This window comes from Cryptomeria japonica, chromosome 2 (assembly GCF_030272615.1).
Source record: "Cryptomeria japonica chromosome 2, Sugi_1.0, whole genome shotgun sequence".
Taxonomy (NCBI): domain Eukaryota; kingdom Viridiplantae; phylum Streptophyta; class Pinopsida; order Cupressales; family Cupressaceae; genus Cryptomeria; species Cryptomeria japonica.
Window position 1 is genome coordinate 275,455,454 of NC_081406.1, and position 262,566 is coordinate 275,718,019.

The following is a 262,566-nucleotide window of genomic DNA, read 5'->3' on the forward strand; positions in this document are numbered from 1 at the left end:
TTGTTATGGGTAGTATGGTGTCGCAAGGGGTCATATGGTGTCATATGATCCCTTTGGAAACCATATGACCCTTAGGACACAATATGGTGTCTTTATGGGTCGTATGGACACCTAAGGGGTCATATGGTGTCCTATGGGGCCATAGGACACCATATGACCCCTTAGGTGTCGTTATGGGTCGTATGGTATTGTAAGGGGTCATATGGTGTCCTATGACCCCTTAGGAAACCATATGACCCCCTAGGACACAATACGGTGTCGTTACGGGTCATATGGTGTTGTAAGGGTCATATGGTGTCCTATGACCCCTTAGGACACCATATGACCCCTTAGGACACAATACAATGTTGTTATTGGTTGTATGGTGTCCTAAGGGGTCACATGGTGTCCAATGACCCCTTAGGACACTATATGACCCCTTAGGATACAATATGCTATCGTTATGGGTCGTATGGTGTCCTAAGGGGTCACATGGTGTCCTATGACCCCTTAGGACACCATATGACCCCCTAGGACACAATACGGTGTCCTAGCGGGTCATATGGTGTCCTAGGGGGTCATATGGTGTCCTATGACCCCTTAGGACACCATATGACCCCCTAGGACACAAACCAGTGTTCTAGGGGGTCATATGGTGTCCTAAGGGGTCATATGGTGTCCTACGACCCCTTAGGACACCATATGACCCCGTAGGACAAAATACGGTGTCGTTATGGGTCGTATGGTGTCATAAGGGTCATATGGTGTCCTATGACCCCTTACGACACCATATGACCCCTTAGGACATAATATGGTGTGTTTATGGGTCGTATGGACACCTAAGGGGTCACATGGTGTCCTATGGGGTCATAGGACACCATATGACACCTTAGGTGTCGTTATGGGTCGTAGAGTGTCGTAAGGGGTCATATGTTGTCTTATGACCCCTTAGGACACCATACAACCCATAATGACATCGTATGGACACCTAAGGGGTCATATGGTGTCCTATGGGGCCATAGGACACCATATGACCCCTTATGTGTCGTTATGGGTAGTATGGTGTCGTAAGGAGTCATATGGTGTCCTATGACCCCTTAGGACACCATATGACCCCCTAGGACACAATACAGTGTCATTATGGATGGTATGGTGTCGTAAGGGGTGAAATGGTGTCCTATGACCCATAAGAATGACCCCCTGGGGCATAATACGGTGTCGTTATGGTTCATATGGTGTCCTAAGGGGTCATATGGTGTCTTATGACCCCTTAGGACACAACAAGGTGTCATTATGGGTTGTATAGTGTCCTAAGGGGTCATGTGGTATCATAAGACCTCTTAGGACACCATATGACCCCTTAGGACACAATATGGTGTCTTTATGGGTCGTATGGACACCTAAGAAGTCATATGGTGTCCTATGGGGCCATAGGAAACCATATGACCCCTTAGGTGTCGTTATGGGTCGTATGGTGTCGTAAGGGGTCATATGGTGTCCTATGACCCCTTAGGATACCATATGACCCCCTAGGACACAATACGGTGTCGTTATGGGTCGTATGGTGTCGTAAGGGGTCATATGGTGTCCTATGACCCCTTAGGACACCATATGACCCCTTAGGACACAATATGGTGTCGTTATGGGTCTATGGTGTCCTAAGGGTCATATGGTGTCCTATGACCCCTTAGGACACCATATGACCCCTTAGGACACAATATGGTATTGTTATCGGTCGTATGGTTTCCTAAGGGGTCATATGGTGTCCTATGACCCCTTTTTACACCATATGACCCCTTAGGACATAATGTGGTGTCTTTATGGGTTGTATGGACACCTAAGGGGTCATATGGTGTCCTATCGGGCCATAGGACACCATATGACCCCTTAAGTATCGTTATGGGTACTATGGTATCGTAAGGGGTCATATGGTGTCATATGAACCCTTAGGACACCATATGGTGTCTCTATGGGTCGTATGGACACCTAAGCGGTCATATGGTGTCCTATGGGGCCATGGGACACCATATGACCCCTTAGGTGTCATTATGGGTCGTATGGTGTCGTAAGGGGTCATACGGTGTCTTATGACCCCTTAGGACACCATATGACCCCTTAGGACACCATACGACCTATAACGACACCGTATGGACACCTAAGGGGTCATATGGTTTCCTATGGGGCCACAAGACACCATATGACCCCTTATGTGTTGTTATGGGTCATATGGTGTTGTAAGGGGTCATATGGTGTCCTATGACCCCTTAGGACACCATATGATCCCCTAGGACACCATACTATGTTGTTATGGGTCGTATGGTGTCGTAAGGGGTCATATGGTGTCCTATGACCCCTTAGGACACCTTGTGACCCCTTAGGACACAATACAATGTCGTTATGGGTCGTACGGTGTCCTAAGGGGTCATATTGTGTCCTATGACCCCTTAGGACACCCTATGACCCCTTAGGACACAATATGGTGTCGTTATGGGTCGTATGGTGTCCTAAGGGGTCATATGGTGTCCTATGACTCCTTAGGACACCATATGACCATGTAGGACACAATACGGTGTCGTTATGGATCGTATGGTGTCCTAAGGGGTCATATGGTGTCCTATAAAGACAATATGGTGTCTTTATGGGTCGTATGGACACCTAAGGGGTCATATAGTCTCCTGTGGGGCCATAGGACACCATATAACCCCTTAGGTGTCGTTATGGGTTGTATGGAGTCGTAAGGGGTCATATGGTGTCTTATGACCCGTTAGGATACCATACGACCCATAACGATACCGTATGGACACCTAAGGTGTCTTATGGTATCTTATGGGTCCATAGGACACCATATGATCCCTTATGTACTGTTATGGGTCGTATTGTTTCGTAAGGGGTCATATGGTGTCCTATGACCCCTTAGGACACCATATGACCCCCTATGACACAATTCAGTGTCGTTATGGGTCGTATGGTGTCATAAGGGGTCATATGGTATCCTATGACCCCTAGGACACCATATGACCCCCTAGGACACAATACCATGTCGTTATGGTTTGTATGGTGTCCTAAGGGGTCATATGATGTCTTATGACCCCTTAGGACACCATATGACACCTTAGGACACCATACGACCCATAAAGACACCGTATGGACACCTAAGAGGTCATATGGTGTCCTATGGGGCCATAGGACACCATATGACCCCTTACATGTTGTTATGGGTAGTATGGTGTCGTAAGGGGTCATATGGTGTCATATGACCCCTTTGGGCACCATATGACCCCTTAGGACACAATGTGGTGTCTTTATGGTTTGTATGGACACCTAAGGGGTCATATGGTGTCCTATGGGGCCATGGGACACCATATGACCCCTTAGTGTCGTTATGGGTCGTATGGTGTCGTAAGGGGTCATATGGTGTCCTATGGCTTCTTAGGACACCATATGACCCCCTAGGACACAATATGGTATCGTTATGGGTCGTATGGTGTCGTAAGGGGTCATATGGTGTCATATGACCCCTTAGGACACAATACGATGTCGTTATGGGTCGTATGGTGTCCTAAGGGGTCATATGGTGTCCTATGACCCCTTAGAACACCATATGACCCCTTAGGACACAATATGGTGTCGTTATGGGTCGTATGGTGTCCTAAGGGGTCATATGGTGTCCTATGACCCCTTAGTACACCATATGACCCCCTAGGACACAATACGATGTCCTAGGGGGTCATATGGTGTCCTATGACCCCTTAGGACACCATATGACCCCCTACGACACAATACGGTGTTCTAGGTTGTCATATGGTGTTCTAAGGGGTCATATGGTGTCCTATGACCCCTTAGGACACCATATGACCTTGTAGGACACAATACGGTGTCGTTATCGGTCGTATGGTGTTGTAAGGGGTCATATGGTGTCGTATGACCCCTTTGGACACCATATGACCTCTTAGGACACAATATGGTGTATTTATGGGTCGTATGGACACCTAAGGGGTCATATGGTGTCCTATGACCCCTAGGACACCATATCACCCCCTAGGATACAATATGGTGTCGTTATGGGTCGTATGGTGTCCTAAGGGGTCATAAGATACCATATAACCCATTAGGAAACCATATGACCCCTTGCGACACAATATTTTGTCGTTATGGATTGTATGGTGTCCTAAGGGGTCATATGGTGTACTATGACCTCTTAGGACACTACATGACCCCTTAGGACACAATATGGTGTCTTTATGGGTTGTATGCACACCTAAGGGGTCATGTGGTGTCCTATGGGGCCATAGGACACCATATGACCCCTTACATGTCGTTATGGGTCATATGGTGTTGTAAGGGGTCATATGGTGTTCTATGACCCCTTAGGGCACCATATGACCCTCTAGGACACAATACAGTGTTGTTATGGGTCGTATGGTGTCGTAAGGGGTCATATGGTGTCATATGACCCCTTAAGACACCATATGACCCCTTAGGATACAATACGGTGTTGTTATGGGTCGTATGGTGTCCTAAGGGGTCATATAGTGTCCTATAACCCCTTAGGACACCATATGACCCCTTAGGACACAATATGGTGTCGTTATGGGTCGTATGGTGTCCTAAGGGGTCATATGGTGTCCTATGACCCCTTAGGACACCATATGACCCCCTAGGACACAATACAATGTCTTAGGGGGTCATATGGTCTCCTAAGGGATCATATGGTGTCCTATGACCCGTTAGGAAATCATATGACCCTGTAGGACACAATACGGTGTCGCTATTGGTCGTATGGTGTCCTAAGGGGTCATATGGTGTCCTATAAAGACAATATGGTGTCTTTATGGGTCGTATGGACACCTAAGGGGTCATCTATTTTCCCATGGGGCCATAGGACACCATATGACCCTTTAGGTGTCGTTATGGGTCGTTTGGTGTCATAAGGGGTCATATGGTGTCTTATGACCCCTCAGGACACCATATGAACCCTTAGGACACCATACGACCCATAACAACACCGTATGGACACCTAAGGAGTCTTATGGTGTCATATGGGGCCATAGGATACCATATGACCCCTTTATGTGGCATTATGGGTTGTATGGTGTCGTAAGGGGTCATATGGTGTCCTATGAAACCCTTAGGACACCATATGGCCCCCTAGGACACAATATAGTGTCATTATGGGTTGTATGGTGTCGTAAGGAGTCATATGGTGTCCTATAACCCCTAGGACACAATATGGTGTCATTATGCATCGTATGGTGTCCTAAGGGGTCATATGGTGTCTTATGACCCCTTACGACACCATATGATCCCTTAGGACACAATATGACCCATAAGGACACCGTATGGACACCTAAGGGGTCATATGGTGTCCTATGGGGCCATAGGACACCATACGACCCCTTATGTGTTGTTATGGGTAGTATGGTGTCGTAAGGGGTCATATGGTGTCATATGACCCCTTAGGACACCATATGATCCCTTAGGACACAATATGGTGTCTTTATGGGTCGTATGCATTCCTAAGGGGTCATATGGTGTCCTATGGGGCCATAGGAAACCATATGACCCCTGAGGTGTCGTTATGGGTTGTATGGTGTCGTAAGGGGTCATATGGTGTCCTCTGACTGCTTAGGACACAATACGGTGTTGTTATGGGTCGTATGGTGTCCTAAGGGGTCATATGGTGTCCTATGACCCCTTAGAACACCATATGACCCCTTAGAACACAATATGGTGTCGTTATGGGTTGCATGGTGTCTTAAGGGGTCACATGGTGTCTTATGACCCCTTAGGAAACCATATGACCCCCTAGGACACAATACGGTGTCCTAGGGGGTCATATGGTGTCCTAAGGGGTCATATGGTGTCTTATGACCCCTTATAACACCATATGAGGCCCTGGGACACAATACGGTGTTCTAGGGGTCATATGAGGTCCTAAGGGGTCATATGGTGTCCTATGACCCCTTAGGACACCATATGACCCTGTAGGACACAATACGATGTTGTTATGGGTCGTATGGTGTCGTAAGGGGTCATATGGTGTCCTATGGTGTCCTATAAAGACAATATGACCCCTTACGACACCATATGACCCCTTACGACACAATATGGTGTTGTTATGGGTTGTATGGTGTCCTAAGGGGTCATATGGTGTCCTATGACCTCTTAGGACACCATATGACCCCATAGGACACAATATAGTGTCTTTATGGGTCGTATGGACACCTAAGGGGTCATATGTTATCCTATGGGGCCATAGGACACCATATGACCCCTTAGGTGTCGTTATGGGTCATATGGTGTCGTAAGGGGTCATATGGTGTCCTATGACCCCTTAGGACACCATATGACCCACTAGGACAAAATACAGTGTCGTTATTGGTCGTATGGTGTCGTAAAGGGTCATATGGTGTCCTATGACCCCTTAGGACACCATATGACCCCTTAGCACGCATTACGGTGTCATTATGGGTTGTATGGTGTCCTAAGGGGTCATATGGTGTCCTATGACCCCTTAGGACACCGTATGACCCCTTAGGACACAATATGGTGCCGTTATGGGTCGTATGGTGTCCTAAGGGGTCATATGGTGTCTTAAGACCCCTTAGGACACCATATGACCCCTTAGGACACAATACGGTGTCCTAAGGGGTCATATGGTATCCTATGACCCCTTAGGACACCATATGACCCTGTAGGACACAATACGGTGTCGTTATGGGTCATATGGTATCCTAAGGGGTCATATGGTGTCCTATGGTGTCCTATAAAGACAATATGGTGTATTTATGGGTCGTATGGACACCTAAAGGGTCATATGGTGTCCTATGGGGCCATAGGGCACCATATGACCCCTTAGGTGTCATTATGGGTCGTATGGTGTCATAAGGGGTCATATGGTGTCTTATGACTCCTTAGGACACCATACGACCCATAACGACACCGTATGGATACCTAAGGATTCTTATGGTGTCTTATGGGGCCATAGGACAACATATGACCCCTTATGTGTCGTTATGGGTCGTTTGGTGTCGTAAGGGGTCATATGGTGTCCTATGACCCCTTAAGACACCATATGACCCCCTAGGACACAATACGGTGTCATTATGGATCGTATGGTGTCGTAAGGGGTCATATAGTTTCCTATCACCCCTAGGACACCGTATGACCCCCTAGGACACAATACGGTGTCGTTATGTGTTGTACGGTGTCCTAAGGGGTCATATGATCCCTTAGGACACCATATGACCCCTTAGGACACCATACGACCCATAACGACACCGTATGGACACTTGAGGGGTCATATGGTGTCCTATGGGGCCATAGGACACCATATGACCCCTTATGTGTTGTTATGGGTAGTATGGTGTTGTAAGGGGTCATATGGTGTCATATGACCCCTTAGGACACCATATGACCCCTTAGGACACAATATGGTGTCTTTGTGAGTCGTATGGACACCTAAGGGGTCATATCGTGTCCTATGGGGCCATAGGACACCATATGACCCCTTGGGTGTCATTATGGGTCGTATGGTGTCGTAAGGGGATGTCCTATGACCCCTTAGGACACCATATGACCCCCAAGGACACAATACGGTGTCGTTATGGGTTGTATGGTGTCGTAAGGGTCCATATGGTGTCCTATGACCCCTTAGGACATAATACGATGTTGTTATGCATCATATGGTGTCCTAAGGGGTCATATGGTGTCCTATGACCCCTTAGGACACCATATGACCCCTTAGGACACCATATGATGCATAACGACACTGTATTATGTCCTAAGGGGTCATATGGTGTCCTAAGGGGTCATAGGACACCATATGACCCCTTAGGACACCATATGACCCCTTAGGACACAATATGGTATCGTTATGGGTCGTATGGTGTCCTATGACCCCTTAGGACACCATATGACCCCCTTCGACAAATACGATGTCCTAGAGTGTCATATGGTGTCCTAAGGGGTCATATGGTGTTCTATGACCCCTTAGGACACCATATGACCCCCTAGGACACAATACGGTGTTCTAGGGGTCATATAGTGTCCTAAGGGGTCATATGGTGTCCTTTGACCCCTTAGGACACCATATGACCCCTTAGGACACAATACAGTGTCGGTATGGGTCGTATGGTTTCGTAAGGGGTCATATGGTGTCCTATGACCCCTTAGGACACCATATGACCCATTAGGACACAATATGGTGTCTTTATAGTTTGTATGGACACCTAAGGGGTCATATGGTATCCTATGGGGCCATAGGACACCATATGACCCTTTAGGTGTCGTTATGGGTCGTATGGTGTCATAAGGGGTCATATGGTGTATTATGACCCCTTAGGACACCATATGACCCCTTAGGACACCATACAACCCATAACGACATCATATGGACACCTAAGGGGTCATATGGTGTCCTATGGGGCCATAGGACACCATATGACCCCTTATGTGTCATTATGGGTAGTATGGAGTCGTAAGGGGTCATATGGTGTCCTATAACCCCTTAGGACACCATATGACCCCCTAGGACACAATACGGTGTCATTATGGGTCGTATGGTGTTGTAAGGGGTCATATGGTGTCCTATGACCCCTAGGACACCATATGACCCCCTAAGACACAATACGGTGTCGTTATGGGTCTATGGTGTCCTAAGGGATCATATGGTGTCTTATGACCCCTTAGGACACTATATGACCCCTTAGGACACCATACGACCAATAACGAAACCGTATGGACACCTAAGGGTTCATATGGTGTCCTATGGGGCCATAGGACACCATATGACCCCTTATGTGTCGTTATGGTTAGTATGGTGTTGTAAGGGGTCATATGGTGTCATATGACCCCTTAGGACACAATACGGTGTCGTTATGGGTCATATGGTGTTGTAAGGGATCATATGGTGTCCTATGACCCCTAGGACACCATATGACCCCCTGGGACACAATACAATGTCGTTATGGGTCGTATGGTGTCCTAAGGGGTCATATGGTGTCTTATGACCCCTTAGGACACAATATGGTGTCGTTATGGGTTGTATGGTGTCCTAAGGGGTTATATGGTGTCCTATGACCTCTTAGGACACCATATGACCCCTTAGGACACAATATGGTGTCGTTATGGGTCGTATGGACACCAAAGAAGTCATATGGTGTCTTATGGTGCCATAGGACACCATATGACCCCTTAGGTGTCGTCATGGGTTGTATGGTAACCTATGGTGTTGTTATGGGTCCTATGGTTACCTAAGAGGTCATATGGTGTCCTATGACCCCTTAGGACACCATATGACCCCTTAGGTTTCGTTAGGGGTCATTTTGTGTCCTAAGGGGTCATATGGTGTCCTATGACCCCTTAGGACCTAGAGAGAGGAGGGACTGAGGAAAAAACTGAGGGAAAGAGGTGAGAGCTAGAGAGGGGAGGGAAAAAGAAGAGTTTGTATCTATTCCACATTTGGCGCACACCAAATAGGGAGAGTGCCAAATGTGTACATAGAAACCCCCATCTCACCTCTCCCTTCTTTATCTCCCTTCCCTCATAGTTCCATCTCTCTCTATGAACTAGATCTCATATTCTCTCTCTCCCCTTACCTCTTCTCGGGCTCTTCATTCTTATAGATACATACTCTTATTTGTCCCTCTGCTTTCTAGCTCTCATAATTCCTTTATTCTGCCGTCCCTCGAGCTATCTCCCTCTTCATCCTTATTTGGCATGTGCCAAATGTGGAATATGGACCACATTTGGCATGCGCCAAATGGAATATCCATTCATCACATTTGGTGCACGCCAAATAGGGCGCTAGCCATATTTGGCGAGTGCCAAATGGCCCGCTTTGGGAAACACAAAACCTATGGTTTGGATTTGCCTTGGGCATCCAACCCAAAGGTTTGGACGACCATTTCAGGCTAGAGACGTGTTTTTGTCAAAACATTGAAAATTTTGACATATTTTTGGTCATGCTCTCTGTCAGGTTTGCACGTGTTTCAATGAAGTTAAAAAAAATACCGTGGTAATCTTGAGCTCCCTCTTAGCTATCCAAAAATGTAATTTATTTCAAATTTTGATTTCGTTAAGTCTTTCATCTATAATTTCTTTTGTTAGTGTGTCCGTTTTTTGTCAAAAACCAACATGCACTATTTTGGGTATATATGTTTACACGTTCATCAGATTTTGAAAAAAATTACATTTTTAGAAACTAGACTCCATTCTACACAATTTTTAGAAAAAAGTTTTGATTTTTTATTTGTTTTCAATGATTTTAGGGGGGAGCACGCTCAAATTTTTTTTTTTCAGGATGTGTCCACTTCAAAAATTAGTAAAAAATCATATACTCATTAAAAAATTAGCTGAAATTCAGGCATAAACTACAAGGTGTTAGCTAATTTCTCACTGAAGCGATTTTAAAAATTTTAAAAAAAAAGGTTAACATTTTAGGGGGGCCACAACAGACGCTATGTTATGTTTTTTGCATAAAAATAGGACCACTTTTTGTGGCCCCCCTTTTTGAAGCCCTTAATCTCCACCATTTTCAAAAAAAATTAGTAGTTTAGAAAGTAGACTCGAAGCACTCTAACTCTTTTTCTTGTTGCATCTTCAAATTTGGAGTGTAACTATCTTCAATTTGTTGTTGAAGTTCAGACTTTGCTGATTTCAGAAAAAAAAAAAAAAGAAAAAAAAAAGAAAGTGGCATCTTAAGACCCCCTTTTTGTACCACAACTTGGTGCACATACCCCTTTTAAATTGATAAAAATTGGATTGGTAGAAAAAGATAAGTCTAAGCATCTTTTTGTTATCTTTTCTTGATTTTTATATTGTTTTATTTTATAAGTACATTTTGTTTTAATAGATAAATAACTACAGAGGGGCAGTACCCATTTCTGTTATCTATTAAAAAATTTACAACCTGGTTCAAAAAGTAGCGGTAGGGGAAAGAACCAGGGGAAGAAAACCCCCCTACCATAGCTCCAAAAATCCAGCATGCTTGTTAACAAAATACTGGATAATATTATTAATATAGAGCTAGGCCTGTGGCCTTCAACCATCTGCTAATCAACAAACTATACTAACTGTAATACAAAAGTATCTATATATTTTTATAAAAAGAGATAGCAGGCCCATGGCCATATTCATAATTCTAACTAATTCATAATTATTCATTTTATAAACATGGTAGGTGTTGTAGGGGGAACTATGGACCCCTGTTTAACAAAAAAACCCAAAAGTTCTGAAACTTGGTCTGGAATGAATTCATGAAGCCTCGCCCTCAGCATTGCTCAAACCTCTAGTGTCAGGGGTTGCTTCCTCATCTAAGCTCGAGTCAAGGGAATTGTGCTCCTCTTCTAGGGTAGCATCCAAGATGATGGGACACTCTTTGCCATAGGTAGTGTGTGTTGTCAAATGAGCTTTTTCTTTGGGATGTTTGTCGTCATCTGGAATCCACTCGTCTCCACTACCGAAGCCCAAGAAATTACTTTCCTCAATGTCCCCATTTTCTAGGATACCAATGTCCCTTCTACCAACAAGGGCTTCATCATGCAGATACTTGCACCTCCACGCTGATGAGAATCCATTTTGCAAGCCAGCCACTTTAAGAAGGAAGGAGATGTTCCTTTTCTTCTTAGGCCAGGTCATTTTTCAAGTATCGAAATCCAGAGAGTTCACTACAGCATATTTTTAACCTTCGCTCCATTCCCTAAGGACATATAGAAATTTTGTGGCATGGGGGTTCTGATATTTCCATCCATATTGTCCAGCGTTGTGTCTATAGCTCCTAACCACCTATGTTTGAAGGTCATTTAAGTGATCTTCTTCGCCAATTGCTTGGATACACCCATATAGAGAAGCATTTCTAAAAAGAAAGCAACAATGTCGGCATTTGTTCTATATCTATGAAATGCCTTAAGAAATTCTTCGCCCAGGAATTTTTTAATGCTATACAGAATCAGTGGGTGCTTAGAATTGAGAACCTCCAACAATCTTTTATTAGTAACTTCCCCCAGGAAGGCCATCTGTCTGCAGGTTGCTTCCAACAGGATAGGTGTTTTCATGTCTTCCCATAGAGAGAAATAAGAGATGAGGTGTTTGAATGAATAAGGTTTACCTCTATTTATTGTGACAACCCATCCATTTTCTCAGAAATCAAGAGCTATCTTTACTCATGTCGCGCTTAGCTTTCCCTAGATTTTAATAGATTGCATCATTATTAATATAGCTTGTCGTCGGAGTCCTTATTCTCGAGGCATTACTTAGCAAGGTTGTTCGTATCTTTTGATAATGAGTTTGTCACGTGCCAGGGATGTCCTCACCATCGTATGATGCGGTTTTAAATAGTTTATCCTCTTCTACATTTCCTTCCCTGTATACGTGGCTAATATGGAAATCCTCCACTTTCTCCAACAGTGCCAATATCGGTCGTAGCCACTGATTGAGATGCCAACTTGGCATCGATTTTTTATGAACAACATTTATGACATTCAAAGAGTCGCTTTCCAGATGTATTTTTTGAATACCTGATTCCACCCCCAATTGCAGGCTACGTAAAGCTGCTCTGAATTTTACTTCATTGTTTGTTGCCAAGCCTATGTCTTCTACGATTTCTTTAATGCATATTCCCTGGGTATCTCTAACAATACAACCGATTCCACTCCGGCCTGGATTTCCAGTAGAAGCACCATCAAAGTTAATTTTGAGCCACCCAACCTCAAGAGGTTCCCACTTAACATACAGCCTTGGATTACTAACTGCGTGTTGATTCCCATTTCCAAATAGGGTCAGAATTACAAGGTTTGGAAGAGAAATTTTTAATTTTGAATCCCAGTCTGTATACATATTATGTTTCAGTGTTTTATACTTAGATGCTTCATTTATTAGTTCTATAAGACTCTTTTCAATTTTCCCGCATAAGGAAACTTGTGACATTTCTTTGTCTTGGAAAATTCTTCGATTTCGCTCCTTCCAAGTTTCCCATATTATTAATGAGGGAAGGATGTTATAAATATCTCAAAATAGTGCCTTTTTTGGGCTTTGGGACATATCTGGAACCATTCATCTATTCCTCTTAGAAATGGGCATTGTAGCTTTAGCTTCCCCATGAAATGCCACCAACATTTATTAGTGTATTCGTAATGCAGAAGGAGACGATCCATATTTTCCTCTTTTTTACAACATAAGACACATATGCTTGGTCCCTGGATTCCAATTTTCCTCAATCTAACCCCTGTTAGGATCTTTTTTTGAAAGACCAACCAAGCAAAGGACCCTGCTTTAGGGAGTAGGTGTATATTCCAAAAGAGATTTACCAGCCACTCTTTCCTGTCTATTGCAGCTTCTTTTAAGTTATAACTGAAACATACCTTATATTTCCCATCTGAGGAGCTACACCATCTTATAATGTCATCTTCAGGAGATGGATAGATTATTATTTCCTTGATGATTTTATTGAATAAGTCTTTCTGATCTTGATCAAGGTTTAGAGGATATACTGACTTCCAATTCCATTTGTTGAAACCATTCTCATTAGAAATAAAACCATAATCACTGACCTTTTGGCCCCAAAGGTTACATGTTTCTCTCATTACCGCCTGCAATGCTATATTCTAGCTTAAGATTTCCTTACCACCCCAGGAATCATGCCGAAGGATGCACTTTTTCCATTCTTGATCTCCCAGGAGGCCTGATCACTGGTAATATCTCTGCATTCTAGTAAGAAATTCCATATAGTCGATCCTCGTGGTGGATTAACAATTGTGAGTATCCTTTTGGGTTCCATTGAGTCTAGGTATTTCTTTTTGAGAATCCTCACCCATTTCTGGCTTCCACCCTTACATATCTCCCAGACCAATTTGGCTCCCATTGCAAGGTTCATTGTTGAGATTTGTCTAATACCAGCTCCCCTGTTGTTTTCGATTGTGAGATCTTTTTCCAAGAAATTAATGGGAATTTGCCTTTTTCCTCTAAGCCATTCCATAAGAAATTCTTCATGATCTTAGTCAGCTCATCTTCTATAGTCGAGGGTAGTCTTAGGCATGCCATTGAAAAAACAGGAAGTGTTGACAGAACAAATTTTATCATCATAAGCCTTCCAGCTGATGATAGCCATTTTCCTTTCCATATCTTAAGTTTAGACTTGCACTTTTCTATTAAATGATTCCAATAGTTTATCCTATTACTTCCTATAAATAGGGGTGTTCCAAGAAATTTCCCTGGAAAATTTGCAACTCTTAGATTCAAAATTCTCGAGAGTATACCATGTAGTATCGGATTAGTGTTGATAAAGAAGACTTCTGATTTACTCCAGTTGATTTTTTGGCTTGAGGCTTTGCAGTAATCATCCAGACATGTTTTAATTGTTCTTGCCTCCCTTCTACTTGCTTCTCCAAAAAGGATCGTGTCATCAACAAATTATAAATGTGTTGAGTTTTCAATCCCTTTCTCCACCTTGACTCCTTCCCAACGATCCTCCAGTTGAAGGGCTCTAATTGATCTTCCTAGAGCTTCAGCCATGATTATAAATAGAAATGGAGACATTGGATCACCTTGGCGAATTCCTTTTGATGCAGGGAAAAAGCCATGTGAGGATCCATTAATTAGCACCAGGAATTTAGAGGATGCTAAACAGTTCTTAACCCATACAATACATTCTTTGCAAAATCCAAATTTCCTTAAGACATTTGTTAAGAATTCCCTATCTACCATATCATATGCATTTAAAATATCCAACTTAAGTATCATGCAAGAATTATTTGTTTTTCTTGTCGTATGTAAATTTTCGTGGGCAGTAATTATTCCTTCTACAATCGACCTACCTGGAGCAAATTCACTTTGTTCATCTGAGATAACCTGATTTAGGATTGGCTTCAGTCTATTTGCGATAATCTTTATCACTATCTTGTATACTGTGTTGCACAGAGAGATTGGTCTAAAGTCACTCATTTTCTCTGGGTTTTTCTTTTTTGGGATAAGAGCTAAGAAAGTATTATTAATTTCTCCAAGCATAGTCATCTTTTTCCGAGATTCCTCTACTGCTCAAAACAGATCCTGCTCAATAATGTCCCCAAAAAATTGAAAAAAGGCTGCAGAGAAGCCATCTGGGCCCGGAGTCTTATCTAGATTTAGCTGGAAGGTTGCTTTTTTGACCTCCTCCACAGTGATTACTTTGAATAGTTCTTTATTATGGCTCTCCTTGATCAATGAAGGTATTGAGTTTAGGATTCTATCTTTTTCTTCTTGGTCAGTCTGACTAACCCTGTTCATGAAGTTTTCAAAATAGTTTATTGCTTCCTGGGAAATTTCTTCCTGATTATTAGTTGTGCTCCCATCCGATCTTTTTATCTCTGAAATTATGTTTCTATTTCGATTGGATGTAGCAAATATGTGGAAAAAGCTTGTATTTCCATCTCCTTCTTTCAACCATAGTTCCGTAGATTTTTGTCTCCAATGAATTTCCTCTCTTCGAAGGATCTCATTTAGATTAGATTTTAGGCTATTTTCCTTTTGGAATAGAGCCTCATCCATTCCTAAGTTAGTGACAGAGTTAGCCACTTCTTCTAATTTTGTCATGATTATGATTTTTTCCTTATGGATATCCTTGAATTGATTAAGATTCCATTCTTTGACTTTTGTCTTTATATACCTAAGTTTCTGATTTAGCTTGAAGAGACTAGAATGATTACCAAGTTATAGCTCATTCCATCACTTCGATATGAGATCCTATAATGTTGGATCTCTAAACCACATCTTTTCAAATCTAAATGGGGCACCTCCCAATAATTGCCCCCTAGAGATCTTCAAGCTTATAGGATAATAATCTGAGCCTACCAGAGAAAGAATTGTTGATTCTATCAACATATTTTGCCCCGACCAATTTCCAGCCATCAAGAACCGATCCAATCTCTCTGCAATATTAGTGAAACCTATTCTCTTGTTAGTCCAAGTAAAGGTTCCATTCTTGGGAATAATATCCATCAAGTGGTTCAGGTCAACAAAATTTTGAAAATCTTTTTGAGTAGTGCCAATCCTCTGTATGCCTCCCTTCTTTTCTGATTTAGCCAGAATAACATTAAAATCCTTGACCAAAATACAAAGTCCATCATTAATAGACTGAAGTTTATCAGTTAACAAACCCCATAATCTTCTCTTTTCATTGCTAGTTGTTGGTCCATAAACATTGAATAAATTGAAACTCTCATTATTACTTAAATGGGTTACTACATAGTGTTGCCAGAATTTACCTTCTCCTACGAGTGATATTTTCACAGTCATGAGATTCCAAATTATTCCCATACCACTTGAAGCTCCTTCAGAATGCCTTATCAAACCATGCCATTGCTTCCAAGACCTCAATCTTTTGTCAATTTCATCTTGGTTCCATTTAATTTCTTGCAGCAGCCATACATCTCCTTTAGTCTCATCAATTTGATGCTTGATTAAGCACCATTTGTCAGGGGAAATTATGCCCCTGACATTCCAAGATAGGAGTCTCATTGTTCTTGGGGAAGGGTAATGCCCTTCCCTAAAATAAGTTTTTTTTGCCCATTTGCTGAACCAACAATTTTCAGCATAGTTTTCCTCGATTTCCTTCCCCTTTTGCCTTTGGTTTTTATATTTGGCTCTTTCATGATGGAGGTAGTCTTTTAAAAACCTTTAACAGTTGTATCCATGATTATTGATGCATCTGGGTCAAAATCTTCTTCCCATTTCGAGGCAGAGGATTCAATTTCTCCTTCCTCCAAAACTGTTTCCTTCTTTTCCTTGTTCTGAGGTTCTACAATGGAGTTTTCTTGTGAGGGTCTAATAGTATCTTTAATTTCCAATTGGCCTTCCATACTATTCGATTTTTACTAAGCTTCAAGTTGAGATTCAATATCTGTCTGTAACACTTTTGTTTGTTCTAATAATATTTGTAATGCATGAGGACTCCCTTTCATATAATCCTTATTTTGGAGTACAACAGAAGGTGTCGAATTAACAGGGATAGCCTCAATAAGTGGGATATTGGTCTTATCTTGCTCTATAACCCTAATATCTACCTCAGCAGGAATTGGATCATTAACCTCGGGTGATTCTGTTTGTAGTTGTTCCTCAATGGGAAATTGCATACAAGCATGGCTTTTTCGTATTGTAGTCGTTCCTTCACAATCTAGCCCCACATGGTCTAGGGAGAAACATTTAGGGTAGATATGTAGCTAGTCTTCCCTATCAATTTTTTGAATTCATACCTTCCCAGTGCCCATAATTTTTATTTCTTCAAGAAGCTTAGATACATGCATAGTGCTAATACAGACTCTGATAAAACTTCCCCATAACTTATCTTCCAGAATATCATCCACAGATATGAAGGTTCCGAGGCTTTTACATGTATCTTTAATGATATCTATATGCCAATAATCCAAGGGGAAATTGTAGAACCTTATCCATACCTTACTACCAGGAAGGTGATGATTTTGGGGATTGAAATTTGGCTGCCATTCAATAATATGGACTTCAATTCCATCCAAAAAGTAAGGTCCCTTATTCTTGGCCTTCCATTTATCTTCCTTTTTTATAAATTCAATCATGTAAAATCCATTTGGGAGGATATTGATGTTTATGTCCTCCCCCTATTGTATTTTGCACCAAGTTTCGAAGCATCCTTTCCCCCATTTTCCACCTCCCCATTTGGCAAAGAACCAAAATTCATGCAAATTTGACCTAGCAGTATTAATCTTATTATCATCCAAAAATATGGTAGGTCTAAATATCTTCCTTACCGGATTGGATTGATAGCAAGAGGTTGAAAATTGTCGCTTGCCCCTGAATTCTGAATACCTTTTTTGATCAATTTTAGGGTTATATTGGTGGTTAGATCTCTAATTTCTGGCCTGGTCTGCTCTTGACTTCATGTCTTGCCTGAATCGCCCATCCCTCGATATGTATTGGTTTCCATTGTTTCGATCATGCTTATTCGGATTGCATTTCCCCAGTTCCTCTCCTGAATTATTATTTTTTGAGATTGGTTGCTAATTTTGTGCTAATTCCGATGCAGGATGCCTCGCATTGCGGAACCAACCATTGTTGTTCCATCTGAACCCGTTTTCTTTCCATTTTTGCTGGTTTATTGGCCACTGGTTGCCATTTGAGTATGGATTTCCAAATTTTATTTGGGGATTGAAATGTCCTCCAATATGCATGTTATTTGATCGTGTTTGAGTGACTTTTTGTGAATTTTCCTTTGTTCTGGCATACGATTGATTCTCGATGGTTGTATTGGCTCTTGAAGTGTTAAGAGGAAAGACAATATCGGCTTCATCGCTCTATGAACCAATATACCCCTGTGCTTTTCATCCTTGATCAAGGGTTATAGTCACATGTTCTTGTGAATTCGCATGTCGACTGCTCTGCTCCTGCTCCCGCACCCGCTGCTCCCGATCGCCATGATTTATTAATTTATTTCATTTTTATAAGTACATTTTTTAAAAAAAAATTTGGCAAAAGTGGCAAGCCACAGATATATATATATATATATATATATATATATATATATATATATATATATATATATATAAGAAAATTGATTCAAGAGATCAATAGGGAAAGAATCAGGAAGAAAACCCTATATCCTTGCTCAAATACAATGAAAAAAGGAAAGGAACTATGAGAAGAAGCCCCATGAATCTGGAGAGATAGATAGGGTCTAGCCGTAGAATGAACCTATAAGTACATTTTTTATTAAAATGGAAAAATAGAAATATTATATAACAAATATATTATTAGTCTTTTTATTATTATTTTAATGTGAGAAAAATATTGGAATAAATTTTTAGAGAGAAACATATTGACAGATTTATTCATTCACTTCAATTTTATTTTATTTTTTATTTCCTTTACATTTCCCTCAAATAATATTCCTTATTTAATAAATTTTGTAGCATTTAATATTTACCTGAGTAAATCTAAACAATCCTACCATACCTAATAAATTCCATGCATTCTAAAGAAAATGTACTTGCATTAATATTTAACTCAAACAAATGTAATGCATTCAAATAATCCTCCTAAAAAATACCCAAAAATTGCATGCATTCAAAATGAAATTTACTTGAATTCATATTCTACTCAAGATATAAACATGCATACTCTAAAACCTACATGCATTCAAATTTTATTCAAGATATAAACATGCATACTTTAACAAAACGAGAATGCCTGCTTTTCAAAAACATGCACAAGAAGATCAAACAACCTGGATTTGCTAAATACCTGGATTTGAATAAAAACCTGGATTTGCTAAAAGAATAAATCCTTCTTTGTTGAACCATGCTCCTTCTTCCAGCTTTCTTTTCTTCAAAATTTCTTCTCTCCTACAATTCTGATAACAATCTTCCCCCCAAAAGTAGTATCTGATGCTTTGCAAAAGGGATTAGAAAATCTGCTTGATGGCAACACACAGAAGAGCACAAGAAACAAATGTTAGTGTTAGCAACAAAAGATTATCCTAAACAGGCATATCAAGAGAGATATTAAGCATGAAATAAAAAGCATACAAACATAGAATAGATAAACTATACTCCTCCAAATGGTAATCAAGATGCTCATAGTTGCTCCTCCCTTGTTCCTCTCCTCTCCAAGTCCCACATGAGTGTAGCTCTCGGCTTTTAACACTAGCCATGGATGTCATATGGAGATTCAAGATGGTTGAATATGATAAGCAAATGCTATGCAAGTGTAGATAGTGATGCTATGAAAAATCTCTATGCTAATACTAGTATAACAACAATACTCTAATTCTTCCTCCTTTGCTTGAGGAGAAGGGTTCTATTTATAGAAGAAATGGGGAAATGAAGGGTTAAGATTGAGCAATCTTAACAAGGGTTAGGATTGAAAGATATTCAATCCATGTGAGACTTTCAGCCCAATCTCATGTTGACAAGTGTCACCATGAGGAGGCTTGAGAGGAGAGATAAGGAGCATTAAATGCTTGAGGGGACATGATGGTCACCCTAGTCAAAGAAATAAATGTTTTGAAGAGACCCATGAGTCAAAAAGATGGTTTTAGAGGAAAGTCTCTAACCAAAGGTAAAAGGTGAGTTAACCATAAATGGTTATGTAAGAGTCTTTAATGGTTTGGAAAACTTTAGAGGCTAACCATTTGAAGACTTAAAGCCTTAAATGTCTTTCAAAGACTTTGAGGGCTTTGAGAAGTGACTTCAACTTGCTTAGGAATGTGACAATATTTAGGGGATGGATTAGGCTAATTAGGAAGGGGTTAGAAAAATCTAGAAGGGGGTTAGGATTGCAAGTGGGTTTTGTAGGAGAATGCAAGTGGGAGGAATTTTGGGATTTTCAATTAAAATAAAATCATTTATTTCAATTAAATGGTGTAATTTGCATTTGGGTAAATATTCAAATAAATATTAATTTATTTAAATGAGAAAAAAGAAGATAAAGCATTAAATGCTTGAAGACTTTAAGGGAAACCATTAAAGGTTTGAGAAGACTCTAGAAGGAAGCCATTAAATTTGAAGACTTTAAGGGAAACCATTAAAGTCTTAAGAAGATTTTAAGGGAAGCTATTAAGTTTGAAGACTTTAAGGGAAACCATTAAAGGTTTCAAGTGGGTGAGGATAAATAGGATTTTAAATAAATTATTTATTTAAAATAGTTGTGCAACTTGCATTTGTAGGAAAATGCAAGTGGGTGGAAGATAAAGGTGATTTAAATAAATAATTTATTTAAAATAGTTGTGCAACTTGCATTTGTAGGAAAATGCAAGTGGGTGGAGGATAAAGGTGATTTAAATAAATAATTTATTTAAAATAGTTGTGCAACTTGCATTTGTAGAAAAATGCAAGTGGGTGGAGGATAAAGGTGAATTAAATAAATGTTAATTTATTTAAATGTGAGAGGTGGGATTTTGGGGAATTTAAATAAATATTAATTTATTTAAATGTGAGAGAAGATTTAATTAAATAAATATGATTTATTTATTTAATTAATGGTCTGAATTTGGTTAAGTGAATTAAATCAAATAAATTGAATAATTTATTTAATTAATAGGAGAAGAGGGTTAAGATGAATTAATTAAATATATTAATTTAATTAATTATTGATTGATGGTTAAATAATCAAATAAATACTAAATATTCATTTAATTAAGTGGACAGATTTATGTGACTACATTTTCCCCTCTTTGAGACGGTGTGGTTTTATCGCGTCGTTTAAAAAAAAGAAAAATAGGTGTGAAGAAATATGCCCCATAAATGTTAATTTAGTGGGTGGTATGCCCCCTCGAGAGATGGGTCAAAAAATTTCAAAAAATCGGGCGATCTCTCGAAAAAAAATGAGAAGTGGAGGAGAAGTAGAATAGAAGAAATTAACAATAACGGTAAAAGAATGGAAGAAAATAGAGTGAATATGGAGAAATGGCAAGCCAGTGAGTACCCGTAGGTTATGCAAGAGATACGATGCAAATGTGGTGTTGTGCTTTTGAATGATGCTATATAATTGATCAAAATGGTTGGACAATCTAGTGCAATTGGTTAAATTGCCTCGGTCGAGTCAAAGTGTGACAGTTGATGTCAGTTGTTCGCTTGGATAGGATAAAGTCTGAGTAAGTGAATCAAAGTGACCAGATGGGACTTAGACAATTGATGTAATTGCCCGATGAAGTCAAGGTATAGGAAGCAAAATACTCGTTGAGACTTAAACAATTGATATAATTGTCTGTTGGATTGTGTTTGATTGGTTGATCAATTGATAGTGTGTGCGTGTGATGGATGGTTGTGGTTAAGCATAGTAGCCCCGTTGAGACTAGGTCATTATGATAAATGCCTGATGTAGTCTAGGATTACCATGATCGATTACCTGTTGAGACCCAAAGATACTTGATCAGAGTATCTATTGATAGTCTAGGTGTGTGGGAGTCGATGTACCTGTGCAGATAGGGTAACTTGCTTGATTGGGTTGATGGGAAATGATGTAGGGTATGTGATGTTGATTACCAAGATGGGGAGGGTGAGGAGAGGGTTCGATGTTAGATAGAAGAAATGGAGGACCTATGACGCATTCCTATGGATGAAGAGGAAAATAGAGTATCCATTGTCATTACTATGTATGCATGATATGCATCTATTATGAATGTATGGATGGATGAAATGCAACAGAATGCAATATATATAGATGAGATGGAATGACGATCCATAGTGCTTTATTTTTCATCATTGAGCTTTAAAATGTTGTAAGAAAATACAAGCAACTTGACATAATGATTCAAGATGACCTGGGTATTCCTTACATGGATTTTGATATAGCAAGTTAATACAAGCAATTTGATATAATGGATCAAGTTGACCCGAGTATTGCTTGCGGAACAGACAAAGATCATCTCCTTTCATGCATGACTTGGAACATCCTCCTTGATCTTGGGTTGATCATATCCTAAGACAAGTTCATGCCATAATAAGAGATAAAACCTTTATCCAGTTTGGATGAGGTAGGAGAAACCAAAGAAAGAGCATTGTACCTATAAGCAAACATCATATATAAAGAATAAAGAATAAAGAATAAAGAATATGGATCCTCGCTAATGGTTCATGCTCATATGGTCGAGGTATACACTGTAGTCAGCAAGCCGTAATGATTTATGACTGCATTTTGCATAAGATCAAGTAACTTAGTGAACTTCCCACATAGACACCATTAGTACATGCCCTAGAATTTCATCAGAATAATTCGCAGAATACATACAAACAATGTCGTAGGGACCATTTCGGCTACTCTAATCACTTGTGGATATCTCGGAGTAGTGTAGGAACCTGATATATATAGATGAATGAATAACCTACAAAATAACCAAGTATTTGCTAGCTTAAACATAATTTTCTTGTCAAAGAAAATGTTATTTTGTCGTTGTTTTGGTAAGGAAGGAGGCATCCTTGTTGAAGACAGTTTGAGTGTTGATGTTGATTGTTTGGTTGATTGATAAGTGGGCATTTTGTGGAGTATATCACAATGTTTGCATGGTATCTGCCCAGATGAGTATTTAAAATGTGGTGCCATGTTTTTTGTTTGATTTTGATGTTTTCTATTGTTTTTGGATTTTGTGATTTTGAATGTTTTTGGTATTTTGATGATTGTTTTGAATGTTTTTTGGATTTTTGATGATTATTTTGAATGTTTTTGAATTTTGTGAGACAGTTTCAAATGAAGAACTCAATCAATCATAAGTAATGCACAATCCACTTCCATCAAATAGGTTAAGGGCATTGCCCCCAGTTTAGATATGACTATGAAAAAGTGGGATGTAAGACGCATGAAGTATTTTCTTGATTGCAAATCAATAACAAGCCATGGTTTGGACGGGTGGATGTGTGTATGAATGTGATCGCAACAAGCCTGAAAGACAATCGAGCCATAGCCTTTATGAGTGGTGCCTGTTTGCTAGGTTTTCACCATCGAACTTACCCAAGGTGCCACCAGAGTGGTTGTTCACCGTTTGGATGTATGATCTTTCTTTTTTGATGTTTTTGTGTTTTCTTCAAGATATTTTTCTGAATGTTTTTGGTGGTTTTCTGGTATGTACGAGAGCCTGATGCTCTGTACAACTTATGTATAAAACCGTTTGAGGTGCATGTTGTTGATTGGATCTGCTAGCGGTTCTCCTTCTGAAATAGCCAACTGATATGCCCCGAACCCAAATACAACAATGATAACATATGGACCCATCTAATTTGATTCGAACTTTCCTTGATGTTCTTGGTTGGGTTGGTTATGAGGATTTTCTCGGAGAACAAGATCACCTACCTCAAATTTATGAGGTCTAACTCGGTGATTGTAGCTTATGCTCATGCGTTGCTGATAGGGTTTGAGATGATTGTATGCAGCTTGTCGCTTCTCATCAAGTAGTTCTAAGTCCTGAAGACGTGATACTCTGTATGCTTCATCATCTATCAGATTATGCAAGGAAACCCGTAATAGGAATGATAGCTTCCACACCATAGACCAGTGAGTAAGGAGTTGCGCCTGTAGGGGTTCGAATGCTAGTTCGATATGCCCATAGTGCTGGATTCAGTTGAACATGCCAATCACGGCCGGCGTCATTGACTGTCTTCTTGAGGATTCTCAATATGTTCTTGTTTGATGCTTCGGCTTGACCATTGCCTTGTGGGTAATAGGGAGTGGAAAAGCGGTGTTGAATGTGAAATTTCTCATAAAGTTCATGGACATCTTGATTCTTGAAAGGAAGCCCATTATCTATGATGATGGACATGGGTACACCATACCAACAGATGATGTAATTAAGGATGAATGAGGCGATCTACTTTCCGGTGACTTGGGTAAGTGGAACAGCTTCGATCCACTTTGTGAAGTATTCTGTGGCGATAATAATGAATTTGTGACCGTTGGATGAAGATGGATGGATTTTACCCACAAGGTCAAGTCCCCATTGACAAAACAGCCATGGTGTTGTGATCGGTTGCAATTCTTGTGCTCGTGCATGTATCAGGTCTCCATGAACTTGGCATTTCTTGCATTTTTTGACAAAGTAGTAGGAGTCTTTTTCCATGGATGGCCAATAGTATCCAGCTCGTATGATCTTCTTGGCTAGTGACGGGCCACTTGAGTGAGTCCCACAAATTCTTTCATGTACCTTTTCCAAGGCCTTTGTTATCTCATCTTGTTCCAGACATCGAAGGAGAGTACCATCAAGACTACGCCGGTATAGGGTTTCAACAATAATGGTATATCGAGCGATTTGGTGAATGAAGGTTTTATGTTGGTTATTCAATTGGTTAGGAGGAAGTGTGTGATCGTGGAGATAGGTGTAGAATTCACCGTACCATGGGGATTCGAAACCGACAAGGTGACATATCATCTCAGATTCAGGGATATCATGAGTGGGAATCCAAAGTTGTTCGACTAAGAACTCATAGCATGTTGAATTTTTTGGAAGATCTAGGAGAGATGCAATAGTAGCCATAGCATCAGCGGCTCGATTCTGATCTCTAGGTATCTACTCAAAGGTGATAGTAGTAAATGATGCCTTTAGACTGTCCACCATTTGCTTGTATGGCATGAACTTGTCACCCTTGGTCTGATATTCATCGGTTGCTTGTCGAATGACCAGTTGGGAGTCGCCATATACTTGGAGTTCTTGTAACTTGCATTGTATGGCTAGCCTAAGTCCTGTGATCCTCATATTCAGCTATGTTGTTTGTGCATGGAAATGTGAGCCTGTAAGACTTTGGGATGTTGTCACCTTGAGGTGTGATAAACAGAATGCCTGCCCTCAAGTCATGCCTAGTGTACGAACCATCAAAGTATAGCTTCCATGGTTGTACCTTTGTGATCATTAATATCTCTTCATCTGGAAAATTGGAAATGAGGGTATGATCGCCTTTGAGGGGTGCATCGGCCAACTAATCTGCAATAACTTGCCCTTTGATAGCCTTACGGTCCACATACTCGATGTCAAATTCACTGATAATCATCACCCATTTGGCCAAGTGACCTATCAATGCTGCTTTGCTGAGTAAGTACTTGAGTGGATCGATCTTTGCAATGAGCTGTACTTTGTGTGTTAACAGATAGTGCCTCAATTTAGTGGCTGCCAAGATTACTGCTAGGCAAGCTCGCTCAATAGGGGTGTAATTGAGTTCATAGCCAACTAGTGTGCGAGAAATGTAGTAAACTGCACACTCTTTCCCTTCTGCATTGTGTTGTGCCAATAGTACTCCCAAAGCTGTATTAGTTGCTGAAATATAGAGTAGTAGAGGCCTACTTGGATCTGGTGGGATCAACAATGGTGTATTCATGAGATAGTATTTGAGCATCTGGAATGCTTGCTGGCACCTGGCATCCCACTGAAAGCGGATATTCTTATGTAGCAGGTGTGTAAATGGGTGACACTTATCTACCAGTTGTGTGATGAATCTGCGGTTAGATGGAGCCACCCTTGTAGTGTCCTGATCTGACTGATATTCTTTTGAGGTGGCATGTCCATGATTGCCTTGACTTTTGCTAGATTGACCTCAATACCTTTGCTTGAGACAATATATCCTAGAAGTTTCCCTGAGGTTACTCCAAAGACACATTTCTTTGGGTTGAGTCGAACATGATATTGTTCTAGCCTATCAAAGATTTTCTCTAATATGTCCAGATGACCTTCTCTTGTGAGTGATTTTGCTAGTAAGTCATCAACATAATCTTCCATTATGGTATGCATCATATCATGGAAGATAGTAGTCATTGCTCGCTGATAGGTCGCTCCTGCATTTTTTAGACCAAAAGGCATTACGTTCCAGCAGTATGTGCCCTATGGACATGTAAAGGTTGTCTTGTGCTGATCTTCTGGTGTGATTTTTATCTGATTGTACCCTGAAAAGCCATCCATGAATGAAAGCATGGCATGTCCTACTGTTAGGTCTACTATGATGTCGATATTTGGTAGGGGGAAGTCATCCTTAGGACATGCTTTGTTCAGATCTCTAAAGTCAGTACAGATACGGATGCCCCCATTTGGTTTGTCGACAGGCACAATATTGGATATCCAATCCGCATAATCAACGGGTCTAATGAAGCCGACATCCAGGAGTTTCTTAAGTTCTGCTTTGACTAGGACTGCAATCTGAGGATGCATCTTGCGAAGCTTTTGTTTGATAGGTTTAGCTTCTTCTACTATTGTGAGCTGATGCATGACTAAATCTAGATCAAGACCAGGCATGTCTGCATATGACCATGCAAAGTTAATCTGGTGCTTCTGGAAGAATTCAACAAACTTGGGTTGTTCCTCTAGAGTCAAAAGAGATGCCAGATGTATGAGGTGAGGAGTTTCAGGAGTCCCTACGTTGTATTCTTGTGTTTCCTCGATCAGAATCATTGATCTTTCCTGTTGTGTACTAAACGGAAGGATGTCAAAACTTTCATCCTCAGGCGCCTCAGAGAGGCTTTCACCGTTGGATACGCTCTTTCTTTTTACTTTTGTGGGATCAAATAGTGCCACAGTGTGGTTTTCACTAGAAGATCCATGTTTTATTGTTATATTTTTGCAGCTGAAAGGTTTGGCATCCGCCCCAAAGTATGTTGTGCTATTAAGTTCTATGGCGAATCCAGCTTTATGATCCCCGCTTGGTATGTTATCCTGCAATTCTAAGAAGTCAATGATTGCCTCATCATTTTGGAAAAGGTCAAGACATGGGGGATTAGGTTGGTTCCATTCGATGAGTTCAGGATGGATAATGGGTATTACGTCATCGATTAGGTTAAGCTCATTCGATGTGTCAATGAGGGTTAAGACATTGTGGTGAAGGTCATTGATGGTACTCTCCCTATTAGAATCAGGCACAGGATGTGACATGGGGTCTGTGGAAGAAATTTCCAGTTCAGGAACCCAAGAAGTCTTTATCTGTGCTTCTCCATAAACAAGGATGTCTTTGCGGGGTGGAGGTAGTGATGTGTCTTCCTCATATGAAGTGTTAAGCTATACTGAATCAAATTCCCACTCATGTGAGTTAGTTTCTGAGTCACTTTTCAGTAACCGATTATTGTACCATGTTGAGATATCTTTTGAGTTAAATACTACAGGTGTAATCAGTTGATGTATCTTTGTGGATGAAATGATCAGTGCTACAGGAAGAATTATAGGGATCAACGAATCTGATACAGGAAGTGTTGGTAGTGTTGAACCCCCCGCTTCTGTTGGAACTGCTGGTGTTGTAGATACTACTGGGAATTCAGATAGAGTTGCTGCTACTAAGGGGACTATTGATGTTATCACTGCTGCTGACGGTGTTGTTGGGTCAATTGATGGGACGACTGACATTGCAGATGGTTTTGCTAGGATTTTTAGCTTCAATGGGGTAGTTGTTATGTTTTGGGGTGTTTCTTTTATAATCAATGGCGACCTCTTTGTAGTAGGTTGATATAAGGGTTTGTTGGGTTTCCCTTTGAATCTGAGCTTAGGAAAGATCTCCTTTTGAAAGCCTAAGCCTATGTTATCTTTAGGCTTCATTTCTGTCTACAATGGCTCATGTCATCCTTGCTAACAATACCCTAAAGCACTTTGACCATCATATCCCATTCTTTGCATAATGAGAAGACCTTTGCCATATTGATCTGTGGGAAGTTTAACGTGCGGAATGTCGGTGGTGATAAGATCCTTATAGATCCATTCTGCTATGTCTTCATCATTGGTTTCCTCTTCTTGACTCTTTCCAAGGATGAAAGGCGTTAATGTACAAGCTGGTGTGACCAATGACATCTGAAGCACCTGTTGAGGTTTGCCATGTGTTTTAGGAGAAGTGGGCATTTGTCCAACACAAAAGAGTTGGCTTAGATTGTATTCCTTGGGACCTTCCTCTGTAATTTTCATTTTGAGCTTCTCTTGCTTGGGTATAAGAGTATTTGAACCAGAAAGAGAGACATGACTTATGTATGACGTGGAGGAGATGGCTTCTCTATTGTTGGGAACAATTATCTCTGGCTGATGATTTATGTTATGACAATATGCAGAGGGGTTTGCATCGCCCAGGATTGTGATTTCTGCACCATTATGTGGGAACTTGATACGCTGATGGTAAGTGGATGGAACAACTTGCATGGCGTGTATCCAAGGTCTTCCCAACAACAAATTGTATGGCAGAGGAAGGTCCAGAACCTGACATATGATGTGCTTCACCACAGGGCCCACTCAGATTGGTAGTACAACAGCTCCTTTGGATGAACGCTCTACATCATCATAAGCTTTGATTGTGATCTTCTTGTGGAGATCCACTGATTCAATTGCATATCCCAATATAGTGACTAATTGGAGTGTACAAATATTCAGGCCTGATCCATTATCGATCAAGACTCGCTTGATCCTATGCTGATTGATAAATCCTTCAATGTGTAGTGGGGCGTTATGTGGTTGCTGGAAGGAAGAGTTGTCACTTTCAAAGAAAGTGAGACAAGGTGATGATGTTAGACTTCCAACCATGGCTTGGAACTGATCTGTATTCAAGTTAGCAGGGACAAACGCCTCTTGGAGAGCTTGATCCAAGATTGTTTTATGAGATGGAGATAGGCGCAATAGCTCTAAGATAGATATCAGTGCAGGTATTTTGTCTAATTGGTCCACAAGGTTATAATGTTTTGGGATATATGGGGTGCCTTGTGGAGCTTCTTTTATGGTAATCTTGTTGCGACGTGTAATAACATTGCAAGTGGAGCTGAGATTTTTTATGGTAACAGTTGCAATTTGTTCGTTGGCATCATATAGGTTATTCATAGTGTAATTATATGCTGCTTGCGTATAATCAGTGGTGTCTGTGTTTCTCCTTGAAGTGGAAGGACCCCTTTGATCTTGTGATGGAAGTGGATTTTTGAACATCAGATGATCATTGTTTGTTGTCTTTGGGTCGTGTCCTTCGATTTCGATTTCCCCTCGGTCAATAAGATCTTGAATAAGATCTTTTAACCTATGACAATTGCTTGTCTTGTGTCCTTTTCCTTGATGAAAATCACAGTGTTCAGTATCTCTCCACCATGGAGGTTTGACTTGCAGTTCATAGTTTGATGTTTTGGGTAGGGTTATCAGGTTTTGAGAAACCAACTGTCGTAACACTGTTTCGATGGGTTCCCCTAAGAGAGTGTACGTTCGCTTCGGTTTTGGTTGGCATTGTCTAGGTTCATCTTGAGATGTGATTCGGCCTTGATTTTGAGGAGCAACTATGTTAGTCTTGGGTGGGGGATTCTGTCCTACAAATCGAACCACGGGTTGTGCACTTTTGATAGTTTTGGAATCCACAACCCCGTCGTTGACGACATTTTTGTTTTTGTTCCAAAAGTTTGGTTTGTCACTATTGAAGCGTGGATGAGGGCCATCCTTTGGTTCATTGTAGATTTTGATAAGTCCTTTCTTGATGAGGGCCAGCTCACATTTTAAACCTTTTGTGATCTTGTCAATTCCTTTTATCCAAGGGATAAATGAATGTGCAAGGGTTAAATAATTACCTTAGTCAAAGAAATAAATCCTTTGAAGAGACCCATGAGTCAAAATGATGGTTAAGTTAGAGGAAAGTCTCTAACCAAAGGTAAAAGGTGAGTTAACCATAAATGGTTGTGTAAGAGCCTTTAATGGTTTGGAAGACTTTAGAGGTTAACCATTTGAAGACATAAAGCCTTTAATGGTTATTGAAGACTTTGGAGGTTTTTGAGAAGTGACTTCATTTTATTTAGGAATGTGACAACGATTAGGATATGATTAGGATAATTAGGAAGGGGTTAGAAGAATCTAGAAGGGGTTTAGGATTGCAAGTGGATTTTGTAGGAGAATGCAAGTGGGAGGAATTTTGGGATTTTCAATTAAAATAAAATCATTTATTTCATTAAATGGTGTAATTTGCATTTGGGTAAATATTCAAATAAATATTAATTTAATTAAATGAGAAAAAGGAAGATAAAGCATTAAATGCTTGAAGACTTTAAGGGAAACCATTAAAGGTTTGAGAAGACTCTAGAAGGAAGCCATTAAATTTGAAGACTTTAAGGGAAACTATTAAAGTCTTAAGAAGACTTTAAGGGAAACCATTAAAAGTTTCAAGTGGGTGAGGATAAATAGGATTTTAAATAAATAATTTATTTAAAATAGTTGTGCAACTTGCATTTGTAGAAAAATGCAAGTGGGTGGAAGATAAAGGTGATTTAAATAAATAATTTATTTAAAATAGTTGTGCAACTTGCATTTGTAGGAAAATGCAAGTGGGTGGAGGATAAAGGTGATTTAAATAAATAATTTATTTAAAATAGTTGCGCAACTTGCATTTGTAGGAAAATGCAAGTGGGTGGAGGATAAAGGTGAATTAAATAAATGTTAATTTATTTAAATGTGAGAGGTGGGATTTTGGGGGAATTTAAATAAATATTAATTTATTTAAATGTGAGAGAAGATTTAATTAAATAAATATGATTTATTTAATTAATTAATGGTCTGAATTTGGTTAAGTGAATTAAATCAAATAAATTGAATAATTTATTTAATTAATAGGAGAAGAGGGTTAAGATGAATTAATTAAATATATTAATTTAATTAATTATTGATTGATGGTTAAATAATCAAATAAATACTAAATATTCATTTAATTAAGTGGACATATTTATGTGACTACAGTATCTATACTCTACTCATATTTCATCCAGGAATCCCTTCCAAAAGTAATTCATCAAATATCTCTAACAAAACTTGCTCACAAAATTTTTCTAAAAATAAAACTTCAATAATATTTGTTGAAAGAAAAAGAGTGTAAAATACATTCAATATCCTCCTAATTTATAGATCTTGAAGATGTAAAATAACTTTTACCATCTGTAAGAATAATTTTCAAATTAGGGAGATTCTTCAATTAATATTTGTAAGAGAATATGCTAGAAATGAAATTATAACTCTATTGTTGTCAATTAATAGAGATATTCACGTCATATAAATAATTTGTAACTCCCATGTCATAGTGTTTGCTAAACTAATATTTATTCCTTCCAAAATAAATATTCCTCTTGTCATAGAATATGCTTATAATAACTTTCTTCTTTTGTTGTGTAAGTGTCTTGGCATGTGCTTAATAAAACATATGCATTAAAATAAATATAAAATAAGTATTTACTTATTGTTTAAATTTTAAAATTAATTGCTTGCATCTATTTATTATTATAATGTAAAGAATATATATGTGTGTTTGTATTTTTGGTTTCTCAATAAAATTAGTTTTATTTATATTATTCTACTATTATATTTAATCAAATTTATTATTTAACTTAATTCATTTATTAATTTTGAATTTGTTTGATTTATGTTAATTTTTAATTTATTATAGATAAATAATTAATCAATTCCAACCTTGTCCAAAATTCATCAAATAATTTTTTTGAATATTCTAAGCAAGAGGGTAATGACAGGTGTGAGCAAATACATGTATGAAGACACATAAATTACAAAGAATACCATGATGTACACCATATTTCTCACATAGTTAAAACTAGTGACAAATTCTTGTTTGATATTTAGAAGGAGCACATGAAGGGTCCACATTAGAATATGAATCCTTTTCACTATGTTCCTTACATCAATATCTATGTAGTTATTGAAAAATTCATTATTGTCAATCTTCCACAATACTTGGACCTCCAATCAATATTCAATGTGAACCTTCCTAAAACTATATTCCCTCCTCCTTTACTAGAGCCCACAACAATCTAATATCCCAAGGAATCAGACTTGACATATTCAATTATAATAGAAAGAGACAATATCATAAGTACCATTACTACTCACAATTACCACAATGCCAACTCTTTTTAGCCAAAACTATGTTGCACGCATATTAGGCTAAGTGAGACACTCTTCAACAACAACACATGTAATTTCCTAAGCTCACTATTTATATAATCGGGACCTTTGTTCATTAAGGGGGACAAATGATTTTAATGTAGCATATGTACTAGTTTCATCAACACACTCAACTTTTCTTAATGCATACAACACAATTCTCATGTATCTACACATTACACTATTTATGTAATACTATGCACCACATTCATATCCAAAAATATAATACTGATTACATACATAATATGGACTTGGACATACTTGTAAATGTAAGCCCTAAATCAAGCCATATATATGTAAAAAATGGAGAATCAATATCAAAATGTTATGCTTTAATATAAGCTTACACCACTTAGTAGCCTAGATTGCCATAGAATATGACATCCACTTAGCACTAGAGTCATTTCACATATGATGATGTTTGTGTCACGTGATATAATAATACAATGGATATCCTCTAACTTTGATGCTTGGTATCATATATCCATGTGTTCTACACTCCATACATATTGGACACTTGATACCATCTATGTGAACCATATTTGATGGCCTACTAATACTATTATGTACATATACCAATTGAATTCCATCTTGTATATCTAGGAGAGGAACACAAATTTTTATACAAACTTTACACATATTTCCCTTTCTTTTTAATATGAAGAATATTGTCAAGAGCCTTTTGCATCTCAAATGAGTCTATGCCATACATATTTGTTGTCAATTGCACATTCTATGACCTTGTTGTAATGCCAAACGACCTTGTTGTAATGCTAAACAAGTTATAATATTTCAACACTTCCCTTAGGAATTAGAGCACCTACACCTAATGTTTGTACACAAACCTAAGCATCTTTCTATACTTTATTATCAAATCTACATAAGAATATTACTAAGATTAATCACTACATGTGTCATAAGTATCATTTTTTTCCATAATAAGCATTTTAAGGGTACATATAGGTGCAAATCTTGTTGTCAAGATTCATAGAGAACAACACAATGGGAATCAATAGGACAACACCATAAATATGATACCAATATGCTAGTAGGATACTAGTGTAGCTATATAGGATACTATGCACGAAGGTCCATTTTTTTCCATTTTTGGAAATTACCTTCATTCAAAGGTTTTACTTTTAAAAAATTAGTGGGCATGCAATACCTTTGAACAAATCTCCTTGAATATGCCTCCTTCCCATCCCTCTTTAATTTTCCTCAAAATTTTAATTTGCAAAGCTCAAATTGAACCTGCAAATGGAATGGTGTTGACAAACTAATTTGTAGGATCCTAGCTCTTGAAATGAGCCTTCCAACAAGTAAAAAATTAATATATTTTGGTTTTTTATAAATTGATTTCTTATATTTTATTGAACATAGGTTTTTCACAAAACATCAAGTTCTTCGTTCTACACATGGAAAAATAACAAATTAGTGAAAAAAATCTAAAAAATATCTATGCATTATGTATTGATTTCCTTCAAACAAAATTAAATTAATTAATTTTTGATATATACAAAAAAAGTTATGTGCGGTGTCATACACCTATGTCTAAATTATAATTGGTTTGACTTCAAAATTTAATTTCATAAAAAAATCAACAAAACATTATGAAACCTAATGTGATCATTAGATATTGGCATTACATATCTAAATTCAAAAAAATCAAAATTTTATCCTTTGTAGAAGAAGAATTATGCACAAAATAATAAATGTCAATTTAAGAAAATGTTATTACTATAAAAGAAGAGTGAATTATGACAATAATGGAAAAAGGTAAGCAATGAATGATTTGGTCAGAGGTGGATGAAACAAAAGATTTTCATAAACCCTAATGGGTATTCCAGAATGGACAATGGGTTGATGTGTAAAGCCTCCTCTTCAATTATGTCAGGTAATTCTATAGATGATAGGAAGTATAGTGCCCTAAAAATTCAAACAATTATGTGATCAAGAAAACTAGGCGGATCTAGGGCTTGTTGATCAGCAACAGTCCTATTGTTTCAATAGGGATGAGAAGGGGTTTTTTGGAAATCAAGCTTTTGGTCGAGGTCATGGGGATTTATGGACGAATTGAAGATTGGCAGATTTAAAGGTTTGGACAGGAAATAGATTTAATTAAGGTGGATCTAGAAAATAGTGGTATCCGTATGGGGCTAATAGAGGCAAGAAAAGGGGGAGTAGATGGAATCATGTATCCAATGACAACACACTACAATGTGGGGTACAAAACAAGTATGCAAATTATTCAAAGGTCTAAGATGGGAATGGATGGTCATGGGAAAAAAAATTGGAGCTTAAGAAATGGATTTTGATACCAATGTTAGATGTTCAATTTCATCCTTTTAACTATTTGGAGAAAGATTTGTCAATGAATGTGGCTTTTGTCTAGATTTGATGTTTAAAGATTTCTTTGTCTGAGTTGTAGAATTGGATTGTAGAAAATTGGTATGCTTCTACTTTTTTTTATTTGCTATAGGCTAAGTCTTTTGTAGTCGTTTTTGACAATTTGGATGCAAGAGAAACTATTTTGAAAACTTTTGTGTTTTGGTGTCAAGAGAGTATGCTCTTTGTTCAGTCTTGGAACCTTTGAATCTATTTCCTTTACCCTTGATCCCTACCTTTGTTTGGTTAGATTTACCTAGCCCACCACTAGAGTTTTCAGATCCTACCATTCTAAGTAAGGTTGAAAGTGTATTGGGATTTTTTAGAGGCATCATTTGGCGTTTATAGATGGTAAGCTATTAATTCATATTTGTGACATTGTCGGAGATTTGGATCTTATACCCAAGTCAATTAAACTTAAATCAAGGAATGGTATTTGGAAGCAAAACATGATTGTGGATAGAGGTTCCCTCTCAAGTGGTTCTATTTAGTTGATGGTGATATCTTTGTTAGACTAAATTTTCCTCATGGAAATAATCTGGGTGAATGAGAAAACTTTGGTACTTGAGGCAAAACATGTTGACCTGGGTGAAAATTGTCAGGCCCTGGGTACTCAAATAGGGGATTTGGGTCAATTTGTAGCCTCTAATGAAGAAATTAAAACCAGGCAAATTCCTATGTCTCATGATCTTATCAGCACACTTGATGTGGATTTGGTTGAGAAAATGTAGCTTCTCCCAAAGCCTATTAATGAAGTTCATTGTGTGGGTTTTGAATCAAAGGATGTATGTGTCTATATGCAAGATTTTGTGGAAGATAAGGAGCCGTAGGCTTCATTAGATAAGGATGGGGTGGATTTTATAAAGAGGTCTGATGGGCATTTCACTTCAAATGGGATAGAAATGGTATCTCTAAAGGAATTGGAGGTATGTGTACAATTGGATAGGGATAGCCTGGCAGATTTACATGTGAGGTTTGATGATATTTTGACCCCAAATGAAACTAATAAGGGAACATTGAAAGAGGTGGAGGTTCTATGTAGAATTGTTATGAGAAGGCTCAATATGGTTTGACAAAGGAGTTGGCTGATGAAGTAATGGACGAAGAGGATGAAACTGAATGTCCAACTTTATATTTCACAAACAAAGAGGAAAGGGGATATACTGGTAATGCCTAGGCCAAAAAGGGGAAGACCTTTTGGCAATACTAAAACAAAGCAAGAGATTGGAGTTTGTATATAATTAACTCCTACACAAAGTTTAAAATTTGATCGAAAGAAGTCTTTGAGACTAGTGGAGAAGGGTTTGAAGGGATCTCAATCATTCCCAATATCTAAAATGAGAAAATTGTTTCAAGAAAAGGTGGAAAATAAAATATATTGTTAGGGAAAGTTGTCAAGAGACGAGGTGTTGTTGGCACCTTCATATTTTGGTCAAATTTTAAGTGCCTGTGTTAAAAAATTAATCACATCATTCACAAACACATTTGGCAATATGCCCCAGAGGCCTCCTTTGGAGGACCATACTTTGAGATTCGGTGACTTTCATGTGAAACCACTTGGCCATCATATTGAACTACTAATAGTGGGTCCATTTAGCCATTTGTATCCCTCCATAGTCAAATATGAGGAGTTTTCAAATTTTCAAGTTTTAGGGTTTTGAAATAGTTTGTTATATATATTCTAAAGTCTTTTAAGTGAGTCACTTTCCAAAGTCAATAACTTGGTGCCTAATGAATTTACCACCAAACCAATTGCTCTACACAATAGTATGTATGCTAACGTACCCCTTTGCCCATTTTTAGAATCCTAGGGTCTCATTTAATATTTTTCATAAGCCCAATTTGTTTGTAATTTATTCAGTCTATTGCTTACACATTGCAAAGATTGTCAAAGTAGCCTTTTGTGAAGGTTGATATTTCGTATCTAGGTGACTTCCACACTGAACCAATTGATCCTTGCAATTGTTTATATCACAATGAACTCATATGTAATATTTTAAAGCCTCATAACTTCATTTGGTATTTTTCCAAAACCAAAACCAAATGCAATTTATTCAGTTTCATAGATTGCAGTTTGCAAGAATTTTCAGAATGTTGTCTTTGAGAATTAATGTCTCGACACCTGTTAATCATCATGAGAAACTACTTTACAAACATGCTTATGTCACCTTGATACACATTCCTATTAGTTTTCATGGACATTGGACATCATTTGATATTTTTTCAGGGCTTCAACTTTTCGTGGTTTGAATTGTTTTTAGAACAATGTTTTGTCCAAACAACTTCGATGGCCGACTTTGACAGATAATATTTTGCACCTCGGGATGAATTTCTAAGAACCATTTATTGTTGTGCATTCTTGGGTTGAATATATGACTGCTTATTAGTTTATGTGGCCTCACAATGAGATTTGATCATTTTTTGAAGGTGATTCAGGAGGCTACAGGCCTTATTTTGGTCATGATGCAAAAATAGTGGAAAGAAAGTTTTCATGGCGACTGTCCTAATCTCTTTCATCCAGAAGTTGACCGAGGTTGCTCAGAGTTGTCTCAAGATGAAATTTGTTTCAAAATGAAATATTTTTAGGTCGGTGTTTAGGTTTTGAAAAATTTGGAGCAAATACAAATTAACAATTATATGCAGATACAAACACAAAAGATGAAGAAATATACATAACACAGGTAACACAAAGATTTAACATGGTTCACCCAAGATGGGCTACATCCACAGAACACAGTCGTCCAATATTTTCTTAGTATCCAATAAATCAGTACAACACCATTACAATGCCTTTTTATATTACAACAGCCTATAACATGCAATTTTTAAGGCAACATACAAAGTCGGCTATTTTTTAGGGTTTTTTCAATGTCGGTTTTTTTCAACAAAAAATGGCAAAAAAAAATTCCTTAGGGCTACACCCCGGAACCCTAGCGAAAAATACATTACGAGTGTATAGTACTTTGCATGATCAACTGCCACATATCAACAATCGGGCCCACTTGGGAACCCACCCTTCATGGTCAAGTTGCAGACGCAAGTGAAAGAATATTAAATTGTTCATTATTTAAATTAAATTTTAATTATTTAAATAATAATATATTTAATGGCCTACATTATATTTCTGGAGATGACATGTGCAATTTGGTGATGAAAATAAATATCCGAGAATCATTTTTTACAAAGGTAAATATGTGAAATGGGCAAATAAGACTTATTGGGCCCCAATAGAAGAATAATTCTAAATAAATAATGCGTATACCCACCACACCGCAAAGAAAGAAAGGCAAAATAAAGGAAGGTGTGCGGGCATGGGGGAATCCTCTTGCCATTTCATAATGGATATGGGGAAAACCCTAGAAATGGTGCAAAATAGCAGTGTATCTTCTCATGCAATATTAGGGTTTAATAATTCCAAACAATGACAACATGAGGACTATAGTATCAAGCGTGATGGATTTGTTGAAAAATATTTAAAAACAATCGAGCAAATGCTAATAGGCGGGCATAAAATTGATACCACAACCCTACCAATGCTTTCAATGCTTTCTTTACTTATGGTGAAATGACTTCTTACAGAAGGCAATGATTTCAGAAATACCTAAAATGCATTCCAATAAATTATCTAGCAAATGTAAGAAGCAAATGTAAACCTAATTAAGCAAATGTTACATACATATTTTTAGCACGTGCCAAGAATGGAGCCTTGGAACATATTATGAACACTTATCAAAATATATTGATAGAGAGATTTTTGTCAAATATTATGGTTGAGAATGCTCTCACTGCATAAAAACAACATCAATACATAAAAACAACATCAATATTATGCTTGAATTATTTAATAGAGGTCACCTCAAGGAAAGAAATACAGTCCTAATGAATATGATAAAATGACTACAGTGTACACAAAATGAATATTGGGGATAATGAGATGAATCGATGTGTCTGAAGCATGGTGTAAGGGCAAAAATACATCGCCTATATCGAAAACTCATGTGTCTTGAGGGATCAATGCTTGTGTTGTGATGGACATAGTCTTATGTTTAAAAATTCCACTAAATATAGAATTATTTGATAAGGAGTTTTACTGTTAGATCTTATATGTGAAGTGGACGATTAATTATTTCAAGTGAATACAAGAGATTTTGGTGGGAGAAATCTTCAAGGTTCAGGTAAAGTATCTATCCTCACAATGAGGAAAGTAAAAAAGGGTAAAATAATTGATTTGTATTAAAAAAGAAGTAAAATAGAGATTTTTTTTTATGGAGGTTCAGACCTGTGAGCACAACAACCCAGCAAGGGCATGAAGCCCACGAGCTGCCAGCCCAGTGAGGGCCTTCACGAAGTATTTTTTGTCACCCGATACGATGGCACAAGCCAATAGGTTGAACCTCTTCGGCTAAGAGCCAAGGACTGAGGGGTATCCATTCCGCCAAATTCGCCCCGGGCATGATCTCAGCCTCATCCCTTATGATGTCGGAGCCTTGCACTCAGTAAGACTTGATCCCTGGTGAGCTCATTTGGAACCATTCAACTTCACCAGTGATAATAAAAATATGACAAGAAACAATCTTCTAGCTTAGTAAAGTTTACACCCTAAGGCAAGAGGGGGAAATCATTTTTTCACCTAGAAGTAAATGTTTTCATAGAAGATTTCAATAAGGGTGGAGGTGAAATAAAAAACATGTGTGAGCCTTATTTTAATGATGAGGTGGATAAGGTTCTATTTGCCATCGAATGGACTATTCTCACAGGAAAGACAGAAGAAGGAAGAATAAACCATGAAAGTAAAGTAATTATTTTCTATTGCAAGCAAGGGAAAATAAAATAATTCAATTTAGTTCAATTATAAAGAGATAAATTATTTTGTGTGTTTTAGTTTTGGGCTATAAATAAATAGTATTGTAACCAAAAATTGTAACGGTTTGAAATGCTCCTTCGCTTTCTATAAGAAGGAAATCAGGACAACAAGAGAAAGGGGGGGGACATAAGATATTTTTCTATAAAAACATTGTATTATAACTTTTTAGGGCTTTCCAGTGGAAAATGGATCTAGACTATGTAATTATGAAAACAAGCGCCAATCAGATTTAAATTATTTTTATAATATCATAGAATTGTCTCCATATTGTGTAATTAGGATCATATGAATTTCAATATCAAGGATGTTGCAGTTTGTCATTAAAACTTCATGTAATTGAATTGTTTAATTCTTTTCTCTTTTCAAGGAGAAGTTAAAATGCTTTGAAAGAAATAATTATGGTTTTGATTAAATGATCTAGATCAACAAGTTGAGTTTTATGGTTGCATGAGAGGGATTGTTGATGTAAGGCATCAACGTAGAAGAAAGCCCACTAGTTGGATGTTTATTATTGAAAGAATTTATTTACAATCCCTAGCATTTAACTTTGTTTCCCTGGATCAAGGCACTAATCATTCAACTTGTAAAGACAAACATTTAAAATTTTAGTTTCAGTTGTAAGAATAGGTGTCTAGGATTTAGGTCTTATTTCAGTTTTCTAGTTCTCACCTTATGTCAGTGAGGAATAGAACAAAAGGAGATAAAGTAAACTAAAGTGTAATCTTCTTGCATATCATCAGTATTGGAGAGATATCATTTTGCAATATTATAGGTATACCCGCCTTGGTCTAGTAGAGCTAGAAGTGCAAGGGAATTTGATCATTTTGATCAATCTCGTTCATTGGCCAAAGTCAGTTGTTGATCCTAGTTATAGAACCTGGCATATTCTTAAGGTTAAAAAATACGTGATTTTGGGAACTAATGTGTGCTTTTGGAAAAAATCTCATGGTGTAGGGAGTAGGAAACTCCCCTAAATCAAGATGAGAATAATAACTTGGAATGTTAGGGGGTTAAGTACCCCTAACAAAAGGTGTTTTATTAAACATCAGTTAGATAAATCATTATTAGATATAGTACTTTTACAAGAGACTGAGATTTTAGTAGGTATGGCAAAAAGTGTTTCTTCTTCGTGGAATAAATGGAAACATATATCTATTCTAGTTAATTATGGTTCTTCAGGGGGTCTTTCCATATTGTGGCAATTAGGTATTGTATTTGTGGATCTTATTGCTTCCTCCGATTTATGGATCTTGGTGTTTGTTGTTTGAAGATTTACAGGGTAGACTTTTTGGATATCTAATGTATATGGACCCAATTGCGCTATGAAAAAGAAATTTCTTTGGGATCAACTCTCCTCCCTCTTTCTGCATCTTAAGGGTGGACTTGTAAATTTAGGAGGAGATGTTAATGTTTTTTTGGATGACGATGAGAGTGTGGAAGGGATATTCCTACCAAGGAAGGTATTATCAGATTTTAATGAGTTTGTTTACTATAATCATCTCATTGATTGCATATGAGAGAATGAAAAATTCACTTGGACAAACAAAACACAAGGTTTTTACCAATTTTTTGAAGGATTGGATAGGTATCTCTTATCAAATAGTTGGCTTACCTCAAATATCGATTTCTCTTCTTTCATTCTTCTATACATTGGTTCCAATCATTTCTCAACAAATTTTCATATTGAGATGAAGAAGCCAAGGTATAGAGCCTCGTTTAAATTTGAATCTATCTATTTTTGGGATAAGTTTTTTATGCCTATGTTGGAGTTTTGGTGGAATAATATCCCATTTTTTCAGGGATCTAGAATGTTTCAATAGAGTATGAAAATTGAGTTCTTAAAGAATAAGATCAAAGAATGGAATGTGCATCATTTCAAAAATATTTTTGAGAAAATTGATAGGGTTCAAAGGGAGCTTATGGAGATGAATGAGTTGTTCATATTAAATGGGATCTCGATGGTGATTCTTTTGAAATAGAGAAGAAGTTGAAATTGGAGTTGAATGAGTTACTGTGTTAGGAAGAAATGTACTGGATGAAAAATTCCAAGGAGCTCTTGTTAGTTGATGGAGATAGAAATACTAGTTTTTTTCATACTCCTACTAAGGTTAGAAGACAAGAAATTAAAGTTAATATTATTCTCTCAACTATGGGCGTGCAGTTATAGAATCATGAAGAGATCTTAGAGGAAGTAATTGAGCTCTTTAAGAATCTTCTTTCTCCCACCCACATCCAGTTAAATGCTTCCTTTACTACTATTCTTAATGATTTTCCTACCCTTGTTACTAAAGAACATTATAAGGATTTTATGGCAAAAATTTCTAGAGAAGTTAAGAAAGTGGTTTTCTCAATGGCATTAGATAGAGCCCTTGGTCCAATTAGGTATACTGCCTAATTATTCCAAAGATGGTATTTTTTTGGTAGAGATGTTCACCTTGACCTGGAAGAATCTAGAAGAAACATATGTGTGTTGAAGAATTTTAAATCTACACATATTGTCATCATTCCCAAGAAGAGATCTCCTTCAAAGTTAGCAGATTCTCGCCCTATTTCACCATGTAACACCATCTACAAGATCATTACCAAGGCTATTTCACTTAGATTAGCAATCTTACTATCTCTTGTAATTTCTAAAGAACGAGGAGGTTTTATCCCATATAGAGAGACTATGGAGGGGGAAATTGTGGCTCATGAAATTTTACACTGTATCAATTAGGAAAGGATCTCTACAATGATATTAAAAATTGACATGTAGAAGCCATATAATAAAATTAATTGGGAATTTCTAATGCATGTGTTAAGAAAGTTTGTTTTTTCTCAAAGCTAGTGTAAATGGGTTCTCTCATGTATCTCTAGAGATATATTTTTTGTTTTAATTGTGGCTCACCATGTAGTTTTTTCTCTTCTACAGAAGGAGTGAGACAAGGTGATCCAATTTCACCATTTCTTTTCATATTATTGGTAGAAGGGTTGAGCAGATCCATTATTTTTGCAAGAGAAAGGAACCTTTCAAAGGGGATAAAAATAGCAGTAGTGCCTTTTTCCTTCACTCACTATCTTTTTGCGGATGATAAGCTTCTCATGGGAAAGGCTATTATGGAGGAGGCCAATATAATTAATAATGTTTTGGCATCCTATTTAAAATCATCAGGACAGCCAATTAATAAAGAAAAATCTAAGTTGTTTCTTTTCAAAGTACATGATTCAGTTCACAAAAGTTTACTAAGATATTGAAAGTTTCAATATGTCAGTTCCTTGTAAGTACCTTGGAATTTTGTTCTTTGGAGGGAAAGTGGAGAATACCTTTTGAAAGTCCATCACTAACTTGATAGCAAATAAAATATCTTCATGGAACAGTAAATAACTTAACCTTCTTGGTGAAATAACAATGATACGAGTTGTCCTTAGTGCCATCCCCACTTATTTGATGTCAGTCTTGCAGATGTCAAATACCACCTTGGATAATATTTAAAATATTCTTTATAATTTTTTGTGGGATGATAACAATTTAGGAAAGTCTAGAATATTTTTTCTTGCTTGGGATAAGGTCTGTTCTCCCATAGAGCTAGGAGGCCTGGGCATTTGTCAATTAAAAATACAAAATATTGCTCTAGAAGCTAAAAGTATTTGGATGATTTATACTCATATTAACCTTAAATGGTGTAAACTTCTAAGATATAAATGCTTGGATCAATAGAAAAGGATACAATCTTCAATTTGAAGGATTTACTTAAGGGATATGCCTTTTGGAATTTTAATTCTTCATGTAAGAAGGTTATTCTCTTGTAGTTGTTATGGGTCAAATAATGGAGGGAAAGCTAATTTTTGGGAAGATTCTTGGAATGGCCACCTTCCTTTAAATAGGATTAGAAATTGTAAGCCTTTAGAATTGATTTTGAAAGAGGTGTGGGGTGTTAAAGTGAAAGATTACTTTTTCCTAGATAGTTCTTCCCTTCTTGGTAAGATTGTAGGGAAGTCTTTTGACTTCCCTTCGTTTCCCTTAGAGATGAAAGAATCATTGAAGGTTGAGTTGCATAATAGACATATTCTTTTTTCAAATTGTGAAGATTATATTATATGGAATAAGTCAAACATAGGTGTCTACTTAGCTAAAGAGGGGTATAGGGCTCTATAATGTATTCCTTCTTCCTCTCTTGCTTGACCATTGCATCTTTGTTGGGGTATTGAATGCCTTCCTAAGGCAGGGGATTTCATTTGGTTACTAATCAAGGATAGATTTTAAATTGGAATGAGGTTAAAAAGTTTTGGTATGACTCCTTTATTTAAATGTGTGATGTGTGATAAAGTGTATGAATCTTTGAACCTTATGTTGCTAAGGTGTGAATTTTCTCAAGGGATTTGGATATGGATTCAAAATAAGTTGAGTCCTCTTTAAAAAAAAATCATATTTGGCCCTTCCTTTCACATGCATCTACCTATTCCTGCACTAGGAAAAGTTCTCCATATATTATCATTTGGAACACATATCTTGAAATAAATAACAAGATTTTCAAAGGTAAGAAATCTGAAAAGAGTTAGGTTCTTTTCAAAATAGAACAATCAATTTTAGAAGTGGCAATGAGCTTCTTATATAAGACTTCGCTTACCAACAGAGTGTTGTCATCTTGTGATGACAACATCTTGAAAAGATGGCCTTATCTCAAACCACCTCCAATTCAAGGTTTTTCAAAACCTATCTCTAAAGTTGATCGATCAAATTTTAGATTGGATTCTCCTCCTCCCGATTGGATTAAGTTAAATTTTGATGGAGCCTCTAAGGGAAATCTAAGGGTTTTGGGGGTAGGGGTTGTTATAATAAGGCATGATGAGTGTGTTATTAAATCAACATGTAAAACTCTGCTATATGCTACTAATAATATTGTAGAATTCTCAACTCTCATTATGGGTCTTTTGTTGGCAATTAAATGTGGTGCTAAAAATTTATGTATTGAGGGAGATTCAATGGTGGTAGTTACTACTCTATCTAAATATAATTCTCCATCTTGCAATTTGAATTTTTTTCTAGAACAAGCCCTTCAATTGTTAATTTTTTTTTATCAATTTGAAAGTGTTCATTGCTATAGGGAGGCTAATGTGGTTACAGATACACTAGAAAACAAATCCATCACTAAAAAGATCACTTACGGTGAATGGGATTCATTGCCCAAATAGATTTAATGTGGTGGTGGTCTGATGTGTATGGAAGTTTGGCTCTATTGAATAGTTACACACTCCTTGTTCTATAAGTGGTTGATCATGGTGTTCTTCATCGATTTTTTCACATGTTTGGAATGAGGCTTTTGTACTTGTAACATCTTTATTGTCCTTATTTTTGGGTGCCAACCATATTTTGTGGGAGAATTCTTGTCCTTAATATAGTTCCTTGCATGTGGATGATATATGCACCCTCGATGATTTCTTCCCACATTTGGCCCCTGGTTTCACAAGCCTCCTTTTCCACCACCACTAGATCGAGACAATATTTTGTTAAGACCATTTTCTGCAGTCCCCTTAGGATTTGGGTTGTGCTTAAGCATTGTTTAATTATTTTTAAATGTCCTTTGGTGGGCTCTTTTGTTATTTTTGTTCAGTGACTGGTTCATTCGGTTAAAATATTCTAAGGTTCCTTACTCAAGGGTTTTATGTCATTTGATGATCGGCCTCACACCTATTTTTAATTTATAATCAATTGATACCTTTGTTTCAAATTATAGCATGTATGCATCGATTTATTTTCTCATGTTTTAATGACTCATGCCCTTAAATTTATTGTCCCCCGTGATAACCTAATGGCTTAACTTAATATGAACGTGCTTCGATTTGTATTTAGTTGGTGTCGTATATGTATGTTGCCAAGATATCTTTTGTATTTCATTGATCTCACAAGTTAACATGTGTCATCCTAGTCACCACCTATGTTAGTCATAAGTGATGACTTGTAGCCTCGTTGAGATTCCTTGGGTGTTTCAATGATGTTATGATTTGAATTTGTGCATAGGTTACCATCAAAAGAAGGCACTCATAGCATCATGGATCTCTTCCCAAAATTTCAACAAGTGGACAACTCAATGATGTGAAGGAGTGTCGCATTATCAAAGAGATGTGTTTCAAATCTCTTTGAAAGCTAAGCAAATAACATTTCTTTTCTAAGGTAGTCCGCTGGAAATTGTGAAAGAATACAAATATCTTGGCATTGAATTTCAAAGTAAACTTAGTTGGGAAACTTGTAGAGTGAAAAGGATAAAAGGGGGATGGAAAGAATCATATTTACTTTAGAATAGGTGCAGAAAAGCTGAGCTATGGGATTGGAAAACCAAGAAAACTCTTTTCAATTTGCTGGTCACACTAGTGGTTTTATATGGATGCGAGGTTTGGAGGGCAACATGTCAAATTGTGGGTGGAGACAGTTAGAAATAATTCAAAATCACTTCATCACAAGCAATCTCAAAGTTAAAACTTTAGTGCCTTATGATATCCTTTTAGCTTAAGCGGGTACTTTTCCGTTGGAGGCATCAACTATAATCTGGTTAATAAGTTATCTAAAGAAGGTTGAAAACATGAGTAACCAAAGGTGGCCCAAGATTGTGATGGAAGGTCTTAACCATAGGAATAAAACTTGGATGAAACAAAACAAAAATGGTTGAACAAATGGAACATCCAGCTGCATGAATGTCCTAATACTAATGGGGAAATAAAGAAGTTCATCATTGAAAAGTTTCAAACTGCCATGTGGACTAATCACATTGGTCGTAAAAAGGCATATTACATCAAAGAGTTTAACCCAACCGGAGAACATGATGAGAAAGAATACTTAGGGACAATTATTAAAGGAAAGGCAAAGTTGTTACTTTCTCAGCTAAGGACTGGTTCACATCATCTCAGATGTGAAACAGGTAGGTGGCAAAGACCCAAAGAGGTATGGGAGGAGAGAACTTACTTGTTTTGCAAGGTGGGTGCTATAGAGACTGAACGCTACTTTCTCATTGAGTGCACTGCTTATGATAATATACGTGCTCAATATGAGCTTATCTTGAAAGCCGACAACATGTATCATTTATTTGATGAGGACAATATCAACCAAACTGTTAGCTATCTGGTCAAGATTCATAACAAAAGCTCTGACATGGAAAGGAATTCAAAGGGTCTAGTGTTGTGATTTTCTTGGTCCCAGAGACTAATCAGTCTCATGGACATCATTAAAATCATTCATTCAATCATTCAGAACTCACTGACCTAAACATGCGAATGTGGGAAAATGCATCATTGCCATCAGTGAGATTTTTCTTACATTTGGACGATCGAACAAGAAGAGTTACAAGTGGTGGTCGCATTGAGGACAAGTCAAATAAAGTATGATGGGTATTTTGCAGCTGAATCATATCTAAATGCATATTGTTGGTCACTCATAGATCACTAGTGGGAATCAATAATGTTTTCAACAAGGTGACGATGCAAAGATGAGACCAAGTGAGGTCGGTCAAGAAGATTCAAATTTTGCCGACAACCATCGATTTCTTTAGATCAATGATGGAGTTTTGAAATTACATATCTACCCATTTTTAATCATAAAAGCTTGCATGAAACACATTAATGGTGGATAGAGAATTAATAAAAGTATAATTCAAGCTATTTTCTTTATTTTTTAACAAGAAACAACACAATTAAAGACCTGGAAACAGTGAACCAAAGTTTGAAGTTCTAAATTCAAAGGTCTTGGGCACATTCAATTGACAATTTAAGCATTAAGTCGACTACTTCTTGTAGTTTTGTTTTAGTTTGTGTTTCCAAAGGTGTAAAAATAAAAATAAATTGAACCCTAGTTAGGGAATTCTGGTAAATTTGTTAGGATTTTTGTGGATTTAAAAATTATGTCAACCTCTTTTAAGGTCTCTACATATGAGGGTTCAAAGCCTAAATGATAGAAAAAAGGATTGGAATTTATATGATGATTTTATTGCCTACTTACTTGGATCCTCCCATAGGCCTAAAACTCAGGAAGTTAGGCGAAGTTTAGTGATTCACAAAGTTGTTGTAAAGAGAGTTATATGCCAATTAGGAGCCATATTATCTTTACTGAGGATATTAGAAAGAGGGCTTCAGAAGGATTCATATCTGATGATAATTGCATTAATTAAGAAGAATTCAGATTGTTCATTCATAAGATGAAATGGAGAAGTTCCTTGAAAAGTAAAATAATATCCTCCTAGAGCAACAAGATGAATTTATAAAGTAGTATTAGGTTGAGGAAAAGGAAGAGCTAATATATATGACCCCAGAATAGGGGAGGAAAGTTCTCAAAGAAGAAAGATGTTTACTTCCCTTGAGAATAGATATGTCATCTTGTGTAGCTTTTGGTAATCTAAGAAGATATGATAGAATTGATGTCAGATTAAGTGATGAGGGAATGGACAAATTGTGTTATGGCTCTAAATTCAAACCCAATGATAACACCTTGTCAACATGGTTTCTTTATCCCTTAGGAAAAAGACCAATTACAATTGAGGACCCATAACCGATTTAGGGAAATTTATTATTTAGAGAGTGCAAGATGTATCTGTGAGAGGCAACATATTTGAATATCATTACAACATTGTTCACCAAGGCCACAGTTAAAAAGTTGACACAGAGAAAGGAGGAGTTAGAAGAGAAATTCAAAGAATTGAGTGAAAAAATTGAGTACGTCCTCAGAAACAGTCCTTCTATTGTCTGTATAAGATGAAGTGAAAATGTTGAAGAGAATTGTTAGCATTGAGAAGGAGAAGAGGATTGAAGCAGAGAGGCAACACAACAAATCACAAGAAGGGAATCTAAGGCTCATCAAGGAGTTAAGCCATGCAGGTTTAAGATGGTTGAAGATTTGGTTAGGGCCAAATTTCAAGAATTATTTCTTCACTTACAGTTGTTGAGGAAAGGTATCGGGATATTGCAACCATCATCAAGAACCAACAAAAGGTTGAGTTTGGCTTGAAAATTATTCATAAAAATTTGAAGAAAAAATAAAAAGCAATACAATTTCTTCAACAACATAATGGCTTCATTGGAGCAGAGGTTGAAGAGCAATTAACAATCATAATTGATGAGGTAAAAATTGTATTTATGGAAGTAGAAGCACTATTGAGGGAACATTACAAAAATCATATGCATGTAGCAAAGGCAATGGGTAGATTTAACAAGTTGCAAGGTATACATCCACCTGCATTTGTTAATGATAGTGGAGAAGATAAAACAAAACAAGAATGGAAAGAAGAAGCTGGGAAAATCCTTATATTTGATGTCATAGAAAAAGTGTTGAACCACGTAGATTAATTGGAGAAGATCATCTAAATCAACTTGAAGGGTTGGCATAGCAGGAATTCAGTGTCAGACTTTTGAATAAGCAAAATGCAATTGTGACCAATCAGGCTTATGTGGCTCATATGAGAAATTGTGAAGAGTATTTTTAGAATAATAAATGGTAACCTAAAAATGGCCAGGGATAGACAATGTCTAATTGCATATCAATTATCAAAATAGGGTCCTTTCTAGATCCATTTTGATCATGGGTACCCTACATTGAATTCAAAGAAATTGGATCAAGACATTTCAGTGCCTTGGTTATTTCTACAGCCATAGGTAGTTTATTTTTAATGTTATTTAACTCTCTTCCCATAAGGCTCCACCTCAGCAGGCACACTTTCAGCATCAATTTGTTTCTTAATTAAGTTCCAATAACTTAGCTAGGGAGATTGAGTCATCAAGGATAACCAACTTGGCTATATTTACTTTTTCCCTCTCTCATGCAATGGTAATTATTGTCTTGTGTGTAGTAAAGATGCTTTGGGCATATTCTCTTGTATGCAAATTAAATTTTGGCAAGTAGAAAATAGATCTAAAGCTTGTTTTTGCTCCCTTGTTAGATAAAAGGGAATTCAGGATCATTTGCAAGGGGTTTTGAATTTTTATGTAAATGGGCTAGTAGAGTAGGTTTTGAGATTTAAAGTGATTGAAAATATAAAATATATAGAGTTACTTATTTAATGAATTATGTGATCATATTTTGGAGGAATTAATAAAAATTTGATTATCTCTTGAGTACATGAATTTATCTATTCAAGATGGATAAATTTGTCTTTGTGATGTCCTCATGAATGTGTAATGCATTAACAGGTTTCTTTTTAGGAAAGAACTAAATACTATTGATGTATTGTAGTAGATAAGGGAAGATGGTACTGATTTAGTAAGATATGATCTGAGGCGAGATTCAAACGAATGCTTATGTAATGTATAAGCATTTAGATCTTTTTGTGTAACTCATGTTAATTCATTAGATGTTCAACTATATTACCAACTCAATTAGGCATCGGTCTCTGTTCATTTTGATTTTTAGAAACCATTTCACTTGAAATCAAATTATCATTTCCTTTTTGTTTGTGGGAGTAGAATTAGATTAGGTTTACACTCTCAGATGTGCATTACTGACTTATAATATAGAATAGAGACAATTGCAAATGAAGTCACGAGTGTTCTGGTCAAATTCACTGAGAGTCATTTGCTTAAGTGTAATATTTATTTAAAGTTGTGAAGTGTTATGGATATTACAAGGTGCACCCACTTAGGTCTTGCAAAGCCTGAAGAGTGGGAGAATTTACTCATTCTTTGAGTAATTCTCATTAATTGGTCTCTAATCTTAGGTATCTATTGATAGGAGAGGGAAAGTTTTTAGGAATACCTGAGAATTCAGTTGAATGAACTAACAAATGGTGACTCTAATAGGGAATTGCATTTTAAATGTATTTTGCATTTTAATTTTGTAGTCGACAAGTTTTCTTTCAAATTGTCCATATGAATTTGTTTAAATTTTAATTTCTCATCAATGGTTTTATTTGGGTAGTAAGGGTTTCATGCTTTTTGAATCATTCATTGAGTGACCCTATGATTTATTTGTGAGATAATTGTAAGGTTTGAAAGATCATTTTGAAATGATGATATTTCATGTTAAATGGTGCTAACCCTAATAAGCTCCAAACTAGCCCAGGTTTTTAAAGAGTGAAGCAAAGGTGGTGTGAACATACACATTAGTTGGTCGCAATGAATGAGAATCATAGTGTTCTATTGAAAGATCTCAAGACAACATGTAGGAGAGGAGATCTTTGCATCAATGGCGTCCCAATATACCTTTGAATGAAGGCAATCAACGTTGGTAACCAAAGAATAACAAAGTAAGCCATATTCCTCTTATGATCCTTCTTCTAATTTAAATGTAAATGCACCTAATGTTGACCAATATACTACTTCTCCATTAATGTTTGGTCATAAAAGGTTGTCCTCTCATCAGCACTCTCCTAAGTCATATAAATATTGCACTGAAATCCTTAATAAAACTAGTTATTTTTACAATTATGATGGGCCTGATCAAGTTTATTATAATGGAGAGGAGGGTATTAAGATTACATCTCATACTGAACCATGTAAAGGTTCATGTAAGGATTAGAATAAGCAAGAAGACAAGGTAAAAGAATTTAATAATAGGTTAGAACAAATGGCTAAAGAATTTCAAGATGAGTTGGAAGAGGAATTTCATAAAGAACAAATGAAAAGTGTATCAAAGGCCAAATTGAAAAAGCGAGAAGAAGATCTCTTTGTTGGCATGTTTGTAAGGGTCTAGGGTCAATAACCCCTAAGACAAATGTCTTGTCATCTCAAGGTAACGTAAAAGCAATTGAGACTGATGCTAATGCATGTTCAACATCAAAGATTAAGACCAAAGCACTTATAGAACAAGAGTTACAAGAACAAATCCAAGCATTGGAGTCGTATTACACTAGACAAGAGTTGTTGGTAAGAAAGGTTGAATTGCTTAAAAGATTGCAAGATATGAATAGTTTGTCAAATAAATATATCATAGCTTCTCACTCACATACTACCCCTAAGGCAAGTCAAACTAGTGTCAACATGCCTATTGTTATTGATTTATTGATAGGTCATGAAAGTATGCAACCTTTTATATCAACCTGTACAAATTCATATGTACCAGTCCCTACCTTGTTCACTCCTATAAATGTACCAATTGTCTCCTTACCTCTAAGTAAGTCAATGCCTCAGATGAGTAATCAAAATATCTCTAGATCAAAACAAATTTAGCCTACATACAATGGCTTAGTTACAGTAAATGTTCCAAAAGTCTCGGTGCCTCAAATGATTGAACCAATAATGTGTCAGCCCATGAATTTACAGCAAAATTAGTTATACCAACAACTGTTACAACAATAGTAGTAATATCAGCAAATGTTGCAACAATTTCTTATACTTCAAGTACAACAACACAATATCCCTTTCAATCACCAAAACTAGAATGTTGTTGTGGCCCCACAACTATTGGTTTCGCAACCTGATGTAGTCAATGTACCATATAATATCTCTGATCCAAATGCTCAAGTGGCTTTAAATGAAAGGGTAGAAATATTTGCAAGGCCTCCCATTCATATGGATGGATATAGACAATTAGATTTCCCTAGCTTTCAAGGATATCCCAATCCAGTTAGTAATGAAATTAGAGCTGAGTTGCCAAAGTTCTCAGGGAGTAGTGGGTTGTAAGGTGAAGATCACATTAAAGCTTTCTTTAACATTATGGACTTTGAAGTAGAACATGAGGATGTTTTGATGAAATTGTTCAGGCAGTCTTTAATAGATGATGCAAGAGATTTATATAGAAGCCTTCTAAATGCTCATATTGGTGGTTGGAATGATCTTTAGAGAGCAGTATGGTGATCATAACCCAAGATTCAAACTAGGGGAGATAACCACTATTCAAAAGGGTCGAATTGACTTAGTTACTGATTCTAATACAAGGTTTGTTAAATTATTGAACAAAATAGCATAACACCTAAGACCTAACTACTCAATGTGTTCAATTTTCTATGTGAAGGCATATGATCCAAAATTTGGGTATGAATTGAGATCTAGAGAGTCCCCTATTATTAGAGATGCTTTCAAAGAAGAACTTAGCATTGAAAATGATGAGAGGGCTACTGGAAAAATAAAGAAGAGGGAAGATGTAAAAATATCACAAAACCCAAAAGGACACTAGAAAAAACAACCAAAAGAAGAGGATAAACTCTATAAGCTTATGAATGCAATAAAGAATCTTAGCTACTAAGTTGCTAAGAATGAGAAATGTATACCTTAAGATAGACAAGAATATAAAAATCATGATAGACCTATGAGATTACATGACATACATTATCATACCAATTGGAAGGATGGGAAACTAGTACAAGAGAATAAAAAAGGTTCAAACAATAAAGACACCCAAGATCCTTCAAAGGGGCCAAGTGAAAAATGTAGTTGAAGACACTCCATGATGTATGTCATGTCAATTACCTCATTCCCCTTGGAAATGTGTTTTTTATTAGTCTATTATGAAGCTCAAGGAAGTATATCAGGAGTGTGATAAGACTTAAGAAAAATATCAAAAAATAAATATTTTTTTTTTATCATTTAAAATTGATGACAATGATTATGTTGAGGATGTTGGAAATGAGTATAACGTTCAAAATCAAAGGAGAATGAGGTAGTTGTGCCCACAACAAAAAATTTTGAACTCTGAGACTGATGAGGATGTAACAATAAATGTTGTTAATTTTGTTGAGGAAGATATTATATTAAGGAAACCTAGTGAAGAGGAAGTAAGATTGCTTACAATAGTAGCGGTGACCTAAGCCAGGAGTAATTATAATTTGAGGAACATAGTGGTTAATCCAAATCAAGGTAAGCCTGGTAATTGGTTTATAAAAGAGCAGGTAGCTACCCAAAAACTCCTGAAGTGATTAATAAGAATGATGACAAAAGTAAAGCATCAAAAACGAAAAAGGTGTTGTTCAATCTATCACATTAAGATTCTAAAATTAATAGTGGAGGGAAAGAACCAATTTATAGTAGAGGTAAAGAACCAAATGTGAATAGTACCTCTTAAACTACTTCCCCCAATGAGAAAGAAAAGCATGCTAAGGTTGAAGTGAACAAAGCGGTTCCCCAAAATGTGCCAAATGTCCCTGTATTTAACATGGCTCAAACTATATTATAGATGAAAGTTTCAATTCCTTTGTTGGAAATGTTGACAACAGAGGTACATCAAAATGCATTTGTTTCTTTGTTTACTAAAATGCTGAAGGTTTTTGTAGCTGGGCAAAAGAGTACAAGTGTTGTCAAAATAGAAGAGATAAACGCTCTAGAAGTTTGTGAAGGTAATACAATTACCAAGAAGCCATCTCAGGTTGATCCATTTTATGTCACATTGTTTGTGAACAACAAGCTAATAAGAAATTGCATGATAAACTCTCGAGTTGAAGTGAATGTAATGCCATTTGGTATACTGAAGGAATTAGGCATGTGGGTGGATACATCTTATGGAAAATGTTATGTCATGGACAATAGAGAAGTACCAGTTATTGGAACAAGGAAAGATGTTGAGGTGAAAATTGTTGCTTTCCCTGAGGTTGCGTACAAGATGGACATTATGGTTGTAGACATCCCACCATAGTATGGAATGTTACTTTCAAGATAGTAGGCTATCGCAGTTGGAGGTAATGTACAACTAGATCTTTCATATATTAAAATTCCAATAAACAACAAAGAGGTCAAGTTGTTTAGAGAACAAAGAGCCCCTATAGTCATAGAAAGAACTAATCCAAATGAGATGACATGTTTCTGTGATATAAACATGCAGTATGGGACTGGATAGAATTCTTTGATGCTTTTTCTATTGAATGGGTAGATAGATCTAGAAAGATAATGGCAGATTTCCTAGCTAATGTTGCTCTGAAAAGTGGTGATGAAACTTTGGCTGGAATTTCATAGGTAGATGTAATGCCCCTACCCTAGTCGGACTTGTAAAACCCGTTTGACCTTGGTTGACTTCCTATGTGGCATTCTTGAATGGTAGGTTAACCGTGATGCAATGTGTAGTTTAGATAATATAAATAATTGTGCATACTTATTATTGTGTTCTTGCATCGATTCTTGTGTAAATGTAATTGTTTCCTAACTCTTGTGATAAATCTTGAGCTAACGCCTTCATTGAAGATGTATATGTATATGTATGCTTGCATGATTCATGGGTGCAAAAGATTGCAGGTACGACACCGCCTAAGGCGAGGTTCATCTCCTTCGGGGTTCGTAGGTTAGAATTCGGATTTGGGGGTCAATAAACTCTCGTCTTGCCTTAGCCATGGTCAGGTGAGTATCGTGTGTGGATTCATGGGGCTTTCCTTGCATTGGGTTACGTGTCATGTGATTTGGTGGACTTCCTCGATTTGTGTGCCTTGCGCGAGGTAAGTGGAGTTTGTTATCCTAAGTATTAAATTCAATTTAATGAGTAGACGTACACATTAGTGATATAGGAATTTAAATAGGTAGTTTCTTTTATATGATTAATTGTTAATTTAAAAAGAGATCGCTTTAATTACAATTGTAGCAAGCTTAAAGCATTTAAATTGAAATAATGTGTTCGTTTACGCATTAAAAGTTGAGAAATTAGAATAAATAGGATTCTTTCATTTGATTAGTCATTTATTTAAAAAGGTCACTTTACTATGTTATAGCGAGTCAATTTAATAGTTAAATTTGATAATAATGAATTTAATGAGTCATGCGTTTTAGAAAGGAAAAATTTAAAGTCATTTGAGAAATAGAAATAAATTCATCATTTTCGCATTTTGGAATAAGAAGGATAAATTTTATTATTTAAAAGAAAATTATTATTCTTTTTACTTGCAAAATTGATATAGTATAAAGGATTGATTTTTGAAGTTTAAATTAATTTAAATACCTCACCCTTGTTAACAGTTCAAAATATAAAGTGTTGGCTAAAGTAATATGAAGAAATTTAAAATTAGAGTTAAATAAGAAATGGAAGCTTTTTAATTTTAAAAGAAGAATGAATAAGAAATATTGAATAATGGAAAGGAATGATTTCCATTTTTCATTCTCTTTTATTTTAAAAATAAAAATGCCTAAATTCGAAATTGAAAATTAGGGCAAAAATAGGGTTTCTCATTTTTAACCTAGTTTTGAAATGTTTTTGGGGGGTTCTTTCTTTTGGGGTCATCTTTTTGGAAAAAAAATGGTTTTTGGAGGAGAGATTGGGGATTTTGGACAAAGATGGAGTTTTAGAGCAGCAGATTTGGGGGCTCATCATCAAAATCCTTCCAGGAAAGCTTGTTGAGGTAGGAATCTCTTTTATCGATTTGTTTAAGTTGTTTTTAACAAAAAAAAAAAAAGAAAGAAAGGAGGCTTGTATGGTTTTCTTGCAATTTCGGTTTTCAGATTCTCCATTGTTGTCCATGAGTGAGTTTTATTGTAGAAATTTGTAAAAGGGTAGCTTTGTTGGATCCTTGTGAGAGAGGTGAGTTTCCTTGTGCCAAAGATTTTCTTAATGGGTGGGTTATTCAACAATTTCCTCTATTGTTTTGAAACCCTTGACATTCTGAAAAAAAAACAAGAAAATAAATGTGTATGTGATTGTGATTTTCTTTCAAAAAATGGGAGATTGCTGGAAAATAAATGGACTGTGACTTTCTTTCAAAAATGAAGGATTTCTGGAAAATGCTTTATATCCCTGTCTCAGGCTGTGTGGTGTGCATTGGGGATTTGTTATTCTTTTTTTAACACTGTTTTTTTTTATTTGCTATAACAAAAAAAATAAAATGAAAAAAATAAAATAAAAAAAAATAAAAAATTTAAAACCCCCATGGCCGCTGGTAGCAACTGCTACCAGTTGGCAGCAGCGCTACCAGAGGTAGCGGACTGCTACCAGTTGGCAGCAGCGCTACCAGAGGTAGCGGACTGCTACCATTTGGTAGCAGCGCTACCAATGGTAGCTTGGGCTGCCAAGGGGGGGGGGCACGTGGGTGTCCACGTAGGTACCTTCCCTCTCTTTTTTTTTGAAAATTAAAAATAAGTTATTTTATTTTATTTTTAATTATTTATTTTTGTTATTATTTTATATAATTGTTTTAAAGAAAAAAAAAAGAATATATGTATGTAATATATAAAAATAAAGAAGAATCAGATTAATAAGTGGATTTAAAAATTAGTTTAAGAGATTTAAATTCAGTTCTTTTATATTATTTAATTTTAAATTCAGTTCTCTTATATTATTTAATCTCAGATTATTAAATAATATATTTGGATTCTAGAGAATCATCATTTAGTAAATCCGTACTTTACTACAAGTTATTAATTTCATAATGATTTTGTCATGCTCGGGCTAATACATAGTATTATCATGGACTAAGTATTAATGGTGGATTAATGTGAATTTTTTTAAAATAAAAGTTAATTTATCAAATCCATAAACTTGATCGACTTTAATGGTTAAAATGATATGGTAAACTTGATCGACATTAATGGTAAGACTTGATATGCTAGTGTTTGGTCATAAGTCGATCAAGCCCCTAGTTAGGATACCCTCAAACAAGAGAATCTAGGTTTGTTTGTTTTTTTTGTTATGATTCAATTTGACCCGCTTCTAAAAGCGATCACTATGTAATAATCAATCGAGGTAGATGTTGAATAGTGTATGTGTTCGCCTAAAGGGCAGAGATGTAAAAGACATGTAAATTTGTAATCTTAACTATATTAAATGCTAGAGGGGTCTTGCAGTTGAGTAGACCTGGAGATGTAGCCCTTTAGGGGTGAACTCCGAGATCATATCTGCGTTATGCGATGTTTTAGCTTCCTTTGTTGCATGCTTTAAGTTATCATGTATGGTTGTATCTTGTATAAGTGTATGGTGGAAAATTAATGAACTTAAATCTAAGTGCATAAAATTCCTCATCTTGACAAATGTAGTAAATCAGGTTCATGGAAGATTGTAATTAAGATTAAGGGAAAAGTATTTTGATAATGTGAATTAAAAGTAGTAATAGTGGAAAGAATCATGCTAGGTTACATTATTGGATTAACTTGTTATTAAGCATATAAATGGAACGAATGTGAATTGGGAAGCAAAGTTAGAATTAATGTTATAATTTCTAAGTTGAAATCTAAAGGATGAATGTCATATAGATATTTACCTTCTTACCTTATTAAATGAGTAACGCCATGTTAATTATGTTACACTATATTGGATGAATTTGTTCAATTAATTCATGTTTTAAATCTCAACAAATCATCCTTACCATATTAATTTGATAATCGGGTGAACTCATCTAGATATCCATATTATAACCTTAATAAAAGGATCTCTTATGATTACTAAAAATGAAACTAAAAAGGGGAAATATTCGTATAGTTGTTGTATCTTAATCATAGCCAAATGTACCTCTTCATATTAACTGTATGTGATTAAAAAGAGTGACATGCAATAAGATAATTATATTTTAATCCTAATGGAAGAACGTCACTATGAACTTATATTTTAATCCTGTAATGATGATTATCATCTTGCTAACTATATTTTAATTTAAAGAATGAACTCATGTGTCCTAATACATTTCCACTTTAATAAGTTGAGCTCCTTCTATTTGCATTATTAAAACTTCAATGAATGAACTCTATGGCTACTCGCATTCTATCCTCCATAAAGAAACTATGAATCTTTAGTTTGGTTATGCTCAAACCTTAATGAGGGAACCTCACTCTATTAATGGAAGTTTAATCCTTAATGAACGAATCTCATCTTATTAGCCATACTTTTAATATTTAAGAAAGATACCAAATGTGGGTGGTTATCTTAAAACCAATGAATGAACTTCGTTATATTAAACGCTTGAACCTTTTTGGGAGGACCTCCTAATGAAATTATGAATTAAAGTGCATTGAGTAAATAACCTCACAATGGCCTCCTAACCACCCAAAGTAAATGAACGCTTCCTAAAATTCTAGGATTTCATATCATTGAACATATATATAATCATGTCTTATGCATTATCTCGTAACTAAGTCATCCAGTTTATTGGATCAATTGACGCAAGTTGAGCTAGGTGTAAGGTTATGTAATCGCGTTGGGAAACTCCTTAGGATCGTTTAGCCGTTTGCTGTGCTATCTAAGTTTCAGATAACTCCAAATTATCTTAATGTTGTAACTATCAGTAATACTCTTAACTATTATCATAAAAAAAAAATATTTACACTCTATTCGAGTGTTTTTAACTTAAACCCTTTGGGGTTTCCTGGCGGGGCATTACAGTAGAGATAAAATCAAAGCCTTCCATACTAGATAATATTTATAAATGGAAAGTGTTTGATGGTGATGTCGATATCCTCAAATGTATCTAATGCTCATATCAATATGAGTCACAAGAAATTTATTTTAATGCAGTTGTGGAGGTCGTGGATGGTAAGGAAACATTTTTTTGGAATGTGGTGGTGTAGTTGAAGACAAATAAGCTTCCCAAAGGTCTAGTTGCATTGGAAAGAGTATTTGATAGGACAATAGTCATTTTCATAATACAACTTTAGTGCAAAAGGAAGACTTGGAGGAGGTGAACTTGGGGACTGAAGCATCTCCTAAAATGGTTTATGTTGGAAAGAAAATCAATACTAATCTAAACAATTCTCGTAACATTGTTAAGAAAATACAAACATAATTTTGCTTGGTCCTGTAGTCACACAAATCTGTCCAGCTTAATTAAATAAATAAACACTATTTATTTGATTAAAAATGCACTAGCCATCAGTTAATTAAATTAATATTTAATTAATTCATCCCCAAACATTCTTCTATTAATTAAATAAATTATTCAATTTATTTTAATTAATTCATTAAACCAAATACAAATCAATTAAATAAATAAAATCTATTTATTTAATTAAAATCCCCTTTTCCTCTTTCAAATAAATTAAATAAAAACATTTATTTAAATCATTATCCCCCCCCACTTGCATTTTCCTACAAATGCAACTTGCACACATTTATTGAAATAAATGAATTTTTATTTTAATAAAATCCTATTTTCCCTCACCCACCAAATCCACTTGCAAAATCTAATCCCCTTCTAGATTCTTCTAACCCCTTCCTAATTAGCCTAATCCATCCCCTAATTATTGTCACATTCCTAAGCAAAATGGAGTCACTTCTCAAAGACTCCAAAGTCTTTGAAAAGCATTTAATGCTTTGTGTGTTCAACAAATTAACCCCCAAAGTCTTCCAAGACCACTAATGGCTCTTACATGACCTTTTATGGCTCTTACATAACCATTTATGGTTATTTCAAACTTGTCCCCCCAAACATTTATTGTTTTGACCATATTCATCCATTTCACATTTGCACAAGAGTTTATCCATTGGATAAAAGCTTTATTCTTTGAATAAAGAGTTTATTCATTCAACCAACCTTGACTTTAACTCCCAAAGTCATATCAAGCATTTAATGCTTATTCCTTCCCCTCTCAACCTATCTCACATTGACACTTGTCATCCTGGGATTGGGTTGAAAGCCCTCACATGGATTTGAAATCATTCAATCCTGACCCTTGTTGAGATTGCTCAATCTCAATCATCCATTGCTCCATTTTTCCTATAAATAGAGCCCATTTCTTCATAATCGAGATCCTGAAAACTTGTATGCATTTAACCTATAGGCATTTTAGAGAGCATTTAGCATAGCAAACTCATGTATTGTCATTTTGGTTAAAATAAATCATTTTAGCATCAATAGCTTAATATTAGCTTCTTTATTTACATTTAGAGCAATATTTCAATCTCAATCCTCCATAAGCATCCATAGTGCAAAAAGCTGCTGAGAGCTACACTATTTTGGAACTTGGAGAAGAGAGGAACAAGGGAGAAGGAGCTAAGAACATGCTAAGAGGCATTTGGAGATGCCTCATTATCTTTGTTTCATTAGTTAGAGATATTAGCATGATTTTAGTGTCTCTCTTGATATGCCTGTTTAGATTAGTTTTTGATTGACTAACACTAACGATTTTCTTGTGTGTCTTCTGTTGTTTATCTTAGACTAACCTTGTCCACTTTGCAGGGCATCAGGTCCTATGATGACTTAAAGGCATACAAAGAAGATCTCTTCCAACATGAGATCCCATTGAAACCAGATGCCAAGCCGTTTAGACAAAAACAAAGATCTATCAATCCTACCTTGGCTCCAAAAATGTAGAAACAAGTAATAAAGCTCAAAGATGGGGGGATAATTAAGCCAATCAACCATTCATCTTGGGTGTCAAACCTAGTACCAATGAGGAAGAAAAATAGAAATATAAAATTATGTGTCGATTTTAGAAATTTGAATGTATCTTCATTGAAAGAGAGTTATCCACTCCCAAATATGGATGCAAGGCTTCAACGAGTTACTGGGTGTGAATTGTTGTCTATGATGGATGGGTTCTTAGGATACAACTGAGTATAGTTCAACGAGTCGGAACAATACAAGAAAGAATTTACAGCTCCTTGGGGGACATATGTATACGTAAGAATGCCATTTGAACTTGCAAATGCTGGAGCAACATTTCAGAGGGCTATGGATGTTGCATTTGCATATTTAATTAATATCGTTATGGTAATATATCAAGATTATTTAACTATATACAAGAAAGCATAGGATCATTGCTCACATTTAGAGAAAGCTTTTAGCAAGGCTTTGGAATATGGTATATCTTTAAACCCAAAGAAGTGTCACTTTGTAGTGACTGGGAAAAATCGATTGGGCCATATCATTTCTAAGGAAGGGGTAAGGATTGACCCTAATAGGGTGGTTGTTATTGACAAGGTTGTAATTCCCAAGATAGTAAAATCCATCCAGTCATTTTTCACCAAATAAATTTTGTAAGAAGGTTTATTTCAAATTTTTTTTAAATGGTTAAGCCCATTGCAAGGATGTTGAAAAAGGGAGCTAAAATTAATTAGCATAGTTAAACCATTGATGCTTTTGTAAATATCAAGTGTGCAATTAAAAGAGGCCCCAGTTTTTAAGTCCCCTAATTTCAGTAAGCCATTTCAGATGTTTTTATTTGCTTCATTTCATACTATTGCAATAGTGATGCTTCAGAAGAACGATGAGGGTTACAAGCAACCTATTTCTTTCTTCAATAAATCTCTCCAAGGTGTTGAGTTTAAGTATGATGTAATAGAGAAGCAAGCTTACGCTTTGGTTAAAGTTGTAAAAAATTTTAGAACATACTTGGTAGTTGCAAAATTTATTGCTTATGTGCCTAATGCTACAGTAGAAGACATATTGGTTCAGTCTAAACTAGCAGGACAAAGATGCAAGTGGATCAACAAAATGCAAGAATTCAATATTGAGATCCAAAACATAAAATTGGTTCGAGGTTTGGGCTTGGTGAATTTAATGGTTGAAATAAATTTGGAAGATACTTAAGTAAATGATGTTCAAATAGATGATAAAATGGTAATGAGAATTGAAAGACAACCTTGGTACACTAACATTGTTCATTTGTTGAAGCATATGAAATGCCTTGAAAACATGACTGACAACCAAAGGATAACATTAAAGTTACAAGGCCAGAGGTATGTTTTTCTTAAGCCTTATTTCTGTAGACGTCCAAAATTAATTAAATTAAATATTTAATTAATTTCATCCTTTCTACATAATTAATTTTTTTAATTATGTTAGTGTTTATTCTTCTCGATATTAAATAAATTTAATTTAATTAATCTTCTCACTGTAGTCCAGATAATTGATTTAATAAATCAATTATTCCCTATTCTTCTAAAGTTATCTAATTATTTATTTCTTCTAAAATCCCTTTAGTTAATTAATCTAAATTAATTAACTAAATCAAATGATTCCTACAAATCACTTTTTCTAAACTCTCATTAGCCTAATTAATTCTTCTAGAATTTGTCATAATCATGCTTAACATTATTCTTTAATTTTAAATTCCCCCACTCATGCTCTCTCCTCTTGTCAAATCCTTCTACAAATCTCTCTTGTCTTCTAATCCCTCATTATCTCACCCAATCCTCCTTCTTAATCATTTGCTAATGGCTAATCCCTATGATTAGCCACCAAGTCAACTCATAGCCATAAATGGCTAATCCACTTGTCCCCTCCTCACCTTCCACCTTAAATGCAGCCAATTGGGCCATTTCAAAGATTTCAAAATCTCGCATTGTCCCATGTCTTTCACTTTCCCAAGGAATTTTAAATTCCTTTTCTTGTCTCATCCCCCCATGCATCCAATATTTTAGGAATTCTTAATTCCCTCTTCATCCCCCAAGGAATTTTTAATTCCTTTTTGTCTTCCCTATGTACTTGGGGATCTCTTCCCCATGTACATTATGGAGTGTGGAGACAATAAATGCCTTTATGGCAAATCTCTTCGTCTCCACACTTGTCACATCATGACCTCTCAATCCATGTGCTCCCATTTCCTTCAATCTCCACCCTTGATTCATATTCAATCTCAATCGTCCATTCATCCTCCCTCAAATCTATAAATCGAGGTCTCCTCCCCTTCATTTTCCATCTCCAATCCAAGAAATATCATGTTGTTAGTTTGAGCTTAGAAATCATACAAAGCATCACCATTATAGTCAAATTTGCATCCACAATCACTTAGCCATTTCATCCATCACTTGAGAATCCATTCATCTCCCATATTCACTGGTGTTGTGCAACATTACAGAACAACCCACATCCCAATATTGGACCAATCTAAACAAGTCAAGGAGGGGTGCATTCTTGGCTTCAACAAGAGTCCAAATTGGAGGAACAAGAGAGAACCCTCTCTTGCAGGGTATAATGGTGTTAGTTTATGCATTTTATTTGATTTTTCATGTTGTTTGATTTTAAACTAACCTTATAACCTCGCATGCGTTTTACCTTGGTTCATTTTGGCATGCCCAGTGGGACCCACATCCCGTGTTCTAATCCTTTTTGTGAGTTTTAGTGTTTTTAGCTTGCAAGTTGTCACATCAGCACATTCGCCTCTACTTCATTGCGTTCGCCCCACTACTTCAGCGCATCCGACACGAATCAGTGCCTCCGTTCTGAAATTTCAAATTTTTAAGTGCAATTTTTTGTAGGTTTTGTAGATCAGCACGACCACCCCTGCATTAGCGCGTGTTCCATAGTGTCTTTTGACACTCATTTCTAGAGCTAGATTTTTAATTTTTTTGCTCTTTATTTAACTAAAAAAACATAGAAATATTTTAAAATACCTAAAAAGGACTCAAAAACAATAGTAGAATAGGTGTTTTTATTTTGTTTTTGTCGATTTAAGGAATTAGTTAGATTTTTCGGGCTTACAGGCAGATCAATGCCTGCACAGGTGAATCAGTGCATGTGCTCATTGCACTGAACCCGAAAGCCCACTAACTTTTAAATTTCAAATTTTCAAAATTTGGCTAATTATTAGTCTCAGGTTTCTGTCTTTCGATGCTTGTGCACACGCATTAGCACTTGCATTCTAACTTCAGTGCATCTGCTCAGGTATAAGTTATTCGAATTTTCAAAAAAAAAATTAAAAGTTCAATTTTTCCCACCATTCTCTATTCTAGGGTTGCGGCCTTACTTCAGCGCTTGCACAGGTGTTGCAGTGCATCTGCTTGTGGATCAGTGTCTATGTTGTATCTTTAGGAGTTTTAGTTGCTTATCCATTTTTTCAGTTTTGCAGGTACTTTTTTTCGTTTGTCCAACGTCAAAATCAAACTACTAATCATGTTTTATTGCAACAAACATGTGAAAGAATCATTTTCCACTAATTTAGTCTCATTTTGTGCTTTTTAGATAGAAAATATTATTCATGTGGGACTAAAATAAACAATTGTCTTTTGTGTCTTGTGCACTTGCACACTTTATGTTGAGTGGACCCACCGTTGCACTCTAGTATCCTCTCCCCTCACCTTTGTGAATATTGGGTGTAAGAAAATGAGTGATCAATGACACTCTCTTTTTATTTTAGTAGTTGAGGGGTATTTCTTGATTGGGCATTTCATCACCCCATAAGGGCATCTCGAATTGGATAGATCAGGGATATCGACTCTCCTGATGCGATCTCGAGCGGGTTTTCTGAGCCGCTATATAAATAAGCTAGTCGAGCAGCTGGAGTGCTGAGTGAATTCAACGTATGTGGGGGCCTTCTCTGCACCGATAAAATCAATTAGAGCCTTAAGTGTCTTGCTTTGAGAATCCATCGTCGGATTGGTGATCCCTCGACAATTACACTAGACACCAGTTTTAGTAGCCAAAATCCTATATTTGATAGTGCAGGGGATGTGGATCGTACCCTAAAGTTACTCCTCACGTATCCTCTCAGGCTGAGACATATATTCCCCATGTAATAGATCCTTGGATCTTTGGGGTAAGAGAATCTGGTATGCCCAAGAAGTGAGTGTCGTGGAGGGGAGCAAGTGCTACTAGAATCTATATTTGTCTACCTGAGTGAGGTATTGCTTATGTGAGGGGCCTATCAAGTGGTTTCCACTTTCCAGCCTAAGTTGTGTTGTCTTCAAGTGTCTTCATTTGTGTTATACTCATAAAATCAGTTTGGGCTAATCTAGGCCCCCACCTCACTTATGCACTTGCCAATCTTATGTCTTTCTTTTGCTTAGGATCACTAGTTAATCCTTCGTAGAAAGAGACTTTGATCATTATCCTAAGGTCTAAATTTCACCCAACTTGGTCATCATCTTATTTGTGGTTTTCATCATCAACATCCCCCACCTAAAATCCTCATTCAAGGACTAAGGTGCAATCTTAATAAAAATTTGTCCTAAGGACCCAATCAATCATTCAATCCAATTTCATCAAAATCCAAAAAAATTTCTAAGTCCTTTCACCAAGCTTTTCTTTCAATAAATTTTTCCTAAGATTATTCTTGTATGGTGACAACACGATCTCAAAAGAGGAAGATGGTCAAACAAAAATATGGCATGCCGGAAATTAGTGTCCTATATCAAGATCCTACACAAGATCCCACACAAGGGCAAAATTTACAACCCGACATTCAAGATCCATAATCACAAGTGGACCCTAACATGGTTGATCAAGACGTCCTCTTCCCAAAAGTGCGAACATTCCTAGATGATTCATACAATCAAGAAATGATGGATAAATTCATCCAACACAATCCTAATGGTTTCTTAAATACCTCATTAAAAATGGAGCTCACCTTCCCCCTGATTTTGATAGATCCATTCTTGATCAACAACCACAGAGAGAATTTGCTCCTACTCACATTGTCGCTCCTATTATTCATCCTAAATCTATAGTACCTGCGGTATCCATCCCAATGGTTTCTATCCAACCTTATTCTTCCTTATTAGCATCTTTACCATTATCTAAATCGATCACATCCATTCTTCAACATGCTTCTATGCCACCATCTTCTACCCGCCCAAATATCTTTATTCCTCAATCTTCTATTCCCCTCAACAATGTCGCTAATTTCATCAATACTTCTCTTTCTCACGCTACCACAATCTGCGGGTCACGACCAATCATCACCTCTCAAGTCCCCATCACATCAGTCATCACATCTCATATCCCCACTTCTTCTTCCTACCAATATATTAGTGGTGGTGGTATGTCATCCACGACTCACCAGATACCCAGGGCAAACATGGTCCATCATGTCCAAGACCCACAACATGATATAATCAAAAAAATTCAAGACATGAAGAACATCATCAAAAACATGAAGGAAGGGACTAACAAAAGAAAACCTTATTCATTTGAGGAATTTTATATGTGTCCTTATGATCCGTCAGTATTATTCGCACCTTACCCGCCAGGGTTTGAGATACCTAAGTTCACAAACTACGAAGGCCAGGGTGACCCCCAAGACCATGTCTGTGAGTTTCACATCTTATGTCAAGAGGTCTCTTATAGTTATTTGAACCTTTGAAGACTTTTCCCTAAAAGTATCATAGGAGACGCACTTGCATGGTTCTCATCCCTTCCTTGAGGTTCAATTACCTCCTTTTCAGACTTGGTAGAAAAGTTTGTGGCCCACTATGCTTACAACATCGCCAATGATGTTTCCATGATGGACCTTTGTAACACAAAATAGAGGCCTGGAGAAACCTTCGCTAAGTTATTGAAAAGGTGGTGACACCTTATCAATAAATTCCAATGGGATATGCCAGAGGAACACCAAATTGAATCATTTCAGAAGAATCTGGTATGTGAACTATCAAAACCCTTGATAGCTCAGTGTATAAAGTCCTTCCAAAAGTTGACTAATAAAGGCTTATCTCTTGAACGTGTCTTGTTAGAGGATGTCAATCTAAAGAATTATAAGAAATCAAATCAGAATACTTCCTCTTATCACAATGATAAACCAAAATTTTGGTCTAAAAACAAGAATGTAGTCAACGATGGTGCCACTGATGCAAAGCGGGTCCAAACTATGGCTACTCCTCCAAAATCCACCACCAAAAATCAATTAAACAATCACCAAAATAATCAAAGTCAATCTCAAAGGCCCCATAACAATGTCTCAATCCAGAGGCAACCACCCCGATCTAACAATCAAGCTCCAAGGGAGTATACTCCCCTTGCTGAGCCCATTGAGGTTGTGTTTCAAAAGCTTGTCCAGGCTGGTACATTTGACTTTCTGATAACTCGCCTGTTTGACCCTAACCAACCCAAACCTAGGTGGTATAATGAGAATGAGTATTGTGACTATCACCGCATCAATGGGCATGATACACGAAAGTGTATGAAACTGAATAACTACATCCAAGATCTCATTGATAAGGGTGATATTGAGGTAGCAATAGCAAAACCTGGTAATAATAATGATAAACTCAAAATCTACCAGGAACCCTTCTAAAAGCATGATAAAGGAAAGACCTCATCATCTAATGTTGTGAGCTACGATTATACCAATCATATAACCAGCTTTGACCGCTTGGTGGGTTGTATCAAGCCTGCAGATAACCACATCAACACCATCACTATCCAAGGAGCTAACCCTCCCCCTTCCCAAAATAGATCTAGGGTCACCATTCAAGGTGGTCCTCCTCCACAATCGGTAAGCAGGCCCAACCTTGCTAAAGATAGTCATTCAAGGCGTTACACCTTCCACGTCTCATTCTTAGAATGACTAGAATGTAACCACTCGCCATTAGAAGAGTAATCATCCAAGGAGCTCCTCCTCCATCAAATCCTCCCCCCATGTCATCCACCCACCAATATGACCTCAATCATCTTGGGAAGACTCTTGCACAGATTTCCAAGCTAGAGCTCCTCAATACCTCCCCCGTTCACAAGGAGATTTTAGAACAAGCCCTCCTTGAATCACGTGCCCATGACAATGTCAATATTGCCCAATTCTAAGCCCTCATTGGAAACCTTGTTGCCCAACACCACCTTGTTTTCACCTCCAATCACGCTCCCTCCGATAATGATCATAATAAACCATTGCACATGAAGCTCTTAACCAAAAACACAAGGTTAAATGCATCTTGATAGACAGTGGATCTAGACTCAATATCTGTACATACAAGTTAATAAAGCAATTGGTACTTTATGAGGACCTGGTTGATACATCAGGATGAATCACAATTAAAGCCTATGATGATGCATAAAGGGTTTTCAAAGGCATGATCACTTTTCCTCTTCAAGTGGGCCCTGTTACAGTTGAGACCCCTTACCAACTCTTAGATCTTGATCTCCCTTATAACATTCTCCTTGGTCGTTTGTGGATTCATTCCCTTCAATCCGTTCCCTCCACTTACCACCAATGCCTTAAATTTTCCTTCAATGATAGAGAGATCACTATCAGAGGTGATCCACAACCTTTTCAGTATTGCAATCTCTTAGAGGGGAAACATCCATACCACTGCCTGTTAAATAGACCCACTCCACATCCTCCATTTGACGCATCTAAAGTTGCCTCCACCTCATCCCAAATAGAACCTAAGTTCAATATTGTAGATGATGGTTGTGGAGAATAAAAACTTGAGGATGTCTTACTAATATGAAATCTCCCCTTATCTCCTAAGTCATTTGGCAAGCCTAAATAAATAAATAAAGACCATAACCCCACTATACAATGTAAAGACACCACCTTCAAGAAATGGGGCCCACTTGATGAAGAGAGTCTTGAGACAGATGTTTCCTCTTGGTTGTATCGTGAAGAGGATGAAGAACCAACAAAGGTCCCCAAGAAGATGTATCCAAAAGCATCAGCCATAGTGGATAAGATGGGTTATAAGGGACACGACCTAGGGCCAGAAGTAAAAGGAATAAAAGCACCAATAAATCCCATCTTAGACAAGTATAATAGGGGTTTGGGTTACACTCCAGTACCTAAGATCACTATTGTTGGTACCCTTTCATGTCCCTCCTTGGATGTTGAAGACTTTGATGAAGAGGAATTCCCTGAAATGTCTTTTGAATACGAAGATGACATCTTCTTTGACACCCATATCAACACCATCACCCCCGTAATCCTTCCACTCCACATGAGCTACAACTTGTCCACCCTTAGCTTATAAACTGGAACCAACGAGAAAAACCTACTTTGGACACATGTATCGATGATAATGCTCTCGTGACTCTCCTGACTATGCACAATTTGGAAGACTGCAATAGAGTACATGGGATCCAACTACATGAGAATGGATACTTTGGTAGTCAGGTCAATGCCCTTAGTTGCAAAAAAGAATAAAAAGAAAAATTATGGTTCCTTAGGTGAAAACCTCCCTAAGGCACCTTTGGATGAGGAAAAAGTAAAAATAAAGGGGGTATCTTCAAGTGAAAACCCGGATCAAGCACTTGAGGATAAGGGACTTGATCTCCCTACCATTGTTCCTCCACAACAAGATAGGTCAAATTTACTGGTAGAAGAAACAAACACTATCAATGTGGGAACTGAAGACACCCCAAAATACGTGCTCATTGCTAAGTCACTCTTGAATCAAGAAAATGTAACTTTATCAATTTTCTCACAGAAACAAAGATCAACTTTGCCGAGTTGTATGTTGACATGCAAGGCCTTGATCCAGATTTAACAACCCAGAATTTTGTTGTCTATCTAGATGCTAAACCTATAAAGAAGAAATTATGCAAGTTGCATCCACATATTGCACTCCTTGTCAAAGCAGAGCTTCAAAAGATGTTGGATGTTGGATTCATAAAACCAATAGATTATCCTGAAAGGATGTCCAATATTATTCATGTTGGCAAAGCTACTGGGGGCATCTGCATTTGTAAAGATTTTTGAGATTTAAATAAAGCATTCCTTAAGGATGACTTCCAACTCCCAGACATAGACATGATTGTAGATCTCATTGCGGAACATGAAATGTTGTCACTTAGGGATGGATTTTTTGGATACAATCAGATCAGGATCGCATAAGAGGACAACACAAAACAACATTCACCATGCCATGGGGCACCTTTTGTTATCAAGTCATGCCCTTTGGTCTCAAGAACGCTGGAGCAACATATCAATGAGCAATGACAACAATCTTTCATGACCTTTTGCATATAATTATGGAGGGTTACATGGATGATTTCCTAGGATAACCCAAGACAAGAGATGAGCACATCCCTATCCTAAGGCAAGTCTTTGAGAGATTGGAAAAATATAAGCTACGCCTAAATCCCAAGAAATGTGTCTTTGGTGTTACATCTAGGAAACTGTTAGGTTTCATTGTTTCCTAAAGAGGCATAGAGGTTGATCCTGCAAAGGTGAAAGCTATCATGGAAATGACTCCCCTGAAGACTCTCAAGAAATTGCGCAGCCTCCAAGGAAAGCTCTAATCCATCAAATGCTTCATTTTAGAGCTCATAGATAAATGTCACCCATTTGCACACTTATTATGTAAGGATACCAAATTCAAATGGGACTTCCTGTGTCAAAAGGATTTTGAGAAACTCAAAGAATACCTTGCATCACCTCCCGTACTCATGCCTCCTATTCCAGGACGACAACTCCTTTTGTACATGTCAACAACTACAGTGGCACTAGGGGCATTGTTGGCACAGACAGACGATCAAGGAAAAGATCATGCTATATACTATATCAGTCCAAATTAGTAGGGTATGAGCTCAATTATATCCCTATTGAAAGAGAATTCTTAGCACTTGTCTTCAATACACAAAAACTTTGGCACTACATGCTTAACAATAAAATGAAATTGATTTCTAAGATTTACCCTCTCAAGTATCTCTTATCAAAGGCTTCTCTCACAGGGAGAACTATTAAATGGGTCATGTTACTAAGTGAGTTTGACATTGAGTATGTAGATAGGAAAGCAATCAAAGGACAAGTGATAGAAGATCAATTGGCAGATGCTCCGCTTCAAGGTGATCACCCTATCCTCACATAATTCCCAGATGAATCCATAATGACTGTCACTATGTCTTCCACATGGTAGTTGTATTTTGATGGTTCTTGCACACAGAATGGATCGGGGGCAGGCATATTGTTGGTCACACCTCCAGGAGATTGCATCCCTAAATCATACAAGATAGTCTTTGCATGCACCAACAACATTGCAGAATATGAAGCACTAATCATCGGACTCCTCTTGGCTATCCAATGGAAGATATTAGAATTACATGTCTATGGTGATTCCCAACTTGTCATTAAACAAGTCAACGATGAGTACCAAACAAAAGATGACAAGATTCTTCTTTATCATAGTATGGTTGAGGACCTCAAGCAACATTTTACATCTTTCAAGTTCGATCAGATTTTATGCACAAACAATAGAGCTATTGATGCCATGGCCACTATTGGTTCTCTTCTTCAAATGTCAGCACATAGTCAGAAATGTGAGTTCTTGGTCAAGCAACTCTTCATACCAGCATATAATCTACCTGAGTCTGAAATAGTGTGTGAACTCTTTAGTCCTAAATCCCCTTGGTATCAATAAACCTTCACCTACCTAAGAGACAACACCATCCCTCCACACCTCACCAATACCCAACAAAAAACCTTCATCCACTGCTGTGCCCATTACACCATCCTTGGAGACACCCTATTCAGAAGGCATTTCGATGGTTCCCTCCTAAGGTGTCTAGACAAACAAGAGGCTTAATGGGCACTATGTGAAGTGCATGAGGGTATCTGTGGGGCATACTCAAGTGGTCTCACTTTGGCTAAAAGGATCTTGTGAATAGGATACTATTGGCCTACAATGGAAGAAGATGCATATAATTATGTGAACAAATGTATCACTTGCCAGAACCATGGTGACAAGATTCACGCTCCATCATAGGATGTGCAGTCATTTATCACACCCTAGCCCTTCTCATAGTGGTGGCTCAATGTCATTGGGAAAATCCACCTTGCATCCTCTAATGGTCATAAATTCATCATCACTGCCACTGAATACTTCACCAAGTGGGTGGAGGCCATCCCTCTTACCTTCACCACCAGAAAAAAGATTTCTAAATTCATTCTAAACTATTTAATCTGTTGATATGGAATCCCCAAAGTTATTATCACAGATAATGGAAGACCCTTCAAGAATCAGCACCGCTTCTCCACCCCCTATTACCTGCAAGGCAACAGTCAAGTTGAGGCTTCTAATAAGACCTTAATCAAAATTCTTAAAAAGACAGTCAATGAAGTTGGTCGTGATTGGCACCTCCAACACATCCTGCTATGTGGGCTTATTGCACCTCCATCCGCACACCCATAGGTGCCACTCCATATTCCTTTGTCTTTGGCTCTGAATTTGTCCTCCCTCTTGAGACTGAGATCCCCTCCCTAAGAGTATCCCTACAGAATATCCTCCCTAATGAGGAATACAGATTTGTCAAGTTGCAAGCACTAGAATTGTTGGATGAAAGATGCCTTAAGGCCTTAAATCATCTCTGGGTATATCAAAATCGCTTACGCTTGAGCTACAACAAGAAAGTCATAACCTAAGAATTTGAAGTTGGTAATCTTGTCCTTATGGAAAATCAGAAAAATCTTCAAGAAAGAGAAAATAAAGGAAAGTTTGAGCCTAATTGGCTTGGACCCTATGTGATCACAATAAAATATGGATTCGGCACATATCAATTGGCTAATCCCAGAGGAGAACCCTTGGATGAGCCTATAAACATCATGCACCTAAAGATATTCTATTCCTAAGTCCTCAAAAGGTCATCAATTGTCAAAAAATCAAAAAATACAAAAAATCGAAAAAACCAAGAAAAATACAAAAAAAAAATTTAAAAGGCAAAGCAAAAGTGAAAAATCAATTCGCCCATCAGTGAAAACCACTTTGTGGCGTTATGGGAAAGTACCTTGGTGAATAGTTGTTTATAGGCATAAAGGTAAATAATTTGGATCCATCATCTATCAGGTCAGACTCCATCTTCCCCACCCACCGGCCCGATATCCATATTCTTTAATCCACATCACTGCATAAACCTTCTCCCACGACATCCATCACCCTATCTATTGTCGGTTGTCTCCTTCATTCTATCAAGAAAATTGATCCGATGACATTCCACCCCCCAACAAAAGGAAAAGGAACAAGGTGCTCCTAACCACCTCCACGGATGTCGTGATCCATTTTAGTATCCTCCGCAATAGTCCTACCCACTTCTCCCACTAAACTATCCTCAGGAGGCCAGTTATCCATTCTCCCCCATCATATAATGAAGAGTCTTTGTCTGAATTGTGAATAAGGATCATCCCATCCAATTGAGCTTCCATCCCATCAATTTTAGCTTCCATCCCACTAAACTGAGCTTAATTCTCAGTCTTGAGCTTAGGATTCTTCTTGACTTGCGCGTTATCCAAACATTCATCCACATGTACTCCATCAAGTCTCAATAGTCAAATATCACAATTGCACTCATATGTCAATGTCATCTGCTCTATTGTCTATTCACATCCATCAGTCACTCCTACCCATCAGGATGCATCCTTCGCCTATCTGATAGTATATCCACAAATCCTAATTCTTTCTCTTGGCAAGAGATGTCAGTTGGCTTTGTGCATTTTGTTTGCATGATTTGGTCTGTTTGCTTTGATTTGCATAACTTTCACCTATGATTGTTCCTATCCACAACTACCAGGATCAATCTATATATCTTGGTATGTTACAAAAAGGGGCATATTGGAGCATGTTTTGTGGTATGGTATATTTGAAAGTCTTTCATTTATGAACCTACAACCCTGTACCTACATCTATATGGTGTTTACATGGTTGCCTACGAGAGATTCCTATTTGTTTGAGAGTCAATGCATGCCTTGGATTTTTCATAACTTCCTAGTTCCTATAATCAACAGTGTAGACTATCCCTGAAAAATTTCATAACATTTTGTACAACAAATCTCTTCCATCTACTCATCTACATTTCATCTTATCACTATGCATTTTGGAGACCTCAATTTATTCATTTTCTTAATTTCTTCTAATCCTATGTTGTTGTACTATGGTTTGCACATTCCAAAAATCATCACTTAATTAATTGCATTGTCCATAATCATTAGTTGCATTATAACTTTATTATCAAAATATATTTTTTCATTTAGTAGCATTTAGTTGCAATATTCATTACAAACATGTAAACTGGTACATATAATCTTGACTATCTATTGAAATGTATTTGTCATGCATGTTCACAATCACACATCTTGGGACCATGATAATGTAAGGTTAATTAAAGCCCATTCAAACATTAGCATCTCATATAGCATTAATGATCACATCATTCAATATAACATTTGAAAATAATCACATTCAACACTTCATCCATCAATATCCCATAGTCATTCGTTTTGGAACACTTTACAAATAACAAGAAATTTAGTAGCCTAAAAAAGTAAAGTTCACAACAACAGTGCCAGGTCATAGCCACTGTCAAATCCCTGGTATATGAGCAAAACAAATCAGATACAATGGAAAAATCAACAAGTCCAGATCAAATCATTAAGCAAATATTTGATCAATGTGTCCATTTAAATGCAGAATGTACTATTATTCTATATTAATTTACAACGAGATGAGTATATGTTTTGGGTCAAGATTTATTTTTTCATTACAGATTATGAATTTGGTCCCAAAGGGCGCAACCTTAGGGATATCTTCTTCAGATCTCACCACATAAAAATCCAAAAAACATGCACATCATATCGTCCACATGCATCCTACATCCACAAACATGTTAGACAACATATGCATACATATAAAATAATCCACATGCATCCATCCTGCATCACAAAAAGTCAGGCAATATCCATCACATGCATCAATAATCATAGCATCATCATCCCATGATAAAATAATAATCAAAGTCCATAATAAAGTCCATGCATGCATATACACTGCCAAAAATCATATTGTTGACTCTAAATTTTACTTTGAAAACAAACAACCTTATGGGAAATTTAGTGATGGGGGACATACTGCGCGGAATTCACTGAATAACCTCTGGATTTGAGAAGTCAGCTCTTCCTTGGGATTTGAGAAAAGGGAAAAGAAGGAAACTTAAAACAAAAAGATATATACTAAGGAGGCCATACGCTAGAACATTTCATAAAAAGTGAATATCATATAAAACCAGGAAACACACGATTTTAAAGCCCATTCAACAATCTACATGCCCGAATAGAACTATAATTAAGATACAATTAAGACTCCTTTGGAAAAACATAAAGAAATATATATCATGCATCCACCAGATAACAAGTGCGGAACATAGTTTAATCAGCAGAGTATTAGATAGATATCTCTAAAGTCATCCAAATACAGGAAAAAAGCATAGATAAGCCTATTTAAGCATCCAAAAGAGGCAATCACAAAGGCCGCAGGCACAATTTTGATTAACCTTCCTCTTGGGAAACTATATCAGCTGAAAATTATCTAAGATCCTTAATTTTTTTCCTTAAAAGTTCTGAACCCCTACAACAGGGAAAAAACAAGCATAAATAGAGCATGCGACTCTGCTAACAACTCCAAAGTACGCCAAACATGCATAATTGCCCATGAAAAGAAAAACCAAGCCGTGTCATTCCACAAGGTCACACCCAACAAAACAGCCCTGAGGTTGTTGTTTTGCTTGCCTACGATGATCTTCATATCGGCCCGAACATAAAAGATTTTGTTAACCGCAGAAGAAAACGCGGCAAGAAAGGAGACCTCTTATGCAAAACTTCCTAAAAAAGAAATGCATCTGCCAGCGTAAAGATGTCAGGTGTCCCTTTCCTATCTGTGCTACAAGGCAGACCCTGAAAAAGGCCTAGTTAGCAAAACCTCTCTATTTGTCATCATCGCGCTACTCCAATCCTCAAACGTGGAAAACGGACTGTTGGGGGCAACGTCGAGATGACACTTGTCCTATACGCCACGCACTGCTGGAAAGGTGGGAGAGGAGAAAAAGGATACTTTGACTGCAAACTCGCCCCGAGGATTTTAATGTGAACACATATCTTGTATATATATAATTAGTGAATGTGTCAATCATGGTACAATGATATAAATCCCCGAAGGGTCAAAATACAATGTCACATATAAAAGGGTTAGCCCACACTCCCTATCTCCATCCCCTCTCCCAGTTGTGCCTCCAAATGGTCCGACATCCCCTCTAGGTGACCTCATACCCACTGATCCTCTTGTTTGTTTGCTTTGGGTCAGACGCTGACTCTCAGTCCCCTGAGAACGCCCCCTATCAGTATAAGATGCAACTCTCTGATCCGCCGACAACACCTCATGGTAGAAGCCTCTATAATAGGCTGCCTCTCTTGCCGATCTCTCTGCCCCACTCATGTACTTAGTGTACTCACTAAATACTTGTGAAAACATGGTGGGCTCTAATAATCGACGGGTTACATCCCGCTCTACCCACAACCTCCCTGCATCTGCCTCTGCTCTGCTGAGTCACACCCGGAGCACATCCATCCCCCCATCCACTCTCTCCAGCTCTATCCTTAGTTGCCTGATGGCTCCCCCATTCCTGGCCTCCTTCAGCATCTGGTCTATATCATCCCTCTCCTCCCTCAAAGTTGCCACCTCTGCCAGAACTGCCTCCAAGCTCTCCACCAGGTCATCTACCTCCCGCCTTAGCTGTGTGACCTTTGAATGCAGGTTGTCTGCCCTCTCACTCTCCACATGTATATCCTCCTCCTCTCTCATGTACCTCTCCTTGGTAGCATCCAGTCCCTATAACTCATCCTCCAGGCTCTTAGCCTTTGCTCGAGCACCATCCCTTGCTCGTACGACTCCATCATACTCATCCCTCGACACTCTCTCCTCCATTACCCCCTGTACCTATACTGGTTCTCCCTCACCTTGTACCTATACTTCGGGGATGTCCATAGGTTGTCCTCCATTCCCTTCCTCTCCCTCTCCTCCAATCAGTGTAACTTGTGTGACTGGTGGCTGAACTTGCGGCTATTGTCTCCCTCACCTCCTCTGCCGACCCCCTCCTCTCCTCTGACCATGTCCTCCATCCCCTCCCCCTGCTCCTACTACCATTTCTCCAAGACCGTCATCCTCCACCCTACGACCTCATTAATAGATGGTCGTAGCTCATCCTCCTCTAAGACTCCGGGAATAGTGAGTTGGACTGAGAAGTGAGAGTCCCACCAACCTCTGTATGCATCAGTCATACCTGTGTCATCCCCTACCTCCCCCTATTCATCCCATGCCCTATTGGTTTCACCCTCCCAACTCACTCGAACCTCCAAAGGGCTAATAGCATGCCCCCATGTTCTGATCTCGTGAGTGATCCTCAGATATAACCACTCTGCCTCCACTATATCCTGGATATCCCCAAACTGCCAGGCCACCCGATGTGGCACATAGTGCTTAATGACATATACTAAATGACCAAATAACCACATCTCAGACTGTGCCCAGTGTAGCTTCTAGTCCCCTCTCCATCTTTCACAACCTAAAAAGGGCCTTCAAGTGAAAAACATCAACTCATCAAAGACCCTCCTCCAAAACCATATCGCCCCAAGCCTGGTATAGTGGAGAAGTCCCTTGTATCGGTCCCAAATGGGAATCATCGTCATCTATCCGGAACCCCCACTAGAAGTGTCACTGCAATATGCTCCCACGCCTATATATGCAAAAGAGTCAATCCTGCAGAAAGACTCTAATACTCTCGATACATAAATAAATGCATGTCGTGGTACAACTGCTCCAACATAGTTGCTTCCCATGCATAATCCATACAATCATGTGCCATCTAGTACACACACTTGGTCCACCCTATCAGAAAACCATGTCCACCGAGATATGACATCACTCATCCACTGATCAATCCATAATAATGAGCACAAGGCATGGAATGTGCCTGATCCACATCGCCTACCCAAGATGTAATTGTGTCCCATCCATCAACAATCTATCATACTCACACACCTGATGAAGGTAGTATTGTGTTGCATCTAGTTGATACTCAAGAACAACACTGCAAATGAGAATCTTCAAGATCTTGCAGAAATCTAAAAGTGTGATAGAAGCCTCTCCTATAGGCAGGTGAAAGGTACAAATCTTGTTGTCCCATCTCTCCACTAATGTAGTCATCATGGTTGTATGTGCCTTGATCCTCGATCATCGACCAACAAAACCCAAGCCAACTGCACTCAATATATCTCACTCATCTACTCGCAACTTCTTGTATAGCCACATGGTGGTCGGCCAGTGCTCACGTGATGGGAGTGGTCCTAGATCCTCCTTTACCCAGTTAAGCCACTTCATTAGCCTAATCCTCTTTTATTCTAGTCAATTCTACCCTACAATCTACCCCTGGGGCGTCCATGTGCCCCGTTGAGCTTCTATAATCCCTATTCCACCTTTCATTCTCTCATTTCTACTTACCCAGCACATGTGCTGAATTAGTCATGTGCACGCACTAAAACCGTGGTGCACGCGTTGTGCCACAAATGGAGGCACTGATCTATAGACCTCTACCCTTGTCACCCCGTCGACTCCCCCCTCTTGCGTTGACCAACGCGAGCGCACACGCTAACCGCATGTGCCTACCCTAATCCTCTTTCTTTACCCCTACTCCGCGTGCGCTCACACAAGCACACGCACTAACCTATGATGGTGGTGCCAAAATGGCGATCAATGCCTCTGTCGTGCTACCCTTCAAAACCCTATTTCTAGCCCTAAAAATTTCCCTAATCTACTAAAACACTGAGTGGGTCCAGGGTATGCACCGATGGGCAATAGTGAGCAGGTCTCTCATGTAGTCAGACCCTCTCTGCGCGATGCTCGTGAATGGGAACACATGCCATCTCTCTCTCTCTAAGGGCTCTATGCTCTCTATTCTCCAATAGGTGTATGTGACAATGACCCTTCCTTGGGCTCCATGGGCCTTATATGGGGCCCCTTGTGGCCCCCTTCCTCACCTTTTCTCATCTTTCTATCGTTTTCTTCACTTCATCATCTTTTTCATTTTTCTTCTCTCATCTATCATTCTCTCTTCTTTTCGAGAATTTTCCCGAAAATGTTAAAAAATTCCATGTTAAATTCTCAAGGGGGCATATACCACTCGCGTTTTCACGTTGGGGCATCCTTTTCTTCTGTCTTTTACCCATCGCCAATTTTGCCATTATGTAAAAGAGGGGCAAAATGTAGACGTCCAAAATTAATTAAATTAAATATATAATTAATTTTATCCTTTCTACATAAATATTATTTTTAATTATGTTAGTCCTTATTCTTCTCGGCATTAATTAAATTTAATTTAAATAATCTTGTCACTATAGTCCAGATTGTTGATTTAATAAATCAGTTATTCCCTATTCTTCTAAAGTTATCTAATTATTTGTTTCTTCTAAAACTCCTTTAGTTAATTAATCCAAATTAATTAACTAAATCAAGTGATTCCTACAAATCCCTTTTTCTAAACTCTCATTAGCCTAATTAATTCTTCTAGAATCTCTCATAATCATGCTTAACATTATTCTCTAATTTTAAAATCCCCCTCATGCTCTCTCCTCTTGTCAAATCCTCCTACAAATCCCACTTGGCTTTTAATCTCTCATTATCTCACCTAATCCTCCTCTTAAACTTTTGCTAGTGGTTGATCCCCATGATTAGCCACCAAGTCAACTCATAGCCATAAATAGAAAAATCCACTTGTCCCCTCCTCACCTTCCACCTTAAATGCACCCAATTGGGTCATTTCAAAGATTTCAAAATCTCGCATTCTCCCATGTCTTTAAACTTCCCAAGGAATTTTAAATTCATTTTCTTATCTCACCCCCCCATGCATCCAATATTTTAGGAATTTTTAATTCCTTTTTGTCTTCCCTATGTACTTAGGGATCTCTTCCCCATGTACATTGTGGAGTGTGGAGACAAGAAATGCATTTATGGCAAATCTCTTGGTCTCCACACTTGTCACCTCATTTCCTCTCAATCCATGTGCTCCCCTTTCCTTCAATCTCCACTGTTAATTCATCTTCAATCTCAATTGTCCATTCATCTTCCCACAAATCTATAAATTGGGGTCTTCTCCCCTTCATTTTCCATCTCCAATCCAAGTAATCTTATGTTGTTAGTTTGAGCTTATAAATCATCCAAAGCATCACCATTATAGTCAAATTTGCATCCACGATCACTTAGCAATTTCATCCATTGCTTGAGAACATGTTCATCTCCCATATCCACTAGTGTTGTGCAACAATGGAGAGCAACCCACATCCCAATATTGGACCAATCCAAACAAATCATGGAGGGGCGCATTCTTGGCTTCAACAAGAGTCCAAATCGGAGGAACAAGAGAGAACCCTCTCTTTCAAGGTATAATGGTGTTAATTTATGTATTTTATTTGATTTTTCATGTTGTTTGATTTTAACTAACCTAATAATCTTGCATGTGTTTTCCCTTGGTTCAGTTTCATTATTTTTAAATGTCCTTTGGTGGGATGTTTCGTTGTTTTTGTTTAGTGACTGGTTCGTTCGGTTAAAATCTTATAAGGTTCCTTTCTCAAGGGTTTTATGTCATTCGATGACCGACCTTGCACCTAGTTTTAAATTGTAATCAGTTGTTACCTTTGTTTAAAACTTTAGTGAGTCTGCATCACTTTATTTCATCATCTTTTAATGATTCATGCACTTATGTATTGCCTCCCCACAATAACCTAATGGATTAACTTATTATGTAGGTGCTTCAAGTAGTTTTTAGTCGGCGGTGTTTCGATATGTTGCCAAGATCTCTTTTGTATTTCACCAAGCTCATGAGTTAACATGTGTCATCCTAGTCTTTCACCACTTGTATCAGTCTTAAGTGACAGATCGTAGCCTCGTTGAGATTCCTTAGGTGTTTTAATGATGTTATGATTTGAATTTTTGTGTAGGTTACCATCAAAAGAAGGAGCTTGTAGCATCGTGGAGGTCTTCCTGAAATTTCAACGAGTGGAGAGCTCAACGATGGGAATGAGTGTCGTGTTATCGATGAGACATGTTTCAAATCTCAACAACTTGAAGATGTGAATGTGGAAAACTGCCTCATGCCATCGGTGAGCTTTTTCTTACATTTGGGCTACCAAACAAGAAGAGATATAGGTGGTGACCACGTTGGGGATGGGTTAGATAAACTATGGTGGGTGTTATGTGGTTGAATCATATCGAAATGCACGGTGGTGGTCACTCATTGATCATCAATAATATTGTTGTCATCGGTTGGAATCACAAAGTTTTTCAATGAGGTGACAATGCCAAAAGGAGACCAAGTGAGGTTGGTCAAGAAAACTCAAATTTTGTCAGTATCCATCAATTTCTTTAGATCAATGGTGGAGTTTTGAACTTGTATATCTACCTATTTTGAATCATAAAATCTCATAGGAAACACATTAATGGTGGATAGTGAATTGATAAAAGCATAATTCTAGTTGTTTTCTTCATTTTTCACAAGAAAGAACACAATTAAAGGCAAAAATAGTGAACTGGGGTTTGAAGTGTTGAAATTCAAAGGCCCCAAGCACATTCAATTGGCAATTTAAGCAGTAAGTCATCTCTTTCTTGTAGTTTTGTTTTAGTTTGTGTTTCCAGAGGTGTAAAAGTTAAAATAAATTGAAACCTAGCTAGGGCATCAGAGTAAATTTGTTAGGATTTTCTGTGGATTTCAAAATTATGTCGACCTCTTCTAGAGTCTCTACATCTGAGGGTTTAAAGCCTAAATGACAAAAAAAGGATTGGAATTTATGTGATGATATTTTTGCCCAATTACTTGGATCCTGCCATTGACCTAAAAATTAGGTAGTGGTTCCAAAGTTTAGTGATTCATAGAGCCACTATAAAGAGAGTACATGAAACTAGAAAAAGAGGAGCTTGAATGCAATCCTTGGAGATTAGGGCTAGCTCGATTAGTGGTCCCCAATATTTTTTGTGAACATGGATTTGATCAAAGCAATTGCCAAAAACTATGATAGCCAAATTAGGTGCATTAGGTCAACCACTAGAATTATGTTGCCAATAAACAAATAAAAGATTTGTGAGCTATTTCATATGAGAGATTGTGTGGGCTATGACTTGGAAGATTGATTTTTGTAGCCTAAGAGCACAATATAATAATGCAAAGGGAATGTATAGGAGGAAATGGTTGTCATTGCATAGGCCTCAAGTTGGCAGAGAACTTAACAAATTTAAAGATACAAAATCGACCCCCTACAATACTGAACTGTTCCGCAAATATTTCCAAATGACCTGTTATGCCCTATGTCAAGTACTTGGTTAATATGGGAATTTGCATATGCCTAAGCAACTAATAGTGTTGGCTTGTGACATGCAAAGTACTACAGATGAGAGACCTTTGATTACCCTCAATTTGTTGTAGAAGGAATTCATAATGCCTTAATCAATATCCAAAGGGTTGGGTCTATGGTTACTAATGTTGTGGAAATGGGGACAATGCAACAACAAAGTTCAATGTTAATAAGTTAGTTTCAACCATAAAACCAAAACAAAGAACTAAAAACCATTCCAAACATATCAAAAGAGATTTCGAAAAGCATGAAAGAAGTTTAACAAGACAAAAGAAAGGAAAAGAGCCTCCCTAAGATGCTTCCATGATGCCTTTTGATGCTTCCCTAAGAAATGGGGAAATGAAGGGTTAAGATTAAGTAATCTTAACAAGAGTTAGGATTGAAAAATATTCAATCCATGTGAGACTTTCAACCCAATCCCATGTTGACAAGTGTCACCATGAAGAGGCTTGAGAGGAGAGATAAGGAATATTAAATGCTTGAGGGGACATGATGGTTACCCTAGGGGGTTGGGTTAGGGTTAGGTTAATGGATATTCCTTTTATTCAAGGGATAGATGAATGTGCAAGGGTTAAATGGTTACCTTAGTCAAAGAAATAAATGCTTTTAAGAGACCCATGAGTCAAAAGGATGGTTAAGTTAGAGGAAAGTATCTAACCAAAGGTAAAAGGTGAGTTAACCATAAATGGTTATGTAAGAGCCTTCAATGGTTTGGAAGACTTTAGAGGTTAACCATTTGAAGACATAAAGCCTTTAATGGTTATTGAAGACTTTGGAGGTTTTTGAGAAGTGACTTCCTTTTATTTAGGAATGTGAAAATGATTAGGATAGGATTAGGCTAAATTGGAAGTGATTAGAAGAATCTAGAAGGGGTTTAGATATGCAAGTGGATTTTGTAAGAGAATTCAAGTGGGAGGAATTTTGGGATTTTCAATTAAAATAAAATCATTTATTTTAATTAAATAGTGTAATTTTCATTTGGAGAGATATTTAAAAAAATATTAATTTATTTAAATGTGAATGTAAATTTTGGAGTTTATTTAAATAAATCTTAATTTATTTAAATGAGAAAAAGGGGGATAAAGCATTAAATGCTTGAATACTTTGAGGGAAACCATTAAAGGCTTAAGAAGACTCTAGAAAGAAGTCATTAAGTTTGAAGACTTTAAAGGAAACCATTAAAGGTTTCAAGTGGGTGAAGATAAATAGGATTTTAAATAAATAATTTATTTATTTAAAATAGTTGTGCAACTTGCATTTTCTAGAAAGTGCAAGTGGGTGGAGGATAAAGGTGATTTAAATAAATGTTAATTTATTTAAATGTGAGAGTTGAGATTTTGGGATATTTAAATAAATGTGAGAGAAGATTTAATTAAACAAATATGATTTATTTATTTAATTAATGGTCTAAATTTGGTTAAGTGAATTAAATCAAATAAATTGAATAATTTATTTAATTAATAGGAGAAGAAGGCTGGGATGAATTAATTAAATATTAATTTAATTAATAGCTGAAAAAGGAAGAAAGATTAATTAAATATAAATTTAATTAATAGTTGGATGAATGGTAATCAAACAGATAAAATTTATTTAATTAGGTGGACATAAATAGGTGTCTACATTTACATTAAAGTGGTATTCCCTTGTAATGCATATGTAGTTGTTTGAAGGACAAAAGTATAATGCTCGACATAGTGATTCGCATGTTAAGGTATTTGATGATAGAGAATCTAGAAAACAAGTGCAACTATGGACCTCTACATGGGATTGTGGGTATAAACATGCCCAATATTTGTATTTTGAAGAGCATATTGTGCAAAAGGTATTTAGCATACTTGGCCATGACTCCCCAAGACTGTCAAGCAAAATAATGAAAGTCTTAAGACCCAAGGGGAGAGAGCGTGAAATCAAAGTCAAAATATATAATGAATAAATATACCAACATTAGGGTATACGGATTTGGAGGCTAGCTGCATTATACATTGCCTATGGTAGTATCAAATAGATTAGCAACTTTGGAAATCATATGGCAAATGTATGAAGCATCAACACCATACAGGAAACATAATAAAGGTTCCTTGTTTCCAATATATTTGTGTACGAGTGATTTATAGATCAATGGAGCACAAGGATTTGAGCAAGTGAATAATCTTTTGAATGCCTACAAGTTACCACTATGGTTAGAGGAAAGAAGTTTTGATCTTGAGGGTTGCGTTAATTTTGCAAGAAAATATATGTTTGGGTGCATATTCACATGAGTTTCTCTTCAAGGAGGAATTAATTAGGAATTGCAACACCTATGAAGAGAGTAGAAAAAGAGCATTGGCATACATGATGGTTTAAAATATATAAAATGCCAATATGGAGGCAAACCCTTCCTACAAAGGTGCATTCTCTAATGAGGATGATCGGGTCAAAAGAGTGAAGTTTCTCATTAAAAATGAACCTATGTTGACATTTGATCAACATATTGTTTCCCTACCTTCACCAAGTTTTTCAACGACTGGAATTGGAGGACCGAGAGATACAACACTAATGGCTCAAATGTCCCCTGCTCCCTCAATTGGAACTGAAGTATCACAGGATGTTGGTGAGAGTGCAAGGCATCATCAGGAGGAAGAAGTGTTGTAACAAGAGCCTTTTCAACCATACCATCCACCAAGTGATCAAGATGATGACATAATTGAAATTTTTATTATCTTATTGAGGATGTTAGAAAGAGAGCTTCAGAAGGATTCACATTTCATGATGTTTTCATTAATTCAAAAGAATTCAAATTGTTCAATCATAAGATGAAATGAAGAAAACTCCTTGAAAAATTAAATAATATCCTCCTAGAGAAACAAGATGAATCAATCACACAATATAGGACTGAAGTAAAGGAAGAGATGAAAGATATGACCCCTGAAAGGGAAAGGGGGAGGAAAATGCTCAAAGAAGTAGGATGTATACTTCTCCCAGGAATAGATATGTCATCTTGTGTAGCTTTTGACAATCTAAGAAGGTATGATGGAATTGATGTTGGATTAAGTTATGAGGTAATGAACAAATTATGTTATGGCTCTAAATTCAAACCTGATGATAACACCTTGTCAACATGGTTTCTTTATTGCTCAAGAAAAAGACCAATTACAATTGTGGACCCACAATAGATTCTAGGGCAATTTATGATTTACAAAATGGAAGATGTATTTGCGAGATGGGCAATAGATTTGAATGCTAATACAACATTGTTCACTAAGGCCACCATTGAAAAGTTACCATAGAGGAAAGATGAGTTCGAAGAGAAAGTCAAAGAGTTGAGTGAAATATTGAGCACCTCCTCACAAACGGGTCGTCTATTGTTTGCAAAACATGAAGTGACAATGTTTAAGACGGATGTTGGCATCGAAAAGGAGAAGAGGATTGAAGAAAAGAGGAAACTCATCAAATCACAAGAAGAGAATCTAAGGCTCATCAAAGAGTTAAAGGCATGTATGTTTTAGATGGCTTAGGATTTGAATAGGGCCAAATTTCAATAGTTATTGCCTCACTTACATATCCATAGGTAGTCTATTTTTACATTATTTAACTCTTTTCAAGCAAGGTTCCACCTTAGCAGGCACACTTTCAACATCAATTTATTTCTCAAGTAAGTTCCAATAGCTCAGCTAGGGAGATCGAGTCATCAAGCACAACAAACTTGGTTATATTTAGTTTTTCCCTTTCTCATGCAATTGGAATTTGTCTCTTATGTGTAGTAAATATGCTTTGGGCATATTCTCTTGTATTCAAATTAAATTTTGGCAAGTGACAAATAGATCTAAAGCTTGTTTTTTCTCCCTTGTTATATAAAAGGGAATTCAAGATCATTTGTAAGGGGTGCTGAATTTTTTTGTAAATGGGCGGGTAGAGTAGCTTTTGTGATTTGCACTAATTGAAAATAGAAAATATACCAAGTTAGTCATTGAATGAATTATGTGATCATTTTTAAAAGAATTAATTAAAAAACTCAGCACATATTGTCTTCTATTTCATTTTCACTTGAGTACATGAATTTATCTATTCAGGATGGATAAATTTGTCTTTGTAATGTCCTCATGAATGTGTAATGCATTAATGGGTTTCTTTTGCAGAAATAATTGAATGATATTGATGTATTGCAGTAGTTAAGGGAAGATGGTAGTGATTTAGTAAGATATGATATGGGGCAAGATGCAGATGAATGTTTATGTAATGCATAAGCATTTAGATCTATGTTTAATTCATGTTAATTCACTCGATGTTTGACCCTATTGCCAATGGAATTAGGCACCTATCCCTAGTCATTTTGATTTTCAGTAACCATTTCAATTGAAATCAAATTATCATTTCCTTTCTATTTGTAGAAGTAGAATTATATTGGGATTTACACTATCAGATGTGCATTACTGACTTATAATCTAGAGTAGAGCCAATTACTTATGAAGTCATGTGTGTTCTAGTCAAATTCGTTGAGAGTCATCTACTTAAGTGTAATATTTGTTTAAAGTTGTGAAGATCTATAGATATTACAAGGTGCACCCTCCTAGATCTTGCAGAGCTTGAAGTGTGGGAGAATTTACTCATCCTTTGAGTAATTCTAGTTGGCCTTTGATCTTAGGTATCTGTTGACAAGAGAGGGAATATTCTTAGGAATACCTAAGAAGTTAGTTGGAAGAACCAACATATTCGATAGGCTATTTTTATATTAACATGTGTGTTCTTTGTTGTGCAATTATATGTGTTTATTTTTGGCCTCTTCCAACCCTCTTCACCAACCTATTTTGCATCATCTTTATTTTCTTTCGGAGGACATTGTTGAAATTTTCTTTTGTGTGCGTATGAGAGTGTTGTATTATTCTCCCCTCTCTACTTCTTTAAATAGTGCCAATAGATTTCTCTTGCTACAGTTTTCTTTGGCAACCTCTGCTATTTTGATTTTCCATCATGAAGGTGTTTGTTTTTTCTATATTTCTAGCTCTCTTAGGATTGTCTTGACGTGGTATTTCAAGTGGTGTTGTCGAGCAAGTCTTTGAGATTCAGTGAAGTGAGAATTATTTGTGTTTTGAGCTATCATATGATTTCACCATTCCTTATCAACCTATAGAGGATGCTTTGATGACTTTGCTTGGTCTAAGCTCGTTTCTTCGTAATCCATCAACCCTCCCATCTTTTGTTGCTTCATTATTTGCATCAATAGTGATGGATATCAATTGGTCCAAGGACATAACAAATCTCTTGGTTGGTTGTTTCTTTCGACCTTCACTATTTTCTAGGGAAGAGCTTGATGTTAGCTTGGGGAAATCCAATATTTTTTAAGTTTTCTTAATAGGGCGGATCTCTTAGAAGAATTGGTTTCAAGGTTAGTATTGATTTCTATGGTGAATGGGCTTATTGGTAGAGCTCCTAAAGCTTTTCACAATTGGGTGTTGTCTCATTATTTGGTGATTGGTGAACCTATGGTCTCTTATGCTTTGGCATGTTTTGATTGCATTTATGAGATTTTCTCTCCTAATGTGATAGATCCTCATGGTTACCCTTCTTCATTTAATAGCCTTGGTTTTGTTTTTAGTTATGAGGAATCTTCTTCTAGTCCATGATGATGGAAACAATTTTTTTGTATTGATGTGGAGAAATAGGTTTTTTTCTTGGGAATTGGTGGTTCTCTTGGGCATAGGGGGTCAATATTTGTATGTTTTTTGGCACCCTCTATTTGGGTGTTTGGTATATGTTGTATGTTATGGTTTCTTGTTCATGGGAAGACTATTTTTCGTATTTCATAATGGAAGGTGGAGATCCTCCTGTAACATCATATAATGGTTAGTATGATTAGTCAAGCAAATCCAACAATTTTAAGGACATTATCAAGAAAGATTTGAAATGAAAGCATAATGAGAGATAAACAACATAAAATAAAGTATACTCGTGAAGCTTCCATTGCAAATAACTCTCCCTTGTCCTCCTCGTCTCCATGAACTTTGCTATCTCCAAATTTTGACTAATGGAGAGTGGGAGAGAGATAGAGTGAATGTGGAATGCTCTTAACTGGCATAACATATTGTGGATGAGTGTATATGGATTTTAAAATCAAAATGGCATTATTATAATGTAATGATGAGTAGATAAAAGGCTAGCACAATGATGTATGAAAAGTGGATGATTTGTGAGGAGAGGAGATTCCAATTTATAGATTGGAGGAGGCCAAAATGAAGGGCCAAGATTGATTTTGGGATGAAGGGTTGAGATCGATTTGAGAGGGGGCACATGGATTTAGAGGATAAGGTGTGGGATTCAAGAGATATGCCATAAAGGCATTTCTTATCTCCACACCTCTCAAGGTACATGGGGAAGAGATCAAAATTACATTGGGAAGAGAAAAAAGAATTAAAAATTCCTTGGAGAAAGGGGAGAGGAATTAAAAATTCCAAAATAAGAGGATGTGTGGGAAGACTAAATGGATAAAGGAATGAAAAATTGCTTGGGAAGAGGATGCATGGGGAGATTCAAAGAATATAAATTTCTTTGAAAGGATCAAGGTGATTAGGGATGTGCAAATGATTATGGGGATTGTGTTAATCCTATGAGGATCCAATTAATACTAAGAGGGGGGTGAATCGGTAATAAGACAAATTGAAACTTTAAATCAAAACCAAACTTATATCAGATTTGAAACCATTTAACAAATATCTCAACTTCTTTAATCAGATCTAACAACCTCTTGATCAGATTTGCTTAACACATTTATCAAATTATTTATCACAACTATCAATACTTTCACCACTTAAGCAATCATATCAATTTGATCATATACTTTCTCTAACAACTTCTTATCAGTACCGGTAACCTCTGATAAACTTATGATAAAAGAACATAATCGATGTCTCTAAAATAATGCATGAAATGAAACATCACATGAAAAACATTCCACACATGAACACCATAAGTTTTTGACGTGGAAACCCAAATGGGAAAAACCACGGTGGGAGTTGGGACCCACAAGTATTTGTACTCTTTTGAAGTATGCCCTATTAGGAGTTATGCCCTGTTAGGAGCTTTGCCCTATTATGAGCTTACAATACGTCGTGTTAGGAGTAGACCCTGTTAGGAGTCACCCGGTTAAGGGATTTACCTAGCAGCCTGGTTAGGAGATTGATGACCTGTTAAGATCAACCTCGTGAGAGGATTTAACACTCTTTTGAGATTTGTCCTATTAGGGGACTTAAATGTTTAAGGCTTGTTAGGACCTACCCGATTAAGGGATTTAACCTGTTGCAACTATTAGGGAACAACAGTAAGAAAATGATCTGTTACTTGCACTTCTCTACTTTCTAAATTAGATCTAGTTATGCTCAACACTCTGCAACTCTTAGGCATATCTCACACTTCACTTGGATAGCTCAACACATTCTCTAAGACCACCGACACAATGAACATCAACTGTATCAACATAAATAACCATCTCAACTAGTTCGACCATTAAACCCTAAATTACATCATCAATTACAATAAAAATCATAAGAGATCATCTTAGATCAACCATACAGATCATTACATCAAATTACAATGCAATATCAACCGTTGGTTGATCGTAACTCATCACAAAAATCTGATCTATACCAAAGACAAACCTTAAAACACTCTACTAAGCGTTTTGCAGATTCCCAAGAAATTCTTCCTTAATTCATGCCAAAACAAAATTCAAATTTTTCACGCAGGTTGTGTCGCGTTACCTCCTTCATGTAGACTTATCGTCGATCACTGTCATAACATGAATCATTATCAGTTTGATGATATCTTCACCGATCCTTAAACCCTAGTAAAACCTTAACCAAACTTCATTAGAAATTTGAAACACGTCTTCCGATAATAATCACAAGATGCGGTTCCAGTCAGATACTCCTTTCCATGATAAAAGTTCACCATTCAAACGTCAAATCACCAAACATTACCGATCACTCGATTCAAGCAAAACATTTCAGTTTTACCAGTTAAAGTCCTATTTCACAGACTTTAGTTCTCTGCTGGTAAACCCTTTCTCCGGTAAACCAAATCACTTAGATGACAAACCAAACATCAGAAAACATCAATGATCATCATCAAACATCATTTCACATCAGTTGCCATCAATTACAACACAAATAACTGATCATGTCATCCAACCATAAAATCTCAGTCTTCTATCCTGTATAGGTTCAGTCATTATCCTTCAACTGTATCACCTGCATCATCTCATCTGCATTGGTTATGCCAGATGACAATAAATTGATTAGGTGGGTTAATGAGGGATTAGAGTGCAAGTGTGAAAGTTATGAGGATGTGACATGAGGAGAGAGAATGAGTGGAGGAATATGAAATTGGAGAATAATGATAAGCATGATTCTAGAATAATTAATTAGGCTAAGTGGAGATTAGGGAAAGTGATTGTAGGAATCACTTTAGTTAGGTTAATTAATTAAAATTAATTAACTAAGTGGGTTTTAGAAGATATAATGGTTGAGGTGACTTTAGAAGAATGGGGAAATAATTAATTTATTGATAAATTAATTATTGGACTATGTTGATAAGATTGATTAAATTTGAGTTAATTAACCTTAAGAAGAAGGGAATTAACACAATTAAACTGGTTACCTGGCCTGTTCAATGGATCATACTATAAAGGAGATCTAGAAGGACCCTAAAGGCGATCATGCCCTCCACCAGGGGCTCATGGTCGTGGTTTACAAAATGCTAAAGGGGAAGTGCATTGAAAAGCCTATTAAAGGCAAAAATGCCAGAGATGAGACTACAGAAAGTAAGGATAGTGGTTTCAACTTTGATTCTGAGACCGAGGGAGAGTCAGAAGAAACTAGCAAAAAAGGGAGGATTAGGGCTAAGAAGAGGAGGATTATTGTGGAATCTGAAATGTCAGACTCTGAAACTGACTCCCTCAAGGAAAAACCTGTTAAAAAGAGGAAAGGGAAAGCCTCTGGAAAGAAGGCTCAGAAAAAGAACACTAAAAAGGGTAGCAATTCTGATCTCAATTATGTTCTGGTTGAGTCTGAGGAGGAGGATGATGATAATAAGAGGATTGATAGTCAGGACAAAGAAGGGGAGGGTAACCCGGTTAAGGATAATTTGGAAACTGTGGAGACCGTGAATACCACTGGACTGCATAACGAGGAAAAAGGGGGTCAAAGTGATAGTGGTGACAAAGATACCATTAAGGCCTTCTGTGAGACCATCACTACTCTGGTGAAGGATATTAATAGCTTGAAAACAGATACACAGGCCATAGCAAAAATTACAGTTGGTGACAAACCCTTGGCGAAGCATGTTAAAGAGTTAGTGACCGCTCTGCATAATGCACAAGCTATTGAATGTATGGTTGGAAATATCTTAGCCACGGAGAAAAAGGTCAATGAGATGGGTGATAGAAAGGAAATGGACAACAAACTGAAAGATTTTGGCAGCAAAGTTCACAAGTTGGAGCACAATGTCAAACAGATTGTTGATCAAAATTTCCAAATTCTTAAATCTTCGGTGGACAACATGAACATCTCCATCAACAGGTACGAGAACAATGCAGAGAAGGAAGGTGATAAAGAGCAGGTGAACAAGAAGGGTCATGAAAGGAGGACCAGAGCCAACACAAAGAATAAGGTCGACATCGAAGGTCGTGAGTTGGAGGATATGAAGACCTCGACAAACAACATGAAACAAATGGTTGTTCACACTGAGGAGATCCTGAATAGTATTTAGTTTCAGTTGCTATCCTTGGTTCTGTCTCTTTGTTGCCTTTTGCTTTCCTGTTGCTGTCTGATTCCGAGTTTTATGTAATTAGGTTATGATGTTTTTAGTTGGACCCATCCGGTGGATTCATTTTGGCTTTTTGAAGTGATCAGGCACTTTTTTATGCTTTTCTGCTCTCCTGGCTTGTAAAAGGTTCGAGTACCTTTCAAATACCTATTTTTACTTAATCAAAACATAATTAAACTAGTTAATTATGTTGACGGGCTTAAATTAATTAAATATTAATTTAATTAATTTTAGGTGTCTACACCTTCCTTTCATTTCATGCTACTATCTATATGTAATTCTCTTTATATCAATATAAAATATTTATGCTTACGTCTGTTACTCAAAAAAAAAATTATAAAAAAATTACAATTTAATTCCATTTAATACACACACACACACACACACACACACAATCTACAAACAAAATCTTGCAAATTCTCTAGTTCACATAATATTCAAATTCCTAACAATTCAGATGCTTAGATGTCAAAAAATTAAGATTTAGTTCAAAATGTTAATTTCAATGACATCATTAAGTTTATGAGGCTTGTTGATTTGAATAATTTAATGATAAGATAAAAGTAAGTTATAATAAAAAATCACGTAGCTATTCTAGGTGTGAAACTAATTAGTTAGGATTGTAATATGAGTTGTTAAAACAACTCATATATTTGGATATTTGTTCCCTATATAAAATAGGATTAAAAAATCCTATAAATATGTATTGACCGAAATCTGAGAGAGAAGATAACATTTTTTTTGTATAGATTTTGTTGTCTATCTCTATTCATTTTTTCAATAAGTTTGGCCAAAAAGTGTAACCCATTATTATGGGATCACCCACCTTACTATTGAATTAACCTAAGGATATCACAAATATGGATCCCTAAATGTGTCATACACATTATTTTTCCTATAATAGGCATTTCGAGTGTATGCGTGAGTGTAAATCTTGCTATAAGGAGTCACACAGGACAACACCATAATAGGACATCAATATGCTAGTGGGATGCTAGTACAACTATATAGGATACTATACACAAAAGAAAAGATAAACATATGTGCACTAAATTTCCAAATTAACACAACAATCAACTACTCCCAATAATGATGGTTTCAATCATTAAGAACCTCCTAATGATACTATACTTTATTTATGTGTATTCAACCTTGATTAATATGGTTTACATAATGGGTTTGATTTTTTAAATATTTAAAAATAGAACCATTTTATTATACTCTAATAAAAATGAAGGACTATATAGGTAAATAATATACTTCACATAAATATTATGTTTAAACTAATTAAATCCAACAAAGAATAACCAACCTAGAATAAGAGTTAGGATCAATGAATGCATTGAAATCAATGCTAAAAAATTAAATGAATAAAGTAATGATACTTATTTAGAAAAAATTCAAAGATATAATATGATAAATTTCATTAGTTGACTCACCAATTTGATCAAGACCTCGTGTGATGTTAGAATAACCCTTTTAAATTAGTAAACTTATGCATGTGGATTTGCATAATATTTAATTTAAAACATAGAACCTACTTATAGATTTTAACTTGTACCTATGAAGGATTGGTATTTATAGACACTATCTCGGGGTATTCTAGACAAGAAATATTATCCATTTGTTAAACCCTTTTTACCAAGTCAACAATATAAAACAAAGATCAAATGTAGTAGACTATCATGCAATTTTCCTATTCATGCTAATGGAAGTTGACTATGAAATGGTAATGCTCTATGATGCTTCTTAAACTATAATGTATGTTTTGAACACAAGATTTAGATGGTGTTAGAATGAATTAGGGTTTATCATTTTATACATCATCCTAGTGTACAATTTAAAATACTTTTTGCTCTTGTTGATTCATAATGACTAGTTCAAAAGGATGGATACCAAATTTTAAAATTTAGTTTTAAAATTTCAAAGCTTTTTTTTACATTTGTAGATTTGATGCAATTCAATTTCATAAGCACACAAACTAACATGAGATAAATAATATATGAAACAAGTATTGAAATTGATCCCTAATAATATGTGAATATAAAATCAAATTGAAATTAATTGCCACTGTTCATTTAATTAAAAACAACCTTATTAATATAGCCCCAAAATTAAAAAATGTAGGAAAGACATTTTTCATTGTCACAAAGGTAAACCTGTAAGTTATGAACAAATTTATTTAACATGTGAATTTTAAAATACTACCCCCTTATAACTCCCTCTACCTATACCTTCTTTATTGATGCCAATACCAATGCTTATATTTTTTTATTTTCTTAAAATTATTTTTAGCTATTAGATGTCAATGCTTTCTTGAGTCAGTTACAATGTCTATTCACCATAAGTTACTACCATGAGCAACACCAATTGTATTCTTATGCATTTATTGTTCATACACACCTTGTGATGATCATATCTTATTCACTCGATAGGTGTAGAACAAGAACCTTTATAATTAAATGAGGCATAGTCCTTTCCAAACATTTCTTGGGTTTCAATTATTAATGCCCCTTGACATATCCTACAGTGTACCACTATTATCAAAGTTTGTACACACATAAGTGAGAAGTTGTGAGACATAAAAATTTCCACAACATATCTAGAAACCATTTACTTATAGGTTCAAAAAATACTCACATGCCAACAATGAAATCATAAAAAATACTACGATACACACAAGACCCACCACACATTTTAAATTGGTAATAAATTCAAGCTTCATATTTAGAAGGGACATTTCAAGGGTCCATATTAAAAAATGAAGCCTTTGATCTACAATCCTTATGCCAATCTCTATGTATTTTTTAATAAATTCTTTATTCTCATAATCCCATAATACTTGATCCTCGAACCATTATTCAATGTGGAAATCCTTAAACCATGTTTACCCACTCTATGAGAGCCCACAAAAATAAAATATTTCCAGATGGTGGGAGATGCCTAAGGTTTGGACAAAGCTGGAGAAAGGATTCATGATGAATTTCATGGAAAAGTCGGTTGACTATGATAAAGGCAAAGTTAACCTAGTGGTCACCAAAGTTACTGAAAACTAGATAAATGGCTCCTTCAAAATTCATGGTGTTAGGTTTAAGCTGGATGTAGACCTCATTGTGACAGTCACAGGTATGCCTCATTCTGGTCTTAACTTCTTTAGAGACTTGAAAGTGTCTAATAATGTAGTTAAGTTTTTTTCGCGTAAAGAGAAGGGGAGAGTGAAACTAGGAAAACCCACGGGGGGGTATTATGATGCTTCCAATATTAAGAAAATTTGGGGTTGTGTGCTTAATGCAATTATGGAATATATTACCGTGGAGGATCGTTTTACCAGGGTCCACACATACCATTTTGTGCTTTTAATTCATTTTAGACGCGAGAAGAGGATTTCTCTACCCTATTACCTCTTTAGGTCTCTGTCGCGGTCTTTGAATAAGCATAGCAAGAACCCTTATTTGCCTGTGCTTCATTACGACCTTATTTTGCTCATTTATGAGTATTACAAGATTCTAGCTATCCAGGAAAACAAGAGATTGTCGGTGTCACTAGGGAAAGGTAGGAGGAAGATGGAGGAAGGTGGGCCTAGCAAGGATGAGTTGACACAGAGCAAAAAGGGTAAAAAAGCCACTGTGGAGAAAATTCAAGAGGACAAGGGTAATCAAAAGGATACAAAGATTGATTCAAAGGACATGGGAAAAGATGAAAGTGAGATGAAGACCAATGAGTTTGAAGGAGAGGAAAACTGGAAAGAAGAGGAAGGAGGAGTTGAGGATGTTTTTTATCAGAATAGCCCAACCCACAGTGTGAGTATAGGTAATGTTAACAACTAGCCAATGGAGTAGGACAATCAGATTAATGAGGAAAGGGAAATGGAAACTGAGCAAGAGAAGGACAAGGAGAAATCGAGCAGGGATCAAGATAAAGCTGGAGATGGGATTATTCTAGATAAACTTAAAAACCAATCTGATGCTCGAATGGGTTTTGACAAGTGGGTTTATGAAGGAATCAAGAATCAAGAAAAAAATGATAAGCAGTAGGAAAAGAAGGGAAAGAAAGTTGAAAGTAACCGAGAGCAGTGGAAAAGGGTATGAAGGAAAAAGTGGAGAAGTTGGAAGTTCATATTAGTAAACTGGAGGAAGGAAAAACTGCCATGAATAACTTTTTGGTAATGATTCTGGATATCCTTACCTCTGTGACTAAGAATTTAGAGGAAATTACCAAGTTCCTTGATGGCTCCAGCACTTCCAAACCTGTTGTGGACCTAGATATTGACGAGGATTCTATTGAGATAGGGACAGTGGAAAGTGCTCCTGGTGGTGCGACAAAAAGAACAAGGGCGAGTATGAAAAAAACTGCTTTGGCCTCTTCCAAGGATATCCCTATGCTTAGGGATAGTATTAAAGATTTGCAAGGGATTAGCGGAAATTTGGCTAATGCCCTTAAAAACATTCAGTAATTTGTCTTTTGTTTTATTTCTGTTATGGTTGGATGTTGCTGGTTTTGTTGGGCTTTTATGTTGATTTTTGCCCAAAACTGCGCTGGTTTTTTGGTAGAATGTCTTTTCTTGTTTCTTAATGCGATTATCTCTTAAGGATCTTTTGTAAAGGGTTTCAAGATCCCTTCAAAACCTATTTTTTCTGTAATAAAAAACAATAAAATATCACCACAAGTTATTTTTAAAACATTCACATTTAACATTGGGGGGTGATATCATTAAAACCACTACCACTCATACTTACCACAACAACCACTCTTTTGAGTAGTCAAAACTAGGTTGAATGTAGGTTGTGCTAAGTGATACACTCTTCAACAAAAACCCATGTGATTTCCCAAGCTTAATGTTTATGAAACAAGGACTATGTATTGCAAGACAGATGATTGACGTGTAAGATCATCTAGTGCTTCATTGTCAACACTCAACTTTTCTTAATGTCTACAAGACAATATTTATGTACCTCCATGCAACACCATGTGCAACATTCACATCCAACTATACAACACTACTTGCATGCATAGTGTGGCCTTGTACGTAGCTACAAATACTAGTGCCAAATAAAGCCACGTGTGTGAGAGACATAGAAAATCAACATCCAAACATTATGGTTTTAAATGCTTCCATCACTCAGTATCCTCTTTTCATAGGATATGACATGCACTAAGTACAATTCACATTTGAAACATGATGATGTATGTGTCTCGTGATACAATAATACAATTTGTATCCTATATTTTTCATCCACCTAAACCATACTCCATGATATTGGACATTAGATAGCATCTATGTGGAGCCTAGTTTATCTCATAGAATTATCATTATGTATAAATACCAATTGAATTATATCTTGTGCAGTTGGAAGAGGAATGCAAATTTTTATGTAAACCTTATATATTTTCCTTTCCTTTTCCAATATATGTGGCATGCTTTATAAGAGAATTTTACATCTCAAATATGTTTATAATATGCGTATTTGTTGTCCATTACACATTCTATGATTATTTTGTGCAATATTAGCCTAGCTACAAAATCATCCACTAATCAACCTAGGAATTGGATCACTTACACCAAATATTTATATACATACCCAAGCATATTTTCATTCTTTATTATTGAGTTAGTCTAAGCATCTCATTATGGTAAACCCCTAGTTGTGCCATAAACATCACTTTTTCTTAACATAGGTATTTCGGGTGAATGCAAAAGTGTAAATATTGTCAGGAGTCTTAAATGACAACACAGTGACCACATAGGACATCAACATGTTAGTTGGATGTTAGTGCAACTATACAAGATGCTATGAACAAAAAGTAACAATGTTTGTAGTAAAGTTCCAATTTAAAAATGTGAATCCTAGTTGACAACCTAGTAATACTATCATGTATAAATACCTTTTGAGTTACATGTTGTATAGTTAGGAGAAGAACACATATACTTTTATCTAAACCTTGTCCATATTTTCCTTTCTTTTTAAAAATGAGTGACATTTTTACCAAAATTCTTTTGTATCTCAAATTATGCAAATGTGTTTGTGATTGTAGTGTAGTAAATTGTATCCCTTCACATTTTCAAACTATATTTGGGCCCCTACTTTAGTGTGATTTTTGCTATACCATTTTATGCCTATTTATGCCCTATTTTACTTTAAATCTTTATAATTGAACTCACAATTAAACTATTATCAAATACTCAAATCGGGACCTAATTTAACACCACAAACCCTGACATTTGTGACTCCTTTTTGAAGGCCCTAATTTGGTGGGACCAAGGTGCCTAACATGCTTGTCTTACCAAAATTTTCTCAAAATTACAACCATTGCTAGTGCCAACCTGCATAATTTTTATTTTGGTCTTGATTTCTATATTTGACCGTTATATGTCGACCTTTTATCAAAAATACCTTGTGAACCCTATATAAAGAAATCTTCCATAATTCATAAGGTTAAATTACAATTCCAATTGATTCCAAGAGCACTAAGTAGCAAACTACAACAATCTACATTAAAGTATGATTTCATGATTGATTATTTTATGTTTATCATATTACATTAACACTTGGAGGACGTGTCTAAAGAGCATTACATCACCACCATTTCCAATCCTAATGTAAGATATTGTCAATTCAACATTTCAATTACGATTTAGCCTTTGTCCTTCATGGGGACAATATATCTTTTACACCATCATAGATATTGTGGAGGTGTGAACACCAACACAAGGTTTGACTTAGGCAAGCCCCTATACAACACAATCTTTTTTTCCTAATTTTGCATGTGTAGGTTAAAATCCAAAAATAGAGAAGGCTACATGAGTGTAGAGAAAACTAAGATAAAAAGTTCTAAATTTCATGGAGTTAGAAAAAATGAGACTAGGGTGCCCTCCAACCATGTCTAATACTTTTTGGTTAGATTTTGGGAGACAAACCTATGGGCCTCCTGACTGCATTTCAACCCTTTTTGTCAATTTGGATACCTTTAAACTAGGATGCCCAACAAATCAATTCAACATTTTAAGCTCTAGATTGTAGCTACAGGTTCCTCTCTATGTCTAATTTCTAGATCTGACTTAGTTTGTTGGTTTCTAGTTCTATATTTCATTTTTTATTGTTGAAAGTCATAATTTTGCTATTGTTTAACCTTGTTCATTTACACACACTTCAACAATCTCAATCCCATTGCAACAAAGGAATCATAAATCCTTGGTGTTCTAATATCCTATTAGGATTTTAGTTGAACCTACTTATGATTCTAATGATATGCCATGGAGATTTAAGATCTTAGTTTACATCCCTAAGTTGGCATCTCATTTCCCACATATCAGTAATATGAATATTTAATTATAAGATCATCCACTAGTTCAACTGGTAATTAGATCACCTACGCCCATAGTTTGTACATACACCCAAGTATATTTCTATATTTTACTACTAGTATACTTATATTTAAAAAATATATGTAAAATAGGCCAAGAGATATCTTATAATAGAAAAGAATCATATGTAAAATAAATGTTCTTCTAAAATACTAAACACCAAGAATACAAATCCATTAAAGTCCCGCATGCAAAAGGCTGTGAATCTAGTTGGAGACAAGTGGCGAGCGTTCTATTTTATTTGGAGTAATAAAATAACACCTCCACAAAACCTAAAACATGATGTATTTCATGCATTTACCTGTCATTTGCATGTCAAATTGTTTCAAAAATGGATTTTTGTTTACATAAATTTTGATGTCATTGTAGATGCCTCTCGACATAATTAAAAAAATATATGTAAAATATGTCGAGAGATATCTTATAATAGAAGAGAATCATTGTAAAATAAATGTTCTTCTAAAATACTAAACACCAAGAATACAAATCCATTAAATTGTTGTATGCAAATATTTGTGAATCTAGTTGGAGACAAGTGGTGAGGGTTCTATTTTAATTGGAGTAATAAAATAACACCTCCATAAAAACTTAAACATGGCCCGTCATTTGCATGCCAAATTGTTTCAAAAATGGATTTTTATTTACGGACATTTTGATGTCATTGTAGATGGCTCTCAAAATAATTAAATCAACCTAAGGATCTCATATTAATAAATCCCTAAATGTGCCACAAGTATCATTATTTACCCTTAATAAGCATTCTGAGTGTATGTATAGGTGTGAAGCTTTTTGTTAGGAGACATAGAGGACAACACTATTGACACATGATATTGATGTGCCAGTTGGATGTTAGTAAATTCATAGAGGACACTACACAATAAAAAAGACAAACACGTGTGAACTAAAGTCCCAAACTTGACATGATAATGAACTAGCCCCCAATAATGACGTTTTGGTCTCATCAAGAATCTCTATACCATCTTCGTCCATTTCAATTAATATTTTTTCATATCTATTCAACACTGGCCCATTTATCTTAGAATATGATTTGAATATTACATATTATTATATCCTAAATTAAAATGAGGGGTTGCATAGGGAAATAATATGGCTTGCATGAATATTATCTATAAATTAATTAATTCCAAAATGAATAAAAAACTAACCCAAAATAAAGAGTTAGGACTAATAAATGCAATAAAATAAATATTTAAAATCCAAATGAATGATATAATGGTACCAAGTAGTTGAGCATTCGTCAAAGATATTTTGTGAGAAATATCATTAGTTGATTCAATGTTTTGATTAGGACCTCGTGTGATGTTATTTATAATAACACTTTTAAAAAACTAAACTCTTTGTTTGTCATTGTAGTCATTTTCACGATCATGGATGTGAACCTACTCGTAGGAGTTGATAATACAACCACGAGAGCCAAGAATCATCTGCAAACAAAACAACTGTCACACAAAAGAGACCAAGAAAAGAAAAAATGCTTGATAAAAACTTGAGAATTTCGTATTATTGCACATAATAATATTAGAGATACAATATTGAAGATGTACAATTACAATGAATGAATGAATCCTTATAAAAGGATGAATTAAACCCTAGATGAAAAACCTTAAAGGCTAAATTAAAATTAGCATGCACCAAGTGTCACTAGAATAATAGATGAATAAATTAAGCCATTATTAGCCTAATTAAATAAAAGGAAAAAAACCTAAGTTTAGTTTAAGTGAAAACATAATTTAACGACCTAATTGATAAATAATTAGATATTTGTCCTAATTACTCCAACACCCACCTTAAGATTAACTTGGGGATAATCTAAATAACTAATGACGAATACAAAATGCATGCATGAATGAGTCCCAACAACGAGGCTTGGTTAGGTACTCACAAGAAAACCAATGCAACTCTCACAAACAAAGGAATTGGGAAAAACCTAGTGGGATAAAATACATCTCCATAAGATTGAAAAGGAAAGTACATGTGACAAGCACAAAGGACTCAATATGCCCCCCCAAGTACTAAATTAGTCACACAAGTGTAATCAAGATTCTTCACATAAGGGAGAAATGAATAGACAATGTATCCCCCCCAATAATGAAGAAAATTCAATGTTGAAGATGAAGGCTCAAGGATGAATGTTGATGAAGATCTAAGAGCGGAAAACCCAGAGGAAGAAAAAAATTAAATGGCCTTGAGGCTAAAACAACTCCATGAAAGAAGATGGAAGGAAAAGTCTCATGATGTGTACCATGGAAAAATACTCAATTTTCCATTTATCTGAATCAAAAGATGCCAAATCAACTTAAGCAATTCCAAACAACTACAAAGATACCTGATGAACAACCTCTAAAGGCACTAAAGATGGGATGACGAGAATTATCAAGCTACCATCAAAGAGGAATGGGATATCCTTGATCATGTCCTCAATGTATAGAGTGTGATGTATCAAACAACCCTCTAACATTTGGCAAGAACTCATCCCACTCTGTTGAACGTGGAAGGAAACAATCAACTTGTTGAACTGACTTGATCTCTAAAGAAGCAAGTAGTGGAGGAGGATCATCAGAAGTCTTAGAAACCACGATGGATGATTGAAGCACACAAAGGTTCAAGTGACCAAATCTCTCCTTGTATTTTTTATCCATTCTCAATGCATGAGAGATATGACTAGTGAATGGAACTACATGCTCATCAGGAGCAAAATGAGAGAACTCGTACAACTATGAAGCATGATCAACACTTCCAACTACAACAAGCTCTCTACTACATAGATCTTTGAAAAGCAGTGAATCAGGGGTGATCTCATCCGTCTTGCTTGTCCTATTGTGAGTAATTTGGTAAATGGAAAGGAGGTTGGAAGTTAATGAAGCTACACAAAGAACATTATTGAATGTGCCACCAACAACCTCAATAGAACCAATCCCATTAACTCTCATATACGTATTATTATCCATCAAAATATGTAAAAAAGAATGATGCTCAAAAGAAGAGAAGATACCCTCTAATGACACCATATGATGTGAGGCTCCTAAATCAAGAAGCAACCTAGAGGACTGATACATGGATGTAAAGAGAGCATGGACCTTCATCTTGTCTTCACCACATGTCAATGAAGATGACCTAGATTGTCTAGGTCCTGAAGTGGTAGAAGAGGATGTACTAGATGAAGGCAACTGAATATTGTGCTTCTGTAGAAGATGTGTCAATTCATCAATCATTTTTTCTTAACAAAGATATTCATCATGTCCTGTCTTAGTGTAACATGCACACTTTGGCCTGTCCTTCTTTAATGATGACCTCTTGGAAGAGGAACAAGAATCTGAAAAATCATGTGATTATGTGTCCTCGGACTGCTCATGTGACTTGAAATCCTTGTGTTTTTGTTTCTTGCCTTTACTATGTGAAGCCTTTTGATCTATGGTACCCTAGGATGCAACAAGAGCCTATGATTTGGACGACTTCAATTGACCCATCTGAACCAACTTGGTTTTATCTTGCGTGAGTTGAGAAGCAAAATCATCAAGTGAATGCATGGTGAAATGAGTACCAATTGCATCTCTGGTGGCATAAAAGTTAGAAACAAAAAATGAATAATCAAGACCAAGCTTGGCAAGGATAGAGAGAATCAATTGAGAGTCTTCCTTCTCAATTTTGCACCGCTTCAACTGTAATTTGAGAGACTTGAATTTGGTGAAGAAGTTCCTGAGGCTGCCAAAATCTATAGGTTTTAGGCCAATAAGCTCATTCTGTAACTGAAAACCCCTCAATGCATTTTGCTTCCTAGACATGGACTCCAATATAGTCTATATTTGATTGGGTGTGGTGCAAGACTCAACAAAAAAGAGAAGATCTAGAGACATAAACACACATAATGTCCCAAAAACCTCACCACACCTATTAAACCACTTTCTCTTCTCAACAATAGTGTTAGGCTCAACTTCTGTACCCATGGTCACTTTGTATAACCCTTGGTGCTTTAGGTGAATCTCCATTTATTTTTCCAACCATAGTAGTTGAATGGAGTAAGGGAAGCAATATGTTTTGGATCCATGATAAACTAGCACACCTATATTTTAAAAAATACATGTAAGATACGTTGAGAGATATCAAATTTCACAATATATAATGTTTATAAGTATGAAGAAATATCAAATTTCACAATATATAATATTCATAAGTATGAATGAAACACCACACTTTCCACATGAACAAAGAAGAGCTATGCAAGAAAATGCGTTTAACAATAAAAAGATTAAATTATAAATATGTTAGTAGAGGCATTGTGCAAGAAGATGAAAGTAAACGGAAAAAATCTTTAGAGAATTATAAGATTCAACACTTGTAACCTCGTGACATGTTGGGTCTTGCTAAGATGCCTTCAAATAGAAAATATACCAAGAGTTCCTATTTTTATAATAGCGATGACCTCAAAAATCACCTAAAACATAATTTTTATTGAATTATGAAATTTAATTGAACCATCAACACTTAGTTATCTTGAAAATGAAAAACCTTTAAAAATCAATCCTATTCAAATCTTTATACTAACTATTAAATACTAATTTTACTCTGAAAAATATGTTGCAAATGAAATCATGAATTTTGGATAAAATCACCAATTCATGAAGATAAGTACTTAATGGGAATCGAACCAACGATCACTAGTTTTAAACCCAGTTCAAATATATAACCGCATGTAATTTTTTTTCTTCTAGATTGTGTAACTAGAGACATCAATATTCATCATCTAGCTAGAAATAAATGATTGTCCAGCAGCTATAATGTGCATACTTAAACACCACTATATTTTTTTTTTAGAAAATCAATTACATGGATGGTATGTTAAGTATTATCTCTGCGAGGATTTTTTTAAATCATTTGTGTGCTTTGTTTATGCTTCCACACTCGCATGCGTGTCCACCAAAGGGTGAGTCCTAGAGTCTAGTAATACCTGTCAGTTGAATTTACCTAAAAAATGTCCATTGCCTCTCCAACAAATCCATTTTGTGCTTATCCTGCAACATTTGTGTACCATAAGATGACAATTTTTTGGGGCATTCTGTCAAATGTTTCACATGCTTGCTTAGGTCGCGCATGGGAAAGGGATGAAATTTGGCTCCACATTACAAACCACAAGGCCCTCAAGAATAGATCTCAAAGGCAAGAAATTCCGAAAAGTCAGATTGGCATTTTTATCTTAATAGATCTCAAAGGCAAGAAATTCCGAAAAGTCAGATTGGCATTTTTATCTTAGTAAATGAATTGGCCAATACACATACCCTCGACAATGATGAATAGCTCCTTCTATTGCCAATAGAATGAGGTATCTCTATTAGAGCGAATTTAGGATCAATTTGGGATTGTGGTTCCACGCTCCACTATCATTCATTTCATTCTCACACCTGGTCGCCCGTCTTACTTTTAGTTACTTCTAACGCTTCATATTCTTGTTCGCTAATTTCAACACTAGTGAAAACATCAAATTTATTGTAAAAAGGTTTAAACCGTCAGCAAAATGTCAATTTAACATTGAAAGCTATTTATTGACACATGTTTTTGATGCAGTGTAGATGCCGTACGTATCTATTCTGGTTTCAAAACGGCAGTACGAATTGACTAACACGCGTGTTAGTTGTGCGTTTTACACCGTCAATTTTGCAATAAACCGCTGCAATTGACTAACACGTCGCTATCATGCTGTACGAAAGGTCTGTTTTGGAGCCAGACTAGCTTCGGTCGTAGATGCCTCTCATCATAATTATGAAAAATAGTACAGAAATGGATTAATATGTAACTATATATCCTCTTAATGTCAAAATTTTTCACTTGAATCACAAGAAAAATCAACTGATTTGCACATTTTCCAAGAAAATGATGCAAACTGACAAGAGTTAGATATTTGAGTACCTGATGAATATTTTGTAAAAAAGGACCTAAGATCTAGATTGATGACCCTGAGAACTTTTTGATAGTATCTGGTTTTCAGAAAATGGAGTTTGGATTCGCAATATATAGGCTCAGAAGTGCAAAACTAAAGGCTAACTTTAGAGTCCTAACATAAAAAATTAGTGTAGAATCTGACAAAACCACCTCCAGATTCAAATTGACATTGGAACCATCTTTTCAACGATATCTTGTTTGCGCAATTTTGAGCCCATATGATAAAGTTATGGCCAAAAAATCAAGACCAAGTCATTTAGGGTTTGAGGGCTTGAAGGGTTTCCAAAAATGGAAAATTACAGAGCACACTTTGGACTGTTGGATAAAACGTTGAACCCTGTGAAGCACCTTTTAGACAATTGGACAAAAGGGTGTACCCAGATGAGACAAAATGTGCTTCATACCATTGAATAAAAGGGTGAACACTACAAAGCACCATTCAAACCATCAGATAAAAAGATGCACCTAGATCAAATAGAGCCCGCTTCAAATCGCTGATGCAAAGCATAATTAAGACCATTAGACAAAAGGGTGTAGAAAGTAATTAAAGGACCTAATTAATAAATAATTAGATAAATGTCCTAATTATTCCAACACTACTTATAGATTTTAACTTGTACATGTGGATTTGAATGTTAGTGAATTAAAAATATGGAATACTTCATCTATGAGGGGGTGGTATTGGGTGGTATTTTATAGACAATGTATAAGAGTATTCTAGACAAGGAATGTTCTCTATTAGATAAACCCTTGCTATTGAATTAATGGTAATAAACACATATTAAATACAATAGAATATCATGCAATATGTTCAGTCATTTAAATATATGCTAATTATGCAATGCTAATGCTTGGTGACGCTTCTTAAATGGTATTGTAGTTTTTGAATGAAGGATTTTAGAAGGATAACAATGAATTAAGGTCCATTATTCTATACAACACCCCAATGTGCAATTTGAAGTATTGTGTGCCTTAGTTGGTTCATAATGATTAATTAGAAATAAGGGAAACATCTACAATTTGAAATTTGAAATTAAAAAATTTATGACCTTATTTGACATATATAGATTTGATGTAGATCAATTTCACAAATATGAAAAATGACATGAGATTAATAATAAATAAAATGAGTACTACATTGAGCATGTGAAAATAACATCAAATTAAGAGTAATTACCATCTTCCACAAAAAGGTATAAAAAATTATTAAAAAAACCACCTAATCAAAATACCCAACAAAAACAAATAAATTAAAAATGAATGAATTTGCAAAAACATTTCTGATCTCTCTCACTTTCTCTCTTGTCTTGACGATAGATCATAGTGTTTGATCCAAAACATTTACAACAACAAAATCTACACAATTAAATCCAAAAAAATAACAAACAAAACAGAATCTCATTCTAAATTTCCTCTTATAGCAGCATTAATATCTATTATTTATTTATTTATTCCCACCTGTTCGATGTTAATACCCCCAATTCAGTTACCACGCCTATTCAACCATAAGTTACTCCATTAGGCACGTTAAATCTCGGAGTTACCCACCATCGAGGAATTTCCTTTATTCTTTTTCGGGAATTCAGCGGACCAGAGCTGGGAAAAAGATAAAAGCTTTACGTATTTGCAGAACTCTCAGCGTGAAGGCAAGAAGACCTAGCTTGTCCGAAACTGCTCCAAACCCTAGCTATGTCTTATATTGTACAGGCGCCTGCATTTTTGGATAGGAGATGCTTTGTAGGGCACGTTGCTTGCATCTTTCCCGTTGGTCGTATGAACGGGAGATGGAGTAGCAATGCCTATTATGCACTAGGTAGGCGTGGAATCAGCTGCAGAGTAATCAATGGTAGCCGTAATAGTGTAGCAGGTTCAAGTATCACATCTTGGTTGCCGATAGATCCTGTCCCGCAGAGCGACGATGCTGCCTATGGCGGGTGGTCTCATGGTGGAATTACTATTCAAACTGAAAAACGAAAAGGTACTTTAATTAACTCCCGCATTCTTAAGAACTTATCGCCTTCACACCGAAGCCTTATTTAGGTCATATTTGTAATAATTAATTACGTAATAGAGTAAAGGTCAATATGCAAAAATCGTGGGAAGTTAAAGGGATGAAACTTCTTTTGGTTGATGAGTCTTGCTCAGATAAAAAAAAGTAGGATAGATATGTTTTACATGTTGAAATTTAATGTTTAAAGCTAAAAAAAATTGAAATTTACTATTGAAATCCTAAATGTTAGCCAATTCTATAAGCTTATGTAGATTTTGTCCAAGGCTAGTGCGATGGTAATGGGGTCACTTGTTTGAGCACGACCCAGGTTTGAATTCCGCACCTTATTAATGATGGCCAAGCAAGATAATTTGGCGTGTGAAATTCACCTTTAAGAGTCAGCAAGGCCATTGATTTCTGTTTATATGTTATTCAAAATCATTACCTCATGACTATTCTGAGTTGTAAACCCAAACTTGCTAATCCACCTACATCGAGAGAACATAAGCAAAAATGTGGCTGCATTGTCGTGTGACAATTATCGATCTTCAGTCACGCTTTACGGATCTTAATAATGTGGTCCAAACTAAACGTGACCCAGGTCTTCTAAATTCTAAGATCGTGGTTTAAACTAATCGTGACCCAGGATTTGCAGTTAATGTGGTCCAAGCTAAACGTGACTTATTGGTTAATGTTCTTTTTCTGAAGTTTTTCTAGTTTGTTACCTAGGTTTTGGAATTTTCTGACAAAATAGCAAATTTGCTAAAGGAAAGGGTCCATGAGGCATATTCCTGTTTGACTGTAAATAAAATATTTAGCAAGGTTTGCGAATTTACCTTTTATGAAGTGAGATCTAGCCGGCTATTAGAGTTTTCTGATTGTTTAAAAAATGTGATAAATTCAAATGCATTTATTGCATCTTTGAAGGAATTAGAATTTAACAACATCAGTTGTGAAAGGGCAGGTGTAGTTGGAGAGATATTTATTTTTAGATTATAATTTACTTGAGTGCTGTTGCAAAATACTTCCAATTTTGATAAACTAACTTATTCAGCTAACTGAATTCTGCCACAGTCAATAACAATGCTGACAGGTGATTAACTAAATTAGATAACTGATAAATGTAATACTTAATAACCTAGTCATGGACAAAACGTTGCAAAATTGCAACAACAATTTTTTTGGAACAATGGAAGGTGCACAATATGCACACAATGTATAGTTGCCATGTGTGGCATCACATGATACCAGAGACACATTGAAGAACACATCGACAATGTACAAAGAATGGGGAAGTAAAATAAATACATGAATAGTGATTGGGTGGTATGCACCTTCATGTGATACACCCTACATGAAGTACTATGGAAATGGTATGGCGTTAATGTGGTTAATACCTCAAGGGAGCTGCATCCAAAGTGAGACATAAAAAGGCCATGTCTAACTTCAACATTAAGCTAATACACATGCATCATAAGCAATTGAATAGACCAAAGATAAAAAGTACTATTTTGTAACTTGTTGATAAGGCATGATGAGACATTACATATGTTGCATTGCAAAGCATGCTTGTGCTCTAAGTCACCAGGTTCGAATTCGAATTCGAAGTTCAACAGCTTTGAAATTCGAATGAAGTTCGATGAGGAAAAAATTCGAAATGTATAAAATTCGAATTAAATTTGCCATGTGTAATTTTTTTAAATTTTTAATAAATATATGTAATATATCTATACTATTATATTAAATTCTTCCTAATTGAAATTAAAATTGAAAAATCAATTAATTGAGCAATTAATTTTTCAATATTATTTTCCAGAAATAAAAATTATTTATAACACGTCATCTTTATACATTACTAAACTAAATTAAAATTATTGGAAATAAAAATATATTATGAATTTATAACACATCATCTTTATACATTACTAAATTAAAAATACATCTATCATAATTTTAATACATTATCTTCGGGGTGGGGGGCTCACCACAACTAAAGTATATCGAGCCTTTAATCATTATCTTTATATATTAATAAATATGTTTAACGAATACGGAGCAATATTTCATCAAATCGATGGTTTTCACCCATTCCTCTCGCCACTGAAGAGTAATCTCCTTTCCACGTTTCGTTGATCCTGCGGACGTGGCGGACGTGGCGGACTGCAACTCCCGGCAACTCCCGTGGGCGCCAAGCGAACTGTAACTCCTGTGGGCGCAGGGCGGACTGGGCGACTCCCGCGGGCAATGGCGACTCCCGTGAACGTGGCGGACTGGTAGCAGTTGCTAGCGTGGGCAATGGCGACTACCGTGGTGCCCTATTTATTAAAACTGCGACGAAACCCTAAAACGCAAGCGAAAAAAACCTTTTTCGGCAACCCTAAACTGTAATTCGAATTTTTTAGGGTTTTTGCAGAATGTTTCAAGTTCAGCGAATTTCAAACTTCAAGGTTGAAATTCGGCCGAACCTGGTGACTTAGCTTGTGCTAACCGTCCAAGCAATTTTCCTCAAGACATAACAAATATAACATAAACATAACTTTTCCTTTTTTCAAGTTAGCAAGAAGTAGGGATAGAGATTACAAGATTAAGTGATTACTACTCTAAGGTCTAAATAACTCAATGAGCATGATAGATCAATGACGAATTTCTAAATCATTTCATTTCCTTTAGAAAGTATAATCAAAAGATAATATGACATGGTCTATGCTAGTCCATTTCAACTCAACAAGAGATTAGTGTAGAGGATATATCATGAACAATTACCTTTAAAATTAAATCGATAGACGATTTGTTTAGAGAACAAACTAACACATTACTTCTTAGAAAGTAAAAATGACTATTATTCTTTCAAACATGCACTCCAAGAAACCAGAAAGAGAGAGAGAGAGAATCTACTGTCAAATGTTGAATGGGAATCGATCTACTTTCAAATGTTAAATGGGAAAAGGATGGGAAAGAGTTTGCTTTTCCATTCACTAGTTCAAAACCTAGACACTCTTGATAAGGTCCTATTGTGTAAATTTTTGTTTCCATTCTCTAAACATGCTACTCTTGCACCGATTTAAAATGGAACAAATTGAAACAGGAGTACAAGCAACGTTAACCATAATAGAGGTACCTTGCAACTAAATTCAACAAAAAGTGAGGAAAACATTAGGTGATAAAATTATTGTTATAATACTATAGGGAGTTGAAACAGGAGTACAAGCAACGTTAACCATAATAGAGGTACCTTGCAACTAAATTCAACAAAAAGTGAGGAAAACATTAGGTGATAAAATTATTGTTATAATACTATAGGGAGTGTTTGTTGCTTCCATAGGTGGTGAACTATATGTGAGCTAGTTTTAGGATTGCATTTATTGCAATGAACTCTTAGTCGCCGGGGTAGGGAACAAGAAGATCAATGTTGCCAAGGGGAGAGTGCTAAAACCAAAGGCCAATAACGAGAACACAAAATGGGAATGACATTCACATTGAACCTACACTTTGATTCATTTTAAGGGAGGTGAAAAATCAAGATTACAACACACACAACATGAAAATAGCAATTTAAGAGGATAAGCGTGGATTTATCATACTCTTCAAAATACAAGAAGACTCATTCTCAAACAACCTTAAGAACATAATGAAAACATATTCTAACCAAAAACACCTCTGAAAAATTCTTTCAATATCAACACACCACATTAGAGCATTCTTTTCTTTGCACTAAGAAAGCAAGGAATAACGACAAAACATGAAGGCATGAAGGCTACTTTTCAAGGTAGCTTGGAGAGATTCCTCTTCCTTGTTTGAATCTTGCTCTTCTGTAATATCCCCAATGGGATCTGAAAATTCTGTAATCAAATTTCTGGTTTCTGCCCTAGATTTCTGCTCAAAACCCTAATTTCTGATTTTATTTTCTGCCCTTAAACAAATAATTACAGTGAACATAAACATGCCCAAACATGACAAATAATGATGGCAAGTGATACTACAAGTTGATACACAATGTAGGGCAACCAAATTGAAACAACAAATCTGATTCTCTGAATTAAACCTTTCTGCTACAAACTGAAAGTTGTGATCTGATTTTTACAACAGATTCTAGGGCACGACCTGCCAAACAATGCCCAGAATTTCTGCACTATAAATCAGACTTATAAAGTGTGGCTGTTCATACCAAATACATGCAAATTAGAAGGCAAATGATAAACCCTAGGTGGGCGAATTCTCCAAGAGATGTGCGTAGGGTTTGCTGCTTGAAACCGCCTCCAAAACAAGTGAAAATGCCATCAAAGATGTGCGCTCCAAATCTGCCCGTGTGGCGCTCGAGTATGGGGAAACCCTAATACAACAAACTCCACAATGCCACCCAGGGCTGCTCCAAAATAGATCTTCAAATCTGAATATGCAATGTAGCTTTCCAAATGACGCCAATGAAGTATGATTAGGTCTCCGTGATGAAACCTCCACAAGGATGAGCTAGGGTTTCGTCCAACTCACCACATTCCTAAGGATTTTCATCCTTGGAATGAAGGCTAGCAATATTGTAGTCAACTGAGATAAAACTCCCAAGAAATAAATGATATCTCAATACTCTCAAACACTTTTTATTTATAACCCTCCCAAAATAGACTCCTCAAGGTCGACCTTCCACATTTTATTTTTAAATGTTCTTCAAAAAGTAGGTCGGCTAGGAAGATTGAGTCGGTTAGGCAGATTTATTTAATATTACAGTACTTTATTTAATTAAAATAGCCGACAAATAGGCTGGCCGACCAACCCTTAATTGGGGACATCACATTCACACACATGCCAAGCTTGTAAAATGCCAAAATAACCATGAAAATCCCCAAACACATAAAAATGATTAGTTTTTCAAGAACTTTTTCCTTGAACCAAAATCTCGAAATTTGAAAAGTGAATAGATCCAATTAGCCTCACAAATTCTAAAGAGCATGGCTTACATGGGAGTGACATACACCCATCCAGACCAGGACACACGGTCTCCCACTTGCACACACAACCACTTCTTACAAACATAAATGATAATCCATGCCTTTCATGTGCTCCCACATGGCAATGTATAATGGAGTGGAGTGTACTCCACACACTCCACTTGTAAGGACCCTTGAGAAGAGAAGAGGGTTGACTTGAGTCACTCACTTTCAACTTCTTGCTTCATAATGGCATTTTCTTCCTTGGATGGTTGGGTGAGAAACAAACTCATCCAACACTCCAAAGACAACCCTTAATAGGTACCTTACCCATTGTTGCTTGCCCAAGTCAGCTATTTTCACTTGAAAATACATAAAATTCACATTTTACACTCTTTTCAAAATGGCCCTAAGTGCAATCCGAGCTTGCACTCAAAAGCCTCATTCACAAAATCAGATATATCAAAACATAAGAAATTTGCATAATGAAAATCAGTAAATGCAGTATAAATATTTGGATATAAACAAGATTAATCACAAGGGGTCCTATTCCATTCATAGACCAAGATGATTTTTAGAATTGGGAATCATTATGAAGCAAAGTTCCCAGACTCGAACTCGGCTCTGATTCGGCAAGGCTGACTCGGCTCGTGACTCGGCTCGAACTCGGCAATGACTCGGCAAAATAAGAAAACCCTTGAAATTTAGAGATTTTTAACGATTTAAAACTTGTTTCATACACCCATTATTGAATTAAGCTTAAAGACACTATAACATCATCAAATAGAAGCTAATTTGATCACATACATAAACATACATCCATCACATGCGTAGAAATGTAAATTGTAGCTGAAGGAATTAGTAAACATAGATATATAGAGTTATAAATGTTGTCCAATGTATGTAAAATCCATGACTTCAAATGTTCCCAAACATATATGTAACTGTAAAGTGTAAACAAAAACAAGTGTATGGCTCAGGCTCTGGCTCAGCCTCGTCTATCTGCCTCCTAGAAAGGTGTCTAAGGTAGGTCCTGGATGATTGAGTAGCCATAGTCTCTGCCCGTGATGTGCCAGTCTGAGTAGCCATAGGTGCTGTGCCTGATCGTGCTCTATCCTGCTCCTCTGCCATAGCCACAGCCTTAGCCTCTCTGTTTGCCTGGCCAATCCCTTTTAGGGTTATAAGAAAGGGAAATGGCAAAAAAAATCATTAAAAAATGTTATGTTTTTTTTGTTTTTTTGACTGCACTTTTTTAAGTGACGCCGGCCAGGTCACGACTCTCGGACTCGGCGAGTCAGGGAGTGACTTGTTGACTCTGTGAGTCAGGCGAGTCACGCCCCCTGACCCGTGCGAGCTCGGGTCAGGGTCACCGTGACCCGACAGGGGTCACCCGGCCCTCTGATTCGCGTGACTCGCCACGAGTCACAAAACTCTAATATGAAGTTCCCATTACCTCATGAAGTGAAGTGAGAAGGATAATTAGGGTTCTTAATTGATCTCTCCTTCTCTTGTTGGCCAACCTTTGAAAATGCCTGCACACTTGATTTGCACATCAAATACATTGAGAATAGATAGTCAAATCAACACAATAAATTTACACTCTTCACCTTCAATAATTTAGATCAATCACGTACCTAGAGATTAAATTCATCATCCTTGTAATATTGGAATCATGGCTTAACATGATTAATTCCATCATATTACACTCATCCATTGCCCAATATTAATTCTCCTATATTTCTTCTAAAACATTATCTATATGCAAATCACAACCTTAATATTTATATGAAAAAATATCAACATTTCATTAAACATTCATGTCAATCTCTACACAACATTTGTCATCCATTTATGTTGTACTCAAGTCAATCAAACATTTAAATACTCAAGTCAATGAGTGTATCCCTTATCTTTCCAACAACATATGGTGGGCCATGATTAATGGCTATATCGTCAGATCTCCTCCTTGGAAAAGGAAATCAATGTTGTGGTAGGAGGAGGGGTGGAAGATGTAGCATTGGCCTTAGTAGCGTCCAGAAAAGCATATTCATATGATGTATCTTCATGTTCAACATATTCATCACCTAAGTCAAGGTTTGAATTCAAACTCAAATTCGGCAACAATAAAATTCAGATGAAGTTCGACAAGGGTAAAAAATTCGAAAAAAATTCGACATTAAATTCGCGTGTATAAATTTGAATTTTTTAAATATATAAATAATAAATTCATTGAAGTCAAAATAATTTAACATTTTTAAATATATTTGAAAAAAATGATCAAATTTATTATTATTATTCAAATAAAATAATATTATATTAAATTTAAAAATTAATATAAATATTTTTCATTCATTAAATTAAAATTATTAAAATAAAAAATATATTATTAATTTTTTAATACATTATAATAAACTTAAAAAACATTATAATATAAACGTCTGATTCTGATTTCTCGGAGGAGGAGGATTCAGATAATGATTCCTCGACTGATAATGAGGAAAGCTCTGACGACTCAGAGTATGAGAGGACTCTGATTTCCTTGAGGAGAAGAAGAACCCTAAGAGAGTGCTGAAGGAAAAAAGTAAAAACCAAGCCCAACCCAGGAAGAAGCAAAAGAAAACAGAGGAGATTGGCAAAGATCCGGAGGACACAGGCAAGGAACTGGAAGAGGACAAGCAAACAAGAACCCTGGAAGCTGAACAAAACCTGGAGATGGAGACTATGGAGGAGACCCTTAGGGCCGCTGACACTATTTTTGCCCTCCATATTGCTAAAGATGAACAGATAACCCCTGGTAAAGTTACTCCTTCTCCTGGTCCTCACCTCGAGGCCTTGAAGGGCTTTATGAAAACCATTGAATGGCTTATTGATGGGAATAAGAATACTATGGATGAATACAAAAAACTCTGCAACAGAGTCATGATCCTGGAGACCATTAACATTGGAGAGGGGAACACTATGGCCGATTATATCGAAGATTTGAAGAACACAATTGCCAAAGCGGAAGACATCAGAGATGCCTTTAATCCTCGGTTTGAGAAAATTGAAAAGGAGATACAGGATAGAAAAACCTTGGAGGAAACTAGCGGAAAAACGCTCTCGGATACAGTTGCCAAAGTGGACAAGATAGAGGAGTGCCTCAAGAACATTGTGGAGCAGAGTCTCAGTATTCTGAAAATCTCAGCCAACAACACCCATACCCTCATCAGCAAGCTCGATGATGAAAAGGAAACCCAGGAAATTGACCTGGATGCAGAAGGAACCGGGGAAGCCCAAGGTCCCAGAACTCGCACCTGTGGAAAGAGGAAGGAAAAGAAAGTGAATAAGGACCTGGAGGAGCTAAAAGCAGTTGGGGCGACCTATGATGAGCTGGTGACTAAGGCAAAGGATTTGCTGAAGAAAATTACTATGTAGTGTCTCCTTGGGTTCTTTGCTGTTTTTTGTTGTTTAGCTGTTTTTTCTGTTCGCTGGTTTTTTGGACCAGTTGCTTTGTATGAGGACTCTATTTTCTCAGCTTTTTATTTAACTATGTTGTAATGGTTTCGACTCCTTAAAACCTGTTTTTCAATCAATCAGAACATTATAATATAAACGTGTTTAAATTTTTAGTTTTGTAATTTATTAATATATAAATAATAAATATGTTAAATGTTATATATTAAATAATAATTATATTTTAAGCTCGCAATGGAGTTTTTCATCCATGGTGAGCTTGTAATATATTTACAATTTAATATCCATTCAAGTATACATCGTGTTTCCAAGAAACTCGTCTTTGAAGGCATTTTTAGCATTGGTATTCATTAGATTTATGGCATCTTCTCGCGCTTTGCGCATACCTTGCAATCTTGGCATTTTTCACGACGCCTTTCATTGGGTTTGTGAGGCAAAAACCTTAGTTCCAGCTTGGCGTGAGGGGATTCGCTTATTTATTTCCACCCGAGATTTGCACCTATTCTTGCAGAATATGTATCAAACGACTGAATGTATTTCAGTTTAAAAAGCCCTAGATTTGTTCCGTACGAACCTTGGGCTGAATTAGAACGAATTTTTTATATTTTATTGAAATTTGCTGTGACATAGTTCATCATTAATCACATATGTATCATGTACCTTAACATTGTTCAAATGATATGGAAAATCATTTGTGTATATTTGCAATTGGCTATTAGTAGGTGCAATTGATGGATTTTTATTGTCATTAATGCCCTCGACTTTAATCATGTTGTCATGTCCCCTCCTTGAATATATATATATATATATATATATATATATATATATATATATATATATATATATATATATATATATATATAGACCCTAAATGAAGAAATTATTATTATTATTAATTAATATAATAATTACCAATGAATGATTATTTGAAATTTATTAATTAAATATTATTATTTAATTAATATTTATTACTAATAATATCCTTGAAATATTTACAAATAAAAATAAATTAATATTATATTATGAACATAATTTAAATATTATAAATTATCAACATAATTTATATATTCAATAATAAATAATAATACATGTAAAATACAAAAGAATAGACCATGACTAATAAGAATCATTAACTGATTATTGTTAGTAACATAATAAACAAGCAAGTCTTTATCGGGCAGTAGGGCTGAAGAGACATGCCCAAACAGGTCACGTCCCAACATCCTCATGGATCGTGGCTCTTCCAAATAGATAAAGGAGGTCCCGTAGAAGATGACAGGGGGGTAGGTGGATGGAAAAGAAATATAGTCAGCAAGAGAGAGGAGTCGGGGATAATCCAGAAGAGAATCAACCGGGTAAGTCTTTTCAGAAATTAAGAAAGTAGAATATCAAATGAGTATAACAGATAATACCATTGTAACTTGGATACAGTATACAGTCATTAAGATTCTTCAGAAGTCTTAATATGTCATATTTGTATCCAGATTCCATTAGTCGGTAACTGGAATTAATCTACTAAATCGTCAGAAATCCTAGCTTGTGTAAATATGTTAATACATTCAGATTCATAAAGCGATGAATCACATGATAACGCAGTAAATAACCTTAACAGATTTGTATTCTGTATAACTGTTGTGGTAACTATCAACTACCTATAACGATAATGAGAACTAGGATTCTAATTAATAATATAGTGAAATGACAATTCTACTGGCATACCGTCAATTAGGCATTAATAAAGTTAATTTGGTATGAGTTATATTATAGGCTGCATTAATTATTATATTGAAGAATTTTTTATGGGATATTTATATGATGTTAAATATTTGGCATTTCGTCCGGTTACCCCAGTTTGGTATGAGTTTTCTGTGCATAGCTTAATAAGTGTTGTACAAAATACATACATTTCTGCTTACTTATGATTAACATTATACTGCTGTTATGATTGCTCTTATATATATCATCACAGATCAGAACAGTTCAGAACTGTTATTAAGCTGCAGGCAGTAACATATTTGTTCTTGGTGGTAGTGATGTGCCTAATATGGATGGCTTAATATATGTAGCCTGATGACGTTTGCATGCAGAATCTAATAATAATGATATTAACATAAACTATAATATGTAATTTCACATCTCCTGCACGTCAGATCTGGTCTGCCACTACAGTTACTAAGTGGAATAATGTTTGGTATTTTAGTAAATGGGCAGTAATTTATATAATCTGATTTATTTATTTATATATATATATATATAACAAGAGTTGATTAGTCAAATAATATGTTATAAAGAACTAGTCTGCAGTTAAACATATAGTGTAATACTATCTGAACATATATATATATATATATAGAAACAGTAATTTGAATGAACAAGTAAATGTGAGATTATTAATCTGATTGAATTATCAATTCAATATCAGGAAGAAGAATATGTTATCACTAATTGAATTCAGGTTAAGATAGTTTTGTCTCCTAGTCAATGCAATTTAAGTCATAAGTATGTTGAGATGGATTAATTACGGTTCAAACCGGCCTAAACCTAGTAGGGGACATTACACATGTTGTTATTAATAAGATCTTGTACCTTGTTTTTAAAATTGTGCAATATTGTGTACAAGGACCCTTGAGAAAAATTGCAAAATGGTTGATCATTGTATGTTCTTGCAAATAGTTTATTGGGATCAAATGAGCAAATTATTATAATCATTTTCCATATCATATGTCAATATGGGCTACATATATATAGCTTGAATGAAGATAACTATGTGCTCTAAAATAGCACTTATGGGTTCAACCAAATAACAAATTATGTACACACAATCAAAACAAACAAATAACAAATAAATAATCAAACAAATCTACAACAAACATATACAAATGATGGAATATCCAACATTCCCTCTGTTAGCACCTAGAAAAAATGAAGTGATCTCCCTATGTAAGGCTGTCATATAGGCTTAGAACCCCCATTATTATGCATTTTGGTCCCCATAGACTTCAGTAGTACTACCTAAATACATTTAAAGTTGTCAAAATACAAGCAACCTGTCTAATGAACAAAGCCCAACATGCAATTTTAGCAAAACACCTCGAAACAAGTAAATCGACAAGACCCCACTGAGTCATACCGATCAGACTACTACTCTTCAAACTGGCATCACAGGCACCTTTCGGGAATACATCATCATGTTACCACGATGGGAGATCCTTTTGTGAAAAAAGAACTTGCACTGTCATCGAAAAGAGACATACTGATAAACAGATAGTATTGGCGTGATAACCCTCGTTGGAGTGAGCATGGAGCAGTCAATCCGATTTCATATGTCATGCCGATACACATCCACAAGTGGAAGACTATTGGGAAGAGTCTGGCCGATGAGTTTGACATCGACAGGAGTTATAAAGACGAGGTGAGATCCTAGAAGTCAGCCCGACAGTGGAAGTCATACCGACAGAGGTACATGAAGGCGTATCGGACTGGGTCACTTCGATACGAATAGCGGACAAGCTGGGTGAATCGGCAAGATCGATACCATCGGGATGAAACCATGAGAGACAGGCCGACTGAGTACGTCACCCCGACAGAGGAAGATGTCAAATGTGCTGATGTATAGCTAGGTCGGATCCCTTGGGTGGGCCAACCTAGTCAACCAAATTGCTAATGGGTCTTCGACCTTAGCAATTTGCCTTTGTGTTGGGCTCTATTTGAGCGGGTTATAGGTCAGCCCTATAATTGTAACATGTAAAGGACTTCATGTAAGGTGTGGCCCCCATTTGGACAAATTAATGTAACTTGTAATATGATTTGGGTCAGCCCCTGCCTGTGCGACTTGGGTTATGTACAAATGTAATGTGTTATAAGGGCCAACCCAAATGTGTCTTGCATATAGGGCATGACCTATATTAATGTATAACGTGTGGACCTAATTCAGTTTGGCGCCACCTCTAATACATTTGATTGTAATTTAATATATGCTAGCTGACTTGAAGAATTAAAGGTTAAGTCGCCTATAAGTACAAAGTACTTATCATTGTTCATATCATCCTTTCAGTGAACTATCTCTGCAATACATCAGTGAATTTGTTCTTATCTTCAGCAAAGTATATTTGCATTAGGACATTAGCCTATAACAGCAGATTGAGATCTTGAAGTCAGCGAACCTGATCAAGGAGAGGCGAATCTATTCTATGCTATGCAAATTTCATTTAGGAGAAGTGAATCTCTTCTTTTTGCTGAGTGAACTCCATATCGAGCTGGCGATCTTGTGTTTCAGACTGCTGAACCTGCTAAGGACAGATCTGTTATTATACTGTGCAAGATAAGTTGTCCTAAGTGCCTGCCATTGTAATTATCTGCTGACTGTGATTAATCTAATATAATCAGAGATTTCTTGCTGGGTTTTTCACCTCCAAGAGGGAGGTTTCCCAGGGTACTGCTGTGTTCTTGTGTGTTATGCTGTTATGTGTTGTAATTCTTGTCTTTGCTATTTATTTTCAGTCTGATCATTACCATAAAATCAACAAAATGCATCAGCAGGAGATCCGTTCGTGTAAAATGAAAGATTGTCTTCGTCGGCCAAACTTGCTCAAATCAGGTAGAAACATATAAAGTCAGCCCGACTCCAAGAGTCATACCGATAAGGAAACTAATGAAAGACTCTATGCCTGAGATGATGTTCATATTGACAAGATAATAGCCTTTGGCCAGAGGTTTCTTTTGTGACTCTGACAGCTATTGTCCCACCGATGATGTTTGATCGCTGTAACTCTCAGTGATTACCATAAGGGGAGGAAATCCAAGAGATAGAAGGGATCAGGGAGAGTTTCCCTGATGAGAAAAACATACCAAATTGAAAGGTCACCAAGCGAATCGGGAAGATCGCTAATTGTTAGCCCGAATCAAAGGAAGACGACCAAATGACATCCCCCATCGACAACATATTACTCAGGTCTTGGCAATGTGCAAACAAATGGCGTTACACCGATAAAAGAAGTTGTCACATCGGTTTGATAGTTCGATTTCCAAATTCATTGAAGCATTAATTGTTGTAGACGACATTAATGCTGCACAATAGGAGTGCTCTGTAAAGATATATTACAGACATTTCAGCTGGAAGCATACTAGCAAGGTATCACAAGCAGTGAAGGCGGGAGAACAAACCAGAATACTTAGGTAGTAACAAGTAAGCAATTGTGGTCTTTTTGTAACTCTGTGAAATTCATTTCAAATTGCATTTTGTCACTTAGAAGAATGGATAGCCTTGCAACATCCAAGGGAAAGAGGCAAAAGGAGGAAACTAGTAGAACGAAAGGTAAGAAGCAAAAAACATAGAAAAGAAAAACCTTCGAAGCAACCAGAAGTAATTGAATTGGAAGAGACGATTGAAGAGTGGAGGTTATGTCAAGATTTAATTGACCAATTGCCTAGTTCAGGGGTAAAGGCTAGAAGATCAGTCCAACTAGACCCTAGTGCCAATAAATTTGAGGACAAATGTCAGCATGTAGGGGATGTGTGGACTGACATTCGGGGCTATGAATTGTTTTTCTTCTACTACTGTAGGAGAACCAGTCATGAGCCCGTGTGTAACCCTTGGAGAATGAACTTAGGGAAGATAGTGGTTCCAAATGTGTTTGTAAATGTGGACTTAATCAAGCTCTTGGCCAAACATTATAACCCAGACCTCAAGGCCATATGTGACCTGCAAGGAAAACCATTTGTGCACTTATCAAAGGGTGCAATTGAGGAAGTTTTTGGGTTTGAAGATGTATGTGACTATCGGATTGTATATGAGGATCTAAACAAAGAATATTGGAGGTTAGATACTACCTACAAGGGTTGGAAACTGCCACTGTACAAACCTAGGATAGATAGAAATTTAGTGCCCCTGGAGGATGATGATGGACCACCATTCAATGTAAATTTATTTGAGAATTATTTCAAATATACATATTATTCTGTTGGACAAGTGCTAGGGGTTGATGTCCCTGAGTTTATGTCAATTGAGGCTATGGTAGTTGCTGCGGATGTCCAAAGCCACAACCCTAGAAATTTTGATTATGCAGCCTTAATTCACCGGCTAATTGACTTACCCTTGTGGCAGCCAAGAAGAACTCTTCCAAAATGTATTTCAAGCATTATTCAATTCTCATGCTTATGATCCTATAATACTATGGACATGAGAAGGGTATGTGGCCAGATGAATTGAAAATAAGGCAGCTTGATCATGAAGGTGAGCCTCTACCGGTCCAATTTGTGGACATTTATTTGGGACAACAGGTTTGCTAGGTCAAACTATGCATACTTTGAAGAATACTTTGTGAAAACCATTTTTAGAATGTTCAATCATCCATGTGACCATTCTTTATTAGAAGTGATTAAGAGATTTTTGAGACCAAAGGATTATGGTGGCCTCAAGATTGTGGAACATAATTGAGGAGATTGGTATTGCTATTTAGATGCCACCATAATCAGAGTTTATGGGTTTGAGGATACCCCTTTCATATTGCCTAAAATTTTTCCAGATAGAATTGCTTATCTTGAGATAGTGAGGCATTTGGATTTTTCTAATGTTATGCATTTGAGATCTTATGAAAAACAGTCTTTTATGCCAGCCAGTTTGTGTTTTGGTGATTTCATTGTACTTGCCAAAGAAGGATATGACCAGATTTTGGGCAGATTGATGCATTATAACATGAACAGAGCAGCACCAAGAACTGAATTTGCTCCAGAAGGATTCATTGACCATGTCAAGATAATGCAGAAGCTAAGCGGATACGACCACAAACCCTACTCCGAGGAGGATGTAATAAGAAATCTAGATGAAATGGGTGCAATCAGAGCTATAGAAAGATATAACATGGACATAGAAGCAAGAATGAAGGAGATGCAATACACACAAATCCTCTCCTCTGCTAATGAGGAGTCATCCGATGAAGAAGCTCCACCTTCTAAACCAAATAGAATTCCAATTGCCAGAATTGAGGCATATCAGCCAGTAAGAAGGGATTAGGAAGTTGGAGAGCTTGTTGAGGAAGACACTAGACAATTGGCATGTAATTTGTTTATCTCTGACGATCAATTCATTAAGACTTCAGAATTTAAATCTTTTTTTGTATAAATTAAAAGGGAAGGCCTTAAGAGAAATAGTTGACACTATCACGAACAACAATGAAGGTCAGCTATTGGGAACTTTGAAGATGGATATTGATCATGAGATGGAGACCATGACTCCTGAAAAGGGGAGAAAACTTTAAGAAGATGTAGGTGTTTTGATCTTCCCCGGGTGGGACCTGAAATCTGCATTTGTATTTGACAGTTTCCTTCACAATAGTGGTGCAAAACATAAACTGAGCCCTGCAGGTGTCACTCAAGTCTTTACTGGGTCTAGATATAACCCAGATGCAAATTCACTCTTGATTTGGGCACTCTATCCGCCAAACAAAAAGCCCACGATTGTTGACACTGAGGAGGCATTCGGGCATGTGATGACTTTCAAAGTGGGTGAGACAGACCCCGTGATCACATCTGACGTGGGCATAAATATAGCCAAATTGAATAAGGCTCAAATTCAGTTACTTATGAAAGAAAGGGACACGTATAAACTTAGCAGCAATAAATTGGTTAAGGAGATTGAGTCCTTGAGAGACATGCTCAATACTGCAGGACCAACACCAATGCTTACTCAAGGAGAAAGTTCCCAACCAAAGGACAAGTATAGCAAACTGAAAATGGAGAATCAGCAACTACAAGATCAACTGGCTAATATCAAATTTGATATAATGTCAACACTTGTCCAGAAGAGATATACTGTTATGATGACATGGATGGACAAGTGTTGGGACTACTTGTTCAAAGAACCTAGTTGCCACCATAGAACATGAAAGGTTAGAGGGTCGGTTGAAAGAAAAGCTTGATGAAGTGTAGAAAAGCAGCAGCTCCGATGCCACAGTGATAAAAGATATTGGAAGTCTGATAGAAGATCATAGGAAATATGCAAAAGAAATGATTGAAGAGTCAAGATATTTTGTCTTTGATGAGGAAAAGGAGATACCACCTTTGCTGACTGAGGATGGAAAACTAAAGGATAAAATCTGGTGGATCCAATATTGCCAAAAAGTACCTACAGGATGCTTTGAAAGCAGCCAAGAGGGGAGATCCTGATACAGTCAGCAACCATGTGGAGGAGATGATCATTGCAAAGAATGTGGCAAGGAGCACTGTGGAGGATTGGGACACTTATTTGAGCCAAAGATATGCTGATCATTTGACAAAAGTGCATATGTGCTTGATTAGAAATTAGGGTACCTAGTTGTTAAGTTAATTTCTATGTTAGTTAAGATTCAAAAGACTCTTTGAAGGGGCATGACCCCTCACTTTATTATAAGTATGTTATGTAATTATTTGAAAAGGGATCAAGAAAGACAGTTTTATATACACATTGCAAAAAACTTTTTCATTCCAGTAATAGAATTAGGGCTTCATTTCAGTTGTGCCGTGGAAGATCTTTTGTTACTAGATATCAATTCTCTATGATTTTCATTTCCAGCAAATGAATGCCATCCTAAATTCTTTTATGAAAGATTTACTTGTCATCATAATAATCTGATAAAATAACTACGTTACCCCACGTTTCCGGGACGGGGGGACGGCGGGACGAGTTTCCGGGACGGCAATTTTTTTTGCCAAATTTGGGGACGGGGGGTGGACGGTAAAGGGGACGACTATATAAAATATAGGGAAAATTTAAAATATATAGGAAAATTCTAAATGTTCATATGAAAACATGGATAAAGCATGCATCTATACATTATATTCATATGAAAACATGGATATAGCATGTGTATGATACTATGAAAACATTTTAGAATGCAAACATCGAACATACAACATTATCAATAGACTCAATACTCAATATGCACTCATAATTCAGAATTTCAATTCATTCACATTGTCAATATGCATATCATAATAGATATTAAAGAAATAACATGCAAAATGCCCAAAGGCCACACTGTTGCCATATTGTTTCGTTGTCAATTGCGATATGGAAATCAAAATAGTACTAAGTAAATACTAAAAAGCAAAGTATAATATTTATTATTTAATTTATTTTCTATTTATAAATTTTAAAATTTATAATATGAATTAATTTAAAATTATAAATATTTGATATGAATTAATAAATTTAATGTTGCCTTTTAATTTTTGATAGAGGGTCCATGTTAGAAAAATAATAAAATATAGATAGTTGTATTTTGATTTCATAACTATTCAAATTCAATAATAAAAAAATTGATAGTCGTTTTTTAAATTTTTTCAATATAGAGGGCCCATGCTAGAAAAATTAAAAAAAAAATTGAAAATACAACTTTTTTTAAAAATATTTTTCCCCAGCTCTAGATGTGGGGGACGTCTAGCCGTCCCCAATCTGTCCCAATCCGTCCCCAACCGTCCCCCCGTTTCGGGGACGTCCCCTAAAAATTTTGACAATTTGGGGACCGGGGGGGGCGTCCCCTGGCCGTCCCCAAGTCCCCAAAACGTCCTCGGGACTGGGACGTGGGTTTTCAGGTAGGGGACGCGTCCCCGGGTTTCGTAGTAAAATAAGATACATTTGTGATGACCTCATCCTTATGTTCTTGCTGGTTGGTCTTTTTAAGGAAAAGTTAAATTCAATCAGAATCATTGTTGTGGTGAATAGTAGCTCAAATAGTATTAAGAATTGGATATGTTGACAGATTCATCTAAGGGGTGGATTTAAAAATTGTCTCATAGGGTTATATGTGAGTCTAGAAGAGGGTGACTCTGTAGCCCAAAAGGGAGAAAGCACTGGTTAGTTACTTGTAAAAATTTCATTCAAAACACACATTATTTCAGATTATAGTAGGAGATATAAGTAGATACAAGAGTAGGAAGTAAGAGAATTAGAATTAAAGACAATAGAAGTTAGAAAAAGTTGAAGAGCAAGATAATTTATCTTAGAAACTTATGTCATTTTGAGATAAACACCAGAATTAGAGCATCGTGTAAAGACACAATCTGCTATAAAAAGCATAAGCCTGAAGAATTAGTTGGTGAACAGGTACACCCGCCTAGGTCCTGCAGAGCCTGAAGTGCAGGGAGTTAGCAATCCTAGGGGTTTACTCCATTCGTTGGCCAAGTTAGTTTGAGGGTTTGAACGTAGAGTTTGGCATACCCTTAGAACTTTCCAATCTGTTGATTTGGGAACCAACACCCCCCTTATTACATCATTTCTTTAATGTACTAACCAGGGAATCCGGAAAAGCTTCAAACTTCACACGTGCAAGAGGCTTGTGAAGATGTCAGCATGTTGTTCCTATGTGGAGCAGTATTGGAGTTGAATGTTATTTTGCTGAACATGTTCTTGAATGAAGTGACAGTCAACCTCAATATGCTTGGTTTGCTCATGAAACATTGGATTGCGAATAAGCTTGCGAACACTTTGATTATCACAATAGAGGACTGAAGGCTGATTTTATGGTACCTCCAATCCTTCTAATATGTTACGTAACCAAACTGCTTCACAAACTGCTACACTTGCTGCATGATATCTGCTTTTTTTGAGGAATGAGCAACTGTGGCTTGCTTCTTACATCCCCAAGAAATAGGTCTTGAACCTAGGAAGAAAACAAATCCAAAAGTGGATTTCCCATCATCAATAGAATTTGCATAATCTGCATTTGTGTACCTTGACAAGAAGAATCGATCACTCTTTTTATATTATTCCAAACCATGATTCATTGTACCTTGGATATATCTTAGTACCTGTTTAGCTGCTTTCCAATGACAGTTTTTTTGTTCTTGCATGAATCTTGATAGATAATTAACAACAAAACTAATATCTGGTTTGGTGTAAGTCAGGTAAATCAAACCTCCAATCATTTGATGATAGAGAGTTGCATTCACCTGAGGAGATGTATCAGATATAGATAACTGCAATCCTGTTTCCATAGGTGTAGACATGGGCTTGGAATCCATCAATCTGAATTTCTCAAGCAGTGTCTTGGCATATTTCATTTGAGATACAAAGATATGGTGATTAGTTTTCCATACCTCTAAGCCTAGACAATAATGTAGTAGCCCAAGATCTATCATATCAAATGCCTTCTTGAGATCATTCTTGGTTGTCTCAACCATTGCTTCTGGGCTGCCTGTGATAAATAAGTCATCAACATATGCATTAATGATCACAATATCCCCCTTTGATCCTCGAGGTAGAGATTTGGATCATATGGATGCCTAGTGAAACTATGTTGTAGTAAGTGTTCATCAATTTTGATATACCAAGCTCTAGGAGCCTGTTTGAGACCATATAGGGACTTGATTAGTTTGCATACCTTTTCTTTTTTACTAGGTGCAATATATCCCTTTGGTTGGGTCATGTAGACCTCTTCCTTAAGGTTTCTATTGAGAAATGTACTTTTTACATCCATTTGATACAATTTCCATCCAAATTGTGTAGCTAAAGCAAAAATTATTTTTAATTGTTTCAATTTTTGTTGTGGGAGCAAATGTTTCCTCATAGTCTATCCCTTCTTTTTGGGCATAACCCTTGGCTACAAGTCTATTCTTATGTTTATCCATACTACCATCTGCTTTATACTCAGTTTTGAATATCCATTTACATGCAATTGCTTTCTTACTAAGTGGTAGATCAACAAGCTCCCAAGTGTTGTTTTTCATCAAAGATTGATATTCTGCATCCATAGTCTCTTTCCAAGGCTTTGATTCCAGTGCTTCTTGAACAGTAGATGGTTCAAAATTATCAACAATTGAAGTCATCAAGGCTAGATTTACCTCATTGCGAGCCATTCTGCGAGTCCTTAGACCTAAAGTTGAAGTGTCTGGAACTCCATCTAGCTTTGCATCGCGAATGGTACTAGTATACTACTTTGGTAAAGGTTTTGTGACATTTGTGGGTGTTGATAGACTATCAATGTTCCCATCATTTTTCCCATCCATGTTGAAAATAGGAGCGCTATTTGAAGTAGGTAATGATGTGGGAGGAGAACTCGACTCACTTTTCTCATTAGAAATTACATCTCTACTAATGTATATCTTCTTTATGTTAGGATCCATAAGGCGATATGCGTTAGATTCATTACTATATTCAAGAAGAATGCATTGGATTGATTTTTCATCTAGGTATATGTGCATATAGGCAATGCATCCAAATACACGAAGATGAGAGATAGAAGGCTTTACCCTTGTCCATGCTTCTTTTGGTGTGATGCCATCAAGGGCTTTGGTTGGTGCACGATTCAAAAGATAAATTGTTGTGTACACAGCTTCAGCCCAATATGCATGTCCTAGTTGAGAATCTTTCAACATACTTTGGACCATCTCCACGATGATGTGATTTCTATGTTCAGCAACTCCATTTTGTTGAGGTGTGCATGCTGTAGTTAGTTGACGTTGAATTTCGTTTTCCTTCAGGTACGTGGAGAATTCGGTGTTGGTGTATTCCCCCTTCGATCTAAGTAGAGGACACGGACACGATGATTCATATCTTTGTCCACAAGAGTACAAAACTCTTTGAAGTAGGAAAAAGCTTCATCTTTATGCTGCAAGCAATATACCCACATTTTTCTTGTGTATTCATCAACAAAAAGCTAAAAGTACCTATATATATATATATCCATTGTGACTAGGTGCCATAGGGCTGCACAGATCGGTATGCACTAGTTGCAAAGGTTGGCTTGCATGATGCTCACTTGGCTAGAAGGGTGCTCTATTTTGTTTTCCAACAATACAACTAGAACATATAGCACTCGACTTCTCTAGTGAGGGAAGCCCTTTTACCATGCTTTTCTTACTAAGTGATAGCAAGTGACTAGTGCTCAAATGACCATAGCTATGATGCCAAAGCATAGCAAGATCATTATCCTTAGTCACTAAGGCTTGATTATTAGCAATTGTATCAAGCCTAAACATTTTATCAATCTCAGTAGCACTGGCAATGATATTTGCATTTTTGGACTTATCTTTGATAAGACATACCTTTTTATCTTGATTTGTATCAAATTCAATCCTAAGGTTATGATCAACAAATTGATTAATAGTTTGAAGATTTTTGGTAAGTCTTGGCATGTACAAAAATTTAGTGAGCTTGCAACTATGTTATCCAAACTTCAGAGAGATGTCACCATTACCTTTGATGTCATAAGTGATATCATCTCCAGCAGTGATTGTACTGTGATGGGGTTTCAATGTGAGAAACCACTCCTTTTGTCCAGTCATGTGCTTTGTTGCACCCGAGTCCACATAGCCAATTGAGGATGATTGTGAACCATCTTCTGAAGTGTGGGCTGAAAGCACATATTCTTATTCAGAGAATTTTCTGCTTCAACAACGTTGCTTTGTTTTTTCTATTTGTTCTTCTGCTCCAGGAGTGACTGTACCGTGATGGGGTTTCAATGTGAGAAACCACTCCTTTTGTCTAGTCACGTGCTTTGTTGCACTCAAGTCCACATACCCAATTGAGAATGATTGTGAACCATCTTCTGAAGTGTGGGCTGAAAGCACATATTCCTCATTCGGAGAATCTTCTGCTTCAGCAACGTTGCTTTGTTGTTTCTATTTGTTCTTGTGCTCCCTCCCATTGTGGTTTTCCACTTTGAAATTTCTTCTTTTGATGTGATTTGTTGGATGATCTTTTATTGAAGGAGTTGTACCAACAATTTTTCACACCATGTCCAATACTTTCACATGTTGGACACTCCTTCGGAGGTACGAATGACTTAACAAGTTTGGGAGGTCTACTGAATTGCTTCATAGACTTCTTGCCTTTATGGCATGTTGTCATTGCATGATCCTCCTGATCGTGTTCCTGGCTGATAGACTTTTCTTTTTGGAGTAGATTAACTAGCTTCTCAAATGTGGGTGTTGTCTCAATGACATTCAAAGTTGTCACAAAGTTGTCTCATTAACTAGCTCGTAGAACGATTGGCATAAAAACCGCATCATCAATTGTTTTTCCTAATGATTGTAGGGAAGCCCTCAACTCAGTAATCCTTTTAAGAAAGGATTCCAACTTTTCTCCGTTCTTTATCTTTAGGCTATGTAGGTGACTTTGCAAAGTTAGGATTTGATTCTGATTCTTTGCCTCATATACTGTGTTGAGCTTGTCTCATGCATCTTTGGCTGTGGATGAGTCTCGAACTATGTTACCCTAGGACGCGTCCCCGAGTTAAAATCCCCCGTCCTTGTACCGAGAACATTTCGAGGACTTGGGGATGGCTAGGGGATGTCCCTCCGCTGTCCCCAAAATTGCAAAATCTTTGGGAAACGTCCTGAAAACTTGGGGACAGCAGTGATTCTCAAAGGTACCCTAGGATGCGTCCCCGAGTTAAAATCCCCCGTCCCTGTACCGAGAACATTTCGAGGACTTGGGGATGGCTAGGGGACGTCCCTCCGCTGTCCCCAAAATTGCAAAATCTTTGGGAAACGTCCTGAAAACTTGGGGACAGCAGTGATTCTCAAAGGGGACGTCCTGCTGTCCCCAATATGGTTGGGGACGTCTGTGACGTTCCCTAACTGTCTCAGGGACGGCAAACCATCCTCCTTTTCCCAGCACATTTATAAAAAAAAGACTCAAATGCTCAATTTTTTTTTTTTTAATTTAATTATAGGTTTGTAAAACTGGATTTTCACTAATATGATGGTTAAACATGTCTGAATCACTTCCAAAAGCACTTAGAAATAATGAGCAGCAGCCGGGTAATAAATTTCACAAATACTTAGAACTCGGTAGTACGTAAAAAAGTGGTTGCAGGTCTGCAATATTGGACTTTTTACTGATATGAAAGGTAAACAGGTCTGAATCATAGCCAAAAGCACTCAGAAATATGAATAACAGCTTGGTAATGAATTTCACGAACACCCAAAACTTTGTAGTGCATAAAGAAGTGGTTGTAGGTCATAATAGTAATGGAAGACTATCAAAATATCCTCCAACCAGAAAGAAACAATGAACTGCATGCAAACAAGTGCTGGCATATTGACAATGAATTTTCAATTATGAATGCATATTGAGTATTGACAATAAATTCTGAATTCTGAATGCATATTGAGTATTGACAATGAATTCTGAACACAAATGTGGTATGTTAAGGTTCTATAATGTACATATAGCTGCCTTATCCATGTTTTCATATGAATATAATGTATACATATATGCTTTATCTATTTTTCATATGAATATTTAAAATTTACATATATATTTTATATAGCTGTCCCCTTTGCTGTTCCCCTGCCGTCCCCAAAATTGGCAAACTTCATCAGACACACTGAACAAATTTCTTTTGCTGATTAGCATCTGTCTTATGGCGTGTTGTCATTCCATTCACCACATCCCAAACCTCTTCAAACTCAAGTTGAGTTTTGAGTTTGGTCTTCCATGTGGAATAGTTATTTCTGCGTAGCAATTGAGAGTCTGGAAGGAGAAATTTTAGCGATTTTGTTAGCACAATAAGGTGTTTTTTATGGAGCAGGTGTTGGTACGATCAAAGACTTAAAAAATGCATGTTTACAAAATGAATAATGCTTACAAAAATCTCCGACATTGACAAAGACAGGTGCAAAATAGAACCCCCCCCTTAAAATTTCAAAATGTACAGACTAAATCTGATTCATAAGTTGATTCCCTATATCACAGGCTAAGAGAAAAAACAACTTATTTCTACAAGATTATTGCATCTACCATTATTAATAACAAAGATGGTGATTTCTATATACTTTATCTCTTGTTGAGACCCACTACTAAGAAGTCTCACTATTTATCTTGTCCGTAAAACTTAAAGAAAAATAGTGAACGCCATTGAGGAAGTTTACCACTCATGGGATTCTTCTTCATGACAGTCTTCATGTTTGTGTTGGTGATCCCAATCTTTATTACAGCTATATCTGACAGCTCCAGTGCATTCTGAAAGACTGTGATTTTGACTTTCAGTGCTAATCTGCTCTTCCTCTCTGGGTTCATATTCCACCATTTTCATTGATTCCCTGCTGTGCCATGCCTCTTGTAAGACCTCATGATGAAGATTTCAACACCAGACTGTTGACAGGGAAGTTATAGCCCGATAACAGATCAAATAAATCGCTGATCCTAAACCAATATGCATGGGCCTATGGATTGGCCAAGATTGGCATGGACCAATCCCTACACTTGTAAACAACTCTGGTCAATCCTCAAGACAGCAAAAATGAGCCAGGTGAATGAATGGCTAAGACTGTGCTGTTGAGCCACTCTTGATGGGGACACAAGAAGGGAGATATGGACTACAAACAAATAGAATGCGATCTGCCAAAATTAAAATGATAAGACTGCCAATCCTCTTGCGCACCACAACTCTTGAAAGAACCCCCAACTCGATCTGAAGACAAATTACAGAGGCCACAAGTTATGAGGATATGTTGAAACTGTCGACATGGATGAGAATTTGGCCACAAGATGGACATCAACTTCCTCCAAACACACCAGCTGGACAAAAAAAATGGCACATCCAAACCAATGAGTGTCAGTCAAAGGAAACACAGGCAATAGATAGTCAATCATAATCTAAGGCAAACCACATAAAAGAATCAGGCCACTGAGATTTGCAAGCTATGTATAGAGCTCTCGTTGGCCACAACCACCAACATTAAATGAACGATATAGCAATTGCACTGGCTTATAAACCACAAAATGCTTCTCACAGAATTGAAATGCCACTGCCAAAATAAAGAGAGCTGCAAATGATGCAGATTTGTGACTACAGAGAGACACCACGTACTATGAGCCAGAAACCGTAGAAAATTATCCAAATGTTAAACTGGTCAATCTTGCTGGAGAGGCGGATCTATGTGGTGATTGCAATCATAGGAAACAAAATTCTGAAACGGCCTGGTCATAGCACTTGCTGCAAAACACAAGCAGGATCTTCCTCCATGCTAGGGTTATGAATATGAAAATCAATAATATCAGCCGGAGCTCGAAATCCCCACGCGTAGGCATCCCATCCGGTGCTCTGAGATATTGCTGATATCATGCATTAAGAGTGGCAAAAATCTTGCATTTCCCTGCTCTGATACCGTATCAGAGAACACAATCAAATATGACCATTTTCCATATCATATGCCAAAATGGTCTACAAATATATAGTTTGAATGAAGATAACTGTGTGCTCTAAAATTGTAGAGGCTCATTCCCTTTAAACTTTATCTCACATTAATTAAATACTCATAAATTGCAATAGTACAAAAGAAAAAGATAATCTATCAATGTCCATGTTGAAAGTCGATTACATCTCAATGACATATTGCTTAATAGTACAAAAGCAAAAGATAATCTATCAATGCCCATGTTGAATGTCGAATACATCTCAATGACATAGTGCGTAATCCAGGTGTTAGCACGTGAAATATAATATATCAATAGTGAATAATTAGGCATCACATACCATGTGTCCAACACAATACCATATGAGGTATAATACAAGATACATATAAGAGAAGATAGAGAAAATATAGACAATAGGTCTCTGAATGCCATCTATCCCAACAGTCAACCACTAGCTCAAGAGACGAGAACTTGGCTCAGGCACTTTTCTGCCCAACCATGAAGCTTATGCTCCCCCGGAATCTTTCATGAAACGAAAGATACCCAGCCCTGCATGAAATGCCTAGCTACCTGGAAACAATAGGCAGGAAGGAAACCTGGTGCAGCCTGATATATCTACATGCATTTGTTTGTATGAAATACACGTCCTACTATCAGGATATGGCAGAGAAATATGATAAATAAAGTTGCTAGGCTAATTCATCTATTTCAATGAATGCAAGACTTTGATCAAGTACCTTTAATACAATGGAAGTTCCTGAAAAGAGGACCATCCTTCTCTGTTACCCATATTCAGCACTCATTCCCAAGAACGCAAACCGAACAATGCAATAAATAAAAAAAATAAAAACTAAAACTTATCACTTCAAAGAAAAACGCTCATGCATATAATGAGTATAATTCTTTCACCTTCATGCATACGAGCAATCATTTCTATTCAAGAATCATGCATTAAATTGCATTAAATAGGAATCATATACCCTCTTTTAAATAAAATAAATTTTTAAAGGTTCAATCATACATGCAATGTAAAGTAAACATTCTTAGTCTATTATGAGTATGAGAATTGAGAATTCTATTTACTTCTAACTCAGAACATTACTGATTCTATATGACAGTCACAAGATTAGGAAGAAAAAGGTTTGGAGAGAAAGAACTTTCGGATATGTGTATGTAAGTTACATATACTTATATATATATGTAGACATATTAAAATTTAAACAGAACATAGTAATTTTAATATCAAATATAAATCAATGCCCAAAGAAAAAGTACCATTTTTCTGGTTATGTAAGTCATATAGAAACAAGCACAACAATTTTGAAAACAAAGTATAAGAACAGAGGAATAAAACAACATACTGTAATACCAACAACAAATTTACTTAATTATGATGTATGCTCCAAATCGTGCTGCTCGCAATTCTTTGCAGCTTCTGGGAGCCATGATCCTGTTTCCTGTTGCCTCTTTGCCTTTCCCCAATCTGGTAAATTCATAGTCCTGTAACCCTGTTCACTGTATTTTCTATGCATGAGAAACTGTCTATCTCTGCTGTAAGATTTCTATCTCTCTCTAACAAATGGTTCTCATTTAATAGAAGTAGCCGCTATTATATTTGTCTCCTCATACTTTAATTCTTTTTATTTATTTTTAAAATTGGTTTGCCTCCTGTCTATATTAGCTGCATGACTTTAATTTTTTTCCAAATATCTTGTTCCATTTTCTGGAACTCACAATAGCTGCGTTGTCATACTAAAAATAAAAGATTGACTTAACACAATCTTTTACTATATAAATTTAAACAAAACTCTTTTAAAAAAAATAATATCGTTTGCTGTAAAAGAATTACTTTATTTGCTTGCATGGTAATCAATTTCAATTTATATTATATTTCATAAAAAAAACGCAACTATTAATATCTATCGTTAGTTTAAACCCCTAAGCTTTTAAACAAAAAAACATTCAATAAAATGAAACTAGACTTTACTAAGAGTAAAGAGTACTTATTTAGTTGCTTTTTATGCTTAAAAGAACCTTTTTCATATTTTTAAACTTAACCCATTTCTTTTTCTAAATAAATACTTTCATTTTACTCCATAAAACATGCATTAATTTTTAGATTTTTTAATAGTAAGAAGCCATTTTTTAATTATAAAGAATTTTATAAAATATTTTATTCATTTTTTCATTAACATGCATTTTATTTATTTTATTTTAATTTAAACATGTAATTTTTAAATAGAATATTTATATATGTTATAATTTATAATATTTAATTTAAGATTAAAAATAATATATATATATATATCAAGAAAACTAATTATATCAAAATAAATAAATAAATCTTATTTTTCAAAATAATCTATTTATGTAATTATGAAAAAGCAATAAAAGAGGCAATTTTTATTTTTCTAATATCTTATTTTCATACAAGCACGTTAGAAACAAGTACTTATCTATTGATGTGTGTTTTATGCATGTGCAAGCATCATAATAAAATACCAAAGTACTTGTTGGTGTACGTTTTATCATATACTGAACATTAGAATAAAATATCCAAGTATACTCTATCCTTTCCTGAACAAAATCACTACTTGTGCCAAGATTGCGAGAAAGACCGCAAGGCGACTCCAAGGTCTATATGTGCGAACAGGCGACTTTAGTGGGATAGCTTCTTGGGTAGTGTGTGCTGAAAATCTCAAGGGGGACTTACGCTTATTGACTGGTATCATTCACGAGTTGAGCTTAGGTAGATTTGGCAATATATGCTCTATGTTTTTTGGATTTTCTAGTTTAGGACTAAAAAAAGATAAAAAGGATGAGGGTTTAGGGATTCTATGCTATTTCTAAGCTATTCCTATGAACTCAAGAGACGGTAAAGATTGGGTGAAACTGGTAATGATGCCTTGTTTCGCCACACTGGGACAACTACGCAAAGCGAGTGCAATCTTCTAAGGCTATGCTTAAGATTTTCATACTTAGAAAGAATACCAACAATTGAACAATATCATTCCAAGTAGAAGTTAAACATCCATATTAAAAGCTCAGGGTAATTTTGCACATTGAAAGGAAATCATCCATCCAACAAAAGTATGAGCAAGATTTCACCAATCAATACTTATTAGATCTATCGTTCATCTAACAACTTAAAATCAAATTACTTAACCAAATCTAATCTAATTGTTGAAGGGGAATATGCAACCATGCAACCATTTAGCAATAAAAAGATTTCAAAACAATACTGATAATGGATATTTTATTACTCAAATAGCTTTGTGCAACAATTTCATAAATGTCTCCACAACAACAATGAAATGAGAGAATGGGGGTTTATATAGAGTTTTGAAAGAAATATAAATGGCCGAGATTGATCTAAGATCAACAACTGAGATCTAAACAACCCAACCCTAGATAGAGTTTCCCAAAATAATATCAAAGATCAATTACAAAAGAGACAAGTGGTGTAAGATGCTATTTTTTAGGATTGTATCCCTTTTTTCTAACATTCATTGAACTTGGACACAATTTGGTCCACTTCCTCCATCGTGACATGTGGCAATAGGTTGACCTTGAATTCCAATCCTTCTAAGTCATCTGCACAAAGAGCAAAGGTGAATTCCCAGTCTAGTTGTTGCTTCTGAAAGGCATCTCTGATGGAAAAGAGGTTCGATGCTTTAGCCAGGTTGCTCTTCAAGACTGGTCCTGTGAGGGCAAAGAAGATGTCCTGTGTTTTGATCTCTAGATTCTCCAACTGCATATTCCTTTCTTGGATGGTTTCTTTCTCAAGTATTTCTGCAACTATAAGGAAAATCTTATCCTGAATGGCCCTTATTTGTTCATCTATTTTATCAGCATCAATCATCACCTTTTCCAAGACCTCCTGTGCAACCGATGTCCAGTGTCAACTGCGAAAATCATAAGCAGCCCCTGCTTCAATTATCTTCTGATTAACTAACTCTTGGGATGAGATTCCTTTGAGTTCTCAAAGGCACGAAATGATTCTTTCCTGGACATCGTGGAACTCAGCCCATGCTTTTGCCATGTTCTCAATCCTGGAAAGCAAAGAAGAAGTTTGCTCATATGCTGAGGATATTTCTTCCATGAACTTGGCTGCCTCTTCTTTTGTACTTTCCATCCAATCATTGGTTTCTTTGTCTGTCACCGCATCTTCCTCAGAACTTTTGATTGTCTGCTGCGAATCTAAAAGTGAGAGAACTTTTGGGTTGGCTTAATTAAGCGGCTTGGTGGTCAACTGCCGAATATATTCTTTCAGGCGCCCTACTTCTCTCTTATGTTCATTCTTTTTTTCTGTCTCCTCATCCAGTTTTGCCTTTATGGAAGCAATTGAAATATCTAAGTCATCTTTTGCTTGGGTCTTTGTGATTGGTCCTAAGTCAAAAGTGGTGATCTCAAACTCATGAGGAGCAATGTCTCCTTTTGCTTTGTTCACCTTAGGCACAGCTATGTGCACTGTGCGGTTGCCTGTCTCATCTCTTTGGATGGTAGAAAATCTCTTGGCTGGTTTCTTCACAACAATTTGTTCTAACCTGGCCAAGAAATCTGCCATGTCATCCTCTTCTTGTTTTTCTACTATTGGTGTATTCATCTTCAATCTCTCCTTCAGCCATTTAGGAACAGTGGGCTGCTCAATGCCTTCTACCTCCTGGTCATCCTTTGTTTCTATGTCACGTGCAATCCCCCGAAGAGCAGAAATCATCCCTTCTTGAAACTCTTCCTCTTCAATATTTGTGTCATGCTTTGAATTTAGGATTTCCGTGCCAGTAGGAGATGGTGGCTATTCATCTTCCTAGTGGACTGATTCTGCATTTTCTTCATGAACTAAAGAAGGAATTTCTATTTCAGCCAATGACTCATCAATATTAAATATGTATTTCTCATTCCTTGATGTGGCGGAACGAGATGGTTCTATCCTCTGCTTCTTCTGAGAAGGTTCTGCAGTCTCAACTACCTTCTCCTTCCTTTTAGCATTCTTGCTTGGTCTGGCATTTTGTGTTGCTTCTTCATTTGAAGAATATCCTTCTGCGACTCCCATTGGACTATAAGTCAAAGTTATATTCTTCTGCTTCAGCCCATGACACTGCTGATTAACCCACCACCTGGTATATTTCATGACTGGCTGCATTAGGGTGGTTAAGTCTGCATGATTTGGCTCTGACCACTTGATAGGAGGAAGAGGTGCATGCTCATCAAAACTAGGTTGAGTATGCTCTCCATCATCTTCTAACTGATTTGGTTCAAGAAAAGGTTGAGTTTTTCTGATGAAATTTGCAGATAGCTTGGAATATAACCTTTTCTTGATTTCATACTCATCAGCAGCATTTGCCCAAAAATCTTCTATATCTACTTTATGTCTGAATCTTCCCTCCTTCACTGATCTGATGTTATTGTGAGGATCATAATTGGTTTTGGATTGGTAGAAGGTAAAAGGATACCATTGCATTTCAAGCCTGGTACCCTCAGCTGCCTGCGCAGTTGAACAAGATTCTTCCATGTTTCAAATGAATAATGGAAAAGATATGGCTGCCTTCTGCCTCACTCTTTTGAAATTCTGATATGTTTCCAACTGTTTGAGAACTTCCAACATGATCATCCTATTGGTTGGGTAGATTGGCAATCGGTAAGGATGGCCAATGAAACCTTGGATTCTGATATAAGTGAATTTTGGAAACTGGATAAACCAGGATCCATACCAGCTGATCAAACTTTTAGATTCATGACAAAGTCTGTTATGAGTACCTCCTTGCAGTGTTCTTGTTATGTACACTAGGAATGCGTCATGGGCTCAGAAACTTTTCTCCTTGAGTTGTAGCTGAGGATAACAATCATATGATTGGAATTCGTTCTCACCATTTCCTACCATGTCTTTGCAAATTAGTCCCGAATATCTGTAAGTTGCGGCCAATTGATAAATTATGTAGGAACTCATGTGGAATGTCTTTGTCCTTTCCAAGTTTATCAACTGTTCATGAAGGTTATCATTGATTATACGGGACTAGTTGAATAACTTGGTTCCTGAGGTGATTTCATCCATGAAATAATACATCCATGTCTCAAATAGATGACATTTAGGGCTGCCCATTATTCTATTCAACAGTAGGATGATATCACCATACTCTTCCTTGAAGAATGTACGCAACAAATACTTAGACACTTTTCCTTGAGGGCTTTTCTTCTCCAAGCAAAACTTGTTCACATTTGCAGCTTTGAGTTCAAACTGACTATCATAGACCCTCTGGGTTTGTCCTTTAGTCTTGTAGGTGGTTGTACTGTGCTTTGGTATACCAAATGTCTCCTGGATGGACAATTCTGAAAGGTTTGCCAGGACTCTTCCATCTGGTGCAATGATTTCTCTAGATTGTGCTTTATAGTGTAAGGCACATTCAACAATCAACTCGACACACTCTTTGGTTGGTGGGAATCCAGCTGCTTGGACATTTCTGTTTTGCATCATCTTGCGAGCAATAGGTGTAGGAACATGTCCATCATGCCCATACATTCTTTTCTTAAATTCTTCCATATCAACATGCTCGAGATCTATGTCAGTGATATTCTTCCACTGGGACTTGAGTTTGGACTTCAACTGCGCTTCCTTGCTGGCGAACTTCATTGTTACCTGTAAAAACACATGAAAACTCCATGTTATTTTCAGAATTTAATTCTGATTTTAATTTGTTTTCTGAAAATTTTACTTTCAGCTCGTTAAAAGGCTAAGTCTTTGAAGGGTTTGGTCAAGAAACTAATGAAAAATAAGACTGAAAGATGAAGAAATTCAGTCAAATTGAGTTTTTGAATCTTCTTTATGACTGAAATTTACCTCTGATTCTGAAATTCTGCCTTAAATCAAAGAAAAGTGCTTAATTTCTAGACCCTTGACACTTAGAAGAACGTTCTTCTGGACAATTCTTCTTCAAAAACCCAAAATTTATAAAATTTGAGAGAAAACTTCTTTTCAATGCTCTCAAAAATCTTCAACTTGAATAATGAATTGTGAAAGTGAATTGGTTGAAAATATATAGAGTTTAGGGTTCTTAAATTTAGAAGTTTTTGATTTACTTTATTGTTTTTTTTTTGATAATTTATTATTTTTATTATTATTTTTTTAATCTTTCCAAAATGGAAAGTTTTATTTTTTCTCTCAAAAATTCAATTTTATCCAGGAATCTTCTAGAACTTTCTAGAAGTTTTGAACTTTGTCAAAATTTTTAGTGTTGAGAATTATTTTAATTTTGAAAATAATTTGGGAAATAAAAATTATTATCCAACTTGCTGGTCTGACTTCATGTGAATTGTGATCAAAATTTCATCTTTCTGGCATGGCCAATTTGTTCTCAATTTTCAGGTCTCTGGCTAGGTATCTTCACATATTCCATTTATGCCTGGATGAATCAATGTGTCAGTGTCTGATCAACTTGCAAGGGTTTGGACATTTTGTTCATGCCTTAGGGTTTGGAAGGAATTTATTTCAATTTGCACATCTTATGTCTTGGCATGCTTCTCGTCAATTGGACAATTTGTTTTGACTTTATTTTCCCTTAGGCAAACTTGAATGTCTTGCCTAATTCATGCTTCGGATCAGTTCTTGAGAGGACTTTTGAACAGTCATATGTCCTTTTGTCATGAGCAGATTTAGGAACAAGATCAGACCATTTGATCTTGCTCATTTAGCATACTTCTTCTTGTGTCATATTTGATTGTCCATCCTTAGGCGAACTTAGGTGAGTTTATGTCAATTTTTTATGGAAAAGTTTTCATGTTTGAATGTCTTCCTCTTGACAAGGCGAAGTTCTCAATTTATTGGACAAATTTTGTGCTTGGTTTCTTTGGACAAAATCCTTGCCAAGGCAGAATTGGAGGAAGTTTAAACACTTTTGTTCTTACTCTATTTCCTCATCAAATTTTGAGAATTTTCTTCCTTGAACATGGGTGGACATTCCACATCCTTGGACAAGTTTTTTGCTTGGACACAACCTTAAGTTTGTTCATACTTTTCTTTATGGCAAACATGTGTATTACTTTGTGTCCAGCGAACCTCCAATCTTCTAACTTTCTTTGATTGCTGCTTTGGATAGCAGTTTAAACAATTTTGCTTGGTTTCCAAACCCTTGGAATGCTTTATTTCTCATCTCCATGGCGAATTTTATAGGCTTTGGACAGGTTTGTATCATACTTGAAAGATCATTACATGTGAATCAAACTTGAACTATCTTTCTCTTCCAAGGCGGGTTTAGAGGACTTTTAAAGCTTCAATCTGCTATCTCCTTGCTGATCATGGCGAATTGGGATTAGATGATTTTATAAACCTTGGATAGACAACTTCATTTTATACTTGGAAGATCATCAATGAATCTGTCAGAAGTTTTTCTTTATGGCAGACAAGGCGAATTTAGTATATGATAAGTTATGAAAGCTTTATCTCAATTTGCAGGTTTGAAGGATTATTATGTGCAGATTTGGATTCTTTCTCCCAAGGCAGATTGATGGTGAACTCAGAATTTTATCAGCAAACCTTGTTAATGGCGAACTTTAACTTTTTGATTGTCCCTTTCAAGCCCTTGGACCTGCTTTATTCTTCCGTCTGGAGATGATCAAGGTAGAATTTACACCTTCAAACTGCTATCAATGGCGAATTTGAGGAAAATATTAAACTTATTTCCTTCAAACCCTTGAATTTGTGCTACTTCTGCAAGGCTAATCTGATAATATGATCAGATTTTGGCATGAATCTGATAGTCTTTTATGTTTTTGAGCTGCTTACCTTGATCACTCTTAGCGATTTTGGAGATAGACTTATGCTTCTTGAATTTGGCAAAGAGAAGTGATGGTAAAACCTTGTCTTTATAGCTACTTGGGTTGCTTCTAGAAGCTTTATTATTTTATTCTCTCTTTAGGAAATTCGAACTCTTTGCCTTGCTTGGAAGATTCTCAAAAATTAGAAAGTTTTATTATTTTATCCTCCCCCTTAAGAAATTCGAACTTCATCCTTGCTTTCTTCTAGAAGGGAGTTTGGAAGATGATTGTCAATAATTAGAAAGTTTTAATGCTTTATACTTTAAGAAATTCGAACTTGATCCTTGGAAGCTTCCATTATATTTTTAGAAAGCTTAATTTGCTTTTGGATGCTCAGTCATCACGCTTGCCAATTTCTTTCATTGGAGTGCCCTGTTTTCATTTTACTGCCAACTTGGCAATCCATGTCATCTTTATTTTATGCCATCTTCCACCTCGTCTAAGTGGGCCCTTTATTGCCTTAGACATTCTTTCTCAAGCTTTGGTGAACTTTGTTCATATTTCTTGTGCCATGGTCAACCTTGCCTAGGCGAAATTTTCTTTCCACACTTCCTAAGGCGGACTTGGATGAGTCTAAAACAAGGCAGACTTTGGAGATCTCCTTCCATCTTTGTTTGGTGGATTTGGAGTATACTTAGCCGAGGCGAACTTGACACTTTGCCATCTCTTCTTTGATTCAAGCTTGACCATACATAGGAGTTTGCTAACTTTCGCCATGAGTTAATTGACCCGCGATAGGAGTTTGACATCTGTTGGACAATTTTAGCTTGGACATGAGGTGCACCTAGAAGATTGTCAGACATTCTTGTGTATGAATAAGCTTAACCCTAGGCAGGAGTTTGAGTAACTCTTGCCATGGATTAGTTAACCCTTGGTAGGAGTTTATCCTTTGTTGGACAATTTTACTTGGACAATTCTCCTATGCCTTGGCAGACATTGATTCTGCTAAAACCTCTTCCATGCTTGACATCTTTGGACAATTTTGATTGATCATTTGCCATTCCACATGCCTAACCTTGAGCCTTGTCGAACTTATCTGCCATTTTTATTTCTTCAACTTAGGCGAAATTTTCAATGTGCCATTTCCAATTCCTTCCTTTAGACTTGATCAGCAGTATTCATGCCATGTTCATACCTTGCTGGTTCATGTGGAATAGAAACCCTAATTAGGGTTCCCACTCTGCTGTTTGCACTTGGAGACCTTATTTTTGAAATTTGAGAACATGGGCACCGATAATATGGCTGATCTTTTGGAACAAAACCCTAATTAGGGTTTGCATTTTGCTTTTTACCCTTAAAGACATAATTTTCAAAATCTGAGAACATGGGTAGGAATAATTTGGCATAAGGATTGAAACCCTAGTCTCAGAAAAAGCAAAAAAATTCAAACCCTTGCTTTATATGCTTGGAAGCAAAATTTTTTCGAATCTAAAAAACATGGATAGGACCAGAATGACCTAAGGCACAAAACCCTAATCTAAAAAAAAAGCAAAAATTTTGAAGCCCTGCTTTTTATATATTTTGAGATGAGATTTTCAAATTTCAACAAAATGGGTAGTAATGAAATAGCTCAAAGAACAAAACCCAGATGCCACTTTCAAAAAAACAGGAAAAGCAAATTTTTTAAAAAATAGCAGGTTGTGAGAAATGAACCAAAGCAATTGCTATCTTCGTACTTCAGATCTTCTGAGCACTTTTACAACATTGAAATTCAATTCTGAGCATAAATTCTCAATCTGGCCCAGAATGACCTCAAAACTCTAACTCTTATTTTTCTAAAAATGAAGGTTTATGAAAATGCAGAGCTAAGACAAAACCCAAAAAAAAGCGAAAACAAGGGGTCCCCATCTGCGATGGGGTGATGTGTGAATTAGGTCACAACAGTACTGTTATGCCCTGCATACCTAACCCCCATTAGTTTCCTTGTGTTGAAAATATGGGTCCCCTTTTTTGCTTCATGTTGCTTTGTTTCTTTTTGTTTTGCTCCTTTTACCTCGGGAAGAACCCCGGAGTCCCGGAGTCTCGAGGTCTCGTTCTTTTTGTTTTCTCTTTGTCCACCTTGGAACCTCGAAGTCTCAAAGTTAGCTCTTTTTGCTTGCTTTTCCCTACCCCGGAACTCCAGAATCTCGAGGTGGTGCCTTGTCTTGTCTTTTTTTCTTTCGTCTACCTCGGAACCCCGGAGTCCCGAGGTGCGTTTTGTGTCGTCTACCTCAAAACTCCATTTGCAACCCATCAAGCCCGTAACCGTGGAACCTCGGAGTTCCAGACTTCGTTCACGCCTACTCAGCTTGGAACCTCGGAACCCCAAAGTTCCAGACTTTCTTAAAGTTTGCCTATCCCAAAACCTCGGAGTTTCGGGGTCCTTGTTTTTAAAGAGAAAATTACTCACCCCGAAGTTCCGAGCTGAATGAAGTTTTCCATGTTTTGTATAATGTACTAACACTTGTTTCCGTATGGCAGATTCAAGTTATTAGATGGACCCATCTTCCAACAAGAGAGGCAAGGATATTGATTGACTTCCGACAACCATGAAGTACCACTACCAAGGGCAGGTTTATGCTTCAAAGCTGGATGATCAAGTTAAATGGGTCACTGATACTGAGATCGGGCACATTGAAATTGAGGACATCAAAACCCAGTTGGACAAGCCAAGGTTGGAAGCCCCTCAGAGGAGAATAAAGAGATCGGGCCTAGTAGAGGCTACCATCTTTCCACAGTCGGTGCAGGCTCCCAAATTTATAATAACAATTGCCCAATTTTATGACCTTGACACCAGGAAGTGCACAAACGCACAGGGTAAAACAGTGATAGATTTGTCCCTTGATATGCTGGGATTTGTGTTCGGCATCCCAACCAGAGAGGAGATATTCCTCTCGACTGAAGATGAAGCCTTGAAGGTATGGAATGATAATGTGACTTCAAACAAGAGGCACATGAATGAAAACTGGTTGGAGGAAGAAAGGAAAACATGTCTAAAGGCCACAAAGATACTAAGAGCAGACTTTAAGGAGCCTCAAAGAGACCTGATCATCATGTTAAGCAAGGCCTTTGGCAAGCCCGACTGTAAACACTTTCACCCATGGATGTTCCAATTCATGACAACCATCCTAGTAGGAAAGCAGTATTTCGATTGGCCTCAAATCCTTTCGGACAACATATGCAAACAGATGAAAGAGGTCCACCGGACCAAGAAATTTTTCTTTACATCTTATGTCATCTGGGTGGCCGCAAGAGCTGGCAAATTCTCAGGCCTACAGGTTGAAGATCAACTAGGAGAACAAGAAGGTCAGAAAAAGGTATGGGAATATTATTCTCAACTCCACCTCATCAATGCAAAGGCCCATTTTAAGAGGATCAATGATGCCTTCATTTTTCCTGTAATAATTAAACTGACGAGAGATATAGGATATCGAATTACCCCGGAAGCCATGGCTATCATCCGAGAGTGGGCGTGTTGGTTTTTTTAAATCCCACGCTCCACCTATATTAGGGTCAGTGGATTCACAGGAAACCCAATGCTGCTCCCAATGTACTGTAATGACAAGATTATTTTATTAGAATATGCCAGGCAGCTGCTAGGCCTCCAATCTCTCCTGTCATCCAAGCACAAAACAGGGATTGACTTTTCAGTGTCTATTGGGTATTTCTCTTGCTCCAAGATACAAGTGGCAAAGTTGGCGGAGCTAGAGCTCCAAGATTTGAATCTTAAAGAATTTGATTATGCTAGGGAATTCTATGATCCCTATGGGAAGCTAAAGCAAACTATGCCTAAGGCATATGAGGGGCATAAGCCTTGACTGGAGGACTTTTGGGCAAACCTCCAAGACAGTTTTGAAGTGAGAGAAAAATTACAATAGGTTGTCAGTGCCTCAAATAAGGGATTTTGAAATTGAAACCAATCTCCCTAAAGACCTGAGGGATGATGGAGACTTGCTTGATGTTGCCTACAAAAAACAACAAGTTGATAAAAGGCCCCTCTACCCAATAAGGTGGTCTGCAAATGAGGATGTGAATATAGAAAAGATCACCCAAGCAGTCATCAATAGGACCAAACAATGGCTAAGTCAAAGGGTTAGGCCGAGTGCCTCAAAGGGGAAGCAAAAAGCGTCTACCTCAGGGGTTCCCCAGTCAAGGGGTTATATGGAGTATGCTTGGAAAACAAGATCGAGTTCAAGACAAAATACATCTACTGACCCTGATGAAGCAGTAGGGCCCCAAGACAACACCGAAGATCTAATGAGAAATCTTAAGGAAAAGATGAGGACGTCTGAGTTGTTGAAGAAGGTTGCAGACCTGGGGATAATAGATGGATTAGGAGCCGTGCCACTCGTTGAAGTCCTTCCGCCAAGGACAGCTATAGGGCAGGTTGCAGGAGAAGGTGCCCAAGAGCAAGAAGAAGAAACAAAAACAGATGAGGGTGTGCCCACACAACCTCCTCCAACAGCCGCAGTATAGGTCCCAGTTACCAACGCCCCTATACCACCACCAGTTGATACAACTAAAGGGCAGCCTGGGGTACAGGGATTTAGGTCTACCACTGAGGAGGTAATTATCAGGAATGTTGAATCAGACTCAGACCGGGAAGAGGAACAGCCCAAGGAACAACAGTCACATGGAGGGGAGAAAGAACGAGATGAGGCGGAAGATTTACTAAATGAAAGATTAGTCTTAACCCCTCAGGATCAAGGAGACCTCTTTAAGGACATAGCTGCCAGGCAAGGTGGAATAGAGGCAGATGAGGAAGAGACGACGTTCAACGAGGAGGTCAGTGATAAGTTAGGAGAGTTGCACAAGCAACAACAGGTAAATGTTAATATTGCTCTCCAAACTAGTTTGGCCTGCCAAGTTGCTTCACCTCAAGATCCTAAACAAATAGATGCAGAAGAGAGGGATGAAGCAGAGGAACAGGCGGATGATCATATTGTAACTGCTGACATAGTGTCACATCAAGGTGACAATGATAAAGATATACCACAGTGGCTTGAATTTACTTTTGAGAAGAAGAAGAGAAAAGTAGAGCTGCCTAAGGTGACATTGCAGCAGGTAATCACGGAGGAGCCCCAAAAGGTCAAGAAACCAAGGGATGTACATCATTTGTCAAGGACAAGTTCCGGTGAAGTGGTTGCAAATGTGGCAGTTCCACTTCAAACTGAAGGTCAAACCGACCATATACCAAGTATCACAAATAAACTTGGGTAAGCAAACAAAGTGGGGAGAGTTAAGACACTTTAGAACTAGCCAGCAGTGTCGTCAGAGGATTGTTGGCGGCAATATTGTACACGGAAATAAAACTAGTTAATTAAGTTGTAATTGTGTTGGTTAGTTGGCAGCTGAGGGGTGGAAGTTGCGATACGACGGTTGGCGCTCACACCCCCTCGGCATCTTTATATACTTCCAAATGTAACTTGTGGACAACGACTTATGAATGGAATAACATCTGATATATTGCATCTGGTATCTATGGCATTATTATTTTGCATTATGTGTTTTATCTGTGTGCTTTAAGTTATTCACCCGAGAGGGCAAACATTTGGCGCCATTGCCTAGACGTATTCGGGAATGGAAGACACGGATGGCGCACAGACGCGATGGGCCTACTCGTCGGTGAGATGAACCCAGAGGCTGATGACGCTCACACGGAACAATCGACGAAGGGGAAATTGAACCCTGTAATAATCTCGGCACAATGTTGAGATAAATTGTGGCTGAAAGGAAAAATAATAAAAGTTTTTTTTTGTACATGGCGTGTGCTTGCTATGTACGGAAGTGATTTATGCCCAATATATTAAATAAAGATAGAAAAAAAAAAAAAAAAACGGACGAGTGGGAGGTCGCGCAGAGGGCCTTGATTCTGGAGCAGCAAGTAGAACGAAGGCGTAGGCTAAGGCAGCTTGCCGAGGGACGACTGGCCGAGGGGTTGCTCGAAGGGAACCCAGGAGGTGTCACGGAGGTTCTGGAGGTAGAGATAGACGGAGAGAAGTACACTCTCTACACTGTCGTAGGGTTGCTCGAAGGGAACCTAGGAGTCACGGAGGGTGCCGAAGGCGACCTCTATAGTTCGCGTGAATACCACCACCGTAGGGTAAGAAGTCGCGAAGAGTTGGTGGAACAAACAAGGCAAAATCTAAACTTGATTGATGCAACCAGAGACCTACTAAAGAATTTGTCCATTTCGGAGGACAACCGGAGGGAGACGACCGAAGGTGACGGTATGGCCGACGGTGCCGAGGGAGCACAAGGGTACCGTACGAGAGGCAATTTGTTCGGTGCGGGGTCAACAACCTTCTCCGGAGGACCCACAAGTGGAGGGTCAGGTGCAGGAGGCGGAGGCGGACCAGGTACAAGCACACAAGGCACCAGAGGAGCGAGACCAAGTGGTGGGATGGCCAGTAAACAGAAGTTGCTGAAGTTCAAAGGTGAGGGGAGGGAAGATCCCGTCCGCCATTGTCGAACGTGCGAAACCATATGGTCAGCGAACGGTGTTATTGACCAAAACGAATGGGTAACGCAGTTCCCAGCCACGTTACGTGGAGTTGCCATACATTGGTACTTCGATGTGGACAAGCAAAAAGTGGCCACGTGGGCCAACCTATAGAAGGAATTCACAGAGGAGTTTCGGTTGCTCCGTGATGACAATGAAATTGTAACGGAGATATACAGTACCAAACAAGGTACCAAGGAGACAGTACGGGCATACAGCAGGAGGCTAAAGGAATTGCTGGGAAAAATGGAGAGTCAACCAGCAGATGGGTTGAAAAAGCAATGGTTCGTGGAGGGACGAAAGCATTCTCTCCGAAGGAAGATGAAAATCGTTCCACCTACATCATATGACGACGCCTATAATAGGGCGATGGACCTAGAGATCGAATACAAAACGTCAAAGAAGAAGAAAAGTAATAAATATTCATCTGACGATGATGAAGACTCTGACGGGGAAAGCAGCAGCAGTGGCGAATCGAGTAAAAAGGTGCATGCTCTCCAAAAGGACATGGAACAAATGTTGAAAGAATTCAAAGCCATGAAGGGGAGTACAAGTAAGACTGAAGAAAACGACGTGTGGTGTACCGACTGTAGGAGTGACGGACACACCAAGGGGTCCTGTCCCAAGAAGGCTTTCTGCGACATTTGTTAGGTTGCGGGACATTTGACAAAGGAATGTCCCTACAATATGAAAACCAGGAGCCAACAAGTTCTCTTCATGCAAGAGCAGCCGGCCGTCGGAACTTCGCAAACCAACACAACGGTATCATCTGGAGGTTACCGGGACAACAGACGCGGCGGCGGAAGGAATAGCAACAATAACAATAACGGAAGCCGTATCCAGTATGACGCCAAGGGCCGGCCAATTATCCAATGTAGGGCTTGTAATCAGTGGGGGCACTTCACTCGTGATTGCACGAAGGAAGCCACCCCTCAGCACCTCTGCCGATGGTGTGGGCCAGGCGACCATGAGGACGCAAATTGCCCACAGGCAGGGGTTAATCTCCTCAACATTGAGAAGGCTGAGAAGACTGGTGAGAAAGAAGTATTGGCAATCACCCGCGCCCAGACGAAAAAAACCACTTATCCCGACCCCCGTACGGAGAAGGAGAGATTACGGGAGGCAAAGGGCAATATTGAACATGAGATGACAGCTGAACGACGGGACAACGAGGTGGTGAGTACATCATCCTATACGGAAGCGGAAAATAACATCATTGGGCAAATCTTGCAGATGGAGGTGCCGTAAAGGTAAAAGACCTTCTAGACTCTATGCCACAATTGAGGACTGCCATCCTCACCAATGTGCAAAGCACCGCATCGTCGAGTGCACCACAGGTAGGGGTTCCCGCCACCGCTTCGAAGAGTGCACCACAGGTGGAGGTTCTCGCCACCGCTTCGAAGAGTACACCACAGGTGGAGGTTCCCGCCACCGCTTCGACTGACCCGATGTTACTAGCCTTGAGCAGTGGTAGACACCCAGCTGTGGTAGAAATGGGCATCTTGGGAACCGTTCTAAAGGACACCATTGTGGACGGAGGTGCTGGGGTGAATGTACTACCAGAAGAGACATGGAAGAGGTTGGGGAAACCCACCCTATGGCCATCCACATTTAATCTGGTAGGAGCCGACCAAAACGGCATCAAGCCACTTGGCATATTGATGGCTTAGCAAGTGACAATTGGTACGCAGCCTTTCCTACTAGATTTTGTAGTTATTCCCTTGAAAAAGAAGGGCTATGGCGCCATCCTGGGGAGAGCGTGGTTGATCACCGTGAGGGTAAACCACAACTGGAAGAAAAATACACTTTCCATGGAGAAGGGAGGGCGGAAATATACCATTGACCTACACACCCAAGATGTCGGCGAAGAGCTCGCCTCTTCCGACTCGGACTCAGAGTACTCTAACAAAGGGGAAGGGGGTCCCGATGAAAACAAGGGCAAGAACGCGATGGAGCCAAATAGTGAAGGGGTGCTCGAATTGGAGGGATGTTCTGAAGATGAGGTATGCTCACTTAACGGGCTCTTCCATTGGCAAATGGAGGACTACGAACTTTTTCATTGCAACATGTTGCAGATAGAGGAGCTCGTCGATCCAGAGGTCTTCCCTACTGTATACAGAGAATATAAGGAGGGGGAAGCCCGTGTGAGTGACACCACCGCACACCAGGAAGAACCCATCAAGTATCATGAGGTAAATTTGAATTTGAAGGAGACAAATCTGGGAAAGGCAAATGATCCCAAGGTCATCCTTGCCGGAGATGACTCGAACCCTGTGTGGAAGGCCGCAGCTTTCAAAATCTTTATTATTATTCTTCTTCTTATGTACGGGAAGGAGACCATGGTCTCTGTAGAATTTGTGGTTCCAGGTCTTCGGATGGCCATTGAAAATAGATTGGCCACCAACGGGCCCAAATTGAAACCCTGCCACGCGAAGCGCGCAGGGGACTTGAGAGGCCGGACGAACACCCGAGAGCCTGGAGGGGGACCCGAGAGGATGGAAGGGGACTCGAGAGGCCAGGCAGGCGACTCAAGAGGCACAAGACCACAGCAGGAGACTCTCGGATGAGGAAAACTGAGAAGGATGAAGGGCGATCCCAGTGGCTTGGGACCCGAGCCGAAGAATCTCGACAATTAGATTATATTTTAAAAAAAATAAAAAATCGTACGACAGTTGACCGTACGACTGCCCAAAAAAAATAAAAAACCCCTACTCGTACGCCAGGTGACTGTACGGCATGGAAAAAAAAAGAAAAAAAAGAAATATCGTGGGGCCACCGTACGGTGACCACACCGGCGGTGGAACCACCGTACGATGGGACCACTGACGGTGGAACCACTGTGCGGTGGGACCACCAGTGGTGGAACCATTGTGCGGTGGGACCACCAGTGGTGGAACCACTGTGCGGTGGTCACCGACGGTGGGGCCACCGAAGGTGGAACCACAGGCGGTGGATGCCACCGTGCGGTGGACACCCGCATGCCACACTTAAAACAAACCCCCGCACCACACAACCCACGCAAGGAAAAAGGAGAAGGAAAAAAAAAAAAAAAAAGGAGTCGCACAAACAAACATAGACATAGTCGTACGGTGGAGAGGTGTTGACCGCATGGGAAGGTGGTCGTACGATTGGAGGTGTCAGTGCTGTTGTTGACCGTACGGGGAGGTTGCATGGCCGGGGTGACATTACAGAGGAAACACACCAAAAAAAAAACAAAAAACGACGACGACCTGATTGAAAAATGATTCGATGACATCTGGAGCCTGGACACTGAAAATATTGGAGTGTAGAAGAAGGGTTTTGACATCGTAAAATATCACAGAAATGATGCGCTGCCCTCGGACCTCGCGAGGGGCACTGCCCCTCGACCCCGCTGGGGGCGTTGCCCCCAGACCCCAGTTTATTTTTGAGCTACAGAATACCATGAGAAGTGTTGTGGTTGCCTATACTGTGAGAAAGAAGCCTGCAGCTAAGCATTGGCGGGGAAGCCATAAGCCGTAGAGGGAGACGGATTTGGAGGTTGGGAACAAACAGAGTTTGAGGGAAGGCATTGCAGGTCCGCGCAGTTGTATGACACCAGGGAGTTATTCAGTTCAATTTTTAGCCTTTGGGGAGTGTGATGGAGGATTTGAGGTGTCTCCTAGCCTTTGTGCCAGCGGGTTGTGGCCACCTCCAGGCAGGAATGGTATGCTTTGAGGAACTTGGAGTAGGTCTCGGCTGGACGTGAGGTTGCCTTGGTGGATGCAGAGAGGGCTCGGGAGGAGCTGACCACCAGGTTGGAGGCAGTACTAGCGTGAGACGTAGCTCAGCGTACCCAGGAGTTGGATGTCGAGAGGGCAACGCCGGCGGCTATCGAGGACAAATTGGCTAGGGAAACAATATCATTTGAGTAGCAGTTGGTGGAGGCTGAGACTGAAAAACGTGTTTTGCAGACAAGTTTGGTTTAGGCATAGGAGGATGGTGATGTCGAAGGAAGCAATAATGGTGAAATCCGCACTTGAGCATCGGATGGTAGCAGCCAAGGGTTTTCAGGCGAGGACACAACAGGTGTATAAGTTTCGGGCTCGACTGGCGTCAGCAGTTCTGTTTAATGTCATCTCCATTTTGTATTAAGTCGTCTTGAGATGACTTCTTTTCTTTTGGGGGGGATGATGTTGGCGGCAATATTGTACACGGAAATAAAACTAGTTAATTAAGTTGTAATTGTGTTGGTTAGTTGGCAGCCGAGGGGTGGTAGTTGCGGTGCGACGGTTGGCGCTCGCACCCCCTCGACATCTTTATATACTTCCGAATGTAACTTGTGGACAACGACTTATGAATGGAATAACATCTGATATATTGCATCTGGTATCTATAGAATTATTATTCTGCATTATGTGTTTTATCTGTGTGCTTTAAGTTATTCACCCGAGAGGGCAAACAAGGATGCATAGAGAAGGAGCATACCTCCAACATAGATCTTAAAGCACAACTGGGGCAGTATAAGCAGTTGCTAGTAGAGATGAGTAAGTCTCTAGACTCTTGTAGGACTGACAACCTACCTTCAACCTCATCATTGCCAGAGGGAGAAGTAAAAGCATTAATGGAGGTGAGACAGGTGGTTGCTGCAGCTAAATCATGGGCTTAGATAAATGCTGCCAAGATTAGGTTATTTTTGTAGGATACCATGAGGGTATATTGAGGGGCAGTATAGGTAGGTGGAACATTAGCTTCTTTTTCTACGCAATTGGAACGAAAACTAAACATTTTTAATAAACAGTTCCGAATTTTGAATAAAGTGTTGCATTTAGGAGAAGAGGTAATAATGGAGGACGACCTCTTAGGAGGAGATAGCTGTAAGAACTTGCAACCTTACGCATACATTTTGGAACTGAAGATTGAAATGCTTCAGCGGTATGTGAAGGATTTGGCAGAAATCCGAGTCCCTCTCCTTAGGGAAGTTTTGAAATATGAGAATTTTGGAAAGCATTTGCTTGGAGCTTTTGGGTTGGGGTTAACCAGTACGAGAGTCATGGAGGAAGACCAAGTATTGAATCAGTGGGATGCATATGAGGCCCAGCATTTGGGACCTCCAGCTCAGTTCGATGTCACACTGATGGACAGATACACATACCTGGTTACCCAATGTCAAGAAGTAGTAGAAACAATAGGGGAGTTAGAGAAGGGAAAGAAGCATGCGGAGGAAGTTTCGAAAAAGTATAAATTTAGAATTAAGCATGTAGCTGACCCTCCTACTCAAGAAGTTGCATGTATAATTAATAATTATAAATCTTATAAAAAGAAGTAAAAGATGAACCTACAGTTACTAAAGATAGAAGGATTTATGAGAAGAGATTTTGCATGGCCTCTCCACTAGCACTCCAATGGCAGTTCCAATTCCTATTCCAATTTTGAGCAAAATTCTGCATGATTACGAAAGCTTGACTCACACAGCATGGTCTTCGTAGTGCTCATGCAACCTCTATTTCATAATAGTTAACTGGAGTATAAAGGCAGATTCTTGCAAGTTAACTGCGACTCCTAGTTTTGAGTTCTTAATTTAGGATAGATTAATTTCCTAGATAGTAGGGCAAAAAACTCTGTAAATTGAGAATTTGGATTCATTTGTAAGGGTCCCCAAATTGATGATTTGTGGCCCACTTAGAGAGTTTAGATTATTTTGTAGATTGTTATGAATTTGAGTTATTTTTGTTACACATTCGTTGAAATTAATACAAGAAGCAGCTTGTAGATGGTCTGATCTACATCTATATTCTACGAAATTGTTCTGTGTAATCTGGTAATGTCTGTTATTTGGCGCACGTGAGTGGTGTATGAGAATTATTGTGGTAGGCGATATTATTGATGATTTTATTTCCATAAGTCTGTGAAGTTGATGATTTTGCAGGTTTACTGGAGGTTCGTTGTTGAATGCTAATTCGAATAATATTTGATAATTTCTTGGATTGCAGGGAACTAATTGAGTAGTTTGTTAAGTTGTTATTGAATTGGTTTCATTGTCGTTTTCTTGTTTCCGTTACTCTTCATAGTTTATTTTCCAGAGAATCTTAAATCATAAAATACAAAAAAAAGGAGGAAGTTAAACCATTAACGATCAACGGGATTTAGTTTCAACTAGTAGGTCCCTTAAAAGGTACAACCACATCAACCATTGGGCTGCCCATCACCATTGTGACCCGACTATAGAGACCTTGGAGTAGTGAGTTTTCCTAAACTTATTGCTTTTCAGGAGAGGTGGTGAGTGTTCACATTGGCTACCTGACTGTTGGCAGGTGTGTCAAAACAGTCATCAACAAGTACTTTACCCTCTCTTGAACAAAATCACCTCAGATGCTAAGGATAAGATCAACTAAAATGATTCCAAGGTTTCTATAGTTAGGTCTTGACGAGTAGGTAACTCAATGGTTGATGTGAATTGCTGCTTTCAGTTGGGGACTTACACAATTGTTCGAATTAACTTTGCTTATCATGAATGTGGAATGGTTGTGCTGATAACTTAGGATTTGACAATGTAGTTCTTGACTTAATTCTAACAAGATTTTCTAAAAAAAGACAAAATGGAATAGGGTTCAGGGAATCTATTCTAAGCCTAGGAATGTAGGAAATGATGAACAAGTTTAGTGGAATCAAACTAGGCAAGGTGTCACCATCAAGTCGAATAGATTTTGACACGAGCTTAGTGCAATCATCTAAGGTGTATTTCATAGATTTTTAAATTACTACCATCAAAGATTGAGACCATCCAAGTTGATGCATAACAATGGACGTATAATAATCGAAGTTAAGCTTGCATAAATTTACAGTTGAACATGCACGACGCACTTACAATCAACAAGAGGCTAGTGGTATGGATTAATAGATTCCACACAAATATACTCAACAATTCCTTCATTTAATCTAACAAATGTTGAAAGCAAATTCTAATCTAAAACTCTAATCTAACTTGGAGGAATTGAGAACCTTGAATGCAAGACAACACTTAAACAAAAATCACCATCAAGTCGAATAATGATTTATATTCAAATCTGGAGCATCTACCAACAATTCTCAAAAATCTCTCCCTTACAAATGAGAGGCAATGAGGTATATATAGATTCTCATACGAAATGGATGGCCAAGACTAAATCAAAATCAAGGGCCAAAATCATGCCAACAAAGCCCTAGAGTTGCCCGAATTAGGGTTTACATAAAAAATGGAGCCACCAACATATGGCCCAATAGAAAGATACCTAGTCATCAAATAAGGAATCTTCTAGAAGATTTTGTCTTGCATGTCTTTCTCTCACAATATAATCCAAGAATCTAGCCAATACAAAATCTAATTCCTCCATGGAAATGCTGGGTAAGGTATCCTGCTGTAAATCAATCACGTCCAATGCATCCGAGCAAGCATCCAAAGTGTTCTCCCAATTTGGCATGAGCTTCTGCGAATTATGAACATGAATCAACGAAGAGACCAAGTCATCTATCTAACTCTTCTTCAAAGAGTCCAACTGATTGAAGTACATGAATTTCATTTTGTCTCTCAATTTTGCTAAGTGTAACCCACTGGCTTCACTGACATCAACTCCCAATAACTCCTCAATTGAGGCAAGGATCCACGACTGAATATCATGACTCGATCCTTCCATCTCTACACAACTCTTTTGTGCGCTCTCATAAGTTGATTTCTTCATGGCCAATGAACAATACAAGCCATGGAAATTGTATCCATCTCCGTTGTGCACAATATTCTCCCTGATCAATGTGGACATGGGAATCTTCTTCAAAGCTCTAAGGCGTGGAATAGTCTTTTCCTGAATGGGTCGGAATTCTTCCCAAACTCCCTCCAAATACTGTATCTTGAATATGAGCCCTGCTCTCCTGTCAAAAGCTTGGACAAATCGAGTAAGGAAATCATCCGCCTGTCTCTTCGTGTCTTCAATCCATTTCTCCACCTCCGAGAGTGTATCTCTTCGCTGCCTCATAATGTGTATGTAGTCCACGATCAACTGCAATAGGGGAAATAAGGGTGTGATTCTCATGCCTTATCTCTGCAATGTACTCTCCAAGTTTGATATTCTCTGCTTCGTACTTCTCTCTTTTCTCTATCTCCCAGTCCAATCTCGCATTGATTGCCTTGAGGGTATCACCAACCTCCCGAAATTCCTGCTACTTTGTAGTATGGCGAAGGGCAATTGAAGTAATCTGGAAATCTATGGGAGTAGCATTGTCTGTCGTCACATCTCAAATAGGAACAGTTACCTGTGCAATCTGCATTCTTGTCTCATCTCTAGCTATATGCTCCAATATTTTTAGCCTTCTTAGGTTCTTTCTCCTTGTTGCTTCTAGCTAAGTAGTCATCAATGTCATCAATTGGCTGTGCCTCTACCATCTTCTTTTCTCCATACTCCTCCTTAGCCAATCAGGACTAGTGGCCATCTCCATACCATCATTGAGACACATCTCTTGATCAAGCTCTCTCAATGCCGAGATAACATCATCACCATCATCAAGATTATCCCTAGTCAAATCATATACATTCTTCCCCAAATTAACCTCCAAAAGGATAGTAGGAGATCCCAGCTGATCATCACCCTCGTTAGGTGGAGCAAATGCAGCTGTGGCATGTAAATCCTGAACATTCTCTGGTAATATCATTGTGTTGGAGCATTGTTCAACCTCTTTGTTTTGTTCTGGCACTTCAGCTTCCTTGATTGATGAGACACTGAGGGGTGGTGAAGGAATGATAGTCTTTTGCTTCTTCTTCTTGACCTCCTCAATCTTCTTCCCTCTAGCCTTGACTTCTCCTGGTGTGTTCTTCCTTCGTTTAGGAGCTTGACTCTCCTCATTCGCATTAATTCTTATGTCGTTGATAGTTTTTTGATCATCTTCCGAAGCGGATTCCTCTTGTTTCATCTTTTCATAAGTGAAAGTAACACCCATGTCAACTAACTTGTTCATCTGATTATCTATCCATCCTCCGGAGAAACTCAAGACCTCTCTCATCAACACATTCAAATCTGTCTCTTCTAGTTGTGACCAATTAGGCAATAAAATTGCCTTCTTCAATTCATTCTTGTATAGTGGATGCGTATGATCCTTATCATCTAATACCTGATCAGGAATGAGAAAAAGTCCACATTTCCTCATGAAATCCACAGACATTCTGGACCACATTCTTCTTTTCACTGCTTGCTCGTCCATCAAGTTGGCCCAATAATCCTCTATGTCTACCTTGTGGATGAACTTATCTCCCCTTATCCTTCCAACTTTCTTATCTAGATCAAAACTTTCTCTTTTCTTGTATGTTGCAAATCGATAGAATGCAAGTTCCTCAATTGCTGTGCTAGCTACTACGGCGGATTGGCAAACCTCCAATGTCCTCCCTACTGAAATAGGAAATGTCATCCCCGTTCTATGTTTTTCTTTCTGGATAGAATCATATTCCAGAAGCTGTCTCACCACTTCCAACAGGATCATCCTGTCAGTAGGATACCTAGGAAGCCTGTAAGGTTCAAATTGAAATCGATGGATCCTTACTTAGGTATGTGAAAGTGGGAAACTATATGTACCACGATCAATATATCTCTATCAGCTCTGTTGCCTGCTTGGACAACCTCCTGTGGATTCCGCCTTGCAACATCTGCGTCATGTACATAGTGAATGCATCATTCACTCTCTTATAATCTTGAATTCAATACATGTTTAGTCGTGGATAGCACTCATAACTTTTGAATTGTCCTTGTCCATTCCCGACTTCACCTCTGCATATCAATCCCTTGTAGGTAACAAATCGTGCAAGCAGGTACACCAAATAGGAAGTAATGGTGAATGACCTGGACCACTCCATTTCCTCAGCTGAAAATCCAGATTGTCACTTATGCTTTTAGACCAATTAATCAACGTTCCTTTCAGACATTCCTGGATGAAATAGAACATCCATCCATCATATATTGCACCCTGCGACATCCCCATCACTCGGTTAAGCAAGAATACCAAATCACTATATTCATCCTTGAAATCTGTGCACATGAGTGTTTTGGGAGCCTTTGAATGATGAGTCCTGGGATCGATCATCCACTCCTTGTTCACTACGGTCTTGCATGCATCCATCTTCTTCTTATATCTTTCTTCATATTCATCCTTGGTTCTATCTTTCATGTCCGTTCCATGTGGAATTCCAAACACTTCAACAATAGCATCCTCAGCAAGGTAGGCGATGATGGCACCCTTAGGAGTCTTGATCATTCGGGAGCGAGGATCATAACATCATACACACTCCAGGATTAGCTCACTACACTATATGGATTGTGGGAATCCAGCGGCCTGATAAATGCCACTCTTTATAATGTTCACATAAGCTGGGGAATGAATCTGGTTTCCAATTCCGAACATCCCCTGTCGCATCTGGCCCATGTTCAGGAAATGCACGTTCGTGTCTGTAATCTCTTTCCATCTGGATGACATCTTGGATTCTGGATAGAATCCCGTCTCAACAATCCTCTGTTGTTCCTTCCGGATGCTAATTCCCGATTTCGACATTGCACCTGTATGAAGTCGGAAGTTAGCAACCTCGGAAAATATTCCTGATAACAAGTTTTGATTTCCTAATAATTAGACAATTTTAAGAATGGAAATCAGAAAATTTATCCACATTCCTAATGAATAGTAAGTAAATATGACAAGATTAGGGTATGAAACCCTTATGAAAATCATTAAAATTATCAATTTTCAGACTTAACAAAGTCTGAAGACACATCCCTATACTTACAAATTTTATCCAAATTAGAGTGCAAAGGAGTATACTGGATCGGGAATTGAAGTAGAAAAGGTGTGAAAAGTAGTGTTTTCACACAAAAGTTGTCTGAGGACACCTTCCCGAGGTCAACAATGACTGCCAACAAGTCTGAAGACAACCTGAACTCTATAAATCAGTCATTAAAATTTAAAATCATGTTGCAATTGCGTGTTATGCAAAATCTATGATGAAAATAAATTTCCCAAGGCAAAAATGAATAAATCTGAGCACGTATGTAGGGCTGTAAGTGAATTTTCAGTCTGAAGACAAGTCTGAAAATGAAGTTTTCAGACTTACCAGCACCTCTAGGAATGATAGTAAACTCAGAAAATTGCCAAGAAATGGTGCAAAAATGCACTCCAAATGATATCGCCCAAAAAGGTAGGTGGCTGGAAATGGTAAATTTCTGAGGACAACCCCTTGATAACGAAGTTTCAAACCTGCAACAGTATTAAGAAGGTCTGAAAATGCTCTAAAAAACCTCAGAAAACACCTCCAAACAAAATCGTCTAGGTTGGGATTGGCTGGGCAATGAAAAATTAGTCTGAAAATTAATTACCAGCCAACAACGTAGGTCACACAAGCTGCAATAATGGCATCAAACTCAGATCTGGAAGTTATCACAGCAAGGAATAACAATGGCAGCCACCAATGACGAAGGAGATACACCAAATATGGTGTCAAATAAGCTCCAAAATAAAATCGCCCGCTTCCAACTATGGTGCCACCTCCCAAAAATCACACAATTCTGAAAATGGAGTTTAAACTTGCTCCAATGGCTGTCTAAAAATATCGCCCAGGTTTGATTGGGCAGAAAATAACTTCAAACTGCAACTCCAACCTGAAAAATGGTGTCAAAATGACACTCAGCAAAAAATAGCCTAGACGGAAAAGTCACAATCAGCCACCAAAATTTCTCCAATTCACCACTTAGCAATCACCATCAGCAATTATAATATTATAATATTGCTGGACACCCTCTTTTAAACTTGTTTTTGCCTTGAGTTTTCACCACACAAGCAATGTGGGATAAAACTTCGTTACTTATACTTGCCTAGGGAAAATCGATTTGCTTCTAGAAGGCAAAAATCATTAAAAAATAATTGCAAATCATTTATTAATTGTTTTTTATTTTTTAAATAATTGTTGACGTTTATAAAAAAAACAATTAAATTTTGGGTCCCTCTATTAAAAAGATTTCAAAAATTAAATTAAAATTGGCCATAGGGGGAAATCGATCTTAATAGGGATAAAATCCCAATGAAGAATCATTAAAAATTGTTAAAATGCCAATTAGGGGAAATTCGACCCCTATTAGGATAAAAATTCTAACAAAATTTCATCAAACCTTACACAAAATGCGTCCAGGGGAAAATCGATCCAAGTCTCGAGTGAAAATTCCAATTCAAACTTGCCACCTAGCACAAAAAAATCACTGTGGGGCAAAATTGACCCTTGTCTGGATAGTTATTCAGACCCAAAATCATTAAAATCATCACTTGTGGAAATTCAATTAAGGTCTGGAATCACAATTGACGCAAAAATCCTTAAAATCTCATCATAAAGGTCCTGGTGGAAAATCGATAAGCATCCAAAATGATCATTTTAGTCCTCGTTAAAGTCATCCGCAGTCTTGGTGGAAAATTGGGGGTTGTCAGGAAGAAATCCCACACTGAGTCAAATTTTGAGCATCCTGGTGGAAAATCACCCCATGTTTGGATAATGAGTGGGGGAGAAATTAGGTTCATCTGGAATCTAGTGGAAATTCACCACCAGTCAAGATTCTCGAGTGGAGGAAAATCATGGGTCATCGAAAATGTGAGGGGAAAAGCACCTCCAGTCTGGAATTTTGACATCTTGACCCTTAGAATATGGATTTTCATCCAGAATTTAATGGTTTAACCACCCAAAATCATCTAGACACTTGGAATTTTCAATAAAACGCGTTAGGACTTAGGCAAATTCACCAAAATTTGAGCGAAACAAAAGAAAACCTATCGGGATAAAGTGCAAAATCAACTTGAATAACTTCCTAGGAGCGAGAAAACAACTCCTAAAGGTCCTAAAACACCCTAGCACTTAAAAATCACCGATGAGGACGTTCAAAAACATGTTAACGCTCAAAAGGTTTGCACTTAGACATAATTAAGATCATTTAAAATCTCAACTTTTTGTGCTCGATCCTATAACTTCGAAAACCCTAAACGACAATTAGGCATGCTCAAAAATCCGAGACTTGGGCACGGGAAATCAAAATTGCCCATTATGATGCCAAAACCTTAAACTAACCAACGCAAAAAGTAGGAAAGAGGGGGTCCCTGTTTGCAATGGGGCGATGTGTGAAAAGGTCACAACATCTATAACATCATTGCATATCATGTTCAATCATCTAACCATGAGAACGTAAAATGCACAAACATCATGAATGCAATATGAATATCCTACATGAGTGTGTGCATATACACCGGGTACCATCATGTATATTGTTGCCAAATGGCTAGGACACCTCTACCTCAACCGAGTTCTTGTCTTCGACGGTACCTGCACTCACTTGCACTTAGATTCACATCAGTAGGTCAGTACCATAAATCATAGTCAAAGTATATGCAAGATTAAACTCATAACCATAACATGATAATTAACATCATTTCCATTTGCATTTGAAATTAACTATCTAATTTACCAATCACACACACATAAATAACTACTTAATCAAACTCATAAGATGATGTCCAATAGTCTCATCAAATATAAAAGAAAAGTAAAGGTAGCAAAGATGGAGATGTGACAAAAATAGCACTTATTGGATCAACCAAATAACAAATTATGCACACGCAATCAAAACAAACAAACAACAAATAAATAATCAAACAAACCTACAACAAACATATACAAATGATGGAATATCCAACACAAATGAGAAGGATAGTGATTAAAATTAGCACTCTATAAGCTTTGGAGAATATCATCATGGGATTCTTGAAGCATAGTAGAATTCCTAGAAGTATTTGGTTTGAATGAAGACAGGAAAATTGAGACGATGAATCGTATTTCAAAGTATTTGATGCTAAAAGCTTAACTCAAAGATTCTTTAAATGTGTGCATGTCTCTAAAAATGGAAAGCTATTAGGGTGCATGCTATTCTTTATGATTGGAAGTAATCCCTCAAGAGACATGATTTGTAATTCGTCAACATTAGAATGGCATTTGGGTTTGCCACAAAAAGACTGAAATCAAATGTCATAATCATTGATAGGTTCATTGCTTCTTTACATGCATCTGGTAAGGTCTTAGGTAATTCATATTCAATCCCATGTTATAGGAAAATATTAGAAGAATGTGGTAGCAAGTTCATCAGGGTAATGCATGAAATTTGGTAGTAATGAATAAAATAGTTGAATGGCATAGTTTTTAGGGTTTGTGGAAACAACTTAGCTAAGACCTTGTCATCATAAGCAAAGTCAATACAAGCTGTTGTGAAAGATTAAATGTGAACGCTTGGGTTTCCTTTTTATTTTTTTAATTCTAGGAGCCAAAAATCCTATAGGAAATGGATATGTAATAATCTTAGAAGATATAGGCATGCAATCGAGAGGATTATATGCACTATGCATTTGTATCCTTCTTTTTATCCTTGATTTTCTTTGTTAGATTTGCCTATTCTTGCACTAGTGTACCCAAGAGTGGTTGTAGGAGTATGGGAAATGATAAAGGAGGTAAATTGGGGTTGTGATATAAGAGACATGGTTGGATTCATTGTGAGAGGTATTGGTCATGTGTTGAGATTGAGAAATATTATGGGCTGTATGAGTGTGGTGGAACAATAGTGGTTATGGGTGTGGTAAAATTACATATGTGTTTGAATGCTAGAAGGAATGGAAGCACTAGTGGAGATGATAAGAGGAGCTTATCGATGGGGTAAGCCATATTAGGGACTAAAGCCAATTGTAATTGTGCCCCGCAATTTGTTAGCTCAAATTCCAATATTATTTTTGCATTCTACTCAATTCTATTCTTTTTGATCACCAAATTCCCAAAACCGGTAAAGTGAGAGCATATAGAGTAATAGCGAAGATAGAGGAAAATTAATTAAAAAGTAATGGTGGCAAGCCAACCAACTTAGGATTCAAAATTGAGGGAATGAAGCACTAGTGGAGGTGATAGGAGTAGTGTAAGCATGGGGTAAAGCCATTTTAGGGAACAAAGCCAATTGTAATAACCCCCTCCCATAGGGCGTTAGCTCAAATCCCAATAATTTTTTTTCAATCAACTCAGTTCTGCTTTTTTTGATCACCCAATTTCCGGAATAAGCAAGGTGAGATTATATGGATTAAGAACTAGGATAGAGGAAAATTAATTGAGTAGTGTTGAGGTGTTAGTTGCAAGCTGATCAACTTAGAATTTAAAATAATCATAGAATTGCTCTAGCTAAACTGGTTGATAGTGAATGCAAACAAAGTTACATCAATATCAGAATGGTGGATTAACACACTTGATTCTAGTTGATGCTATTTAAGGTGGAGAATTATAGAAAATAAAATGGGATGCGGCAGTACTACCATCCAAGGATCTGTTACAACGAAAGAACAATTATTGGCAGTACAACCTTCTTGTATTACAATGAGAAAAGATTACAAACAATTATTTTTTGTTGACAATTACATTGAAACATTTTGTCAAATGTTTATCTATCATTCTTTATTTGAGCATATTTTGTCAAATATTAGCAAGCAAATTGAAACACAAAAAATATTTATCCGGATTGAGCTATAATTTATGATCAAGTGCTGTAGTTGGGGTAAATCGTTTTATATACTACTTCCTTGCTGCTGTTGGACTGTGATATGCTGATTAAAATTTGATATAAACTCAAATCTGCATGATGTCTTTATACTCAAAGCCTGATCTGCACACTTGTAACATTAAAATCTACATTTTAGAAGTTGGTGCTGCTCAATTGATTTCTGAAGCAGCCCTTAACACCTTTAATGATCAGTTCTAAGCTGAAATAACTTGAAATACTGATTTTTGCACTCTCAATGTAAGCCATTCCCAAGTACTCTGTCTATCTTATCCAGATGGGGTTTATGGGAACAAAAAATTGTCATTCAAGAGGCTTCAGTGGTCGAAAGCCTTGCTAATTCATTGGGACACTTTAATTTTCAGTGCCAAGGTCCTGGGCAACCGAATGTGGAAATTTGTTCTGATCATGTTACTGATCCGTCTCAATGTGCAGCTTATCAATATGTTAACATTCTTCAGAAAACTGATAGTTGTGAGGTGGAAGTTAACACTGTTCCATAAAAGGCCCATTCTTCCTCACAATCCCTTATTCTCACCAAATCCCGTAGGGAAAGTCAGAACACTCATATGCTTCAAGGTATGTCCGAGTCTCAGTTGATAGGGATGCAAGCTCTCTTTTCTAAAGTATTGGCATTCATGTATGATTGGGGAAGGGTCTCTCGAGGCTCACAGGATTTCATCAGCTCCTTAAATTTTAACCAGTTCTGGTCTGAATCCTGCAAGGCCTTCATGCCTTTTACTATTTCTCTATCTCAACCCGTGAATAAGAGGTTAAGGGCTTTAACCATCTCATCAGTAGATTTAGATAATCAGAAAACGCTCAGTCCAGCAAGGGTATCTACATCCTCTTTGAAATCACAAGAGTTGGATAGTATAGTACAAAAGTTGATGTATCAAGACGGGCCGGTTAACATTAGCCCCTATCTACCTCCTTTAACATTGTCTAAGCCTCTCAATTCAATGGAGAAATCTAAAGAGGAGCTAGAAAGCATGGCTGCGGAGTTACTCTCTTCTGTAGCTTCCCAATTGTTTGACAAAATTGCAGAAGAAGAGTTTTTTGATAAGAGCACAACTTCTGAGGTGCATTTGCTTGATAGATTAGCCGAGGAAAAGCTTGCTTGAACATCCTAATCACAACACGGTAGCTGCTGTAAGAGTTCTTCAAGAGCCCACTTCCCCGAGGCAGGTCAGTGTGATGAGCTTGGAGGAAAGTGAGAGGTTCGATGTAAATTCATTTGACCTATTGGGAATTGATAAACCCTTTCATGACAACAACATTGTGCTGTCAGAAGCTGATCTGAATGGCTTGGATCAGAATGTAACATCTACATGTTCAGATGATCAGATTCAGTTAGATTTTGACTATTCCCAAACATTATCTATTTCACAAACACCTTCTATTTGTATGTCAGAGAAGAAAACCCCCAATCCAAGAGGGAGAAAATCTAAAAGTACTAAAGCCAAGGGTAGGTACACAAACCACTATTGAGGAGAAATTCTCATCTGTTAAAAGAATGACGAGGAGAACAAAGTGTTCTCCTTGTCAGAAATGAGGATCATTTCTGGGAATGTCAGAGGCATTAATGCCTCTGACAAGAGACATAGAGTCAAGCAACAACTTGATTCCTCCCAAGCAAATATTATACTTCTTCAAGAAACTAAACTATCTCAGGATTCCTTTCAAAAAACAGTAGACAAATGGTCACTTTGGAAGTCGGTTCATGTGCAGGGAGTAGGGGCCTTTGGTGGTCTTACAGTATTATGGAATCCCAAGTCAATTAAGGGACAAGTTATAAAGCAAGATACGAATTGGCAGCTGTTACAGTTGCAAAATTTTGACTTATCTTTTAACATACTGAATGTTTATGGGCCAACCTCTACTCAAGATAAAAAAACAAACTTTAGACGGTACTCACCTCGGTTATTCAGGAAGTAGCTGATCAAAACATCATTATAGGGGGTGATTTTAATGCTATATTTTCTTTAACTGAAAAGAAAGGTGGTATCTGTCCTCCCATCAAAACCATGGAAGATTTTACTACATTTATATCTGATAATGATGTAATAGATGTTGTTCCACATAATGGTGCCTTCACTTGGACAAATAGGAGGGTAGGTTTTCTCCAAATAGCAGAAAGGCTGGATAGATTCTTCATCTCACAGTGCTGGAAGGTTCAAGATTTTAGCATCCAATCTGAAATATTACCATTCTCTGGCTCTGACCACTTCCCTATCATCCTAAATGTTACTAATTCATCATCACTATCAGGACATAAGCATAAGCCTTCCTTCAAGTTTGAAAAAATGTGGTTCCGCCATCCTCATTTTCATCTCTTATTGAGGCAATGGTGGGTCAGTTCTCCATTCATCAGAGGCACAAAGATGTTCCAGTTTTCTAAAAAAATGCAGCATGTTAAAGCTCAGATTAAGGTATGGAATATACATGTTTTCAAAAAAAATTTCCTCACAAAAAAAGCTGGTAGAAAAACAGCTTTCTGACCTTAATGAGCAGACCATCAGCCATGGGTTGGATTCAACCACTTTTGAGAAACAAAAACAATTGCAAGGGTAATGGGAAGAGCTTTGCAGAAGGGAAGAGGAATATTGGAGGCAGAAATCACGTGAATTATGGCTAAAAGAAGGGGATAAGAACACTAAGTATTTCCATATGTCAGCTAAACAAAAAAGAGCAACAAGTACTATCTTTTCCATTCATGATTCTACAAATGGCAATGTCATTTCAGAGGCACAGGGTATCCAAAATGAGGGTGTAAAGTTCTTTAGTAGTCTTCTTGCCCCTCTCCCCTCCCCACCTCCTCTTGTTGATCAGGAAAATGAACTTTTGGATGCTATTCCCTCCTTGATTACTCCCCAAGATAATCAAATGCTTACGGCCCCTTTCACTATGGTGGATATTCAAAGGGTAGTTTTTTGGTTGTCCCCAGATAAGGCTCCAAGCCCCAATAGCTTTTCGGCTCTATTTTTTCAAAAATGTTGGGATGTGATCTGTTTTGATCTTCTGGCAGCATTGGAAGAGTCGAGAAAAAGTGCACCAGTGTTAAAAATTTTCAATACCACAAATATTGTCATCATTCTAAAGATCAAGGAACCCAAATCATTTGCTGATTTTAGACCTATTTCATTGTGTAACACGATGTATAAGATTTTCTCCTAAGCTATCTATTTGAGACTTCAGCATCTCATCTCTAAAATTATATCTCCTGAGTAGGGTGGTTTTGTGCCTGGGAGGGAGACGATGAAAAAGGCTTTAGTTGCACATGAAGTTTTGCACTCCATAGATGTGAACCAGTCACCTTCATTTGTGATAAAATTGGATATGATGAAAGCATATGACAAGCTTAATTGGTCTTTCCTTTTCAAAGTGTTCAGGAAATTTGGGTTTGCTGATAAGTGGTGTAAATGGGTTAAAGCTTGTATTTCAGGTGCTTTCTTTTCAGTCATTATCAATGGTGTTCCAACTGGCTTCTTTGCATCCTCTTAAGGTGTTAGACAGGGCAATCCGATGTCCCCTTTCTTATTCATTATAATGGCAGACGCTTTTAGCAGGATAATTAAACTTCAGAATGAGCAAGGGCTTTGGCAAGGGGCACACTTAGTGGGAACTACCATATCAGTCACACACTCTTTGTTTGCAGATGATACCCTACTCTTTGGTAAATCAAATGTCCAAGAAGCCAAACAGATCAAGCAGACTCTAGATTTGTACACAGCTGTTTCATGCCAAAGAATTAATTCTCAAAAGTCTAAGGTATACATTCTCAATACAAATGGGATTATCTCTAAGAAAATAGTTCAAATGCTAGGCTTCTTGTTGGAAGAACTACCTTCTACTTATCTTGGTATTCCTTTCTTTATTGGCTCTAATAAAATTAATTATTGGAAATCCATTATTGAAAGAATTAGGAGCAGAATTTCAGCATGGAAGGTCAGGTGGCTCTCACTCTCAGGTAGGATTTTGCTTATCAAATCTGTTCTCTCTGCCATTTCAAACTACTATATTTGAGTTCTCAAAACCCCAAGCTCGGTTGTCAAACAGATTCAAAAATTGGTTAGAGAGTTTTTATGGAAAGGTAATTTGTCCGAAGAAAAGAAAATTCCATTGGTTTCCCTAAATGTCATAGCTTTGAATAAAGAGGTTGGAGGTGTTGGATTACATGATCTATCAAAAAGGAATAAGGCTTTTGGAGGAAAGCTCATTTGGCAAATGTATTGTAAACCTTACACTAAATGGTGCAAGATCATGCAAGAAAAGTATCTAGACTATGGATCCGATTAGAGTTACATCCATTCTTGATCCTCCCAAGGGGTTAGCTATTTGGAATTTTATGCTGTCTTCTAGAGAGGTAGTTACTAACTATATCTCGTGGGAAGTACATAATGGTGAATGGGCACTTTTCTGGGAAGACTCTTGGAATGGGGGCTGCCTCCCTTAAATAAAACTATTTGTCTTCTTCAAGATATCCCGAATATCATTAATTGTTGGGGGTCTAGGCTCATTGATTATGTTTCTGCAGTAGAACTACACTTAGGTAAAGTAATATGGAAGGATCCCTCCTATTTACCTATTAGTAGTGAAAATCAAGTTTGTCTTAAATCCATCTTTGCAAACAAGGTTGCTTATATGTCACAAGAAGAGGATAGATTGTTTTGGGCTCCTTCTAGGGATGGAATATATTCAATTAAAGGAGGCTATAAAGCTCTTCAACAAAGGGACAACCTTCAGTTAAAGATCAGAGCCTTTTCATTATGCGGGAACAGCTCAGTGTTACCCAAAGCGGGCTGTTTTGCTTGGTTGGCCTTGACAAAGAGGATATTGACTAGTGATAAGTTGGAAAAACTTCATATTTCTCAACCATTTCATTGTGTTTTGTGTAATGAAGAGTTCAAAACAATTGATCATTTGTTTCGGAAGTGTTCATTTGCTCAATAATGTTGGTTTCATATTATGAACAAACTAAACTTGGTGATGCCACTCCCTAATACTCTATGGGGCTTATTTCAATCTTGGCCAATCCTATTTTCTTCATCACTTTTCGCATGTATTTGGAAATGTACTCCAGCTACAATCATATGGTCTATTTGGTGGCAAAGAAATAAACACATATTCAAGAAAGTTATTACCCCATTGGGCAAAATATTTGAAGCAATTGAAAAGTCTATTTCAGAAATGGTTAATGCGTATGTTCAGAATAATGCAAAGTGCAACCCTTTTTTCTCGCATTGGGATGCCTACATTGTTAAACATTGGGAAACCATCTCTATTCCTCCCCCATCTGTTTTTCCCAAACATTCAATGCAGCCAGTCGACAGATCTAGTGTTAAGTGGCAGCCTCCACTAGCAGGGTTTCTAAAGCTAAATTTCGATGGTTCATCTAGATTCCAGAGGTAATCCAGGCGACTCGGGAATTGGTGTGTGCATCAAAGACTACTTGGGTGAAGTGAAGGCTTTTAAAGCTTCTCCCATCCCCCCAGGTACAAACAACATGGCTGAAGCTCAAGCGCTGCTTATGGGGTTGATCTTAGCAAAGAAGTTGAGAACCTCCACAATTCACATTGAGGGTGATTCATCTTTAATTGTTAATGTGTGCATTAACAAACAATCCTCTAATTGGATCATTGCTTACATTTTGAAACAAAATTGGTCTCTACTGGACTCTTTTGATGAGGTTTGCATCTCCCATACATATAGGGAGGTTAATAAGTTAGCAGATTCTCTTGCTAACATGGGCTGTAACAAATTAGACCTCGACTCAATGGCATCTGGACATATTATTACACAATTTCCATTGCTGGCAGAAATTAATCTTTTGGAAAAGGTGTGTACTTTGATAAAACCCATCCAGTTATCCTCATGTTGCGAAGTACTTTTTGAAGCAAGCCACATCATTCTTGGAGCACTCTGTTTATGGTGTTCTCAATTGTATGTTGCCACCCGTACTCCAAATGATCTCATCCCATCATTTAAATGAGTCTCAAAAAGATTACGGGTTTATCTCTTGCTTCCACATGTGCGATTTAATAGCATATACCAAACTCAAAATGTTAGGCCTCTGCAGCAAGTGGTAAGAACTTTCGGTTGTGCTTTTGATTCGGAGTTAAGGAGCAAAGCTTTTTCTCATGGTCATGCACTACTAGCTTTTATGGGCCATGAACACGTTATTTCCCCTCCATTGTCGGTTAGGAGCGTTTCAGTCGATAGGGCTTGGGACCCACCTCTGCATTTGCCCTAAATGATAATCTCATGCCTCATGTAAACCCTTCCCCTGTTGCTTCCTCCGCATGGGATACTTTGCGGGCTGTCATTCATTCCTCTTCGCAGGGTGAGGGAGACAATGTTGTCGTAAACCCACATGCTACTCGGGTGCTGTCTTAGGAAACTGCTGATGAAACTCAACCTATGGAGGAATGAGCGTCCTCTTCTAAAAATAGATGCCAATTTTTGACTGCGCTATCCCAATTTTGATGGTCATCGAAAAACAATTCTTTTGTGGTCTGCTAAACGATAGTATAATGATTACCCTATTTTGATCTCGACAGTCTCGGATCCCAGTATTCGCCTGGTTCTTCTTCGAGAATCTGGGTTTGTTTATTTTGTTTAGCGACTGCTTCATTACCTTTCAAGGTTGGATTTGGCAGGTGGCCGGATGTAGTTTATCTTCTCTGGTGATAGATCTTGATAAATTTATTAAGATGTTAGATCTTTTAAGGGTAATGCGATCATGTTTATGAGCTGTAATTTTGAGCTAAGTATGGTTGCAGCTGGCAAAATTGATGTATTTTTGGATGCAGTTAACAATATTCATGTAATTGTAGTCTACGGCTGTGATCTTGGTGGCCCAATTTTGGCTTCCTATCTCATGTAATAGGGCCAAATGGTTTTATTATTTTAGGCTTTTAGGGTGTCTAGTCTTTAGGTTTGGTTTGGTCTCTCTTGTAAATTGTACTCTCTGGGCGAGGAATGGAGGTTTTCTTGCTGATTCTTTCCTCCAGGAGCCCTTGAACCAGTTTATTATTATTATTATTAATATTATATAATAGTGGCTTGCCACTTTCGCTTTAAAAAAAAAAAAATATAATGTCTTTTTTGAAAACTCTCCTCATTTTAATAACTTTTTAAGAGGCTTTTTACTAAAATTGTTTTTTGGTTGCATTTTTGGAAAAAACACTTCTTAAATTCTTGATGTTTTTCAAAAAAAGCAATTTTTTCCTGAATAAAATAGCATGAAGTGTCCTTTGACCACTTTTCAACACCTTGACCATAGCGACACTTTATCTGCACACTATAATTACCTTTTTAAATAATTAAATATAAGTTATTAGTTAATTTTACTTTTTTGACAACTTAAATATTTTATTATTTAATTAAATTTCCTCTTTAAACCTTCTCAAGGTCTTATGAAAAATATTAAAATAGGTCAATTTAACTATCCTATTAAAACTACCAATTCTTCAAGTGCTTAACTCTAGTCTACAAAAGTTGGCACTATCCAAGGATGATGGACCTCTCCAAGAAGTTTGGACTTTGGAGTGCTCCCAGAATGTTAGATTTATAGAAGGAACCATTTTGGATTAATATTTTTAACTTAGATTTTTGTTTTATATAATAAATTTTATGTTCAATGTCATTAGATTCCACGATCCATTAATCTATCTGTATAATGCTTCTGGATTTGATTGTGAGTTTTTTTACATCAACGTTTCGGATCACACTCTGTGATCCATCATCAAGGTGATAGAGGGCACCAGGAGAAAAATGATGGATCACAGTGTGATCCAAAACGTTGATGCAAAAAAACTCACACGATCAAATCCAGAAGAATTATACAGATAAATTTTATGTTGTAAGGAGCTTGTGAGATCTTTGCCTTGCATTTATTTTATAAATTTATTTCTCTTTGTTTTAATATTTCTTTACTCTTTGGTTGCTATTTAAGAAAACATGGATTCCTGCCGAGGGTTTGGCTAACCTGAAGTTCACGGTTTGGGTGATAGTAGCAACTTTAGTGTCTATAAGTTATAGCAATTTTGCACTGTCACAGCTAGCTAGCTATGAACATATTGAGTTTTCAGATATACTAGAGATAATAAGGAAATATTTTGAACTATTGCAATTTTTCAATATTGGAACAAAGAAAGTTCTACATAATTTTCCTGCCTTATCAAATCTGATAATAACACCATCTTGGATTTTTCAAATCTGATATCAAAATCATAGTTGAACTACTCGTGACTCGACTCGACTCGCCAAGCCCCTGAGAAAAAAACTTGGCAATGTAAAAACACGCTTAATTTTAATAAAAAATGCATTTTTTTTGCAAAATTTAATGAGAAGATGCATCCAATGAGTCAATAAATGATAACACAAAAGAAACAAGTTGATTCTAGATATATTTAAATGCACAGTGTCTACAAAATCACATCCTCGTGAGGAATGCTGATGGCTGGAAGCAAAATAGTAAATAGTTTTTGTAAAACCAAAAGTAAATACATCATTACAAATTACAATTACAACTTCCTCTTCCCAGCTCTAGCTAAAACTATTTACTATTCCTCTTCCTCTTCCCAGTGGAGATCTTCCCAGTTCTGAGGGTGAGAAAAAGAGGGGTAGAGAGATAGGTCTAGATCTTGGTGGAGATCTACAAACGCGCAATATTTGAAATTTCATCATTCATACTGATAGTTTCAAACTTTCAACTCTAAAATGTATAATACCAAGATTTCTTCAATGCTAATTATGTTGTTATGTGGAGCCTAATCAGACTCGGAGGTTAAATTTTCCCTACTTCCATCAGCGCAATTTCCCCCTATATTTTTCGACGGGGGTTTGGGGGCAGCGCCCCCAAGTTGGGGTCAAGGGGCATCGCCCCGCGAGGCCAAAAATACTTTTATTATTTTATAAAGGCGCCGGGTGTTATAAAGTATAAGAAAGGAAAAAGACATATTGAAATGCTACTTATACTTAAATGTTATATTTCATGTGGATATTCTGATGAAGAGAATGAAACTGACCTGAAAAAACAAAAATTGATAATTTTTTGACATGTTTGGGCCTCTTTTTTAGTCTAGCCGAGTTTTTTAAAGAAACTCACCGAGTTTTTGCCAAAAACTCGGCTATTACTTGGCGAGTTTTTGAAACTCGCCGAGTACTCTGCGAGTGTGCCATCTATGATCAAAATCATCTTGGATTCTTTTGCATGAATTGTATCTTAGGTGCTACATTACAATTTGTGGGAATGCACAAAAATATGAAATATAGTTAATCAGTTTGGTCACAACTCACAAGTATGTTTGACAATACAGTTTAGCCTGAGTAAAATATGTTCTCTTCACATTTTTTAATTTTGAAGGCTATGAAGATTTTTGATACTGAAATTGAAATCCTACAGATGTTCTCCTTTTTTAATGTGGCTATGAAATTATATCTATCTTTGATAATGATATTATTATTGTAACCTTGATTGCTGGCCTTGCAGGTTATCCATTTCTCATCTTTATTGGAGGAAGAAAACTGTTGGGAATCAGTCTTGCTATATTGTTGTGCTTGACATTCTTTAAAAAGGGTAATCATATGTTCTAGTAGGTCATTTTCTGAATGTTCGCTTTGCTTGAATTCATTAACATGTTTACTGTAGTTATGGAAGAATATTTTTTCAATTTATTATTTTGCCTAGAAGGTTAATTTTGTACTATACGAGATTAGTGTGAGGGATGCCTGTTCTGCTACAGTCGTATTCTTTTATTAGTTCAATCTTAACACTATTTATGGACTTGACATATTTTGCAGGGTTCAAGCCTCACTTAAATGCTCCAGTTGCTGAGACTTATCAGTTTTTTAAGCCACTAATTGCAAGATTTACTTCAGTTGGCCCTATAAAAACTTTTAACTCTACCTCTGCTACTGAGAAGGCTATTTCTAGCATGTTAGAGGATAAAAATCAGAGAGAGAAGGATATTGAGTATGATTATTCTGCTGCTAATAAGGTTATACCTAGAAACTCAGAGAATAAAGATCAAAGAGAAAGTATTTCTGAGACTACTGAAACTGAGGTCAGCCATGTGTCAGGTCTATTTCGTACACCACATTAAAATATAATACAATGCTGCTTCTTTATGATCTATAACAGTGGGTAAAGCTTACCATCTTAAGTTCAAATTGTTAGAAGATTGAACTATTTTATTAACATGACATGATTACTGCTAATTTAGCATTGTTTATGTCCTCCAGTCAAGATTTGGTATTTTTATCGTTCTTTCACAAAATGGCAATTGTCTATAGAAGCAATGCAGCTATAAGCTGGTTCTTAGTTTTAGTAACTACTAATTTCTATTTCCAAATAGCTACTGGAGCACTGGAGGACAAATGTTTTACAAGTTTTATTGGTTTACTGTTATCATGACCTGAGTCTGTGACATGCTTCAAATGTCTTAACAGTATTTAAATTTTTGTTAGAAAAATTGTCATTTAGCTTTTAATACGACAAGTATGGGCCTTCTACAATATTAGTTTGTGAGTAGAGTTTTATCTATTTGATCATTCAATATTTGCCTCACAAGTGAAATATGGTATGTTCCATGACGATTCCAGGATGAGATGATAGGGAATTGTTTATATATCAATTCATTTTTTACAAGTTCAACTATACGGAAGAGCTCTCTGGAAGTTGAATGGTTATCCTCCATTTTTGCTTCTTGGAGCTTCTTCGTTCGCAATAGGTTTCTCAGATTAGTACTCTTCGTCACAATTAGATTCATTTGCTCTCATGGTTTGTCTTTTTCAGATCTCTGTGTTCTGATGTTTGTTTGTCTTTTGCTCTACCATTCTTTGGTGTTCCTTGGTCTCTTTTGTTGCCTCCATTGATTTATTTTTGTGTTCTTATCATGTTCTGATTTTTTTTGAATTTGAATTGTCAATTTAAATTTCTCCCTCCCTGCCCTGTACGCTTTGTTTGTCAGTTGAGGGCATCCTTATTCCTGATGGTGGTGGTATTGTGCAGTGTGCAGGTGATATTTGCTTATTTATTGTGGGCGTTAATTCCCCATCCAATTTCCTACGCTTTCTCGGGGCAATTGGATGATGGACTACCTAGGTAATGGTAGGAGTCAAAGAACTCACAAGTGAACTCCTTGTGCCAGAATTTGATGAAAAGTTAGACTCTCCGAGGGTGCAAACTAAGTTGTCATACAGGGATGCTTTGAAATCAGATTCGGCGGGCGAGGTGTTGCTTGTTTCTGATGCCTTCGTAAAAGATAATGTAGGACTATTGGGGCTTGGGGCAGCTATTGTGGGAGTAGGAGGCCTCATCAGTGGAGGAGACTATAGACCAGAAATAGATGGTAAGATGCCTTCTCCTAGGTTTTTCTCTTTTTCCTAACATGGATATGCATCAAGCTCTCAAGTTTGAGGAAACTAGATTGAGAAATATTGGTATATTCTTTGTTTGTTTGAACTCTAACTTTATACCTTTGAGGAAGTTTTTTGATGATTGAATATCAAGTGCTTGGGGGAAACAATGGGGATTCATGTGTCGATTTGCAAGATGCTCTAGAAGGGGTTGTTCGTGATCTTCTTCAGAAGCCATGGTACACAAGAACGTGTGATTAAAAAGGAATTTTGGAACCTGGGTCACTCTATGTTTAGGGCTATTCTATGGTTGTTGGAGGATAAAATTGAGGATGTGGTAGTGTTGATGTGTGTTTTATGCACTACAAACACAAAACATAATACCAAAGTATTTTACCCTCCCTTGAACAAAATCACGTCAGATGCTAAATATCTGATCAACTAAGATGATTCCAAGGTTTCTACGGTCAGTTCTTGACATGTGGGTAACTAAATGGCTTGATGTGATACGCTGTTTCACTTGGGGACTTCGTAATTATTCAAATTTGGAAATCTTTTCAAGGATTTGGAATTGGAATAGGTTATGCCGATGACTTAGGATTTTGCAATTGAGCTGCTAATCTAACAAGGATTCTAAAAAAAAGGACAAAAGGAATAGGGTTTAGGAATTCTATTCTAAATCCTAGAATGCAGGAGGCAATGAACAATTCGTTGGAATCCTACTAGGCAAGGTCTCACCATCAATAAACAATTTGACACAAGCTTAGTACAATCCTCTAAGGTAAACCTCATAGATGTTTATATTATCACCATTAAACATTAATACCATCAAGGCAATGCATACAAACAAACGTACAATAATTGAAGTTAAGTTCAATAAAATTCTAGTTGACCACACAAGGCAAACTTACAATCAGCAAGAAGCTAGTGGTATGGATTAAATGGATTCCACACAAATGCATTCAACAACTCTTTCATTCAATCTAATATACTTGAAACAAATTCTAATCTAACTTGGAGGCAACGAGAACCACAAATGCATACAACACTTAAACAAAATCACCAAACTTCAATGATTATATTCAAATCTGTAGCATGTAGACGACAATTCTTAAAACTCTCTCTTACAAATGAAAGGCAATGGGGTTTATATAGAGCCTCAAAAGAAATGAATGGCCAAGATTCATTTAGAATCAAGGGCCAAGATCATACCAACACAACCCGAAAGTTGCCCTAATTAGGGTTTACATCAAAAAAGGAATCACCAACATGTGATCCAATGGAATGATGCCTAATCATCAAATAGGGAATCTTCTTGAAGATTCCAACTTGCATTCCTCTCTCTAGAAGCATATTCCAAGAATTTGGCCAAAACTGAATCTAATTCCTCCATGGATATGATGGGCAAAGCTTCCTGCTGCGCATCAATCACATCCAACGCATCCTAACAAGCATCCAAAACATTCTCCCAATCTTGCATAAGTTTTTGCGAACTATGGACATGGATTAGCAGGGAAACCAAATCATCAATTTGATTCTTCTTCAAAGATTCCAACCGGCTGAAGTACATGAACTTCATCTTTTCTCTCAATTCCTATAAGTGTAGATTGTTGGAAGCATTGACATCTACACCTAACAATTTTTCAATGGATGTAAGGATTTTGGATTGAATCTCCTAAATCAATCCTTCCATCTCTGCACAATCTTTCCTCGCATGCTCATAAGTAGATTTTCACATGGCCAATGAACAATACCAACCTTGGAAATCATAGATATCTCCCTCATGCACAACTCCCTCATGGATCAAAGTGGGCATCAAAATTCTCTTCGACACCCTAAGGTGGGGAATGGTCTTCTCCTGTATAGGTTGGAAATTGTCCCAAACTCCTTCCAAATATTGTATCCTGAATGCGAGCATTGACATCCTGTCAAATGCCTATACAAACTAAGTTAGGAAATCATCCGCCTGCTTTGTCACATCTTCAATCCACTTCCCAAATTCTGCATGTGTATTCCTTGCTGCCTCATGGTCAAAGTGGAATCCACGATCAACTGTGATAGGAAAGACAAAAGTGGGATCTTCACGCCTCATTCTTGCAATATATTCCTTAAGCTTCGTGTTCTCTTCCTTATGCATATATTTCTTCTCTATCTCCCTATCCAATCTTGCATTGATTGCCCAGATTGTATCATTGAGTTCCTGGAACTCCTGTGTCTTTGTAGTTCGTCCAAGGGCAACCGAGGTAATCCGATAATCCATGGGAGTAGTCACATCTCTGGTTACATCACCCATTGGGGTAGCGACTTGTGCAATTCGCACACCTGTTTCATCTTTAGCTATATTGGAAAATATCTTAGCCTTCTTTGGTTCTTTTTCCTTATCATTCCTGGCTAAATAGTTATCAATGTCATCAATGGGTTGTGTCCCTATAGTCTTCTTTCTTTTCTCCAAGCTTTGCAGCAACCAATCAGGAATGGTGGAAGTCTCCATCTCATCATTAAGACACATCTCTTGATCAAGTCGTCTCAATGTTGAGATAACATCACCATCTTTCTCCTTGTCCTTGGTCAAATCGTAAACATTATTGCTTAAACTAACCTCCAACTGGACAGTGGGAGATCTTGGCTGCTCTTCATCTTCATGCCGTGGTGTCGATGTTGTTGTGACATGTAACTCTTGAATATTCTTCGGTAAAATCACTGTATTGGAGCGTTGTTCAAACTCTTTGCTCTTTTCTGGCACATCTATCTCCTTCACTGATGAGGAACTAAGGGGAGATAAAGGAGTGCTAGGTTTATGTTTCTTCTTCGACTGCTGACTAACTGTCCTCGTCCCCTTCATCTTGAATTCTCCAGGCATACCTTCCTTCGTTTAGAAGCATGACTCTCCTTGTCTGCATGTATCCTTGCATCGCTAATTGTTCTTTGATCATCTTCAAGAGAGGACTCCTCTTGTCCCATTTTCTCATAAGTGAAGGCAATGCCCATATCTATCAATTGGTTCATATACTTGTCTACCCATTCCCTAGAGAAATCAATAACATCTCTCATAAGCACATTCAAATCCACCACCTCTGGGTGGGACCAACTAGGCAAAAGGATAGGTTTATTTACTTCATTTTCATACTGTGGATGAGTATGATCATTATCATCAACTATCTGATCTCGAATGGAGAAAAGTTCACATTTCCTTATGAAATCAATCGACCTTTTGGACCACATCCTCTTCCTTACTGTTTGTTCATCCATGAGATTAGCACATTAATCCTTAATGTCAACCTTATGTATGAATCTTTCTCCCTTGATCCTTTCAATGTTCTTATGCGGATCAAATCTATCTCTGCTCTTGTAACTTCCAAGGTGATAGAATGCAATCTCATCAACCACCGAACTAGCTGCACTGGCAATGTGGCACACCTCCAAAGTCTTTCCTATTGCAATAGGGAAAGTTATCCCTGTTCTGTGTTTCTCCTTCTGGATGAAATCAAATTCCAAAAGTTGTCTCACCACCTCAAGTAGGATCATCTTATCAGTTGGATACCTAGGAAGTTTGTAAGGTGTGGATTTGAATCCTTGAATCCATAGGTATGTGAAGGTGGGAAACTGTATGCACCACGATCCATATTTCTCTATTAGCTCCGTTATCGCCTTGGACAACCTTTTGTGGATCCCGCCTTGCAACATTCTTGTAATGTACATGGTGAAAGCATCATTCATCCTCCTGTAGTCTTCAATTCTATTCATATGAAGTTGTATCGTCTTGGTCCATTCTCGACTTCGCCTTTGCATATCAATCTCTTATAGGTAACAAATCTTGCAAGAATGTATACAAGATAGGAAGTCATGCCGAATGACCTAGTCTGTTCCACATTCCTCAACTGAAAATGCAGATTGTCACTTATAATCTTGGCCCAATTGACCATTGTTCCTCTTATACAATCTTGGATAAAATAAAACATCCATCCTTCAAACAAGGCACCATGTAGCATCCCCATCACTTGATTGAGCAAGAATATTAGGTCGCTATATTCATCCTTGAAATTTGTACACATAAGTCTCTTAGGTGCCTTGGAATGATGAGGCCTTGGTTCAATCATCCATTCCTTGTTTACAATTGTCTTACACGCATCCACCTTCATTTTATATTTTGCTTCATACTCATGCTTTGTTCTTTCTTTCATATCTTCACTCTAGGGAATTCCAAATACTTGCGCAATTGCATCTTCAGCGAGGTAGATAAGAGTTGCTCCTTTGGGAGATCGGATCATTCTGGAAATTGGATCATAATGCCTTGCACACTCCAGAACAAGCTCATTGCACTGTATGGATTGAGGAAACCAAATGACGTGATATACGCCACTCTTCATGATATTGGCGGAAAGGGGAGAAGGAAGCTGGTTCTTCATTCCAAACATTCTCTGGTGCATCCGCTCCATATTCAAGAATTCCATGTTCGTATCTGTGATTACCTTCCATTGGAAGGACCATTGGGAATACGGATAGAATTCCTCTTGAACTATCTTCAATTGATCTTTCCTCGCACCGATTCCAGATTTAGACATGGCACCAGTATGAAACTCGAAGTTAATATCATGGAAAATTATCCGAATAACCTATTTTCAGAATTGTATAAGTTCTGATTTCTTATGATTTAGACAATTCTAGGAACTAAAATCAAGAATTTTATCCATATTCGTCATGAATTCTGAAAATAGGATGGAAATGTGACAAAAATAGGGACTAAAGCCCTCATAAAATCCTTAGTTTCAGACTTGTGTAAGGTTTGATTTCAAAACAAAGTCTGAAGACAAAATTGATATACTCATAAAAATGTCAAAATTAGCATCCAGAAGTATACCACAAATCTGAAAATGCTTGGAAAAGGGTACGAAAGGTCTGATTTTTCACTTTCCAATGTCTGAAGACACCCTTCCAAGGTCAACAATGGCTGCCCAAAGTCTGAAGACAATCTGCAACTTTCATAAATCAGTCATTTGGAGAGGTTGCAGCCATAGGAAATGTTCATATTTAACAAATTTTACCTTCCCAAGATGAAAATTGGCCAAATCTGGGTAAAACAAGTGGCTGGTAAAAGTGAATAAATTTGAAGACAAATCTGGAAATGGTGTTTCAGACATACACTAGCAATGGAATCTTCACCAAATACCCTTTAAACTCATTAAAAGTGGTGCATAAGTGAAATTGCCCAAGTATGGAGATGGCTGGAAATGAAAATCAGTCTGAAGACAATCTGCAACTATGGAGTTTCAGACTTACACCAGAAATGGTGTACTCAGAAAATGCTCAGAAAACACTCCAAAAGACCCCCCAAACAAAATCGCCTAGGTGTGGATCTGCTGGAAGTGAAAAAATGAGGCCTGGAAATGAAGTTTTCAGCCAACAATGGAGTCAAGACAACTTCCAGCTATGGTGTAGATTCTGATCTGAGTGCAATGACAGCCTCTTAACATCAATGAAGCTCAGCAATATCACCAAAAATCGCCCCCAAAGTCTGAAGTAATCAGCCACCAAGTAAAATCGTGGCTTTCCCAATCATGGCGCCACCTCAAGTTCGCAGAAAATGTGGCTTAATCAGCCACTAATATTTGTTGTAGCTCCCTCTAATGGCAACATGCAGGTCTGATTGGGCAAACAAACTCTTCAAATCTGCAACTTAGCTCACAAATGGTGTAAAAAATGACACTTAGACAAAATTGCCCAGCTGGAACCTCTAACTTGCCTCCAATCTGCCACTTGACTATCACAATCAACACTTATAATATTATTTTAATGCTGGGCTGGTCTATTTAAACTAGTTTTTACCTTGTCAATTCACCACACAAGCAATGTGGGATAAAACTTTGCCTACGAAAATCGATTTGCCTTAAGAAAATATTTTAATCATTAAATGATCATTGCAAATCATTAAATATTTGTTGTTGATTCTTAAATAATTGTTTACAAGGCAAAAACATTAAATTCCAACCACATTTGCATTAAATTTAATTCACTTTCATCAAATTTGAGCCAATTGGGGAAAATCGCCCCATGTCTGGATACAAATCTATATGAAAATTCATCACAAATCACCTCAATTGCCTCTTGGGGAAAATCGACCCCCATTTGGATAATTATCTAGATCAAAAATCTCTTCATTTTGCTCATTAAGTCCAAAATTCACCTTTTGGGGAAAATTGATCCCCATCTAGATGATTATCCAGATAAAAAATCATCATAACACACACTTGGGGGAAATTCGCCACACATCAGGACAATTATCCGCACTAAAATCCATCAAACTTGCTCATCAACTAACTTGGGGAAAATCGACCTTCATCAAGATAGTCAATTTCATCCGCATGAAAGTTCATAGAAATTCCAGGGGAAAAACGTGGGTCATCAAGATAATTTCCAAGACTTAGACAAAACCTGGGCTCCCTGGTGAAAAAACGTGGTACATTAGGACAAATGTTAGGAAAGTTGGGGAAAAATGCCCTCAATCAGGATTTTAAGTGGGGGAAAATCATGGGTCATCGGAAATTTGCTCAAAAACTTGGGGAAAAACACCCCTCATCAGGATTTTTGATCCTTAGACTTCAATTTAATGGATTTCCATTAGGAATTTGATGATTTCCACACTCAAAAACACCTAGAAATGTCAAATTTCATCATTACGCATTGGGATTTAGTCAAATTTATCAAAATTTGAGCGAGAAAATAAGGATTTCATTGAGATGAAGTGCAATTTTGACTTGAGTTACCTCCTAGGAGTAAGTAAATAACCCCTAAAGGACCTCTTGACACTCGGGCACAAAAATATCACTGACTTGAACACATTTAATTCAATTACGCTAAGAAATCCAGACTTGGACAAAATTGAGATCACCTAGACATTTTAACATTTTACTTCCTCTTTATTCTATTCAAAATTTACAAACCCTAATAGCACTTAGGCATGATCATATCAAAACTCGAGACTCGGGCACTTGAAAGCTCAAAATTGCCACCTATTGCCAAAACCCTAAACTAACAAGACACGGAAAGCAGGAAAGAGGGGGTCCCCGTTTGCAATGGGGTGATGTGTGAAAATTTCACAATAGGTAGCTAAATTCTCTAGAAGATGGCTTGAAATAGAAAATGTACCTCCCTAGCTTTGGAAGTTTATTTTGCGTATTCTAAAACCTTTGGGGAATGTTTTGCAAATTGAGGAGTCAAGGGTCACCTTTTCTCATTTGAATGCCAAATTTCTAATTTTATTGCTCCGCATGTTGATATTCTTGAAATTATCTCTGTTCAATTGGAAAATAAAAAGCAGTGTCTTGTGATATTGAATTTCCTGGTACTTTGAAGTCTTGTTTATTCTGTAAAAGGATTGGTCATTTAAGGAATTTAAGCCCAACTCTGATGACAAGGGTAAAGTCAATCCCTTTCATTTTGAAAACCCTATTGCAGACAGTGGTGAAAAGTTGTCTGATATTGAAATGGAAGTCCGTGAATCTGGAGATGTCATTAGTAATATTGCATCTCCTAATGATATTACCTAAGTTACCAGTTTGGGTTTGGGTACAAGAACCCGGTACATGGGTATGTGCTAATTTTTTTGCCCTTGGGTATGTGGATTCAGGTTCGAATATATATATATATATATATATATATATATATATATGTATGTATGTATGTATGTATGTATGTATGTATGTATGTACGTTGATAGTATAAAATTAAAATACAGTTGATAGTATAATATGTCATTGATGAATGCCAAATGCCAATTGATAGTTCCAAATTGAATTGGAAGATGGAACAATGTAAAGTGGAAGAAGAAAAACAGCAAAGGGCAGTTGGAATGCTTGGCGTGAAATATACAGAATTATAAAATTAAATACAGTTGATAGTATAATACGTCATTGATCAATGTCAAATGCCAATTGATAGTTCAGAATTGAATTGGAAGATGGAACAATGTAGAATGGAAGAAGAAAAAGGCAGTTGGAATGCTTGGGGTGAACCTTGGGCAAACCCAGTTTGGGTGTGCTGACCAGAACTGGCGAAACCGGTAACACAAGATACTACTGATGAAAAGTCAGAGCTTTCTCTGTATGACCCATTATTTCATGGGGATATAGTGGTTATCAAAGCTAAGGACTCATCTATTGCAAGTAATATAATGAAAACCCTAATTTTTTTGGACTTTTTTGCCAATTAATGACAATAAAACCAAGCAAATGATGCAAGCTGTTTTTTGCTGTCATAAAAATTCTGATATTGAGATTCAATGTTTATTCAATTACTGTTACAAATTTCTTGGAAGATAGATATTGAAATATGAAACCCAAATGAAATACCTCCAAAAACAGAAATCACTATGATTGTTATGGGTCTGAATATGGGCAATAGACTTGCTATTGCAAGGTGGACAGCCATGAACATTGCTCAGCTAGCCACCCAACTTCAATACAACACACCTACTATGCACCCTTGAGGTTTTCACACCTGAAACTTCATCCGAAACAGCATCAAACTCTCCCAAATAGTGACAAAACAGGTCTGCAACATTTTTTCTAACATACCCAACAACATCTAGGCATCGGAAGAGGGCAACCAGCAGCCATGAAATTCTCAAAACTCTTGAAAACACCTTTTTTCCCAACCTGAAAGTGCTTGCAAATGCCACTTGAGTGCTAAGCACCAACAAAGGACTGAAAATTGGTCACAAACCCTTGGTGCTTAGCCCTATAGAAAACTCCTAGGCAAGGAGGACCCTTGTCGATGGTATGGCTGTATCAATAAATTGTTGTCTGCTGCAAACAGTCTGGAAAAAAAACTCCTAACTGAGTTGCCCAACCTTGAAGAGGATAACCCAAGTTGTTTTTAGTGATTTCAATCCTGTATCTGACAATTGTCAACTTAAAATGGTGGTATGGCCAGCAAAAAAGTTCTAAAAACAATCTCAAAAAACACAAGCAAAATCTCAACATATATCAGCAAACCTCAAAGTCTCTAAAGTAAACAACAAACTCCATTGAAGCTCCAATGTGATTTCTGAAGTAAAACGCCCATAAGCTAGCTAGGGAGGATTTTTCACCATTGAAATCAACAAACTCAAGAGGGTTTCGCCCTTAGGGTTTATGAGAAGAACAAAAATTCTGTCCAAAATGTAGAAGCAAATAAAATTCATCAACCCAAACAATGAGCCCTCAACCTCCTTTAACACTTTTTGAAGAAATAAAATGATACCTTTTTCCTTATTTGCTCCAAAATTCCTTTCATAAAATGAATAATTAACTTTATGGAGCACTTTTCACCTTTTTGAGGAATAATATTGTTTTCTCATGAATAAAGTTCCTTTTCCAAGGCTTTATTAGAAATAACTTTTCAACACCTTAAAATGAGCTATTACACTTCGTTGTCCCTTTTAATATTACCAACATTAGACAACTAAGTGAAATGTTAATCAAATAACTCAACAATATATCCAAGTTGTTGAAAGCACCCAAATGATTCAACTTTGCAATTTTGATCATACTAGAGTGATACTGAAGAATAGGGATGATGATTGGATGCAATCGAGCAACTTCCTAAAAATAGCTTGCTCCTTTAAAAAGTTTGGAGAGCACCCAAAAGGTCGGAAATCAATTCCAAAAGCATCAAAGGGCTTCATCTAACCAATTGAACTTAAATCCAAGAACAATTGCTTTGCAAGATTGATCAAATGCTTCTTGTAGAAAGTGGAGTTCTCTCTAACTAACTAGCTAGCTTCCAAAATACTTGGAAATTGACAAAGTGCCAAAAGGGGAAATTACACTCTTCCCTCCCCAAAGATTGCTTCTCCTCAAGCAATTCCAAGTCATACACTAATTGATCTCAGATTAAACCCTATGTGATTCCGGGATCCCAAATCAATTTGAGGAACTGCCTTCTCCATGATTCCACTACTCCACTCTTATACAATCATCAGCTGCAAATTTGTTACACCATGAAGCAATTCCACCAATAATAAATATATTCTTGGATTCCAAATTTTCATATCACCATCTAATTCCAAATTTGTTATACATGGAAGTTGGAAGGAAGATCATCGCTTCTCAAATTACCATCGACGATCACTTATCTTCTTTTCAAGTGGCTGATACAAATGATGACAGCAATGTTAAATCTGAAAATTAGATACATAGCTATCCCAAGAATGCTTCTGCTGTCATAAACTGATAACACCTCATTAATACTCAACCTCCAAGTGCAATTAAGACAGTCCCGTTCACACAAATTCATGCAATCAGCTGCAATCATCAATGTAACATTTTAAAATCTGAAGTGCAGCAATATGAAATGATTGAAACAACCATAAGTCACCAATGTGGAAGTTATAAACATCTGAATCATGACTAGAAACTCTCCCACAATTTGTAATGCCCCACCAAGGAATCCCCGAGGAAACAAGCCAAGAAAACTTCGAATAATTTTTGTTTCTGAAACATTCCAGATAAACTAAACAACTACAATGCCAAAGATATGACACAACATGTCGCTCTTGCACCACAACATGCACCAAAGTGTCGCAAGGGAAACTATGACACACAAGAACACTAGAACAAGACCACACCTTTGCACAAGCAAGGTGACGACAATGGTAGACTAACAATGGAATCGCTCGCCACGAAGAATGATAGAAAAGCAAGGAAGAGGAAGGACGACTCCTCGGTGGCGATCGACACATATCCCAATTGCATCCTCTCACTAAACGACAACAGAATGGGATGAAGGAATCATCAACTTCCAATTTACATCACACTAGGTTGACAAACATGAGCCCAAACTCCATCGCCACATGGAAGAGACCACTAGCTCCAATGCGAACCTATGACATCTTGTTGCAATTCGACAATGCACAAAGAAAAGATTGAAGTCCCTCGGCACCAACCAACTACAAGGGAAGGCTTAGGACACCTTAGGCAAGATCCATCATGGGTTTCGACACTTACAAGACATCACAAGAGGCTACAAGACCTCACGTGGAAAACTAGGTTTTCTCCTTAATACTAGGTGCGACAATTGACTTCCTGTGGACATGAACACGCACACACAAAATGATGCACCCTGACAAGACATCACAAGAGGCTACAAGACCTTTCTCGACAAACTAGGCTTTCTCCTCGATACTAGGTACGACAATGGACTTCTTGTGCTGCGGACATGAACACGCTTATGCAAAACGATGCAATCAACACCCCTAACATTCACTAACAACACACTTGGACCACCTCAAAGGTTCCCTTGACTCTCGAAGCCTTAACGACAACTTCATCGCACATAAACTACCCAATTGGGGCTCCAGAAACCCTGTTGAACAAGACCATTGGAGAGGGGTGCCCACAAGGGACTTCGGCGCCCTGCCAGGACACTTGCACACCAATGGGACACTAGCGCAGCATGCCATTGTCCTCTGGGCGCGTTGTAGTCCTCTGGGCATGTTGGTGTCCAATTTGAGTGCTAGTGTCCATGACAACCCAATTTCATGCTATTGTTCTTCGTTTTGTGCTGGTGTTTTTAATCATTGAGCATGCTGAAGTCAAGGATTGGTCTCATAGACACCACATACACGTTGGAGTAGACAAAACACCCTAGGGATGCCAGAGGAACACAAAAATGCTAAATCGGATTATGGGACATAGTGAATAAACTACTCCTCGGACACTAGGCACCACCAATGTGCACAAGGAGAGGATAGGGGGGAAGTCAAACACCTCCACATCACCCTAAACTCCTGCCCTAAGCTAAAACACACCAAGGCCAAGAGATACAACACTTTGGCACCTTCATAAGATTACACAAGACACATTCAGAGAGCCCCAATTGGACTCAACTCAACACTAAATCACTCAAAACTACACAAGTCACTACAAGAAGGTTTGGCAACCTCGAGAGGGGACTACAACACTCTCCAAGACTACTCGCACTGCCATTAAGCTAATTTTAAACCTAATTAAAAAGTTCCTATTCTCGTATTTGTGATATGACATTGAAACATAAGGAAAGAAAGCATATCATCTCATGTCTGGTACCAACACTGGCTCACATAAAACGAAACTATTTAATTATATCATCCATAGTTTACATCACCCTCCATGAGGAGCGCTCAATATACATATTCGTCATTACATAAGTTGGATTCAAATGTCCATAAGTTTACTATTGCAAGAATTGAGAAAGGACATGAAATCATAAGAAGAGAGGAGGATAGGATGAACTTGATTCTTTCCTCGAAGCTATGATCTTCGGTCCCTAATGGTGATTAGCAACGCTACTCAACCATGTGGAACTTGAAGGTCTGCCCCACCGTGCTCATGGAGATAGTCACACAACCTAGACACTCAAGAAAGATCACACACGGGGGTATAGGCTTACACACATGCCATACATAAGTATGCACATCATACACAATCAAAGAGAAAACATCCCCCAAGGGAAAGAAATGGCAAACACCTCGATTCCAAACCAATATACGCAAGAGAATAGACTAAGCACCAATACAATTTAGCAAGCATGAAGCATCAAGGTGAGACTATTACTCATCATCTGAAGACAAGGAGACATATATCATCATGGGCTAACAAAATGGCAATCACATGATCATCAATGAAACAACACCAACATGGCAACCACATGGCAACCACATGGCAACTACATGATCATAACTGAAACGACACCAACAAGGAAGGCAATACATCTTCTAGGTGCTACTCAAATCTATAGGGCTAGATGTTAGAGAGCAAGAGTAGGGAGCATCATCATATAGCTCGAAGGGATGGCTTACGTGGAACCGAGTAGTCCTCTCATACAGACTTGTAGACCCGATCATACAAGTCCTAGCACAACTTGAACGAGCATGTCTCTTCAGACAAGTCTTAATGCTCCATGAGTAGACATGTCTTCCGAATACATCCTTAGCCTATTTGAGTGCTCAAGGCATGCGAGGGGCGTCCACTTATCTTGATTCTTTTTGTTTATGTGTCATTAGTTTTCACTTATTAAGGAAATACCCAATGAGTTATCTTGGCATCCCCTTTGTGCCACGGTGCCCATTGGATACCACTCCCATCATTGTCCCTAATACCTACTCTAGGTTCAATGAAATCAAAACCAAAAATCCGATGATTTGAAAATTTCCAATTTATAAACTTTCATCAAATTGAGCTAAATTCACATAATATGCACAATTGATCAATTGATCAAATCAAAATGAAAACGGATCCAAATTGATACCAAATCAAATTTTCATATACAATATCCATCCTTCCACAAAATAAATTGACATCAATATCATATAATTCCACTTTTAAATCATAATACAAAAATCCCCAAAACCAGGGAATAGTGAAAATTACCATTAAAGGACCTTCAAGAACACTAAAATTTCAAAGTACAAAACTCAAAAATTGAAAGATACCCTTTTGGTTTCTAATCACCCAACATCACCTTCCCACACTCAATTTCACATGTAAGCCACTCAAACTAAATTTTGGTATTATAACATATCTTGAGGGAAATTTTACAAAATCTATTCAAATCTTTTGATTGAATCAATATGAATAAAATGGTTTTGATTAAACTCAAGGAGTGCTTCAAATCACCATACAAATTAAATGCAAGCATTTTAAATTAGAAAGAATGAAAAACTATGGAGGAATTAAGATCTTATCTCAAAATTGCATAAAAACTTCAGAAGTGAAAATCTTCACTCACACACCAAATGAGAGGATGAAATTTTGGAGTAGAAAGAAGAATCCTCCAATACAAATCCAACAATCCAATGACCACAAATTTTTTTACAATATTTCCTCCCAAAATCATTAGATCAAATTTCACATGTAGGAGGGTTTTTTTGAACTCACAAAATTGCAAAAATGATATAGTGTTCAAAAAATGAACTTTTCCCCGATATAAAAACCCACTACAAAATTCCTTTCTCAAGCATAATAAAATCAGTAAAATTGAAAGTTATTTAAACTCCCAAAATTCACCCATATGTCCCCAATTGGGCAACTGCCAATTAAAACGAATACTCATAAGGTATAATTAATTCCAAAGCATTTAAATTGGAATTAAAATCATTAAAATCCAATTCCACATTAAATTGACAACAATATGCAATTACACCAAAAATGCATACACTTTTTGCTTGTTAACCACAAAAGAGACTCAGGGTATTCTGGACATTACCAACACAGTATCCGTGTCTACATTGGTATTTACATGGGAAATCACACTTAAGTACAATGGGTAAGGTTCAGTGATAATTTTGGCCAATGTGCTATCTTTGATTTACCACCGTTAGGGAAGGCTACACTCAGACCCGTGGAGCTAGGTGGAGTCGATACCCAGTTCCTACAACCACTTAGCAAACAACAAGGGTACTTGTGCACACACACACATATAGCCGAAGTGAACATGATTATCTAAACAGAGTAATATCACATAATATCATCTAATTGCTTTTAACTAATTTAAACACATTATAACATAATTCAAACATCAATATTAATGTAATGTCCCTTTCTTGGATCACCTTATATTCTACCCTAAATTCACAAATCCAAAATGAAACAAAGAGTATAATATAGTTAGAGATATAATTCTCACCCAAGAATAAGATAAGTTTGTTTTGGAAACCTGGAATCAAGTTAGATAACAATGAAGATATAAGTCATGGGATACATCCATTTCGAGGGTTAAAGAGAACATATATTCATAATATAGAAGAAATCTAAACTATTATGCAAAGTTTTAATACTCGGACTCGCCATGGACTCGACAAACCAAAAATTTGGACTCGGACTTGGACTCGCAAAAGACTCGGCAAAAAAAAAAACCGTAGTTTTACCCAAAAAACATAAAGAAATTAATGCATTTAGAGAACATAAGAGCCATAATTGAAACATTACACGTCATATGATCTACAAACACTCAATATTTGAAATTTCATCATTCATACTCATAGTTTCAACTCTAAAATGTATAATAGCAGCATAAGTTTATAAATGTTTACAAAATTACATTTAATGATATCCAACTCCAAATGTGAAAAACAACAATGAACAAACTAAAGAGAAGACTACGTCTTCCTCTTTGTATTTCTCCTAATATAGCTCAATTTTTCAGGTCTTGAGCTAGAAGTAGTAGCAGTGGGTGTTGTGGTATCTAAATGGTGAGATGATTCTTCTTCAAAGTCAAAGTCCTCATCTTCGTCCTCATCTTCATCCTCCATTTCATCCAATCTTGCTCCTTCTGCTTCTTGTGAGCATGTCTCTATTTCTGCAATTTCTTCTTCGGTAAGGTTGTGGGCATTGAAGCCAAATTTCCAATGAACCATGGTGGGAGAGACCTAGAGAAATGAGATAATAGAAATCAACAAACCCACCATTACCCACCACAGACATGGTGGAAGCAAAGTTGAGCAACAAAATCTTGAACACATTCTAGAAATGACACGGTGCTGAAAAGTTAGAGGAGCTAGCTTTAGAAGAAGTTATCATGTGCTAGGTATTCAATCTTCATCCTAGAAATGCCAAGTCATGCACACCAATCTCTGCAGCTTGTAAGGAATTGATGAGTAGGGTTTAAAGATAAACAATTGAGAAGCTACAAGAGATAGTAAATCAAACACAAACAAAAAGTACAATAATGATAGGCATCAACCAAGAAGGCAAGAGAAAATGCTTACAAAATTTGGGAGAAAAATTCAAAACTAGACATAATGATCCCAAACCCAAAAAGTCACCAAAAGGAAGAAAAATCCTTGAATATTCTAGTATTCCACAAATGCAAAGTCCACCACGATACACATGCTAAAGAAATCCTCCAAAGGGAGCTTAGGTGTTTTGTAGGTTTTGGCCAATACAAATATGCTGATGCAAAAAACTAGAAAAATTCAATCATAGAGGTAAGTTGAGATCCAAAATTTCTTGCAAGCCATCCATGTAATAATTAACAAAGAAAACATCCTCAAAATTCTTGCAAAGAGCTAACATTTCATCAAATAGACTTTTGGCTTTCTGATTTGGACAAGCCATTTTAGAAAGTACTTGCATAACCACAAAAAATTTCCCTTGCACACTAAGTTTCTTACAACCAAACTCATTAGCCAAAGAAATCCCTTCAAGTATTGCGATCCACTCATTTTCATTGTTGGATCAATAACTGAGAAAAAAGGATTGATCTTCCACAAAATTGACCTTGTCATCACGAAGAATCATGCCAAGATTTGCTAACCCTAGATTGCCCCTCGATGCTTCATCAAAGTTCAATATGAACAGCCCACATGAAGTTTACTTCAATGGGCCTGTTTCTTGAGTTTTTTTCTTGTCTATTACCCCTTAAGTGGGGTGAGGAAAGGAAACTTTCTGGGCTTTCAAAAGAGCACACTCCCAAGTTAGGAGGTTCCACCCACATTCTTAATAGCCGGCACTAAAAATACATGACCGGAAGCTTCAATTTTCAAACTACACTAATGCTAGGAAGAAAAAAGATCTTTGAATATTCTGCAATTCCACAAAAGCCAAATCCCCCACAACACACATGCTAAATATATCATCCAAAGGGAGCTCAGTTTTTTATACGTCCTGGGGAGCAACTAATATGCTGATGCAAAGAAACTAGAAAACCCAATCCACTCCGAGCATCTGAACAAGGTTGACCCAAATGGGTTAGGGAAATTCAAAATGGAGCAGCAAGTGGTTTGCAGATTCTACTGCAGTTTTGCAAAGGATACAATGGGAAGGATCACACAAGCCTTGCTTCATAAGAATGTTGAAGTTAAGAATCTTATTGAGCCCTGCCAATCAAACAAATGCATTGCATTTCAGTGGCACAAAATTGCATTGGTTTCTAAATCATTCAGAAAGGTCAATCCTTCATCGGAGAGAAGTGCTTACTGCTGAGAAAGAAATAACCTGGTTTGACATGGTACAAACCTGAGGGGTCTCCGATCTAATGTATTTGTCTACTCTCATTAAGCTAGTTAGACATGAGAACTCTCTATTTTGAGGTAAAGTGAGAGAATCAACAAATTTCGACAGCCTAACAGGCCTAGCATTTTGGAGAATCTGCTCCTATTAATACTCAACCTTCCACCCTAACAACCCACAAAGAAAAAGTTTGTCTCTTCAAATCTAAGTCACCAAGTTCAGCTGAATTTCATCCTTGAAGTTCGAAATTCGCCGAACTTTAAAACATGCAATAAAAATTGTTGAAATTCGTTGAAGTTCAATTGGTCAAAAAAGTGATTTTTTTTTCTGTTGAAATAGTTGTGAGCTAAGTCACCATGTTCGCCTAATTTTCGTCTTCAGGTTCAATATTCGGCAAATGTATAAAAAATGTATGAAATTCGCCAATATTCGTTTAAAATTCACAGGAAACAGGCACAGGTGTTTTTTTGCTGTCGGCAGATAACCAGTTCGCTATTGCCGTCGGGAGGTACGAGGGCTGCGGGTCAATGGTTGACGCAATGCTTGCTGCCGGTAGGGTTTTTAAACGGCCACATCGGGAGAAAGAGGATATAGGTAAATGTTAAAATTAAAGAAACTTCATAAAGTTGTCCGATAAATGTGAACCTGTATTAAACATTTAATGATATTAAACGTCTAATATAAGTTGTTGCCGGATGTAATGGTGTTGCCCGATAAAATGTTAAATAATATTATAACTTAATATAAATGTTAACTAATAATGTTTTTAATATATTAACGTTTAGTATAAAAGTTGTCAGATTTAACATTTAATATTTTAAAATATTTAATTCAAATATTATTCATATATAAAATTTGACAAATTTAAATGAAAATATATAAATTAAATATTATTTATATTTTTAAAAACTCAAATTTATATAAAGAGAATTTAATGACGAATTTAATTCGAATTTTATACATTTCGAATTTTTTCCTCATCAAACTTCATTTGAATTTCAAAGCTGTCGAACTTCGAATTTGAATTCGAACCTGGTGACTTAGCCTCCAATATAGGAGTGTTACTCAAAGAATGATGACCATACCAAGAACCAAACCAAAAATCAGCAGTAGCTCCATCTCCAAGATCCCAAGACAACTATGATCCAATCACATCTCTAGATTTCACTAGGAAATTCAAAATTCCAAACCTAAGATCCTTCAGAGAGGGACTTCTCAGAAAACAAACACATGTTAAAAATCACTGAAGTATTTTGTGCCTTTAAATGGAACATAAGTTTTGATCAGAATCATCCAAAAAGCATTGTGCCAACTTCAACCCTAAAACCAAGTTGTGGAGCTCAAGATCTCATAGGTCAGACCCACCCTGCTTCTTTGGCCAACTGAGGTTGTTACTATTACCTGCATTTGATCAATAATTAATTCTAGTTTATGGAGTTGTGCTTAAATATTCTCTGGTTGATTTTACATTCTGGACATTTGGTATGTACTGATGATGGTTTATGTGCATATTTGCCTCAGTAGCAATTCACTAAATTGCAGAATGTTGGTTTTTGTACCATTATTGAGAGTACCGTATTAGAATTCATTACTTGAGAAATGAAATCAACATGTCACAATACAGTATACTTATCTTTCTGGACCAATTTGCAGCTGTAGGAGTAAAGAACCATCTTAAATGAGAATCCTCATCGCACCCTTTTATGCTGTAGTTGTTGGTTTTTATTTTGAAAAATGAAAAGCACATCCAAGTTTTAGAAATATCCTATGAATAATGACAGTAAGAACAGAATGGAACTGTAACTTATATCTTTATGGAAGTCTCCTCGAAAACTAAAAAATTCCAGGTTTTTCACTCTTCAATGAGGACTTTTGAAATTCAAATTGTTTGTTTGTAAGAAACCCATAAACTAGGATTGATATACAAAAAGTTTTTGTTGGAAACTCGTTTTTTGTTTTTGTTTTCCCACTTGTAAAATAAATAATGATTTTTGACTTGTTCTTTTTTAGAGGCGCATATAAACCAAGATTCATCTGTAAGAATTGTTTTTATCATCGTGAGCCAGAAATTCCAATATTGAGTTTAAAATGATTTCACAATAGAGAATTAGGAGGAAGAAGTTTACTCTTGGAGATTTTAATCTTCCTAAAATTAAGCATGAACAAGAGTGTCTATGGTTTCACAAAAAAGGGCATTGTTTTGTTTCTGAACTTGATCTTTACAAGAGTTTATTAATACTTGTGAGGTTTATCTTCTCTTCTTAACAATGAAATCTGTCTTTCCAGATGAATTCTCTTTTACTTTACTTTTCCTGGTTCTCTTTTCTACGTACATAGCTTTGTCCATCCATTCTCAAAATTTAGAATATCTATACATAGTATGATATTAGTGTTGTCAATTATATTGTGTAATTTTCAATCTTCATTTAATCTGCTGTGGATGTGCCATGTTGATTTTAATTATTTAATCTGCTGTTGATGTGTCTTATTAGTGCAATTTTTATCAATGTATTTGTTATAATGTTTAAAAGAAACAAATCATCCATGAAAAAGAACTGTTGAATATATCATGGCAGCAGTAGAACATGCAGCATTATAACATTGGTGTAGCATGACAGCATTGTAACAGCAACAATAAATATATCATGACAGTATTATAACAGCTATAAAGTTAATCATGACAGCAGGCACAGTTGTATAATAACAATAAACATATGACGATTCAGATTCATAGCTAATGATATAAGTTATATATTATATAACAGTTACACTCACAGCAATAATTTAAATTAATGATTTCATTGTTCAAGTTTTAAACTCAAAGGCTCAAACTTCAAAATTTTCGATAGGGTATTAGAGTAAGTAATTATTAATCTCATTTGCAAAATAGATTAAAGGTACATCGGGCATGGTCTGGTACAGTGTGGTCTTGTGTGAGAAGTGCAGACAAACAATTTTTTTGGGAATGTTGTTGGCATGTAAGCTTCCGAAGAAATCATCCAACATCATTTTAACAGTGTCATGTTATAGTACTGCTGTTATACTACTGTCCATTAACTTATAGAAATTTGAGTTTGTGTGTCTTTGTATATATATGAATATATTTCATAATATATTGCCGTAGTTCCACATGTCCCCTCAAAATGGCCCTCAAACTGCTGCCCCCATCCCTGAAATACTGTGGAACATAGTTTTGTTCAACTAAAACTTTGTTAGTGTAAAAATTAAAGGTAAAAACATCATTACTGTCTAAGTTGCCGGTACGGGTACGTGGGTACGGTGCGGGTACGGGTACATGGGTACAGTATGCCGGTACGGGTACGTGGGTACGGTGCGGGTATGGGTATGTGGGTACAGTATGCCGGTACGGGTACGTGGATACGGTACGCCGGTACAGCAATTTTTGGGGGGCTGGTTTGGGTACGTTTGGGTACGTCCGTACAAAAAAAATGTTAAAATCATAAATATATACATATATGCAGCGTAAAGAGCAGAAATAAAAATTAAATTTAGAATCCCAAATATCATCCATATGCTAAACAAAACTTGGGAAAAAATTTATACAAATATATTTGGAAATTTTAAATATCCATTTGTCAAAATTTACTTACATAATCATTAATAATTTAACATTTTAAATAAATCATTAACATTTATGAATTAATTTTAAAATTAAATATTTAATATTTTAAAATTAAAAATTTATATAAATATAAATCATTAAATAAAAATAATAAAATTATATTTCAAAAATTAAAATTAAATTGTAACTTCCTAAACCAAAAAAATAAACCTAAACCATAAATGATAAAATCTAGATTTTTTAGCTTATTATAATAAATAAATAAAATAATTTAAACAAACAAACAAATAAAAAAATAGATATAAATCGTAAAACTATAGCAAAACAAATTAACTCCTACATTGTCGTGACCTGTCTCTCTACCGGCATTGAGCTTTGCCTGGGTCGTGTTGGGCTGTGCTTGGTCGTCGCTCTTTGTTCGTGGCTTCTCCCGCGTTCATCATCCTTCTTCGTGGCTTCTGCGTGCTTCTCCTACATTCTTTTCCGCCGCCAAAGAGAACCATGCGTATTAATTGTTGTTTTGCTTTTCGCCTTAAGGTTTATATTAAACCCGTTTTTCAGACTTAAAGAAAAACAAAAAAAACCCTCGAAAACGTGACGAAATCGCCACATCATTCCAAATTCGTCAAGATTCTTGGTTGGAAAACTGGATACGTTTCCAGGGCTAAATGAAGGAACCCTATTCGATTCCACAAGGATTCCAGGACGATTCAGATTCAGAAGCGAATCGTACCTGGAATCTGCAGGAAAAATGGACGTACCGGTAACTTAGATTACTGTTTAACATTTAAAATTTAAAACAAATCTAATCAAAATAAACATTTAAAAGAAACTTCTTAATGACCTATCCTTAATCGTAAAATAACAATTTCAACTTCAAGTCTTCCTGTTTAGCTTTTCTGCACCTACATAGAAAAATGACTCAAAATAAGGATTGTTAGACACAAACATTCAAGAACTACTCTTTGAGCAACTTGAGAAATGGCAGTTTGTGATTGCTAAGGATTAATTGTGAGTTTTTCGAGTGTAACGAAATTATGTTCCCAATAATAAATGTAGAATTTCAGAAAAAAATGTAGTATACAAGCTTCTTATTATAAAAGAGAACAAAAATAACCTTTCATTAATAAATGGTTTTTTAGAGGCTAGACACATTGACAGAACCGATTTTCCAATAAAGAAAGAAATCATTTTGATTGATTAGCTATGGACAGCTGACTCATAAAGTTTGTTTTAAAAAAAATTTGTTTACTGTCTCCAGTCTTTGTTATGTATTCTTAGTGCGCTTCTAGGCAAGGCAATGTGGAATCTAAAATCACAACCCTTGACTTTAATGTGATTATCTATACCTTTTTTCAGGGCCCGAATAATAAATTTTGGAATTTTAGAAAACCTATTATGGTATTACCGATCTCTTAGTAGAAAAGAGGACAAAGAAATGACCTTTGATTGTAGATGCTATTGAGATGCCTTGGCAAACAGCCAATTTTCCAATAAATAAAGGATCATACAGATGTATCACCTATGGATGAGTGGACTCTTCAAGTTTGTATTTTTTAATTTTTACCATTGTGTTTATTTGCAAAACAAAATTGATCCCCATAAAGGTGATGGAATTTATTGGTAAGCCCATTGGTTGTCTTGACACAAGTTAAAAATTGAATATCGTATCAAACCTCTCTTTGGAGGAGGATAAGGCATTTTCTTCTGTTTAACGTTTAACAGTGAACACTATGTAATGTGTATGTTTTGGTTTGAGTGGAAGACATTGTAATTTTAGATTGCTTTGCAAAGACACTGTTTTAAATGTCTTTTTTTCATTTTTTGTATCAGAAAAAAAGCTTTGGAGAATGCTTATTCCTGCTGTCATTGATTCTGCACAGTTAGAAGCATTATCGGAATTGCAGAAGTTGAAGGTATATCGTGAACAGTTAACTTTCTTACTTTGGTATGCAAATAGAGCCAGTTGTTTTGGTAGGCAATTGCTCAGGTTACCATTATAAAATTCATTTGTTATCAACGAGAGAATCCATTTCTGAGTATCAAAGAACACTACAAGTTTTGTCAACTGTTTACTTGTTAGTTGTGAGAAGGCTCTATTTTGTCTTGAAAGCTTAATTTTGTTGCGTTTTAGGTTAGTCAAATGAAGATGCATCTCTTCATTTCAGACATTAAAATTGACAAATGTTTGCGGGTCAAAGGTTTGGGTACCTACTTTGGGATCTATTAATTGAAATTTGAGTGTGTATCACAAGTATTCAAACTATAATGCTTCAATGAATAATACATTGTAAATGGAAGGTTCCACCATTGTCCAGTCTGAGTATCTTTGGTCCTACTTTCTATATCAACAGAGTTATGTCCTTGGGTTATTCTATTTCAGGTTGTTAAGGATACCTATGTTTTTTAAAGAAGATTGCTTCCTTTGTTTGTAATATGATATTGGTTTGCTCCTTCAATCCTTATCCATCAACATCACTATTGATTCACTTCTATCATGAAAATAATAATTGAATGACCCTTGTCTTCTTTCTTAAAGGAGGTCATCGAAAAGTTCATAAATTATCGACGACAGTAATGCACAAGATTTAAACACCAGGAAACTTAACTTAGTTTGACAAGATGTTGGTAGGAAATTGCATCGAGTACATTTCATAGAAAATATTAGAGGAAAATTACAAGATCTGCATATGATCTCTCAACAACTTCTATAAAAAAGTGTAGTAGATGGTTAACTAAGTGAAAATTTCCAAAATGAAGGATCTTTCTCAATTAAGCTTACAATTGATTTGGTGTCCAATTAATCCATTTGGTTGAAGGTGACAATTACACATGAACTTGAGCATTAGTCCAATTGATACGGTGTGGGAGATAGGTGAAGAAGGAAGTACATGGTAGCAACCCCTTAAGAACAACTTCACTCCAAAAAGTAGAAACAAAAGATTGACAACTCTGCTTGAAGCTGATTTGATTGACAAAAAAGGATCAGTTGAAGTGCTGCAACCCTGAAAGGTGTTTGTGTAACAAAACCAAACCAATGTTCCATGAAAATTGCACCAATTTTTTTAAAAGTAGCAAACATCGAACAAGAACCATTGAGTTTGGTACTAGACAAATCCCTCATGGAATGAAGATCAAACTACATGAGAAGTTTGTCTAGGGAATTGAATGGACAAGGACATTTTTAATCCATAAGTGGGCCAAGAAATAATTGGATGGTAAGGGAATGCTCCATAAATAATGTGTTAGATAATGTCTATTAAGAGGTAAGGATGAATCAAACATCCATGTTAGTAGTACCCACTCAAATCTACATTGAGTACAACAGGCACAAAAAAATTCATTAATGGGCTAAGATTTGAACAAAAACTATGTAGGATGTACACAATTTGGAGAGCATTGTACTATTCATATAGTGGCATACATGTTTAATTGTTTATCTAGACATGCAATCACTTAAAGGATAGTAAACTAGTTTATACATTCACAAGTCCTTCATGTAAGGATAACAATATATTTTAGAAGATACAATAATCGTTTCTTTATTCATTCATTGTTTCAATGGTCATACAAAAATGGGGAAGGAAATGATTTTCCAACAACATAGTCCCTTTTACCACCTACGGGAAAAATATATAAACTTGTCGATGGTTGCCAAGGAATTCGACTGTTGGCAAGTTTATATATTTCTTTGTAGGTGGGAAAAGGGATCATATTGTTGGAAAATCATTTTCTTTACTGTTTTTCGTATAAGAGCATTGAAGCAGTGAATGAATAAAGAAATAACTATGATATCTTCTAAAATATATTGTTAACCATTGTCAACTACTTGAATAAGTTGATGGGACAAAACTATCATTGAGGGGCTAGGTGAGAAGGTGTCCTTTGTAGTCTAGACATTGAAGAGGAAGGACTTGAGTATTGAGAAGCCATTGTGCACAATTTGTAGACTTTCTTTGTTCTTTGCTTCAAGTGGTGAGTTGCCAATAGTCCCCTTTTTTGAGAAGTTTTAACCATTTGCATTGCCTCCATGAGTTGATTTTTCCTTTTCAATGGCAAGTTGTAGTTTGGTAATTTCTATGCCCTTCTCAACAAATTCCTTGTTTTAGTCAACCACCATAGCCTTTTCCTATTTTGTTAGCTGGGTGTGTTACACAAGCTATGCCTGCAATCGAGTACTTTGATCATCCAATTTCTCTTTTAATTTCTTGGAAATATGCGTTGAGTCATCAATTTGTGCCGCAATAGTGTGTTGTGTTGCCATATCAGTTTGTAGCATGAGGTGAAAATAGTGAAATCTATACTTAATACTAAAAAGAATATAATGCTTCTAGAACTTTTCCATCCAAACCACCAAAAGAATGCAATCAAATAGGAACTCTTTGATGTTTCATTTTAGGTATCTCTATAGTAGGCCATTCATGAGAGAGAAAGATTCTAATGAACACTTCATGGCACTTATCCTCAACAATTTGTTGAATCCTCTGATCCTCCTATAGGACCAAAGGAGAGTGAGTGTTGTTCAACTTTCTCGCAATATCAACAACATCACTCTTGATGTGTGCCATTGGTTTCGAGTCTTGAATATATTATTGGATAGTACCTTGGGTTCACTAGAATCCAATTTGGAAAGCTGAATGGTGATCTCATCATTGCCATTATGAATAGGGCTATGTGACTCCTCATGTAATTGTTGAGCACTTCCATCCTGTAGCTATTGAGGAATTCCCTTTTGCTAAAGAGTAGTGCGACTAAGCTTGTTGGTCTATTTCCTATATAGGAAGTGGTTGATTTTGATGCTTTGTTTACTATGCAAGTATCACGGGAGGATACTCCACAACATCAATGGGAGTTACTCGTCTATGTGTTGTGAGGGCTTCTTGGATAATTCTATAGGTGTAGTGTCCAAAGGATGTTTTGCAGAAGTGAGATTTAATTATTTTTTATAATCTCTAGTTCCTTGGCCACTCCACTATCATCTTCGTCTTGTGGGTTCTTTAGAAGATGATTCAGCTTGTGTATTTTTCCTCTTGCTTGTAGTGGTTTTGGCTTCCTTTACATTCTTTGCCATTACTTGCAAGCCCAAGAAGTATGACCAAGAAGTATCATACTGAGTATTCAGTTGAAATTTGCCAGCTACGAGTTATAGTATTTGTATATAGATTGCAACAAAAAACAATGCAAGTGCATGCTATGTCACATAGAAAGCTTTGTATTTCAAAGATAAGAACTCTTGAATTTGTAGAAATGATAGTTCTGCATAGTTATAAATTTATCCTTTTCTAAGCCCAACAATGTATTTAGTCATCCAAAGAGTGATTTTTGAAGCTCATGCAGTGCCCATTTATCTACTTTTACTAAGATCTAGAATACATTTCTACTTATGACTTGCTAGATAGTCTTTTCAAAGGCTTTCATTTCCCTTGCTCTAAATATTTGCCTATTATTGGTTTGTGAGGTTGTTTGTTCATAGTATCTGGATAGTTGATTCTTTTTGGCTTTGATTGACATGCGTTGTAGGTTGGAGTGTATGTGATACTCACTGTTCAATCCGTATATTGCATGATAGAGTTTTGTTCCTCTATTATAATTAGATACCATGCTTATCAAGGCTTAAACTCATAGAAATTAAAATATGGGACTTGTATCATTTTCACTATTCACATGGACAATAGTGTAGCTTTTAGTGGGTGGTCTTTTAAATTTATTTGCACACCATGACCTACATTCAGCGGTTCTAAGGCTCTCCTAGGTGAAATATTCTACATTGTTAATCCCCTTCATTTGTGATTCTCCTTGTTTCCCCTTTCCTTTCATTCTTTACGCTTATGCTTTCCTTGGTGTTCCACTCCTCTCTTTTTCAATGGCCTTGTCTTAAGTTGTTTTTTAGGATTTTTGGTCTATACACAGAAGAGAAGCTTGTTACAGCACTATTGAAACTATCTTTTCCCCTTTTTCAGCGATGATCTTTGCTTGAAGTTATTGAATTTCTTGAACTACAAAGTCTTGAGATGATTGTGTCGCTAACTGATTTTTAGCTCTTTTCCTTTATATCATATTGCTGAAGCTGGTTACAAAAAATATATGCCTAACATTTGCAGTACTGTGCAATAAAAATTTACTTAACTTTTGATTGCACCTTGGCTATAATAATAAACCCACTTTCTTCTGAGCCATGTTCCTGTAGCAGACTAAGAGTTATCAGCTTGAAATTTTATTGTATTGTCGGAATTGTTCACTCACACGGTTAAAACTACCCTTATATGATATATCATATTACTGAAGTTGCTTACAAAAAATATATGTCTAACATTTGCAGTACTGTGCAATAAAAAATTACCAACCTTTTGATTGTACCTTGGCAAAAACCCACTTTCTTCTGAGCCATGTTCTTGTAGCAGACTAAGAGCTATCAGCTTGAAATTTTATTGTATTGTTGGGATTGTTCCCTCTTACGGTTAAAACTAATAAGGATGTTTGTATGATGTAGGGAGTTCTCCAACTGGTAAGGTATATGAACCATATAGGTATGGTAAAAATGAAAAGATCAATATGTACAGCAAAGGTAGGAAGGGTAGATTGTATAGTGTATCAACTGATTTGTAGACTATCAGGGCATACGACCAAAGAGGGTGTGGTGATGGTAGGTCATTGTGCAATATTGAAAAATTAAATGATTTTCTAGCCCTACGGTGACAGAGGGAGAATGGATAAACAATACAAGTGTGTGATCAAGGGGCTGTATGAGTAATAGAATCCTAGAGTGTATGGTAGCTTCAATGAGGGATTGTACGAATAGTAAGGGAATTAGTCTTTAGAAAGGAAAGTTGTATGGTGGAGGGACGAATGTGCAGAGTTGGTTGTATGATGAAGAACCTAAATGGTTTGTCATACGGATAGGAGAAGCATGCATTGGTAGTGATAAGGGGTTGTATGGAATTGGGATTGCAATTAATAGGCCATATAGTCGGTATATTTATTCTTTTTTTTTAATGTATTTCTTTTTGTTGTGAGGTATTCACACATCACCCTATTGCAAATTGGGACCCCCACTTTTTGCTTTCTAGGTTGTCTTAGAGTCTTTGCTATTAGTCTTTGCATTGAAGGAATAGAGTTTCTCGAGTATCTAGAAGGTCATCGTGTTAGGTTGGTCTCCTGAGTGGAGTGAAGTATGTCATCAAGGTGGCAAGAATGATTTATGGGTGAAAGACTTGAGGATTGAACAAACTGAGCAAAGTTAGGTGAAAGGACTAAGTCAAGAGTCTTTCCTAAGGATGCGTACCTTGCTCCCTCTCTGGAGGAAAATTTGCCTAAGTACCTGTTGACGTGTATTTTGTACACCATCATACACAGAATAAAATACCTAAAGGCATCTTATCCTCTCTTGAATAAAGTCATTAACTGCTGAAGATTCGCATGAAGGATCAGTTAGGATGACTCCAATGTTCTGGTTAGTAGGGTCTTGTTGACGTGTATTTTGTACACCATCATACACAAAATAAAATACCAATAGGCATCTTATCCTCTCTTGAGAAAATAGTCTCTAACTGCTGAAGATTCGCATAAAGGATCAGTTAGGTAGACTCCAAGGTTCTTTTAGTAGGGTCTCTACGTGTGGACAAGCTTCCAGCGGTATGATGTGATTTGCTGTTTCCTCCAAGGGGCCTTACGTATTCCGAAAGCTCAAGATTTTACTAAACTAAGAAGCTTTTCAAAAATAACAGAAGAGTAGGGTTTGAAAGAGGTCTAATCTAGTCTAACCCTATGAATGACCTAGTATGGACAAGACTTGGCAAGATTCAACCAACTTCAATTTTGCCATAAGATAACAACTCAATTGAAATTAGTGCGATCTTCTAAGGTAATAAAATGATATTCAATGCATCAAAGATCATGAACACTACCACGAAGGTACATATCCAAGATACAATAATGATTGAAGATTAAGGGATTCAAGGTATTCTCCAGTCGACCACGCAAGGCGTTCCTACAATCAGCAAGAAGCTAGTGGTTTGGATTACGAATCCTACCAAAAAAAATCAAGTCTCACACTATGTCCTTCAAATTAACAAGCTACTTTGATTGAGCATGATTCAAGTAAGTTAAACAACCATGAAGATAACTTAAGAAAGTTGCAACGAAACACCATAACTTCAATATTTCATTGATTTCCAAATCATCATGTACAACAATTGCTTGAATTTCTCTCTTCAAAACTCAATCTTGCTACAAAATAAAATTGCTTCTAACTCTAATCTCTCTTCTCTATTACATCAACTATTGACTATTACACTATTACCAAATGAAATGAAAAATGGGGGTATAAATAGCATCCCCAATTACAATGAAAGGTCCAGATTGAAAGTAGATCAACGGTCAAGATCATGACACCTAAACCCTAATTAGGGTTTGTTACAAATGGCCTCCTTTTTACTGAACAATATTAAATGCATAGCCAAATATTAAATTTGGCACAAAAACCTAGGAGACATAAACCAATGACAAATAAGATGTCATGTCATCTGTAACAACCTTTCATCTAGAATCTTATTCCCTTTCCAATTCTCTTTCTTGGCATATGCAATGAATCTTGATACGATTCCTTCGATTTCTGTGATTGGAATCTCGGGAAGATTCTTCATACTCTCTTCCAAGTGGATGACTTGATCAAATGCATCTAGGAGAGCTGCGTCCCATGAAGCTTCAAGTTCTTTCGTTCTTTCAATCAGGAGCATGGTGGCAAACATCTGATCATATTGCTCATCTGTAATATTTGCGTCCTTGCAAAAGATGATCTTGATTCTATCCTCTAGTTCCTGCATATCCACATCTGTCTCGACCTCGATCCTTCTGCCAAGAATGGTACGAAGTACCTCAAATACTCTGTCCTGGATTGGATTGATCACCTCCTCAACTTGGCCACATCTAGTACTGATGTCTTCAAAGAAAACACTCTTCATATGGAGTAAGGTTGACCAATGAAACAAACTGTGAGATTCTCCCTCCAAGATCTTCTCCTGTGCTAAAATCTTCCTTGAAGTATGTCTTATTACTTTCAAGACAGGAATGATAACGTCCTTGGTATGGGCAAATGCAGCTACTGTTATCATCAAATTGTGGATTATCTCAAGAACTTGGATAGCTTGATGAATAATCTTCATCATCCTTGTAACAAACTCTATGGCCACTGTATGAGATCTATCCATCCAATTACTTGTACGTTGGACCATGTTCCTGAATCTTTCTGCCTCATTGATTGATTGAAGTGGAAGTGCTTGCACTGGTGATCTAGCTGGATCCTGACGTCCCAAAGGTTCATTGATATGACTGAAATATGTCCTCCATGCACCGACCTCTCTCTCAAGCTTTCTGTTATTCTCCATTTCTTCTCTAAGCTTGTCTTTCAATGCCTCAAATGAGTCGGTAGCATCATCTAAAGTCTGCTCTGCTGTGGATGGTCCTAACTCAAAAGTCTGTATATCATATTCCTCTGCTAGGATCTCACCTTCATATTTGTCTATTGCCGGTGTAGCTATCTGCAATTTCCTGGATCCAGTCTCATCTCGAATCATCTTGGACATCTTGGTAGCCTTTCTCTTCTCTGTTACTTTGTGTGAACGTCCAACAAGGCTCTCTAAATCAATTGCATTGTCCTCGTCCTCTACTACGATCACCTTGGTTAATCTTTCCTTCAACCAATCTGGGATAATCGATCTTGTTTCTTGAACTTGAATCTCTTTATGCACTATTTCTTCCTGTCTGGGAGGAGATGTTATTTCATTGTCTTCTTTATCTTCATCTAACTCATAGTCCTGGAGAGATCCATCTGGTGACCCTTGCTGTGCCTGTCCTCCTTCCTGCTTGTCGTTCTGTACCACTGACTCCATGGATTCTTCCACTTGAATTGTTCTCTTCTCAGGTCTAGAAGAAGTAATGGATGATCGATCTCTGTTAGCCTCTTGTTTCCTCTTGGAAGATTCTCCCTTTCCAGGTCTCTCTTTCCTCTTAGAACCTCTTGGATGGAGATTGCCCTCACTGGCACATCGAAGGTTTCCTTCACCTGAATTTCTAGGATTAGGATTGCCTTCACTCACACTAGCTCCACCTTCGGCTGGTTTCTCTTCCAAAGTGAAAGTCATAGCTATGCCTTGTTCTCTCAACTTCTGATGCTGAACGTCAACCCATCTGCGAGTACAAGACAAGACTGGTGCCATCAAAGCATCTAAATCCACGACTTCGGGCTCATTCCAATCCAACCTTATTGTTTTGCTTTCTCGATCATAGGAAGATTGGATATGTCTGCCACTGTCCTGAGCTTGGTCGGCCAATCTGTAAATCCTGCATTTCCTGATGAAATCCAAAGGTAATCTAGAATGCATTTTTCGTTTCACTTCAAGATCATCTAAGAGATTCATCATAAAATCTTCAATCTGATACTCATGTCTAAACTTCCTGCTGACTGTCTCCTCTAAATGTCCATGTGGATCAAAGCTTTCTCTCAAAGCAAAAGATGAAAAAGAATACAAGGCTAACTCCTTCTCTGCGTCATCCATGGCTAAAGCATTAGGACATACCTCAACTGAGTTACCCAAAATGATAGGTACTGGAACTCCATTCTGATGTCTGTGTCTGAATGCCTTCACATATGCTGCCAACTGTCTTGTTACTTCAAGTAACACAATTCTGTCTGTCGGATATCTCGGCAACATGTATGGAGGTAAAGGACATCCATGCACTCTAATATAAGTGAATTTCGGGAACTGAATGAACCAAGCACCGTACCTCTTTATGAATTCCTGGGCATCCTGAGATAACCTGTTGTGAATTCCACCTTGCAACGTCTTGGTGATGTTCATCGTGAAAGTATCATTAACCAACTTATAGTTGCTCCCTGGCGGATGATGCAAGTAGGCATAGGAATCACAAGCTCTGACCTCGCCGGGTCCTCTTCCAATCACTCCTCTGTGAGGTAGTCCTGCGTATTCAACACTCCTGATCAAGGCATAGATGACGTAAGAACTCATGTGGAAGGACTTAGTAGCCTTGAGTCTCCTCAACTGTACGTCCAAGCAATGGCTAATCATCCTAGCCCAATGTATGGTACCTTTCCCTTGAACAATCACCTGGATGAAGTAAAACATCCACTTCTCAAAATAGAAGGCATGAGGGGCTCCTGTAACTCGGTTGAGCATGGTAATTAAATCTCTGTACTCCTCCTGGAAATCAATTCTGTGCGGTGTGTTTGGGATCTTGCTTAGACGGGGACGGCTTTTGAGTAGCCAGTTCTTGTTAATTATGCCTAGGCAAGCATCTGGATCATCCTCGTACATTGATCTGGCTCCTTCTATGCTCTTGTATATCATGTCCCTGTGCTCTGGAAGATGGAAAGCTTCACTTATAGCTTCCTCTGAAAGGTACGCCAAAGTGTTTCCCTCTTTGGACACGATCGTCCTGGACTGTGGATCATAGTGACGAGCACATTCGATCATGAACTCATGGCACTGAATAGCTGGAGGAAAGTCGGCCGCCTTAATGATGCCACTCTCTATTATTCTCCGGGCGACAGGCGATGGCTTGCCAATGTAAGGGATCTCTCGAAACTTCTTCGTGCTGAAGTTGCCTAAGTTTGTATCTCCAATGTGGCTCCACTTGGACACGATCTTAGTCTCCACTTCTTCGGTCTTCTGATCTTCTTTCATGAGAGCTGAACGACTGGTGGATGCTCCCACCTTTGGGGTTGCCATACCTACACAACATTTCATAATGAGAAGCTAGATATTGCAATAAATAACATGGATTAGAGAGATAAATTCTTTAGGAAACCTCATGATAAGTCGTTGAGTTATCATTTCCTAAAATAAAACGATTGAGCTAGGAATTCAAAATTCAAAATTTCAAAATTTAGGCTATGACGATAAACAATTCAAAATTAAAACAATAAAATCAAATCGCCATACCTCAGAAGAGAGCTAACACTAGAATGCAAACAAAGAAAATTCGCCTAGGCAACAAGATCGAGAATATATAGTCTTCAACGTGATCTCTTTCTTCAAAATATCAATTTCGCCACCCTTTTGTCCTTGACTTGATCCTCTAACACCTTGGCAAGTTCGCCCAATATAGATTCGCACCACTTTGGAAGTTACTAGCGCCTTCTAACTTGAAATGAAATTCGCTCCTTGAATACAACTTCGCACTTTCCTTTGTCTTCCTCAAGATCGCATATAAGAAATGACAAATAATGATGTGAAAATAACAATTTTCACCCTCCCTTTATAGCGCTCACCTCTTATCATCCCCAAGGCCGACTTTTGTAAAAATATAGCAATTAAAAACGATTTTTACATAAATAACAAGGCCGACTCTCCAAACCAAACACTCCATTCGATTTTTTTATTAATTAATTAATTAATTATTAAATGCCTTTCATTTTTAATTAATAAATTTCGATTTTTTACAAGGCAAAATAATTAATTGATACCAAGCGCAATATTTAAATGCTAATTTTCATTAAATATCGATTTTTTCTTTTTATTAGCATTTTAAATAAATTCAAAAAATGTATGTTTGAGCACCAAATTTTGAAAATGGAAGATACGTACCTCATCGCCCTGGTCCCTTGGAGAGGGACAGGAGCGATCCATCAACTTTGTCATGATTCTTGCAATTTCGATGTCCACAGTCCTCATTTCCACGTTCAAATCGACATTTTAGCTGGGTCCTTCGAGTTTGATTGACTTGTTTGTGCGAAGGAATGCCCTTGGATGCAATATCGCCCTGGTCCCTTGGAGAGGGACAGGAGCAATCCTAATGTTTTCACTTGAAATTCTTCATTTGGATATCAACTTTTCCTCGTATGGTGAATAATAACCTTGCTTGTTCATTCCATGCTTGTATGACTTGACTTTGATGAGGCATTTGGATGTTAGAAGGATCATCGCCCTTGTCCCTTGGAGAGGGACAGGAGCGATCCTTGTCCTTTCTCCATTTTAAGCTCAAATTGGTAATATTTAACGTCTATCTCCCTTTGTATCGCCTTCCAAATGATGTTTAAAACCTTGTGCAACCTTATTTCAACGTGATCTTTAAAGGATATCATGTGTTTTGGCAAATATCGCCCTGGTCCCTTGGAGAGGGACAGGGGCGATCCATGTGTCCTGGCTCAAATTTGCAAACTTTTGATCTTTGTTCTTCATTCATTGCTTTCCAAAGGACGTCCTTTACTTCGCCAATCCTTACATTGTCTTGATTTTGAAGGAGCAGAAGTGTTTTAGTAAAAATCGCTTTGGTCCTTGTCCAAAGGACAGGAGCGATATGAGTTCCTTAGCTTGATTGATAACATTTTGACGTTCAAAACTCTTGCATATCATCTTCAAAAGACACCTTATACCCTTTACAACTTTGTGAAGTCTTGACTTAACGTGATTTTTGCATGAATTGGTCAATACATTCAATATCGCTCTGGTCCCTTCCCAAGGGACAGGAGCGAACTTCAATACTTTGAGGTTATGCTTGCGTTTTCCAACTTGTAATTGCTATCATTGTGTAAAATGTAGTCTTTTGATCCATCTTAGTCACTTGGAACATGATCAACTTTCAAATTTCATGCCTTTATGAAATATCGCTCTGGTCCCTTCCTGAGGGACAGGAGCGAATTAGATGTCTTGGTGTGGTTCCTCCAATATTGGCAACTTTGGATACTTCGTGCTTGATTGAGATGCCTTGAAACGCCTTTGCCACCTTGTTCCTTGTCTTGGAGTGTCTTGAATTTTGGAGAAAAGGCAACATACTCATTATATCGCCCTGGTCCCTTGGAGAGGGACAGGAGCGACCTTGCTCTTGTGGGCTTCACTTCACTTTATCACCTTCAAAGTTTATCTTCAATGACCTCGTAATGCCTCCTTTCATTCATTCATGCCTTGAGATCGGTTGTAATTTGGCGAGAAAATCATTTACAACAAAAATCGCTCTGGTCCCTTGGAGAGGGACAGGAGCAACCTTAAGCATTTTGGTCCTTCGTTGGCATTTGGCGATCTTCAATTTATCTTCAATGAGTTCATTTCACCTCCTTCCTTGCCTTCAAACATAAACTTGACTTGATCTTTGCCTGAATCTCGCCCTATGAAGAATATCGCTCTGGTCCCTTGGAGAGGGACGGGAGCTACAATGTACTTTGCCCTGGTCCCTGACTGAGGGACAGGAGCGATTTTGGCATTTTGGACCATTTTTCTTCATGTTTGCTCTTCAAGTTATATTCATTCGATAAAACATATCCCCTTGGACATCTTCAAATCGTCAAGTCGTTGAAATCCTGCAAGGACAAAGCAATATTTGATTTGTAGCTCCGGTCCTTCACTGAGGGACAGGAGCGATTTTGATTCCTGCAGGCACCTCTGTGTTTGTGAAAATCTTCAATTTATATTCAACGGAAAGATCACGCCTTTCTCTATCATTTCCAACTCGAAATTCACCTTGACCCTGCAAGGACAGTAAGATATTCGAAAACGAGCTCCGGTCCTTCACTGAGGGACAGGAGCGATTTTGCTCCTACAGGCCAAAATATCATGATTTTACACATTTTATCACTTCACAAGGCGAAAACAAATCATTTACAATGCCTAGGATCAAAAATCAAAAAACTCAAAATTTGGTCAAAATATTCAATCGGACAAAATTTCACATTTCATCATCAACACTTAGACAAATTTAAGCTCTGCACTCAAAATTCCAATTGAAAATAGACCATTCTGGCGAATTCATTGCATTCAAAATTTGCATTCTTACAAAAGAAGCTCAAAAGCTCTCAAAATTGACTGGATTCTGGCTTGAAAAGACGGCAATTAAAACCCTAAGGCTTGACCCTAAATCCAGACAACTGACTGACTAACAAAACCCTAAAAGCGAAGCGAAAAGCGAGCGAAAAACGAGCAAAAAGAGGGGGTCCCCATTTGCAATGGGGCGATGTGTGAAATGGTCACAACAGGTCTCTACGTGTGGATAAACTCCAGTGGTATGATGTGATTTGCTGGAATCACAAGGGGACTTACATCTGATGATTGAACTTCCAATCTGCTTTGCTGGAACACAGGCTCTTACTGGCTTAGATTTGAAAAAATGGAAAAAAGGATGAGGGTGAAGAGAAGATCTAATCCTAATACTAAGAATGTAGGAGCAATGATTTGATTTTTGATGAAACTCTAACTAGGTCTTGTTTTGACATCAATGGACCATCTCCACAAGGCTAGTGCGATCTTCTAAGGGAAGCTTTATGATGTTCAAATCATCACCGCAGGCATAGACACCATCAAGTTGATGCATATCAATGAAGAAGCGACAAATTGAAATTGAGCTTAAGCTGAATGATTCCAGTTGACTACACAAGGCAAGTCTGCAATCAACAAACTGCTAGTAGTATGGATATACGAATTCCACCATTAATCAATCGCATTTCCTCCATTCATCTAATCATCTACCATCTAGGATTGAAGACTCAACAAGAAACCATGCAAATTGCAAGAAACGACACACTTCACCATTACTTCAATGAAAATGGAGTTTGTTTACAATCAATGGCAACAATTTCTTGCCTTGTCCTCCTATTCTACTCTAATTACTATTCTATCAATTTCTAACTACTCTCTATCTACTAACTGCTTTCTATTATTTACAACTCTCTCTCATTAACTTTACAAAATGAAATGTCAGGGCTTATATAGTGCCCACAATTCAATTCGATGGCTTAGATCAATTCAAGATCAATGGCCAAGATTCAACAATGAAAACCCTAATTAGGGTTTGTTACAACCATTACATAACATTTAATGCTTGACCAATGATAAAATTGTATTGCTTGGACACATGTCCCCTCTAGAAAAATCGACCAATGGATAGCCGGGGTAGGTACATCGGAGTTTGTGCCACCTTCCATGAGTTAAGTACATTGAATCTGGACATGCTGAGGTGGACCTCACTGATTGGAGACGTGATGACTAGGATGCCACCTCGTCTGACACTTGGTTGATACTCAATTTGGTAGCATTGAGAAGTTATCTTTGATTAACTCTTCTAAAATTATTTGCTTCTTCAACGAGCCCTTGTTCTGACTTCTTGTGTCCTTGATGTGTAGGATGATTGATGTACCTCACCTTGAAACGCTGGATTGGAAGAGGTCGCCCTTGTTGATGTTTGATCGAAGAAAATCGTCCTTGCTTGATCGTCCTTGAGGAGACCGTCCTCGATCTGGCTTGATTTTCCTTGAGAGTCGCCATCTTGGTACCTACACAACATTTCAAAATTAGTAATAGATTCTGCAATGTATAAACATAGATTAGATTAAAGATTAATTTTAGGAAACTTCATGATAAGTCTTTGAGTTATCATTTCCTAAATATGATTGAGCTACTGGAAATTCAAAATTTCAAAATTCAAAATTTCAAGATTGAGGTTAGGACGACCAATACTCAAAATTTAGACAAAAGAAGTTTTCGCCATACCTCACTTGAGAACTAACTCTAAAAAGATGCAAAATAAGGAAATTCGCCCAGGCAAAATCGAAATTTGAAGCTTTCAATGTGATCCTCCTCTAGCGAACGCCTTCCTTGTCAATTTCACCACCTTTGGGGGGGTCTTCAACGTCTTGATGTGATCTTCAATATTTTTGGCAAGTTCGCCTTAACTCTAACTTCAAGCTCGCACTCCCCTTTGAAGATGTTTCGCACCACCTTTGCTTTCTCCAAATCGCATGTAAGAGATGATTGAATAATGATTTGAAAATGAAATTTTCACCCTCCCTTTATAAGCGCTCACCTCTCATTTACCTCTAGGCCGACTTTTACAAAATGAGGCAATTAAAAACCAATTTTAAATAAAAAAACAAAGGCCGACTTTTATAAATAATTGAAAATTAAAACCCAAGCGCCCCATTTTTATTAAAATTAATAATTAATTAAAATGCCTTCGTGATTAATTTTTTTGAAAAAGGCAAAATTAATTAATAAATGTTTCATGCGCTATTTTTAAATGCTAATTTTAATTGAATATTTCAAACTTTATCGATTTTTAGCATTTAATGTAATTTGAAAATGATGTTGGCGCCAAACATGGAAGATGTAAGGGGTACAAACGACATCGCTCTGGTCCCTGGGAGAGGGATAGGAGCGATTTTGCATTTTGCTCTTGATTTTCTCGCCTTTTACGTTCAAAATCACTTCCTCTACGTTGAAACTGGCATCTTCATTGGGAATCTCGAGCTTGATCGATTCAATGTTGTAGATGGATGCCTCTTAAGACCATTATCGCCCTGGTCCCTTGGTGAGGGACAGGAGCGAACTTGCTTTTTCTTCCCTGGTCTTTCGCCTCTTTAATCACCAATTTATATCACAAGGCAAGTAATGACTTTGTTCTTTCATTCCGCGCATACTTACTTGTCTTTTACAAGGCAAATTTGATATTTGAATGTTCATCGCCCTGGTCCCTTGGTGAGGGACAGGAGCGAACTTTGAATCCTAGCTCAAATTTGTCATTTTTTAACCTCAAATCCTTGTTCATCACCTTTCTAATGACGTTTTCAATCTTGTGTAACTTTGATTTGATGTGATCCTTTAGAAAGAATGATTGATTTTATGAATATCGCCCTGGTCCTTGACTGAAGGACAGGAGCAAACTTTCCTCTTTGCTCAAGTTGGTCACCTTTTGACGTTTGGTTCCTTGCTTATCATCTTCTCAAAGGCATTTTCGACCTTGTGCGACCTCGCCTTGACGTAGTTTTTGAAAGAAATGACCAGTCTAATGAATATCGCCCTGGTCCTTGACTGAAGGACAGGAGCGAACTTTGGTTTATGGTGCAAATCTTCCATCATATTGATATCAAATTGTCTTCAAGGCGTAAAATGATGTCCTTTGTTCCTTCTTGAACGTATGAAATGGGAGTGACATTCAACATTTAAGCACATTTAGACATTTCGCTCTGGTCCTCGATTGGAGGACAGGAGCGAACTTCCATTTATAAGCCCATTCGTGCTTTGCCAATCTTCAAACTTGTCTTCAACGGACTTGTCATGCTCCCTTTCACTTATCTTTGACATGAAATTCGTTTCGACTTGGCGAGAAATTTGTCTAAGGAAGAAATCGCTCTGGTCCCTTGGAGAGGGACAGGAGCGCCTAGGACAATATGGCCTTCACTTGGCATCTTGCAATCTTCAAATTATCTTCAATGGATTCGTTATGCCCCTTTTGCTTGCCCCAAACTTAAAACTTACTTGATCTTCGCCCAAAACCTGTCTTATAAGGAAAATCGCTCTGGTCCCTGAGAGAGGGACGGGAGCTATCACTTAAATTCGCCCTGGTCCTTCAGTGAGGGACAGGAGCGATTTTGCTTCTAGGGTCAATTTTCCTCATGATTGCGCTTTCAAGTTATATTCAACTGATAAAATGTATCTCCTTTGATCTTCTCAATTCGCGAAATCGTTCAAATCTTTCAAGGACAAGGCAATTTTGGATTTCAAGCTCCGGTCCTTCAGTGAGGGACAGGAGCGATTTTTGACCTCCAGGCCCAAATGCTTCACTTTTCACCATGAAATGTCTTTGCTAGGGAAGATATCATCCTGCTTCATGCTATGAATAAAAGTTAACGTCCAAAAAAAAGGTCTAAAAATGTGCATATAAAGAAAATCGCTCTGGTCCTTCAGTGAGGGACAGGAGCGAATTTGACCTTCTAGGCAAAAACTTCATCATTTCATCGTTTTTGATCAAGTCTGGATGCTCTGTCATGCTCATTTCGTCCTTCACCATGCCTTTGATGTCTCAATTTGTCCAAACAAGGTCAGGAATGACTCCACTAAGCTTTTTCGCTCTGGACCCTTGGTGAGGGACACGAGCGATTCGCCTTGGACCCTTGGAGAGGGAGAGGAGCGCTTTTCGCTCCGGACCCTTGGAGAAGGACAGGAGCGAAATTTGACTTTTCGAACTCTCTATCAGGACAATTTTAATGGAATATAACATTAAGTGACATTTCCTTCTATGTTTCTTCTTTCTTATACTTTAAGTTATATTCCATATATACTTTCAGGATGTTTGAGAGTGGTTTCAGACCTCCAGGAGTTATATTGCAAAATCTAGTTTTTTGAGGTTTTTCAGTTTCCAGACTTAGTCAAATTTCAGGATCAGGACATTCCAGACTTAGCCAAGCCGGACTTGCTTATCCATGTGATCACCTGGTCGACACTCAAAACGCAAAGGCTAACTAACAAAACCCTAAAAGACCAAAAAAAACAAACCCTAAAAAGCAAAAAAAGCAAGGGTCCCCATTTGCAATGGGGCGATGTGTGAAAACGTCACAACATCTAGCGCCACCTTGAATAAATGTTCCTGAAACATTTCAGAGATAAAGACTCAATCGACACCTAGAACCTCTGGAAAATTCAACCCAACTTATCAGGAGATTAGAAAATGTACTCAAAGTGGAAGGAGAATCTTTAACCAAATCCAGACACTTAGTCTTTGATTACCCAGGTGTGTGTAAGTGTATTCATTCCGCTCGACAAGACAATTATAACCTTCAGGTTCCCCTGTGATCGGCTACGTAGTTTATCTGAACTTCAAAAGCATCCTGGATAGAGCCTCGCTGCCAGTCAGACGTCCATAGTCCCGACGAGGTTATCGCCGCAAGCTCACGAACATTGCTCCATTGCCAGCCAGGCATCTATAGCCTCGATGGAGTTACTCGTATGTTCCCCTTTAGCCAATTTTGATATTTCATTTCATTTCATTTTTTTTTTCTCATTTTTCTCTTTCATTTTCTCATTTTTCTTTTTGATATTGCTTTTTCACTCCGTCAATTCCTTTGGCTCGTAAGCAGTAAAGCTTACTAGGGTTTGAGGATTGCGGTGGCGCTGAAGTCAGATTTTGGATTTTTCACCAATCACAGCTTTGCCTGAAAACCATAATGAGTCGGAGTCTATTAATGTGTGATGATATAGTAATCAACAGATGTCGGCATCAAGACACAGAAAATGATTCCCTTCCAAGTCAAATACAGGTCCTGATCAGATGATAAAGCTGAAGAGGAACAACCTCGGATTCCAAGCACTTCATGAATAGATATCTAAGAAATGAGTCTAACATAAGATCCAGGATGTTGCCAGTGTGTGAGCAACAACACAAACACCTTTCTCACAAAATGGAGGCTCCCACTCAAGACACCTAAACTAAAGCAAACCGACCGACAAACCGACTCAAAGCAAACTAAGCTAAAACGCACACCAAAAGCAAACTATCTAAAGAAAGCAAACAACTAAGCTACCTGAGCCACACTAGATCATGAGTCAAATGACTCAAGGCAAAATTAAGAACAAGGCTCAAAAGACCTCTAATCTAAAAACACGAAAAGAAAACCTACTCTAAACCTATATACAAGAGTCCTAGACTCGACATGACTCAAAGAAGCAAAATATATACATGACTTTACATGATTTCTCAGGTTGTGCAAGAGGAGCATGGCAAACATGATGGTTCTCAATCGGGCAAATTCATCCTTAAATACAGAAAAACAAACTCTCACCATGCATTTCTCATACTCAAGCAAGTTTTCACTCAAAATGATCAACTGAGGTAATTCGTTAGGACCATGATCAATCCAGATGCAAGTTGTTTTCCCAAAATCCCCATAATCAAAATCATAATAACTTTCAAGGCTAGGATTAAGGAAAGAGACAACCTGGCATGTTTTAGGCTCAGACGGAACTGCATTGTTGGAAGCGAGGTCACCGGCTGCTTCAGGAGGTCGCCATTGATGATGAATCATTCCACGAGCATTCGCAATATGTTGATCTTGATTAGGAAGTTCCTCTTGAAACAAGCTTAGCGCCCCTTTGAATAGCTCAAGATTCTCTGTTTTCACTGAGATATCTTGCATAAACCAAGCATCTTCATGAAATTTTGTTAGCATATCTTCAAAAATGAGAGTCTCCTTGATGGATTGAGCTTCAAACATCTCCTCTAGTGGACCAAAGATAATCTCAGGTGATGTCTCGTCTTCAAGCATAGCCTCGGGAGGTCGGAGCTGATGATGGATCATATCACTCACAGTAACTTGCTTATCTAGAAAAAAATTTGGCAGTGATTCCATTTGCGTTTCCTCTACAAGATCCTTCAATGCTTCCTCAAATATCATAATGGTGATGAAATCTTCAAGCCCCCCTTTGAATTGTTCTTCATATCTGGGCTCACTTAACATGTCAACTTGTATCTCTTTGTTCAACATCTCAACTTGATTGTCTTCTTCAATGAGGCCATTTGAAAACTCCTGCAATTCAATCTCAAGGATCTCCTTTCGTAGCATAAGTGAGAATTCTTCAAGGAATGAGTCATCTTCTCCTTTAATTGCTTGTTCAACCCCTGGATCTTCCTTTATCACTGTTTGAGTATTCTCAATTGCTTCTTCAACTTTTGTTTCATGGTATTCTTTTTCAGGTGCAAGGCATGGCGAGCTATCCATTGTAATACATTGATCATCAGGTGCACTAGTATCGTCAACGTACACTTGATCCTTCTCACATTCAGATGCTGGAGCAATGTCTTGTTCATAGGTTCTCCTAAATTTGGCTGCGAGATGTGCACCCCAAGATTTGTTCATAATGCATTCTTCCTCTGACAAAGTTGGCATTCCAAACTGGTCTCTGACTTGATTGATAGCCATTTCACATACTGAGCAAGTAAATTCAGAGTGAGGCGAGTTGTGAATTCTACACCACAATGGTAGCAATATGTTTTCAAGACGCATTTCGCCATCCAAAATGAGTTGACTCTCGATCATCCACATGAAGCTTAGAAGAGGATCCTTGCTCTCTGGGACACTGAAATTATTCTCTTCCGTTTCTGGCCTTGGGACATCCCAAAAGAAGATTTTTCCCTGCGCTGCCGATTCCATCCTTGATAAGTACTTCAAGCAATGCATTTCATCATGTTCCTCTGTCTCATGGACTCGACACTGCCCGGGCCTTGCAAACTCGGACAATCTGCGTGGGTAAAGTTGTGTATCTAATCTCCACCAAAGTTCAGGAAAATCAACTTGTTGCTCCTCGTGAAACTGTTGCCGCTCCATTGAGAAATCTTTCTTTTTTGATTTTTTGATTTTTTTGATTTTTTCTTTTGATTTTCTATTTTCACTTTTTTTTTTTGGATTTTCTGTTTTTCACTTTTTTTGGATTTTCTATTTTTCACTTTTTTTTTTGGATTTTCTGGAATAAGAGAGATCTTGAATATCTTAGATTCAACTTGAATGCTCAACTGGTTCCAGCTTGATTCTTTCTTGCATAAGTCCAACTGACGACCCAACGATCACCTTCCGTCGAGTGTTTGAGAAAAAGCTTTCCACTGATCTTCCTTGGATTCAAGAGTTCGTGTTCGCTATTAGGCACTCCTAATTCAATTCTGTCGAGCGTGGACAAGGGTAAAAAGCTCTAGAAAATTTCTTCAAATGCTATGTGACTTGACAAGATCGAACTTTCAAATGTTCAGCCCTCCTTCTAGCGCCAATTCTGTTGACGTGTATTTTGTACACAATCATACACAAAATAAAATACCCAAAGGCATCTTATCCTCTCTTGAATAAAGTCGCTAACTGCTGAAGATATCGCAAGAAGGATCAGTTAGGATGACTCCAATGTTCTTTTTAGTAGGGTCTCTACATGTGGATAAGCTCCGGTGGTATGATGTGATTTGCTGGAATCACAAGGGGACTTACATTTGATGATTTGAACATCATAAAGCTTCCCTTCGAAGATCGCACTAGCCTTGTGGAGATGGTCCTGCGATGTCAAAACAAGACCTAGTTAGAGTTTCACCAAAGATCAATCATTGCTCCTACATTCTTAGTATTAGGATTAAATCTTCTCTTCGCCCTCATCCTTTTTCCATTTTTTTTCAAATCTAAGCTAGTAAGAGCCTGTGTTCCAGCAAAGTAGATCAGAAGTTCAATCATCAAATGTAAGTCCCCTTGTGATTCCAGCAAATCACATCATACCACTGGAGCTTATCCACATGTAGAGACCCTACTAAAAAGAACATTGGAGTCATCCTAACTGATCCTTCTTGCGATATCTTCAGCAGTTAGCGACTTTATTCAAGAGAGGATAAGATGCCTTTGGGTATTTTATTCTGTGTATGATTGTGTACAAAATACACGTCAACAGTACCTTGACCCCGTACCTTGCTAAGGACATAGACTCCCATACCTTCTAAAGGATCCAAAGCGAAATTGCCATGTACATACCTTGCAAAGGTTCTAAAGTGAATGTCCTTGTCAAGGATCCAGAGCGAATTTCCAAGTTATGTCCTTAGAGAGGTCTGTTGTGACGTTTTCACACATCGCCCCATTGCAAATGGGGACCCCTACTCTTTTGCTTTTTAGGGTTTGTCTTTTTAGGTCTTTTAGGGTTTTGTCTGTTGGCCTTTGCGTTTTGAGTGTCGCCAAGGGGATCACTTGGATAGCAGGTCCTGCTGGAGTGAAGTCCTGATCCTGAAATTTGGCTAAGTCTGAAAGTCCTGATCCTGAAATTTGGCTAAGTCTGAAAGTCCTGATCCTGAAATTTGGCTAAGTCTAGAATGTCCTGATCCTGAATTTGACTAAGTCTGGAAACTGAAAAACCTCCAAAAACTAGATTTTGCAATATAACTCCTGGAGGTCTGAAACCACTCTCAAACATCCTGAAAGTATATATGGAATATAACTTAAATTATAAGTCTTTCTTATACTTAAATGTTATATTCCATAAAATTATCCTGACGGAGAGTTCAAAAAGTCAAATTTCGCTCCTGACCCTTCCTGAGGGTCCAAAGCGAATTTCGCTCCTAACCCTCTCAGGAGGTCCAAGGCGAATCTCGCCCCTGACCCTTTCAGAGGGTCCAAGGCGAAAATCAACCTAGGACTCATTCTTGGCCTTATTTGATCAAATTTTGATTTGCAAAGCATTTTGTTTGGACTTTGGAATTGATTGAACACCTTGAAGAAAATGATGAATTTTGGCCAAGATTGGGAATTTCGCTCCTGACCCTTGCTGAGGGTCCAGAGCGAAATTCATTGTAGATTTCGTTTGCAAACTCGCTTGAATTTGAAACCTTGTTCCTGGCCTTGAAAATGATCTTACCTTGCCTTGTGAAGTGATTTGAAACTAAAAGATTGAGCAATTTAGCCTAGATTGTAAATTTCGCTCCTGACCCTTGCTGAAGGTCCAGGGCGAAAATGTGGTTCAAGTTTATTTCTCGCTAATTTTGGCTAACTTGTTTTGTGCAAGGTTTCCTGGAGAGAAGATTGGACGTTACTAGATGCATTTGAAAGTTTGAAAGTTTGAAAATTGTTGAATTTTGGGCAACAAAGATAATTTCGCCCCTGACCCTTACTGAAGGCCCAGGGCGAAATTCTCCATGAAGGTCATTTTTAGCATTGTTGTGGTCAAGATGAGGTATTAAAGGCAAGAAGAGCGGTGGAATGAGCATGATGAAGCCCCAAACCCGTTTGAAGACCAAAGGATGAAGGAGTTTTGCCTAGAGAAGGCAAATTCGCTCCTGACCCTCTCTGAGGGTCCAGGGCGAATTTCTTGTGGACACACTATTTTATCCCTTGTTGGATATAAAAACCTATTCATAACACAAAACAAGGTGAAGTCTTCCCTAACAAAGAGGTTTCAGTGAGAAAAGTGAAGAAATCAAGCTTAAAAATGAAAAATCGCTCCTGACCCTCAGTGAAGGCCCAAGGCGAAATCCTCATGAAAACTCATTAAGCCTTGTTTTAAAAATTAACATTTTCCAAATTGCATTAGATCGCCAAAAATGCTAATTTTGAGGCATTTGGGAAATCAGAATTAAATAAAAAACATTTTGGCATTTAAAAAATTAATTTTAGGCCTTGAGAAAATCGAAATTTTACTTTGGAGGCATTTAAAATTAATTAAATTAAAATTAAATATGGAGCGCACAAGGCCTTATTTTTACTTATTTTGCCAAGTCGGCCCCCCCTTTTTTTGGAAATTTATTTATTTTTAACCTCTTTTTGCCAAGTCGGCCTAGAGGGAGCAAAGGGGTGAGCGCTCTATATATTGGAGGTGTTGTTTCACAATTCAAATCATTCAATCATCCTTTCAAGTGCGAATTTGGAGAGCTAATTGAAGGTGCAAAATCTAGCTGGAGTGGAGCGAATTTCTACTAAGTGTGGAGACTAAGGAGGGCGAAATTCATCTTGAAGGCTATTGGAGAGGTGAATTTCTTGCTAGATTGGAGGATAATTTCCAGATTTTTTGAAGGTATTTGAAGGCGAATTTCTAGATTTTGGAGAAGCTAGTGGAAGGTGAAGCTCTTTTGAAGGCTAAAGGAGGCGTACTTCATCCAAGGGATGGCTATAAATCTTGCCCAACAAAATCCGGTCTTCTTCCTTCATTTTTCAAGGTTTTGTACTTAAGTACTCAAGGGAAGGTATGAAGAATTACTTTTTTGAAGATCTCATTCAAGACTTATTTTGATCCCATCGCCATTTTGTAAAATCTAAGTCTTGAAAATCCAATTTCCATTCATGATTAATTTGAAAATGTATAGTTCTTGATTTATCATGACTTTTTTCAAATTAATATCTTAAGTTTTACCTTTGAAAGGTCTTAAATTTCATGCTTTGAGGTTTGATGCTCAAAAGACTAACTTCAATATTTTGTGTAGGCATCAAATGGAGATCCCGGAGTTGGAAGATCAAGCAAGGATAAGGGCAACCTCCTCCAATCAAGCCAGATCAAGGACGGTCTCCTCCAAGAAGATCAAGCATCATCAGAAATGACTTCTCCAATCCAGCATTCCAAGGCGAGGTACATCATCATCCTGCAAATCAAGGACACAAGAAGTTAGAGCAAAGGGTTCGTTGAAGAAGCAGATAGTTTCAGAAGAGTTAATTAAAGCGAGCTTCTCAGCAACATCAAGTTGAATATCTACCAAGTTGCAAGTGTCGGACGAGGTGGCATCCCAGTCATCATTTCTCCAGTCGGATTGGTCCACCTCAGCATGTCCAGATTCAATGTACCTAACTCATGGAAGGTGGCACAAACTTCGATGTACCTACCCCAGCTATCCATTGGTTGAATTTTCCAGAGAAGACATGTGTCCTAAAGATGCAATTTTATCATTGGTCAAGCATTAAATGTTGTGTAATGGTTGTAACAAACCCTAATTAGGGTTTTCATTGTTGAATCTTGGCCATTGATCTCAAATTCATCTGAGCCATCGAATTGTATTGTGGGCCCTATATAAGCCCCAACTCTTCATTTTGTAAAGGCAATAGAAAAAGTTAGAGAGAAGTTAGGGAATAGAGAGTAGTTAGAAGGTGATTAGCTAGTTGATAGAATAGCAATTAGAGTAGAGTAGAGAGAGAAGGCAAAGATTGTTGCCAAGATGTTGTTGTAAAAGACTTGTAACTTCATTGAAGAAATGGTGAAATTTATGGGTCGATTCGACAATTTGCATGGTCTCTATACGTCTCATATTTGATTTCGTGTTATTAGATGAGTGGAAGAAATGTGCTTGATTGATGGTGAAATTCGTATATCCATACTACTAGTAGTTTGTTGATTGCAGACTTGCCTTGTGTAGTCAACTGGAATCATTCAGCTTAAGCTTAACTTCAATTGTTGCTTCTTCATTGATATGCATCAGCTTGATGGTGTCTATGCCTACAGTGATGATTTGAACATCATAAAGCTTTCCTTCGAAGATTGCACTAACCTTGTGGAGATGGTCATGGGATGTCAAAACAAGACTTTGTTAGAATTTCATCAAAGATCATTCATTGCTCTTACATTCTTAGTATCAGAATTAGATCCTTTCCTCACCCTCGTCCTTTTTCCTTTTTTTCAAATCTAAGCGAGTAAAATCCTGTGATTCCAGCAAATCAGACGTTCAGGTCATCAAGTGTAAGTCCCTTTGTGATTCCAGCAAAATCACATCATACCACAAAGAGCTTATCCACACGTAGAGATCCTACAGCAAAGAACCTTGAAGTCACCCTGATTGATCCTTTTCGCGATATCTTTAGCATTCAGAGGCTTTACTCAAGAGAGGATAAGGTACCCTTGGGTATTTTATTTTGTGTTTGATAGTGTACAAAATACACGTCAACAAGGTTCTAGAGCGAACTTTTTCACCTTGACCCTGTCCTTGCTAAGGTCCTTGAGTGAACTTGTTTCTTCTAAGGGTCCTAGAGTGAACTTGTTTCTTGTTCTTGCCAAGGTCCTTGAGCGAATTTTTGCCAAGTATATACCTCACAGAGACCTTAGAGCGAATTTGAAGGTGTGTAGCTTTGAAGGACTTTAGGGTGAATTTTGTCCAATTGATGTACCTTGGAGAAGTCCCAGAGCAAAATTTCTTCACCAAGTGATGTACCTTCCTAAGGATCAAGAGCCAATTTCTCCAAGTGAAGCCTTAGAACAAATTTTGAGTAATGTCCTTGGAGAGGTTATGGAGCGAAATTCTCATTTAGACCCTTTCCTTGGAAAGGACATGGAGCAAAGTTCTTGCCTAGACCTTGTCCTTCCAAAGGACATAGAGCGAACTTATTTCAAGATGGCGTACCTTACTAAGGTTCAAGAGCAATTTTCATTTTAGGTCTTGTCCTTGCTAAGGACATGGAGCAAAAATTTCACTAAGGTCGTGTACCTTCCAAGGGACATAGAGCGAATTCTACTTTTAGGTCCTGTCTTTGCTAAGGACGAAGAGCAAAATCCTTATCAAAGAGTCTTGTCCTTGCTAAGGACATGAAGCGAACTTTTACCTTGACCTTTTCCTTTCAAAGGACATAGAGCGAAGTTCTTGCCTAGACCTTGTCCTTCCAAAGGACATTGAGCGAACTTCTTTATCTTGACCTTGTCCTTGGAGAGGACATAGAATGATTTTCATTTTAGGTCCTGTCCTTCCAAGGGACATCGAGCGAAATTTCATTTTTAGGTCCCGTCCTTCCAAAGGACAGAGAGCGAATTCTGTTTTAGGACTTGTCCTTGCCAAGGTTAGAGAGAGAATTTCTTATCAAGAGTCTTGTCCTTCCAAGGGTCCTAGAGCAAATCATGTGTGTACCTTGCCAAGGACCCAAAGCGAAATTCCCGAAGGCAAGCATTTTGGTGCCAAAACTTATTCGAATTCGAAGAAGTCTGATCTGTTAAGTCGGCCAGCATCAAGGAAGACAATTTGTTTTTGTTTTTATTAAACCAAGTCAGGCTTAACCCCAAAAGTCACTACTCTACCCTAAATCGCATATATAAGGAGGATCAAATTAATCATTTTAACATCAATTCAAAACACAATTCCTCTCTAAAAAGCGAATTTTGTCAGCAGGTCAGCGAAGTACTCCAATTGAACAGCGAACTTCATCAAGCATTAGCTATTCTCAATCAGCATAAGAGGTAAATCTTATCATTAAATGCAGATCTGGTCTTTTGGAGGAGACAAATTTGTCATTTGAAGATCAGGTTGAAGCGAATTTGCTCAGCAAAGGAGCCTATCATACAGAGAATTCATCTTAGGACAGCCCAGATTTGCCCTAGGACATTAAGATTGCATTCCAAACAGTGAATTCATTGATTATTGTCAGTCCTTTGATCTGATTTAGAAAGAAATATCAAAGATTAGATCAAGCTGTATATCATTTGTGTTTGATATGCAATTGTTCATTTTGCAGGAGGTAAAGAAAGAGATCAAATGGGCCAGGTTGAAGGAGGATCAGAACAAGGATCTCAAGGAGAGAATTTCAGCGCCAAGGTCAAGATACAAGGAAGACCTTTTCAAGAAGCCTCATCAGCATCAAGAACACCTCAAGTGCATGAAGAAGACTCAAAGTGCTACTAGGTTGAAAGACTTCAAATGTTCAACGGCTGCAAGCAGTAGGGCGGGATATCTTCAAGGTTCTTATTCTATCACATTGACACAGAGAGATCATAAGATGGCAAAGGGGAGATCGTACAACCATCCTAAGGTAAGATATACAAGCAAGGATTGAAGGAATGACTTGACCATGACGAATACTTCCTATCACCACTATGCAAGACCAAGAGGAAGCTTCATCAAACACAAAGGTATTTAGGAGGGAAGAATCTCAAGTATTCTCACCACACCTTGGAGGCATGAAGAGATCAGAGTGTTAAGGATAAGTCATACGATCACTCCATGGTAAGCAAGCAAAGATAGAAGGAGGACTTAGCTACATCAATAACTCCCATCATCACAACTTTGAGCGAGCTAGATAATGTTGAGTATCAAGAGATATCTCTTAACATCCCTTCATGATGATGAATCAAATCAAGTCTAAGAAGTGCAAGATAAAGGTGGAATCCTAGTCATCACCCTAGTCACTACCTCCACCAATCAGAGAGGTCCACATCAACGCGTCTAAGTTCAATGAATCAAGCTCACTAGTCATGGAACAAACTCCGAGGGACCTACCCTTGTTATCTATTGGTCCATACTCATTGAATGTAATTTTCCCATTGGCTAAGGAGAGTTTGTTATAACAAACCCTAATTAGGGTTTCATCGTAAATCTTGGCCATTGATGAAGATTAAATCTTGGCCATTCATTGTAAATGAGCTCTCTATATAAAGCTCCAACTCTTCATTTGTAAAGGGTTAATAGTCAATAGATAGTCTAAAGAGAATAGAATAGAAGTTAGAGTAGAGTAGGAGAAGGCATAAATTGTTGCCTAAGTTGTAAATGAACTCTATTTTCATTGAAGTTATGGTGAAGTGTGTTGTTTCTTTACAATGTGCATGGCTTCTTGTTGGATCCTCATGCTAGATAAATAAATTAGATTGAATGGAAGAATTTGTTGAATGCATTTGTGTGGAATCCGCCTAATCCATACCACTAGCCTCTTGCTGCTTGTAAGTGCGCCTTGTGTGGTCAACTGGAATGATATGAGCTTAACTCCCAATCGTCCTACACTCATTGCTTATGCATTAATTTGAATGGTGATCAATGTTTGATGGTATTGATTCGAACATCCTTGAAACGTCCTTAGAAGATTGCACTGAGCTTGTGTCAAATTGTTTAGTTTGATGGTGAGACCTTGCTTAGTAGGATTCCATCTTAATCATTCATCCATCTTCTTACATTCTAGGCCTTAGAATAGACTCTCTCAACCCTTTCCTTTTGCCATTTTTTCAAACTCGAGCTAGTTTAGGACCGAAAAGCATCACCAAATTGTAACATCAAATGACCTATGTTCCAACAAATCAAGCATTCAGGCATTCAAATTTAAGTCCCCTTGTGATAAATCACATCAACCAACTTTGCTTATCCACACGTAGTGACCCTACATTCATGAACCTTGGAGTCTTCTCAAGTGATCCTTAAGCTAATCTTCAGCATTTGAAAGATTTTGTTCAAGAGAGGATAAGATACTTAAGGTATTTTATTCTGTGTTCGCATGTGCATAAAAAACACATCAACACTTTCCTCTTCTACCCCTTCAATATTTTTCTTTTCGTTCTATTACTTTTTTCAATACATGTTTTTTGCCTCCTAATTTTTTAATTTTTTTTGGACTTTTCTCTCTTTTTTATTCCTCTTTTCTTTTTTCTTTTTCCTTTGAATTCCACTTGTTTGCTTCTTCTACCTTCATTTCATCTCAACTCATGCAGTCTGCATGTGGTTCTTTGTAATACTTGTTAGTGCAATATTTATCAACATACCCTAATTTTTCCATGTTATTTAATCAAGTCATACCTTGGTTGTTTATGCCATCTTCTGATGTTTGTTGAGTGTCTATCACACTTGGCCCTCTAATTGTTGGTATGAAGTTATTTCTTCATTTCATACAGGTGGATTTGCGAGAGGATCATATATGGTTTGCCAAATGTAGATGGTTAGGGTGTAGATAGTTGTGGTGTCCTGAAACACTTGTTAAATGAAGTCTTTCTTTGAACTCTTGAACTGCTTGGTCATTTCCCACTTATTCCTCCAAGAGTGAGTGTTTTGCCATAGCCATTGGGTGATGACTTAGAGCAACTCCTTTCAAAAGTAGGAATGGGTATTTGTCAAATAATTTGTGGTATTCTTCCATAAGTTCCTTTGAATCTTCAACACTCATCTTTGAGATGTTGACAAAGGTTAACATCTCTGAAGGGAGGTCAAACCTGACATACTTAGAACACAGGCTAGAATATGGTGAATGAATATTCCTTTTACCATATATTTGAATCAGTTTTGTAGGTGGGCCAAACAAATACATAAGTGTAGATGCATTCTTGGTACTGCACTTCCAGTGGTCTCCTTGTTCATTATTTTCTCACTTCATTCTTATTTTTCTATCACCACTCAATGTATCAAATTTATTGCTACAAGTGCCTCTTGCCTTGCTTATTTGGAACCATTTACATTGTCTTTAATTATGATTCCATCTATGCTCTCTTGCTTTATAGACTTGTTTTCTAGTGTTTCTTTGATCTTGAATTGGCCCAGCCACATGATTTCAAACTTACTAGGTTTAATTTCACTACGATTGTTATATTTTAATACTTATTGTTTGGGCTCGAGGTTCATTCTTCAGAGATGTTTGTAGTGCCAATATTTTAACCTTTTTTGCATAACTTCGGTTTTCCAATATGCCATAATTGTTCATTCATTTAAATTGTTGAATTGAAGGAGTCTTTTCTTTGAGACTCTCATTGTCACCCAATCGATTCTCCATGGCTTTTATTAGGCTAAGTAACATGTATTCCATGGAGACAATAGTTTCTTGTCCTTACATTAGTTGGAAAGGAGTATGTCATGGTTACCTTATATGTAGTTTTGTATGTCCACATTGTTGCTGGTAGCTTTTCAACTTGATCCATACCTTTGATCTTGCAAGATTTGTGGATAATTGAGATAAGTACTTAATTTGTTGACTCTACTTGGCCATTCTCTCTTAAGTAGTATGGGCTAGAGAGGGTATGGAAGATCCAAAATTCACTTGTCATTAGTTGGATCACAAGATTCACAAAATTGCCTCCTTTGTCATTTGTTATTTGTATTGGGGTCTCGAATCTTGTAGCTATTTTCTCATAGATAAAGCTTGCAACTTAATGTTTTATTGTCTAGTAAGGCCCTTCTTCTACCCAATTTTGCCAAGTACTCTATTGCCAATAAAATGTATTCGAACCTATGATGTGCAGTCCATCATTCGAATAGTATTTGTGGTTGAGATAGCGAGAGTGCCATGAAATCATTTTTCAGTGGTTTCCCCACTATTTGGCATGTATCACCTCCAACTACCCACTCCTTTTCATCGATGTGGAGTGTTGGCCACCATAGATTACTAGGAGAGCTTTCTTTGTAGTGGCACCAACCCCATGTGTATTGTAGGATTTTTTGTCGATTGCTTGTGAATTCAAGTAGTTTTTGCCTTTTCATTTTGGGATTTGATGGGGGAGTCACCATATTTTTGTTCAAATGCAACCTCAATGCCCGGAACCTACTTATCAAGGAGCTTTGATACAATCGCTGATATTTATTTTGCACTCTCAATTGTGTGAGAATCCTCAACGTGTCTTGCTTCCTCGTTTTGTACACTTGAGTTACCTTTCGATTCTTTTTTGTACAACTTTGGCCTAGGAGTCTTTGGTTGGGTTCTTTTGATCACCAATTCTTCTTTAATCACTAACTCTTTGATATGTCAAAGATTACTCTCATGTCTATATCAACTAGTCATAGATTTTATCTCCCATTCTTCTTCATTTGTTGTTTGTTTTACTTGATTAGAGAGATGTACCCATGCTTCATTGTGTAGTGCTAAATGCCTTGCTATTTATTCACACCCTTTCCTTGTACGACTTCTTGTAGTATGTATTCTCAAGATGGACTCCAACTTGGGATTTGTATGGTTATGTCTTCTTCAGTTGCTTCTCTTAGCCTTCTCCTTCGTTCTCTTTGTTCTATGATCTTCAAGGATTGCCTCACCTCTTGTATTGTTCTTTGATTGCTTTTTGGTGTCTTCTAGTTCTTATTTGTGTATAAAGGCATTAATGCAAAGATATCTTATGCTGATTTGTATTTATTTCTTCTTCCTCTTGGCTACTTCTATCCTTGAAAAGATTCCTTATATGTTATCTCTATGCTTAACTATCTCTTTCGACATGCAAGGAGTCTTGGCATAAATTGAGTAGTATGTCTACTTCTTCGCTTACTCTTTGGTTATCACAAATGACCTCTTTGTGTTTTTTGCTTCCATTCAACTTCTTTTTGTACATGCTCTTTCCTCATTATATTCCATAGATTTACCGAATCTTGTGTGAGTTTGTCCTCTCTTTATTGATTAGACTTTACAAGTTCTTCAACTGATTACCCCATTATATGGTTATTTTGACCCAACTACTTTGAGGGCAATGATCTCAAATGTTTACTTGCCTATCTAGACATGCAATTACTTAAGTACAATAAATTGGTTTATTATACATTCATGAGTGATTCATATAAGAATAACATTATGTTTTAGAAGGTTTCTATATCCATTGACTCTTTCAATGCTCTTATACAAAAATGAGGAACGAAATGAATTTCCAACAACACAGTCCCTTTTTCTTACTACACAAAAGGTATATAAACTTGTTGATGGTTTTCAAGGACTTCCAATTGTTGACAACTACTCAAAACTACTTCAATCAGTTGATGAAACATCCTTTCTTATTGACTAACCAAAATTACAGTATAACTAATAACTAATATATGTTATATTCTATCTACAATACACACTTCTTACTATGATTTGTACACCATGAATTTCTACTATAATACAAAACAATTTAATACATGTGAATCATCCAAATTTCATGTTAAATTAGGCCCTACATTGACTTCACCATCTCCATTTTCCTACCTTTCTATTAATAGATTATAGTATTATCCCAAGCATAGTTGCAAAACTTGTTGATTACTCACAAAGCTCATGAGTACTTTTGAGCTAGATTGCCTAGTGAGTTACTTGCCCAATAACTCGCTAAGGTGTTTTTGCAAAACTCATGACAATTTATCCTTGTAAAACTCGACAGTCGACAAAAAAATTTGCAATTTTCTTGGTTAATAACATGTTCATTCTTTCCTGCAATTAAAAGTTCGGGGCGATTTCTTTCTCGCAATTAAAAAAAATATGATTTTCACTTTCATTTTCACATGTTATTAGCGACTTAAGGCATGTAGCAACACGGAGATTGAGAATGACTGGTTTTATGGTTTCAAAGGTCTTTATTATGGAGCCCATGAGGGTTGCTGCTCCCCAACCCTTTTGGTGGCATTGCCCCCAAAACCCCACAAAAGGCATTGCCCCTTGACCTTGTTGGGGGATCCCACAAGGGGGGTTGCCCTTCATACCCCCAAACTCCTATGAGGGGCATTGCCCCACAACTCCATTGAGGTCTCACTCCCAAATTCCCATTAGTTATTGGTATCTCTAATGAGCACATTGTTATACTAAGAGAGAGGAGGGGGGCGGTGAATCTGTTTAATGCAACTTTTACTAATTTAAAACTTGATCAATAACAATTACCTCATTTACTCAACATCAATAATCATGTACATGAGAAGAGCACAATAACACACAATATTTACATGGAAACCCCTATGGGAGAAAACCATGGCAAAACTATTGCTTTTATTAATCTTCTTTTTCCGAATTTTGTAGGCACCAATCCACTGGAAGCACCAACTCCCACTTCTAAATTCATAGGCACTAACCTCTCATTCAATTTGTGAGCACCGACCCACTGGAAGCATCAACTCCCACAACAAAGTTCCATCTTCTAAATTGCTCCTTAAATGGATGATGGACATTACAATCTTCTTTCTACAAATTTATTCACTCCATGATTGCCTTTTCATGATTAATATATCTTTCATTGATATATAGATATATTCCTTCTCAATTCTCCATATGTTCCTTTGTACAAATCTGCTCATATAACCTATTTATGTATCTACCGATTCTACTCCAAAAGGTGATATATTGTATGCTCCAAATTCTGCTCCAAGTCAGGTATATGTTTTGTGACCAGAACTGTAACAAGTCTGCTCTTGATCTGCCTTATAACTTACTCCAATATGCTGATAAGAATTGCCTCGATATGCTGATCAGATTTGCCTAGTCTGCACCAAAGTGGCTATCAAATCTGCTCAAATATCTTTCACAAGTTCTGCCCAAAAATGCTTATAAATCTTCAACAATCTGCTCATAAACGATATTGCATTATTTACTTAACTCCCCTTTTAGTCTTCATATTATTAACCTCCCTTTATATTTTTTCTCTTTTCACAAATTGAGACTCAAAATTCTCCCATAAATCTTCTCATATATCTTTTATAAATCTGTGTAAAGATCTTATCTTCTGCTCTCCATATAAAATAATATTCAATAAAAGCTTGCTTCTAACACTTCAAACAACCCTCTATATATATCTATCAAAATGCCTAAAAGAAGCATTTTTTCCAATGGAGGCATTCCATACTTGAGTGCTACCTTAATGGGGTCGGCTTCTTTAATTTTAATCTTCATTATTACTAACAAATGTTTATATGTCTCTCTTATCTTAAGCGCTGCCCTTCTTAGATATAGTCGCTGCCATTTTATTTGCATATAAAACAATTTTTTTCTCATTCACCTTTTGTCTTTATGTGCTTTTTGTCTTATGTGCTGCACAGAAAAACTTTTTGATCGCTGCTTTATAGTCTTTAATTTCTACTTTTTAATACTCTTCGATGCCATGTAGCCTTTGCTTTTAAATGTTGATTATCTTTATTGCTACCATACTTAATCTCAGCCTTTAATAATAATTGCTGTTTTATCCTCTTTTTTATTGCTGTCTTTATTTATGTTTACCAATGCTATTTTAGACTTTGATCATTTCTAGTTATATCGTGGCCTTCTTAACATTTAGACTTTACTGTTTCGAGTGCATTAATTTCTCTTCTACTGTTTTGGTTATTAGCAAAGTTATATATGGTGTTTTGCCTTGATATAAAGTCCGCCACTATTTCATTTAAATCATTCTTGGTCGTCCAACAACATTATGAATTTCACTTCATAAATTTGGACTTTGAACCTGCCTTTAATCTGCCATGCAACCAAAGGAAGTTAGCCAGTATAAAGATGTGTCCTTAGTTACCTCAAAATTAATTGTTTGGTCACAGGGATACCTCTAGAGTAAAAAAAAAAGATGTCTTGGAAATATACCAAGGTCTGATCAGCCATGCACTAATGCAATTTACATTTATTGCTACATATTATACTCACTATCTTCTTATTCACTATTAATTGCTGCTCCTTCATACATTTCTGCTCTTCATAAGATATTCTCTATTCTTCATTGATAAGATCATTGTGATATCAATTATTTCCTTCTTGATATCAATGAATTATGCTTTTACATCAATGACAATATGTTCAATGATCTCATCCATGGTCTTTTGACATCAGTGATGATATCTTTGCCAACAATCTCCTTTGAGTGCCTTTGACATCAATGACAATATTTCCAGCAATCTCTTGGCAGATAAGAAACTTGATTACAATGAGGGAGTGACAAGGAATGGGGATATAACTTAGGAGTGTGCTAACTTAGATGTTATTATTGTACAACTTGCCAAAAATCATTTTATATCAGTCAACTTCTACATTTGAGACAGCTAGTGGAAGTGGCATTATAATTTATTCAGAGGTTGAACTTTTTTTTGGGTGTATGATATGCATTAAACTCTAATCTTTGATATATATATTGCTGGAAATCAATAATATGCTCTACTAATTTTGTAATAGGTGTGTTTTTGAAGAATATTTTTTAAATTTTTTGTATTTTAAAATGTTCAATAAAATTTCCTTGTTTTCCCTTGAGTTTTTGCTGAGTCGCTAGTCTTTAAAAAATTTGGGCTTAATGAGTTACTGTTTCGTTTGAGTTTTTCAATTATGATCCCAAGTAGTATGCTGAATATCAAACAATGTTGCCATGTACGTTGTTTCAATATCATAGTTACATTGAGGATGAATGATACAATCTATTTGATCCCCATGAACATATTAATTCATTTTTCTTCTTCCAATTTTGGATTTTTTGACTATAAAAAAATGATAAAATAACTAGATAAATACCAAGAACAACAATAATGCCAAGCTCAAGATTTGTCATCTTGAATGACCATTGGAAATCACTCTTTGTAGTTTTAACTATTCTTTGAGGACTCCTAGCAATGTCAAGATCATCAACATATGCTATCAAAGTCACAATTTTCTGCCCTCTTTGAGTTAGAGATTGGGATCATATAGACTCTTGGTGAATCTAAGACTTAAGAGATACTCATTGATCTTGATATACCAAAGCCTTGAGTTTGAAAGCTTGTTTCAGATCATAGAGAGATTAAGTATACTTAACATCCATATCATGAATTTGCCAATCAAACTGACCTGCCATTGCTAAAACATTTTGATGGTCTTGATTTTTGCATTGGGGGCAAGTTTTTCCTCATAATTGATGCCTTTTCGATCTGTGGATAGCCCTTAGCCATAAGTTATGCCTTGTACTTGTCAATACTTGCATCTGCTTTGTATTTTATCTTGAGCAACCATTTCCACTCAATAGCTTTCTTCCTTAGTGGAAGATCAACAAGTTTTCAAGTGTTGTTTTTCATCATTGCCATTCATGTCATGCTCCCAAGACTGTGACTCGAGAGCTTGCATTACTATTTTGGTTCGATGTTACATATCATCGTACACATTAGGATCAAATTTCTTCATCATTGTCTTTGGCCTAAAATTGCTTTTGCCTTTGTGTCTTTTATGGTAGTTTAATACCACTTGGATATTTTTGTGCACAAAAGATGAGGAAAAGGGTGGATGCTTTTATGTTTGGAACAAATCTTCGCCACATTCATGTTTGATGTCCTCGATTACATCTTCACTCAATATCATTGGTACTTGTTTTAAAGCAGTATGTGATGGTTGCATTGATGAGCTGATAACCCTTAAGACTCTGAGTTGTATTTAAAAAGATAGACTTCAAGGACTTATTATCCAGCTTCTTCCTTTGCACCTTGGGGATGTGCATGCAAGTTGTACACAAACACCTTGAGAGGTGAGATGGATGGCTATTTCTTGGCCCAAATCTTATTCAAGTGTGATGTTGTATAGCATTTTTTGTGGGTGCCTTGTTCGACAAATGCTTTATTGTATGAATTGTTTTCACCTAGAATGTAGGAAGAAGATCTTTATCTTCCAACATACTCAACACCTTTTCCATAATGGCAGTATTGTGTTCTCACAACACCATTTTGTTGAGGTGCATATGCAATGGTCAACTATCTTTTTATCCTATTTTCGTTAAGATATTTTGAGAACTCATAATTGGTGAATTCTTCTTCTCAATTTGAGAGAATGCATTTAGAGAACAACAAGATGTCCTTTCAACTAGGGTTCAAAATTTCGCAAGTTTTTCAAGTACTTGCTCTTTGCTGCTCATCAAGCAGTTTACATGTTTTTTTTGTGTGATCATTTCCATATATTTTAATTGCCAAGCATGCTTATGACTTGGTGCTTGTTGGCACCTCACTTTCAGTGCTTAATTTTGCTAGTGTAGCATAACCTTTCGCTGACAAGTTTTTTTTTTTTTTCTGTTAATGTCAATTGAAACCTGAAGCTGAACAATGAGATTGAGTTTGTGGTTTTTATGTATCATTTCACATGTACAGTGGGAGAGATTTGGTTCTAAGGTGTCAAATATTCAGAGGATTGCAACTTGTGTTTTGAGCCAACTACAATGTTTCAAAATGCAAGCACAATTGGAGTATGTTTGACCACATATACTCCAAGAATCACAACAAATTGTTGGTACAAAGTTAAATGATATTGATTAGGTCTATCATCACAATAAAATCTGAGGGACAAGCTTATCTCTCATTATTTTAGAGGAGTTTGAACCACAATCAGATTGGATCATTGAGGTTGAGGATTTCTCTTCACTGAGGATCTTGCATGGGTTGATTAGGCAGATTTTGAGGTAGATATAGTAACCATGGCAGAGGAGGATAGAGAATCAACACATCCCTTAGATGTTGGTGACATTGACACACAAACAAATATTTTGGTTGTATCATCATCAAGGAGCTATCTTAGATGCCTACAGATGTTTGAATGAATGATTCAGGCCCCTTCAAGCCATAGTTACTCTTTCAGTTTTGATATTTTGTTTTGATGCCATAGATTTCGTAACCCATGAGTTTTGCATGCATATATTTAAAAATGTTGTTTCCTTTATAATTTAAAAATGCTAAATTTGTTTTTGTACTCATGTGATCAATGTATAATTTTGTTTTTGATCAAAGTAACTTGAATTTGATTAGTTTATTATGTCTTGAAATTTTATTGAAGGGTGCATGTCAAAAGCTTTAAATCCTTAAAAATCTCTATATTTCATTTTTTTTCAATTTGTTGAGTCTTTGCCAAATCTTAGCAAATTTTCAGCATTGAGTCTAAGTCTCAGTCAAAAATTAGCTTGCTGAGACAAAGTAGAGTTTGAGTCCTGTGGAATTTAGGTAGTGTGACAGGGAGCATGATGTTGTTTTCTAGTGAGACAGCTGGACCAAGATCTTGAACTGCTGTTGACCAAAGATCTTGAACTGCTGTTGGTCTTCAAATGGTGTAAACAAATATAATGGCGCCAAGTATCCAGTTCCTATAACTATTATTGGCTTTATGAATCCCCAGTTTTGATTTGTTGCCTGCCACAGTTGGGTATGTGAATGTCTGGCGTGGATATTCAAATGCCTTTGGTGATGCTTGTTGCTGGCACAAGCTGAAGGCTTAGAATATTCCAATGTTCATAGAGATGAAAATGAGTTTAAAGAATCTTTTTGCTTCTTGTCATTACCTCAGCATCAGATAAGGAGGGTTCTTAGGGCACTTTGATACCAGAATAGATGTGGGGCCAAGTTTGAACAGTGTTTATTAAAGTTTCAAGGATATAATATACAAGAAATATTGGTTATTAGAAAGGATTGTTGGTTTAGAAAACAGCTAACCAGTTTATTTATTATTAAAACATGTATCGGGTTACATAAAATACCCCTTTACACCACACTCTGAATTATATGTCTTAGTGGAGGGTATTGCCCATAGATACAGGAGCTTGGTTTTCCTTGGATCTGATTCTCTTGAGCCATTGATGTGATTAATTTCACGTTGGTTGATTTATTGTTAATAACCAACTTTAGGGATGGTGTTTTCGATTATTGTTCAATTGCTGATTTGGTAGTAAGCCATATTTCTTATTGTTGAAATTGATCATTCTTTGTTATTACAGATTTCATTTTGGATCTGTGATTATATCCACATTGGTGATTTATTTCTGAAATGAGAATACCTGACCTATTTAAGTGATTTAATTGTGACTTTCTCATTATGATTTTATAAGTTAAATCTTGAATTGTGTGATGGTGTCACTATGATTGTTTATCATGAGTTACTTGTGAGATAGTAAATGGCTTATGGGATGACATGCCATATTTACTATGCCTCCATGTTCTATACATGCTTACAGGAAAAAAATAGTGAATATTCATGTTTTGATTTTGATGAGTTTAAGCTGGATCAGTGACTCATTGGGGTGGGTCTTTACATATGTGGTCAAATATCAGTATGATTAAGTTATTAGATATCCTTATTTCAATGGTTTTGTAATTTCCACATCTAAGTCAGAAATTCTGCCTGTGTTAACAAATGATTTCCAAATCACTTTTTGAAGCTTTTAGTAGTGTGTTCATAGTGATTGGTATTTCAGAGGACTGCTAATTTCTTGATATTTAGACAAGAGGCTGGACAATCATACTGCATGATTCGAATTTTGAAACTTGGAAAATGATCGAATGCCTGATATTGAATTTTGGAAATGAGCTTTTGATGAAATCATTTCTATGTGCAATAGTTTCTGTGCGTACATCTTTGGTTATTTAATTGTGATGAGCCTTTCCTAGAGTCCTGCTATTAAACTGTGAAGTCATTATTTGATTTTATTCTGCCGCAAGATTATAGAACTTCTTTGTTTCTTTGATCATTGCAACATTTGTTTAGGAGTTCATTCTATGAATTTGTTAATACTTTGAACTTATTTTTGACAGTGTACATTAATAAACTAAGCTACCAGTTTGGGTATTGCCGGCACCGCAAATATTTTTTTAGGGGTTAGGTATCTTCACACAAAAAAAATACAAAATTCATTATTTTATACATATTATCCTAGAAGCAGGTATTAAGGTCAAATAATCACATAACAATGTAACATCCATATAAGAAACAAAACAACCATAAAAATCAGTGTTCCACGGGCGTTGGGGATGGGGGGATGCGTTTCCGGGACGGGGGACCAAGGGCCTAAGTTTTGGGATGGCGGGGGGGGGGGGGGTGGCGGGGTGGTGGTGCTGATATAGTTATACATATACATATAGTACTTGAAAAACTAGTTTTGAAAAGATGTATGACAGTATTACAGTGTAAGAATTACATTTCAAATGAGACTAGGAAATTTGAAATACTAAATCTAAATACCAAGATTTCTAAGTTGTGTTGTTATATGGAGCCTAATCAGACTCGGAGGTTAGATTTTCCCTACTTCTATCAGCGTGGTTTCCCCCTATATTTTTCAATGGGGGTTTGGGGGCATCGCCCCCAAGTTGGGGTCAAGGGGCGTCGGGTGTTATTTTTCTATCGGCCCACGTCCAATTAGAGTTACCCCTTAACCCTCAAAAAACTTAAAAAGTCACTTTTTTTAAAAATTTTAATTTTAAACATTGCATATACGGGGGGCGACAGGAGACGTCTGGGCATCTCCCCGTCCTTGGAGAGACGTCTGCACGTTTCTCGAAGGATGGGGAGACGCCCAAACGTCTCCCAAGGAGACGTGGAGGCGTCTCCATGTCTCTCTGGGAGACGCCCAGACGTCTCCCAAGGAGACGTCTCCACGTCTCCCTGGGAAACGCGGGGACGTCTCCGCGTCCCGGCAGCGCTTGGGTGGCGGTGGCGGGACGGCGGGGGACGTCACGTCCCCGTCCCCCCGTCCTCGAGACGTTTCTGACGGGGGGACGTGCCCAAAAAGGGGGGGGACGCGTCCCCGTGGAATGCTGATAAAAATATACCCCATGCATAATACGGTTTTCAACCATCGGCAGAGGCAGAGAGAGCTCAGAATTTAAAATTGAGTCAGTTCATATACATTGGACATTGAATACCAAATATTAATGTTCTGAGAAGTATTAACTTGTAATCAACTTTAAAGGTCCATTCTAATTCATAGAAAGAGATAAATGAAGATTGAAACCAAGTGCTGTCAAAAGTATTTTCATGCTCACCATCCCTGTAGTTTATACTTCAAGAAAAGTAGATGCAGTTACCAAGGTTGCAGCTTTTCTAAGATAGAGACCAAGAAGAGTTCTAACAAAATCCACAAAAACAGGGCCAAATGCCCATTGTTAATCATCAGTGCCATGACAGTTGACATATTTATCATCTGGAATACATGAGTGAAAAAGGACATCCTTGAAAAATAAATTGAATGAATGATTCAATAATCGGATGATTACATTGAACGATATACACACGTATATATAGAGGTTACAAGATGATGTTCTATAATTAGAACAGAACGTTAAAGTAAAAGATTAAAGAGCTAAACGCTAAATTAAGCGTGAAAGCTAAATTAAGCTTAAAAGCTAACTTAACAAGCTAAATAAGTCGATAACTTAAAATAGAAGATGACCATTATAGAAGATATTAATATTATTTTAACACCCTCCCTAATGGTCATGGTATAGAAAACACTGCAGGTGTTATGATCACAGATGCAAAGAACACTTTGCATCTGCATAATGTAAATGACCAAGAGTACCAAAAGCCATCCAAGCTAATGTAGCCTTCACACACGAATTAGATATCTGGCACACACGAATTACTCAAGCCTGAAACAATGATTTTGAGGAAAAAATCAGCAAACCCTTTTGCAGAAGAGTATCAACTCCAAAACTGACTACAAGATACCACGGTTGTAGATGTTCGCCCTGGCAGGTGCGACCCAAACTGACTACAACAAAGCTCGATTTTTTTAGGAGAAAAATTGATCAAAACCAGAGAACTTCGCGAATTACAAATCCCACACGAACTTCGTGTATTACAGATGATTTTTGAGGAAAAAATCGTAAAAACCAGCAAACAGCTTTTGAAGAAAAAATTGTGAAAACCTAGAAATCCCATGCAAGTTTTGCGGATGACAGATAATAATTTTGAAGGAAAAAATTCTAAACCTTGAAATAGGAACACTCGAAAAGAGAATTTGCGATTTTGAGGAGAAAATCGAAAAACCAAGAAATCTGAGGTTACAAATCATTGTTTTTGTGGAAAAAATGGTAAAACCCAGATAACTAAAATCTTACGTGAATATCGCGGATTACAGATGAGATAATTTTAAAGGGAAAATTATAAACCCTATGAACAATTTTTGAGGAAAAAATCGTGAAAACCCTCCCATGATTTTTTGTGGAAAAAATTAAAAAACTGAGACAATTTTTTAGGCAAAAATCGTGAAAACCCTGGGACCTGTAAGACGAGGTTTGGCCTAAATCACTCTGATCAAGGCAACGCTCCAGGTGTTGTGGCAGTTGTTGAACTTTTGACTGTGTTTCAACATGATGTTGGTCAAAGATGCCATCACAAAAATGGAGGTTGAACGAGGTCAACCTAGTGAAAGCATGAGACAAAAGAATCTAATTCAAAAATCAGAATAGAAGCTGCTGAAAAAACTGAAACCCTGTAAATGAATTCCGGCACGAATTCCAAGGCACAGATTTCGAGGTTTGGAACATAAGTTAAAATTTTCTGCAAACTGAAAACCTGAAATTTTTCCTGAAAATAATCAGAAAAAAATAATAATTTAGCAGAAAATAAAAAAAATTCCTTTGATTTTTTGTTGTAAAAAAAACCAAAAAAATATTGGCGATTTTTTTTTCAAAAAAACCCCCCAAAAAAGAGGAATAGGGGCAGAAACCCTAGGTCGGTTAAACAACATAAACGGCACCCAAAAGACACCAAAAATCCCGATGTCCACAGAATTAGCAAAAATCGCTGACTCTTTTTAAATTCCAAGGCAAATTTGCTGGCACAAAATTCGAGGCATGGAAAACGAGACACCCAAAAAAATCTGAGACCAACCTAGAAAAACTCTTGAAAAACCCACCAAGAATCTGAAATCAGAATGCAGATCCGATGGCTCACAAATCAAGGCACAAAAAACGATGCACCCAGAAAAATCTGACAACGACCCAGTTGAGGTCTCGAAAAATCCACCAAAAATCTGCAACCAGAATAAAATTTCGACTTGAACTGAAGGGTCAAAACCCTAGTCGAAAATTGCAGAAACCCTAGGAAAATTTTCAATCTACAAAAAAAACCTCCAGGTTGCAGCCCGAAAATTTCTAGAACCCTTAAAAAACATGAACTGCTGCCCAGTGCAAAGAAATTCGACCACAAACCAGTATTCCAGAAAAAACATGAATATTTATCAAAAAATTCACCAAACTTTAAAGAATCCCATCGACCCGCTCTGATACCATGAAAAATAAATTGAATAAATGATTCAATAATCAGATGATTACATTGAACGATATACACACATATATATAGAGGTTACAAGACGATGTTCTATAATTAGAACATAACGTTAAATTAAAAGATTAAAGAGCTAAACGCTAAATTAAGCGTGAAAGCTAAATTAAGCTTAAAAGCTAATTTTCTAAAAAGCTCACTTAACAAGGTAAATAAGTCGATAACTTAAAATAGAAGATGACCATTATAGAAGATATTAATATTATTTTAAGAATCCTGAAATGGAAAATGCAGTTACTATCTGTGCCTGGGAAAACCCCATGAAATTTCTGCAGGTACATTCTGGTTCTACATTTGCAGCCCAGATTTGCCTGGGTACATCCATTGAAAATGCAGAACCCAGAACATACCTACAGATTTCCATTGTAACGGTCCTAATGGATATACCTGGACAAATCTGTCCTGCAAATGCAGAACACAGAATGTACCTACAGCAATTTAACCCTGTTACTGTACCCGGAGCAGATTGAACCTGAATTGAGGGCTGCAAGGAGCAAAGTGGGTAGCTTAGTTAATAAATAATAAGTTAAAACATAATATAGATGCTTTTGTGCATTTATCTCTGAAGTTATGTAGCTCCTAAATATAAAAGCAAGAAAAAATTTGATGCGTAAATTTCAGTATAACCAGTTCTTATTGGATATGCAGATAGTAGAATCACATGTTCAGCCTGGTGATCTATGTACCAGACGGGAATATGCCCGATGGCTTGTTTCTGCAAATTCTGTATTTGCAAGGTAAACCAAAATTTTTACTGTTTATAATGGAAGGGAATGCGCAAGCTTAGTGGTTTCCAATAGGTTTATGTGATGCTCAAAATATTTCATATGCAGAAATCCAAGTGACCGGGTGTTTCCTTCAGCATATGTTGAAGGTGTTACTGTACTTGCATTTGATGACATATCACAAGAAGATCCCGATTTTCCTTACATTCAAGGTTTCTTATGTTTTTTTTTCTGTTATATCAGATAAGGTAGTTAGTCTTCTGATTACAGGCATCAGTAGTGAATTCAAATGGTCATACAGAATTAATGTTCACTTTAAAAGAAACTTGACTGATCCAGGTCTAGCAGAAGCAGGGGTTATATATAGCAAGTTATCTTTCAACAACCTAAATTTTAGCAATGACGACACAAAGCTGTGTCATGCCTGGACCATGTTTTACCCTGAGAAGTAAAGTATAATTTTACTAAGCTTTCTTGTTTCCATTTCGAAAGCTGTTTAGATAAACTATGGTGTGTCATACAAATTTCCTTTTACAATGCTTCTACTTTTGTTTCTTTGCAGCCATTTGTCGCGAGTGGACCTTTTGAGCTGGAAAATGTTTGCAGAACACAAGCATCTACCAGAAGTTCACAGTACGGTATGGCTACTTTTAGCATGCAGACTTGTATAGTTACAAATAGATGAACTTGCAGTGCAAAATTTTTAGCATTTGTCAATCAAAAGAAATTAACCTATTCCCAACAGCAATTTTAAAAAATGACCTGTTTGCAGTCCAGACATTAGAGAAGAAACCAGGATTTTTGGATGCTAAGCAAATTCGTATAGATTCACTGTCTGCTGTTTATATGGATACCTTGGCTGGAAATAAAAGTGTTATAGCAAAAGCATTTGGTATGCCAACTTATCAAGTGATGTTTTGTATCTGTACATTGCCAAAAGTTCAAGTGATTGCTGCTATTACATTAGTTTGTGTTGATATTGAATGGTTATTTGCAGGATATAGCAGGCGATTCCAGCCAAACAAGCCTGTTACTAAAGGCCAGGCGCTAATTGCTATCAGAAGTGGAAAAGTGGCAGCTATGGTCTCAGAGGAGTTGTCTAGAGTTGAAGCTGAGAATTCAGCGAAGGAAGCAGTTACGAAAGAAATTTTATCAGAGATGGTAACAAGAGAGGAAATAAAAACCTTCTGGGATAAAGAACTGGGTCAGGCAAAACAACAGAGAATAGAAGCAGAGAAAATTTTGGACTCAGCAGTGTCAGAACTGAAGAGAGAGAAAGCCAAGGTTAAGAGTAAAATGCCTAAGTTAATTAGTGCCGAAGCAATTTTAGAACTTCAACATCAGTATCAATCAAAACTGATGCAGGAGGCTTCTGAAATACAGAAGTCTTTGTTAGAAGAGGAACAAAATATTCAGATAGAGGAGGAGGAACTTGAAAAACTTAATAAAGAGTCTCAAGCTGAAATTGAAGCCTTGTCTGCAGGAAATTCTTTAGTAGAAGCAGAGAAAAAGGCTATAATTCTTTCCAGGTGAGCTTTATGATTTTTCTTGCAGTGATTGCAGAAGTTTTGAGACTAACAAATTATATTTTGGTCATGATGGTAATGCAATTATTGTTTCTGTAGACCATTTAAACTTTGATATTTTTCCTAAGACCAGGTTGTATGTAGAGGATGAAACAAGGAAAATTCAAGCACAGAGTGAAATCTTGAAAGAAGCTGTGAGCAGATGGAAGTTTACTTCTTCTACATGCTCTTGCTGGTGTCACCAGCAGGACGGGACCAAAGAAGATGTACCAGAGGAGGGGAAATCTTCTCATGTAAGTTCACATGAGTTTTTGCCTTGTAACAAACATGGGGCGCCCAATTCTTTTGAACAGATCACTGTAAAATCGATTGGAGGTTTTGAGGATGGAGCTCAAGATCTTCAGAACGTTATACTTTTTACTTTAAACAAAAAAGCAAACTAGGGGCAAAGATTGTTGTCCTTAATCTCTCCCCTGCTTAGCAACTGTATGCCAATTTTTTAGAGGTGGTGATAGTTCTGCCGAAGCTAGAATACAATGGGGCAATCTCTTGTCGGTTCCATTCTTCATTCATTTTTTCAAAAACTGTGAACATTTTGAATTTTGAGTTTTATATCTCAGCCTTGGGCGTGTGAGGATGTGTTGTATCAAAATCCTGTCTATAAATTTAGAAATTTAATTGTGAGTGAAGGAATTAAAGATTCTTCCATAGTTTCTATAAACATTGGATCATTGCTTTGAGAATTTGATACGTTTCTTCCTCAATTGTTTTTGTAATAAAAAATACAAGGGTTCAATAAGATGATAATTTTTGACATATAACAGCTATCCTTTGGCATCTTTTGGTAAGCATATGCTGTTTGTGGAAGAATAATAAAACCCTTCACATGCCATGCAGAGTGTGCAGGGAATTTCAGTTTTTAAAGAATCTGGTGATAACAAGGATATCTTTGACTATGCCTAGGATAAGATTCTCAATATGGGTGTTGTTTGAAGTCAGTACAAAATGTCGGAAATCAACGGTGAGAAACTCTACTTATTTGTAAGTTATGGAATAAGAAAGAGAGCCATTTCAAATCACTTGTAATTGTCTTAACAGCAAGCCTCTGGATGAGCTAGGGCGTGTTCCTATATGCTGGACATTGTGCACATACTGCGTAGAGAGTCATGTTACTGAAACATAAGCTTGGAGTTTGGCATATTCTCTGTATATGCAGCATTGTCTTTAATGGGTTCTTGCTCCATCATGCACGCACATTTTATGCTGCAGATATTAGGTAAAGGGTGCAATTCTGGGGAGAAGGCATTTTGTTTTGCACTCCTATGCATTAGCTTGCACTCCTATGCATTAGCTTGCAACTATGTCAGGGATAGTGTTAACTGTCAAGTCCATGAGAGACTGGGTTAAAATCTCGAAAGTTTTACTCTCTCTATCCTGATTCCTCAATGAATTCTCTTGAAAGCCAGAATATCTTTGATACTGATTTAAAAGGATTCTTAGCTGTGGTTTAATTGTCACCTTTCTTTATGAATTAAAAGCAATTCTCTCCTTTTTCCATGTTGCACAGAACTTGACGAATGTGACTCATTGCTGTTGGAAAATGAGGAATTTTGTATTGCAGGAGATCCAGCTGAACTGAACTGCCATTGAATGCTGTAATTTGCTCAATTAATATAAAATTGTTTAATTGCATAATAGTTTATAGGTAGTTTAGGGTATTTTATAGATTTAACAAAACTGCACTGAGGCTAGTTCTGCCATTATTTGTATCCAAAAGCTAAAGAGGAATTGAGATGGTAGTTAGGCTTACAGAGTAGATTACTACATTCATTGCATGATACCATACGTTTTCCTTGAATACATTACAATAAAATACACTTTATTATATTCTGATGACAAAAAACATGGTGACAAGGAGACTCGACTGTTTGTTCATGTCATAATTAGTCATGTAAATGTTCTAGACGACATTAACATTATATAACCATATCATTATACTGGCCAGTGTTCGTTTCTGTACCTAATGTTTGGGTATGAACCAAAGATTAAAAAAATGAATGCAACTCTTGCTTTGAAGGCCTCATCGCAAATAAATGTCAGTGAAAAGTATTATGTGGGTAGGATGAGGGCAGATAAAACTAGCATGGAAATGGGAAGAACAAGAGCCCTTTAGATCAGTAGGGGCTTTGGATGGATGCCCTATACTGATTTGGAACCAGGAACTAAACTATCGGGCATATGGAACTCTCGCAAAAACCCATCATGTACGGGTGGCTGGAAGCATCGGATGAGATCTGGTTTCAAACCATTGGTTTATCCATTTTGAGAAGCACTCCCCTATCCCTGTTGCCCTCTCCGTCCCCGGTTCTACCCCAATAAAAATTAGAGTTATAAATGTAATCCATGCACTATCACTGGCATGATGTTCATTTTTTAGTGTACAGTTTGATAAAACAAACTTTCTGGCGCTCTTGGCGATTTAATCTATTATGTTTCTTGTTGCAATTTCTGGATTTGATTGTGTTTCTATTTTTGGATCGATTATTTAAATCACACTCTGTGATTCATATTTTCAATATCGTCAGTTCATGCAGAAAAATGTGTTAGAATGTATATATATTATTTTAACAAAATTCCTAATGTTCGTATAGCACAGAAACTGGATATTCGTGAGGTCCTACATTAATGTTAAACGTAGCTATCTGGGAGCTCATAAGTAAAATTCATTTGGCTGTGCAAAGGTTCAAATAACGATTCGATTTGGCTACGTATTAAACACAACAATCTGAAAATTAATATATTCATAAATAAATTCATTTGACTTTATAAAGCTTACAATTAATGGAAGGTTTAGCTTGATAGTCTTAAACCAACACATATATATATGAAAGCTTTGTCTGGTTGTATGAAGTGTACAAATTTTTAATCCTAATGGAAGGATTTGTGGCTTGCTTGGCTTGCTTGGTAAGAAGGACTTAGGTTCATGTCATGACTATTCTATTTAGATAGGTATAAAAAATGGTGAGCCTTAAACCACATACATTAAGCAGCCTTAAATCACATATACTAAGCAACTTTGACTGTTTAACATTTTTAAGTCTAGAAGTGTATTCTTAGTGTGACCACATACCTTAAGTAACATATTAAGCCTAGAAAATGTCAGTCAATTTTGGTTGTTTAACACTTTTAAAGTAGCTTAGTGTGTGATTTAAGCCGTTCCAAACAAAACAACTATTTAAAAGTTAATATATATATATATTTAAGTGAACAAATAAAATTATGTAAAAATTATTTTGTTTGGATGAAATTTATGAATTCAAAATGTAAGCTCAGAAAAGATTCAACTTTGAAATCTTTAACATATGATTTTAAATTCAGTTTTGGAGCACTCAGATCAGTATCTAAGAGGCCTTGCATTTGCATCTTGCCAATTCATTTTGGCTAGTTATTAAGCATAGCTATTTGAAAGCTCATATATAAATTCATTTGGTTGCATTACTTAAAAATTTGAAATGTTAGAATTATGGAAGCGAGCTTAAATTTGAAATGTTAGAATTATGGAAGCGAGCTTAAATTTGAAAGCTTAATAAATAAATAATTTGGTACTAAAAAGAACACTTAAAGAGTGATAAACAATTGATTAAAATGAACAAAATAAACTTATTCACATCAACTAGTATATTTTTTTAATAAACAATGATTAAATTATTCATTTTATACATTTTAAGAATTCTTTTGTTTGTTTTTTTAACACATTTTGGATAAATTAGATGTAAGAGAATTTAAAATTAGAAAATTATCTTTAAAAAAAATTATAATCGACTGAAATAAACATGTTATTCAAGTTGTACTATATAGTGCATGTTTCAACATGTATGCTTTGAGCAACTAAATAAGTGCAAGTTGAGCTACACAGTGTATGTTTCAACCTACATGTTCTTTTATATAATTGTTAGAGTAAATAGGAAAACCATTTAGTTATTAATTATTAGATCCCTTTCTATTTTAGCATAATTAATTAAACTTAGTTCATGTATTTTTTTGTCTCATAACATAAGATGACGACATATGTTATGATTTATTTTTTTCCTTATTTAGAGTTGATTTTGTTTTTTTTCTTTATTATAAGGATATGTTATCATGTAATGTAATCATTCATATGCTTTTATGGATCAATAGAATTTTCAAGGGTTGCATAGTAAATTAGTTATTTTTCTCTGTTTGTGATAGATGTTTTGGTTAAAAGTGATTTTTGAGAATCGTGGGGTTCAATAATCAACTCCAACATGATATAGAGTACCAAATTTGTGATGACCTATTTTTTTGAGAGATTTAACATGGAACTAAAAATTGGTGCAGCTTATAGAAAAACAAGCCTCACCAAATATTGTATCCAAAATGTCCAAAAAAATTAAGAACACGTGTTCAAGCATAAAAAATAGAGTTATTTTGGTGGGGCATAATATATAAAGCAAAAAAAAATGTACAACTATACAAATCCATATAGAATATGTAGAATTATACATATCTAAAAGCTAATGTGTAGACTTTGTGTCAACTTGCATAGAAATTTGGTGATACCAAACAAAATTGTGGCTATCAATTTTTTTTATAGAAAAATTTAAAAATAATTATATTTTCATTTTTGCAACAAAAAAGAGTTTTTTTACTTCTACTTTTTCAAAACTCTATAGTTGTAGTTTATCAACCGGCAGTGGAGATGATCACAATGGCGGTTGTGGCCTAGAATGTCCTTAAAACTCAAAGGCAATGTAGTTGTTGGGGCCATGGAGGTGAAGGTATAGAATTGTAAGTAGTTTGTTTTAATTATTATAAAGATGTTCCAATTTTGTATGTGTTGGAGCGTGAACAAACTAAAAATATAGGTCTATAGTACTATTAGGTGGGTCTCCATTTTTTGCATTTCTTTTGGAGCCTATTAATAGGTTTCCCTTGGTGTTGATTCTAAATCCTTTGGGAGTACTCTTTGGATATATCTACAAACAATGTATATTTTCCATTATCTTTTATACAGTGGGTGTAATCCCCTAGACTGCTATTTATTGATTAATTTTTTTATTATTAATCAGCGCATTTTTTTAATGATTATGTTTATTGTTGCCAATGTTTGGCTAGAACCTTAATCACAATTATGATTAATGGTTCAAGTCCAAACGCTTGAGTTTTTTAATAGAACCAATTTAGCTTAAAGATTAGTGCCTGACCAATTTCTATCACCTCCAACCCCCAACCACCAAGGACTTGGCACCACCTACACTTAGCCTTGTCATCACCATCTTGCATCCCAATTGCCACTAAATTAGCAGCAAGGAGCTGCCATCTCATTGCTAGGGTGCCACTAGAATCCCTACAATCATGCCTAAAGGTATTTTTCAAAAAATTACAAATTGGGTGAATAGAGTCAATTAGCACTTTGTAGTGGTGTAGATTTTTTTATCATATTTTATTGCTAGCATACTTTATTGTCTACCAAAGTTAGATCTTTATTTTTTGGCTCTAAGCTCAAATTTTTTCTATATCATCAATTTTTGTGTTTCTTATGATATTGGAAAGCTATCTTAGATCTCTTTATAGCTATTTATGCACTTCTTTAGAATTTTGTTTGGTATTTTTTAGTATGTTACCTTTTCACATTTTGATTGATTACTTGAATATCTTGGCACCCAAAAACATTATGTTTCTATGAGAGTATTTCATTTTAGTTGATATATATGTATTTAGGTTATTGGTATCTGATTTTATTATTTGAGAAGGTATCATGGGTTTTTCTATTCATCCTTTTCCAATAATATTAGAAAGATAATTATGAGTCTTAGGAAATGATATATTAACACATCTATGGTGATTTAATATTTTTCTTTATCTTTATGGACCATACTTGAACCAAACATCCTAGGGAGTAGATAAGAACAAGCTAATATCATTGATCATATTGTAGGATTAATTTGTTCTAGTGTTGATCCTAACATTGTTGGGTGTGTTGCATTAGGAATTGATTATCCTCACACCCTTTGGACTAAAATTTGGGAGATCTATGGAGACCCTCACATATCTCCATTCCTAGGTGATCCTACTATAGATTGTCTCATTCCCTTTGATGATATAGACACCATTCTATTTAGATATGACACTTTAGAGGAGCTTGAGTATATAATAGGTCTTACATGTTTTGATGGTTTAGATAAATGTTACCTTGCTACCACTCATTTTATCATGATAATATCACCATATTCAATTTCTCCTAGTGATATTAGTATAACACATCTATATCACATATTGATTTAGTGTAGTAAGAGATTCATCATCTTCCAGATAAAGCTTATTGAAATATATATCTATCAGATACAATATCCTTGTTTGTTGAATCTCATGTTGTAGATTTGGAGGATTCATTTAAGGACATTCATCTCATCATTTATGACAACCCAATCATCATTTCTATTCCATCATCATCACATTTAGAGCTTTTTTTACATTAGTCTTCACATGACTGTAGATTGGCATCACCTTATTTTGACATATGGACATTTGAGGTAACTTCAGAGGCACACATTTGGACTTGGATTCTTTATTCATATAACATATGAGAATAAATTCTCGAATCACAAGTGGATCTATATATTCCTAAGGGGAGAAATTTTGTTTGTAGAGAATGGATCATGTTCTATGTAAAGGCTTTCATCATTGACACAAGTTCTACTTCTTGATGGGGAGATTCATATCTTCTCTCTCTGGGACATTCAATATACTTATGTGACATCAGTAGTCCTTGGGGGCTCATAATGAGTCCTCCTTTTCTTCTTCCAATAATACTCATTTATTTCATTCTCTTTTTTGGAGAGATTTTGTTCATGAAGTTTTGTCATTTTTTCTCCTGCTATAAGATATACTTTTTTAATATCAAGGTGTGTTTTTTTTGTTTGTCAATAACACCCTTATATCTCCTTGTATACTTGTCATGTTGTCCACACCCAGTCATCACTTTATCTCTCCATTAGTTGTGTGTGGGACACATGGGCCTCGAGTAGACTTGAACCCAAGACCTCCCATTTAGGAGGCTCGTAGCTAACCGTTGCGTTGTGGGGTCATCCCTAAGTGTTTAATTTTTTTATTATGTTAATATTTTTAGATTATAAAAAAAAAAATGCCTCGATATATATTGACATATTTTATATAGATTAAATTTTAAGATATATAAGCTAGTAGCAATGGGAGATGGAACATGTAAGTAAAATAGACTAATATTAATTTAATATAAACATGTTAATGATGGAAAATGAAAGTAAAATAGATTAATATTAGTTTAATATAAATATGTTAATTATTACTATTTTAATAAAGCTTAGGATTAAATTAGGTTTAGGTTTAGGGGTTTATTGTTAGGGTTAGGGTTCAAACATGTTTATTGTTAAGATTAGGGTTCAATTCGGTTTAAGGTTTGGATTGAATTTGGTATAGGGTTAGGGTCAATTAACTTTATAACTAGCATTCAATATTGTTAGAGTTCGATATGGTTTAAGATTAAGGCTTATCTTGATTTAGTATTTAATTAATCATCTCTAATATAAATAATATTTTTAACATAATTTAAATTTTTTATTATTATATTAGTATTATATTATTATATTATTATATTTTTAAATTTGGTTACTTAATATTAATATTATAAAATTTATAATATAATTATTTAATCGTTATTTTATTTAATTATAATAAAAATTAAAAGTGAATTATAAAATCTATTTGAAATATAGAAACATGATATATATTTATTCAATCTATTTAAAATATAGAAACTTCTTGATTCTCATTAACTATTTGTTTTAAATAATTTCATTAATTTATCATAAATGACTATATATAATATAAAAACAAATCTTTTATAGATTTTTTCAAAATAATTATTTGGTTATTATATTCATATTTATAAATATAATTTTTTTTTAATATAATCTTAATTTATTTTAAGTAATGAAGTTACAAAAACATAATGGAATTGAGAATAAAATGTAAATGGAATAAATAGATATTTAAAAAGAATAGTTTTGTTACTATATTGATATTTTTTTAAATAAGAAAATAGAAGCTATATGGAATTGCACTTTTATATATTGATGGTATGAAAATATTACATCTTAATGTCCATGAAAGTCCAAAATTGAACAACAAACTACTAGCCCGAACTACTACAACCATCCCTCATAAAACTATCCCCGATAAAGGGGACATACCCAAACATGCTTTAAGGAATCAAAAAAGGATCTAAACAGCAAACCAGCACCCCCCTGCAAATCTACAAACCAAACTCCCATGCACAAAAAGGATAATTCTGCAGTGATATAGCAAATTATGTATACAACATAAATATATTAAGGCCCTGCCCCTTACAAAACCATACCTGACCAGACAATAACAACTTCATTGGTTGTGACATCCATGCTTCCTTGCAGCCAGCCGCACCTTGAAGATACATGCTGGGTCATAGTTGGCATGCTCCTTTCGCACCCCAGGAAATTTATCCTCCTCCAAAGCACGCTCTTCCGTCACTTCCCTGAGCTCTTTCTCGGTGTTCTCCCCAACTTCAGGCTCTTATTTTTTTAAACCCATCAACCCCTCCTCCCGTAGATACCTCTACAACCCCTCCTCCCGTAGATACCTCTACAACCAATCCTCCTTCTCTTCTAGAACCAACCCCAACATCAATTTTAGGAAGGACACACTTCTTTCCACTATTAGTCTCCGACACACTTCTTTCCACTATTAGTCTCCTCTGAGGAAGAATTGATGGGTTGGGAGAAAGAATAAGAAGGAATTTAGACACCTCTTCTCCACGTCACTGAAGGACGTAATAATCCTTCAGAAGTGGGATACCTTGACCAGGCTCCACATTCTCCATAACTTTATCTAGCTTGCCCAAAAGATTACTATTGACCAGTCACTTACAGATAGCCTTTTCCATGGCCTTCAACTCACCTACATTGAGCAATGTCACAAGAAACATTGTTGAGACATCAGAATTCACCCTATGACAATGATCTGTTGCCATATGCTCTTCAAGCATAACCATTGTTATAACATGTATGATCAAGCCATGGTCCGATTTAAAAATCTTCCTTAGCCTCTTGTAGAGACTTCTCCAATTTGTCTTTTTTTTCTAAATAGCCTATGTAGAGTGTCCATATCTATCACTTTGCAAATCCACGAAGTCACCCAACTAATGACTCACCTTAATTCTACTCATGGCTTCATTGGGAATATATCCTTAGTTAACATGCTTGAGTCTCAAAATTTTGTAAATGTAATCAATAAACTTCCATCCCAACCCAAAGCCTTTGTTCTTCATCATAAATGCAGGGCATTTCACCTGTGGTGTAATTAGAGAACGATTCCACTTACAATGTACTTATCGAAAGCAAAGATCTAAATCGACCAGAGGATTGGGCAACTCAACAATATCTACTACCACTTGACACACCATCACCCCTCAAGCATACGAGACTACCATCATTGATTTATTAGCATGGCATGGAAATATGATCCACAAATTTCAATAACAGAGGAATAATGAATTCTTAATGCCCCCTCAAATCACAAGTTTAATGAATATATGCCATGATCCATCCCAAATAGTCAACCGCCACCCTCTAGACATATTGTGTCATTCTAACAATAGATGACCCCTTCCATGCATTATTACATATCAAGAGCCACCTAGTTATTTATCCACCAACTTGGCTATCTCATCAGCCATGTCATTACCATCCCATAGAATATGTGATATTTTGAAGCCTTTGAATTTGACAATCAGTTCCCAGATGAATTTGAATCACTTTCACAATTTCCAATCGAAGTGGATTTCTATGTGATTGCATTCACCATCAGAGGTAAGCCTCCCTCCAAATGCAGTTTGTATGCCTTAAATTCAATTCCATATTTTAGTCCAATGAACATCACTCTAAACTCGACATCATTATTAGTTGTCACCCCTAGCGACACTGACTTCTTTCTTAGCACCTTCCCTCAGTGATCCATACCAACACAACCTACTCCACTCAACCTTAGATTACCTCTTGAAGTGCCATCAAAGTTAATCTTAACCCAACCAAGCTCTAAGGCTTTCCACTTCATTGCATCCTTGGCAATCGTTGAAAGATCAACCTTTCAAACCCCATTAATGGGGGGACCTTTAGACCAACAAATATATTTGTCATGTCATCATCCCATAGGGAAAAGATGTATTTTATTGGGTTTGCCAATCTAGTGGCATCATTAACTTGTTCTACCAAGGTCATTTCAATTTTCATAACCAAATCCATCCAATTGATCTCAAAGTTTTGAAAAATTCTTCTATTCCGCTCCTTTTGAATCTCCCAAATCACAAATGAAGGTAAAATTGCCCATAAAATAACGAATTGAGATTTCTTCTTCTTTGTTGGCTTCAAAAGAAACCATCGCATGATATCCTGTGGCAACAGGGTTTGCCAGTTTAATTTTTGCATTAAGTGTTGCCAACATGGTTTGACATAAGGACAACTGAGAAGCAAATGGTTAGCATATTCTTCTTCCTATTTGCACATCTACCCGAACCCTGGACACCAAATACCTTTAATCTATCCAATGATAATTCTTCTTTTAAAGAGTTATCTGTTAATAGACCCGCTTTGGGCAAATAATATTTGTTCCATGACAAGTGATTTGACCAATCCTACAGATTGATAACTGCTTCCTTTAGTTTGTAACGCATCCTGACCTTATACTCGCCAGATTTTGATCCACACCATCTTATGAAATCCTTGTTGTAAAACAATGTGAAGAAAGTTTGCAATATGAACTTTAAATGAATATTATTCCAAATTTGAAACTCTGATGAAGGCTCATCAAATTGATTATAGAATCAAAACAAGAACAAGAAAACTATTAATCATGAAATGCTAGATTTACATGGAGAAAACCTTAAAAAAAAAAAAACTCCACCATAGAAAGAGAGGCAAGCATATCACTAATCCAATGAAGAAGATAACATAAATACACTTAATTGTAGACCTTTGTAAAATCCAGCAACATTCCATTACCTTGGAAACTAAACAAGATCGAATGAAGAACTCCAGCTCAAGGCACCGATTCATAGGAATTTTTGAAGACGAGTACCACCATGGTATCACCAAACAATGAGTAGAAAAAACACCTAGAAAAACTCACACACACCTCCCAAAATAGCCTCTTATAGATGCTCTTACATCTATCATAAGGTATTTTTCATGCATGTTAACCTATGTAAGGATTTTGTTGTATATATTATCATAGATGTTGTCATAGCAATAACGCTTGTCATAACCATCATATATTCTCTTACGAGTCCAAACAAGTGTCCAAGCACATCAAAATAAAAGATTCCAAGATGAGTCACCTAGCTATTTTGTCATTTTCCTAGAGGACAAATAGTAAAAGTAACTTTGCCTTTACCTGGTCTCTTTCACCACCGTTGATTAAACAATTTAACCTCTTATGGGTAAATTACAAAAGATATTTAGGAAAACAATAAAATAAAAGATTTACAAGGTTGATGACACCTAAATATTAACATTCTCCCACTTGACATCATACATTGTAAATTAGCCCATAGAGATACATAATACAAATCAAGTATAGTGATCAAAGCCCATGACATTTCTGCACCAAGAGAACTTATTTGTGGTTACTGTCTTTGTAAGAGAATCTGCAACATTCTCCAAAGTGTCAACTTTTTCAATCAAGACCTATCCACTCTCAACCATCTCTCACACAAAGCGATACTAAACATCAACGTGTTCAGTATGAGCATGATACATAGGATTTTTTGCCAAACATATGGCACTCTGATTCTCACATCCAATCCTCATTGTCTTGCAATCATAACCAATACCATTACCAAGTCTCTATAACCAAACCGTCGCATGTCTAGAAGTCATATACTCTACTTCAGTGGTAGAAAATGCAACTGTAGGCTATCTTTTACTCATTCAACTCAATGCACCTCCAAACAAAGTAAACACATAACCACTAGTGGACCTTTAACTATCCAAGTCACCTACCCAATTTGCATCAACAAAACCTTGTATGTCCAATGACATCCACATAATTAATACCATGATAAACCACACAATAATCATAAGTACCTTGCAAGCATCTTAATACCCTTTTAACAAAAGTCCAATTCCCTTTACTTGGGTTAGACATAAACATGCTTAGAACTCTCACTACTTGGACTATATCTAATTTAGTACAAACCATTGCATACATTAAACTATCAATGACACTAGCATAAGGAACATTAGACATTTCTTCAATATCATCATTAGAATTAGGATACATGTCTAAACTCAACTTAGTACCAACCAGAAAAGGAATACTTACTGGTTTGGAGTCTTGTATTTTAAATCTCTGCAAAATGGTATCAACATACTTACTCTTACTTAACTAAAGCTTTCTGTGAGCCCAATCCTTGCTAGTTTACACCCCAATAATATGTCTAGCAACCCCCAAATTATTCATATCAAATATGCCAGAAAATTGAGTTTTGAGCTCTCTAACTATTGCCTTCTTGTTACCAATAAACAACATGTCATCAACATACAAGACAATAATCGATAATTGATCATCTCTAACTTTAATGTAAACATGATGATCCTTTTCGCTTCTGGCATAATCCAACTTTAATATAAAATCATCAAACTTTTGGTACCACATCCTAGTTGACTATTTCAAACCATACAATTATTGTTTTAACTTGCAAAGCAAGTTTTCTTTTCCTTTCTCAACAAAACTATCAGGCTGTCATATGTAAATCTCTTTCTTCAAGATCCCCATCCAAGAAAGTAGTTCTAACATCCATTTACAATATCTCAAAATCACAAGAAACAACAATAGATAATAGGAATTTAATAGAAGTTAGCTTAGCAACAGGAGAGAATATTTCACCGAAATCAACTCCCTCTCTCTTGGAGTAGCCCTTGGCCACCATGTAGTGTCCCTCCTTGACATACTTTTCTTTTATGCATGGATAAACATTTGTGGACTTGTTTAGATACATTTATGATACTTTTGGTAGATGCTTACGGTTTTGATTATGTTTATGATGATAGACATTACATGTTGGCAGATGATACATTATGCTTTATATGGATGATGATACATTATGGACTATGTTGATGTTGAGATTCATGTTTGGTTATGTATGCATATTCAGTGACATATTTACTTATGATGTTATCATGATATGTGCTAACTTTACTTCATGATTATATTTGACATAATGATATTATTGATGATGATGTGTCTTTATTATGATGTATTGTATTTGTGAATGTGAAAGGGACGATTTCATACCATTCATTGCGAGCGGGGTGTGACGTTCTGATTCTCTTTTCACCAATGTGTCTATTTTGTGACTGAATGTGTGTGTGTGTGTGTGTGTGTGTGTGTGTGTGTGTGTGTTTTATGCATAGACGTTTGGTGTTATGTAGGATTGCAAGTACTAGACATCGACTCCACCTGGATTCACAGGTCTGAGCGTGTCTCTAATCCCAACAACAAGTTGAAAACAGAGAATGATATAATGTCCTATCACATTCTAAGCCTAGTCGATACCTTGTCAATTTTAGTATTTTGGTTAAGTTGTCATGTAATAATTATGTGGGTTGATTTTATTGTGGTAATTAATTAATTAATAATGTTATGAGTTCTAATGTGTAATTAATAAATAATATTTATCATGGGCTTAATATCATTAAATAAATTATTTTATTGCAGTTATTTTATTGAAGCTTTTTTATTTAATAGGGATTTTAATTGATTGTTTTATTTGGAGCTTTTATATTTAATTGTTAATTAATTATTTATTCTTTTGTTTTATTTTATTTAATTTTATTGGCTAATTAGGAGTTTTATTTAGTAATTATTATTTTTAATTATTTTTCTTGTGTTTTCGAAGGTGAAAGTAGAGTGAGCTTTATGCTTTGCATTGAATTTCTATTTGGGTTTTATGAATGCAAAATTATTATTATTATTAGGATTTTTGCTTTATGTTTTATTTAGGGCTTTTTGCAGAGTTTTTAGAGGAGTTTTGCATTATTATTGCATGGGCTGAATTTTGGAGAAGTTCGCAATATTGTTCTAGAGAATTTTTGTATTTTCGGGAGAAGAATTGCTTTTGGATTTTGAAGAAGTTATCTATGGAATTTGTTTGTTGTGGATTGCATGTTTTGGGAATTTTCTTTGTTGTTGTGGATTGCGTTGGCATTTTCTGGATTTTGGGTTGTACTAAAACTTTCTTCAGATTTAGACCATTCGTCTAATTCCTAGATTGGAGGTTTCCTTGCCTTCATAATTAATTTTATATCTTGATTTCAGAAAGGAAAAGGTTGTTTACTTCATGATTGTGGGGTGTGTTTGTGCTTTCCTGTGATTTATGTGTTTGCGTGAAAACATTCTGCGTTTGAAAATATTCTATGTATGTGCCAAAACATACCGTGTTTGAAAACATTCAATGTCTACATGAAAACATTCTACATTTGAAATAAAATTATTGTATGCGCTAAACAAATTAGTGAATGCGTGCTTCCGATTATTTTGATCTTTTGATTTATCTTTTTGGGAATTTTGAGATTTTTACCAGTCTGAGTCAAACCAGAGACTTGTTTTTGAACCTAAGATTTTATGTGATGATTTTTCCATAAATTGATTAATTGGATTTTTTGGAAATTATGTTGTGGTTCTTGATGTTGTATAAGAGATACTCTCTTGGGATTATCTATATGAAGGAAATGTACTATGATGGTTCAATTTGTTATATGAGAACCATTTGATTATGCATTACAAATGATTATGAGATATATTGGTGATTCATGATTTGCATTTTATCCCTATACTTTTGGAACATTTTAGAGGAAGTGGCTTCCAAGTGGGTGTCAGGGTCTAGAGAGAGGACTGCCAGGAGATCTCATTGGGAGTTGTTTTGTAAACAAGTGATAATCATAAATAATTAATCTAGATGGGTTGGGTAGTAAGTCTTCACATTAATAAGATAATAAAATGATTTTGGTGCCCCACTCATGGCCTAGAGTGCTAGTACAGGCTCAGGATGAGATTTGGGAAGGCCTCAAGGAGGCAAACCGAACTCCCTTGATTCTCTTAAAGGTTGAGATAGTGCCAAATGGGTTGTGATTTTCTATTCGCAACAAATGATGTATATTTGTATCAAAATACCTATACATGATGTAATATGTAAAGATGACCTATGTAATGTTGATTAAGAAGAAGTGGATATTAGTAGTTTTAGATTAGCATTGCTTGATGAATTGATATTTAATGGATTCATTGTGTCAGAAGTATTTAATGGAATTTATATGATTATGTTTCTATGTTGTCTATGGTGAAATGAGTATTGGTGTTAGTAGGGAAAAATAGATATTGAACATTGTTAGTTGTTGTATATTATCTTATTGATGTCGTAGTTAGGTAATGAAATTATAATACCCTAGGGATGAATGTAAAGGATGTTTATATGATTATTCCACTTGTGTACTTTAGTTTCATATGTTCATATTTAAATTGCATTTGTAATTCATAATGAGATTAATGAGTTAATGTAGTTTGATATGTTGTTGTAATCTTTAAAAAAGAATTATTTCTATCTTTCCTAGATTATATGGTTAGTTTCTCTAGGGTTTTTGTGGTGGGCATTACACACCAATTTGGCCTTGTACCTCTCTAACTAACCATCTGCTTCATATTTATTCTTAAATACCCACTTGTATCCAATTGGCTTTCTTCCTCTAGGCAAAATAACAAGATCTCAGGTGTCACAAATATCCAAAGTTGTCATCTCCTCTCTCATGCTCTACATCCAAGACTCACTTTCCTCAAAAGAGTGTGCTTCCTTGTAACATCTAGGTTCATCATCAATACATAATAAACAAAACTTACAATAGAAATCTAGTGAGCTATACTTGTCAACTAGATTTTGTTGTCTTGTGGACCTTCTTAAAGGTGGAGTAATAGGTTCTTCTTCGAGTGTTAATTATTTTCAACTTCTTATGTCACAACTAAATCTTCAAAACTTTCACTTGAACTCTATTCTTCTTCTTCTCCATCTCTCTACTCTTCCACATGTGAATCTTCTTGTTTAGTTTCAAAATGCACCATTTTTTACTTTTCCTTTGGTTGTTCTTCACTCGAGTTAGCTCTAAATTACCAAAAATCATGTCTCTAGAAAATCATTTGAAGGGTTAGAGGATTTCAAAGCTTATAACCTTTTACATTCTCACCATATTCTACAAAGATGCATTTATGAGCTTTTGGATCCAATTTGAATCACTTCTCTTGAGCCACATGAACAAAATCCTCATAACCAAATACCCTTAAATTTGAAACTAAAGGATTTTTACCCAAACACATTTTGTAAGGTGTTTTTATCAACGAGAGATTTACAAGGAGATCTATTAATCAAATAACAAGAAGTGCCAACAATTTTTGCCTAGTAGCTATTATCAACAAAGTCTCACCCATGATTAAGCTCTCAACTTAATCATGTATTGATACATGGAAACAACCCTAGGCCTATGGGTTGCCTTAAAGTTGGAGTGGGCCTCCAAAGAAGGTTGGTTCCTTTATCTAACTGCATAAAAATGAACTAAAATACTAACTTCTTGATGGAAATGAGTAGGAAAAACTCTTAAAGTGAATCTATAACTACAATGATGCACCTAATTAATGGTCAAAAATCAAATCAATCTATTGCCTTAGACTCATAATAACTCAAGAAAATTTATTTACTTTGCACAACCTCAAGTTTTACACATTCTACGCATCATTGATTTGTATAAAGGACACATATTTTTTTGTTTTGAAAAAAAAAAAAAAAGATTTTTTGGAACTAAGCAACTCCATATTTGCCTATTCACAATCTACAACCTACATATGAATGTTTGTTTTCTTCTCGTAGGTGGTTAATTGAGACATAATTTGAAGGTTTTATAATAAAACACAACAAAACACATGCGTTGTGACATTAACACACAATGAAATAGTCTATATTAAAGACAAAATTGTTCTTTTATTGATAACAAGGAGCTATTACGAAAAACACAAATCTGGAGAAATACTTGAAGTATATCTGAAAATCAGTTTTTTGCATTGAGTTTTTAGCCATAAGATGACTTGAGTTGCAATACTGAGCAACAATTGTTTGCATCATTATATAACATTAAAATATATAGAAGAAGAGGTCCATTACTTGCTTAATCATCTTTTTGGTCATCCAAGCTCTTTGATGCTGCTTTTGAGCCTTCAAATCTGCTCCAAAAGGTGGTCTTTATAAAAGAAAACCTCCCTCTTTTGTGTTAGTGTGAAAAAGTGTTTTACCTAGCTAGTTTTCTTTTAGCCTACTTAGTTGAGTCACATTCACACTATGCTTAAGCTCACTTTGAGGGTTGATATATTCTTTCCTCACCTTATGGGAGGTTACCTTCTCTAGAGACTTCTTTCTCACCTCATTTAGACTCACCAAGTGTCCCAACACTTGTCCATAGATTCCTACACTTGTTGCATATGTGGAGGGGTAATCAAAGTTTGAGTCTTATCTTCTCACCTTTTCTTTGTTGCCTTTATATGAAAGGCACCTCTCTTTGTACATTGGGTTACACAAGTCATAATGTGATATTTCTTATTTTTCATCTTTCTAATTTGTGGAGAGAATTTATTTTTGCAAGTGATCTTGGTTGTTTCCAACATTTGGCTTGTCTATGGATAAGGTCCTTAAATTTGCTCCTAGATGCTTGAAAATGCTTTGAAAATTGTAAAAAATGTTTCCTACATCTTCTCTACCACTGAAACAGCTCAAATACTCCTTCCTAGATACCCTCCACATGCTACAACAACTAGCCTTCTTGCCTCCAATCAATTAGGGTCGGATGCAATTGATTTTGGGTCATAAAGACCCCCCCCCTCCCCCCAAAATGCTTGAAATTGAGTGATAATAGCTTCAAACTGCCTTTTGAATGTATGTATTTATCTATAAAGGGCATCCTTACTATTGAACACACCACAAGACTGAGAAGGGGGTTAATCATTCTAGACCTCAAAACACTTTTCTTCTATTCAATTAAACTTTAAAACACACTTAACTTATTATTGTAATCATGAAACATGAAAGCACAAAGCACGACATACACATGAACACTAGATTTATGTAGAAAACCCTAAATAGGGAAAAACCATGGTGAGAATCACACTCGCAATATGAATAATTGATTACAATTTTTAGGCTCACGGCCAAGGATCTCACTACCCCTGAAAGGACTTGCAAGACTAAGGCGCACAACCTTAGGTCAAGATACAAAGGACTTGTAGTACTAAGATTCACCATCTCAGTGCAAGATACAAATGAATGCACTGGTTGCCAAAAGGAACACACCTTGTTCTAGCAAGTGCAGAGGATCAATAAACTAAAATGAACAAGATCTCCTAATCATGAAATTGTCCTTGGACCAATGTGTCAAGTGACCAATATCATGGCAAACACATCTGACATCAAACATTGTCTCAAAACTCTCCACAACTATCTTTCATGCTTTTATACCAAATCTACTTGCGCATCATTCAAATCTATTTCAAATCATTTCACACACATCCCATTCTCAACTCATACATCCACACTCCAATATATACAAGATAATTCATTAAAACCCTTAACTAGGTCGACCATAGACAGAATAAACAATATTACATAAATTTGGCCATCCAGGCCTATAATATCCATTGCAGTCCACTCTGAGAGATAAAGAGGACCCAAACACATCACAACACATCCTTTCCAAATGATTCCAAAAAACCACACATGCTAACACATCCTCCAAGGTAGACATCAAATGAAACATGTATATGAGCAAGAAAGCACGCCAACTATTCAACCCAAAACATCTTCTAATGCACAAAACTCAATAGAGATCTACACATGCCATGATGAGACCCATCTCAAACTTTATAATCATCCACCAAAGCTTATCCAAACCAAACAAGGCATGATCTTGATAGGATACACCACCACAATCAATCAGAAACCAGATCAACTGACATCACTAAACTTAGAACATCATAACTTCACCTTCCAATCAAACCATCTCCAAAAAACTAAATTGAAACACTACACAAACCAAATGAACATGTCCCCCTAGCCGCAACACTTGAATCCACAAATTAGAGAACCACCAAGCATTCTCTGGACTAGTTTTGATAGACAACCACTATCAGGAACAATATCAACCAACTCTACCATATGAGCAACAAATAACATGTAAACCTAATAGTACAACATACACAAATCAATAACATTATATCCAAAATTACACTCCATAATATTTACATATCGAAGGATTGAAAAACATTATTCCACTAGGAAATTAAAAACTCTTTCCTACATATTGAAAGTTTCACTACACCAAATTTTTAAAAACACCTCAAGATCTTCCCCAGACCACATAATAATACTAAAACATTCATTTTTGAACCATTTGCAACACATAATGACATTAATGACAACACAAGACAGGTTGACATCAATGACAACACAAAACAACAACTTAAATTTCCAACATTCTCCTCTTTTTCCATTGATGGCAACACCATCAACATCAAAGAGCATTAAACTAATCTCTCTCCCACTCTACAATCTCTCTCCCCCTTTGACATCTAGGACAAAAGGCACTCTACTGAACTCTCTCTCCCCCTTATTGATAAGACTCTAATAATTGCAACACTCACTATTCCCCTTGAGAGTAGCCACCACATTAATCTAGGAGCCAAAGATGAACTCTAGAACCCCCCTTTGATATGCACCATTTGAATGCATCTAGTTTTAAAAAGGAGGGGCAATAACCCCCAACTTTTGTTGGAGATAGTCAAATGTATCCTTCACCAACACCTTAGTAAAGATATCTTTAATTTGTTCTTTAGTAGGTACATACTATAATCTTACTTCCTTCTCTACAACCTTCTCTGTTAAGAAATGATACCAGATTGCAATATGTTTAGTTCATAAATGCA

General features: G+C 36.8%; 1 protein-coding gene across 3 annotated transcripts; it reads left to right on the plus strand.

Annotated features, from left to right (window-relative positions):
- Window positions 1-106,730: 106,730 nt before the first annotated feature.
- LOC131030497 (uncharacterized) lies at window positions 106,731-243,172 on the plus strand. 3 transcript variants are annotated; one of them, XM_057961344.2, is made up of 11 exons: window positions 106,731-107,251; window positions 173,124-173,210; window positions 173,435-173,713; window positions 197,372-197,454; window positions 240,864-240,952; window positions 241,049-241,152; window positions 241,280-241,388; window positions 241,503-241,578; window positions 241,718-241,832; window positions 241,938-242,469; window positions 242,611-243,172. In XM_057961344.2, exons 1-11 carry the CDS (start codon window positions 106,963-106,965, stop codon window positions 242,615-242,617), a joined length of 1,770 nt encoding a protein of 589 aa, XP_057817327.2. In that variant the 5' UTR covers window positions 106,731-106,962; the 3' UTR covers window positions 242,618-243,172. The 3 variants fall into 3 exon arrangements, with proteins under 3 accessions (XP_057817327.2, XP_057817325.2, XP_057817328.2); XM_057961342.2 differs by having other exon boundaries at window positions 106,733-107,251; window positions 242,600-243,172; XM_057961345.2 differs by lacking the exons at window positions 106,731-107,251; window positions 173,124-173,210; window positions 173,435-173,713 and adding an exon at window positions 174,726-174,984 and having other exon boundaries at window positions 242,600-243,172.
- Window positions 243,173-262,566: the final 19,394 nt, after the last annotated feature.

Coding starts and splice junctions, on each gene's coding strand:
- LOC131030497 (XM_057961342.2), top strand. CDS start 106,963: ATGTCTTATATTGTACAGGCGCCTGCATTTTTGGATAGGAGATGCTTT. Junction 241,579..241,717: donor TACCAGAAGTTCACAGTACG/GTATGGCTACTT, acceptor TTTGCAGTCCAG/ACATTAGAGAAGAAACCAGG. Junction 241,833..241,937: donor TGTTATAGCAAAAGCATTTG/GTATGCCAACTT, acceptor GGTTATTTGCAG/GATATAGCAGGCGATTCCAG.